This window comes from Fistularia commersonii, chromosome 16, assembly GCF_037954325.1.
Source record: "Fistularia commersonii isolate RoL2024-O1a breed Wild chromosome 16, RoL_Fcom_v1.0, whole genome shotgun sequence".
NCBI lineage: Eukaryota > Metazoa > Chordata > Actinopteri > Syngnathiformes > Fistulariidae > Fistularia > Fistularia commersonii.
This window is the reverse complement of record NC_141299.1, coordinates 8,808,544-9,056,898: the sequence shown is the minus strand read 5'-3', so window position 1 is coordinate 9,056,898 and position 248,355 is coordinate 8,808,544. Positions and strand designations below refer to the sequence as shown.

General features: G+C 40.2%; 6 protein-coding genes across 10 annotated transcripts; 3 read left to right on the top strand and 3 right to left on the bottom strand.

Moving 5' to 3' along the window:
- Positions 1-18,733: 18,733 nt before the first annotated feature.
- sema6bb (sema domain, transmembrane domain (TM), and cytoplasmic domain, (semaphorin) 6Bb) lies at positions 18,734-143,424 on the bottom strand. Its single transcript, XM_086161504.1, has 17 exons — positions 142,719-143,424; positions 86,853-86,980; positions 85,560-85,674; positions 79,391-79,451; positions 79,200-79,262; positions 68,598-68,696; positions 66,824-66,914; positions 65,961-66,080; positions 65,278-65,366; positions 64,096-64,313; positions 58,870-59,001; positions 58,251-58,400; positions 56,919-57,098; positions 53,822-53,962; positions 51,749-51,826; positions 48,096-48,154; positions 18,734-24,611 (listed from the first exon to the last, which is right to left on the bottom strand). Exons 2-17 carry the CDS (start codon positions 86,959-86,961, stop codon positions 23,710-23,712), a joined length of 2,607 nt encoding a protein of 868 aa, XP_086017630.1. The 5' UTR covers positions 86,962-86,980; positions 142,719-143,424; the 3' UTR covers positions 18,734-23,709.
- Positions 143,425-155,249: 11,825 nt separating this feature from the next.
- plin3 (perilipin 3) lies at positions 155,250-164,217 on the top strand. Of its 3 annotated transcripts, XM_086161248.1 has the most exons (9): positions 155,250-155,386; positions 159,572-159,664; positions 159,838-159,870; positions 159,940-160,033; positions 160,493-160,575; positions 161,109-161,340; positions 162,185-162,516; positions 163,036-163,254; positions 163,634-164,217. In XM_086161248.1, the coding sequence occupies exons 2-9, from the start codon at positions 159,593-159,595 to the stop codon at positions 163,766-163,768; spliced, it is 1,200 nt and encodes a 399-aa protein (XP_086017374.1). In that variant the 5' UTR covers positions 155,250-155,386; positions 159,572-159,592; the 3' UTR covers positions 163,769-164,217. The 3 variants fall into 3 exon arrangements, with proteins under 3 accessions (XP_086017374.1, XP_086017372.1, XP_086017373.1); XM_086161246.1 differs by having other exon boundaries at positions 159,838-160,033; XM_086161247.1 differs by having other exon boundaries at positions 155,264-155,386; positions 159,588-159,664; positions 159,838-160,033.
- A 132-nt stretch (positions 164,218-164,349) lies between these two features.
- On the top strand, positions 164,350-170,519 carry LOC147225810 (AN1-type zinc finger protein 5). 2 transcript variants are annotated; one of them, XM_086161250.1, is made up of 7 exons: positions 164,413-164,547; positions 164,844-164,961; positions 165,779-165,978; positions 166,302-166,413; positions 166,644-166,771; positions 168,031-168,138; positions 169,808-170,519. In XM_086161250.1, the coding sequence occupies exons 3-7, from the start codon at positions 165,819-165,821 to the stop codon at positions 169,954-169,956; spliced, it is 657 nt and encodes a 218-aa protein (XP_086017376.1). In that variant the 5' UTR covers positions 164,413-164,547; positions 164,844-164,961; positions 165,779-165,818; the 3' UTR covers positions 169,957-170,519. The 2 variants fall into 2 exon arrangements, with proteins under 2 accessions (XP_086017377.1, XP_086017376.1); XM_086161251.1 differs by lacking the exon at positions 164,844-164,961 and having other exon boundaries at positions 164,350-164,547.
- Positions 170,520-174,800: 4,281 nt separating this feature from the next.
- On the top strand, positions 174,801-183,014 carry abhd17ab (abhydrolase domain containing 17A, depalmitoylase b). The gene is made up of 5 exons (XM_086161249.1): positions 174,801-175,068; positions 176,350-176,720; positions 178,044-178,238; positions 179,221-179,400; positions 181,287-183,014. The coding sequence occupies exons 2-5, from the start codon at positions 176,356-176,358 to the stop codon at positions 181,510-181,512; spliced, it is 966 nt and encodes a 321-aa protein (XP_086017375.1). The 5' UTR covers positions 174,801-175,068; positions 176,350-176,355; the 3' UTR covers positions 181,513-183,014.
- A 6,596-nt stretch (positions 183,015-189,610) lies between these two features.
- On the bottom strand, positions 189,611-212,521 carry rgl1 (ral guanine nucleotide dissociation stimulator-like 1). 2 transcript variants are annotated; one of them, XM_086161573.1, is made up of 18 exons: positions 212,067-212,521; positions 199,690-199,800; positions 197,836-198,044; positions 197,285-197,359; positions 196,984-197,174; positions 196,754-196,878; positions 196,368-196,583; positions 196,179-196,282; positions 195,952-196,036; positions 194,623-194,712; positions 194,257-194,343; positions 193,961-193,993; positions 193,736-193,857; positions 193,358-193,447; positions 192,978-193,161; positions 191,801-192,052; positions 191,597-191,711; positions 189,611-191,426 (listed from the first exon to the last, which is right to left on the bottom strand). In XM_086161573.1, the coding sequence occupies exons 1-18, from the start codon at positions 212,247-212,249 to the stop codon at positions 191,239-191,241; spliced, it is 2,460 nt and encodes an 819-aa protein (XP_086017699.1). In that variant the 5' UTR covers positions 212,250-212,521; the 3' UTR covers positions 189,611-191,238. The 2 variants fall into 2 exon arrangements, with proteins under 2 accessions (XP_086017699.1, XP_086017700.1); XM_086161574.1 differs by lacking the exon at positions 212,067-212,521 and adding an exon at positions 202,332-202,522.
- Positions 212,522-218,471: 5,950 nt separating this feature from the next.
- Positions 218,472-237,564, bottom strand: colgalt2b (collagen beta(1-O)galactosyltransferase 2b). Its single transcript, XM_086161678.1, has 12 exons — positions 237,210-237,564; positions 226,478-226,588; positions 226,233-226,350; positions 225,773-225,907; positions 225,478-225,682; positions 224,477-224,596; positions 224,225-224,298; positions 223,939-224,045; positions 223,662-223,794; positions 222,518-222,645; positions 222,212-222,418; positions 218,472-219,588 (listed from the first exon to the last, which is right to left on the bottom strand). The coding sequence occupies exons 1-12, from the start codon at positions 237,431-237,433 to the stop codon at positions 219,315-219,317; spliced, it is 1,836 nt and encodes a 611-aa protein (XP_086017804.1). The 5' UTR covers positions 237,434-237,564; the 3' UTR covers positions 218,472-219,314.
- Positions 237,565-248,355: the final 10,791 nt, after the last annotated feature.

Genomic DNA, 248,355 nt, shown 5'->3' with positions numbered 1-248,355 from the left:
TTTTCCAAACGGACATGATAATGTTTAAGAATATTTGAAAAAAAATGTTTGTATGGCTGCTCTCATAGTACAGATCAACAAATCTAAATTAAGCAGAATGTTGTGTAATGCATTAAAGAGCTAAATCAACTGGGGAGTGTTTTTGTCCTCTGTTTCCCTTTCACTAGATGCTATACTGAAAGAACTTGATTATAGCACTGGATTATGAAGCTGTAATCTTTCCAGAGGAATGTAGTGGGACTACAGGTTGTGCTGTGTTATGTTTTTCTGAAATGCTGCAACTTATACTGGAACATGAGCTGTTTAAAACTCACAAGTGTCTCTGATGTTTTGTTTCTTTTTTGTGTATTTTTTAAAGCTTGTCAAACCAAAAAACATTTTTTATTACAAAAAGAAGCATTTACATGAGAAGACAGCTGACAAACCTATAAAATTGATCATGACACAAAACACAACCATTAATGACAAATAAAAGAACTTGTTTCAAGCATGGCTGCAATGACGCGTGCATCATGTAATGTGGGCACAGTTATGAAATGAGGAGATGAAAGAGATTATGGTAAGTAGGTTAGTGGAGCAACACAAAGCTTTCGCACCCCTCCCTCTCTCACTTGTCCAGCGTGCATGCGTAGTTAGTCTGTCCATTTGTTTTGTTTTTTGCCGTCAACATTTTTTTGTCCTGAATCATTTCAAAATCAAAGCCCATCCCTTGCAAACAGTCTCACCGCACCACCTTGCTGTTTCGCCACCTTTTCAAAAAGCTTAACAAAGTACACTTCATAATTTTTTCCTTACAGTTACTCACTGGCCACAGTGCTTCATTTGCATATTTCTCAGGACAAAATGCCAAAATACATGAGCATACAAAGGACATGAATCTACTTGGTCATCTTGAAAAAGAAAACAATGCTAGGAAATGTACTGTATAAATGTTTGGTTTATCATATTGTTTCGCTGTAAACCTCTGCGTCCTCCTATTTACATGGTTTTGTCAGTAATGTTTCCTTCCTGATCAGCATCTGCTGTCTTTCATGGATTATATTATGTGCTCTCAGTGTTCCTATGTCACCATGAAGCAACCATGCATCCATCCGGTGTTGACTTCAATGTCACTGACCCCCTGACCCTGAATCTTATGTAACCATGGCAATACCTAAATTGGAACATGGAGCTTGGAAAGAAGGCGGTGCTTGGTGCTTAGAGCCTCACATACAGGCACATAGCTCTGCCGAACAGCTTTCCAGATTAAGGCAGAAGGAATAAGCGTCTGTTGCCGCATGTGTGAGTGTGTTACCAGGGTGAGAAGCACCTCCACCTGCAAAACAGAAGGAGTGGTGGTGATGATCGCACATTTAGAAGAGCTGTGTTGAAATTCAAAAATGGAAATAGACCTCTGTTGGACAGTTCATAAAGCCCAGTACACCGAGAGGATTTCAGGATTCAGACTCCATAATCCTCTCTTCTCTCCTCCTCTCTCCCTCATTCAGCTAAACCCTGTCCCTTCTCTCCTTTCAAATGCTCACTAATCTCTTGCATTCGGACGCCGCGAGTGGCTGTAATCTGGTTTGTACCTATCTTTCACCTGCACCGGGTTCACATCAACAGGTCAGTGTGCCAAGTCAGGGTACTTCTTCCTTTCTCTCCAAGCTTTGCTATTTAAAGCTCCTCTCCTGACTGAGGGGAATTACCTCCAGTCAAATCACAATAACTTTTTCTTATGCATATGAGGTGATTGTTTCCTTTTTCTTTTTGTCAGTAGGGTAGAATAATTATAGTCCTCGCATTCAAATCAAAGTGCAGTCAGATAATCTAATTCAGTGCATGTGATTAAAAATGACACGAAAAACAAAAAATAAAATCAAATAAAACAGTAAACATTTTCTCACAGTCTGCTTGCTGACCATGCAGTGGTTGTAAAATGGTTGTAAAATGCAAAACAAAAGGATTTGTGTCATCTAGATGAAGAAAAAAGAAAAAAATCATATCTTTGTTAGGCATCACTCTACTATCCTATGGTATAGCCAAACAGTAGTTTGTGCTTAAATGATTTTATTTCAGTCAGATAGCAATATCATTCTGGATCAATAATATCAAATATTGATTCATTTTCAGAATTACTGTCCATTTTTTTCATAATCTTTAATCAAAAGGTATTTTAGGTGTGACCTATTTTTAAGCCCTTTACTGAGTTCAGCCCTTTACTGGATCAGAAATAACGCCTTTATTTCATGCCTGTTTACTTGCAATATTTTTTTGTTTTGTTACTCAAATTTAGGTTTCCTTTGTTGTGACAGAGTGAACCTCATGTGATTCGATGGACTGAGCAAACTGGAGTGCCCTTTAGGTTCTAGCAACTGCTGTTGACAGAGATTCACTCAATTTATAAATCTGCTTACACATTATCTCCACATCCTGTCACCAGCCTCATGCTGTTTATTTGGCATATCTGAGCTATTGGCATCCAATTAAAGCTGACATTTACCACAGTGGATTTGTACACACTGCTTCTTCGCAGGGAGCTTGTCCTGGTTGATACTTCTCTCCTTCCTTCTCAGAATATCACATGTGACAGTTATGACTAGATATAGCGACCACAGGCATTTACAGAGTGTGTTACAAGGTCTGATAATAGGATAGAGGAAATATCAGTTTGGACAGTCCAATGGATAATACCACTACCCAAAAGAGATTATGGGAGAGATTATATTTGTGTGATTAAAACAAAATGTGCCTTGGGGTAATATTAAATAAGAATCTATCTGGATTTGATAGTGGCCTCCTGGGATTTCTACTTATCATCTCAGGATAATATTACTGATCTATGAGAGTATGCGTTATGGTGATACACATGAAAACACAACTGCTTTAATTCATTTTTCCAACTTAAGTGAATTATCCATACAACATCTTTCTATTTCGACTTCTTTCCACAACAGACCTTTTAGTCAACTATGGAAATCTTGAGACATGTGTAGCCTGACCACAAGGCCTGACAGTTCATTACCTCATATCCCATTCATCCCATCTGCTGTTATTCTCCCTTCATACTTAATTAAGCACTAATCCTATTTTCATCACTATAGTTACATCACATTTAGATAGAACTGTGTCATTATTAATGCTTGCACCATGTTAACGAATTATCATCACATCAGCTTAAAAAAGGTGTTGTCAACGTTGTCTAATATCTATGCCTGTCAGCAAAGGCCTCAAAGTGTTTCCAGTCTTTCAGGCCACATACCATTCATACATGATCTATTTTCCAGTATCAACTTGCATCAAAGCCACCGGCAAAAATTATTCCGTATATTTACACACTGTGCAATCACACCTGCTCTGAATTTCCTCTCCAAACCAGTTTACATAAGGAGGCTTTGGTTTCAATGTTGAACGGAGAAAGGAACAAAGAGATGCCCTGTGGAATGAAGATCAGTGAAAAACATCTTGAAAATATGTCAGCTATAACTCAGTCACAAGGAGTTTTTGTACTATTGCATGTGTCTATATGTGTGTATATATGTGTATATGTATGTGCGTGCATGCGTGTATGTGTGCATGTAGTATTTGTGTTACTGCATACCATTCATAGCAGATTTTGTTCATGGGGGTATATGTATGACCTGTTTGGGGTCCAGCATGGATTAGCAGCCCTGCTGTTATTTCATCTTAAAAACTGTAAAATTACGTAGATTTTTTTTTTGTCTAGAATAGTATCATGGTGGAAGTAGGATATACGTAAAATGAAAAAAGTTAATTGCTCCAACATGGAGGTTACATTTACAGAAACATCTGTTCAGTTCATTTGTTTGTTGGTCCATCTGTCAGTAGAACTATGCAAGAGCTATTTTGCAAATTAGTCGAGAGATGAAATCTTGGCCCATGACATTTTAATTTAGCATATTAATCATGACATATGTATATATATATATATATATATATATATACATATATGTGTGTGTGTGTGTGTGTGTGTGTGTGTGTGTGTGTCTATATACACACAATTTTTTTTTAAATTTATATTAATCATTCCTCTGCAGGGCTTTGTTGAATATGTCTATTATGTTCTATATTATATATTATTGCCGAGAGGAATAAATTATTTGTAAACACAAATCATTCAAAAAGACAGAGATGGTAAATAAGACAGTTTTTAATACACATTGAGAGAAACCCAAGTCCATGTTTCAATAATCTGAAGATGATACTGAAAGAAGATCTGCTGTTTCCCGCACTTGCTTCCATGACAACAGCCGTAGCGGGCCCCTGACCCCATGGGTTGTCTGTAATGAATCATCGGCCCTGAGGGTGAGGTAACACCCACAAATGCTCACATATGTGCATGCAAAGACTCATACACAAGCACTTAATACCAGGTGAGCACAACGCACACGCACGCACACACACACCTTCATAAATGCACGCATACACAAACACACATACACTTAATGCACAAATACACATGATCCTCTCATGATTGACTGGTTTTTAAAGACCGCCTGTTTATCAGAAAAAAACACTTGTTTACAAGGAGAGGACTGTTTTGTCAACTGCCACAGAGTAAATATGCTTTTTTTAGCAAACACTATGTAGCCTACTAACCAACCTTGACCACTCACTTTTAGTAACTGCAGGGGTCTGTGTATGTATGTATGTATGTAGGCTTCTATAGTGAGGCCAATTTAATTTGTCTGCAAAAAAATGTCATCTGTTTGCTCTTGGGAGAAGAAATAGACTGAGCACGTACGATGACACTGTGCTACACTTTTCTTGAAAGAGTAAACACAATCTGCCGCAATGTATTGTACGTTTCGAAAGTGTTGTATGTACCCAATGTTTTTTTTTTCCAGATTTTTGTTTAAGATTCTGCCACTCACACTTGAAGAGTACCCATGATAAAAATTATAGACCTCTACATGCATTGCAAGTGGGAAAAGCTGAAAAATTACTGTATATATATATATGTGTGTGTGTGTGTGTATATATATGTGTGTGTATATATGTATGTATGTATATGTATGTATGTATAAATGTATATATTCATTTATATATATATGTGCGTCTAAATTTAATGCAAATAAAACCTGGAAATAATAAATCTCAACCACACTGAGATAGATCCCCACCTGACAATCATCTGCAAACCCTGACCACCCGTTGAGCTGTCAAAGCATCAAATATTGCTTTTGTTTGGTTTGTGTCCATAACACCACAACTTGTAAGAGCACCTTGTAGTATGATTTATAAATTCTCAAGATACACAGGTGTTGTCCCAAAATGTCTCTTTTTTTCAGATGAATTGGAATGACAACAGTCTGTTTTACAGCCCACTACCACACTGTCGAGGATTTATTCTTCTTGGATGAATCAGCGTGATACACTTTGTGTCCCTGACCTACTTATAAAAGTGCAACATCAGTGACTGTAATAAGCACGAGCCTGAACCTCATGCACACCCTGAACCAATGCCACCAGAACTCCTCTGCAACTTTTCAATTAAATTCTTATTTCAGCATAAGGGCTGATGTGTGCATACATTTCCCGTCTGCTGCAGTTTTGATTCATCTGATCCTATCCGACAGATAATACTGTATTTATGTAAAATACAAATTCTTTTTTAAGATGAGCATTTTCATTCTTTTGTATTATTTTGTAGTTTATACTTTCTACTCTGGTCCGGTGGCCTACTTTTTATGTCATCGTCATCTCCATCTATTAGCCCTCTTCCCTTTCTGTTTTGAGCCCAGGGGCACTCTAGGGTTATGTCAGTTAAACTGCGGTCGTCCATTCACCCTCATGCCTTATGTTTCTCTTTATTACAGATGATGTCACAAGCTTTTAGGCCCAATCCATTAAAAAAATGAATCCATACAAGACCCCTATACACATCAAGGAGAAAAAAAAGTCATTGACCACATTTGATCGTAACCCACCAACTTTTCCTGTGACTTCTTTTTCCTTGTCATATCAATGCTTAAACAAGTAATTTCTTAAAGAAACAACTGACTCTGAATGATTGTTTTTTTCTGTTTCCACTGAAACCAAACCTGTTATCACTTGGGTAAGGGGATGCAACAGATGATTTTGTTTGCTCAAACTGTCAGTTTGAAACAGTCACAGCAGGAGAGACATGTCCTTGTTTACGCTTGTCCTCCCCTACCATCCAGGGTTTATTAGAGTCATGTGGTGAGAAGGCATTTGAATAACAAACCACTGCAAGGAAACATTGACCCCTACTGATGATATTTGGAAAGGTCTTTAGGTTCCTTACATAATAAACATTATTCCTGACCTTGTGATAATATTAACCTCAGAATTCTATGTGTTTGGGAAGACTGAAAAATGATGGCCTCTGTGTATAAGTAACCTGGTTAGGCCCTCTGCGTGCCTCCTGCCCCTTTTGACCCAAACGTCATGTGCATCTTAGTTTTTTAAGTGAACTACCAGTTTAAAAATATCAGATGTATCCCAGGACTCCTGAGATTGTAATTACTCAGTTGATTGTGCTTACCGTGGATTAATGCTGCAAATAATTGTCTTCAGTGGTTGGTCAATGTAACTGGTAGAGTGCTACGTGCTACATAATGGGCTCAGGTATCGGGAATTCTTTGTGTGGTTTTTGGACTAGACGAACTTTCCACAGCTTTCTTGAGTGTCTCGGTGGACTTTCCATTTGCGTGAAGCTTGTGTAGATTATAAGATCTCTTAAAATATTCATGTGATCTGTAAGAACACTGAAAATGTCTTTGAAAAGATCCAAAATGAAACCATACTCAATTGGAACTTATTGATAAGCAAAAAAGACCTTCATATCTAAAACGCTCATGCTAAATTGGTAAAATGTTTCTAGTAAATGGAAATTTAATAAATCTGGGAAAAAAATGAAAATAGGAAAATATGAATAAACTATTTCAAGTTATGTTAATCATGTTTGAATGATTGTGATATACAATGCCCTGAAAAGTAATGGTTATGGTTAAGTAATGCCATATGTTCTTGCACAAGAGCTATGATTAGCTTTTATTTTACAAGGAAAATATGTTCAGGTCTCAATTCGTTTGTCTCTTTTCTTTCCATTGTTTTTTTTTTCTTTGGGTTTCCAGATTTCTGTTTCTTGGGGGAAAACATGACTCAGTCACAGCATCAGCAGCGGTCACTTGGTTTGTTGCAACCTTTTCAGTTATGATCCGACTAGAGATGGACCAAATCATCTTACTCCTTTGTAAAAAGGGTGATGGGGCCCCTGACCACTTCCATTATTTCTTGTCATAGTTTTCTGTTTATTTTCAGTTCTACATCAAATCCTGGGTCACGAGACAAAGTGCATTTGTATTAGATTCAAACAAACCCTCAGTGATGCTTGCCTGGCATCAGTGTGAAATATAATCAGGCATGGAGAGAACCTTAAATACAAATATCGTGTACCTTTTAGTGCAGTGTCTTGATTACTTCCATTTGATATTGCTTTATTGTGACATTGGCCTCCATTTCAAAAGAAAATATTGCCAAATTCGTACTCCCAGCTAAACCCAGTTTTGTTTTCAAGTGTCCTTGTTTCATTTTTGTAGATAATGTAATATGCGGTTTGTTGAAAAATGCCATCTAAATAGACTATGATACAACATGATGCATTAATACTTCATTGAACCGACCCAAAGTATTTAGAAATGGCATCACTAAGGAATTAAAATAATCCCACACCATTTTTAAGTAATAATACATGTAATTTAATAACTTGTTTTTTTAGAGTACATCACTTCTTTGTTCGCCCAAGCAAAGACTTCATCAACTAAGTACTTCCTCTGCCAGTGTAATAGGATGCATGCTCATTGTGGTAAAGACACATTGCTGCTGGAATGACATTTCGATTAGGTAAGAAGACTGTATATTATGTAACACACCAGTCTGTGATAATTCATGACAATTTCTGGGAACAGCTTGGTTTCATATCTTGCTTCCAGACAAAAATTTATTGAACATTAAATTCTAGCCCCCTGCCACATATGTAAATTACAAGAAGAGAATGTATATATGTGGCGTGCATACATGCTTACAGGATGCAAACTGCATGGGAAGGGTTAAGGGGAACTGGAGAAGGAAACAGAGGTAGACAACAGGAAGGGTGGGAGACCTACTTACAGCCGAGGATTAGAAGTCAATGAATACAGTCACCCCCTCAAGCTGTACATCCTGCACAGACACATTGTATTTCAACTTAAAAAGCCATCACCGTCCACAGCTGTGGAACACTGAACACAACTGCTTTTGCAGCCTAAATTACCTGACATTTTTTGATACAAAGAAAACAGAGAGGACTTGTAGAGAAGCAAACTGTCCCCAGTTCACTGGCTCACAGACAATTTTTCACTGCTTAGGGAGTTTGAATCAACTGTTTTTTCTTATCACTGTAAAAAATATTGGTGTCATTTATTCAAGACAACTGCAAGTAGAAAAATTAAAACGTTCATTTCTAACATTCTTATGCAGGAGAGGGAAAGAAGGGGTTTATTCTAACCCTCTGTACACTTGGACTGAATTGTCAGTCGAGTGACTTGGTTCCTGAAAGCATTCTAGATGCAACTATTTCTGCTCACAAACCCACACAGGACTGTCCAAAACAATCCCCACAAGCTTTAATGTAATCTCCACATTACTAGATTCAATTTTGTGTGGTAGTGGGTGAGATCTAACTCATTGCTCTTTATTGATTCTCACATCTCACTTCCTAGGTTACGCAGAGTCAATGACCGTATGAAATTAAGTTATGTTATATACAGTAACAGTGAAAGTAGGCAATTGGAAAAGAGGTTAGTATTCTAAACTGAGATGCTTAAAATGTTTAAGAAATGTTTGATGCACATTTAGGAGTTATTCCTTGCATAATAGCATGCGTAAAACAATTAACGTGCTGCTATCTATTTCAAATCCCCGAATCCCATAACTCAAATGAGCGTGCTGCAGTCTGTACAAAATTTAACAGATACAATTGCCTCACCCTGAAATGTCAATTATCTGCACATAATGTGATATGGGTTTCACCTATTTCTCTTAAGTATGCAGGATACTAAATTAGATAACAGAGTAGCCATAGAACACTCTGTAATTAGTCTGACTAAATGCAAATTGTGCTTGAAGGAGTAAATAATAGATCACAGGATGTCCTGGGATAGTTCAACGGACCCAGATCAGGTTTTATCTTAATTCATATATAAAGCATATATTTTATTATCTTATTTTGGCACTGTAAAAGTCAGAAAGCACAGAACAAACCTCCTATATTTGATTCATCTTTATGTCATTGGTGGAAAAAAATAATAATAATGAAAATAACTGTTTGTGAAATGTGTTGCTGCATGGTCACATCAGGAATGAGGACACAAACAAGAAAACAAAGACATCCCTGTTTGAACACATCAGACACGATCATTCCCCATCTTGTGATTCCAACTTATGATCAGTAGAAAGATCTGTAGATAAAAGCAGTCTGAGGATTATAAACAGTTACTATGAGAGAGAGGTGTATGTGATGTTTCGGAGGTTTGTAAGAAAAACATGAATAGTACAGATATGACATGACTGCAATGAAGAAACTTAATAGCACTACTGTTTCTATTATTCCAAATGTGTATTCTGTATTTGTCGTTATAATAATTCTCTTGCATGGGAGGATGATTTGTCTCACAACATTTTGTAATAAACACAAAGTGATGAACAACATTTACAATATACTAATAGAAGAATATGACCCTGAGTATGTTGATTTGTCGACAAGCTTTTGAGAATGCCCTATTTTCTTTGTTATATCACTGAGCAGAAGGGATGAACATGCACACGCACATGAACACAACACATAGCTGCTAATCTATTGTTATGGAAACCTGTAGTTCTCATGTAGTGTGAAGGGTGTGATTACTGGAAAAGGTTGGTTTTTAAATGTATTTCAACAAAAGCAGCAAAGGTGTCATGATTTTTTTTATCTCCTATCTGTTCTTCTTGTTGTGTATGTTTGGAAGGAATCAGAGGAAAAATGTAAAATCATACCTGCTAATCAATAGGCTCTAGAATAAAGTTGTCTAATTCAATCTTGTTGAGCCAATAATTATTCATGTCTGACTTGGAATCAGCAGCAAAGTATTATTTTTACTCTATAAAATCTGCTGCTTTTGAGTTTTGGCACAGTCTTTTCACAGTAACTAGCTAATTGCAACCAGCTTATGAGAGGTGTTTGGTTTTTGCTTTCACAGTGTGTAAGAAAGGAAAAAAATGACAATGACAAGAACAATGGCATTCACCAAGTCAGGTTGTGAAAAAGGAAAGTCTTTCCAAACCCTATCTGCATTTGTCCAAAAGTAAGAATATACTGCTGTCTTACAGACAGTGATCCTTTTCATCCTGTTAATTGTATTGTGATAAATGCAGGCGTGAAAAGGACGATGAACAGATATGAAAATGGAGATGCAAAACTATATATTATAGATGGGATGTATGAAATCCATTACAATAGCTTTAAATACAAAAGGGGAAAAATGAATATAAGCTTGAATGAACCCATATTTAATTCAGCAATACTGTTTTGCTGCATATAATTACAGGGTTTTAAATACAGTAAGGCTTTCAAATGAAGAATAAAGACTAAGTGTTCAAACAAATTCAGCATATAGGACCGCTTATTAGAGAGAAGTGAAATTACGCAGTTTAAGCTTTATTAGATGTACCTAATATTTTGTCATATCTGTATTATACCTATGTATATTAGACACTTTATAGTTTTATTTGTACTTCTTATTCTCCCCCCTTTTTTATACTGTTTATACTGTTTTTATACTGTTCCTACAATGATTTATTATTGTTATGTTTTACTTGAAACTCTGGCACAACAATTTCCTTCGGGATAAATAAAGTTGTTCTTATTCTTATTCTTATGTACCTAAGTACCCCATTTGAAGCTTTGTTCCCATGTATGTGCCTCATAGCCTTACTGCCTACGGCAGCTGGTATAAGCTCCAAACCCCTTGCAAACCTGATTGCATGAGAAACATAGATAATGAGTACTTAGTAAATTAAATGAAGATAAGATAAGATAAAATAAGATAAGATAAGATAAGATAAGATAAGATAAGATAAGATAAGATAAACTTTATTGATCCCCATAGGGGAAATTCCTTTGTCCCAGCAGTATAACAGTAAATGTCAAAAATTAGAAGAAAATAAATGAATAGTAATATAGTATCCAATCATCCGAATTATACCAACTGATAACATTTTCTTTTTAATTTTTGAATTCAGTTATCATTTTTATTTTTTGAGAGAAAATTCACTTGAATAATTGAGCTACCAATATGTCTTGTAAATATGACACCTGAAATTATTCAAGAATTGAATTCTAAAGAATCATAAGAAAATCAAATAATTGACTTTCTACATAACTTTTACAAGAGGAAAAACAGGATAAATAAATAAAATATGGATTAAAAAGTGTTACATTTACAATTTGATGGTCTCACCTTATAACACCCTTTCATCATCTTGAGGTTCCAAAGCGATATACACTGGCCTTCACACACACGCTCACGCACTGATGGTGGCAGAGATGCCATGCAAGGCTCTTACTAGACCATTGAGGGTCCGTGACATTGGCGTTTCGGTATGCAGACAAGAGGAGCCGGGAAACGATCCACCATCCTTTTGATTGGAGAGACACCTGGTCTACCCACTGAGCCACTGTCGTGCTGGGTCCATGCCTAAATAGCAACCAAAAATTACCTGAATTGTTATTAAATTAAAGAGCTGCCTCTCAATAACTCAAAATATATACAATATTGAAGGGCAATTAAATGAGGATTAGTCGCAGCAAGACAAGAGGAATGAAAGCTAGTCACAGCAAGACAGAATACATGTGTGTGAATGAGAGGGGCCCGAGTGGAACAATGATGCTACAGGGACTGGAGATAAAAAAAGTGGAGGATTTTTTAAGACTTAGGGCTAACAGTCCAGAGGAATTGAAAGTGAGGAAAAGAGGTGAAGAAACAGGTTGTAACGGGTGGAGAAAAGTATCAGGGATACTATGCGATAACAGAATATCAGCCCAAATGAAAGGAAAGGTGTACAAGATACTTTTGAGACCAGTGATGCTGTATGTTTTGGGGACAGTGGCATTGAAAAAAAGACAGGAGGCAGAACTGGAGGTAGCAGAGATGTTGAGGTTCTCTTTGGGAGTGACGAGGATGGCTAGGATTAGGAATATATCGATCAGAGGGACAGCACATGTTAGATGTTTTGGAGGTAAAGTCTCAAAGGCCACACTGAGATGGTACTGTCATGCACAGAGGAAGGATAGTGAGTATATTGGTAGGAGGATGCTGGGGTTGGAAGTGCTCGGCAGGAGGTCGACAGGAAGACCAATGAGAAGTGTGAAAAGAAGTAGAAGAGCAGAAGAAGTTGTGAAAGAGGACATAAGGTTAGTTGGTGTGAGAGAACAGGAGACAGAGAATAGAGTCAGATGGAGGAGGTTGATTCACTGGGGTGATCCCTGAAGGGAGAGGCTGAAATGAAAGAAAATTAATAACCAATTTAATATAGATTAATGGAGTTTAATTTATAATTTTGGTAGATGTATCTTTCTGTATGTTTCAACTACTTCATTGGCTGGTAAAAGTCACAGGTCTGTGGCATTTTATCAATCAGACTTTTAGTTCCCTTCTGTCCATCTACTCTTTTAAAAACTATATCCTCTATGACTGTACTTTTCTAAATGTTCAAGTTTCAGCGCTATTGAAAAAAATAACAATTTGTTGCTCTTTGCTGAAAAACCAACAAATTGTTATGGTAATGAATGAGTATTAAAAAAGGAAATGTGAAGTATTTTACCTATATTAATGAATGGTCTTCCTTCAAATACATTCTGGTCAAGAAAAGGTTGTTTGTCTGTAACCGATGTGATTGAGCGGACTGGGTCAGAGACAGAGAGCGTCGTGTCTGTCTCACTTTCAGTCTTTTTGTGGTGGCTGGACGGTGGTGACACACAGCACAAGATAACACGTATCAGTGAATGATCTATAATGGGTTGGAGGAGGCTCAATTTTCAACTAATCTGGGCCTCATTGTGTTACAGCACATCAGTACCACACTAATTACCATTTCCAGGCCTGACACACTGACACAAATCCATGGCTACACACACACACACAATTGTCTAATGTAACCGACACTACAATCTACTGACGACTGATAATCAAAGTAAAAACCACAATAGAGTAGTGTACACGTTCCCTGGGCATGGGTATATATTACTTGATCTGAGGTTGATTTTGCTGACAATTTAATGATGTGACTAACTGAATCCCTCAAGGCCTGTTCAAAATGGAGGTTCTATTCTAGACTGCTCGCACAGCTGACATCACTGAAATTAGTGTGACTTTTGGACAAAAATGTTTAATTGCTCAAGTAAAGGTTAAACTTGATGTATAGCAGAGAGCTGTGAAGATGTTCTTTATTTTGGAATCTTCTGATTTGTCATTCATGGAAAAGTTATTTCTTTTTTTTGACTCTGGAACTCTGCATATAGCTATGATCAGTGTTGAGAGTTCAGAGTTCAGACATGCATAAAATATGCAGGGTCCTTATATGAGTCGCATTGTCTTTAAAGAAATCCATGAAAATAATAAAATCTGAAATGTGCAGATACTAAGAAGAAGGAAAGTGGTTTAAATGTGTTTAAAGCTTTAGTTATTATCTCTTTGTTATACACATAGTATAGAGTGTTTTTTTTTCTCATTTGAGTCCGGCGGTTGGTAAGAACAGATGGTTCTTCCCTCTACAAATTGAAAAGCTGCTTGTAACAAACAAGTTTTTTTTTTTATCATAAAGAACTTGAATAACAAAAGAAGGCAGCCAGGACTCGTGATGGACAAAGCCTTTGTGTAATCTTTGCATTTATTATTTTCCTAGAGGACAAGCATTGTAAATATAAAGAGGAAACAGCACAGCATGAATGCCACGGAGTCACTCAAAGTCTTGTCGCTGTGCATCAATTCATCGTATTTTCGTCTCACCACAGTGCATCTCCAGTACACTGACCCCTCAAATATGTTTCCATGGAGACACCTAGTTGCTACTCCTAACTGCTCAGCTGGACAATCAGGGGTAATCTCAGCATCACATAAAGCGGGCAAACATCTTTGCGCACAGAGGCCATGAAAAAAAATGGGGACGGTTTGCCAGAAATTGGGGAAAGAGATTGGGGCAAAAATGGAGATGGCGCTGACGATGCGGCTGAAAGGCATGAATGGAACAAAAGGCTACACTGATGAAATAGTTATCTGCTCTACTGCCCCAGTAAACTCTGAGAGGTCCAAGTGGACCTTACTTTATATTTTCTGCAGCCTAAATGTATTATTCAGTCAAGGTTTGTGATGACAATACGCTTGCAGTGAAGGCCAGGTTATCTGCATTTTGCCTCAGTGACCCAAAACCATATACAAATGTGACAGATTTGTAGTCACAGTGGCACCAACAATGGGAGTTTGTTTTCCTTTGGTATTATCTCATTTTCCCAATATTATGTCCTGAGATTGTTTCAGCCCTTTATACCCTGAAAACTGCTTTGTGCTGATAATATAATATCACCCAACAGGATAATTAGACAATTTGTCATCATGCAGGATTGTCTTTCAAATTTGTTACAGCGTTACTGCCGCTGAAACTGTGTTACCGGCATCAAATCCTGCTGTTCTTCAACCAGAAAGTGTCACTGTATGGGGGAAATTATGCCTACATTTCATTGCAGATGATTGGAGGATTTATGGCCAAATGGCGTTATTATTTCATTCATAATTTTTGCTGTAATCTTACTTTGAAATGTGAATCCATGATTAGAATTTTACATTTTCTAATTTTTTTAATGAGTTTCCAGTGTCGTGGAGATTTTAAGCAATGTCTGAATTGGGCACCAAAATGAACATTCAGTTTTTTTCCAGCTTGGAACGGATCTGCCAGAGGAGATTCTTGTCAAAATCTTCTTGTCGTGGCAACTGGACTTGAATTTCTTCACTCGAAGATGTTTCACGCCTCAGAGACTTCTTCAGTTCTTCTTCATCTCGAATGAGAGGTTAAACATCTTCAAGTGAAGAAATTCAAGTCCAGTTGCTACGGCAAGAAGATTTTGACAAGAATTATCCATGACCTGGATGACTGAGAACCTCCACAGACGTTACCTTCCAAAGTTTCTTCTTTTCGAATATTTAAAAAAAAAAAAACAATCCCAGTTTATGAGACATTAAGAATTAATCTGTAAGTTTTATTTCCTGATAAATGATTCCATTTCGTCTTGATTGTTTGGATAATGTAATGAGGACTATGTAAAGACTCACAGTAGCAATGAAAAAATCATTAGAGGTGCAACAAGATCAGCAAAAAGAGTTCAGTATAATTTTGTTTAAAGGCTGCAGCAGTTTTACAACATAGGTCATTTAGCTTTTGTAGACATTCCTTCAAGGATGATTAACGTGGCAAAAAGTGGGCTTTTGTAAAACTTTCTGCTGCACTGATCCTTCCACTGACATGTTTGTGTATAAGAACCTTTTAGTTACATGATGTTTACACAAGTGGTCGCCAGACACTCATTATTCCAAGTAGACCCACACCTTTATTTCAGCACCATAATAATTATTCCAGTTACACCTCCACAGCCATGAGTGCTACTGACTGTAATCAGACCTATACACTCCTGTTGTAACACAGAGAGGTATGTAGAGTGAATGCAATAATTGCTTATAATGTATAGTCCCAAAGCTCAAGTAAACACTGCAGCAACGGAAATTTGAGTCTTAAGTAAACAGTGTTTTTTCAGCTCATACATATTACAGTAGTTTCATTAAGGATAATCTGGTTGGCAAAGGGTAGAAAACCCTGTTTCACAGCCATACACTCGATTTCTTCTCTTACTTAACATCCTGTGTGAACAGAACAAGGATAATGAGGAAGCTACATAACTTTGTAAATGTATAAAATGTTCATAGATGTCTCTACAATCTTTTGCCACATCATCTCCATAAAGAAACAAGTGGTGTCAGAGTATGGATCAGACGGAGGAACCATGTTCAATCCCCCAACATGGTGACCTATTTTGATAATCTTATTATATCTTAATTCTGCAAAACTAACCAGCATGTTTCCCCAACTGACAGAATTTTCGCAGCTAAAAAACAAAATATTTCTGTGTCATGCTTAAACCACAGGGCAAACCCGTTTACTTGCTAACCAAACAATTGTTGGAATTTAAATTTCAAACCTGGTATACAAGCAGATTTTTATTTGCTTTTGCAGGCTGAAATAGTCTTCCCCTTAACACTGAAGCAATATGAGGTCATAGCCTTGTTGTGTGCTTTTCTCAGCATTCTTAACCTTGACATGATTATCTACATTTCAAATACTGCACAATTGCACATTCCTTTTATATCTCCTTTTAATTTCTTATTATTGCATGGCATTTCTTCTGTTCTTGTCTACTCCTACAACTGTTTACACTCCCATGAATCACTAGAAAATATTCAAAACATCTTAATGTAAAGGTCAACAAATGATTATATTCTGTCCATCTGTGACTACAGCAAGGCGGGACCAGACATCCGAGAGGAAAACGCTTTCTTTTGGGTTTGTTTTTAGGGGCTTAGATTGCCCTCTGCTGTTCCGAATGGTTGTTGCAACATTGAATGATAGGAGCAAACGAGCTGTTCTCCTTTGCAGGAAGATCTGTAATTCACTGGAACTTATTCTATATGAATTTATGAAAATATCAAAAGATTAATGTGTATGTCATGTTATCCGGAATATAAAAATGAGATATTGATTGAATGACGTTCTACTGCATTTTGTGCAGTACATTTCTCATGTCAGCCACACAGTATATATGTACGTGTGTGTGTGTGTGTGTGTGTGTGTGTGTGTGTGTGTGTGTGTGTGTGTGTGTGTGTGTGTGTGTGTGTGCATGGATGCACTTTTGCAGAGAGTCTGCATTTATATGTTTTAATGAATATTGCTTGCAATCAATTCCATTTATGGCTAATTTATGAGTTGGCCTCGTATGCATGCAAGTGTATTACAGACATATTTTGTTTTGGGGTGAAAATTAGATAACTGAAGAGTTTGGCGGACATTATATTTTGAGTATAAACATCGAAATGGTGAGAGAGCTGAAAGCTGGTTTTACAGGAGGCAAGCTCTAGAACTGAAAGACAAATCAAGGAGAGTACCCACTGGCACTGTGTCAGCCTCAGCCTCATTAATCAGATTTGTGTGTATGTGTGTGTGAGAGGGAGATAGACAGATACAGATGGACAAACCGACATACAGTTGAATAGATAGATAGATAGATAGATAGATAGATAGATAGATAGATAGATAGATAGATAGATAGATAGAGAGAGAGAGAGAGAGAGGGAGAAAGAGAGAGAGAGAGAGAGAGAGAGAGAGAGAGAGTAAGAGAGAGAGCGAGAGAGTTCAAAGAAGGGAGAAGCTCCAGGTACTGGGATGCAGCCACCATTCACCTTCCTCCACACCCCACATTCCTATCACTGGAGTACTGCAGTGTTGGAGGGCTTCAGACCCATAAAACACCAGCAAATGAGAAGCCCTGACAGGTCCTCACGGCCCTTCACCACTCAACAGATGTGAAATGGGCTGATAGGCTCCCTGGAGAGATGAAGCGCTGGATGGGAGGAAGAGGAGGGCAAGGGTAGCGGGATAAGGCAGAGGGAAGTGATACACTATGGGCATCAAGGTTTTCCATACCACACACACACATCTAGACACAGTTTTGCACATTTTAGTTATACTCGTTTCTGTGGTTGTCAAAGATTTACAGAGCTCACAGTGGGTCTCACTAATGTCTTTCTTGCAGCAGGCATATTTCATGAAAAATAGTGCCCTCTGCCAGCACTGATGGCACTACAGCAACTTCTCACTGTAACTAAGGAAAAGAACGGCAACATTTGGTAAAACACCAGAGAAGCCAGTTTCTGTGATTGTCAGATTTACAGACCTCGCAGGATGTCTCACTAATGTCTTTCATGAAACAGACATAATATTTCATGACAAATAGTGCCCTCTACCAGCACTGATGGCACTACAGCAACAACCTCACAGCAAATAAGAAAAAAGAACGGCAACATTTGGAAAGACACCAAAGTCGCCAGATATAATTTCAAGCTGTTTCTGAGAATGTGTTGCTGTGATCCTCTGCCGATACAGCTAACCTAAGGGCTTATGGACACAAAAGGGCAGAATTTTTATAAGGAATTGGTTCAGAATGAATGTGTGTCTCAAGGTGGATGGTAACTGCAGTAACATTTTTCTTTTCCAATAGTGTGTTCTAATAGTCTTTCATTTCTTTATTATTTAGAAATAAAACTAATCATTATTATTTCATTTGTAACAATATGTAATCATTTAATGCTGCTGTTAGGATACTGTATTCAATGTAATTTGCAAGATATTTGATTAGAAATATATTATATGTACATATTTTATCATTCTCTGAAGGATGGTTGGGAGATTTAATTAATGATTGTTGTTACTTGAATAAAATATTTGAATATAATCTTTGCAAGTTCTCAGTTTGGAGGGCTGGTGAGTATGTAATTTACACTTTATATGTTATGAGGAAGCACTACTGGTTATGAATAAACTAAATTACATATCCAGCCAAACACACGGTGGTCAATAACCAAAACATAAAGGGTCATGTCTGAGTGATTTATTACGATAAGAAAATTGACACAGAGCAAAGTCTCCATGCGGAGTGACAGGCAGAGCTCAGGACAATGTGGAGAATGGTGAACAACTGCTGGAAAAGCATTGTTGTGTGTGTTTATATGTGTATGTGTATGTACTGTGCAGTTCTTGTATGGTGCATGCATGTGTTGCTTTTGCATGACGACAGACATATTTCTTCGCTGACACAAGCGCACACACACTTGCATGTACTGTACAAATTCACACATTGCTACGTCTGTACACACACAAAGGCTGTGTCGTCATGCAGCTACTGCACTTTAATTACATGTAAGAATCAAGGTTATGTACATGTAGCAGGGACATGTGTCGTCATCTAATGACGGCCTGTCCCGAGGCCCCAGACAGCCTTTGTTGAGAGCCACAGGATGGCGGTGTCCTTCACAGTAGCAGGAGACTCAACTCTGCCAAAGAAAAGTAGAATCTCTTATTGAACCTCAGTTTGCACAAGTTCATTCTCTCATCCTCTTCTCCATATCTTTTCAGATTCAGCCTTCAAACAGGATGCAGCACATCTCTGCTGCTCACAGTGCTGCTAAATTGTCACTGTCAATATAATAATAATCATGATAGTCATCAGGTTTATCATCGTTATCATCACACCAGTAAATTGAAAGTGAAATCATATATATAATAATATTCCATATAATTTCAAACCAAATGTCTACTACAGAAACAAACGATACAAAGCAAACATGACAAAAATGATCAGAGCTGACTAAATACATCTACAACTTTACAAAAATGCAAATGTTGATTTTGTCTCCGCCTTGTTTTTGTGCTTTTCCTCTCTTGTGTTGACTTGGGAGGGAGTGTGTCTAGCAGGTTCATTTGCTGCGTGATTGTGATTTGCATGCTAGCTTCCATTTCTGAACACTTTGTAGGACATAGCACATACAGTGAAGCACTGTAGGGCAAGATGGCAGTTATTGGCTGGGGGGCATCGCACTGTGGGCCACACGGCACAAACAACCCCAACAGACAAAGGCATAGTCTCTAAAGCAAACACACAGACACAACCTAATGAATGTGTGTGATGTAGAAATAAAGAGGAGGATGATGTGAGTGCACTGGACTCCAGGCAGGCGATAGGTGTGAACAGAACAAAACAAAACAAAAAACAAATACACCAGAAAAGCCAAAATAATTTTACAACACAGTGAAATGCAGGCAAAAAAATTTAAAGCATGGTAGGCTTAGAATAATGTATTTTAAAATTAACATATCAAGGATTTGATGTGAAATTAATTTGTGTGGATCACTTTTGTTTATGGTTTCTGACGTTTCCTGATTAAGTTATTCATTTGAAAAAGTGACAGAAAGACTGCGGCCTAGGATTGCTTGTGGCGATGCTACTCAACATCCTCTGTATATTATCGGAGATATACCTGTTAGTAATTAAAAAGGAGAGGGAGGACAGAATTCTGTGAGGCTTCACCAGAAAAGCTTAGCTGCTCTGTAATGGTGAACTGCAGTGATGAAATTATGCCATCAGTGAGAGAACATTATGTGCATTACCTTAGAACTAGCCAGTTGGGCCTGTGCTCCACTTCTGATCTTAATTCAATTGCATCCCAAATTTGGTTACGTATGAGTGTGTGTGTGCATGTGTTACTGGAAGGGTAAAAAAAACTGGGTATACCTCCCTCTCGGGGCTGACGTGTCTGTAGTAATCTTCTCAGTGGCTCATCAGGCCATTAGTGGGCTGGGAATGTACTTTACCTAATCAAGCATGTTTAGTGAAACACTGGAGGAGATGCAGAGCGAGGTCATGGGTGGCTGGGCACGCTGGTGGAGACAGAGAGGCCTCGTCCTCTTTCTCTCTCTCGCTCTCTCACCCCCCCCCCCCCCCCCCCCCCCCCCACACACACACACACACACACACACAGGCTTCACTGACATGGAGACAGATAAAATGATGCTGAACCCTGGCTGGTGGAGGACTCACTACCTTCAATACTAATGACCTGTTTAAGGGTGGAATGTGTAAAGAATAAACTGTACTAATGTGGTGAGTTAAACACGTTTACCCGCCTGACCTCCTCTGCTGGCCCTGCTTTGCTCATGGATTGAATACCTCATGCTCTGGCTGAGCACGTTTCTTGGTATCAGAGATTACTATATTTACAGAAGAGTTGTTTTCTCGGGTTAACTTTTGGTGTTAGAATGACCATCTCTATTTTAAAATCTAAACACAAGCCATTTAAGCTTAAATAATGTTTTGATCTGAACTTATACTGCTGTTTTTTAAATTCTGATTTAACGGGATTTTTATTACATTTCATTTGGATTTTTACTTCTTTGAATGATTCAAATGATATTCATTGCTCAATTATATTAATTCTAAAAATTTTGCCAGTGGTGCTCTTTGTGTGCTTGAAAAACCCTATGTAAAAAAATAAAAACGAAAATAAATGTTTTCTTAGTAATGTAGTTTATTATTTGAAATAAAAAAAAAATCTTTGCAGCTGTGCAAAGTATCTGAAGAGCTGGTTGTAATTAGGAATCGTTTTTGTGTGTTTGACTTCTCCTCTCGAAGGAATAATTTGATAATATTGAAAATAAACTCAAACCTACTTGTTTTGATAGCTCGATGAAGTATGTGCATACAATGTACTCCCACATGCCATTAATTTCAGTTTTGTATGCAAACAGAAAAACACCTTACTGTTCATTAGTGTTCATTTCGGAAACGTCTGGCTGGTTTTTAATGATTGTTTCCAGCACAGTCAAGAGCGTATTGGATTGGCTGTTGCTTTGTATATACTTTTATATATCATGTGTATATATCTCAAATATATATATATATATATCACACATATATATCAAATATATTTATGAACATGTTAAACTGTTCCTTGAAATATTTAAAAGGTAGCGATGTTCAATACTGTTATACACATCATGAAATATTGTATATTTTAAATTATATTGTATATAAAGTACCTGATGTAATGTTCCCCTGCACCAGCTTTTCCATCTTGAGCTACATGTCTTTGTTCAATGCATAAATTGATAAATAAAATGTATAATATACACTGCCTCGAGACTTAGACATACAGTTCAAATGAATTTGTGGATGTAAAGCAAAGGTTGTTACACATTTATGGCTCTATGTCGAAAGAAAATGGGTTTGAATTAAAAAAAAGGGCAAGAACATTGATCAAAGCTGTTGTTTTCAACTCAATATGAGTAACATAATCACAAAGCCAAAGAAAATGTCACACACATGCACGTAAGCTAACAAACTAACAAATCAAGAAAACCCGGAATCATGACCCAAATGAACAACAGCTATCTCAGGATCTACATTGAATTAAGAGAGAATGAGAGGGGACAAATACAAATACTGAAGACATGTCTGGAAACAGTGAAAAGGGTAACTCCATACCCACATACACCCAGACCCATCTGCTTTCTGTTTGCCTCTTTTGTTGGGAAACACAGTAAAAGACAGAAAGGGAAAAAGCCACAAGGGATTATCATTGTGACACTGCGCATTGCCCCAACCCTGGCCTCAGCCCTTGGCTTGCCGCTGTCCTGGCAAACCGGTGAATACCCACTGTGGGTAAAGCGCTCTGTTAGATGCCCGTGCATGGTTGGTGCATCTTACATGATGGATGGAAGCGCTGTCTCCTCATTAATATTCTGGAAGGCAGCGGAGGTGGGCTAGGTCTCTGACTCTTAACGGCTATTTGTTGCTGCTGTCTCCTCCTGCTTCTGGAGCACAAAGAGGCTCAGTGTTGGGCAGAAGAGGCTGAATGGAGCTCCCAAGCGGCCAGGTCTTGCAGCCCAGTCAGACCGCCAGACAGCCACAGCTCACGTTCCCCCCTTCAATTGGACTGCGGAGCCCAGGGAGGCTTTAGGTCAGGTCAGACAGACCCAGGCATATAGAGAGGCAACAAGGGAGGACAGTTATTGTTCATTTTCCTGATGCCCTTTGCTATTTTTGACATTTGCCAGTTTCAGATGGTTTTAGGGAGAAAATAGTGATAATATAAAATGGTAAATTAAAAGTGGCTTTTCCTTCTCTTTATTCATTTCTTGCTCATTATTGCTTACTTTCACTCCATCCTGACTGCATCTGAGGTACTGGAAATCACATAAAATGCAATGGAATCTCAACCCTTCTCCACACTTCTAAATCTTTGATGGTTAAACACTTGGAGCTTTAAAGAGACACGTAATAAACATATTTGTCTCTGTCATTGTTTATAAAAAGCGAAAATAAGGTTAACATCAACTTAATTATATAGGTATACTTCACAGTTAAGACAGGACACTTGTTGGGGTTGTTTTGGCCTTTCACACACAAACACGCACGCATGCACGCACGCACGCACACACGCACGCACTATGATTCAGTGAAAGTAACTCCCCTCTGGCACGGCTACAATAGTTATAGTCAATTATTGTCTTATTCTTAATCCAAAGAAAAGCACATTGTCGTCTGCTGGAGGCCGGTGGCAAGAAAAACAAAGGCAAAATGTCACGCAAAGAATATCCATGGTGTCAAACAGTGAACAATAAATGGAGGGAGACCTTTCCTGTTTGGCTCTGCAAGTTAAATTGTCCTTTTTTTGTCTCCACACATTTAGAGAAGATAACTCTTCTTTTTTCTCCCTGCTCTTTCTTTTGCCATTTTTCCCAACAGTAAAACAGTCATTCTTTGTTGGTTGTACCACTTCGAGAGCAGGACGACGCACCTTTTAGGAGAGGGAAGGACACACGGAGGGAGTGTTCACCTCTTTTCTCTCAATTCTTTTCTCTCTGTCACTCTCTTCAGTCCGCTGAATGACATCAGAACGTTAAATTACAGTGAGAGAGGACAGACAGGGTGAACTTGGACCGAGACAGTGAGTCGGAGGGGTTAATTTATTCCAGTTTAAGGGAATGGGTTTTCAGAGAGAGACACTATTGATCTCACTGGCCACTGGGTGCACGCTCTACTATATTCTTCACTAGAAGATGGCTGAAGTCAGCCAGTTCTCCCAGCCCCCGAGGCCCATGCATGTCTGGCCTGATCAGCCGCTGGGAGTTAAAGGGCGCTCCATTGTTGCTGTTGTAGTTGAGTGCCTCATGACTCCAGCGAGGCTCCCCATAGTCCATGTGGGGAGTAGGAGCAGAAACAACCCTCCTCCGGTCAGGGGAGTCCTGCGGTGTGGCGGGATAGATGTATTCTCCCGATGAGTTTCTCAAGGTGCCTGTGGGACGACTGCCGCCGTGCTCCCCCCTCTGGGTGGCGAGGATCAGGTAGCGCTGGTGCTCTGTGTGTGGCGGCAGCATCACCTCCCCTGTATCATCTATCCGGACCATCCCACCACCTCCTCCACCTCCATGCAGGAATTTGGAGCTCAGGTAGATGACAGAGTTGTTGGGGCAGGGAGTCCCAACAGCAGTGAGGAAAGTCTGGCTTTGGTCCCAGTTGCTGTCTGGGAGTCGCATGGCTCGTTTCTGCTGCAGTGGCGTCTGCTCCGGGGTAGGTAATAAACCGGGGTCCATCTCTCCTTTAGGCCAGCCATTAGCTGTGACAAAGGGGTTGTCTGCCTGAGACCGCTGTCTCTCGCCACCGCTGGTTCTTGTCACGCTCATCACCGACCCAGTGCAGCCCTGCCCTAGCATGCTCTGCTCCTTATCAGTTTTGCGACGGGTGCTGCCGGCACCAGCGCCGCGGGTGTGTTGGTGGCGGTGGCTCATGATCCAGCAGACGGTGAGGCCGGAGAAGATTGCCCCGGTTGCAAAGGCAGAAACAGCAGACGCAACGAGAAGGTTTACAGAAACCAGGCCGTCAGGCTCCTTGATGAAAGTCTCCTGAAGAAGCATTCCTGGCAAGAAAGTGAAAAAAAAAATAGCAACAATAAACACAAGGGGGTCATCGGTCAACTAGAAGAAACATCAAAATTGCAACAGTATTTCTTGTATTAAGCATGCAGGAGTTAACAAACGTTGGGACAAAGTGGATTATTTTCTCTGTCCTTTACGTGGGTGCAAATGGTCACAGGCGCTCCAGCCAAGGTAGCTCTGGCTAATGGCCTTCATTACGTTAAGTGGATAGTAATTTTAATAGCTGTAATAACTGTCTTCCTGATTGAGAATCGCTCTCAACTCTGACATGTTTCACAACATTAGCTTTATGGGGAGATGCGAGTCTGGCATTACTTGTGGGTAATAACTCAAAGTTTTCATTCTGTGGAACATGGAAAGTGTTTATACTTAAATAGCACCAGCTGAAAGGTAGCGAACTGTGTTTTCATGCTTTACCCTGCGACATGACAGTAAAACACTTGTCCTTTTTTCAGCAAGCATTAAAAGTGAACAATCCAGATGGATCTTTGATAAGCATTTTGTCTTCTGTAGAAACAGCATATAATTCTGAACTTAACGTCGGTTCATATAGTATTTTGGTAGCTTAGCAAGGATGGACACAACATTGATAGATTTAGTGAATCTATCTGGAGAGAAGTCCATGATTCTTTGTGTCTTTTATCCAAGAACATGGGTTGAACTCCCACTGAGAGAAATATCTATGAATTATTAAAGATATGAATACAGCCAAGAATGCCATGGATCAATTAGAAAAATGCCAGAAGAAAAGTTGTTCTTTGATGTGTGAACTCTTGGGACTGACACAAATGAATACTATGAAATTGTGCCAAGGAAAGCAGATTGGACGAGAGAGAGCAAAAGAGAGAGCGAAGTTGCCAATAGCAAATTCGAACAGTTGGGACTTTGGACAAACATAGTAATAGTTGTTAAATTACAACACCAATAGAGGCAGGGGGACCACTGTCTCCACAAGGACAGCGACAGAATTTATTTCTCTCAGAAAATAAATGGAAACCATTAATAGGCCCTGGGAGCCTCTTGCACTCTTATACTTTGCTCAGAAAAGGAGCAGGGCAAAGAAAGGAGGAAGGGATGAACATATAGCTAGCATAAACAAACTTTCTTTTAATGTCTAGCGCAGTCATCTTTAATTGGCACAAACGGTGCTTGATGTGTTGCGAAAGATTTGAGTACAAGAAGTCAGCACTTTACTAAGATAAAGATGCCTACAACTTGAATACAAATGTTTTTTCATACAGCTTTGCTGTTGACCCATAAGGTATATTGAAACATTTGTTTCAAGTCTCTCAAATAGAACCTCCTCTACTCTGCATCAACATGTCCTGATAAGGACCTCAGGTGGGAGTAAGCCACAGATGTTCTTGTTTGTTATAGTGGATAGCGACAATGATAGCTCCGTTGGTAGCATCAGTGTCCCTCCAATTGGAAGTTTGGCAGTTTGATCCCCGGCTCCTCCAGTCTGCACGCAGAGACGATCTTGGGTAAGACACTGATACCACAGACACTGGTCCTGTTGGTGCCTTGCATGGCACCTCCGCTGCCATCGGTGTATGCACTGAAACACTGAAATTGCTTTGGATCACAAAGTGCTATAGAAGATGTGACAATAGAGAGGTTATACTCGTGGTTGTACATTGTATAAATAAAACACTCTATTTCATGATATTTGAAAACATATTGCTTTTGATTACAATTGGTCACAAAAATCATTTGGTTTAGGGGGAGCCTCACTCACTGAATGTAAGTACGTGATTCTGTAAAATTCTTGGGATTTATAGATATCAATCAGAAGCTGAATTTGAAGTCCATTGTGTTGTTTTAGGTTAGGTGAAAGACTTTACTATCTGTTAAAACTAATTTTTGTCCAGGTCAAATATGCACTTGACCTTGCACTTATACAGTAACTGGATGTAATATTTCCATACAAAAATTCCATTGTAGTTACTTAAAAGTCAACTGTGGCTCATAAGGATGTCAAATGGTGCTGAATAAAACTATACCAGACAGTCAAAGCATCCATAATAAACAAGCTAAGAGTGAGGATTTGACTTTACGATAAGGAGGAAGTGTAATAAAGTCTATGCAGGCATAAAAATCAGCCCAGTCAGGGGTGCAAGGACAGTTTTTGTTTAACCCATATTTTACTCTGCAGCGGGACGCATGTAATATGGAGAACAACAATCTTTCATATTTGTCAAATTTGTTTGAAAATTGAATAAAAATTATACTTGTGTTCTAAGACCGTAAATGTGTAACTATCGTATTTAAATATTACTGTAATCATAGCATAATATTCACAATACCCTAAGGAAGTCTAGTGTTCACCTAAAAGACAATTTTCCTTTGCTGCAAAAGGCTTCAAAATGTACTATAGTGATTCAAATTAGTGTTAACTTAAATATCATTGTTTGAAGGAATTGAAAGTGTGGCATTGGCCAGCCAGGTTGTGTGTGTGTCTGCTGCGATTGTCACTATACATAACATTACACTCAGGCATCTAAAAACATGTGAGGTCTCCCTATGAAAGCAGTATAAAAGAAATTCTAGTTATATTTCAGAACACATTTGAACATCAAGGGGAAGCTTTTATAAAACTAACGGACATCAAATAGCAAAACCAGAGTGAGATGCAAAAAAATCCGGCTCCACATTATTTTAAGCTCAACCCAAGGGGAGCATTTCAGATGTTTTTATATCCTTTATTCAAGGTCGCTAAAATGGTTTTTAAGCATAACCACTTTATTCTTGTGCTTATAAGCATAACCATTATCAAGGGTCCTTATAAATGTTTTCTACATTTTGATATAAACCCTTCCTCTATAACTTGTTACATATACTGTAGTTTGATCCAAGTGACACGTCAGTGGATTCTCTTCAACGCCATCATCAATGCACGCTCAATGGGGCTGCAGCTTCTATTGATGGAAATCCAGCGTTAATCAACCGGCCTTGTTGGGCAGTCAATGTCTGCTTCGGCTCTAATTAGTCCCTCATCACCAATCCAATAAGCTCAGTGATACAGGAGGACAAAGGCCTTAGTCACAGTCAATTATGTGACACACACAGTTCAGCTGAGTTCATCAAGTAAATCCTCCATACGATATCAGTGGAATTGCCTCCGGTCTTAAAGTGAAATGTGATTTGCCTTTGTTTGTTTTTATATGTCTATTCTTGCATTATCAATGTCATTGACTTGTCTTAACTTTCTTTTACCTATATCTCTCTTTGTCTTTTACTGACATTTTTCTTGACTTTATTCACTACTGCCTCCTAATCCTTTTTTCAGAAGGGCTGACTCCATGGAATATTTTGATCAAAGCCGTAAATTGTTTTTTGAATTTTTGGCCGTGTCTTTTCTGGAGAAGGTGCTTGCATGTAGCTCGTGTAATGCATTTTTGAAGCATTTACTTCAAAGAAGGATGTTTATTCAGGGCTTTTTTTTCCCCCTCAACAGTATGTAAAAATGTGATTGTTCAAAATAACATCGTTGCGGACGGATGGCAGTTCATAATTCGGATATCACGAGATGTCATTCTTCACTTCAATCCTTTCTCCTGTCACACAGTCAGCTCACAGTTCCACATCAACAGGCACAAACTTTGCGTATTCATTTAAGCTCCCATGTTCTACTAGGTTTATATTGAATTTGGCAGTTTTTCAACATCATTGTTTTCCTCCTCAGGCAGGTCGCAGCACACTGTTTGCATACTTTGTTACAGCTGCCTAAACATGTCAGTGATTGTAGTTGAATTATTCCTAAATTCTCAAGCCTTTGTTTACCTTGCAATGGCCACCACTCCATTTACGTTATTGCTCCGTAGGTAGGATTTATTTTCTTTTGTGGGTGTTGACATAGGAGAAATAAAACAAGCATGCAGGGATTATTGGATGTAAATTTGTTAACACATTCACCTGAGTTCGAAAAGTCAATTAATGACTTGATTAACTTCTCTTGATTTTTTTTTTAAATTTTCCTTCAGTAATCCTCTCTGTTGATAATTTTGTAAACAAATGTGAAATGCAACGACCGCAGACCATTCAGAATAATGCAGAAACATAACAAGGAAAACCCACTAATCTCCCTCTCCCATGCATAACATCTGGAATTGTTCGTGCTATAATCAGATGCAGAGGTTGTAGGTATTTACCTCATTTGCGGTCCTCTGTTGCTGTGTGGTACTTTTGATTGAATTCTGCATGGTGCAATAATAGCGCTGTCACCTTCGTGCAGCGAGAAAAGTCTTGACATGCGTGTGCGTATGTGTGTATGCATGTCTACAGATGTTTTAGCTGTCGAAGTCACAGAGCTTCATTTAAATACATTACAAAGAAATGTCTTTCTTGGATGAAAACAGTGTATAGAAATCGGATTTGGGAGACCCGGTAAACTGAAGAAGGAGATCAAACTTAAAGGCTAGACAGATAAATATTTGAAGTGTCTGTTTGAATGACGGTTGAATGCTTTCTATACACACTATGGAAGGATGACAATTAAGGGAAGCAGCCTGTGCACTCTTCTCCCTTCATCTTTCTTTCCCTTTTCCAGTACTGCTCACTTATTAAAGCTTTTGCCAAGGAAAGAGAAGGGAAGCTGGAAGTGAAAGGACTTTCTATTTCAACACAACGAACTGCAACTCTATATTTGTGACTTTTTTCCTCTTTGTCATCCACTGCACCATTTGAAAGTCACATGACACCTGTGCTCTCCCTAAACCCTGACTCACTTTTTGTTTCCTCCAAGAACCGACAGACTGAAGGAAATGTGTTGCATCCTCAAGCGATTGCAAATATAAGTTCAGGTTCTGTAAGGAAGATTGAAGAAGTTGCTGTAAAACACTAACGCAAATCGTACTTAAGCAGTCACACACAGACAGGTATCTGTCGACCCCTAACTGAGAGATGCTGTGAAGTGACTGTCAGCAAAGGATCAACATGTTCCTGCAATCCAACTGTCTATACCTAGGCATACGCAAGCATTTTAAATTTTCTAACAAAACAATGGAGGACAAGAACGATGGAGGAGTAACCAAAGTAGAAACACATTCAACACAATTGTTTTTTAATTAATGAGTAAGGAATCTGAGGAATGAAGCGCAGCAAAGCCTCATCCCTACGCCACTCTTTAATGTGTTATCCAAAATATTGTTAGTCAAGACACCCAAACAGTACAAATAATTTATTCTTATATTCAACCATCACTGAAAAGACCAGTATTTTAAGACTACAAAGAATTGAAATTTCCATTTTTGATGGGCTCCATCTCTGAACAGACCCATCCTACAAACAAAAAAGACTCCAGCTGCCTTTAAATTATATATTTCATATATATAATTACAGTCACTGCAAATTAAAATTTCTTCCTTTCCAAATGCCATGTAGTACTGATTGGTTTTTGGTGGTTCATATTTTTCTTCATTCCTCTTTCTTTTTCTTTATAGATACAGAGGACAGCTTTCCCCTGTAACGATACTGTGTTCAGAAAGCGTTTGATTCAAATGCAGGACTCAGCAGGCAGGAGCAGAAAAAAAATTGATTCATTTTAGCATCTGAAAACAATCTAGATGGTGTTAAGGTTCGAGTTGCTGGCAGAGTGAATGGAGCAAAACAGAAATAGAAGATAGTTATAAGGAAACAGACTAGCAAAACAGATGATGCAATGAAGAAAGTAAGTAAGCAAGCAACAGAATAGAATATAGGATAGAATATTTCTTTAACCGAATGAGAATTAGCTGATCACATGATCAGAAACTACTGTTAAGTCGCTTCCTTTTTGCAAAGAAACACAAGAGACGGACATTACGTAGAAGAAACAATTAAACAACATTAAGACGGATAAACTAAAAAAGTTACACAAGAAAATAAACCCAATGAAGACTGCTTGAAAAAAAAAGGTTATAAAAATAGATGGGGAAAACAATAAAAAACAGGAATGGTTCAATGTGGACCATATCTGAGGAGAATCAGCATCACAAACCCACAGGTGGGCACATCGGATGGGAGAAACAGGAACCACGCAAGAAAAATTAACCTCAAAGAGTCAAAAAACATGAAATAAAAGTGTTTCAAACAGAAACCAACAGTGCAAATGGGACTGTGAGAAATGAGTGACAGGTTTCTGGATGAAGCACGTTCAATTATTCAAACATGATATTGTTTCGTTGTAAAAAAAAGTTAACAAGCAATTCGTTTTCTGAAGCGCAAGGACAGGTTTTTGAATCAACATGCATGTGTGTCTTTAGACCCGAACTGCACTTCTCTTTCACTTCGTTTGATTAAACAAAGGAGATTTTTCCTTGCAATTAATAAACCAGTAACATCATCAAATGCAGTCAATTTACAATTCATTGAGATGCATTGTACGGTTTAACACTAAAGCTCGTATCCAATCATTTCGGTCTGAGAGATACATGTTCTTGTTCTAGGTTGTAAATGAGAGACAGGGGAAGTGAGGAGAGATGAGGACACTAGACAATAAAAGAGATGAAGTGAAAAGGAGAGGGAAAGAAGATGATTGCAAAGGATGACAGGGAAGACGGAAAGGGAGATGGACATAATTCAGGATTAAAGAGCTGAAGAGAAAACAGGAAAGAGGGACAAAATGATGGTTTACTTGGGTATAAATGTAAAAAAGGTATCTCATGCATTGTTTCAATTTTCCTTAGGTATTAGTTTTCCTTTGTTTCTAATCCATATAAATCTGTTCTTTCATAGCCCTGATCGTCCTTCCCTCTCTACAATCCTCTTGTTAGCTATTAATCCTCTCTCCATATCTCTCTCTCTTAACCACTACTCCTTTGATCACCATGGGTGGTGCATGATGGGAGTAATGGCTTATAAATTCAAAAGAGAAGCGAGGAAACTTTTACTAATTCACTTTTTAAATCAAGGTCAATCCTGTGTGATCACATTTCCAAAGACAGCCTTGCGGTTACGCACTGAAAGTGACGGCTGTGGTCATGTTGAGGGGAGCGATTCTCTTCCTCATACCCTCCACACTCATCCCTCTTCTCCTCTTTCACTGATGAAAAAGGGAAATAAATGAAAAATCTTGCCTGCTCCATGTTGTTAAATATTCCCGCTGATTGAAGAGCTGGCAGAAGCCTCTTCTGTGTATCTGCTTGTCACAATTTGCTGGCACTTTTGACAATAGACCTGTCAATGTGTTTGTTTGAGATAGAGAACCAGATGAAAGGGGAGAAAGAGGATTTGTAATGCCGAACCTCTGATTTTGATGCAAACTGCGACACAAAGCACACGAGTGTCTATCCCGGTTTATTACAACTTGCCTTTTTTTTTTAGTAACAAGACAATTAATGTAATTCAACAGAATTGAATACACTGTACAGCGGAGCAGGCTCCTATATTGTTCTACAGTCCATTATGTGTTGTCTTACTTTGACAGTGTCCTTGGAATTTTTAGTTTTTGAAAAAGTGCAACTTTTTAATTGTGAGAAAAACAGATCATTCTACGGTAAAAATTTGTTATTGTTTTTTAACGATTTTCTTAATGTTTTATGATATCTTTCAGACTTGCCTGAATGTGTTTTCATCAGCAGTGTGTCACTGTTACCACACAGAATGAGTGAACTTAACTGAGCTAAAACAGCAGATCAGAATGTTGTTCTGTTGACCTTTCATTCATTCATTTATTATGCATTCGCCTGATTATGAACCCGGGGTCGCTGGTGGGCTGCTGGAGCCAATCCCAGCTGTCATTGTAGGAGAGCGGGGTTCATCCTGGAGGGGTCACAAGTCAATCACAGGACCACATAATGAGACATGCAACCATTCACTTTCTCATTATTGTGTCTGGCCATTTATTGATCTCCACTGAACCTACTGTAAGGTTTTGGATTTGGGTCAGAAACCGGAGAACCCGGAGTAAACCCATTGAGACAGAAAAAGAAAATGCACACTCCACACAGAAAGGGCCACTGGCAGGATCAAACCAGGGACTTTCTTGAAGGGAGGCAACCACTGTGCCCCCACCACTGCCACAGCCAAATATCTGTTTCTTACTATATCACTGACAAGTATCTATAAATGAAACACATATAAATGTATATAATACATATAAATATATATTTTTTTAGAAAACTAATTCTGATGTTCCTGAAATATAGCATACTCCTGAAATATATTCTTGTATATAGATCAAAAAATGAAGGAAGCAAAGAGGCAACTTGGGATGACTGTCTACAGGTGTTTTGCTCACTTAAAGGTAACTAAACAGACTTGAAAACTACTAGGGGACCGGTTACAGATCAATTACTTCTTTAATCAAAAGCCAAAGCATGGGACCTTCTGCCATGTGAGAGCTGGAATATGTGTATTAGAAACACGGGACTTCAAAACAGAACCTGGCAGCATCCCGATGGACCCCTCCATGTGATGAGCCCAAACTCCCAAGCCTGATGGGTTAAGACTGTATCAGCATAGAACCACTGATCTGAGGGGCTTTTCATCTCCAGGATCCACCATTTCTCTGCATGTTAATGTGTTTACATATGCAGGGGTGGCACGGGTGCACGAGGCAAAGCATGTGCGCCCCTCCATGAATAAATGCCTGTAGATTTACCCATGTGTGTGTCTTAATAAGTGACTGCAATCCACTTGCTGTACACACGGCTCAGTGATTTTGCTCCTTTTACTCCTGCGATTTTTTTTTTATGCGATGAAAGACTGCAGGCACTATTTTGTCTTGTTTTCAGCACACCCTCCTCCTTCTCCATCTCTCTCTTTTTGGTCATAGGAACACAGTGTATGTATGCGTATATATAACAACCTCATTTTCACCATCTCTGCATGCTTTCCTCTTTAACAGCAACAAGACTGTCCAGTTTGTGAGGCTAATCTCACCGTGGAAAAGAAAAAAAAAAGGAAATACTGACTGACATCACAACAAGTAGGAAAATGCTATTATTCAAGTATGTAAACAATGTACTGTACCTCCTGACTGACTGTTTGTCAATGGTCTATTCTCCACCAATGTCATCTTTTTTAAACTAGAAAAGAAAATTTAATTCAGCTGACTGACAAATAATAGGAACAAATACATAACCTCTGTGGGGGAGGTAATCAAAGTGCATTAAAAAGTATGAACGCTGTAATTCTCCTTACTTCGAATCAACCTAGCTCCCTCGTAAACCATGTTTACTCTCTGGATGATTGTAAAACCGTTTACAACCCCTCCCTGACAGCTCTTGGAAAGCTGCTGGAGATTTCTGCACCTCACTGCTAAAAAAGATTCGCATATAAATAAAAAAAACAACCTCTGCTCCAGAGGGCAAGACAGACGTGCCGGCTTTGCACTGGTCTGATCAATATGTTAAAACATTTATATGCACCAGCCATGTGTTTGCAATTAAAATTCCATAAAATCACCACCAAAACTTCTCTGTAAAAAGATTCTGGTCTTCAGCTCGGCCTTTCATTGAGAGCTGATCAGGATTTTGTTGGCTCAGAGTCAAGGCTTTTGATAATGACTGAATAATTACATACCTGCACGTTTCTCTTAGAGTGTATCCATTTTTTACATCCTACTCTCAATCTCACCCTCTAGCTATCTTAATTTTTAAGTTAGACACTCTCTGCATTATGTTTCTACCTATTTGTGCTTATATAAAATCTCTGCCTGGGGTAAATTAGGTAAGTCTAGAGTTGCTTTGGCGAGAGCTGCTTTTTGAAATCCGCACAGGGGGTAGACTCCCTCCTACTGCCATAAAATCCAAAGGTGCAGTTTTATTTTTTTAAATGTTCCTTGTTTTTCTTCCCACATCCACACGTGTGTTGCTGGGAGGGGTTTTACTTATTGAATTTGTGGATTCAATTATAAGCGGAGACAAATCCGTTCACCCTTTAGTGAAAGGCAGCTTAACAGCGGTGAATCTGTTAGATAGCGCTCTGAGCTGCAGCCGCTTCACACAAAGCAACTGCAGTGCAGCAGCGCCTAATGTCAAATATAGAACATTTATATTTATGTACATGTCTGGCTTTCTGAGAAGATATTTTTAACCTGACAGCAATAAAATCAATATCATGTTTCAAGTGAATGAATGTAACATTGGCGCCTTTCCGGTAAAAGAATTTCCTTTGGATTAATAACGTTCTATTCTATTCTATTCTATTCTATTCTATTCTATTCTATTCTATTCTATTCTATATTCACTGGCCTAAGAGCTCAAATACATTGTAGGGACCAACAATCAATATTTACAAACATTTAATAGGCTATAAATTAGACAACAACCTTGCTCTGCTAACAGTCTGTCCAGAGAATTCATCTCTCATTTCAAAACCAAGGACCAAGCAATTTCAAATAAACCTTCCTCAAAAAATATATCCATATAGCATACTGCAGCTACGTGTGGCTGTATATCATACACCCACGAGCCGAAAACACATGCCAATTTGTTTTCGTGTTACCGCCCCCGCCACCGGTGTTGGGTTGGCTCCCAGTTCAACTTTCAGCGGGTTTAACAGAATGATTAAACCATCAGGCCTCATGTCGGGGCTGCACACCATCTGTGTGGCTGATTGAAACACCTCCTGCACATTCGCTCAGCCACCCACCTGCTCTGTTAATTTATAGGGCGTCCTTAATGAAATGTCTCCACTGTATCACAGGCCAAGGCCTTGCAGGTGGACATGCTGTCAAACCATGTCCTGAGCTGAGCAATCACTCAGAGTCACGCTGCCTTTCAGCTGAACTGTGCTAAAGAGGGTGATCAATACTGAGCTGGTGCAACAAACCCAGAGGTGGGAAAGACGGGAAAAAAAATCTGACAAATGGAGTGAGAGGGAGAGAAAGAGATATAGACAGAGAATGAGGGCGAGAGAGAGAAAGAGGAGGTCAAGGGTGAGAGAAGAAATGGGAGGAAAAAGTCTAAGTGAATCAAAGACATTGGCAACAAAATTGTGACACACATAGTGTGACAGAGTAAAACACAGAACGAGGGAAAATGGAAAAAAAAAAAAAAAGAGCGCTTGTCTTATTGATGTGTTACAGCGAAGAGAAAAAGTATTGTTTGATCCAGGGAGTTAAGGCAAACCACCACGGTCGATTACTGTCTGAATGATGGACACAAAAACAATCCCCGCTGTACTGACCCGAGGTTATTAACGGTTGTCTGCATGTCAAATGGCAAGAAAAACAAACAAGAAAATTAAGAATAACCAAAAATACAGTGTGAGTACATTTGGCGATTTTCTTAAAGCTTTGATTCCGCAGATCCTGATCTATACTAAATTATTCATACATTCATTTATTCATTATCTATGCCGCTTATCCTTCACTCAGGTTGCAGGGGGACTAGAGTCTATCCCAGGTGTCATTGAGTAATATGTGGGGTTCATCCTGGACTGGTTGCCAGTAGATCAGTGGGCCACGTATAGAGGCATACAACCATTCGCTCTCTTGTTCACGTCTTTACAATTAAGTGTCTCCATTTAACCTACTGCCCGTTTTTGGACTGTGGTAGGAAACCGGAGACCCTGGAGGAAACCAATGCAGACATGCAAACTCCTCACAAAAAGGCCTGCTGTTGGCCCCCTTCTTGGAATGAAACTCGGGACCTTCTTGCTGTGAGGAAGAAGCCCTAACCAGAGCTACCACTGTCTATCCTACCACACACACACACACACACACACACACACACACACACACACACACACACACACACACACGCACACACATACCTCCTTTCTGCTGCTTCGTTCGGGTATCGCCACAGTGGATCAACATCCTCCATCTACCCTTATTCTCTGTATCCTCTTCTCTCATACCAGCTAACTTGGTTATAAGAAGGAGACTTGAGAACAACTTGTTTTTTTTCTTGGAGTTTTGACCTTAGCATCCTTCTCCCAATATATTTACTATCCCTCCTCTGTTGGGATCGCATGACCAAACCATCTTAGTCTCTCTGACCTTATTTATTGTCCAAATAATGGCCAAAAAGTAACTGAAATTAATAAACAACATTGAAGAATGTGTTTTTTACACAGAATTTGTGGCTTTGATTCACCGCATCATAATCAAAGCTTAGCATAATTGAAGCAGAGATTTTCAAAAGCTCTATCATTTACATTCCATAAGCTGTGATCATTATTTCAGGTTTCAATTGTACCTGATTTCAAATCCAGGATTTTGTTTGTTTATTTGAAAAGATAACCTTTAGAATATTTATGGACATAGTGAGCGAGGATATGAAGGTAGTTGATGTGAGAGAGGAGGATACAGAGAATAGGGTTAGATGGAGTAGGTTGATTTGCTGTGGCGACTCCAAAAGGGAAAAGCCGAAAGGAGAAGAAGGAGATGTGAAAAGTTAACTTTAAAAAAAAAAAAACATCAACATTCTCCATAATAACCAAGCCAAATTTTATCGTGTATCTATTTGTTTCCTTATTTTTTTGGAACATGAAAGAAGAAGTCAAAGAAGTCAAGTCCATTATCATCTCTCAAAACCACAATGACCTTTTGATGTCTGGAGACCTTGCAGTGAGTATCAACATGAATTGATTTGTTTTGCTCAGAAGACCGATGTGGAAATAATATAGAAAGCAAAACATTTTATAGGGCGGGTGTACGATCGTTAAGCAAACGCAATGTCACTCCACGCTTTAAAGATGGAAACCCCATATCAGGCGCGCGCACACACACACACACACACACACACACGCACACACGGGTCGGAGGGCAGTCTCTCTCTTTTTTTTTAATATGGACGCCTGCTGTGAGTGAAAGAGATGCAATGAGCAGAGGGAGGATTCAGAGGACTCAGTTGGATGAAAGAGCTGAGCTGAAGCTTCTCACAAAGTTTTCCAGAGGCTGAGGCTGCTATTCCTATCTTCTTTGAGGAAAAATTCCCCATCTCTGAAAACAGCACAGCATTTCAGGGTGTTTCTTTTTTCTTCTGCTGTGCCCCCCACCCCCCCACCCACACAGATAAACCCACATAGTATATGGCTGCACAGATAACCACCTCTTATCATTGTGCCTCAACATTCACCGACCGGTTCAACTCCATTCTTCAAGCCTCTCAGAAACCACTCAGGTTAGAAAGATGCAAGTGTGAACTGTCTGTCTTCACCTGAGGTAGCAAAGCTCTACCACACATCTTCTCCATCATCATTTCTCTTTCCCCTTATTTCCCTGCCCTCGATGGCTGTCTTGCAAGATTGACGGCAGAGGGGGTTTGGAGAAAATGAAGAATTGTGGTTTAGGGGTTACAGAGTCACGCCGTCTCCAAGAAAAGACCACATCAAGATAAAATGTATCATGTTGATGTTTGGCCCTCCCCCACCACTTCTCCGTTCCAGAATTTACCTCTTTGCTGGGGATCAGGCTATGGGGCAACACATTTATCATTAGCAGACATTAGACCCTCTGCTTTAACCAGCTACCACATGAATATAAAGAACTGTGTTGGCTTTATGGGCTCCCCTTTCCTAAGCCTCAGCTACGGCGCGTCTCCAAACCACAGCAATTAGACTGGAATCAAATGAGACCACAGCTGTAAATTTGGCAACAAATTCTTTCCTCCACAAAGCTCCTTACAACGTTACAACCAACGGACTGAGAAAAAGACTCTGTGTCTAAAATGACACCACAACAAGAAATCTCAGTGCTGCCTTTACCTCATTGATATTTCAGTGGACCTCAATTACTGAGTGATTGCATCCCGCTGTTCCACCAGTCAAAACACTGCCTTTCTACAGGAAATATTTTCACAGCACCATAATTGCTTCCATCTGTAGCTACATTGTGGCAACACTAGCAATGTCATTATGGCTGAGGGGTCTCACAGCAAACGGGTGGTGAGTGTGCATGTGCGAGTATGAACATTTATGCATTTCGTGAGGGTTCTTCCGGAAAGTCTGCTCTAGTTTTCTCGACAGACATTACGAGAAGGGAAGCAGAGATGCGAGGAAACTGTTGAGTTGGAATAATGAGCGATTGTGAGGAGGCATGGCGTCTCTGCTTCATCACAGTCCGTGTCCCCTGCCCCGCTCCTGCCATGCCACTGTTTATTTGATGGCTGGTTTAACCGAGTTGACCTTAGCTGATGAGCTATTTGAACAAACACAATCTGACTCATTTGCCCAAAAGGCAGGCAAACCAACAAAAATGTTCACTAATTGCTATAGCCTGATTTAGGTGCTTTTCATTTAAGGGGATAGAGGGTCCCAAAAACAGGTCCAATGCATATTAAATTTCCTTAAGTCAAGAGACCTGTATGGAAAACTAACTAAATTAAATGTTTGACAGAACACTAAGCCCTTGTTTGTGGAGTACCTGATCTAGCTGTCAGCAAGGGTCACAGGCTGGAAATACTGAAGCCAGCCAATCGACACGTGGCGATGACCTGCTGTGAGTGGATCTGACATCTTTTACCAACTGTCGACGCCTGAACCAAATCAGACTCATTAACCTGTTTACAGAATTGGTTTCTATTACAGAGCTGCGTGCACATTCATGCACACGCAATCTCACACAAAAATGTTCAATCGGATCAAAAATTCTGGTTTGGTTTCAGTGAGGTGATTTTGAGCACTGCTCAAACATCATTAAACTAAATCCTGCATAAACCCAACTGCAGTTTGTCATGCTGGCTGAGTTGTCCACTGTGAGGGCCTGCTAATAGAGGGCACACAGGCACGCACGCATGCACGCACACACGCACGCACGCACGCACGCACGCACGCACGCACGCACGCACGCACGCACGGCAAACAGAAATCTAAGTGGCAAATCTGAGGGGGACTGGGTTTCAACAAGCAAGTTATGCAATTTTAATTATTTATTCCCCAAATCTCACCTTGGCTCATCAAAATTAAACATCTAGTTCCAGGCATGTTCCCTTCTGCTATATCTAAAAAATAAAATAAAATAATTATCGCATTATCCACAATAAATCATTGTACCAATTTTCAAGGAATGAGCTCTTCATTCATGATTGAAGACCTTTTGTTTATTGTTTATTTCTGTGTCCCCAATTTTTAAATACTGCTTTCAACTATTGAATTTTTTATACTTACTATTTGTAATTCCACTTTTCTACCCTCTGCATTTAGGTGCCTTTATTTATTTCTTAATACAAATTGACAGGAGGCTCCTCATCATCTTCATCGTGTTTATTTATCTCACTTTTGTTCTCTATTGCCATTCCTCTCTCAAACCAAATATGTTGGCAACAAAGCGCCTCATGTCTTATGAATGTATTTTTCCAGACTGTCCTTAATACTCTGTAGTCCCCCCTGCAGAATTGCTCAGTCATAGTGCTGACAATATATTTTGCTCTCGATTTCTCTGGTACCAAATCAAAAACACCACGGTCTCACTGGAGGGGATGTTGAAAGACCAAAGGAGCAGCTTTTGTGGTGCACATCTTTGAAAACAACTGGAAATGAGAAATTAATACTTTATTAGAAGTTGGAAGCAGGTGGCATCAGTGCAAGATTCATTAATCGCTGATCAAACCTGGAAAATTAGGATAAGAGAGGGTGAAGAGAAAGCTTAATAGATCCCCATTGGGGGAAACCAATTTGCCACTGCATTAGTTCATATGGACAGCAGAAGAATACTAGCTCTGCATTAATGGAACACAACTTGTATATTTAGACTGCTTAAGGTCTTTCGATGAATTGGCAGCCTTAGAGGTACATTTATCAGTTTAATATTTTTTCTACATCTTCAGAAGTTATAAAACTCTAAAATAACATGAAGAGTCAGTGTGTTTATCTTGTAAATCTTGGTAAATATTTCAAGAGTGTGGCTTTGATCAGGTTCATGTTTTGTGATTTATTTTTAAACCATGACCAGAGAGGAAGAAAATCTTCCCTCCATCTTGAAAGATTAAGGCAAAAAGAGCAGGCCAGGTAATCAGTGGTTTGATCTAAAACCCGGTGTGCTTAGGCACACAGACAGATGCACCTGCACACAAACACAAACACACACACACCCACGCATACACACACACACTCACAAATACAGATGTATTCACGAATCATCAAGTATTGTAGAAAATGGTACCCATGTTGAAGAAATCTGGTCAATAGTCCTGAACTTGTCAACACACGTGATCGACTAAAGCTGGTAACTAACTAAAAGATAAGTTAACCTTCTTTCTTACAAGAAATGGTTCGTAATATTGATCTGCATGTAAATCCCCTACGTATAAATGGAAACTCTTCAATAGACCCAATGATTGTTGGGGCCAAATGAGCACATTTTACAATTTTCCACATTATCAAAACACTGTTAACTGCTGTTGAAGATGCAAGTCTATAAATGTGTAGAGCTATTTCTCATGGACATTGTCTTTGTTAATTAAAACCAATTAATTTTGTGTTGATGTATATTTATGTTCTTTTTATCTAATGTATTGTGTTATGTTTGGTAACTAAAAGAGAGGCTCATCAACTGCTGTTATGGTGTTACCAATGAATCCCGTTATCAATGCATCAAAAGCTCACCTCCTTCTTGCACGCCATGACAGCTAACCTTGGGACTGGTTTATCCGTGTTTTATCCAAAACACATCCATGAATTAATGTGGGACTAAGACCAAGCCTTTGAAACATACATCTGATTCAGCAGTGATGTATTGCACCCTCAAACAGAGGAAGGTGATTTAGCTCCAATGAAAATCGACCGTGCCCTGGGTTTTGGACACTGTGCTTTAGATCATCAAAATGAAGTCCATTTAGTAATGATAATTGAGAGGCGGATTGTCTACATTCCAAAAAATTTCACACTTCAGTGCTTTCATGGGATCCATTTATAATATAATAATATATAAATATAATTAGCGGTATTGTATTTGCTTTGTTGCATACTGCTGCTGTATCAGGACAAAGTGGATGACTAAACTCAGTACATTACACACATTATATGCAACATTATATCGCATGGCTCAAACAACAAACTGCAGATTGTAACATCATGCCAGCTGCTTTATGATGGTGACTCAGTCAAACAGACAAGGCAATTTAATTAAAATTCTGTTATGATGTCCAATGGAAATGTATCAAAGTTAAAGAGGTGAAACTCATATTACACCAAAGTGTTTTCAGTGGAAAATTGGTTAGGGGTTCACTGCATCTGCCAAAGAAAGACCAGGAAACTGCTTGGACTTGTATTTGCGATAAAATGAGGAGCAGGTGCAGATGTATAGTCCAGTGTGGAAACAGCTGCATCATTTCATCTACTTTGACATAACATTGTGTGTATTGATGAAAGGTAGCCTTCTCAAGCATGCACACACAAACACACACACACACACACACACACACACACACACACACACACACACACACACACACATGCACGCACACATACACACACACACACACACACACACGTCACTGAAACCGCATACTTTGCTGATCTCATTTCTTTCATCAAAGTAGCCCTCCCACAACACATCGTGTCAATTAGATGTTGCTTTCAAACTCTGCATTAATGAGAAGACTTTAGACAAACAGAATGTCTTGTGTTTGATTTGTGAGAGTGAGAGTTTGTGTCTGTATGTGCATATGTGTGTGTGTGTGTGTGTGTGAGACAAAGAGAGAGGATTGGTGGGACTGTTTTCTAATAAAAGCACTGAGCACTTGCATAACCATAAGGCAATCCCCTGAGCACATTGCTTTCACCTCCATAATTAGACTGATCTTCTTAAAAATTTTCCTTTTCATTTCTTTTTTTTTTATACAGCTATGGGTTCTTAAATCACTTTCTGAGAGAATCAACTCCTGATTCTACTACTTTCCAGCAGATCAATGAAGGAACAAGGAAAGGTGACCCCCCTGTACTAGTACCAACCTTGTAGATGATCTGCTCTCAACGTTAAATTAAATATGGTTAATCTTCCCCAATTTGAAACAGAACCATTAAATCCTCAGCTTACAAAGAGATATGAGCAGCTTTAAACTCAAGCTGGAATAATCTTTAAATAGTTACTTTTTTCCCACAGTTACATTTATCATGTATTGATTTAACATTTTCCGTGTTTACTTAGAAAAATAAAAGACTTGAATTGCCTTTTGTGTCTAACAGCATACTGGTTTTATTTCTCCATTCGATTTGTGAGATTTCTCCATATCAGGAACAACATACTGCACTCCTTGCTATCATCCAGACAAAATTTGCGACACATGGAGAGACTGATGTAAACGAAATATGCAAATTTAAAAATGAGGGGAAGAGAAGGGCAATGCCTCAGTGATATATAAGTAAAGAGAAGATTAAGGGGATTAGAGGCAAGCAGTTTACATCACTTGACAGAGTTACAGCCTGGCTACACGCCTGCTGAGGAGGCTGGTGACAGCACTGCGACCTGGAGAGGCTGGTGGCATGCTCAGTCCATTTGTCACATCGGTCTGGCCTCGGACTCCTGGAAAAAAAAAAAGAGTGCTTCTCCCTCTTCTCTGCACCTATCTCCATTTTCAGCATTGTTATCCACCTTCACTGTCATCTCTCAGTTTGATGATACCTTCACTTTGCTTTTCTGTCCTTGTCTAACTCCCCCCATCCATCTTGTCCAATAATTTCGCTCGCATTACGAGTCACCCCTTTGACTCTGTGCTTTTAATCTGCTGAATCATTTCAGTCTTTTCAACCTCAAAGTCTGCCTTTTTTCCTATGATCGCTCAATACCTTATGCATTCTTTTTGTTCTGTTCCTTACTGTTTAATCAGATTTATCCAGCCTCTTCTCAACATCACCACTATTCACAGCCCCATCCCTCTCTCTGTGAGGAGTAACCTATCTATTTGCCTGCCATTGGCCTGAGGAGAGATGAGAATTGATTCTACTTCTAGCGACTGCTACTATCTGGCAAAGGAGAAAGGGCGAGCAGTTAGCTGGGCTCTAAGTGAGGCTGTCTATCTATCTATTTTTGAGGTTTGACGACAACACGGCTGTGGAGTCTGTGGAACTGAGTGGGACTGGACTCCAGAGAAATTAAGCCAAAGTGAGTGGAGAGACACAACAGAGCAGAAGAAGAGAAATGAATATCCAAATCCAAATCATTGTCCTTTTCACTGCAAAACTAGCATTAGAACTGGAGGACACCTTGGAATTTCGAAGATGACCCAAGAATATTGTTTTTTTTTAATAATATTTTACAAAATATACACTTTCCTTTTGGCTTTTCCCTACAGAGGTCACCACAGCAAATCATCTTCTGCATCTAACCCCTTATCTCAGTGTTCTCATCTCATACCAACTAACTTCATGTTCTCTTTCACTGTGTCCATAAATCTTCTCTTTGGTCTTCTTCTAGACCTCCTGCCTGGCAGTTCCAACCCGAGCATCCGTCTGACAATATATTCACTATCTGGCATTGCTGGTCTCAAGAGTGTCTTGTACACATTTCCTTTCATTCTGGCAGATATTCAGCTATCGCATAGTACCCTTGATACTTTTCTCCACCTGTTCCGACCTGCTTGAACCCGTTTCTGAAGTACAACTTCTTTTTTTTCTGATAATGTCATCACCTGATAATTGTGTTCTTTTTTGCATGAGTTTTAATTTTTTAATCATGGTTAATATGTGGTTCTCTGTGAAGTGTGAAGCTCATTACTTTTTGCACCATTTCCACCTCTAGTCTGTGTGAAATATTGATAAATAAAGGATTTAAAGAGACGTGTTCTCTAATCTCTCAGCTATGATCAATAAAATCTGATTATTTAATAATTCAAATCATGAAGTTAAAAAAAATAATTTTTTTTTACCAGATTTTCAACAATTTACAATTCAAAACCCACAGACAGAATAAAAGAAATTTGGAAATCATAACAGCCCATATTTATAAAAACACAACAAACAAAAGTTTTCTCTATTTCCAAAGCGATGCAAAGTGTGAATAATGTAAAATAAAACAGAGTGTTTTGTTCTCGAGGCCACTGTCAGTACTACTTTATAAGACTGTTTGCCAACCTCGACTATTTTACACAGCCCACTAATGTGCACAGAAGCAGTGGGACCGGGTAAGCGTGGGAACAAAGAGAACCTAAGCTTTATTATATTTCCTCCATGTGTCATTTGGTTACTCATTAAATTTTACCAGGCGTGTGGCCACACACATGTTTTCACAAAGACTGAGAACCATATTGAGCATATTGAATTTGAGTGAGATGAAGAAACACACTCAACACTCATGGTCCAAAGACCATAAACCTAAATCAGCCTATTGAATGAAACAAATATTATTTAGGATTTCATATAATACAAACTGATATAGCAGAATAGCTATTATCTCAGTCTTGTATTGTTGATGTAAAACATCTGATTTTTTTTTTTTAAACTTGTAAATCTGGGTGACTTTTAATACAATTCAGCTCTGAATTCAACACGTATCACACTTTAATTGTGACCCACTGAATTTATTATGAATGACTCCAACTGCAAATTATAATTCAAGAACAAAGTTGCAGTTTTGCAATTACACCTTCCACATTCTTTAAAGATTTCATACAGACATCATCCGGTTAAACAACATTCGTTGAATACGACGATCACTCACTTAAAAGCTAACTCTTGGCTCATTACTTCTTTTGAGGATAGCTATCGATCGCTGAAAGTACACTGTATTATGATAAAAGCTGGTGGGAAAGGAAGGGAAAATTTACTTTGACGTTACTTTTACTTGAGGAAAGGCAGTGAGAATGAGTTTGCTGAATTTCCCCAATGAGCAATAGAGAGGTCCGGCCATATCTCACCTCCCAACTGCTGGGTCATGATGCAGACAGGTAGAATGAGTTCAATATAAAGATATGAAATATTCAGCAACTTAAAAGGCATTCGGTCCTTTCTACCAATCCAAGTAAAGAGGGAGTCACAGTGTCTGCTCATGTGCCTTCATTATAAGACATACATAGAATAAGTATTACATATATGTGTGCATCAACAAGAACAGTTAGCTTTTATAGGCACATATAAAGAGATGTTCAAATTTCTAATGATGGCAGTGACAGATAATCATAACAAGCCCATTGAGTTTGTGTCACTGTGTCTCTCCCTGACTCAATACAGTATTTGCAGAAGGCTGACAAAATCTTTGTCTCAAAGGAAGACAAAGAAAAATCTATTCAGAGTTTAACAGGAACAAGAATCTCTGAGGAAAGCATCCATTGCAGATACAATAAAAAGCTTCAAACACACAAACAAGGAAAAAAAGAGGGGTGAGAGAAAAGGCTGCAGCACCATGCTCATATAGATATCTGAGATGAAATGCTGTTAAAAGTGTTGGAGGCAGCTGTCTGACAAATGCTAACTGAAAATCCCCCCATGCCAACCCAGCAACTCTTGTTCAGTGAGCAACAATACAGAGGGCATAAATAACAGGATTGAGCTCATTAATCTTCTGAGGCAGGGCCAAGGAGATGGACAGAAGATCTCCGTCAGACACTGATCCAAAAGGGGCAGATACCGGCACCAGCCCTGACCCCCTTCCCTGTTGAAGTGAGCTTGTCACATCTTTACATGTCAGAACCTAATCACAAATCCCTGATCACATTAATCTGCTGTTGAAGGGTGAGCTTCTGTTAGATTTCATATATGTTTGGAGACAAAAAATGTAACTGTGTATCTGTAAAAGATACCGAGTAATGTGCATAAAGTCAAGATGTGCAGTGTTTTTTTATCCATTGTATAAAAATTATGCTGAACATTAATGTAATTGTGATGGAGGAGTTGAGGACATGAATCGCTATTCTTTTTACTATTGATATTTTAGTAGAGTACATTGTTTCCACTGCCAATAAGATTCTCCTTCTTTATTGGTTTCATTAACTCTGGACAAATATCACGGTATGACAGGAGCGAGCTATGATTTTTAACATGCTTGGACCATCTCGCTCTTGGATGGAGAGGTGGGACAATGATAACTGAAGGATAATGCAACCAACTAATGGTTTGGAGACCAAAACGTTCAACTTTGCAATAAAAAAACAAATTGCAATTCAAATATCATTCTTACTGAAAGCAGTACAATGAAAACCCCAATGGTTTTCTTGGAATTCTTTTATTGGGAAATCCCAAACTGTTATTGTTGCTTCAAAGCTTTTTTGGTTTGGATGGTAACCCCCATATGAGCAACCCCAAATGACCTTGGTCCTATAGGCGATCCAGGACAACTAAAGTGTTCACCTGGGAGACCTTGCTCCAAGTGGTGGGAAGTTACAGCAAGTCTAGTTTATTATGGGCTGGAAAGAAACTCAAGACACTTTCAACTATAAGTCAACATATAACTAATTTAAAATATAAAAGTGGGCTTCTTAACAAGGCTCATTTTCAGTGGAATTTCAAGGTGTGTATCTCTGAATGTGATTTATTGTGGTCTTAGAAATAGTCCCCTGCGGTCACATATTTGTGTTCTGCTCACAAAAAAACCTAATTCATTCTTCTATTCTATCACACCTGGCAAGAATATACTACAAGTGTAGGAAATGTCAAATTATAAGCTTCCCACTCAATTGCAGGTATGTACTTTGTCAGTTGAGGTCACAGTAATCACAAGCAGTGTATATATTGATGGCCACATGTATTGAAATAGCAGAAAAGTATTATGAATTTCTGTTTCGGGGCCAAGACCTTGAATATATATTCTCTAAATGGCTTTACATATGGGCCAAATAAAAGCAAAACTAGCTTTACTGTACACACACATTGAGCATCAGGCATCACACAGAGAGGCCGTTTCACTACGGTTTGGTGGTCAACGGACCTGATGTGGAAGAAAACCATCAAACAGGGTGCCTATCTGAAACAGGATTAGGGTTTTACATGGTTCTGATTATGCAATGTTATCGCTTCTTTTCTCAGGGAGCAGGGCACATGAACTTGGAGAACTTTCAGAAGCGAAGGATTAATTTGCACGCATTGGAATTAGCGCATGGATCAAAGACAGGGGGTGTCATGGGAGTCTCCAGACACCACTCTGTATATCTAGAATAGAGATTTCTCTTTGCTGTGTACTACTTCTATTTTCATAATGATATGGAGAGGGAAGAAAAAGAAACATCAAGGGGAACTTAAGCTGGAGAAGAATATAATTAACTACATGTTTATGCAACAAAACCTGGCACATGAAAGTTAGTATACAAGGAAGTATAGTCAACAGCAACTCGAACAGAGTTAGCTAAAACATACATGTGGATTTTCTTGCCAGCGCTGAGAAAAAATTGAGACTTGATAATGTTGGTTACTCCTGGGATAGCTGAGATGTGAGAGAGCAGTGCGGCGGACTGGGATTTAATGTGCTTATTTGTGGATTTTTTCTGAATAAACTGAAACTATTATACAAATTTGCTCTTCTGCAGTGCAGCTGTCTACCTTTGACACATGCAAATTATGTAATCTTCTGGCAAAAGACGAGAAGTATTACCTTAACACTTGCAGGCACGGATTTACGCACACAAGTGTACACAAGTGTACACAAGACTGAGAATCACCACTCTTACCGTCACAGTCACCCAAGTGGGCCACGTTTCCCTGTTCGACATCTTGCTCAAATGGCAGTCTGCAGAGGAGAAGAGACACAGTCATTAATCAGGAGACACAAAGCCACTCGGGCACGGATTCACCACAGATCTGTTCTGATAGAGAAAAACTATCTCAATGTCAGAGCGGAGGACCAGTAATAAGATTCGTATATCTACAAGCTCCTTTAACAGTTAGATTGTGGAGGTCTGTGGCACAGAGCGAGTGTCAAGTTAAACACTGAAAAGCAGAAGAACATATTTTGTCCCTGGCATCTGGGAATTAATACACTGTTGTGATTTAAACATTTTTCATATCTAGAGGGTTATTAGTTATGCAAATTAATGCAAAAATTTAAATGCAGAAATAATTGTCTTTGTTTAATAGCAAAATAGTATTTAAGGCCAATTTTTACAAATTATTCCTGTGCTCCTGGGCATTACATGCACAGATTTATGAGAAAAAAAGTTTCCTTAACTTGTTTACTGTGTTGAAAAATCTTGCTTTATCCAGCTGTAAAGTTAGAGCTCAGACAGAGACATGAATTTTTTATTTTTTACTTTTTTTTTTATAGACCAGCTTGTTGGCTCCAAACTCAGCTAACAACACTTTTGTTTTTTCTCTCCATACACTGCAGAGAATAGCTGGCACTTCAATATGAGTGTATTTGAAAGAAAACTAATTTCAAGGTATGATGCAGTTATGAAGCCAAACACTCTGGAATTAGACCTACCAAAGCTGCAGCCAAAAGGCCCAGCTGACCGGGGGAGGATCTCTCCTTCAAACTGACTGATGTCTAGCATGGCGCTTACAAATAGAAACTCTTCAGACAACCTGTTAAAAGTGTTGTGATGTATTGCTTTAGCCTTTACTGAGGATGGAAGTACAAACAGCTTACCTAATGCTGAGAAAAAAAAAAAAACAGCACATTTCAATGAGAAATCATTGTTTCATGATGTGATGATAGAATCAGATTTTAGATGGCTCTGTATGAAGTAAAACTGCAGGGGTAAAAATTCCTTTTTTGCTATGTTTCTATTCACAAATCCTGTGTTGGTTTATTATCAGCTTTCCTCACTATCTATACATCTACCGGCTGATACATTGTTTCTACATTAGCAGAACCCAATAGACCATACATCCCATCTGGGCAACAGGGGAGTTTGGAAAACTCAAAGGACAATGGCACATCGTAAGAAGAGGAAGGGCGGAGGAAATGAGAATCGCTCAAAAACCAGGTGCTCTCCAAGAAAAACATGAGTACATTGAGTCCTGGCTTTTATCAGGGAAAAAACAACCAAGAGGCAATGAGGAACAGACGGTGAATGGGTGTGTCGATGTGCATTCATGTAAGAATGTGCACAAACAAAAACATGAGAGCTTGTTTTTTTTTTCAAGTAAGCAAGCCAACTTTTTTGATTAATTTGATAAAATTAAATTAAAAGCATTTACTACGGATTGATTAATCCTTCAGTATTAATGTATCAAAGAAAAAAACTCCTTAGATACAAACTTAGTCAAACTTGGCTCACTGTTATGCTTAACATTCACCAATGGAGAATCCATTGTATCACTTGGCAGCAGATACTCCTGTGCAACTTGATGAAACCTGATGTAATATTTTAAGGAAAATTTCTGAACATTTGATCTTTTTACCCTAAGGAAAGAGAGTGTGTTTTGAATGCTGGTAAATGGATGAAGTAATGTCACTTTTCTTGTTGATGCAAGAGGATGAGGATTTTATTTTCTCACATATGTAGACTTTAATATATTAGACGCGACCATTTAGAATTGGATGCAGATCAGTCTGCGCCTTCTAGGTGCCCCTCATTAGGAGGAAAAATGTTAATTTATCATGAAAATTGGCGCCATATCCCAAAATTTGCCTTACATTACAGAGGTATGTGCTCCATAGACTTCCCTTTAGTGAATCTTGTTTATTTTTTTTGTGAAAGTCACTAAGTCAGACATAAATAAAACAACTTACAGTTCACACAGAACTATAGGCTGTCACAGCACAGCTTTACTTGGCCAATTGTTAAACAACCAGTTCACGAACTGTCTGGTGCCGAATTTAAGTTGTTGGGACAAGTGCCTAAGGAGTCAGTTCTCTGTAATAAGCTAAGAGCTCAAGGAGCAGCCAGCACTCCTGCTTTTAATACCTAAAAACACTGTGACAAATGAGTCCAACTATGAACCTACAGCGGTTGTCATCTTAATAAAGAATAATGTTTTTTCTTCAGTTGGCTGCCTCTAACGCACTGTGGGTCATTTATTTTGTATACATTACATGGCTGCGGTTCTGCCAGTGTACGTGCAGGCTTGCTTAATTTCCAACACCTTTTCTCAAATATGTCAGACCATCGATTAAAGACTTCACATTAACATGAGGATGATATGTAACGTGTTTCTGATTGGTGAGTACTGTTGAAGGAACAGGCTGGAAATCTAATTTTTCATAAAAGAAGTCCAGCTTGTATGTTTTATCTAAAGTTTACAGGGAAGAAAAGAAAGTGTGTCAACTTGTTTAGCAGTGGTGTATTAGCAGAAGTAAAACATTTTACCACTGACAAATATTAATCATGCGTGTCTGGTCCTGTGAAAAGTCTGGCTTTCCTCCACAATCGACACCGTATCTACTTCTGCTTGCATTAAAAAAAGCAAATATTTTTATCTAAGGAGCTGCACAATTATAATCTATTGTTTTATATTACCAGCCGACGTGGCGTCAGTTTGTAAAGAGAGCTTGTGCTATTCCCAAAAGGAGAAATCATTTGGCAACTCAATGCAAAATCGATTGTCGAGTTGACTGCCCTTGGTAAATCAAATCAAGACCCACACAGAGGCCTTTAATAGCATAAGCAGGCAGCCTGAGGTGGTCTTTATGGCCCGTGTTGTCTGTTCTCTTGGCACTACACCTGTGTTTGGAAAGCTTAATTCAATGGGCAGACAGAATAAAGAGAGATTCGATTTCACTGGAGGGAGCGGGAACAACTGGGCCGAGCTGTCCAGACAGACTCCCACATTTCAGTAGCAGGAAGAGAGAAAGGTCACATAAGCACAGACGCACACTTGTTTTGACATGTAGACAACTCCACACATGCCTGCACACAGTCAGACAGTGTGTAGTCTGAGTTTATGCAGGCATGTTTATAACACAGCTTCAAAAATAAAATAAACACACGCACAAAATCTCACACAGTCACACATGGCTTTACAAGTCAGAGCCAGATAAGTGAAAGAACATGGCTTTTTTTTTTTAAACAGCAGCAGCAGCAGCAACAGACATGTTGAATCAATAAGTCCAGACAGCAGACCGTGTGACAGCAGACCGTGTGACAGGCGACTCACTCGGCACAGAGGTTATGGAGAGGCTCAAATAATTGTGAGGAGGAAAAAAAAGAACACAATGATGAATGGAGAGTTTCTGTAGTTGAACAACCAGGTGTGTTGTGGGAAAGAAAATGTAAGGTAAAAGATAGATAGAAGATGGTAAATAGAAGCAAGTCCTGCTCTCAGGCTGGAGAAACTGCTAAGGGATTTGGAGCAATTGCATACAACATGCAGACAACTAAGTGTGTGTGTGTGTGTGTGTGTGAGAGAGAGAGTTTGTGTTTGAGAAAACTTATCTTACCTGGTCCTGGGCCTGAGGAAAGAGCAGGTACTGCCTCTTGTCCAACCACAGTACGGATCTCTGGAGGCAATACAGCTCCTGAAAAGAGGCAATCACAATTTCAAAGTACATTAATCTGTGCTTCAATATAAGGGTATTATGGTTATTAACACATCTATACCCATTATGTACAAATGCATCACATATCTCTACTTTACATATCATTTTTGAAATCATGGGAAGCATTTTTAGATTAATTTCATAATTCTTAAGAAGCTATTGATTTCATTTATTGCCTAAAACCCAATTCATTATGCTGTAATGTTTTTTTCTGTGATGTAAAATATTGGGAACTGGAATGAGGCGATGCAGTTGAGAGCAGTCTGCTTCACTGAAACATTTAGATCTAGTAAAAGCTCCAAGGCTCCAAAAACGCTTGTAGGTGGGTTGTGATTTCAGATTATATCCCAAATGACCGGCAGTTCCATCTCATCAAAAATTCTTTTGTTTTCCAAGTCTAGGGTCTGGACAGTAAGGGAAATAAATCTAATTCAATTGCAATTAAATCAATTCCTGACTACTACAGTTGTCGTAAAGCTTTTTGCTCACTAGTTAAAATGAATCACAAGAATAATAAGTATACAAATTAGACAAAAATGGAGGATGTTTGGAAATCTCAACTTTTAAGCCATATTGATGGTCCATGTTTGCTAAATTACCGGCAGGGAAATTAAAGTAGCCAAAATGAATCAATCACCGTTGACTACAATTGCAGTTACAATAGATTAACTTGACTACACCGCTCAAAATTTGTTGTATAGTTACTTGCTTAATTTTCTAAATACTATTTAAAGTGAAGGACTAAGTTGAAAACAGCAAGACTTGCAGTATAGGTTCAGACTTAAGTGAAAAGAAATCATTACACTGAGACTGTGTGTCAACAGCCTATATACAAAACAGGGTGTATGTAACCAAACCAAAAAAAGCAAAAGATACTCAGAAACACACTTGAAAGCTTAAAACCTCAAACTGCTGAAGTGTGAAATATTCAACATGCATAAAGAGCATTGCCTCTTATATTCAGAGCTAAACGCATAAATGTACACACTAAACACACCTCAAGAGCATTCGAGCTTTCTTAATGTACTTTGGATTACATGCTTGTCTGACTCATCTGTTTCAGTGAACACACAACACACCTTATTCACTGGAGTGTGTGTGGGTTCTTATGTCACAGACCACCTTAACACGCCCAAACTTTCTTGCCTTTTTTTTACACCTTGTGTCTTATTTTCTGATCCTACCACATCTTTCCATTTCTTATTTTGCCCTATATTCTCTAACTGAACCTATGTAAAGATGCAGATGAAAAGATATAATGCAAAGCTCTTATTTACTATTTTAATCTTGTTTTTTTTAGTCTGATTCAACCCTATCTTAATTTAGGAATCACTTAAAATAGCATTACATAAAAAGGATGCCATTCTACTGACTGAACTCATATTAAATAAACATATTACATCTGTTTGAAGATTAAATCAAAGCTATTTACACCAGAGAAGTAATATACTAATAATTCCTATTGCAAGTGGATCTGTTGCTTTCACAAGCTTTAGAAACCCTTGTTTTGTGGACTAATTTCATATTTGCGATAGATTGTATTACATTTTCAATTAGAAATCATCATAATTATATTTAAAAAAATGTGCTACATCTGTGATAGGTTATGTATGATGAGACTAAAACATAATAGAAACATAAGATGATGGAAATCGAAAGACTTTAAGATGGTTGTACACACACAAACTCAAATAGCCCTGAATAACACAAGTAGAATGAATGAACAGTTTCTCCAAGTGTGTCTTCTTTGTTTGCCTCCTCATTTAGCAAATTTGATTACTTTTTCACACATTAGACTTTTAAGCTGTTAATGAAGTGTCATCTTGCTGTCTGACTCAGTGACAGATGTGGAAAATATTCTGGAAAACTGTGGTCTACTCATAAACTCATTGGGGTTTTTTTTGAGAATTAACATTAGGTAGCCCAACTGCTGTTCTTTTGTTCATGTATCTGCACTATTCATCGTGCACTTACTTCATACATCGGGAGTAGAGCTGACATTGTGCCACAGGTACTCTGATCACACAGGAGGGGAAGGCAAGGAGCAGAGTATGACTTGCCCGGTCCAGAGTCAGAGACAGCAGCTGTCGGGCCTGTGGAGAGTTTTCAGCACACCTGCAACATGCACACCGAGACAAGCACAGAACCACACTGTATTAGACAAATTGAACGACATAAAAAAACAGGAAGGTAAAAAAAAAAAAAAAAGGTAAAAAAGGAAAATCATTCTCCACAATTCAATGTGAAAAACAACTAACCACAAGAGTGATAATGGATGTAAAGCCAGTGAGCCATTCATGTATCCGGATGCAATAATGTCAACCTGAATACACGCTGTGCTGTTTTTTTTTTTCGGTCCAAGGGCTCCGCTGGCTTGTAGCCAGGAGCTGAATATCCTCAATTTGGTCCTTAAAACTATGATCAATGGCCCAAAATTAGCTTTAGCATCTGATTTGTACTTTTTTAATGTACATCTGCTCTCATGCATTGGTTATATGTGGATGCTTTATGGTAATAACATAGCAATAGGCCTGCAGTCATTAAAAAGAATCTATCACGCTGCAAATGCCAAGTTGTGCGTCATTCTCCGCAGCCGATATCAAAAAAGATGGTGAAAAGGGGAGAAAAAAATATTGAGTCACCAACAGAAAAAAGGCTCAACAAATACACAATAAATAGAAACCAATATATAAAAATAAGATCGGGACCGGCAAGTGGAAGAAAATACAGAATCTTAATTTAGTGTTGCATAGTTGCTGACACTTTGCTGCTTTATTTTGTCACCAAGCCACTTAGAAACCAGGGCTGAAGAGGATGCTTGTATTTGTGGCACTTTTTCAACATAACCTAAATGTTATTGTAGCGAACAAAACTTTAATTTGTGAGTGAAACTTAGGGCTGGAGGTGGCTTGGCCTGGAGGGTGAAAAGAATGTCGTGCTCCCTGTTTCAACTACACTGATACTGGGCGCACCATTCGTAGACACCACGCAGTATCTATTCCACACAAGCTCATTCATACAACAGCCCCCTCATTTCATCAGCACCCCTATCTGTCTTTTTGTCAAATTTGGAGCGCAACAAATATGCTGTGACACAAATTGGACAGCATGTTTTGAAAAGGAGCCTGAATCGATAAGACATTTTTGTTGCTAAAAAGAGAGAGAAAACAGCATTAGTAGATTGGCTTTAAATACAGAAGGACATTTCCAACCTTCTTGCTTTTTTCCCTATACTACAGAAATATGTCACACAAATGAATGTGCGCTGTTGCCAAGGTATCCATAAATTGTTTAAAATCATATATGAAAAGTTCCAATTAGTCTCACTGCAAGATTAACACCAGCTAAAAGCTGCATTTCTGTGACAGTCTTTCTTCCCTCTGCCCTGCAGCAATCTCCCGTGTGTAATCTTGCATTGCATCTCAACAAAGAGCTGAAAGAGAAGGATGATGGCTGAAAAGTCATTGTACTCAGTATTTATTACTTAGTAGTGGGTATCCAGTGACGTCTCAAATCCACTTGTCTTGTCCAATAAGTAAATTTGAGTTTGAAAAGTATTGCCACACTCTTTTGTCAGAAATATGATATTAAATCAGCCGAAAGACAAAGGGTCAATTTCCCCAACACCGTATGACCTCAGTAAAGATCAAGGCTGATGTGATTTTATCTACAATTCGATCCATTTTTTTTGTTGCTTTTCCCTTAGTTCCTTTTACATTCATGACTTAAGCTCATTAAAAGATGTTCAGATATCTGATAAAGAATATTAGGCTCTAATTCCATTCTTTACTTTTTGCCCTATTTGTATTCCTGGCAAGGGGTTGCAGTATTCCCCTCCAGCACAATTATGTGCATCTCTCAAAGGATCGGTGAGGTTTTTTTGCATAATTCACGGCATGCCATGTTTCCAGGACATGCCATGTTTCTTTTCTTTACAGGTCTCTCTTCCTGGGCGTATCACCTCACCAGCTCAGCTTGCTGTGTATTCATCAACCCTGGATGTCATTTAACCCTTTCCTCAATAGTTTACATGTCTTTTTCTCATGGAGCTATTTTCCATTGAGTTCTACAGATCTGTGCCTTAAAAACTGAGATTTTACAAAATGTGCTTTTTTCCCCTTTAAAACAGTTAGAGTAAAAGAGAAAAGAGGGAAAAGATTTTGTTTGTGGATCACAATAAACCCTCTGGCAGATGTTGATTTAGTCAGATGACTTAAACTCTGTGTGCACATGTGGACTACGAGCCTGCAATATTGCCAGAGGTTCCAAGAATTTACGTAATTATGCCGTGTCAATAAAAGGTTAAGTGAAGTGATGCAAAGACATTGTATGTACACACACACACACACACACACACACACACACACACACACACACACACACTCACACACACACACACACACACACACACGTGGCACAATAGTGATAAAAAATTGACAATCCTGATGCCTCAGTACGTGTATGTGTGTCACAAGGCATTAAAATCTTGATTATTTAATGATTAATTCTTGACTCACAGCAGTCGGTTCGAGAATTAGACACCCAACCTCAGAGGATAGAGATTAAACACCGGGTGACTTGACTTCATCCTTAGCATTTCTACTAAAGTGTCAGGTCTACTCACTGCACTGCTCCTGCTGGCCTAAGTAACGGCCATCTGGTTTTCACATAAGTTTACTTTTCTTGTTTGTGACGCGCAACAAATCTGTGTTATCTAATATACTATGAGGTCATAGAGAAAAGAAAAACATTCAAAAGGAACATTAAACATAAAAATAAGATTAAGATGTGGTGAAAATGATAACACTATATAATATGATTCTAAAAATGAATATTTTAAAAATATACAAATGCCAACATGTACATTAATTAAGTAAGGCAGCAATTCAGCTGTAAGCCAGTGTGACCTTCAGTAGTCCCAATCCACAGCATGGAAACTAAGAGAATAAAACTTTAATCCTCCTTTGGTTTAACCCTCATAATATTTTGTGTAGCAGCTTAAAAGTTAGGAGTAGATTCATTGTTCTTAATATAGTTCATTCAGTTGCTCAGTGATGCTTTGGCATCTTACCTCTCCGGGTTGAATCCATCCAGTTCCTCCAGGAAGATGCTACTACTGGTGACCGTATTGTCCTGGTTGGGCATGATGAGGAACTTCAGAATAGTCCCTCTACTGGAGCCCAGAAACAGGATGGTGCGGTTTCTATGCGGTCCTGCTTCTGTGTCCACCACAATCTTATTCAGCTGGTACCTACATATATGCAAATACAAAAAGTCTGGTGTGACGGCAAAAACTCATTTGGAGCGTTTCCTTAAGCATAGTCAAACAACTCCTTAAGGCTTAGTATATATAATTTACATTGCAATGCTGCATACTGCTTTGACTGTAAACAATGGAATCTTGTGAAATTAAATTGTATTTTTTCTGTTGACTTAATGAACAATTAAATTATTCCACAAAGAAGCAACTGCTCATCAAATTTGCATAATAAACTAATTATGCGGGACTTTTTGCCATTAATTATATCAAACGAAAAATGGGCCACTATTGGTACAATGGAAGACTGTTGTGGACAAGAGTCTGGTCTGTTCAAGTCGATAGACAAGAGGATAAGCCACATTGCATCCAATATTTTAATATTCCATATACATCCAAGCCCCATAATCCCCCAGGGACCGGCTAACAGTGGGATTCCATACTGTAGATAAAAGAAGTGAGAAGGGATGTGGGGGAATGGAAGAATGAGTGTGTGCAGGTGTGTGTGTGTGTTGCAAGAGGGGGGTGAGGGAGAAAGAGAGAGAGAGAGAGAGAGAGAGAGAGAGAGAGAGAGAGAGAGAAACAGAGCAGACAAAATTAAACAGAAGGACTCTACAGCCTCAGCAGACAGTCTGGCTATGTGTGTGTTTACATTATTATATCGTAGAAATTATATTTCTATCCATCTAATTTGTTTTCGGGCAAATATGTTTTGAAGGAAGTGTAATTGCTGCCCAGATTATGTTCAATGGATGATAATGCGGTTGTTTTGTTTAGTTTTGTTTTGTGGATATTGTAAAGTTTCAGTATTGCACAGACTTTTTGTGAGGTAAGGATTATAAAGTGCAGGAGTTTTATGAGGTTACGGCTCAAGATATTCTAATTTCTGCTCAATGTTAATTGCATGTCAGCCACCATGTCACTTTTGACTTTTTCAAAATAACTTAGACCACATTGATTTCTTTTAAATTGCTTTTTAGGCCTGAAATGAAGTTGAAGATGTAAATTATGTTACAGTGACAGTTGACAGATATTTTGCCAATATGGATAAGTAGTTAAACAGCAGTGAGACACAAATCCTAAATAGCTGAAATATGTCAATGACAAATGTATTTTTCTAGCGCAAGTGCATGAGTGTGGTCTCACCTGACCATGGTTTTGACAATCCATGGTCGTTGCCCGAGTGACGGGACGGCTTCATCCATCAATGGATGAGTCTTAACAAAATTCAGCATCTCATCGGGGAAAGCATTCGAAGAATTAAACCTGGACCCCTGAACAGCACAGCCTCCTGGTCTGGGGGAAAAAAAAAAAGATTCCACATAGTTCTGGCAGATGCGACAGCGATGAAGCAGCAACTTTCCGACCTCACCAAAAATGGATGTAGCTGTCAAGAGTGTCTGACCAAGTGAACTTTATTTAGTTGACGGACACAAAAAAAAAATGAAATTCTTGCCAAGTGACCAATTTCCCTGAGATCCAGATGTGTTTTAAAAAAGATGTGTATAATATAATTGTATAGTCATTGTTATTCTAAGTTGTAAAGGAAATGTAGCACCAGGAACAACTCAACTGGTGCTTTCACAGAATGTAGTTCACATTTGCATGAAATGGAAACCCCAGCCAAGAAGGAGCTGCAAACATTCATTTCGAGCCAATGTTTTGCCTGACCTGAATATGGGTTATTCATAGCAGGGTTTTCCTCACACAGTTCTCTGATAAGAACCTGAACACAGATGCATAATTTGATCACGGCCATCTGTACCTTGGCTTGGGAATGACTTCATCTGGAACAGGCGTCCAAATAGACTCAGGTGATTTCTGCTCCTTGAACCTCCCATCGAAAACCGCGGCCAACTGCTCCATGTCGAAGGCACACACAGCCGAGCCCGGGATACTGGAGACAGATGATGATGAGACAGTGAAAGTGCGAATCAGATGGTTGATAAAACAATTTGAACCCGTACGAAATGACTGCCAGCAATGTGTGCAGTGACTCTACTTTTCTAAAGAACATGTCACAAAGGAGTAGGAGAAGGAAGTAGATCAGATAGATACCTGTAATCGAAAAGTAACCGTTATACATGGAAATGAAAGAGGGTGATATACAAAAAAAGTCACTTGCGAGCACCACAAAGGGACAGGCGCCTAGCAAAGATGAAAAATTGGATTCGGGCTGTTCTTATTTTGAAATTCACTGTGTGAACACAGAGGAAATTGCTGCTAAACCCAAAGAAAGACAGAATAAGATAGAACCTGTCAACTCTGTGGCTGAAGAATAGACATGCAACGGATGCAATAGCTAGATTAGTGCTGTGGAAAAAAAAAAAAACAACTGTTTTCTGGAAGTCTTGGAATATAAAATGAAAGAGGAAATGAGTCACTAAGTGTTCTGCCTTTCACACGAGGGGGAAATTCTCAAGAAGAAAGTGAATCCAGCAGCATGTTCCAGTAAAAAGCTTGGTCCACCTCAGAGCATGTTTAACTACTGGTGAACCCTGCATGAGGGAACAGAACATCTGCTTCATTGAGTGTCCCTGGTCTCTTAATACAACACACACACACACACACACATACATACACACACACAAACACATACACTAGCGATATAAAACTAAACCGACAGAGACACATTCTCTCAAAGCAAGTCAGACCACCTCATTTTTGTTGTGTGAGAAACAAGGCGCGACTGAGACTGAGAAATCGAGACAGGGGTGTCAGGCCGAGATAAGGAATGCAAAAAATCTTTGTTTCTTGCTCTGAGACTTGGACCCTGTCCGAGCTGATGACTAACAGAGTGTGTGGTGTGAGAGCTAGTGACTAAATGTTAATACCCTAATGGTGTACGAACGTGACAAAAAACCTCGGGGACTGAGTCATATACAACCTGCTGCTATCTGGCCCCCACACAACCCCGTCTGTACGTTTGTTTGTTTTCTGTTCATTTGTCTTTTTTCTTGAAAGAAATTACATCTAACTGCTAGTTTGCAGGCCGGTGATTCTGCTGTGTCGCATTTTAGTTGAGTGCCCCTTTGACAGCCACTGAAGGGTTTGCTTGGAAAGGCATCGCCTGAAGGCTGGACTCTGGCTCCGGCAGTAGGCAGGAGACCGTGCTCTCCTGATGTGCCATTTGATCAGATCATGCCGTTTCCCTCGGTACTTATCATTCACAGGCAGGGATATGACTCAAACCTGGCCAGCGTGGTACAGCTGCAGGCGTATCTGTGGATGATACATGCCTCTTAGGGACTCAGGCACCAGATGCTACATGTGACATATCTGCCAAATCCGCACTGAAGCCAGTTTGCCTTCCTTTCTCTACCTTTTTTTGTACCGTTCTTTGTCCCCCAACTATTTCTCTCTCTCTCACTGCAGGTCACTGGCTTTGCCCAATATGCTCCGCATCTAGCCCAAGCAAGCGATGGGCTCTATCTTCCAAACGTTTCTGCATTATTTCCATAGGACTCTGTGGTACTATCTCTTTGTTCGCTTTTCAGTACATGTGCACTTAACACTTTGAGATTGTATTTTGTTGTTCATGTTTAAAATGAGATTGTCTCAATCTCTCAATAGCTCAGAACTTGTTCTTTTCCCAGAATTGACCAGCATGATGTGACACTATCTGGATAAGACAGACATGGTTTGGCTTTGAGATGGACATGGCGGCATCCTCGATTTTTTCTGACAACAGAGAAAAATGGGGTGTCTTGAAAAGGTAGTGAGGGAGATGAAGTTGGCAGTCAGGAGTGTTTCAGAGAAAATTCTGCACTATGGGGTTTAAGATTGTTGTTATCAAAATGTTGAATAAGTGTGAACTTGTATATTTTTCTTAAATACAAGGCTTTTTGAAATGACTGGACTTTATTTGCAAATAACTTGATAAAGAGCCAGAGATTACATTTTTAATACTCTGGTAAACCTACAACATTCCCTCCCTCCAGGTATTTCCTCTTCAATCTCACTGTCAAGTGATCATTTCTGGATGAAGTACTGAGATAAAGTACAGTTACTGCTATGTGGATATACTGAGAACTTAATTGAGAAGCCAAAGTGGTTAATATCAGTATAACATCCTTAAAGTATCATCAGTTTATTATAATTACAGATGTTTGCCAACTGGATTAATGTCTATGTTGTTTGAATCTGCCGTACATATTAAAAGGCAAGGTCCTTGGATTGAGAGCGAGCGACAAAGCAGCCTGTTTTGAACTGATCAAAAATTGTCGTTTGATAAGGAACTTTTTTGTTTTCATTCTATAAGCAAACCAAAATCCTTGACTGGATCATTTTGAGACCTGTTTTTACTGTAGAGGACAACTGTGGAAAAGCTGCAGTCGGAAAAGTTACCGCAAAAAAATTCAAAAACCAAATTGAGATTTAGTGGACAAAATGAATAAAATGACATAATGTGGAAATAATTTTAGTGTGACATTGCTAATCAGTCCCCTTTCACAGCAGGATATTGAAAAAAAAAACAGGACAGCAGGATTTGTGTAAACAAAACATAAGAATCAAAATCACAGAAAGCTTTTTGCAAAGTGTTGTTGTCTTCTTAGTGCAAGTGATTTTACCGATGTCCCAATCTCCATCCTCTTATATCCTCAGGAGTGTCAGCACTCGCAAGTACTATAGACCTGCTCCTCATTTACCTTCCTCTCTTTTGTTTTCTTAGCTGGACATTCTGCTTTCTGATCTTGCCACGTGGCCTTTTCTGCAACCAAAACCCAACATGGTCTCCCACTCTCTATATACACTTAAAGTTGCATGAGAAATATTTTTCCCGGAATCCCTGAGTGATTCCATTAAGCCTAATGAGCCCACGTCAGTCTACTCAAGCAACATTTTCAGCTGACAAAACAATAACTAGAGATAACAAAATGTGTTTGTTTTTAGTACCGGTTCACTGCAGGACAATAAGAATCGCCATTCCATTTGACACTGGGTGGCTATACTTCTGACACGCAACCACTTATCCAAGTTGCCAAGAAATGCAACAACTGCTTCTCTCTTTCTGCTTCCTCCTCTACACCATTCTTTTTCTGCGCTCATTTTTTAAGTAGGTGGACACTCCTTGACCTCCTGAGCAAGAGAAATTTCGGGTGTTAGTAGTGATCAGTAGGAAATCCAAATTCTCCTTTCATCCCTCTTTGAGAGGAAGGGCCTGGGGCTGAGGAGAAACATGCATTGAACTGGAAACCAGGGGTGATTTAACCCTCTTGAAGGAAAGAAGGAAATAACCAAAGTAAATGTGACTCCGTAAGAGCTAAGAAGCTGCTATTTGTCTTCAAAATTGACCATCGAGACCAGAGGAGACAAAAATCTTCAGCATGGATAGAGCTCACTTTGAGAGAGTCCAGTGAACATGGACTCTGTTTCATTATTCTCCGACTACAGTCCCGAATAAGCTGCACAAGACACAAACGTTAGAAGGAAAACATACAACGGCAGTCACAGGTCCGGCTTCATGCTGTTTTCACTGAATGCTGCCAGCCAAAGCAATTTGTTTGGCAAGCGCTTACCCGGTTTGGCGCAGTGGGTCACACTGAGCTGGTTGGACTTCTGCAGCTCACCCCCCCACAACATCTCTCTCTTATACATTAATTTGCTTCCATCAATCATCACCTTAACACGCATCTGTATCCCCCTTTCTCTCTGTGCGGTTTATAATAATTTAAAATAGAAGCGGGCGACCCAGGCAGGGGCAAACGAGTTGTCAGCTGATCTCCTGTAAATGTTCAGAGTGTGATTGCGGTTAAAACCGAATGTGTTTCTGTGTATGAAAAGCAATGCCCCCCCCCTGCAGCCGGCCGAGCCCTGCTCAGCATGCAGATAAGATGCAGCTGATGAAACAGTTTTCAAAGAGCTTTAGGACACATATGTTGTCCATTACTGACTTCCTCATCCTTGAGTTTCTCATCTGTCTCTCCCCCTTTGGATGACGATCGCCCTCTTTCATCACCTCAGTTTCACGATCATTTTTTTCTTTTCTTTTTCACAAATATGCCAGGTTCCTTACTGGGAGATTGAAGGGCTGACTGCTTCTGTTGCTTGTAAACAGTTATACTCCAGTATCTTTAATGCGGGTGACAGTTACTCTGTTTGCTGCACTTTTTTGAGCAGCAAGTCCTATCTGTACATTTGCTGTACAGTATATTCTAATAATATTTCTAATATTCACTTATATTTTGTTCAGAGATAAAATTAGTTTGCACAATTTGCATTGTTTTTAGTTCAGCAACCATGTAAGGTCTTTTTCCTTATCTTTAATTCCCCACATCAAGCCGTTCATCTCCTCTCCTCTCCTCTATTCTCTTCTCCTTTCCTCTCCTCACTGTTCCCTGGCCACTACTTTCTTTTCCTGACTCACATTTTTTTCTCATCCCGCCTACTCTCCATTGTGTTTTTGTCTGTGTTACACAGATTTAATATCAGGTGTCTCAGTGTGTAAAATACGTCATTTTTCTTTGTATGTGTGGGGGTAACGCCCTCGCTTCTCCAGTCCCCTTGTTCAATCTCCTCACCCCACCTCCTTTCCTATCTTTTCCTCTACTCTTTTCTCCTCTCTCAAACTTTGGCAACAAACAGGAATTCCATCTTTTAGCCCTCGGTACGCCACCATGCTGAGATTTGTATGTCACATACAATATCTTTCGCTTTCCGGTAAAATGTACTAATGCACAAAATTTCCAATGCAATACGAGGAAGTGTGTCCATATTTTAGAGGACCATCTAAGTCACAATCAAACACGTCATTTTGTGTTTATTCATGTATGTGTTTCTCTGACCATAATCTTTTCTGTCTACATGGAGGAAAATCCTCCCTATCCTTGCTGACACACACACATACAAAGGCCCAAAGCCTCTTATTTGAAGGCGGTGTGGTGTGTGCTGATATACTGTTGCTGTCCTTGAGGGTGAAATTCCAAAAGACAAAGGCAAATGCGTCTTTTGTTGGCTGTTTAAATGCAGGTGTAATGTGTCAATACTGCACCTGTTAGCTGGTGTGGAGAAAACGCCAAGGATGATATCCCTGCCATGCATCTTGATGATGGGACTGGTGGAGTGCAGCAGATTAAAATAGAAGTGAGAATCACCGGGAATGGAGCAATTTAAACGAGCCTTAAGGAACGAAGTCCACTGCTTCTCTAGGACACGTTGAGATCCACCCTGATCCCGTTTGCACACCCGAGCCACACGAGACACCACCACCTGTGAGGTATCAGGGACAGAGATGCAGAAATGAGCATTACCTATGCAAAACCAAACTGCAATATACTGGCGATCAAATCATTACGTATTACAGAAATTGAGCTTACATATATATCCAAAGAGATTCCAGGGAATTGTGAAATAATTAAAGGGCTTTGAGCGACCTCTTCAAAAATCCATGAAAGCTCTTTTCAAAACCATGGTGATTGTTACAGAGACATCTGCATGCAACTAAAAATGCATGAACCCTGTTTTGATATATGATCGTTTCACAACGGAAAATGTAATATCAATTATTAAAGAAACCTTTTTTGGACATCCTCACCCCGAAAACAGGGATGCTAGTTCTCTGTTTATTTACTCTGCTCTCTGTAAATATGTAAAGATTCAGACCTTGTCTGAACATTGCAACCAGTTGTACATTGCTAATCTATTAGCCGAAGGGGTCTCCTGACACTGCACTGTTTCTTTGTAAGGAGTGACATTAGTTGTTTACTCACACTGTGATTTGTTAGCTACGACTAACACAAGGATGAAAGGTCAGCAAAACAGGCCAAACAGAGACGATATTGACATTCAGTTAATAGCAGTGGGGAGACATGGGACCCACATCATCTTTGAGGATAATGCAGTTCGAGGACACAGTCATTGCCCGGGGAGCTATACGACTCAGTTGGCCACCTAGTAATCTGAGGGTTGGAAGATTAATTCCTGGTTCCTCTGAAGACCACGAGTCTCCTAGAGTCAGACACCAAAGTTTTCATGAGGAGCAGGTTGGCCCTCTCCCTGTTAACCTCCACATAGCGCTGAATTTGTGTGACCGAGGCAAAATTGTAAAGAGCTCTGGGTACCACTGAGGTAGAAAAGGCGCTATGTAAATGAAGCCCATTCACTATTTTCAAATATTCGCGGAGGGGTAACCGTAGCTGGCGGGACTGAGAGGAAGAGGTTGTATTTTTATTACCTTTTCCAGGTAATTGAACTCCATGGCAATCTCTCTGAAGAAGAAGTAGATGTGAGGTCCCCATTCCACAGCGCTTACAAAATATGGCTCTAAATAGCATGATAGGAGGAAATACAGAAATTGAATTGTAAACATGTATAAAGAGAAAAGGTTTGATGATAGGAGGAGATATTTAACAAATATCAAGTCCATTTACAGATGCATCCCTCAATCCCACGGCACTGAGGTAACATGGGGGCAATGAGAAAGAGGCACAGGCCATGCTTAATTTCATTACATGGTGAAAGGGGATTTCACACCAAACAATAAGCACATTATTGCCCCCTGATGTTTCAAAGAACTCATTTCACGCTATGCATATCGGCACCCTTACACTCTGGACTGGCTACAACTTGTGTGTCTGACATTGTGTATTTTTTACTGTCTTATTAAAGAATGATGGTGATCGACTAGACAGCTGCTGGCGCACTAAGCAGAACATAAAGTTGCCAGACAGCTGACTCAGCCCTCTGCTACAGACATATGTATTGACTTGCGTGATGTTAAAAGATGAGGATATACCCCCATTAGACACAGGCTTGACAAGGCCAGAAAATTGTGCCGGTCTACGTGCCACTGCCAATACACATATCTTAACGCACATGCACATACACAAACACAATGCGCACAACCAATCCAGGTACCTCTGAACCATTTGGAGTCATGCTTCACGGTACGGAGAGCTGGACTGTCCCCAAGACTGCGGTAGATGACCGCATCAATGGCCAGGAAGTCTGTCACTGTGGCTGTAAACAGATTCCTCTCTGACACACACACACACACACACACACACACACACACACACACACACACACACATACACACGCACACAAAGCAGATTCAAAGATTAAATGTGGTGCGCTCCATAACAGCTATACTTAGTCATCATTAGAAGTAATGTGGCATTGAGATATACTATTACATGTAATGCACAGCAATAACTAATGGATCTCGTCATTGATCAATTATTAATTTAAAAAAAATTACATACACATTTAAAATTATTTCCAAACAATGATGATAACGCTAATAAAAATTATACTAAAAAGTGAATCCATATGTTATGACGCTTTGAGTAACTTGCAAAAAACATACTTTCATCCTGAATTGTATATATGTTCTTTAGGGCCACAAATTGATTCAGAAAAAAATACTCATGCAGCAAAATAATACACTTAAAATTGGACATCTCATGAAGTACTTCAAACCTGTTCTAAATTTAAACTCTCATTAGATGATTTGTGTGAACAGTAATTGCTGTTAAACATTTGTAGCATTTTTTTTTCTCTTAGTCAAATTACTTGTTTGACACATTCACAACATACACTAATGTATATATGTATGGCATTACTCGTAAATATAAACACACTATATTGTAAAAACAGTTAAAAATTATACATTTTAACTAGATCACTGCTGTCATAACTGCAACCATTAAAGACCTACTGTAAAATATAATTTCACTTAATCATTTTCATGAACAATCAGAGGGAAGTGTTTCTCTTACCAGAAAACAGTGCTACATTGGCATGTTTGGGGTCATAAGGGCATCTTGCCATTCCGCTGACAGTATCCCCCACCATCTCCAGAGTATCTCCCTGTTACAAAACACAAGAAAAAACAGGAAAGAAAAAAGACAAATGCATCAATCACTGAACTCCTTATAATCTAAGTGCATCTACAGAACCTCCTTAAAAACAGACCTCAAGAGAATGGTAATTACTCAGGAGAGTGTTTCTCACTGGTGGCAATTAGGCACCATAGCAACACCAACTAAGCAGCAATGAACTCATGCATAAATGTAAATAAAACACGCTCACAACCACATATTCAAAGTCACACATTTGGGGTACAGATGGTCGCACCAGGGTGGCACGGTGGCGCAGGGGTTAGCGCTTCGGCCTCACAGCACGAAGGACCCCGGGTCGAGTGAATGGTTGTTGGCCCTGTGATTGACTGGTGACCAGTTCCAGGATTTGTCACACACACTACGTATACACGATGAGTTTTTTCAGACCCACCCTTCCCTCAACCTCCACCAACACCACCCAAAAAACAAGGCCTTAAAAATAATCTAATGAAAGTAGCTTATGCAGCAGCTGAGTTCTTAAATATGGTTATAAAACTGGAATAATGTGTGTGAGCTGTTAGTTTTTTCAAAACACAGATATAAATACATTTTTGGTTTGCCTGCTAAGTATTACCAAGAGAAACAGACATCCTACAAGAGAAAGACAGGTGTGAAAAAAAAACTGAAATAGCAATAGAAGCTGACAGAAAGTGCACATCTCAATGTTTCACTATTTATGAATTATACTGAAAAGATTTGTTTTCCTATGTAACTCAACTACCTCCATCAGCCAGGCTGATAATTAATATTTATATGACATTTTTTCTTCTATGTTTAAAATGTGTAACTGCAATTAAGTGGTACAGCTTCTAGTTCGGAAGTGGAGCAAATCTGATGGACCTGCATCAGTATCATGGAAGAATGAGGTCGGTAACTGTGGAGACTGACAAATGTACGTTTGAAAGAGGACAACATCAGTCCACCCTTCTACAATAGTTTCGTTGGAATTCTTCTCATATTTTTTTTCAACAGCTGAATTATTTTGCTTTCTTACAACAATGTTTTGTTCCTCTTCTTTGACTGTTTTTGTGTTGTTCCTGAATGTGTATCCCTCAAAGACAACAAGCTAGGCAGAATTTAATGACCGGTCCCAATATGAAAAAAAAAAAGGAAATAAAAAAAAAAGCACATATATAGAGTTTCAACTTAATAGCACAGTCATAGCTTGCAGTATCAAAGAGCTTTACACTAGACACTAGACTGCATTCACCCATTCGCACACACACTCACACACAGATGGCGACAGAGCTGCAAGGCGCCAACCAGGCTATCACGACCAACTTGAGGCTCAGAGTTTTGCCCAGGGACACTGCAGCATGCAAACAGGAGGAGCCGGGAAATTGAACCATTAAACTACTGACTGTAGGGTTGTCCGCTCTAACTACTGAGCCATTAATGTTTGCAGTATATGGCTCTATGGTACGAAAATAAACCGGACCTGTCAGTGCCAAACAACAATTCTAATCAAGCTGTAATTTATGACATGCACAAGCCTACTAATGGTGTTTTGGAAACACAGACAACCAGGTGAGCCATTTATCACCAACATCAAACGGATCATTACGAAGGATGAATGGATGGGCCTCTCATAGACTGGCGACGGGTAGATCTGCAAAGCCAGGTGTAATTGGTTTGTTTCAAGCTTACTCACAGTGTAGTTGGCACACAGAGGGTTAAAGGCATTGGTCCCACAGACAAACAGGCCACCGTTTCTGCTGAGTAACACCTTCATGTAGTTGCGGCACTCATCCTGGTGGGAAAAAACAGAAGCAACAAGTAAGTCACATTTCAGGGGTGAAAGAGAACTAAAGAAATACATGACAGTCTGAATAGAAGGAAACTTCATTTCTGTTTGCAGGCTGATTATTCAAACAGCTTTGTGAAATAAAGCTTTCCATTTTTTCCATTATCACTGTCAATCATTGATACTGTCTGAAAGCAGCCTGCAAAGACTAAAAACCTCCGCAGTCACAAACCTTCACGCACTGCTGTCGATTGACACACTGATCCAAACCGGCCTCAGGACTTTAAAACAAACACTGAATTAAAAGCTAAGCGCTTCATCTTGACAAATTAAAGTTAATCAAGCTATATAACTTAATCCAGTGAGTCAGATTCATTCTTTCATGGTCACTCTGACTGAGCTGGTGGTCACAGAACCATATGATTTTTAGCAGCTTTTGGCCTTGAGTCCTAAAAAGTATTCAGTTTTGCTTTTGACATGAAATGGAGAATAACGACTTTTATGTAAATCTGATGCAATATTTACAGGTTATCCTGTTTGTGTTTTTAAATTGGAAATGACAATATCTACTCTATGAAACTACATGTTTTCAATGCACAATTCAGCAAATGCAATATTGCCATTTTTTGGGGTTTCTATATCAACTTTTAAATGACTTTTTTTTAATTTTTTTTATACACAATGACTCCAGATTGCACATTGGAGTACTAAAGATAGGGCAGATATATCCTGTGTTCCTTTACATCTATGCATCTGGCTTGGTGCATGTACATCATTTACTTGGGGGAACACACGGCATCAGAATGTATTATGGGAGGACAAGCTGCAGAAGGCAGGGTGATGCTTCAGATGGTGTTTTGCTAAAAAACTTTGGGGACATGTCATTCATACTATGACATGCACCTTCTACATGAACATTGTTGCAGACTAAGTGTGCGCCTTCATTGATCCATTCCCTGAGGGCAGTGGCCTCTTTCAGCAGGATAATGTGTCCTGCAGCATTGCAAAATGTTGCAGGAATGGTTTGAGGAACACAGTATGTTCAAGGTACTGACTCAGGCCCCAAATTCTCAAAATGTCAACCAGTTCAGCATCCTCGGGAATTGACAGGAAAACTGAGTCAGATTCATTGAGGTCCTATCTCATGACCAATGGGTTCGTGAGAGTTCATGAGTCAAAGGGCCAGGGCTCTTTCGATTGGCAAAATGAGGAACAAGTCAGTATTAGGCAAGTGGTCATTATTGTATGGTTGATTGCCATATTTTCAAACACAAGCAACATATCAAATTTTACACTAAATTCACTACACTAATATGCCACTAAATTCTGTACACAGAGCAATTCCCGCACCACTTGTCTAATAAAACAATATACAATTTTAAAAATAGTTTATTAAAAGCTAAAATAGCAAGGCGAACTTTTTGTTGCCTTTATAAACATGTTTGGACTGATTACACATCTCATACATTTTGGCTGTGTTGCACAATAAAGAGGTGTACTGAATTATGTACTGAATTATAATAGCCTGTTTTATTTTGGAGGACTGCTGGATCTGCTCCAGAGGACAAACCATTCATGAGGGGATTCAAAATGATAATCGGTGATTTAAGACAATGCTAGGCAATTAGGGGTTTATGCACAGGTGGAGGGACTATCAAATTAAATATAAATGACACAGGCAGTCAGTGAGACGTCTGTAAAATGGGACTACTATGTTCTGGTTTCCTCATCTTGGTTAAAGGTCCAGCAGTGAAATTCTGAATCAGATGGTGTTCCTCCCTTAAATATTTGGAGCAGAAATCGAGCAATGCACTAGAACTTGAAAGGTAAACTTGAATGAGCTTCTCTGAATCTCAATGTGATTTGTACTATTGCTTTTTTCCCTTTCATCTCATGAAAGCTAAAAAAGTCCATTTTTGGATGCATTGGGGAATTTTGAACCGAGCATTGAAGACAAATGATTTTAAATATGTCAAAACACAGAGCAGTGAATCTTCTTGAGGGATTTGACAGCATTAAACCACAATTCCAGCTCAAACTTTTGATTAATAATATAAACAACTACACACAACAAAAGACTCTTTGACCTCTCTCTCTTTCTCCGTGTGTGTGTGTGTGTGTGTGTGTGTGTGTGTGTGTGTGTGTTCACACACACGTATCTTTTGCTGGATGTACTGTACAGTGCATCTGGTGGCCAGGAGCCAGAAACCCCCTTCCCTAAAGTGATAGTGGCCCAGCCAAAATGGCACCAGTTTAGCCACACAACACACACACACACACACACACACACACACACACACACACACACACACACACACACACACACACACAAACACACACAGAGAGGTGGGGGCTTCCTGACTTCCCTCCATGCTTGAAGTTGAAGTAGTGGAGGTGAGGGAGGATGGCTAGTGATGGTGGAAATGTGTAATAACTGTGTGTGTGTGTGTGTGTGTGTGTGTGTGTGTGTGTGTGTGTGTGTGTATCTTGAAGACATCAGAGGGAAAGCAGGGATATGAGAGATGAGTGAGTGTTATTCCAGATGCTCCTCCCAGCAACCCTCTAACTTGCCCCCCATTTTCCCACTTCACTCTCTGAAGAGTTCTTATTCTTCAACACAAAATAAACAGGAAAGAAGTATTTTAGAGTGTATATACCTTTTGTGTAAATATTGTGAATGTGTCAGCTGAAGGTGTATATTTGGAAGAGTACAGCAACGTGTGACAAACTGTGTATTTGTGTAACTCTCACATTTCACTTGTGTACTTGCATGTTTTTTGCATATATCTGCATATCTGAGATTATATTTTTGTCTATCATAACACAGAAGCATGTGTGAGGGCCATTTGCATGCTTTTTGTCTGTGGGTCTGCAGTCTGCTGGCCTGGTCAGGGACGCAATTGTGACGTGAGATGAAGCGATCTTAATAGGAATCCAGTCACGTAGCCATCATCTCAACAAGGAGTGTGCAACCTTAGGAGTCAAACTACTGCATAAATGCGAGCATTTTATTATATATATAAAAAAAGAACAAAAATAGTCCATTAGTAAAGATACAAAAACTAAATAACTGAATTCTCATTTTCATTTTCACTGTATGGATATTGCTAAAATCATCCCCTGCTGCATACTTGCATTTCATTAACCCTTATTCATCTATTCCAAAAAAGCAATTTGGCACTTCCAGGTGTGGATCTGTCTATAGTCAAAGACCAATTAAGCCAGCGGGATTAGAGTTTTTACTGCGGTTTCAACATTAACAAATGCAAACCAATTATAAGGGATCAAGCAGTGAATCATGGAATTCAAAAAAATTGTGTATGAATCCAAATGCCGTATGTCTTGATCCCCCTTTCTTTCCTTTCTCTGTCTCCTCTTTTCTGTGCTCCCTCACTCTCTGGGCAGAATCCAGACAAAACACCACCTGTGCTGGCTGGCAAGCCTTCCCGAGACCCAGATGACTACAGCCCTCCTCCGCCTCTTCCTCATCCTCCCGCTCCTCTTAAAGAGAGTGGCAGAGCTGCATGGGCTTTGAAAAATTTATCTCCAGTACAGATAAATAACTCAGGAGAAGGCCACACAGAGCAAATATGGTAGTTTTGAATGGAGAAAAACATTTTAACCATAGAAACAAAACACTGCGTACGTGTGTGTGTGTATGTGTGTAGACATAAAGTAGATGTAATGTGGGCTTTACCTCCAAAAACAGATGTAAGATGCATTCTGTGATGCAAAGGTTGAGAGACCGAGTGCATTTCTTGGTTGAATGATCTCACCGCAGGTACGACCACCTCTGAGCCGCAGAAAACTCAGAGGTAAAATCACAGGCATTTTAATGAAAGCAACCTCACAGAGGGTTTACAACAAACTTTCAGTTGCTATAACACATCTGACTCAAACAACCTGCCACAGCCAAATGAAGAGACTCCACCTTCCCCATCTGCTTTCTATCTATTGTCCTGAAGTCAACCTTCAGTCTGGGATGATAATCAACCTTTTCATTTGGCCCCAATGTTTGTTGAAAGACCGAACCAAAATGGTGTTTTACCTGCGGCAACAATCAGCACACTCCTGCACGGCCCGAACACAATGCAAAACAGGTCCATACGTTGTAAATTTCTCTTCTCGTTTTCCCTTGCTAGGAACACCCACGGAATTCCTTATACTCTCATGGAATATAAAAAGTTAGCATCATGACCCGCTTTATTCACGTTTCTGGCCATCTAAGGCAGTCCATCAAGAGGTCGTATTTAGCAAGCTGCCCCTTTAAATCTCAAAAGTTTCCATTACATGCCTGACTGGTCCCCTGATGTTAGCTACCGGGGAGAAGAGCACACTACTTTGCCAAGAGCCACCGACGAGCCAGAACTCCCCCATACACACAAATGCATGCAACACACATCCAAACAACAGTTTGGCAATCCCTCCTTTCAACTCATTAAAAACAGAGCTGTCATTTCAAAAAAAAATCCCTGATGCATAGTTTTGACAGAAAACAGAATGACTCTCCATGACATGATGAATGGGTGTGTATGTTTGCGTACATGTGGGTGGAGGATTAATTAACAGCAGTACCAAATTAGCATCAGTGTGCCGTTCGAAGAGCTGCGGTTTTAACCAGCATGTTAAAACTAATCCGCATCCCACTGCAACCCTTCATCTCTGCTTGATGGTAATTCTCACTGAAGACACCACAGGCCACAAACAAACACTAGACACCAGAGGGAGGGAGAAAGTGAAAGAAAATGAGACAATAGTCATGGGAAGTCAAAAGGAAGCAAGAGTGATGGGGAGATTAGCAATAAGAAAATATACCAGTGAAGGAATACGGAACTCATCTGGGTGAAATGTTACTTTCGTCATTGGGAGAACTGTAATAGTGAGTTCTTGCTTTAACACAGTTTATCTCATTGGGGTACAGAAGAGGCCACATCATACTTTATCAGAGAACATGCCTGACTAAAAGTCATGCTCTCCTCCTTTTTTTTTTCTCCACAGTGAATTGAACCAGTGATGTACTACATCTTTATTTAGCACAAAGAGGCCTTTTTAAACATTGCAAATCGATGAAGGTGAAGACACAGCTCGGCTTAAAAAGTGGATTAATTAATCATCTATTTATACAAACTTATAGAAAATTTCCAGCCCAGTCAGTCATGTGATGGAGTCAACTCGCAGGAATGCCATAAACATTATGAGGCCAACAGAACTCCACTCTCACAAGAAAATACACCAAAGACGTGCATAAACAGTACATTTGGTTTGTGGGTTTGTGGTGTAGCGGAGTTTAAATAGAAGAAAGGAACGTGCGTGCCAAGGCTTTGGTCACTAGACCTTAATCATAACAATCTTTATTGACACGTGTGAATAACGTTGTGTTCAACAACTTCCATGAGTTCTCAGCATTTAGGAGTTCCCAAATTCAACAGAGGAACAAGACCCAATCGCAAATTTCCATGAAAGAGCATTTTTGGGAATAAGAATATTTGGTTAAGGGCTGGAATATTTGAATGTGTTTTATATTTTGTTCCTATGGTTGACTGTTGGAAGTGTAAATTTTCACTGGGATCATCTAAAAAAAGAAAAGGTTGAAGAGGCGAGTCTGTGAACTCATTAGTTGCATAAGAGGTTTTTAAAGCCCATTCTGGTCAAGTACTGACAATGCATAAGTGTACTACAGAAACTAAAACCCCGGGCCATGGACAGCAGATCAGCCAGAGAAATGGCCAGTATTTTTGCACAATTTCTAATCAGGTAATTTTAATCTATCTGCAAATATGATGTTTTAAAGAAATTAATGTGAAAGGTACAGCAGTAGGTTTTTATATCTTCACATATTGTATTCATCCACAACACTCAATGTTTAGCATCAGGGGGCAGATAAATATTGTAATTGATACATTGGCATCAGTTAAGGCGAAAATAGGATCAAGAAAAGTGACTGAATGGATTTCTTGAACAGGCTACTTTTCTGAGATTAATTCTAAAAGATGTGAAACCGTATCCTCCGATGGTCCTGGTGTGCACTGGGTTGGCTGATGGAAAACCCAGAGCTCCTCCGAGAGCACAATCAGCACATTATCGATCAAACACCCCTGTTAAATGCGGCATATAACAGTGTCGAACTGGCCTTTAAAATTGCTCTATGTGGAATTATTCGCATGTTCATACTGCAGGCAGGCACAGAGTCACTTTGGGGAAAGCCTCATTCTCTACCTCTGGCTGAGTTTTTTTTTCTTTTTTTTTGATAGGAGGAGAAAAGAAAGACGTGAAAGCATTGGAAAGATTGACAGAAACAGACAATAAAAAGGGCAAATACCAGCATGATCGGTGACATTCAAAGAAAAATATGACAGAAATATGCAAATTGAGCAACACCAAGGCTGGCTGTTCAGTTCAGTCATCACCAATGATTTGGTCAACATGGGAGAAGAAAAAGGTGAAAGAATCAGAATATGGAATTTTTCGCCTAATTGGGGAGAATACGATGTCCTTTGTGGTCATCCAAGCAGAAACATTTAATTACAAAACCAATTACAAAGTGGCAAATGTATCACATTGTGACACAGCCCCCCCCAGGCAGAACAGGGCATTTTAGCGAGGTGAAGCTCAAGAGATAGAAATATGTTGAGTGAGATACAGGGGGATGAGAGGGTGGGTGAGGCACACAGAAAATGCTGAAACCGCGTGGCAGAGGTGGTTGTCAAGATGCTCACTCGAGGTTGAGTTCATGTGTATGTGGGAGAAAACAGAAGAGTGAGGCACCAAATCCATGAATATGTAGGAGCAAATTATCTATATAATGTACAAGTCGTTAATCCCACCCACGTGTGTGTATGAACCTGCATGTTAAAAGCGTGCGTGTGTGTGTGTGTGTGGTTGAGAATGTAACTGTGGGAGTAAAACAATTACTGTTATTTCCCTGATAAATGTATAGTTAGCACAGTTGACCTTCTACATAATTATCAGCTACATTAGGAAATGAAACTGAAACTAAGAGCCCTTCATGTTGAGGTTATTATCTTAATTAATTTTCAGTCAAATCTTGTTATTTCTATGGTTTGCTTGCACTATTTTACTGTCAATACAAATTTTAATGAGTAATCAAGCTTTCTGTATCATCTGAAATATTGGGGCAAATACTTTGAGAAAGAATGTCATATGCATAATCACATGAAAAAGAACATCTGTGCTTTGTCATTTAAGTTCATGTCACAAATCTTGTTCCAACTGTAGCTGCTGATGCCTGTTTTTAGCAATAAAAAGTACAATCAGTAATATGCATCCTTTTGCTGCTTTAACAATTACAACTTTGGGAGCCTCCTATTGCCCTGATGCTAATAATTATCTGTGTAGGTGTCCCATATTGGTACTGCTGCAATCCACTAACCTGTTTGGTATTTTGGCATAATGGTGGAGAGAATGTGGAGGGACATTAAGCCTAACTGATTGCATTGTGAATTACCCCCGAATTTTACCTGCATGTTATGGCGTTCAATGACCATTTATTAACCCTTCATCTTTGCTTGACCGTGTTATCCTGAGTGGTTATCTTCAACTTTGATTGCCCATTGCAATCATACCATTACTGTATTTTCTAACTACTTCTGAACTTGATCTTTGAGCACAAATGAGGTTGTTTTACATAAAGTGTAGAATGCTTTTGAATTTAATTAAGAGGTGGTAATTATTTGGCCTGTTAATATTATATCACAGTATCACAGAATTTCACCTTGCGCTGCGTCCTGAGATAAATGCCCTGGAGTAATTTTAACATGAACCGTTTTCAAAATTAATTTTCAAGAAAAGTCACTTGAAGACCTTGTTTGCTTAGTTTGGTATAAAGTTTTCAATCATAGAATGCTTGAAACATAGCTTTCTCCATTCTAGACTGACTTCTGGGCAGTATCATGGTTTACTTCTCTTGTCCATGTCAGACAATGGTGTATGTATGGAATGGCAAACTGACTTTTTCCATAATTTTTCAAAATAACTTGATGATGGAGGTTCTGTGACCAAAGGTTCTACATTAATAAAAAATTAGATGTGTGCAGAACTCTTTACTTGCATTAGTGAATGGTTTGTCTTTTGGACCCTTTAAAGTTAATTGGAAAAGAAATGTCTGTGTGAAATTAACAATGACTTAAAGAAGGAATGAGGAACTGGTTTCCAGAAGTGGATATCAGTCTTGTGAGTATGTGTCTGTGTGTGTGTGTTTTGCGCGTGTGTGTGTGCCCTTGCACAAGACATCCATTCATATGCGTCTGAGCCCACAGAGTCGACTGAGAGGACCTGGCAGTGTTGTTATCTTCTTCACATTGCCGTGTGACTCACAGCATTACCAGGCAGTACAATCATAAGGGGCAGGAAGACCTCTCATATCTCAGGCATACCCTCAGCATTATTCAGGGTCAGCCTCTTCTTTCCTCTCCTCAACCCTCCTCTCATCTCCTCTCCTTTCCTTTCCTCTCCTCCTCACTTGTTTTTTTGCTCTGTAATCTATGTTCCAGTGTGTTGCTGGCTGGCAGGGTGTTATACAGATTTGATGTCAGGTATTGTCTCAGTGAGTTAAAGAAGTCATTTTTCTTCGTCCGGAGGACCCGGGTATCCTCAAACCAGCCGCAACTGTCTACACATACACAGACAGACACCTAATAAGGCCTGTTTGTGGCAGAAAGCAGCTAGTTATATCAGAGGTTTTCAAGTATTCAAGGGTTGCTGGTGGCTTCTGGGACGCTTCACCCCATCCCTTCTTCGCCGGCTTGGTTTTCAGACACCTACCTTCATTTTCTCAGGGTACATGTAGGAAAGCTTACTCAGAAAGGTGGAGCCAATTTCAGAGATTATGATTATGCTCATCTGATTTTTGTGAGTATGTGTGATCAGCTAGTTGAACAATAGCGATTTTGAGATGTTACATGGTCAAAATCCCCTCTTTTTATAACCTTCCCTGCAGGCATGGCAGTCAGATGACTAATACTGAAAGAAAAATAGTAGTATAAAAAATGGGTACCGACTAATGGGGTATCTTTTGAATATATTTCACCAACACACTCATACAAAAGAATTGCCTCATTGTCTTTTCCCCTTAGTTTAATGTCCATTAGAAGTGTTTCTAACTGTAGCTTGTGATTTGTTTCAAGCAAGCAAACAAGCTTCTCTCTCTGGTTACAGAGGAGTTTTAAGATTTATCAGCAGCTTAATGCAGCAGCAAACTTCAACATTTTTTTGTTGATTTTAATACAAGATGGCAATAAAATAGTATCTCAGTGTGTGAGTAAGGGAGCAACAGATTGATAGCCTGCCAAAGAAACTTTAACCAAATAATAAGCTACAGATTGGACTGCTCCAATATAATGGAATTATAGTGTGAGTTCAAATACATGTGATTCTTTTTTCTGAAAACAATTAATATTTTTCATTAGTTGGTAAGCATTTGTTAAAATGCAATCAATTATTAAAACATTATTCACTTTGAGGACTTTATTTTGATACTTATTTTTAGAATTTTTTTTAGGATCAAAAATGGGTTGGCAGAAAAAAAAAACATCCTCATCATTAATCAATGAGGATGATTCATGGTCTATGCGGGCTCCAATTGAGGATGACCAGGTCCTCCATAAACCATCCATTATCTACCGCTTTTCCTGCACTTAAGGTTGCAGGGATTCTGGAGCCTATCCCAGGTGTTCACCCTGGACCGGTTGCCAGTCGATCACAGGGCTGCCTATAGAGACAGACAACCGTTCACTCTCTCAATCACACATCTGAGCCTTTTTACCAATTTATTTCTATTAACCTCCAGCATATTTTTGTCCCCTTTAGACATGGGGAGAACATGCAACACCCAAACAGAAAGCCCCCCTTGTAGAAAGCAAACCAGGGTCCTTCATGCTGTGAGGCGGAAGTGCTAACCACTGCCACCCCCTTCCATAAACCAATCAATCTATAAAGCTTGTAAAAACCAATTACACAACAGTATGCTTTACTTTTACTGGTGTAATGGGCACATATTCCTCTATGAACATAGGAAGTCTGAGTAAAAAAAAAGGTAATAAAGGCAAAATGGATCAAAGACAGCGGAGGAACTTACAAAATTTTGAGTTTTTACTGAAACTCCTGCTTCATTTGATGCAAGGTGACCCGAGCGTCTTAACCAAAACTGTATTTTTGGCTTAGGCTATTCAAGATTTGCATCCGACATCCCTGTCATTGCTGCAACCATACAACATCATTTTCGAAGCTTAAGGTCATTAAGTCTTAATTAATGAGAAGCCTGGGAAAACAAAGACCCTGTGGATTTTAACTTTCAACAGATAGAATACAGGATGAACTTATGAGTCAGACTGGCTGTCAGCTGGACTGCTCATTAAAATATGGTTTGTAAGACTGCTGTTGTTCTAGATTTGTTGTGTATGACTGTGCCTGAGCAAGGACACACACAGATTATGTATAAATATATTTCAAAAACAAAGGAAAATTGAAAGACAGCCACACAAAATGACTCACCTCATGTTTGCCCTTCATCCTGCAGATTCTTATGTCATTCTTGTTAGACTCCCATGTTCTTTTCTAAACAATTAAAAACGGCCAAACATGAAGCTGATCATTAAGTCTTGCTGAAGACAATGGCAATAATAGGTCTCAAGACAATTTATACATCTGCCAAAAAAAGTATAAATACAGTTGAAAGCCTTCACCTTGCTGTAGAACATCTCATCTCCCGCAACGATGTCCAACTCCACACGGAAAAGGTCATCCCTGGTGAGCCAAAGAGCGAGAGAGCGAGAGAGAGAAAGAGAGTGGCAGTCAGCCAGCACGGCAATATAAAAGGCTTCAGAAAGGCCAAGACACTGAGCTGAGAAATCCCATAAATGCCAGTTGTATTGTCGGGGTACAATTTGTATGTTATTGCTAGTTCAAGACAGTGGATGACACTGAAGATTCTGTTTTGGATGGAATACGGGCCATTCACACAAAACGGGGAAGCTAAATACTACCCAGACTGTTTGGAATCTGCAAAATATCTACTTTGTTTAATCTGGCTGAAGCATTGGAGGCTTCACAAAGCGTACACATTACGGACATTTTGATGATGTTCGGACAAAATGCAGAACGACTTCACAATGTCTCTTAAAACCTTACAATACACAATGCAAAACGGAAACTAACAGCAAAATGGTGGCTCATATTTGTTTTTTTCCCTTAGCCTGTGGTCAGTAATCTTGGAGTGCTGCATTGAATTTCCTGCAATGGCCCACATTCCTACTTACAAGCTTCATTCAAACCTGAAATTAATTGATGATTTAATCAAGTTATTCTAACAATTCTTGCACAGCGTACACAATGCCCACATGTGGTGTGAAACCCTCAAACCATGCAGGTATTCATGATCCCAATGCTGCATTCTCATCCTTCTAATCTGCTGATAATTCTGCAGTAACCTTGGATGTTCCTGGGGAAATGCCTACTAAATGAGAGCTAACAGCTGACGTTTGCATATTGATAAAGGCCTCCTTATCTGCTGGGATGGATTCGAGGCTAAGACTTTGTCTTCCTCCTGAGCAAGAGGTCCAGCTCTTAGTGGGCTGATCTGTCATAGTATGTAGCAGTAGAATGGATACTAGCTTTGTCTCCCATCTGAGCTGCATGTCCTTTCCTGAAATGTCCTTTTTTCCTCTTGATAGATGGATGGGTTATTGTTTGTGTGCATCAAGGCGACTGCAATTGTGGCTATTCATTTCTACTAAGAGGATGTGAAATGTTTATATCATCTTCTGAGAGAGAGAAGTAGGTGTGAAAGTTCACGTTTGAGAGCACATGGAGGCAAAATGCCATCAGGTTACTCTACCTCTGAATTATTCATTATCCCGGTTTGTTTGCGCATTAGAAGATTCCCGCTATTAAAGCTGAGTGGCAAATTGCGTTAAAACACCAAACACTTGCTATGTAAGTCACTGCTTAACAGGTTAGAGTTTAAGTGTTCTCAGAAAAGTGTAGTGTGTCCGAGTATGAGCCATAATCTCACCCAGGCTGTTTCAGCAGAGCTTTAGCATTAACATAATGTGTATAGAGACGAGCCTCGCTGCGAGAGTGGCTGGCAAACTGTAGTAGTACCTCTACGGAGGAGTGCAGAGGAGGGAAATCTACTTTTGCTGGTGATTTTCCTTCTCCTGTCCAGTCAGCTCAAGGTTGTATGAATGATGCAGAGCCTGTGGCCTGTATGCTTTTGTTTGTTGACATGTTTCACTGGATCTCCTGCTAGAAGCAGAAGGTCACTCCTCATGCAAACTGTGTAAAGATTCCATTATTCTTTATGGTTCGAAAGTTGCACGCAGCCTTGAATGGCCTCATTGGCTCATAATTCTTTACATGGGCGCCTTAACCTACACAACCCCGACTGAAGACCTACAAATCAAAAGTCTTCAATTACGTTAGTATGGCCTTGTCCATATGTTTATGAGTTTTCACATGCCTGTGCAGTTATTTCATGAACATCTATAAACCTTCTTAAATTGGTTAATAAGAAAAGTCAACACAGAATCAAGGGGAACTATCAATGTTTCCTATATTTTTTTCAATGTGACCGAATCATGAACTTTGTGATTTTACCCTTTCAAATACCACAAACGCAGAGTCAAAATTCTCTACAGCTTTCAAGTTTTCAAGGATATATATACACATATATTCTCAGTTTTCTAACTTTCCCCTTGTGCTGTATAATGGTAGCTCGCAGCGGTTCTGGATTTCAAGTCACAGGTAGTGTGTTTTTTTAACTCTGAAGTGAAGGCGTAAAAGTAACAACATGTAAATTCAAATTTATTGTAGTATCCATATTTTGTCAGAGATAGTCTACATGGAACTAAATGAAAAAAAGGCACCATATATACATACAGAATTTTAATTGTGACCTTTGCATAACAGCTATTGTGTTTTTTTTCGTCTCCCTCGCAAGCATCGGAGTGAGAGAGAGAGAGAGAGAGAGAGAGAGAGGGAGGCAGAGAGAGAAAGAGAGAGAGAGGTGAGAAACAAATATATAAATCATACTCCAGCCAATGATTTATTTTTTCAAAAGTTCCTTGTTTGTGAATCCATTTGTCTTGTACACATTTTCCTGAATGACCTTCACTGTGCAGAATGGGGTAGAATAATAAACAGTGTACATCTGACACTTGAATGCTGTTTTCACATTACGTGTATGATTAATCTTGTCCAGCATTCAGTGAACACAAGTACCGTAAAATGTTCCCACTACGTATGTTGACCCTTTTTGCACATCGTGAAGTGGTAGACATTGTGTTCAACAGGTCATTTTGTGGAAATTCAACATAATGTATGGCCAGACATGTTACAGCTTATTTCTTCTTTAGCATATTTGATAAGAATTGGTAAAACGTTAACCAGGAATGTATATTCTTTTTTGACAACATTGTTTTGTTTTGTTTTTTAAATGCACTTTTTCGTTCTATCAGTGCTATGTACTTGTTATACAGTATCTGCAATAATATACTCAAAAGAACCGAATGTTTGCTTTATTCTGCTATATATGATGTGAATATATATTGTCACTTATATTCATCTATGTGGGCGTCCTTAACCAGACCCCTTTGTGTTTGCATCTCTTTGCCAAACTTTTTCTGTTTCCGTGCTGAACTTTCTTTGCAAGCATCTCAAATCCAGCACACCCTGGCCATTATAACTTTAGAGATTCACAGTTGCGCCCCAGCTGATCGTCTCTGTCTGCCAAGAGGAATCTGACCCACCTGTGACCTCAGCCTGACCTCTGAGGTCAGTGTCTCTGGGCTAATAAACAAGAGCAACCACGAGTCGCAGTAAGCCCACCCACTTTCACATACCATTTTACCTTAACACACACATTGAAAAGGAAAGAACTCTGTCTGCACAGAATGTCTGTGCTCTTTTGGTTGTATTTTCTTCAGTTAATCTCAAATAGGTTTATATCTGCGTGATTGCCATTAAGATCTGTTTAAGCAAAGTAGACCCCGGGATCCACAGCGCTGTGTTTTGACAGCAACGAAATGGAGCTTAACACAGCAAGGTGGTTACTCCAACATCCAAACACATAGTTTACTTTCTTTTGGCCAAGATGAAAAAAGGACAGGGAGCTGTAGCAGCACTCAGCAGGTGCTTAGGGCAGGGATTTAGCAGCGTTTGCAGTCTGAAGAGCAGCTATGCTAATGGTTACAGGATTTGGGGATGAGAGAGGCATCTTATCAGGCCATGCACTCTATAGCAGCTTTTGGCAGTCATACCTGCCACCACATAGATACTTATTTATACATTTTAAAAATCTGCCTCCCTGCTGTGATGTCTCTGCCACTCACACCGACATGCATTTATACATGGAATTTTTCTAGACATATCCTTTCTGTCAGGACGCTGCAAACTCTATTAGCTATTAATCATATGCTCTTGAAACGCTACTTTTCCGTATCCCTTCTGCTACCAGCAACCCCCTTTTCCTCTGACCCCATTTTGGCTGTCAGAACAGCATTTCATTAGCATCTGGTTGGTCGAGGCATTCATATCAGTTAAGCTCTTCAACCGAATGGAACTTTCTGCTGACAGGAATTGAATTAAATGCGGTGATTTTATTTTCAGGCAGACCAAGAGAAGCCATTGAGAAGTTTTTAAGTCTGTTTTTTTGTTTGTTTGTTTGTTTGTTTGTCTTTGGGGGGGCTGGACAAGTGCACATTTGTGATTATGGGTTCTCTTGGTGCTGACATAGCATGCCATTTTAAACCATTTTACACAGTTTGATATATTTACTAGTAAGCCTCAGCGGTATGCTTAGACTAGCTGGAGGCCAAGGACTGGGTCATTTCCTGGACCACAGTGGCATCTCTATTGGAAACTGCTTTAGTCTACCTTAGGGTTTATCCCTACAGGAAATAACCAACAACATATGTGAAGAATGACTCTGCCCGGTTATTTTTAAGCACATTTCAAGCTAAATTAATTTTTGGCCATTATAGCTTGTCAGTCTTGAGAAGGGTGTTTTTTTGTGAGCTCTCTGTGCTTTAGGTCGAGTCCTGAACAGCTCCCGGGAGCAGCAAATATAATTTCAGAATGTAGAGTGAGTGCAGCTGAGTGGGCTGTCCTTGTTTGGCCCTCTTGACCACCAAAGTTACTGTCTGTCCAGGATCAGCACTTTCCCCAGACTGACATCCATATGGGAATCATTATTTTATGGAGACCAGGCTGGAAACCATTTACTTGGCCTGATATATGTCTTGAGATAAAACATTTGTCGCAATATGTTTTAAGAGTATATGGAAATTCTCCAGCTACTGATTTTGGAAATTTTAGAGGACAGATTACCATGTTATGTAACTTGAGTAGCTATTCACAGTTAGAGTTGTCAATCTAATTATGGTAAAACGTGCTGTTGCCAACCTCTGGATTTTAATGTCTAAAAGTCTACAAACTCTCAAAATTAATTAATTCCCTTAAGGTATCTTGGAGCCAAACAGACAGCCAACACAATGGAACTTAATCAACTTGGCATTATATATTTTTGGGGGAAATGAAGCCTGGTCTCTGTGGCTGATCACCATCATGATTCCAAGGAAACGCACACACCACAATGTGACTGTTTCCATGATGTTGTGCTTAAGTTTTCTGAACTCGAGCCTTAAGCTGTGATCCAATACTCAACAACCTTTCCAGTAAAAGTAAACATGAATGACATAACATAATGCGACTTTTACGCATTGTCTTTACAGTGAACATGTTTTAGTTTAATCAGATTCATCAGCCATAAACAAAGCAGACTACGATTCCCATGATGCTCACAATGACATCAACTGCCTTTTTATGGTTTTGAGAGAGCCACCTCCAGCACTTGCCCAAGATGTTTAAAAAAAAAAAAATGCTTGCAAACCCTTCTGAATATAGATTTCATTCTAATATATTCCTTTTTGTGCAGGAGAATAATGTCACTTGGTTTGGCTGTTGTGCGGAACAAGCCATCCACAATTTGTAATAATGCCAGTTTGGGGCCCCTAGATCTTAACATGACAAACGAAAATGGGCAATTTCAGTATAAGCATTGACTAATCTGTTTATGGTATGAAAATAAGTCAATATCCTGTATATTGTTTTCTTGAGTATTTCATTAAATTACATGCTAACAGACTACCATGTTACAACAAAGGTTCAGATGATAGATAATCTAGGGTCTCAGCATGCAGTTTAAAGAATAAAAACATGGATTGAGGCCAAGCTTAGCTCATTTGAGTGGCACATTTAGGATGTATATGCTCAAATTATATTTTTAATTTATAATTATATGCACGAAACAATAATACTGTATCGCACAGACACACTAAGAATTGTTTCATGTACCTGTACATTAGTAACTTCAACACTTGAATATTTGCAGGTAAGCAATTACGTAATAAGTATTAGATGTACTATAGTGCAAGAAAGATGGAAGTGGAAATTTCCTTTTGAAAAATACATGGCTGTTGCCCTTTATGATTTTCTAAGCGCTGTTGATTAACTGAAAAAAAAAATACAAGAAGGGTATGCCTCTGTTTATGAGGTATTACAAATATAAATACAGGATATTGTACCGGGAGACATCTGACAGATATATATTATGATGTAAAGTACAAGCTGCAATATCTATTTATTGTGCCAAGTGGTTTATAAAGATAAGTAACTTACACAGGAAATCACGATTCGAGTGTGCAAGACGATTCCATTTGCACTAGGAAATAAGTGTTGTTTATCCAGTTAAAGGCATTACAGTATACCAGAGAGATCCAAGATTTTATTAAAGCTTGTGGTTAAATATAGGCGGTTCACAAGTTGTGTGTGTGTGTGTTGCTGTTGTCTGTGTACCTGGCTCCTATATAAAGAGTCCGATTGACTTGGAGGATCCTCTGAATGTGTAGGGGCTCTTGTCTTGGCCATGTTCGGTGGGGTCGGCCCAAAAAAACTGGATAACTTCTGGCCACTGTCAAAGGGGGAAAAAAAATAAACAAGCACATCACCAATCATGAAAAATCAATTTTGCATGGCAATGTATTTTGTGAATTAGAAAATGGTGACTGTTTAAGCTGCTCTTTTATAACTCGGTGTATCTGCCACATTCAGCAACTGATGACTGAAAATCTGAAGTGAAAAGCAGAATACTGATTATATATGAATATACAGTCAATATGACATTTTAATGTCAACTCATCAGGACTTTGGACAAATGATTGGCTTGTACGTGAGTTACAAGCATGGCAGGAGTTCCCCAGAACAATATGAAGGGCGTTACCACATTTTGCAGGGAAATTCTTCAGTTGTGACTCCAAAGAAAAAATAAAAGCGAGTGGAGACGCAAACAAGGGTTGAATCTGATGGAATCAATCCAGATGGTTATCTGTCTCTGACCTTGACTGAGTATCTGAAGGGAGAGTTTTCATCTGATATCCTCACATGCTCACTCCACTTCCTTTCCCATTACTACTTTATTCCCTCCATTTTACTCCCCAATTTCCTCTTCATATTAAGACCTATATTTGGTCTTTTTTAACTCTAGTTCCATCCTGCACTGTCATCCGTCTATTTCTTGGGCTCCATCCTGAAATCCATGGTATTAACCTTTCTGTCCATATGCATCTCCATCCTTATTGTTATTTGTTCAGTCTGGAAACTATTTGTCTTACATTCTTTCTTACCTGGTAGTGCTCAGTCAAACGCAGTCACTCCAGTGGAGCTTTCAGTAGCCCGACAACATTTCAACTACAGAGTTTGATTTTGATCCAGTATGTCTGGACGAAGCTGGGAAGCCATCAGTCAATATTATTGAACTACAATCAATCAAGGTCTGGTCTGGCATGGAGACTGCTGAGCCGATACGGAGACTCAAAGTCTGAGTGTGCAGGGAGCTGCTTTTCTCAAGGCTCTAAGAATGTATGGGACCGTCCCAAATGCAAGAGCCCCCTTATCCTCCCTACACTCATTCCTGAATGTGACCTCCAGTGACCTTTGGCACTTATTTTCTGGGGGAATATCTGACCTCCACAGCCCACACTGTGGCCCTTGAAGTCCTCTCTGCTATTGACAAATTCAAACCCTTTTGTGTTGGGTGACCTTACAGGGATTAGGCAGAGAAAGGCGTTTACATATTCAGGGAGTCAGTACCTTCAGTCGGGATGAGGTTCAGAGGCCCTGATTCCTCAGGGAATGTTGAGTTTGTGGTTTGGAGCAGCCAAAACAGTAGGAAGAGTATGGGAGGGGCCATGGTCGCCATAGCAACAGTACTATGGATTCTGTGGATGTAAGAAGAGACAAAAAATGAGAGATGAGGAGTTATTGGCTGTTTAATATAAGAGAGTGACACCCCTGTCCCAAACACACACATCAGCATAAACAAGGACGCATGTCTGAGATCATCAGCTGACTAACAGGCCCACCGTTTTTCTCAGCCCGAGCTCTTTCTGTGAATTCCCACTGCATCTCTTTCCCTTAGCCTTTATATGTGATGAGATAAATAGCTGCTTGGACCAGGAGATTAAATGATCCACTCGAGGACAAATGTTCAATTAACTCTGATTGCAAGAACATCACTGGGCATCTTACCAAAGCATCCTACATTAAAACACCTACAACACAATCAAAAAGAGGGAAAAAAGCAGAGCAAGAGAAAAATCGTCTTAGGAAAATCCATGCGGGGAGAGCAAGGCCTGTGAAATGAATGGAGAATCTGGGATAGACATAGAAAGGTACAGACATCAAGCATCACACAGGATATGAGAGAGACTTAGAGGGAGAGAAGAGCAATTTACTTAAATTAAATGCTTGCCAGCAAATTACCTCTTTGATGGCATAGCTAAACTGTTGGTATTTTTATCTGGGAATAGTGAAGCACATGCAGGTTTCAGATTCATGTGGAAATACAAATGATACCCAAATTAAGTCACCCCACACGGTCCATCAGGGAAATGACTCCAACACTCTGAGAGAATCGGTTAAAATTGCTATAGATGTCAGCCACAAACCTCTGAAAGCATGACGAGCCGACCACTATCACAGCATGCAATTTCACTGCTCTGTATGTGTATGCGTGTGTCTGCGCCCATGTCGTTATCTTTAATTCTGACTCTTCAAGCAATTATCAAAATTCCCTCTCTGTCTCACCCCAGCACAGATGTGTATCCTCCTTAAAGAACACACTGTAAATTTATACAATAGCATAATCCTGCCCAACCCCTTATCTTGTAGAAATTAATTTCAAATAAGGTGGTAAAGTAGTCATTTTTTGGACAATATGACTGAAAATGGGGTCTATTTTGACCACAGTGTAGTGCAAACAAAGTTCAGCATTTTTTTTTTTTACTCATACTCCATTGCAACTTCTCACATTTCAACATGCAAGATTGAATTTCTTTATGCAAAAGCCTTTAGAATTTTCCTGTGGTCACACACAGAACCACTGCGTGAAACGATGCATGAGCAAATACTTGCGCTGAACAGAGTATCAATGTTACATGGCTCCTCTGTGCTATCAGTTTAGATCTCTGCTGACTCCTATTTCTCCCAGTCCAGTCAAACTCAATTCAGTGGCATTATGAGATTTGGGAGCTTTAATGGTGTTAAATTACATTTTGTTGTTACCAATTTTAGAATTATTAAAAAAACAAAACAATTCAAAACAACCTCAACAGTGTAATTCATCTGAAGATAAAAAAAATTAAATAAAATTAAATAGGAAAATGATTTGATTTGTTGTGTTATTAGATGTAGGGGTTCTCAACTACTTAGAGCTGTAGCACAGGTGGGGGAAAAAATAAAATAAATAAATATATATATATATATATATATATATATATATATATATGTATATATATATACACATATCACACACATATCACACACACACACACACACACACACGCACACACACACACACACACAAACACACACTTTACATAGACACATAGCACAAGTAAAAAACCTTTTAATTTTGATAAATGAATCAATTAATTGAAGATCATGTCACCATCAGGTTTGGCAGTTTGAACGATAAAAAATGATGAAAAATTCCTGGTGATTGTAGCAAAACTTTTTGTCTGTTGGTCTCGAAGTATTACTTTAAACCTTTAAGTCATCCGATGAACTTAACAAGACCCGTTTCCTTTTTCTACAGTAATATTTGCTGCACATTTGTTAAAAAAATAAGATTAAAATACAAAACTGACACATTGTATTTTAAAGAACCAGCCTCGTTTGTTCCACAGTTTTTCTCACAGTTCGCCACAACACCACACACCCCCACCCCGTACCCACCACCCCCGAAGCATACAAACCACCATTGTGCAGCCCATCTATTTAATGGAGTCCCAGACATAACCTTATCAGGACACTTAATCTTTATGGGAAATTTCTCAAATTCCCTGCTCTGACATCAGAATAAAAGTGGGAGGCATGTTAATTACTCAACACCCACAAGAAAAATTACAGGAGATGAGGGGAGAAAGAGTCACCAGAAGAAGAAAGGAGGTCACGGGACATGGAGAGAGATGGAGTGAGAGATAAGTAAGACACACTATAGGAAAGACAAACGAAAAGTCAGGAAGTCTGTGTTTCAAATGAGAGATTCTATTGTTTCTACTATTAATAATGTATGAATACATGTCAGGCAGCACGCATTAGATTAGTATAATTAGACACCCCGGGCTATACAATTTCATGGGACAGCAGAAAAAGTAGATACACAAGGATAAAAACTCAGTGTGCGTCTTGTGTGTGCGGTGTATGCAAATGATTCTAAGCCAAAGTATCTCTGTAATTATAACAAATGGCTGCAGTGGAACCCATAGAAAAGCTTGGCTGCATAGAGCAAGCTTCATAGGAGTATGCCACTATCACTGAATGAGTCTTCTTTTAGTCACATATACAATTCGGCAGTTGAAAGAGACACCAACACAAAATATTAAACCCCTGGGTGCGGTAGCACTGTTTGTTCAGAATTGAACCAGCAGGAGATGCCATTAAAGTCATGAAGACTCCTTGATTTGAAAGAAAGAGAACTAAAAAAAAATAAATCTGCCACCAACACACCATTGTGTAACTTCCATGATGGTTGTTTCACATATAAGGGGCCGGGCTTGAGTTCAGGCTCTATTCCAGATGCTTTACTTTGGTGCCAAGTTAATACAGATGGCCAGAGACGATACTGGAAGAAAGATATAAACCACAGCCAAGCTTTTACACCCCATCTAGCCCAACAAAATTTGTTTAATGAAATAAGACACGTGAAGTCACCACCAAGCTCCATTACTCCTCAGCAGCAAATTTATGTAGACTCATTTGTTGGGTTTTACATCTCCAGAGCAATTATATTGTTTGCACTTAGGGAAGGGATTTCCTTAACAAAGACATTAAGAAATTAAGAAATAATTTAGCCATTTAAAAATCAATCAATAAATAAATAAAGAAAGAAAAAAAGAAAATAGTTAATGAATAAAATAGCCATGTGAAGAGGGTGAATGCGACATGGCCCTGGACTCCGCCATCTCGGTCACATCTTTATTATCACCACTACTTCAACAGTGGTGCAAGATACTGACCTCCTATCTGCCCTCGCTGAGCTGTATGCCTCCCTGAATGGTAGAGTGTTCTGACTGTGTGTGAGAGTGAATGTGAATAGGTGATTCGAGCCATAAAACGAAGCACTCTGTATACCTCCCAAAGTAGAAAGTCAAAAATGGAGTTCATATCATAAATAATATACTACTTACAAATGATATTTAATGCCTAAAGCAACACAGGAATAACAAGTGATTTCTGATGCAGGATAAAGTCAAAATGAGGACAGCTAAAAAAAAACAATTACATTTTTTTTTTTTTTTTACACAAACAGCCTCTGCATTATCTTGAAGGTGGAATTTGTGAGGAATGTTTTGGAGGTGAAAAGAATGTCAGATAGACTTAAGAGTCTGAAACTGAAGGTGTGATTAGATGAAGTGAAGCAGAATATCCCCAGAGATGAGAGAGCGGTAAATGGTGCAAGCTTCAATGGACATGTTGGTGCAGGCAATAGAAGAGATGAAGAAGTGATGGGCAGGTTTGGTATCCAGGATTGGTAGACTTTGCAAAAAGGATGGAAGTGGCTGTGAGTACTTTTTCTAAAAAAAGGCAGGAACATATGGTAACTTATAGGAGCAGAGGTAAGCGCACGCAGGTAGACTACATCTTGTATAGACACGGTAATCTGAAAGAGATTAGTTACGGCAAAGTAGTGGTAGATGGATGGTGGTTTGTAGGACAGGGAAGATTCAGAGGTAAAAAGGCAGAGCAGAGGACAAAGTGATGAAAGCTGAAAGAGTGTTGTGTGGTTTTGAGAGAGGAGTTGAGAAAGCCTCTGAGTGGTCAAGGAGAGCTTCCAGGTGACTGGACAACAACTACTAATGAGATCAGGGAGACAAGTAGGAGAGTACTTTGTGTGTTGTCTGGTGTGTTGTCTGGAAGGAAAGTACATAAGAAGACTTGGTGGTGGAATAAGGAAGTGCAGTGATATATAAAGAGAGATCGGTTAGCAAACAGGAAGTGGTACACCCAGGTGACTGACTAGAACAGACAGGAGTACAGGGAGATACAGCATAAGGTAAAGATAGAGGTAGTAAATGCCAAACAAAGGCGTACGATGACTTGTATGCTCGGTTGGATAGTAAGGATGGACAGAATAATTTATACAGGTTGGGAAAACTGAGAGGATGTACAACAGGTATGGGTGATTCAGGATAGAGGGGGAAATGTATTTACAGATGCCAGAAGAGTGATGGGAAGATGGAAGGGTTCCTTTGAAGAGCTGATGAATGAGGAAAATGAAAGAGAGGCAAGGGTTGAAAAGGTGACTATTAAAGACAACAAAGTAGCAGAGATTAGTAAAAGAGAAGCGAGGAAGCCATTGAAGATGATGAAGAGTGGAAAGGCTGTTGGTTCTGATGATATACCTAGGGAGGTATGGCAGTGTCTAGGAGAGACAGCTGTGGAGTTTCTGGATAGATTATTCAAAAGGGTCTTAAGGAGTGAGAAGATGTCTGGGAAATGGAGAGGTGTGTGTACTGTCTGATGGCCGTGGGCCATCTTAACTGCATCTTAAGTGTTTAGTTCTGCACCAGAATGGGATGAACCATTGGCTGAAGGAGCTACCCATCAGCCACAATTTGTCGTGCAGGGGGAGGGAAGGATTGTCCAAGATAGCTCCCAGTATGTGTCCTTTACCCTCCCCACTGCCACGATTGAAGATGGTCCAGGTTCAGTCCCACCACTGAGTGGGTTTGTTGAACCTATTGACCTCACCAGCACACTATACCGCATATCAGCGTGAAGGCGATGTCCGATATGTTCACCAGTAGCCACGTCTCTGAAGCACAACATGCTACATTCCCTGTAGCCATGTTGCTAGTTTGTCAGTTTTTTTTGGCGAGCGACCTCACACTCCCCATTATGATCAAGGGCAGGAAGGGCTTGCATCTCCTGTCGCTCTCGGTCCGCTCGCTCATCTTCGCACCGGCTTTCCTCCCCCGGCGGGGGCTTCTCTGGGATGCGCACTGCAGGGAGTTCGGCTTCTCTTCTCATTTGGAGAAGTTCCTTCCGGGTGTATTTTATCATTTTCCTCAGTATTGGCAGGAGGAACACTGTGGCAAACAACACAGTGCACTGGAGAAACGGTATACAGCCCCACCCGCAAAAGAAGAATGGACAGGTAAATGAATTTGAAAAAAAAAAGGGGGGGGGTACAGAATTGCAGTTACTATAGGGGGATAAAGTTGATGTGCCATACAATGAAGTTATGGGAAAGAGAAGTAGAAACTACAGGTAGACTGAGAGCAGACGTCCGCATTCGTGGACAGCAGTATGGTTTCATGCCTTGACAGAGTACTACAAATGCAGTATTTGCTTTGAGAATGCTGGTAGAGAAGTACAGAAGAGAGGGTCAGAGGGGGCTGCATTGCGCTCTTGTAGACCAAGAAAAAGCATACAACAGGGTGCAAAGAGAGAAACTCCGATATTGTATGAGGAAGTCTAGAGTGACAGAGTCGTATGTTAGACTGGTGCAGGGCATGTATGCTAGCTGTGAGACTGTGGTGAGGTGTGCTATAGGTATGGCAGAAAAGTTCGAGGTGGAAATGGGACATTCATTAGGGATCAGCTTTGAGCTCCTTCTTCTTTGCAGTGGTGATGGACAGGCTGACAAATGAGGTTAGACAGGAATCTCCATGGACCATTATGTTTGCAGGTGACATTGTGATTTGTATTGACAGCAGGGAAGAGGCTGAGGAAAATCTTGAGAGGTGGAGGTATGCTCTGGAAAGGAGAGGAATGAAGGTTAGTCACAGAAAGATAGAATATATGCGTGAGAATGAGAGGAACCTGGGGGGAACGGTGAGGCTACAGGGAGTGGAGATCAAGAAGTTGAAGGATTTCAAGTACTTGTGGTCAACAGTCCAGAGCAATGGAGAGTGTGGAAAAGAGGTAAAAAACCAGTTCAAGCAGGTTGGAATGGGGGGAGAAAAGTGTCAGGGGTACTATGCGATAGAAAACTATCAGCCAGAATGTGAGGAGAGGTGTACAAGACAGTGATGCTGTATGGACTAGAAACAGTATATGACGAAAAGATAGGAAGCAGAGCTGGAGGTCACAGAGATGAAGATGTTGAGGTTCTCTTTGGGAATGACGAGGATGGATAGGATCAGGAATGACTGCATCAATGGAACAGCACATGTTCAAGGTTTTGGAGAGAAGATCAGAGAAGCCAGACTACGATGGTTGGGTCATGTACAAAAGAGGGATAGTGAATATATTGGTAGACGGATGCTGGAATTGGAGCTACCAGGCAAGAGGTCTAGAAGAAGACTAAAGAGAAGATTTATGGACGTATTGAGAGAGGATATGAAGATACAGAAGATACAGAGAATAGGGTTAGATGAAGAATGGTGGATTCGCTGTGGTGACCCCTGAAGGGGAAAGTCGAAAGGAAAAGAAGAAGAAGAAGAAGAATCTCTGCAACATGAAACAAGATTCTGCTATTGCAGTGAAAGTGGCCTGGTGTTGCAGATGTCAGGATTTTTCTCATGCCTATAGAAACCTTTATAGATGTACACATTTAATGACTGACATTGCCCTGAGACTGTTCAATTCACCTTTTCCTTTTTGTCTTGTTACATGGTTGAGGCCATTTCTCTCTGTTAGTAAGCACTCTTGGATGTTTTCCTTCACTGACACAAGGCACTCATGTTAAAAATTGGACTGAAAGCTTAACAGGGATCAGGCATCACAAATGAAGTATGTGAACATTTTAATGAAAAAGAGCAGCTTTGATGGTGACTGCCACAGTTTCGGTTATCACTGAAGTATGTATCACAGCGGTCGAATAGCACGGTGCAGGGATAGCAAGATTTTTATGAGATTGAACGCAAGCAGAAGGGTATGTCTCTTGAGAGTGTCTCTCCTTTCCCCCGAAGAAACCTTTTTACAAGGCAAATTATATTGGTCTCCAGCAAGTATTAAACATGCTATGACCAATATCTACAATGAAAAAGTATGCAAAAGGGACTTTGACCTTAATACAAACCAGGGGACTACTGCATTATTATCACTCAACTTGGCTGACAAGGCAATTTAGCTTCCTACTTCCATATTAAAGAGCCCCCTTTTTCCAGGGGTTTATAATGACAGTGTGGGTTTGGAATGTTCCCTTGCAAACTATTTGACAATGTTTTTATAATGGTACGAGCAGCACTGTAATAAACAATAAAGCCAGAAGGGCTGTAAAAGATGACAAAATGTTTCTTCGTTTGAATTCTACGTAACAAATTTTCCAATAATGCTCTGTAAAGAGAGAGCCAACAGTAACTTCAAGTCATGCTGTTATCATTGGAAAAATATAACATACAAATGAGTTACTTCTGAAAACTATTGAGAAGCATGTTTAAAGAAAATTATTGTTCAGAGCAAAACTCCACTGTAAAATCAAAGATAGACTTGCACTGTATCCTGGTTGTTTTTATTTTTTTTACTCATGACTGAAAGGACCTTCAAATTTTGTTAAGTGCAGCGCGGCTTCAGGAAATCGGAAAGAAAATTAAATGTGTGGTAAGAAATATCATGTTTCATGATTAGTGAAAATGTTTATGTAGAATTAAAGGCCGTCCATAGATTTCCCCAAGCTGCTCTAAATGTTGTGTTAGTGACAGAGGATGTCTTATGGACTGTGTAGTGCAGAATCATTCATAGGTGATGGCCTGTTTGGATATTTTCCAGTCAACAAAATATGAGATGCAACAGGGAAATGAGGAGGAGGAGAAATGAAGAACATGATGTCACAACGTCAACAATGAGAAAGGATACAAGAGGATATGAAGCAAAAGTGGAAATGAACTGCAGTACTCAGTCAAAATAAAGACATGAAGGAACTGGGAAACGACAAAGGAGGACTAAGAAAGGGACCAAAATAATGTGCTTTGAGAAAGTCATGAAAAAAAAAACAGGTAAAAGAGAGGAAAGTGCGGGATTCAAAGAGAGTGGGGGAGTCATGCCGGTTACATCGAGAGTGAGGCCAAGGCATTTGTGGAATGAGGTTTCCAGAAAAACAAAGAAACAGAAAATGCAAAAAGAGAGGAGCTTCTTGAACTGCCAGATTTATCTCCTCAGCGAGCCAAAAGTACCTTCTGGCTCAGCATTGGTCTGCACCACGCTCTATCTAAAGAGAATATTTTTATGCTCCTGCTGGCAGATTTATATCTGAAGTTGACAAAGGTGGGGAACCTCAGGGGTCAATACTTGGAACGTCGCTGTTGAGCTTGAACAAGATGCCTTCCGGCTACACAACACGAGTTACATTGCCATAGTTACACTGATAACACATATTTATTCCTGTCCCCTGGAGATCTTGCCTTTTTACCAGTTAATTTACAAGCAACAGGTAGAATGTTGAATGGATATTGTTGCTACAACTCTTGATATGGGAGAGGAAAGATCAAGGGTTTGGATAACAAGATACGTTCACACAACCAGAATGCCAAAAGTTTTCAATTTGTGCCCACAAAAGACATGAATGTGTTCATTCAAGTAAATTCAAGAGGATCTCTCGATGTATAAGACTATTGTTTGATAGAAACCACCTTCTTTACAAGCTGACTCATTCACACTAAAACCACTGCATCTTTTTAATAAACCAATGAAAGAACAAATCTAATCACACCACACCTATTCCCAGATCATTGCATTACCCTTACAAAGCTTCCAGTTGCACATAAGGTCTTACGTTTTGCCCATAAATCCCTCCATGAATTTTTATCTTGCTTATTATCTGCGTAACATTGTTTCTCATATCAACCTCAATCAGTTACCTTTAGTCATGTAGCATGGGATCAATGTAAAAGTACAAGAAATACAAGCTATAATATACTTTTATGGGTTACATACCCAGATTATGTGTAGTGTAGGGTTTTCTGGGGTGATCATTTAATGATAGTTGCCAAAATGAAAAAAAGTGTGAATCATTGCTATCAATGGTATCATTGGTCAGTTTGAAAAGACAGTAGAATGATGGTGTGTGTAAAATTAAATTTGAACTAATGGAACTAGAGAGTAGTCAAAGCCTCAAAGGAAGATGAAATTTGAACTTGAAGAAGAATGACACGTTTTATAGTGGAGCAGATTACTGAACATCAATCATGTGGAGAAAAAAAGAGGAGTAAAAGCAAATGAAAGTACAAGAAAATTGCAGGATATAAACAGTAAAGAGCAGGAGGAAAAATCCTTTATAATAAAACACTGCCAAAAAAGATAATCTCTTTCTCTGACTGGCCTTAAATGGAGTGAATGTATGTGGTAAATAAACATAGTGTACATCTAGAGCAAAGACCTCTAAATATTATAAGACAAGGCTTTAAGACAAGGCTTTATGGGAGTATATCACCAAGACACACAAGGATATGAAATAAAGAGAATATGCCAGGATTAAAGATGAACACACACACACACACACAAACAGCACACACATTGTCACGCAGGCACACACGCTAACAATAGAACAACCAACGTAGCCCTTCAAGTATTGTGCCTTCACTTTCGCCAAACCACAGTCTTCCTTCTCTATCTCTGTCTCAGGCCTAATGTAAAAACGATGCTGTATTTCCTTCCGCTGGTGTAAATGCATGAACTTGAGTGACACGGTTCTGTTTACTCTATCTCCCCACTGCCATGAAATCCTGGAGTCTAAATAATACTGCACATAAATTTAAAAAGGCGGGGGCAGAGCAAGTGGGAAATGAGAGAAGGTTGATAGTGAAAATATGTGGGGAGTGCACTCTAAATGAAAAATGAGGGGTGACCTGATGCATGGAATGGTGACTTTCTCATGCACCAAGAGCCGCCAATGATTCATGTCTCGTGAAATTTTTGCATCTGTGACAGGGCAAACAATTTCTGTAAGCCTTCTCTTTATCCTATTCAGCCCATAAAAATGTATCCTGAATCTTCTTACCACATTACAGATGTCTGATGGTGCTAATATCAGAGGATTTAAAGGTTGTGGTTGAGTAAGATAATGGTTGACTCTTTCTCTCAGCTGCGGATGTGTTACCATTAAGGGGCAAGAGGTAGCCTAAGTAGAGAGAGCTGAATGACGGAGCAGAGATGTTCTACCTGTAATAGGTTATTGTTGATGAATGGATATATCGGAGTATTAATGGAGCTCTCCCTGGAGTTGTGTAACTAAAATTAACCTCCATAATTTTCACAATTATTGGTACTGAGACACCAGGAAGGTGAACAGCTGCATTTGCAATCTACAAGGACAGGAAAAAGGATTTTGCAGTACTATCTAACAATGTGTCTCTGTTATCAGTAGCTGAAAGATTCTCTAAGTTTGGGGATAGAGGTGATATTCTCTGCATTGCCATAGCCTTTTTATTTTTCAGCCCCTTCCAGCGCTCGACTCGATTGTCTAATCTTTCAAGCATTTGTATTCCTCTGCCTTTTCCCAACAGCTCCGCTGGTTATGATCACAGTCATCAAAACAGCAACGCGTGAAACTGGAAGAAGCCTCATGTCACATCACAACAGCAGTGAAAGGCCTGCCCTTTGGCTCGCCATCGGTTTACAAGCATCATTAGCAGGGCAGGGATCAGGGGCCAAAGCTATAAATCATAGTCAAACCATCCATGTAGGAGGAATGCAGCTACATGAACACCGCAGTAAAAATAAAAAGAAAACACACTCTTAAGACTGACAAAAGGCTAAAAGCAACTCCATCCATCACTGGCTTGGGGCTCCATAAAGTCTGTAAAGAAAACACATAAAGCAATAAACATTACAGCATTGTTATAAATAATACAGAAACCTTGCTAATGGCAATAATAGGTCTGCAGTGCGGCACCTCGTGCCATTATTTGGCTAAAATTCCCCCATGGACTGATATTGATCCTTAAAAATACTCAGGGGTAACTCAATGGGGTAATATGTCCCATCTGAAGGCGATTCACCTTTTGAATTAGGAGAAAGGGATTTATTGTAAGGTAAACAAGTGACAGTGAAAGGCCCAGTGGGTTCAGTGATGGCAGAAAACATGAAGTGGACGCCACAGAGTGCTATCTTAACGGTCAAAGAGACCTCACATATTCTTACACTGAACTGAATGGTGGTTAGACAAGCGAGCGCTGCACATGAAATGGGCCGTCGCTGCCCGTCTTAAACAGCTTGTGAGCTGAGAGAAGAAGAGCAAAAAATGACAGAAATGAAAATGTGTTTTTATTTTCAACCTCATATGTACTTAATAAAGATTCAAATCTCCCAAGATAAACACTCGCAAATGACAAGTGAATGGCATTTGAGACACTATGTCATTCTCATTAAAATGACTGTATAGACCACCACCGTAATGAAAGTCACATTGTTTGGTATAAATCCATTTTGCTTAAATTGCTGCCTTAAAAACTTAAACACAACTGAAACACACAGGTGATGTGAATTAAGCAAAAGGTTTCTTGACTTAAGCTCCGAGTTGAAATTGTGTCTGAGTGTCGAATTCATCTCGATCAGATAAGGACAGTTTCATCATAACATTTGGAAAATTTGATATAGTTTGTGGTTTTAAGTTGGAGTATTAAGTTTAGACAATAAACATGTCTGACTTTGTTTTGAGTGTTTAATACGAGTGTGCGGTAAGAGTGAAGTCTTTTTAGATTTTTCCTCGCCAATAAAATTCTCTCTGTCAAAGTAAAAAATACAGGCGCTTGAGATGTCAGCAATTTACTGTTGCTTTACAGTGCATGTACTCCTAATATATTTTACCAGTATAATATTGTGTATTAGATTACAGGATATAGCAGTAGGATTACTATTTTTTTTTGTAACTTTATAGACTATAGGGCTTACTCGGTTTATAGAGTTGTGAGGAACATTTTTGACTAAAAGTTTTACATGGCTGTGACTAATTTCAAATGCCATCAGTCATGCAAAACTAAATAAAGAGCAACAAAAACAACATTGGAGACATGCAAAAAATGGTAACAGATCTTCTAAATGTAAATTAGTGTAGATTTATTAACTTCATGTCGGTAAAAGTAAAAAAGAGTAAAGAAGCAAGAAGAGGACAGCCAGGTTTATCTGGAATCATCAAATTCATCCACGAGTGCCTGAAAAAGAAAGCAATCGAGGAACTCGATATCGTTAATAGAATATGAAAAATTAGTAACACTTATACGAGAGGTAAATGTCAGCATAAGTAGGAGAGGTAGGCAAGTTGCATTAAAATGAGAGACAGGAAATGTTCACAGGCTTGACCAACTGTACAAAGAACGCAATATGAGAAAGCATGGAGAAAGGATGGTTACTTGGCTGTTATAGTTTAGAAAGGTCATTTTGTAAATGGAGTAAGTCAGTAGGTTTATGGTAGCAAGGGTGTTATGGGAAGTCAAATAGCAGGAGGAACAGAGCCAAGCAGGCACTTGAAAAGGCTTTATTTTCAGAAGATAATTTATGTGGTGGTGTTAGCTTGAAAAAGTAGGTAGTATTTTATGCAGTACTGGATATAGATGAAGCTGTAGTTCAACTAGCTGAAGCAATATTGTAAATCGGCCTTAAGTGTAAGCCACATAACGCTCTTGTTAATTAAAAGCTCAACTGGCCTAGTTTTAAGCAGTTGATGATGTATGTGTATTCGCAGTTGCAGTGTTTGGGGCAGCACTTGAGATAGCTGAAGCAATATTTTAAGTTACGGAAGTAACAATAACACACACACACACACACACACACACACACACACACAAATAATTAAAAATTATTTAGTGCTGAATTGTAGCAATGGGGGCAATAGAGAAAGTATTTCAAGAAACTATTTTGTCAAGATTATGCAAATGGTCTGATGGAAGGAAATAAATTCATGATTGCTTGTACTTTTAAAAAAAGAATTATAATTTAGGCAAACTGTTAAGTATCTCTGGTCCAGGTTGAACCCTGCCTCTCCCCCAATGACAGCAGGTGTAGGCTACGGCACTCCAGCCCCCCTACGACCCTGGATGCAGGATAAGCAGTATCAATAGCGAATCATTGAATGATGGGTAGAGCCAGAAAGGGAGTGTTAGAGCACTGGGAGCAAACCAAAGAAGAAAAAAAACAAAAATGTTAAAAGCTGATAGGAATGACAGATTTGGGTGATTATGTAATTCCTTATAGGTTCAACGCTGTGAGCATAGCTTTGAAAGTACATCATTTGACACATTGTTACCCTCAAAGCTATTTCGGTGATATTGTATGAGAGGTTACATTTTTGGCCGCAGTTTAACATGCACGTAATTCAACGTTGCGCATTTAAAGGTTTTGCCTTGCAAAGAGGAAAAAAGATCTTTAAAACCCTGTTTTGATCTGTCTCAGTAGAGAGGAAAGGAGGTCTGTGTAGATTTTTGGAGTCAGGGCAACACCCTTGCTTATCGCGTTTGCGGTTTCTTGCTCCATCTTTCCCCAATGTCAGAAACTACCAGATGAAACTCGAGATTCTGCACATTCAATAAAACGTTCTGGGAGAAATAATCCGCCGTGTAAAGTGACTATGTTAAGTATGTCATTCAGGAACAATGTGTCCCTCAGCTGATGTTTTATTTATAGAGCAAATCTCAGAGGAAAATCTTGACAAGAGCTCTGTGAACCCCCACCCGCCATAAACAACATGTAAAGGCAAAATGTTAAGGCACCCAGCGCAAAGGCAAAAGCGCAGGTCCGGCGCTGGAGATACAGAAGCATACCTACAAGTCTTAACATTTACACTCAAATGCACCTGTGCTGTGAATTTGCATGCAGCCTTGCACACACACCAGCCCAGGTTATCAGCATCCCGGGCTCTACCTTTCACTTCTTTAGTAACCATTTCTCCTTCCACTCTATCTTCTCGGACCACAAATCTGCCACTTGCTTATTAGATTTAGTTGAGTATAGTCAGCCCGTTTTGATGTTGATATAAGTTCCAGCTACAGAGCAACCCTGGGCGCTCTGTTCTGCTCTGGCTTTCTCACGGTTTTCTCAGTGTTACAACACATGTGGTTCACCAGAACACACGTCAACAATTTCATTCACTGGAGTGTTAATCAGATTACATTTCCATTTGACCACAGGCTCATGCATTCACACACGCACGCACGCACACGCACGCACACACACACATACCACACATGCCAGGTGAGACATCAAAAAGATGTAAATACACAGTTAACTACATATATAAACATGATTATTGCATCACCACTATATCTCCCAACAGGCCTGGCTCTGAGCATATTTGCTCCATCTCCATGTCTGGAAAGCATGTTAATCACAGAGGAGCCTGCAAGCTCAGCCATATATGTCTGTCTATTTCTTGTTTTCACTCCCTGGGTCTTGCTTCGTTTGCCTCCATCTGCATGATTTCTCAGCAACCTCCCCCCCCCTTGTCATGCTTTTGCCACAAATCATGTCATTTGAATGCATCTCCTCCTTGCAGGAGGCTAAGAACATTTAATGCACTAAGATACTGGGTGGTTTGTTCCGAGGGGCTCATTAAGGTATCTAATTTTTCTTTTTACTGCCCTCTTTCATCACTCCCACACAGGTATCCAATGCTGGTGTTGGAATGGAGTTGTTCAAGGCAACTCGATCAGGGTATGTGGTTGAGAGATGTTGGCTGAGATTCACAGCTCAGGCTCTGAATACATAAAGTACTAATCTGAAGGACAAAGAATAAAGATAATGTGAGAAAATTATAACTTAGAGGGATACAGCTGTCACATGTTTACAGAGAGTGCTTCTTCTATGCACATGGCTATAAATCATGAAGTGGGGGAGTTTCGGAGAGGTGGCCATCTTCGGTACAAACAATGATAATGCTTGTGAGTCATACAATGAGCGAGGGGAAGGGAAAAAGGGACACAAGAAACAGGAGAAACATGAAGAGGAACAATATAAGTGCAGTCACTTTAGACCACGGAGTGAGGCCCTTCAGTGGCTCTACATGTGTGATATGATGGCACAAAAGACACCCCATAGCTTTGTTACACAATGGGTGACACATAAATTAAAAGAGATCTTCCTTGACCCAAATGACCCTGGCAGGCAGTCAAAGAAGACGTGTCATGGTTGACAGCTTCTTTTCTTCACTTTTCCCCATGAGGCTGTTAGGCCGCTTGTTCATCATTGCTTGTATTGCACTTAAAGTCAAATGCATTCACGAGACACACTTTATAGAGATAAAATCTCAAAAGTGTCTGCTCAGTCACCCAGCGAGAGGCGATCCTTGCATAAAACCAGGTCATGCTAAAAACTCCTCAGCTACATACAATCACAGGGCATTCAGCTAAGTCATTTTTTTCCTGGCATCTCATGGCACAGTCAATCAATGGAAAAAAAAAAAACGTGTAAAAGCCATCGGCCCAAGCTTTGTCCTTCAGGTTAATTAAATTAAAATAGACAGGAAAACGGAATATGTCGGTGAGTTTCTCTTGGACAAAGGGATCTTCCAGAAGAAAAGCATTTACTACAGCAGTAGTGTTCAGGTGAGCTATGCTGAACATCCATAGTATTGATTACGATGTCTTAAGTATATAAGAGGTTGAGAGGCTGTTCTCCTTTTGTTGCCTGTCATGAAGTCATTGGACTGGAATGAAGCAGCTCATCTGGACCTTTAAATCACACACCCCAAAAACAAGAATCTGAAACACAATGCCCATTAGCCCACTCTCAGCTCTCCATTAAAGGAAAGGTTTTGAGCATAGATTCTTTGTTCTCTTTCCGCTCAGGCAGATTGGTGGCTACAAATATGATTTTGTTCTCCGAATACCAGGGAAAAGGGGCTTGGACACAGTGTGGTCTTTCTCTGTGCGTTCGAGCAACAGGGTAACACTGTGAGGCCAGGCAGGAAAACAAAACCCCACTGTGCTTGTTGACAGAGGCTGCCATTTAAAACACATGAGAGGAAAGCGAACAACACACTGAGATAAAAAAAAAAATGCTGTGCTTGGTTTCAACAACATTTTTCTTTCAGCATTTATTCTACAGTAATATTCCAACAGCTTCGGTGTAACTGTAGTTTACCCCTGAGAGATAACAGCAGGATGCTTGAGGGACGTGTTGTCCAATCTGCATGAAAAGAAAAGTCTTCTTTTGTATACGCTTAAAATTTGTATATCCTCAATCTGTTACCTTCACTCACTTCCAGGAGCCGTTTTGTGTGTGTAGCAGTTATCCTTAAAGGCAGCTTAGTCTACTTTTGCTGAAGTTGGAGATTCCTACATAGTTACGAGAGATCCTAAGCAGCACGGAGGGCACTAATATGACGAATGTACTACATGTGGGTGGACACAGATAAAGCTGTCATGCAGACACATAACTCAGGCAGATGTGGTGGCTGCAGGTTACACTGCTTTCTGGGCTGTATTGTTACAGTTGCTGAGATGCATGCATCTCTTACTGTGTTTGATTTTGACCAATTATAAATATAAAAAGCTCAATTCAAACAGTCTTACAGCTGGTGAAAGGCTTAATTCAAATGAAGTCTTTGCAGAAGCAGTAGCAGCTGATAACCAGCTGATCAGCTCAATACCTTCATGTTATTTGTTTAAAGCCAATCATTTGTATAGCTTTTGTAAATTGCTTGTGGTGAAAAATGAAAAGCAAACCCGCATAAAAAGCGTGTAATTAAGGTGGTGGGCTGCAACAACCTTCAGAAGATCATCAGTGTGCCTTGACAGGGATGGATGAACATCATTTTTCAACAGATTATTGTTTGGAAATTTTCCACTGGTATTAAGCAAGATTAAGATTTCCTTAACATTGCGATTTAGAATCTATGGCTTAAGTCACAAGATGTATCTGAAATGCCAGAATTAACCCGAAATAATACATCATTTTGTGTGTTTCCACCCATTGCTGATGTGCAAATATCAAGAGATGATCTGTCAGTACAAAGTTTCTATATTTCTTCTGTCTTCCAGGCCCGCACACACTGCTTCATTACCTAATTCTGATGGCACCAAAGTTTGTATGGATGTCGATTACCAGATATTGGCTTTGAAAATTGATTGTACTTTATTTTGTTACACCAATAAACTCTAAAGTGTCTTTTGATGTCAATCCGTCATTTCCTGTACGGACGTCATTTTAAGTCACATCTTGAAATATAAAACAGCATCAAGGCAGCTTCACTTTGGAAAAATGTCAAATTTTTCCTCTTATTTTGTCGTGATATAAAGTCTAATTTCTGATGCTATTGCAAACGGTGTTTCCATTGCTCTAGAAACATAGTGACTGTATGTTAAAAAAGGTAAAACATCAACTATCAAGGGGATTTCACTTCAAGGCTTTCTAATACTTGAGCCCATCCCAATCCATTTCTCTTTTCCAGTTCTTTGAGAGCATTTGAATGAAGCGGATGTACAAAACATGAACCTGGGCTCTATCTGTGATAACCTCTTCAGCTTTTCACTTCTTCCTAGGTAAAAGGTAACCAAAAGAAAGCAGCAGGGGTCCCATAAACTATGAAAGAAGAAAGGGTATGTTGTCCTTTCGATGCACATGGCAATTAAAAGCAATGCCTGGGGTCTAGATTGATCCTGCAACAACAATCCGACTGTTTATCGACTGATCTCGGGGGTTTCACTGCTGCACTGATGCCCTGAGGCCGCTCTGTTGGACCCATGCTCCTGCGCTCACCATGTGAGAAACAACACCATTCAATAGTGCCTCATGAGTATCAGGCCTAGTTTTCCTATCAACAAAAGCAGTTCAGCCTCAGAGCATGAAGGATGTTATTATTTAACTCTAGTTCTGACTTCACAGTTTGAAAAAGACCTACAGCCTCGGTCTTATCCGTTTGACTCTGATTATTGACCCAAATTTAATATGGTGCCTCTGCATGACTTATAATACCAATAAAGATATTGCATTATTCAGCACTCATGCAAGTTATTATAATTTAGCTTTATTACATCTTTGTTTCATTTATACACCTCAGGCTAGGATAGATTAATATCTATTATCTAAACCCGGTATCCACAGATGGATGCTGGGGTGGAGCCTTGTAATATGCTGAAAGAGGGCTATGGATATAAACTGCACAGGGTATGCTACAATATGTAATTAAAACAATATCCTTGCCAAGCCTAGATATCTAGAAAAAAATTTGCCCATTAAATTGGTAACATTAACTAGAGCTCTGGAAATAAGTACATGAATAACAACTCACCTACAGCACATTTCAGAAAGAGTAAGATAAACAAGACCATCTGAAAGCTGATAAAATAAACGGCTGCTGCTGACTAAGCGGTGTTTGAGACAAACAGTAGCTATTTTCATGAGACTCAAAACCTACATTCTAGAAATGGAAACATCAAATACATCTGAAGTCAAGTTTGGAAAACATAACTCAAATATTATGGTGCGGGATAATTGATTTCCATTAAGAGTTGAGGAGAGTGCAGAATGGCATTAGAATGAAAATACAGGCAAGAGACAAAAAAAGAGAGGAAAGAAGTATGAGAAAGAGTAATAGAAAGTTACTATAAATGAATTTTGGAGTTAGATTGACACAGGGAGATAAAAGAGAAAATAGATTTGGAAAAGTCTGGAGACAAGTGGACAGGCAGTTGATCTCCAGCAGCGTGATATGCTCTCCTGCTGTAACTGTTTGGCACGCAACAAGAAAAGGACAGCCATCCAAATATTAGCCTCCACTTTTCGTCATACCAAGTGTGCACCATATAACACTTCAGAATCACTTTTTTTTTCCCCTCATACACCTTATTGGATCCTTACAAAGTTAAAAAACTGTAAAAACTGCACACAGGCATTAACTCATACACTGTAAACACACACAGACACAGAAAATGAACTGGAACATTTGCATTAAAAGGAATTTAAGGGCCATCACAAAAGGACAGACACAGCTCATCAATATGCTTGTTGCTGATTTAGATTGCTGGTTTTATGAACTGCAGAGTATAATGGCCAATTCATTTATCTTCCTATTCTGTGCCTTCTTATGCTGCACACTGCTGAACACTAAAGGTTTGAGTTGCTCTGCCCAGCGCTCGAGATGCGATGAAGGAAATTAAAACTTAGGTTTGAAAGACCAAACACGGTGCATTAAGCTTGTAGATTCACCTGAACGGGCGCCCTCACAGCTGCCTTAATCATCCATTTCCCTTGTATATCTTTTTTTATCTCTCTCCCTCCCTTCCTCATTTAGACAAACCTTGCCACTCAATGCCAGCGGGAGCTATGGCAACAACACTCGCTCCGGCGCAATCTCTTTGATTATGGTAACTAACATGTTTATATATTTCAGCCTGTTTGAATATATACGCATGATTTACCACCTTGTTGTTACACATTAAACTCATTCATGCCCGAAAGTGGTGCCGAGAAAAGCATTATCTCTTTTTGTTTAATTTGTGTTCTGTTTTATTCCCCAAAATATGTTGTTATTAGAGCTTGGTGATAAAAGAGGCAAATCATATGGATGCAACATTAACAACTGAAACAGGTGTTTATCCCATACAAGCTAAAAATCCAGGCGGAAGTGAGACCTATTCATCTGATATGATTTTGCCAGAAAACTGACATTTTATTAGATAAATACATAAAAATAATGAAAGTAGCATACTCTGTGGCAAAGCAAACCTGGGTAAAGCAACAAGGCCGAATATCTCCCCATGTATCGGATTCTGTCCCTGAAAGGATATGATGGCTAAGGCAGTGTATATCCTCCCTACTGGCCAGTGGATATTAAATATCGAAATGATAAAATGGACTCCACTGTTGAAGACCCAAGATTTTAGGGGTATTACTACATCACGCAATTTGCTATATAAAAGATGGTAGTTCAAAAAAGCCTCAAACTATGCAGCAGCTGCTGTCTAAGAAAAAGGCTGTTTTTTAACACCTTGATAGTTATGTGTGTTTGGCATAGCAGTGAAGTCCCCCAACAGATGTGCTGCCAAGTTTAGTTTCACATGACGATAATGTCGACTTTGGGCCAAAAAAAAAAAAACATCCACTAATCAAGTGTTGTGTCTGCTTATGATGGCAAATGTCCCACACACACAAAAGTCAAAGGTTCTCACTGCAGATTAAAACTTACCTTGGAGGATTTGAACACAGACTTTTCTTAAGGCCTGCGCACCAAAAAGCTGAGTGTCAGAGAGCTTTGCTTTTTATCTTTCAACTCGTTGCCGTCTAAAAAAAGGAGCCAGGTTCAGCTGAGCGAGCAGAGACGGTGCGTCTGTCAAGACGGCAAAAGACTGGGGGCCAAAATCTATAACCAATCATGAGTAAACCAGGAAGTTGCTGCTCATTGTAGTGACTGGTTGACTCCTTCAGCTGAGCTACAGCTCCTTGCAGAGTCTGGGGAAGTTGCCTCCTTTTTTTGTCTGTCCATGATGAGCACAAGTCTTTGAAGAAGGTTTGAGTAATGAGGGTAATGCTTTGTAATCTGGCAAGATGCACAACAAGAGACTGCCAGGAGAACACAGCTGATGCCTTGGGGGAGACAACAAGGCCAGAAGATGCACTTGTATCCTCAAAATGAACAAAATGTAAAATCTTCTAGATACCAAGGTTTTATTCTGGTTTGATCTTCAGCTTAGTGTGCAGAGTTAGACAGATGTTTGGGTGCATTTTCTAGTAGATGGTCTTCCTCTGTGAAAGTGGGGTTTTAAACGTATCAGATGTTGCTAATGGCACTCGTGGAAACCAGATAAGGCCATAGATTAAGCATGTGTGTGTGTGTGTGTGTGTGTGTGTGTCTGTGTGTGTGTCTGTGTGTGTGTGCATGGGGGGTTTGGGGAGCACTGGTTCAAGGAAAACATGTGGTACTTTAATGTGTAACCTTTGTGGCAATTGAAATCTTTTTACAGCTGCATGGACAATTTAGAGTGGCAAAATATTCGTGAGAGCTTTGGCCATTAAAAAACGTTTCAGGAGTATACTAGAGCATGTTATCTTCAACATCTTAATTGTCTGCTGTCAGCATCGTCATTATTCGCAATAACGCATGAAGGTCTTTGACAGCCTACATGTATGGGTGACTGATCATATCAACCTAATAATACAGACTGTGTTTTTAAGGCTGAACTGTCACATCTGACTTTTTGGACTTAATTTTCTAATAATTTAAAAATGATGCAGTTTTTTTTCTTTTTTTGAAAAAAAAAGGTCCAGTCACCTGTTAATGAGACCATTTTCAATGATTGCGGGTCAGTTTCTTGCTGTGATCTATTTCTTGATTCTGGCTGAAAGTATAACAATATTAATCAGACCTGAAGAAGAGGAATAAAACAAATGACAATACTGAAGGCTGGATTTTAAAAAAAGCATGCATGTCCAGTCCCAATACATGTCCAGTTCCAAAACATGTCCAGATTCCTTATATTGCAATTTTGAAATACAATTCTCTTTATGGATAGAGACTGTTGCTTAACCGATGGTGCATGTGTCTGCAATGAAGCATCCATACACTTTTATTGCCACTTATTGGATGAGAGCCCAGCAGTGTCTCCTGTGCATCTTGTAAAAGTGTAATCAGACATGGCATCAATTAACAGCTCCAACTCTGCATCTTTTTGCTGCACACTTGGCCCGAACTTCAAGGTTTCTCAGAGGGAGGACATGTGGGAAGCCAAACTACAGGTCCATATGTTCAGGAACCCCGTGCGTGTGTGTGTGTATGTGTATGTATGTATTCATCTCTTTGAGTAATTCCTCAATTGTATGAAGGCGTCCCGGCGGGTGCGCCTGCTGGTGAATGTGTGACATTTTCTGAAGTGAAGCTCCAAAGCAATGCCTGCTAAGCTGTAAAATCTGACCATTTCACTTCCACCACTGCTCTGTCATAAATGAACGAAAAACACCTAAAAGAGTGTTGAACCCCTCAATTGTAGATGTAGAAAATGAATTTCCACTGATGGGGAAGTGTGTTGTACAACTGATTACAGAACTGAGAAGTATAAAGGGAGGATTGGCAAGGGTGGGGGGTGAGAAGACATGAGGAGTAACATAGAAGTGCAGAGAAGAAGAAGAAAAGAAAAAAAACAAGAAGGCAGACATTATTGGGGCAAACACAAAGGGGGGGGGGGGGTGTACCGGCGCCTCCCTGTCAGCCTAAATATTGGTGTGTAAAGGCGGAATAGCGACTGATGCAGACCAATCAGGAGGCCTTTCCACCATGTGGCCGACATGAATCGTTGCCACAGTAATGAACAAATGTTTAAATTACACTTCTCTCACACTTCAACTTTTAAAGTTGACTTCTAATTGCTACCAAAAGTCAAAGTGGGGATGTTGTACGTCTGTTGCGCGATGTTGCCTTCCTTTCCTGTTTTCTGTCTTTCCTTCCTTGCATTCTGTTCATCTATTCTGCCAGTCACTAACAGGTCTCTATTGATCATCCTATTTCCTCTTTATCTTTAATCAAAAGGCTGAGAAACTCTGTTGTTTAATTTATGAGTCTCTGTGAGAGGCCCACTCACTGGCTCCCACAGAACCAGTTCTCATTCATAATTAATAAACTGCTGCTAATTATCGCAGCACTGCTACAGATCATGCACGTCCTATATATGAAGCGAGGAGGAGAGAGGAGAAGGAGATAGTTGTAGGCTATGAGAGAGAGAAATTAAGAGCGAGTGAGGAGGAGAAATGACAAGAATGAGAAGAAGAGCGGTGATGTGGGATTTTTAAAGAGAAAGATTCTGGGCAAGAGGGACGACAAGATGAGGCCTGTCACCTGTGGCTCCCATCCAGATCCAATCTATCTCCATTTCATCATCTCTCTCTCATCTCCATCACATCACACACTTCCTCTGTTGCTTTTCATCTTCTTGTTAAAGTACTCCAACTTTTATGGGCTTGGAGAAAACAGAGATTGGAGAGGGAGACAAGGTGGCTACAGTCTGATGACAGCGAAAGAAAATGTGACTGATTTGAGAGAGGATAGTCTTTTCTTGGTCCATATATGTATTTATCCTTACACTTACATTACATCTAAACCAGTATGATCTTCTGAAAGGTGGTTAAGTATCAGCTCCCATGGAGGCCCATTATGGTAAGTGAACTACTGGCATAAGGGAGCTAATTTCAGTCTCAGATAGATTCATCTACTGCCTCTTATACAGGCCTACCTGGATGTGGATTGACCCGCCTGCCTGCCAAACACAGCCTAATGCCAAGTGAGAAATGGATGGCGAGGCACGTCCTGTTTGCACTGAGAACTTAAGTCACAGCTCGTTGCCACTGGGGCCACATCTGAGAGCGATATGATGCGAGCAGCTTCTGTAATAGCACGCCTGTTTATGTGTTTGGAAAATAAGGATGTCTATGGCCAGGCTTAAAATCTTGATTGCCTGCACCATAGGGCCTTTAAAACATTTCAAACTAATACATGCACTAAATCACAAAAGACAGAGGTTGAATTAAGCTCTGTCCGGTGAATTGGTTTCTTATGTTTGTAGAGCAAACAGATGTGTCTATTTATCTCATTTAAATCTATGCAATTTGTGTATCTAAGTTGCCCGCAAACAGATTATAAGATTGGCTTGGAGAAAGATAGAAAAAGAAAAAAAAAATCTACTTCTGGGTTATTTTAACTAACGAATACCTGTCATAATTTTAAAAACTACCAGAGGTTTAGTGAATGTATGTAAATGCAGAGCAATAAGTACAACTCAATTTTACTTATCAGGCAGGCTTTCTGTCTTATCCTTCTGCCATTCATACTCACCCAACCCTCTGGTTATATTTCGTCTTATTTGAAACATCCTTTTTTACAGATAATTGTTGGGGGTGGGGTATATTAAGGAAATTCTATGTGAAGGTGGCACATTCAAAAGCTCTCACCTCATTCCTAATTTTAGCTAATTGGGAAATCCTATGAGACAATTCAATTGTGATGTTCCCAAAACTACATTCATATTGTCACGCTTTTAATTGTCTTTACGAACCGCCCTGATCGTCACACTGACTCCTACTTCGATTCAGTGACCAGCGAAAAAAAAAAAAAATGACAAACCGTTACAGACATACCTCCTATTCGCTCTACCGTCTTGGCCCTGTTCCATCTTCTCTGCCTCTGGCAGGTTACACCTTACAAGCCTCAATTTCCCCAAACTCCTCCATCCATCTCTTTGCCAACCTCTCTCTATTTCTGTCTCCTTTACTTCCTCTCAATCCTCTCTCCCCACCCCTTCTTCTCAACCAGAGGCAAGGTTCCCTTTACCCAAAATGCAATGTGTCTTCAATCCAACCCCTCAAGTGGCGGTGACCTTGGCTTTCTGAACCAAAATAGAAGGCAGATAAAAAATCACTGGCTGAGTCCCAAACCCAGCACCACCCATGTAGTCTGCCCCTTACTCTCAAATTACACTCTAATGGTTTAAATGGTACATTCCTTTTCAGATGTAGGGTATATGGGGGCCAGGTTGAAGGGTCCAGCTGACTATTTATGAGTCAACTAAAGGTCATTGGTAAACTTTGTGTTGCAATTATGAAGCTTCACTTAGCAACAGTAAACAGAGCACTGCTCATGCCACAGTCCAATCAAATCTGTTACGACTTCCTATTTTGCAGCCATGAAGACAGGTTTTCTGAATAAGGACAGACGAGCAAACATCAAAAAGAGAAAATTATTCATCTACAGCCACCAGGCAGTCCCACGAATGGTATCTCCTATGACATGCTGTATTCCCAGCTGGCTCATTCACTGTTAGGCAAAGCAAAAGAAATCAACCCAAGTGAATGAAAACAATTTTTTTAAACTCCTCTACAAAAACAGTGCTCTCCCTCTGTGAAATTGAAAAAGGCAAAATTTGAGTTTCCCCCTTTCCGTCAGCTCTGTGGGGTGTTTGCGATTGGAGCGAGCTGCGTTATTTCGTTATGACAAAACCAATATGTTACAGTTATCAGGAGCTATCTGTTTTCCTGCCTTGGATTACTCTTGTGAGCAGCTCTGTTTTCACACTCCGATGCCAGAATGTAACCGGATTGTGTCCCATTCACGTTGGCCTTAGCAGCACGGATAAAGTGATTGAGATGAATAGGTTGATTTAACTATACTGGTCAAATAGTGACAAATAGTGTACTTAAATTCAAATAAATCAAGTTTCTTTATTTTTATCAGTGATATAACTGCAAAGAAAGTCACAAAGCCTCTGAGCCCTGGTCTTATAAATTGTCCTTCCTGCTAGTGAAATGGCACAGTTTACATTTGCATAAACAGAAAGTTAAAGCAATGTCATTTGTTCAGCGTTTAGATTGGTGACACAGTATTTTTGTCAGAGGTTGAATGTGCTGTAATTGTCTGGTTTATTTCCTCAGCCCTGGAGTCATCTAAATGAGACCAGAAGATAAGGGCAATGGGACTTGATGGACAGATAACTGATGTACACAGCTAATATTTTTGTTTTTCTGAGAGGCAGACCATATAGATGAGAAGGTGCCAAGAAAAAAAAACTATTTAATAAATATTGTCTCCTTGATCACTGGATCACACATATATAGACTCACTATCTTGACGCAACTTATATATTTGCATGACAAGCAGGATCAGTGGATGGTGACATTACCATAGCTGTTTTTTTTATTTATGAGTACATGTAGTTCATTCTTGAGCAGACAAGAAGGTGTTCAGGAGAGTTGAGCAGCCGACTTGTACCTGCGAAATCCTGAGTCACATCACACTGCAGGTCAGAAACACCATTGGCTGCATTCCCTAAGCAAACAATGTTAACGCGGCAGTCATTCCAACAGATGCCAGTATCCTTGGGGACAGCTTCGCCAATGTCCAATCTCCACCCACCCTGTTTTACTTGAAGTCCCAGCACAGACTAGCACACTTTCACACACATGCACACAAAAAAACATAACACAGCTCTGAGGGCCCGACCACTTGTCTCAAATCAGAGCTAAATATAGGTGGTGATGTAGGGCTATAGGTAGTTGTCAGATGAGGCCCCATTATCAGGCTCTGACTGTGAGGCTCTTGTATTCTTCCATAATGACCAGCCGCTGCACCTGTCTCTGCCTGGCCTCCTCTACACACGGCCACTCAGGTCAGACTAAATATAGTCTCTCTCCCTCTCTCTCTCTCCCTCTCCCCAAACTGTATAGCCCCCGATTCCCTACTCCCTCTCTTCAACCACTCATTTGGAGCTGTACAGTGGCCGGGCAGGCCTACAGTTACACTATTCCTCTTTCATCTATCCCCTTTTATAGCAACATGATGACATTACAGTGGACACGAATAACAGACAAGGATCCATTTGGCACCAGAGAGGTGGCCACTGAATACTGTCATCTCTGCTTATAGTGTGTTGTGTGTTTATAACGGCCTGTCATTTTGGGGGACTGGGGGGAGCATGCACAACTTAACTGATAAAATGAAATCAATTGCTTGATGAGGGTATCCATGTGTGTAATAAGGTAAAGGGTGAAAAATATCATAAAAAAGTTGGATGTAACAGCTTATATGATGAGTGAATAATGTTCAGTCATTAATTTTGTTTTACAACATACGTTTTCACACCATTAGCCTACTCCAGCTGAGAGCTCATCGCTTGGCATACTTTTTCCTGAGTGGACACGTTGGCCTTTCCCCATCCCGTAAATGTATCGAAAAATTGTTTCAAGCACAGCATCCAGGCCGCATTGCCTAACTCAATGGGTTAAACTGCCTGTGATATCAACAATATATTAGGAGAGTGTAGGACCTTCCAGGCTGACCTCAAAAACTATGGCACAAGGGATTGGGTGTGAGCCTGAGTGTTTAATCTTTGAGACTAGAGCAGTCTACACACTGTGGCTTAAAAATGGCAGGGAAGACAGACTTCGTCAACTTTAACTGTGGGCAAAGCGCCAAGGGAGGGCCTAACTTAGCGGCGGCGTGGTGCAGGAGGTAGAGCAATCATCTTTGAAACCGAACATTCCTGGTTTAATTCCTGGCTCCTCCTAGTGTGTCGAAGTGTTGTTGAGCAAGAAGCTGAACCCCTAACTGCTCCCCTTGAGCTGGTCGACAGCATGGTTCATCCATGATGGGTTAATTGCAGAGAACAAATTTCCCCACGGGGGATTTAATAAAGGCTAAATTATTATTATTATAACTTGAACTTGCAACCAAAGCCTTGGGAACCCTACCCATGGTGTCTAGTTTTGCTGGGTCATGGTAGTTAAATCCATTAAAGTAAAAGGTGGGGCCATTCCAGCACAAACTGGAGTCCATCTTAAAGTTACTCCGCAAAGGCTTGACAACAAGTGTTCACATATACAAGCACACTTTCATCCCAGCATAAAGGCATTGTTCATATAAGTCTTACTACGTCATAAACATACATCTCCAAAATCAGATAACGCTTCCTGAAAAAGATTGCCTGTTTGATGACCTCTTCGCTGGATTTCACTACAGATGGTTGTTATTTCTTTCAACTTTCTGTAAACATGTCCTTTGGCATACAAAAACTACACAGCTGAAAGGATTTGTCTTTCCACACCCAAAGCTCATCAGTAGGACCATTGACCATTGCACTCAGTCGTAACTTTACCCCACCAGACACAGGTGCACTGAGTTACAGAAGGCTGATGGTTTTACTTAAAAGTATTGCGCACCTGGTCTTGGGATATCAGACCAGATATTTTAAGATTTACATATTTTTTTTATTTACTTATTTCACAAGTTTCCCAGGATCAGCAGGAAGTAGATATGACAAATAACACTGTAACATGTGGGAAGCTTTTTAAATCTCTCAAAACGGATTTCCTCAGTGACTATGATTCTTTGGATACCGTTTTATCAGCACTCACAGTGTGGTATCAACACTCCGGTATAAAGGAATGCCCTAAAGACTTGGATTCTGTCTTTAAAGAGTTCTTATGCAAGTTTTAGCAATGCAAACATAAGGATTTCTGTCTAGATACTGACTTGCTATGTTTGTGTTTAGACTCATTTAGGTAACTCAAGAGTGTAATAGTCCTGAAAGAATTAGAGGACTCTAAAGACAACATGGACTTTCTCTTCTGCAATGCCACCACCAGGAAACCACAGTAGAGAAGAGTCTAGACAGTGACCTATAGCCCTGTTGTGATGGAGGTGCCATGTGCCCTTTGTTGGTCAAGTGTAGTGTGCAGGAGGGAGAGTATGACCTGAAGGGAGTGTTTGACCTCAATGAGGTAGTTCAGGTAGGTGGGAGCACTTTTGTTAGCAAGTATCAAGGATTTGAATTTGATGTTGGCAGCTCTAATCCCTCAGAGGAGGGATTAGAGCAATGGGGTAGTTTGAGTACTGTTCAACATTGCTGTTATAGCTGTTCTTTTGTCAGCTCACTACAGTGATGTGAAAACAAATATCTCCATGGTATAATAAAGTGTAAGTCTAAGTCCCTCAGAGCCAGTCACATTGATCTCCATTACAGGATAATGGAGATGCATGGTCTACCTGTCTGCCTTCTAAGAAATTCAGCAAAAATGAACAGCGGAAGACAGATTAGGAAACCTGCAGCAGTAAAATTGGACAACAATCTTCCATGGTCTTGATGAAAATCTTTAGGCCAGGAATGTACATACCAATATAAAATGGAAAAAAGATCAGCTTTACTGCTATGATCAGCTTCTTATTTCAGCAAGATGCATAATGTGAAAATCATTTTGTAACCCTTTTCCGAAGACACCTTGCTAAAGTTTGGGATTTTTTTCCCCAAATGGAAATAGACATGGAAATACAGTAAGCGAGTCATACACAAGTACCATAAATGAAACCTCCTCTATAATGCCTGCGAACACATTTTATTCAACTAAGTACTAGTGATGCTGTTCCGAGATAATATGGATTACAGGAAACTATACTGTATATGATATAACTTATTAAGAACTTAATGGTGACTTGACAATTTTGTGAGTGGATAATTTCTTAATGTCTCCAAGACCTGTGAGTATTTGTTCCGTTTCCGTGTCTGAATGTGAATTCCTGGGAGCGAAGTAAGAATATTACCGACAGTTATATTATTGTCGGTCTCCTCTACTATATTCTGCCCCTGACAAAATGTCCTATACTGCAGGCTGTGGAAGCATCTGCAGTGCCAGCACACCGGGGGGAATGACTTTCCGAGGTAATAAAAGATGAGATGAAGTGATTAGGGAAATGCCAGTGAATTGCTGCGAGGCATTCCAGCTCACTCATTCTCCTTACAAATGCCAGGCAGGGTTACTTCTGACAATAAGCAATGTATCACCTGCCCAACCTCTACAGCACACAATGGTGGCTGACAAAAATGTTTATCTCATTCTGACAAATAAATGCAGTCACATACATAGAAAATGGCAATCATATTTGGGCTGATAGAAAACTTGATGTCCACCTCAGGTTGCTGGCAATCCAGGCAGCTTGTATCAGAAATGAGCTAAAACATTCTGATGATAAAAATGACAACACCACAGTGCACTATGTGTCTTTTCTTTTTCTTTTCTTTTATCTCCAGTCTCCGTTTCCCTGGAAACTGTTGTCCATAGGAAGAAGCAATTCTATTACAGCAGCAGGGCCAGCCAGCAAATAGAACTATAAAACATGACTTAACAGTTATAGAGACTGAGAGGAAGCGAAGATGGACGGGGTAAGCAAATTCATTGAATCCAAAGAGACAGTAGGAGGCAATGGGGGAACAAGAGCAAGGGATGAACAGAGATCTATAGGGGAAGGTCACAGTTGGGTTTTCAGAGATAAAAGAAAGTTCAGGAGTAGGTAAACTGGGCAGAAATATGCAGATTACTGGAAAATATTGAGGATTACTTCCAATCCCCTGACCCTGAGACAGAGATAGAGGTATACAGAAATGTACTATGAACAAGGAATTTGCCTAGCAACAATGTTAGAGGAGACTACTAATGCACATTTGGCACAGTTATGATAATGACGGCAACAAAGTCCATCTGATTACACAGAAAGTGAGTGTGGATGAGGAGAATGAGGAACAGGGCCATGAGCTGCTTAAGCAGATTGCAGGATTCAAATATGGTTCCTTACATCTATTCATATCTTCCAAAAGCTTTGTCTTTGCCATTCATTTCTAGACCAACAACCCCCCTCCATTCATAATGGAGCTTTTGAGTCACTCCATTTGTCTTCAATCATGTGCCGAGAGCCAAATCCTTTCTTTTTCTGTTCCTTTGTAAAAAAATTTCCACCCGTTGCACCCCTCACATGATCTCACCCCATCACTATCGAGGCTATTTAACGCGTGTGTGTGCACACACACGAGGGCAGACAGCAGGAGAAGGTCAGTGCGGAGCCTGCGGGGAGACATCGGAGAGGAGCGACCGGCAGGGATCAAATAGTAATCAATACAGAACACGCACTCTCACTCACAGGGGCCCTATACTTAACTCAGCGTAGTCCCTTTCACACCCTCGTGCCTGTGAGAGGGAGAGGACGCTGGTGTAGTGTGTGTTTGCGTATCGCATTTCTCTTCCTCAGCCATCGGAGATGGGACAGTCCCTGCCGATGCAACATCACCGTTGAGAGACTTCTTCCAGTGTGTGACCCCCGGATGCCTGGTAATCATTGGGGGGCATATTACGTTACCGGCTGGCTAAGGCCAACTTACTTTGTTCAAAGGTAAACTACACTAGCTAGTAAAGCACCGGAGCCCAGGGCTATGATATCTGACAGGGGGTTGAATTACTCTTCCAAAACCATTTTAGTGGTTCTGTGAGATTGGCTGAAATCACACAATGGAAACACAAGTGAGTCAGAAATGGGGATTTATAAACACCCACCTGCTTAGTCCTTTAAACACGATCTGGTGTCGGATCACCAACACTGCTGCTACATTACTTCATAGAGGACTTAACAGCATCATAGCTGTGTTCAGAAATATAACCCACTCGTTGACATGATGAAGGCCAATTTTGAAAAGAGCTTATTCATTTGGGGTCTTTTGTCCCAAACAGGCAAATGGATTCTTAAACGTGAAAACCATCTAGTTCTAATAAACATGCATTTGGATTTTGAATTGTTGCTTGGACAAAAAGGATCACTTTGTAGAGTTTTGATGAAATTCTCATGCCATGCCACATGGTGTAAAAATGTCAAATAAAAATCAGGATTGTTCTTGTATTTCCTCATAGAAATTTTGGTTTTAATCTTAAGTTTTATCCATATTTCACTGACATGAAACTAGAATAGGGACAAGTCTGAATGATGCTGAGGAGTATACCAGAATGGAAATTTACCAAAGAGGGAGAAAAAAAAAGAACAATTTCAAATGAAGTATAACAAAAGACAGAGAGAAGAGGGAAAGAGGTGATGTGAACTGCTTGCATAGCAAGGAGAGATGTCGAAACGCAGAAGGGTAGAGGCTTAATCTCTGACCGGGTAAAACAAGATTGTGGACTATCAGCACCTTTGCTATTCCACTGCCTTCTCTCCTGAGATCTTGCTCTCTCTCTCCCTCTCTCCTCCTTGTCCTAACTGAACTTTAAATTGTAGATGGCGTCGACGAGCTGTGTGAGTGTCGGAGAGAGAGCGATAGTGAGAGAGAGAGAAAGCCGGGGACACTTTGAGGTTACACCTTTCGTGCAACACTATAAATGAACACCTATTCGCCTCCAAGCACCCAATCTGCTTGTCATTTTGTCTGATACATTACTTCCATCTCTAGAAGCCGGTCTGTGCTCAACATTAACTACCCCTATGCTTGACTAGCAACCCCCAACCCCCCTCGGAGGGCACTCTGTCACATTAACTACCAAACCTGCCACTTCAGCCCGTCCTGCTAGTTTTTTATACCCTGAAACCAGGTCATCTCCCTTACCATATCTACTATGTCTGCATTTCCATGTAGCTGCAGTCCCTAATTCTAACCCACCGTGTATTCAGAGTTTGATAAAAGTTCATTTCTGCAGTGTATGCCTGAACATCATGACCCCTTGAGTTCCAGAAATGTAGTTAATTTGACGTTTCGGATCCCCTTGTCCCCATCTCATGTATTTGAATGCTGCCTTGTGATTCTTTCTTTGCCAGCGGTTTCCCATTATGAGTCCCTTGTGTGTTTGACTATTATTGAACATCCTATCATTTGTTTATTTACCTCTAACTGATTACCCATTTACTAATATAAGTGGGATTTAACACCCACAAACTTTTATACGTCAAAGTTTGCATCTGTGTGGATACATTGTCTTGTCCATACATGATAGTATGGATAGATTATGAAACAAAACAATAGTTAATTTTACCAGAATTCATTACTGCTGATCATTGTCCCCTCTGTAATGACTACGAGTAGATGAAATCCAAGCAAATCAGGGGCTTTGTAATAAACAGATGATAAAAATCAAACCTCTGTTAGCATCAGAGTTCTCTTTTTCATCTTTGCAGAGTATAAATGTTAAAAGATTGATGTCAAGCATTGTAAAATGTCTATCTTACTACACTGGAGGCCTGGGGAATTTTCCTTCATATAGTTATTTCACCTTTAAGTAACTGCTAATAAGTTCAAGTACTTTAGTGTCCTTTCCTGCAGCCGTGAGGAGACTGAAAACTAGCAAGGCCACTACATCAGATTCTGGCCTGGGAGGATTCATAACACTGGGGCCTTTCAGGGTTGGACACTAATGAACCATACAAAGTTACTTACGGTGGTGTGATTTATTGTTATAATTTGACATTCAGTCAAAGTTTTACATGTCAAAATGGTACATTAGATTTAAAACCCCTCAAGAAGAGGCCTTTCAGTGCAATGTAAACTTCAACTGCTTTGTATCCACATAATAGAGATAAGGATACAAAAGATTTCTCCAAAAGAATCAATATGAATCGCATAAAGGTGCAGAACATAATGATGCATCTTTCATACTGACTTCCCAATACTAATACTCAACTTACTACATATGTATATATAACAAGTTGAGTATTGGTATAAAAAAAAATAAATAAATATATATATATATATATATATATATATATATATATATATATATATATATATATATATATATATAGTCATTTCGAATTAATCTTTTCACAGGCATGCAGTATTTCTATAAAACCATATTTATGGACTTAGAAAGTTCAGCTTTTTTTTCAGGCACTTTTTTGTGTGAAACGTAAGTCGGCCAAACGTCTACACTCATTGCACAAGTCATTCATCATCTCTTGCTGCAGGAAGTCATTTTAAATACCTTCTGCTTTTAGTAGTTTTTAACTTCTCTATTTGTCTCTTGGTCTTTCCCTCTTCATCCAGAAAAAATACAGTTATCTTTGGTTCCACAGCACACTCAACTAATGAGGGCCTTAGCGAGGTCCGAGAGACACTCCCACAACAAACAAAACACCTGAGATGAGTGGATGCAACCAGATGTAGAGAGGAGACAAGGTAGAAACACACGGCAACATAGACACTTAAGTGGAAAACACATGGCTGTACCCCATAATCCATTGCTATCCCACTCAAATCCTGACAGCACTAACCCATTTTATTGCAGGGAATAGGTAGAATGCCAATCTTGTTCTACTCCAAATCCCCTAACAGTACTGCGGTTATCTTTTTCATTTGTGAATGCTCAACTTGTGGTTTCATTTATTTCATTAAAATTCTCTGCAGAGTAATTTCCAAAAAAATGTCTAAGAGTTAACAATTAATTTGATTTGTCAGTACGAAACCAAGTGGATTAAGAGGATGACAATCAATGTTTCGTCAAACTGGGCAAAACAGGACACTGAATCTTACTGAGACTAAGGGTTTGTAAACAAACTATATCAATAGAATGGATGTCAAATCTCAGAAATATAATGATACACCATTTAAAGGTGCAGGTCAATGTTAAATATGAATTCACTTTCTTTTCTACTTATTAATGTCTCCTCTCCATTTGTGCAGGTCTAATGGGAAGTATGAGATGCCTTCATTGACCTCCAAGGAATAATCTACGTTTCTCAACATGCAATCTGTAACAATTATGGAGTCATTATTTCTAAAATGGCTTCCGAGCTCTGTAATCTTCACAAGTGACACATTGCATTCTGTTGTTTAAACTGTTTATCTCTGTCACACATCCGTAGACACACACACACACACACACACACACACACACACACACACAAACACACACACACACACGCGCACAAAGACAGAGGGCAGAGGGACATAGACATAGAGAAAGAGAAAGAGCGAGAGAGAGAGAGAGAGAGAGAGAGAGATTGCTCTTGACATCTTACTGTGCCAGTTCTAAAAACAACCAAGTGTCAAGTTGAGGAAGGGGACAGTTCACATCAGCACTTGTCTGTTGTTTGCGGTTGATGTTGTCGATGATGATACCTGATTGAAATGAATAAAATCCTGGATAGTGTGTAAAGGAGGGGTGAGGAGTGGGTGGAGTAGAGTGTAAGTTCTTCTTTTCCTTTTGGCTTTTCCCTTCAGGGGTCGCCACAGTGAATCAACCTTCTCCATTTAACCCTATTCTCTGTATCTCTCACTACATCCATAAATCTTCTCTTGGGTCTTCTTCTTGACCTCCTGCCTTGCGGCTCCAATTCTAGCATCTACCAATATATTCACTAACCCTCGTCTGTACACAACTGAACCTGAATCTGTTTTATTTTAAATGATATTCTTGCAAAATAAGTTCTGTTCTTATAAAAGTGCGTTTTAAACTCAATAAATAGATAAAATTCCAGTCATTCATTCATTCATTCATTCATTCATTCATTCATTCTCTATACCGCTTATCATTCAGTCAGGGTCCCGGGAGGGCTGGACCCAATCCCAGATGTCAATGAACGAGAGGCGGGGTTCACCCTGGACCTGTCGCCAGTTGATCACAGGGCCACATATAGAGACATACAACCATTCATTCTCTGGTTCACACGTCTGGGCAATTTAGGGTCTCCAGTGAACCAACTGCATGTTTTTTGGACTGTGGGAGGAAACCAAAGGAAACCCACGCTGACACATTGAGAACATGCGACTCCGCAAAGAAAGGGCCCCTGTTGGAATCAAACCAGGGGCCTTCTTGCTGTGAGGCGGAAGAACTAACCACTATGCAATCGTACCACCCTACATAGATAGAAATAAATACATTTTACAAAAGCTACATTTGATGAGCTCAGTAAATCAGTATATTATAGAGACATACCGGACTCCTGGGAATGGTAGAATTAGGGTTCAGGTAAATTAAAATAAAACCAAGAGTCAAATCAGGAGATCACTGTGCAATGCTGCCGCCATTTCATTGAGAGGCTGTGATTAGAGCATGGAGTTCTGTGTTAATTAGCACAGTCACGCTTGTTAATTTGATTATTCGGCTGAAAACCTAAAGCAAATTCTGTCTAATCCACTTAAGTTGCATTGCAATGTAAGTCCAGGTTAAGTTTTGAGCAGTAGAGACGACACAATGCACGATTTACACACTCTCAATAATCTCACATTATGCAGAATTATTCCACAAATAAGAATGATACTGGGGGGAGGGTTGGGGAGCTGCTATAAAGCAATCTGAATTTCAACTCTTATAGGCAGATTTCAAGCTCTTTTGTTTTCTGAGAAACAAAATCCCCCGTGTTTATTACCCGAGACATCTACCTGCCTCCCAGCCATCCCTCACACTCAACGCTTGCTTATGAAAGTGTCAATGGAATGCACCGTTTGATCGGCATCACCGAGACGAGCCGGGGATGAAATGTGTGACAACTGGTGTTTACTCCACTCACATTCACAGCATGAAGGAGGCAGTGGGAGGAGGTGATGTGAGGAGATGGAGTGTGGTAGCATAAATGGTGACAAGAAGGAGAGAAGCACCAAGAAAAAGAAAGGGAAAAGGCACGGGGTGTCTCATTACATGCTTAGACTGTGATTAGGTGCATATCTGTGAAGAATGCGGTGCAGCTACTAAGCGAGAGACAGACAAGGGAAGCGAGAGATCGGTAACCATCATCTAGAAGATCAAAGGTTTGTCTGCTTGTTCCGCCTGCAGGGCTCCTCTTCATTTCTGGGGGAAGAGAAAAGGCTAGTGGACAGGAGTGGGTCTGCATCAAGAAGCTTGCTAGAAAAAAGTTTTGTCTTGCACAGTTGTTTTTCCCCACTCCTTTTCACCCTCCGTCAGTTTTCTGCCATTAAAAGCTGAAACATATTTACTCGCATGCACACATACACATGCACAAGACTGCAATTGAATTACAGAAGTAATGAAGTACAGGTCAAATGCTGTCATTCATTGTGAATCAGATGGGGGGCCTGATTCTATGTGAGTCACACAGATCACTCAGGCCTCCTCTCCCTTTTCATACTCTTCGACTTGCTCGCCTGCACACTTAAAGATAAAGCTCTCCGCCTTCTTAACCTGAAAAAGGGATTAACAGCTGAGGGAGAAAAAAAAAAGATATTCTCCCTAATCTCGAGTGCTGAGCTCAGCTGAGAATTTCAGTTTTAAAGTGCAGCATGCTGAAAGTCCCTTTAAATGTTTCTCCCATAATTTTGACTCCTCATAGCTACTGCTGAACTCCTGCCTGAAACCGCCTGCACATTCTTCGACTTCATCTTTAAGGCTGGGGAAATCCTAACAGCTGCTTGTGCAAAAACACCAACAGCAGACCACAGAAAATGGCCAATGGCATGTAGGTGTTTTCAATTCGCTATGGGAGCAGGGACAACTAAATAGAGAACGCAAAGGTGGAATCAGTGAGTTAAAGCCAAAACCAGACGCAAATTCCCTCAGAGTACATAATCAGGGCAGCATGGAAGTAATTTAGGACCCGTCTTCATCACATTGAAAGAAAAACTTTACAAGTTACTGAAACTCCTGACCAACAAACGTTAAAATTATCGCAAATTGAATGCTAATATTGAGGGAAACTTGGATGTGGATGGTTAAAACAGACCGGTTAGTTGGCATGGGTCAGGATGAACCCATGTCTTCCATGTTCTTCAGGCAAATACTGAGGGAGGAAGAATGTGGCTGATAGATAGCAAGTGAAAAAGTAAAAGTGGCTTTGACTCCACATCAAGTCAGTCTTCCCATCTCTTCATCCCAGCCTGACATGTGTCTCCTGTGTGACATGACATAAAGGAAAAGGAAGATTTGCTGGGTAAACATGACATTTGAACCCCTCCTCCCCCCTTTTTTAACAAAATATTCCATCACAATGACAGTTTCGCAGCCACTCCCCCCAGCCCACTACACTAACAAGAGAGTTTCCATCAGACTTTCTTGGGCTGGAGTCGTGTGGGTCATGGTAGATGGAAAAGAAAGACACTAAGGTCTCAGATGTCTTTCGGTGAGGCAAACAGATAAATAAAATGCTTGCGATGGCTGTGAGACACCAAGCCCTCTGCTGGGGCAAACTCCTCATAGACGACTAGATGCTCAAACTATTGCAAAAAGCATGATTCAATGAGGGGTTGTTTATTATTTTATTTGTTTTGTTTTTTTGGAGGGGGTGGAAGGGTTCAATAGCTTTGGCTTCCACATGAAATTTCAGTTTCAATGTCCATGGTAAACCTGGAGCAGAAACAAAAGGCCAGGAAAAGGTAGGCCATCCCATGGCTGGGCAATATCTGTTTGCCCATGGCAGATTGAGGTTGGTTTCTTGAATCAGAAACTACTTTACCCACGGAGTGTGATATTAACTTTGAGCGAAAGAGACAAGGGGGTTGGGGGGTTTGTTACTTGTTGATTAAAAGCTGGTGCCATGGTAATCAGCTTATCTTCTTCTGGTCCTTTCCTACAAATGACTTTTTACTAGTTTAATGTTCATTGAGGGATGCTGAAGATTCAGAATTAGCATTCATTTGCAATTTAGAGTTTGAATAATGATGGGTAAGTGTGTCTGTGGGGGATATGACATTTAGATTTCTTTGCTGTACAGTGAGTAGAGGGTGTTGAAGTTATCAGTGCTAATAAGAGATGTTTTTTTTATTACCTGCCTCTGTTTAATATGGAGATTTCTACAAAGCTGCACTCAATCCTGTCCTCTGGCAGTTCTGTTACGTTCTCATGTGTTTCATTAGTCTGACACTATGGCCTAACCAAATGATCACTGCCGCAACACCCTAAAGTATAATCTGACATGACAAGGTGGCATTATAACAACCAGCACAGGCTCCAATTCTGAACAAGAGTAATACATTTGGAAAGTGCATCCATCTTATCAGTAGGGAAATATCTGAAGACCAACAACAAAATCTCTCAAAAGCACGGGTTTTAAAAAATAGAAAACTGCCATGGATTTGAAACACACCTCAAAAGTTCAGCGGTGTTTCAAAACACTGAGCAGGAGAAATGAAGGGGACTGCTGGGGGGGAAGTTAAAAAGACAGCCCCTGTATAAGGGAGCAGTTCTGGACCAAAGGAGCTCTTTGATAGGAAGATTAAGATGACTCAGGTCACATTTAACAGCGCACGAGAAGTGGGGAGCTTTTAATTTTAAGACATCATGAATCAGTCTTGCAGTTTTCAAGTCAGCCTGTTTATCAAGTCAAGACTTCCTAATTGAGGTAGATGAGCTATAAATTCATGATCCTTTGCCAATCTAATTGCAATAAGTCAATCAGGAATCGTCTTGTCTAAATCATTAACACTGAAGGCAACAAATCATCTTTTGTTAGAATATTCTACAGGATAATAGCCTCTTTTCATAACTTGGTTGGATAGCCACTGGAGCCAAAGCACATGTTAGCATGAGATGATGTGTCATGAGCAAGCAAAAGGAAATTTAGATGATGTACAGTAAACAATCGTAATGCAACTTTTCTCAAAGCTATAAACAGACTGTATTAGTATTTGTCTTACATGCATATGTTCAATATAGAAATGGTTCAACGGAACATGAATCATTACCACAGGAGTGTTTTCTTTCCCAGTGGAAATTACATTGGCACAAAAGTGGCACAAAGAGTGTGTATGTAATATGTAAATGGTGAATAGAGGGATGCAATTGTGCAGCCCCCTTTACACTCCTCTTTTACATCCCAGAAAGAAAGCAAAATACCATTAGCAAACGATGTGACATGTTTGTGCAAGGACAAGGTGTTAAATGAGTTTTGAAAAGAGTTAAAAGGTCAAATTGTGTGTTGACATTTTTGTCTCTTTCTTTTTTTGTCTCTGACTTACCATGCAATCTCAGGGGTAAGTAAACAAAACCTTTCCTGGATCCGTCTAAGAGCGGAGTCTGTTTCTGAGACGTTGAACTTTTTTAATGCTTTAAAGGGTTCTACACTGAGCTAGATCAGAGTGACAGACTAGAAGGGGAGATAATCCGATCCTCTTTGCTAAGTATTCTTTTCCTCAATATAATTCGATACTCCGTACAGAAAAAATCTTTGTACAGGTGGGAATGGGCCATTATCCATCAACATAGCACCCAACAAGATAAAACGCCACCCTCCCAGAGTGAACATCAACACCTTCAAATGCAAAGATAACGAGGACTGGCTTTGTCCTCTGTTTTATGGTACATTAATGTACAGATGACAAAGAGGGAAGGCAAAGGCACAGGAAAGACATTTGTAAGAGGAGAGGTTTAGATTTCCATAGGAGGTTGTGCCGGTGCATATTTGTGAGTGCATTTGTATTTCTAATGTAGTCCATTTTTCTCCATGTCACAAAGAAATAGGAAAATATTTTACAGCTGAGTGAAGCTGAGAATAAAGGCTTTTCCAGCCATTGTTACAGTGAATTTATGTGTTGTAGAGGGGAAAAAAACAGGAAAAAGTGAATACCATGCAATGTAAGGAAATTTTGAAAAATACATCTGACAAGTGACACACTTACAGTTACAGCTAAAAAAATAAAACAGTAGTTCAACTGAACCTGATATGGGTATTGAGAATTGTTATTCACAGTCCCACTCTGCAGTCTTAACTCAAAAATGACATTGCCCTATCGCAAAAGGTTTTCATTTTATTGCATTGATACACTCAGAGCCAGATGACGGATGGCATGCCCAAGTCCTCACCCTTGTCATATCATTACTTAATCCCTTCAATAGCAATTACCTCAAAAAGGAACAAAAGCTGGTGCCAGGCAACAATTACTGACATGGCAGCTCAAAGAACAACACATCCTGCCTTTTTATAAAGCCAATTTGTAGACCGGCTTCTGCACGGCCTGACTTAATGAAGGGAAACGTTAAGATCGACAGAGTCAGACCACAGTCATGCAGGCAGTAGCAGAACACCTCAGCATGGTGTTGGGTGCCTGGGGGGGGTTAAAAAAGTGAGGCACTGAATGCGGAGAACCACAGTGAGACAATGTTATTCACATGAGAAGCTTTGAGAAGAATGAAATATAAACTGTGTAAGTAGTGATTATGAGCTGGGACACTGCATTAGAGACACACAAGCTTAGCCCTTTGAAAGAGCCATTGTGACAGTAGATGCAGTAGATGCACATTCATAATGAGATGAGAAGAGGCAAATAGGGCCGAGCTAAAATGTCAGGGCACAGGGTGAAGGCGATAGCCACGGCTAGGATAGTAAACACGAAGATTCATGTGGGGATGAGAGGCTATAGAATGCCTGCTCACTACAGGTTGTGTGCTAAAGCCAACAGTGACAGTGCAACCACTTTGCATACAGCAGCTGTGACATTATCTGTCATTATCAAACCACAGGACACTGTCGAAGAAACTCCGGCAAATTCTGCAGAGGAAGGAGAGAAAGACTCAGAGACGGTGAGACGCTTAAATCAAAGCAGGCGGACCTGGCTGGCATATCATGCTCCTAGATTGCTGGCATTCCGCAGCATGGGAAGAGACAAATTACTATAAGGAAACAGACTGCGATTAAGACAGAAAAAATATTTTAAAAGATTGTGACAAAGTGTTCTCTAGGAAACAATTACACATAGCCTTTCCCACCAGGAGAAAATGAGCCCCCAAGAATTAAAGGTGGGAAAAAATGACGGGGGTGCGGGGTTGGGTCGTTTGCAATCTTAATCGCTTCCACCGCTGGTTTACAAGAACCCAGCAGGATTTGTCTCCAATTCATCTGCATTCACTTCCATCTGCATCACAACAGACAAAATAACAGACAGACCCTCAGAAAACACAGACCTCTAACAACAGGCCCCCCAAATTTCCACTAACCATCGTATATGTTGCAATATACAGTATGTCCAAAATAATTACACATGCCTTAGTCCATATTAGGGGATAATAGAGACAAAACAAATGAAATTATATTGACTTAAGCTGGGACGGCTTTCACAGTCGTAGACGAAAAACTGATATCAGGAAAGAAATCTTGGAGTTTTTCTGGAATCAGCACTGTCCCCTCATCTCAGATGTACGTCTGAGTTGGTAATCTTTGCTGTCTTAGATGAGTCTTTTCCTAGTTTTGGGATTCCGACAACATCAAACATGTTTGATATTATCGAGAGTGTTTTAATCTTTATGCTGACACAACCAACAACCACTAGATGAGCTCTAACAAAACCGGAAGCAGGACCTGGTAGACAAACCATCACCAGAGGGATGTTGGTGGAAGAGACAGTATTTCTATGCATATTAACAGGAACTGCCTACACACCACTGGGTGCCAGTCCCGATCAAATCATTTGAGTGTCACTAATTTTAGGGAATATGCCTCTGGTTTTAGGATTATAACTGTAATAGCAGCAGTGGGAGAGAACTCAATTGCAAACAAGCAGAGGGGGCACATTCTCCCTACTCTTAACTGTTCCTCTCTCAAATCAACCTCGCAAAAACTTGATTTAGTGTCTTTTCAATTCTTAGGCAGTAAAATTTAATTTTGTAGGAGGCTCACAAGCTTCATTTTCAGACTTCTAGCCATGCCCCTTGTCAGTCTTTGCCATTATTCTTACCATGACCTCTTCACTCTCTTACTCAAAGTAACAATATATCTTGGACATGGTCACAGAGAGAAGCGAATTCCAGCAATCTTTTCACGTTTCTTCTAGCTTTTTCTCCACCTAATGCTGTTCTAGCCACTAGTCCAAATTCTTCAATTTGCCCTGCTGGGTCTTGGCAAAAGGCAATCACAGCCTTCCTTCAACCAACTTCGATTGGCCCACTTCAAGTTCTCACTCTAGGGTCATTTATTTCTTTCCTCCCCTGGCATGTTGTTGCATTCTTCCAAAGGCACTTATGTGGCAATGGAAATAGTTTTGGAAGTGGCCCAAGCTTTTCTGCTTTGTGCCTTAACTGACGCCAGCTGAGTGTAAAAAGTGGACAAGGCGAGAAAGGACAGTAGAGGTTAAGGAGATGAGAAGAGAGGAAAAGAAGATCTCCAGGTCAACCAAAGTAGCGTGCAACACACGCGCGCGCGCACACGCTTACATCTTTCTTGGAGCATCTTGGTTACACACTAGCAGCTTCATGGGTTGAGCTGATTTCTTTCAGCTGAGCAAACACACTGTATTAGGAGAAAACCATTACCACTCATTCAATGCCACTGACCTAAGAATTACAGTGGGTTACAGAGGCCTTCACTTGCTTGACTGAATCCATTGACAAAATGTGGAAAATTGATGCTAATAGTTAGTGTTTCAAGTTTGGCAAATGGAGACAAGACAGAGGACAGTTTTGTAATGTCTCACCAAACACCAAGCATTACACAACATTCAGAGCAGGGCAACTTCTTCACAGACATTGTATTGTTTGATATTCACCTTTGAGCTGTAATTTCCAGCAAAATGATGCAAGAGATTATATCTTCATTTACTGTCATGCTTTGCAGATTATTTTAGTTCCTAACCTCAATGAGGCGCATCATGTGTTATCCTTTTTTTTTCAGTTTGATAGGAAGTGGCAACACCAATGGAGGATCTAATAGCTAACAAGTCATTCATGTCATTTGTTACTTATGCGCTATAAAGGGAGACGTTCTGTTTTTGAAGTTCTTTGTCATTGAAGCTAAGGCTTTACAGCATAGAACTAGAGGAATTTTTTCACCTAAATTAGTGAAGATGGAGTGTAAAACAATAGAAAAAGTCTTAAAATGCACAAGAACACTTTATAAAGAGGTTAAAGTTGGGTACTGTGCTCCAATTCCATAAGTAATTTCTTTTTTTTTCTCTCTCTCCCTCTCTCTCTCGCTCTCTCTCTCTGTATAACACATCACATCATACATAGGTTGCAAAAAGACAAAAGGACCAAACATCCATTTTGAAAGGTTTATATTCATGCTTTCTTTTTAGGCTGAACATATCAAGTGGGATGTCGATAAATAATTAGAATTTCACTGAAACCATACAAAATAAGAGGAGAAATATCAATATCCTATGGTTTTTCATCTCATAATTATCTTTGTAATTGCTTGTGAATGTCGAGACTTTTTTTAATTTTTTTATTTTATGTTGATGGGTTTGTGACATACATTATCAAAGCTCATTGCACATTCATATTCATATAAAGGCTAGAATGAGAAAAAAATATTTTTTTCTAAAAAAAGGTGGTTTCATTTTCACAAAATACATCCAGAGACCACCAGAAAGCATAAGAATGGATTCAGGGATTGACGGATTTGTCAAAGCTTCAACATGAGTGAGATTCAACATGAGTGGCCATTCTGACATTTCACACTAGTGTACCAGTAAACACTTTGGGGTTCAGCTCTTAACTTTTGCCTTCTTTTTCCAAGTGTATAATCAGTCACATTAATGAGAAAGGTAATGTGATGCAGAAGAATGAGTCTAGGTCTACAGGGCTGACTCTCAAGAGGCCTTGGAAGAGAAACTAGCTGCCATTGCTGAAACCCGCTGAGCCTTAAAAATAAGCAAATCCACCCTGAGCTTTCCTGAGCAAAGCTACTGAGACGACTGACAACAATAACAAAACGTCCTGCCATATATACAGACTAAACAATGTTCTGCCTCTGAAGCCGCTTTGACAAAATCAATATTACTCTCCTGATAATCATGCTGATGTTGCAGGCTTTTCTTTGGAGGATAAAAAGGAACTCCAGTGAAAACCTACAAAAGACACAAAGATAAGTATCCAAGAAGCAAGAAGCAGGAGTTGTGAATAAAAAGCCAGGCTATTTCTATAACTAGCCTAACCCCCTGTGTGCCTGTGTCCCCTGGCAGTTAGATGAAGGAGAACTAGTTCACTAAAATACTCGCAGAGACTTTTCTTTAAGATGTATCACTACTTCCACGTGCAGGCGCACCTCAGCCTCCAGTCTCAATTCATATTATCTCCTAAAAGGAACATTAGTGAATGTTAAGACGTTTTTATGGCTGGCTGTTTTTGAGTTGGCTCACTGGCTGGATTAGATGGTAGTGTTAAAATGCACTAATGAAACAAATCTCCACATGGGTTACTCTGTGTGTGTGTGTGTGTGTGTGTGTGTGTGTGTCTCCATGTTTTTTTGTATTTATGCGTCTTCCAACCAGGATGGATAGGATCAGGAATGAGTCCATCAGAGAGACAGCACATTAGATGTTTTGGAGAGAAGGTCAGAGAAGCCAGACTGAGATGGTTGGGTCATGTAACAAGGAGGTATTGTGAATATATTGGTAGACGGATGCTGGAATTGGAGCTGCCAGGCAGGAGGTCTAGAGGAAGACCAAAGACAAGATTTATGGATGTAGAAAGAGAGGCTATGACGGTAGTTGGTGTGAGAGAGGAGGATACAGAGAATAGGGTTAGATGGAGAAGGTTGACCTTACTGTGGCGACCCCTGAAGGGAAAAGCTGAAAGGATGAGAAGCAATAGGGAGAGAGGATATGAAATAAGTTGGTATGAGAGAGGAGAATACAGAGAAAAGCGTTAGATGGTGAAGGTTGATTTGCTGTGGTGACCCCTGAAGGGAAAAGCCAACAGGACAAGGGGAAGAACCTTCACTCTACTCCACCCACTCCCTACCTCCTTTACACACTATCAAGGATTTTATTCATTTCAATCAGGTAAGTATCCAGTCAAGAGTCCTTGGTTGCGGGCACACTGATCTCATTAACACGCACATACGCACGCACGTATGCATGCACACACACACACACACACACACACATACATCTGCAGCCAATGCAAAATCACATCATATTTCCCTATCTGCTCAGTTTCATAGTTTTACATTTGTAATCCTAACTCATTTGTAATTTTGCTTCCGCTTGTGAGCCTCAAGAGAGAGAAACTAATTTCAGGAGTGAAAGGGAATTATCAGATGCAAACCAAATCTCCCTGGCTCTATACAGAAATACCTATGTAGACTTTTCAAGTCTATGTAGACTTTTCATGGACTTTCATGACTCGAATTGTGTTTCAGCCCTGACAGCATCTCTCAAGGAAGAAGAAGCAAGTCAGCTGCCACGCTGCCAATTATTCCTTATCAGCACTGGGGAAATGAATTTCACAATAAAAAATGCTGAGCTGATGGCCTGTAAAACACAGGCGGAAATGACAGCACAAAAAAATAATCAGCTTCCCTGCTTTCCTTTTGGGAGATTTTGTGGAAGTCTAAAGGACAAATATCTACACAAGGAACCAGAGGGACATAAAGGGTGTAGATAGGTGTGTATGCACATAAGTAGTGTGAAGCTTGTCCGCCGCCATACTTAATAACTCTATTATATTAATGGAGGGTCTTCATAGCAGAGAGGCGGTGCTTGGTCTTTTCATGAGGGCTGCCTTGGACCTGCCAGATCAATACCCTTTATCACTTTTTCACTAGCCTAATTACATTAATGCCAAACCAGGCAAGGGCACTGTCATATTAACCCACCCACCTACTGTCAAGCAGGGACACACTGTTTGATACACACAGCATCACCGGCTTGACTGGTGAAAAAAGCCAGGGGTACTATGGAGACTTACACACAGAGCAAATGAGACAAAGATGAAGAGAGTTAAAAAGTGTGTCTGTTTTTGTGCCAGCTGGTTAAAGCCTGCAAGTCAGTAAATTTACCATCTGATTAAGATTTGAAAAGCCGCACAGGAAATTAACATAATGCATCCAATTAGCAAAAGAAACTGCAATAAATAGTGAGCCTCCAGCAGCGGTTTCCTTTACCTTGAGAGAATCTCAAGTGAGCAGTGATTTCACTGTCATGCATTCACCTTGCCATCAATTACCCTTGGTGCACGTGATTCATATTACTGAATTTGTCAACTGTGTAGAAATGAGAAAGCCTAATCTTCAGTGAGAAAACCTGTGAGACAGTAAATGGTCCAGACAGCTTTCGTCTCAAAAAAATAGAAAACAAAGGAACCCCTGAACTTTCCCTTTATTATATTTAAGCCAGGAGCAGTCTTACTACAGCCTAAACCCCGTACAGCTTCAAAGCTACTTTGTTGTGGTTTTTAATGCTGCTGATGACAGCAGAGAGGAGCTCCATGCCAGGTGATGCAGAACTGCCAAAAAAATGAGAGAAAAAAAAAAATCTAAATACTGCCCACCAGAGAAGAGCAGTGAAGTCCAACAGGCAAGTGATAAAAACTGAACACCCCACTCAAGAATAACTACCATCCTTAACATTTGGCAGGAACAGCACTTACCAGATTCTGTAAGCACTCCACTACCCTCCTGTTCGTTGCAAAATTTAAAGAAATGCACTATCAAAGTCATCAATAACATAAACATTGAGGAGAAAAATGGCTCCATTAGCAATTAGGCTCATGCTGAGAAGCCCAAGGGTAGTGTTCAATGTTTACTCATTGCCTTCAACCTGCAATGATGACCCAAATTATTTTGGCAAGAATCCGTTTACTTGCTTTTATGGCGACATCGTAGCTTTTATTTGATTCCTCTGTGAATCACATGGCATTGGAAAAACGCCATTTTACCTTGTTACAGCACCCTTAAGGCTTTGCGGTATATGACATATCTCAGGCCGGCAAGAGCTAACTCTCAGACATTTTCTGTATTGTTTAGTCCAGTTTAGTTTAGACTCCCAGATTGACTTTTGTTGTGTTGCTGCAGAAAGCCAGAGGAGAGTGCAGCTGCACTTTTTAGTGAAAATGACAGAATAAGTGAGGCTATTTATAAAAAGCAAGCAGATAATCTTTGAAAAGGTTACAGCATCCTCAGCAGGTAACAAGTGAGCTGCGTGTTGATGTGCACAACAGGATGTCAAAGCAGTGCAATGTCGATGATACTGATAAGTAGAAACAGGGTCAAAAGGACCAGTTACCACAAGTCTGACATTCATACCACTTTTGTGGATTAGATTAAAAGCTATTGAATTAGTAACTACACCTATCATACGGTATAAAACATATAATAGTAACCTCCAACCAATTGTCATTCAAAGCCATCCAGTAACATCCCATGATTGAAAACATCAATAGAAGGATTATGGAATTCCTCTAAATGATGTCCCACCAAACTTGAAAGCATGAATGACAAACACGTAACATAGTCTGCATGTTTATTTAGGCGTCATAAACAAAAGATTTTCCACTTTGACAGGAACGCACTCATATACTTGGACAAAAGAGCAAGATGCACCTACACTATTGTGGAGAACAATACAGAAACAGTGGAACAAATAACACTCATGGAAAATGAACATATCACTGTGGAATTGTAATCATTTATTTTCTGAGTTACTCATTCGCAACCATCCCACCCATATCCTTTTCTGAACTGCTCTACTCAACCCCCCCCCCCCAACCCCCAACCAAACTGAACAAGTGAGTCAGGTTCAGGGATATAAAGTACCATGATTTGATGACAACAGACCATAGATTCCTGACAGACTGCCAAACCATGGGATGTGCTGAATGAGTCAATCACACTCCTCCATGGTGCAGATATACATTTGTACATTTGATCATCGTTATCATGTGGGAGGTGTGTGTATGTGTTTGTGCTGAAGAAGTGGTTGTGACGCTGGCACGATGAAGGTGGCTAAAGTCTGGCACCACGGATGGATGATGAGGTAGGAGGAGGTGGAAATCATTCTTGAAAGTCACAGTGTTAAGAACGGGACTAAGAGTACACACTAAAAGAAATCTACCAACCATCACTCAAATCAACATTAAAAATAGTTTTCCGGGTCCCTAGTGTTCCTGTTCCCACAGAATCGAACATGTGAGCAAGGAGAGCAAAGGGCGAAGCCATGGCCAGAGCACTGAATGTCACAGTCAGTCACTCAAGCCTTCCTCTAAGTGATGCAGACAGAGAGCCATTCTAAACCATTGCCCCATCAGTCAAGCCAAGAGGTGAAGAACATTTACATGCAAATACAAATGACCCGTTAGCTACTGTGGGTATGCTAGCTATGGTATTCTGAATGCATAGCGGTCACAGTCAACCCAGCACAGAGGACTTGCCAATCAACGGCTCTATTGTAACTGCAAACAGCATTTAGAAGTAGTTGTTATGTGTGCAGGATATCAATTATGTTGCTTTTGTGGCTTATTGGTTTGTCGCTGCTATTATAACTCCTCATATCAAATTAAATTAATGTTAATGAATTCAGACCAGGACATAATATGCAGCATTAACAGATTTGCTGAGAAGAAGCTTAAATCCTTCCTATCATTCCTAAATAACTCCTCAGTGTACAGAGCAGCTCATCTCCCACTCATCAGCAGCGCTAAACACATGTACTCAACTATCTGCTCTCAGTCTGAATAAATGTAATGCATAACTCATTATACCTCGCTGACATCCTGAAGCGGTTAGTATCAGGGGAAAACTTACTGATGGACCGGATGGGCCCTCAGGGGTCACGGAGAGGAAGAGACCCTGGCTCTCTTTCTGGCTGTCGCCAATGGTTGCAATATTTGGACTGGAAACCACTCGGCAGTTACTAGACCTGTTGACTACAGATGGGTTTGATTCTTTGATTCTCCTTCCCAGATAAAATGCTCTGCCCTCTTCCCGATCTTCAACTCCTTATTTCATCTCCTTGGCTTCCCTTACCATCATCAGTACATCAAAGTTGACCTTCCTCTCATCACTTCGTCACTTGATAACAAAAGAGCAAATCACCATTCTTTTGTTCTATAACCTTGACGTTCAACTTCTAGCTCTGTGCTATGCTTTCATCACAACTCGTACCGATTGTCTCCAGTTTCGTGAAATGTGTGTGAGGCATGAGTGTGTGTGTGTGTGTGTATGACTGAATGCGCTCGTGCTTGGAAGATAAGCAGACACTCTTCACAGTGCAACCTCTTTGATTCACCACAGCACAAACCCACAGTGAGGCTGTACATTAATTGGTACTGTTGAGCCATTCATTTAGGCAAGTGCATTCGAGGACCCACTTCCCAACAGCAACAGAGACTGAACAAGCATCCTCTCAAGACTCTTCCACTATTTTCTATTCCTCCTATTCCTTCCTTCTATTCCCCGATCACATTACAGTTCAACTTCATCCAGATATGGTAACCACTCTGTCTTGTCTCGCCCACTCTTCTTTTAGTTTTGCAATGACAAAGTGACAGCGGGTCAAAGTCTCTGCTCTGTCCATATACATTGCCAACCTTCTTTCCCCTGTGCCAGCAAGCCAGTTTTCTTTTTGTTTTTTCAGCATGACTGACTCCCTAAGGTCACTGAACACATTAAGATGTTAATTACCTCAAAGCACAAAAGAAGTGGTAACTTGGCATAAGATGGTCCCCTTATATTACAGAGTACAGTCACACGTTTGAAGCCAGAGCGCTGATGAGACACACAGAAACAACAAGACTAACAGTGACCGCTGAAGCAGCAACTTCAGTGGTAACCTATTCTGTCAATGGCTACATTCTCATTTCATTTTCTCACCCTCTCTGTAACCATAAAACTCCATCAAGAGCCATTTGAGCTGTGAGTTCCCCTAAGAAATGAATCAGCTATAAAACAGCAGCAGAATAATACAAGCCTGGCCCACAGGGCATGGTCTGTGTGTGTGTGTGTGTGTGTGTGTGTGTGTGTGTGTGTGTGTGTGTGTGTGTGTGTGTGTGTGTGTGTGTGTGTGTGTGTGTGTGTGTGAGTGTAGCCAGCATCCTCTCAGAAAAGTCCCCAAACTGAGTCTTATTGGTTATCAGGTTAGTAATCGAAGCAACTTGCATGAGAAATAATGCACTTATGCCTGTTTATGCTGTTACAGGAATAAGTTTTGCTACTTATATTATGTCAGGGAGATAAATAAACTAATTGTAGCTGAGGTGCTGACATCGAATACCATGCTCCACGCTGTGGGCTTGTATCATAGCTGCAGTTGTGTGGAGACACGTGTACGTTTCAGAATATGCAAGTGGACGTCTCTCAATGTGTATTCATGTATTCCAGGTGGTATGGGACCAACTTGTCCTCTCTTTCTGACTCTGGCCCCTCATTAGTCTCATCACTTGTTTACAAACTGGGGCTCTGCTGACACAAAGGCTTCATGAGAGTGTGAGACACAGAAAGACAAAGTGAGTGTGTGTATGTGAGAGCTATGTGAGTGCAGCTTAATGACAGACAAATAAACAAGCTGAGAAATAGATTCAGTTATGGCGCACTAAGTGTTTATTCCCATCTAGGAGGTAAACGTTTGTGTCTGTCTCCATCACGCCTGCCTGTCTCTTCATCCGGTCATACACGGCATCACTCATGGACCGATGCCAGCAGCTCGGACTTCATATTCTAGATAGTGTCTCTTTCTTGCTGCAGCAGAGAACTGATGAGTCCCCAGAGTTCAACGTCTTCTCTTATGGCGGAAGCACATTTGTATCCTCCCATATCATTGTTTTCTAAAAATAATTACATACATAAAAACATAAAAAAAACTGAGATGCATGTTGAATAAGGAGTTGATTTAGGAAAAAAACACTTTTGTCAAAAAATGACTGAGGCAATTATTTTAAGAAGGTGCTGATATTCCATGACACTGTTTTGACCATTACATGGAATGTTTTGCAAACGGAATATACAGAATCTTTGATAATAGTAGCTGCATTCTGGGTTTGTCATACTGCACCACCCAAGGCTTACATGATGCCACTCAAATTTCCTGAAGACATTCTTTCATTTAGGGGATGTAGACAAAAAATACTAACTTAAACTCAGAGGAAAGTCAGCCCTGTGACTCCCACTGATAGCAGACATGCGAAAGAATTCTTAAAGAAAAATGAAGGAGTGCTTATTATTGCCAATATCAGACTTCTTTCTTTGAAACTCTCTCATGTATTCCAGCAGCCTTGGCATTGGACTGGATGAATAAGTGCCATGAAGGATGCAGGGAGATGAGAGTGAAAAGAAGAAGGGACTGAAAAACAAGTGATTAAAAGATAAAAGGGAGAGGGCAGATGATGAGGGAGAGCAGTGTGTGATTAAATGGTAGAGGTGGTCCCATTGGGCTATAGACCTTCTTGCATTTTAATGGGGGGCGGGGAGGTGGAAGGCTGGGTGATCTTTGACCCTTCGTAAGGCAGCAGTCACACCTTAAAGCAGATCAAACTTCATGGACTGACAAAGTCCGCTGCAAGGCATCTGGGCTTCACGAAAGAGCTGTGTGTGTGTGTGTGTGTGTGTGTGTGTGTGTGTGTGTGAGCGAGCATGTGTTTGAGGGTTTGGTGGGTCACAGGCATGTTTATCCAGTTGCTATGGCAACTCAAGCAGTAGCCTTGGGCAAATAACAGGCAAAGCCGTGTGTGTGTGTGTGTGTGTGTGCCTCAGTGTCTGTGTGTATTTACAAATATGAGTGATGTTCATATATGTATTAAATTCATATACTGTTAAATAAAATCCTGCACCTTCCACCCCTTCTCCACCCCGGTGGCTGGTCTTCCCCTCAATCATCAGGCAGTGTTATTCACCTTCGCTTTCTCTCAGTTCCTCATGCTAAGTGGGAACATTGTTACAGTCAATTTGTCCTATTCAGAGTCCCAGTGGGCAGTGCCCCCCCTGACAGCCTGCAGACAGAGACCACACTGCCTGAGAAGCCTTGACATCAAGTTCCAGTCAAGGGGGGGGATGAAAGCAGAGCCGAGGAAGGCAAAGGATAGCATGGGGAGGAAACAGGAGAAGAGAAGTAATAAGGGGAGTAGGGGTAGAATGTGTGAAAGAAAAAGGCAGGGGGGAAGCCGAAAAGAATGAATAACCTCAAAGTGAAGGAAGCTTAGGTGACAAGTTTAACGCCAACCCAGCATCTAAGTACTATTTCCAACCAACGTGTCAATCCCAGTCTGATGTAAATGACGACAGCTGTGCTCCAACACAAGACAGTTTCACCATTAATATATTAGTGTGACCTAAAATCTCAGCAATATAAGATAAATTGGATGTCCCCAAAAAATGTAAGGGGTAGGAAACACAGGTGCACAGGTGTGCATGTTCGGAGAAATGGTGACATTTAATTAAAAACATTTTTCGGCCTGACTCACTTTTGCAAAGATCAAAAACTGGTTCATGTTATACAACCTGTTTTCTCACCCTTCGTTCTGTAGCCAGTTTACATTCCCATCACTTGTATCAACAAACTAATCCAGAAAGTGTTGACAGTGGGGCCTTGGGATTAGTCTAAATATATTGGATACTGTTTCTAGCTGAAAACTTTTAAAGATTTTTAAAAGTAATTGTTCCTAGAATAAATCACAGAGACAAAAAAAAAAAAATCTACACGAGTTGATTTGACATAATGGATGGAAGTTTATCAAAAAAAAGTATTTGTTGATTAAAATTCCAGCCAAAAAGGACACAAAAGAACTTGCAAAGAATAATTCTTTTTTGGCAGGGTTAGTATGAGGCTTCAGTCTTTTTTTTACCCAAATTCTGAATTGAGAAATAATTTTTTTTACACAATGTGCTTCACATCATACATGTGTGATGCAGGTTGTTATACTGTACATACGTAAATCTGTCCCAAGTTTATCTTTCAAAAGAAGCTGTTTCTCCCTGTGTTGGACAAAGCCCACAGGTGATCCGCAGGGTGTAGCAAGCAGAAGTGCAGAGGGATTAAATCCTTGTGTAAAAGCACCTGTTATTTTCACACATAAATCGCAACACTTGCTTGATGGCAAAGGGTACGGAGCGGCTGTTGGTGTCAGAATTGAAGCAAAAACAGAGTGGCCATTCAACTGGATTCGGGCAGTGCTGAATCACACTTACACAGAGCCTCAACAGACTGACACACATGCGCACTCAAACACGAACACATGGCCTATGAGACAGGAAGGCAAACGGACACGTCGTGATAAACAATGTCCTTTATGTCTCTGTATGAAAGACATGCAAACTCTTCCTCGTGTTTTTTGCAGACCTGCACACATGCAATGCACCAAATAAGTTCTGCAGAATAATTGGCCATTCTGACTTCATCATAAAGAGAGTGGAGATCTGTCAAGGGTATATGTGTGTGTGTGTGTATGTGTAGAGGGGGGTTCTCCCTAAATTAAGTTACTTTTTTAATAAGTCACTGGGCACTGCTAGCCAGGGATTAGCTAAGCTCCAGCAAACGGTTTGTTAAACTGCTGGAAGTCGCACAGAGACGGGAGAAAATATCAGCATGGGGACTTTAGTATACTACAACCTCATTTCCTGGACACACTTCTAGTCTTGTCATCTCACTTGACAGAGTATTCTGATCCTTTATTGTATTTTTAGAAATGAATGCTTTGCTACGCTTTGGATTCTATACGCCAATCACTTTCAATAACAGCATGCACAGTAGTTACCTTTGCTCCTTTCCTTGAAAATTCTCTTTGCCTAATTCTTAAGGAAAGCTTGGCTCTTACGGGGTCATTTTGGACAGAAGTCAGGCTTTTCTTAAATACTAATCGATTTAATAAAAGTTTTCAATTCATTAATTCTTCTCTTTCTCCCTCCAAAATAAACTTAACTCTTCCACTATTTCAGTTAAGGGGCTAAAATTAGAATATGAATCAGTGCAGCTGTCTCAAGTCTCTTGATCTTATCAACAAGTCACTCGTGTTTTTGTCAAACTTTGTCCTCACGCATGCACCCTGTGCAGTACAGGGTTAAATGAATACATCGAAATTCTATTTTGGGCTGATTTTCTCTTATTCTCCTGTCTGGCACGGTGTTTTGTTCTTGGATTTTAAACACATGAAAACCAGAGCAGAGATCATATCAGACAGGTATTTCCTCTGTTCATTCTGTCTGATAGAATATCTTCTGTAATTATGGGTGGCATGATATACCAGCAAGGCAGTGTCAGAACACGAGAGGAGAGTGCATCAGTCCTCTTCTGGGGCACGGTTGATTTGACAATATCAACTTTTTGATCATATCGCCTTTCATTTGCCATTTCTTGCACTTCCTTCTGTATCTTCCGCTTCTGCTGTGTTTTAATTGGATAAAATGGCCCATAAAACTATGAGGAAGTGCAGAAGTCTGTGATGCAGCATCTGAGCAGCGGTGAGGACGAGCCTATGCCGAACCTTTGGTAGCACCGCTGAGCCGTGCTGTCTGTGCATGTCACACTGGAATTAGGAGGCTGTTGTCTTCCTAGGGTGGTTGACAGAATGGGGAACTGAGGTTCATGGATGTGGTGGTATTCCCTTGGCTTCATCTAACCATGCACCGGACAAGGAGAACTGCCCAACTCTTACATTTCTTTCTCCCTCCCCCATGTACACTCACACTGAGACTCATTACAGGAATGCTCTGACCCTTAGGGACTTCACTGTCTCGCTTTCCAGTCCACAAACTTCAGCACTGGACAAAAGGCAGCTGAAAGGCAATTTGAATTTGAAACAGGACCCACAACAAAAAAACATCCAATTCACACAGGCAAAGTTTAGGAGGACTCGGGGCAAGCTATTGAAAGATTGAGACCCAAGACACACATAAGTGATTTTGACACTATCTGGCCTTGCAGTTCAATGTTGCAAGATAGTAGCTGCAGAGGGAGAGAGGGAAGAGATGGCAGAGCCTGAGGGCAGACCAGGGAGACTATGGGCCAAGCGGGCATGTCTGCAGAACTCGCACAACCAGATAGAAACCTTGATTACAACACGGAAACATATACACGTGTGTGTGTGTGTGTATCAAACAAAGTCTGACAATTAAATAAGGACATCATTTCGATAGACTCAATCATCACAGCTCCCACGGGTTTTTACTTGAGAAATTTAGAAAATAACTGAGTGGTTTGTGAGTTTGTAATGCGCCCACAGCAAAGCAACTTAAAACCATAAGTGTCACAAGATTGCTTAAGAAGGTGGGCGAATGCCACCGGGGAGAACCCTTGTCCAAATAAAGACACACACACAAAAAAAGGAAAATTATGCTGTACATTTGCATGTTGCGTTTTCAATTGCGACGCCGATCAGAGGCGTGTCAATAATCAATCAACTGACGATGAAGCGTCTCTACAGGCTGTGGACTTATTCTACGCGTGGCTGCAAGCTACGCAGTATGAAATTGAGAATTACACAATGAAACGCAGCGTAAAGCCAAGATATGAAAGCTCACGGATGTTCAAGTAACTGTGGTTTTACTTCTTTTCGTGCTCTTTGTGTGTGTCTGTGCTATTCCGATAGAAATAAAACCCCTAATCGAAAGAGAAGCGATGATTTTTCCAACGCATCATGCGCGACAGGAGCGCACCTCCTCCTCCTCCTCCTCCCCCCCCACAACACACCTCCAGCCGGACAGCCCGGGTCACTTACCGTCTTGGAGATCGGTGACGGGGGTTGCAGCTGAGTATCTGTAGTAACTCGCTTCAAAGGAAAAAAAAAATAAAGAAAAGACAAAAAAAAAAAAAAAGTCCCGAGTGTTCAGAGAAGCCGAGCGGTGTCGCCGGATCCTGCGGTGCTTCTGAACTACTCCTCTCAGTCGCACCTGTCTCTGGGAAAAACTGATCCCCTGCACCGCCCTGACATCCCCAAGACAACTGTCTCGGGGGTAGTGTGTCCGTGCCCCCTGCTAGTTTCTACGTGCACGCGCATCCACTCGCACGGCACCACCTGTCCCCCCACCTCCTCCTCCTCCCGGTGCACAACAACCTACAAAGAGCCTCTATGTCACGAATCGACACATGGCACGTCGGCTGGTCCCCGCAGCGACGCTCCCCAGCGGACAGCCGGTTAGGGATCCCCGCGTAACGTGGAACAAACACCGGACGCGGTCAAACGAGGAAGAGGAGCACGCAAGAAGGACCCATTCAGCGGGAGGTTCAGCTGCGGCGTTGGAAATGACATCTGCCGCTCCTTTTGCGCGCCCACTGGCGTTATCAATCTTTCCAGCCCACAATAGTTGGTCTATTCGGCCGCCGATGCCGCGACTGCTGCCCTGTCATTGCTGCGTATCCCCCCCCCACCCCCTTCCGTGGGTCTGTGAGGAAGAACGCCGAGCTTCACCAACCCCCTCCGGCTGCTCCGGGGTCCCTCGTCCTCAAGGAGTCAGTGTCCGGATCCGGTGCAGGGCAAACTCCCATTCATCTGTTTATTCAAAAGTGTTCCGTTCCTCTGGCGATGAGGGAGGACCGTTTGCGGCGTTTGTCGTCTAGCGGCGGAAAGAGCTACAGCATCTCCGGCAACGCTCCCTGCTGTCATCCACCGGAGACTCCTGGAGCCTGTTCATGCCAAAACCTGAAGCAGATTTTATCCCGAGACTGGATTGGAATTGATTGATGGCTAATTAAATTTGCATTGTTTCTGATTTCTGAGGGTGACGTTAACAATAACCGTTGAGAGGGGGTTCAATCCATGGGTGGTCATGTGTCAGTGGCTCCATGTGTCATTGTTGTCAGAACCCTCATCCTGTTTTCTTTTTCTTTTTTTTTTTGAAAGTTTTCAAGACAAGGTCATGAGCGAGACCCTCCACTCACCTTGAGGGAACGGTTTCAAAAGTGGTAGTTTATTGTAATTGTGAATAGTATAGTCTAAAACTGTAGCTGAACCCTGTCTCCTTCCAGAAATGTCATGGTTCCTTCTCATTGTGCCTAATTTGACACCACCACCACAGGAGGTTTCTTGAAAAGAAAAAAAAAGCTGGACTTTCATTCCCTATACCTCTTATAGGCTTGAGCCTATCCTGGCTGTCGTTGGGCGAGAGGTGGGATTCACCCTGGACCACAAATAGTCAATCATAGGGTCGCATACAGAGACATACAACCGTTCACTCTCCTATCCACACATTTGGGCAATTTAGGGTCTCCGATTAACTCACTGCATGTTTTTGGACTTTGGGGTGAAACCAGAGAACCTGGAGGGAACCCACACAGACATGGGGGAGAACATGCAATCTCCACACAGAAAGGCCTGTGGTCAGATTCAAACCAGGAACCTTCTTGCTGTGAGGCGGAAGCGCTAACCATTGTGCCACCCAAGCTGGACTTCTCTAGAAATTTTTTTTTTGGACTGTCATACTGGCCCCAAAACCGCCATACCTAAAATATCACATGGAAAACCATTCAAAGGACTGTGGGTGAAAGAAAATGCCATAGGAGCCCTTCTCGACTAAGCAGAACAATAACAGCCTCTACTGGTTTGAAAGCTCATGTTTGCAACCCTTCTATGTGAATAAACCACAATGCCACCCACCGACAGCTTTTGAGATAAATGTACAGAAATGGTTATGAAAAATGAGAATTATGTTTCACTGATTTGTCATGTTGTTTAAGGGATATTGTACTACAATTAACTGACCTTGGCCTTCTCTCGTCGGACACTTGAATTATCAAAGGGAATATTTTTTCCATTTTACTGTTTGTTCGTTATTCATTATCTTCATGTACACACTCAACATTTGACTGCTGCCAGCAATGGAACTACCGTAAAAGTTGTCATCCTATGCTATCATCCTGTATCTTTCGGTGCTGCCTGTGACTTCTGTGCATCCGCAATTATAGCTGAAAACACATTTCCTGTGTCCAGTGGAGCCCTGCTAAGTCTTTGTGCAGAGAGACTGCACTAATATCAGAGAGCACGTATCAATATTCAAGCTGCGACAGTGGATATAATGACGAGACTTACTCCCCTGCTTGATCTCTATCTTTTTACTTTAACTGGGAAGAACAGTCTATAATGGAGCCGAAGCTGGTGAGGTTTATTGAGGAATGTATAGGAATATACAGGAATATACTGTACAGCTATATATAAGAACTCCCTCAATATCCCAGTGGGTTTTGATCAAACAGTAGGGAAGTTTTTCATCTGCATTTACTGATGAAGTATTTATGTTCAGGGTGTGAGAATTTACTTTTATGACTTTGTCCTTGCTGCAGTGCTGTGTTGTTTCTCCCAGTACAAAATCACTAACCAAGCACTTTTACTCACAAACTATTGCTGATGATATTATTTCATTTGCATTATTTTCATTTGATAATATTTGTCCAAGTCCTGTTTGTCCAGGAGTCTCTTTTAAATCTTGTACCCTAAAAGATAATGTAACCCATTTAAAAGGGTCATTCTACATAATGACTACTTTATCATAAGTAACTGTAAGTAACTGCAAGTACCTGTATCCTTTAAAGGCTGCACAAAAATACAAAACAGTATTTATTATACTACCAATACATCTATGACTACTTCTACTGCTGCTGCTGCCAATAATGCTACTGCTACCACTACTACTTCTATTACTAGTACTATTGCTACAACCAATACTACTAATAATACTACCATCACTTATAACACAAGCACTTACAATAATGATCATAAGAAGAAGAAGAATGAGAAACAAGAAAAACACCATTGATGACGACAACAACAACAACATAACCAAAATCAGCATTAACATGAACGTGAATGAGAGAATAACCGGCAGTGAACCCTAGATCCGGCCAAATGTCAGCCAGGATTGGCTCCAGCAGCCCTACTCCCTGTGTACAGAATAAAGATGAGGGTAGTGAATGTAGCATATCAAAAATAATAGTTATTATTTTTTATAGTAAGGAATAAACAGCAGCTACACACCTTCGGCAGCATTTACTGGCCAGCATCAAATTCAAAAGTTTACTTGATTACAGCAAGCATTGATAGAAAAACACATGGCATCTTTGAGAATCAAAGTACCCAAGAAGGAAAGAAGGGAGAGTGATCAAATCAGCAAGTAAGCAGAAAGAGACAAGAATGACCTTTGGTCTTAAATGAATAAAGTGCAAAGAAGTAACACTTCACTGAATCACTGCCTGATTTACATTTTTGCTGAAATTATTTTAGCTTTACTCTGCATTGCTTTGGTATTGAATGGCTTTTGGTTTTGGAAATGATTCAATAACTACAGATAAAGGCTTTGATTCAGTGTTGCGTTTCTACAATTGAAAGAATCACTGCTTACTCTTGTCACATGTTATACCAACACATTTTACTGCATGAATAAGAATGTCAAAACACCATAACCAAACTTTCACCTACTTTGATGATATTTTTTGTTTTTGTTTGTCTGCTCTTTCGTCTTGTCGGATGTTATTGTGGCAGCAGAGGGCACTGTTGAACCTGCACAACAAATTTGTTGCCATTTAAAAATGCTATAATTAAAAGTTTAAGGTTGACCTTGCATCAACTTTAATCAACATCAGAAATTTCTGATAATCTGTGACATCATAGTGACCTCTTATAACTGAGCACAGCATTTGTATACATCATACAAAGATGTAAAAAAATATGGAAAAACTCTAAACCTGCTATTCACAATATAAGCATGGTTCTGCTCTTTTTTCGGGATTGTTTTCTGCAGTAGGCACTTTGAAAAGCAAGGACAAAATGTGTCAATTTTCTTTGACTGGTGAACATGGTAGAGAATTGTGCTGCTCACAGATATTTCCTTGGAAATTGCGGTATGAAAAAACAAACAAACATTGAATCGTGGCGTTGGATGGGCAAAAATTCTATGTCAACCTGTTAATCACCCTCGGATGAATAGCCACCTTTTGAGAGGTCATGATGTTTGTGTTTTGATGACAACTTGTTTGTGCTGTCCCCTAGTGGCCAGCTAATGTTCAGATGCATTTTGTCAATAGTACAACTCAACAGGTAGAATTATTTCTTGCTCAAATATGTACTAAAATATGCATGAAAAAATATTAAAGGGAACCTAAATGAAATGGAATCCAACCCCTGATGTCATTTTATACGTTGAATGCTGACAACATCCGGAGCAATGCACATTTATTGACATTTATTTCAGAATCAGAAAAAAAAACTTTATTTCTCCCCAAGGGCCAAATTGAAGGGATTTAATTGGAAACTGTATGTCCATAATTTACTCTCCTTTAGCTCTCATTCCACTCTTAACATTCCTGAGAGAATCGGGTTCTTTTGGATTAATTATTGTGTTTTGCTACACTGAATGAACAACTGCAAGCAACAATTGGATGCTTGAGAAAACACATTAGCTGAAGAGATAGTTAATAATCTCTTTAATTACAAAGTCAGAACTCATAGATTTGAGTCTTAACAATATTAATGGTATTTAATAATAATAATAATATGCCATTGTGTTTACAGTAGCTACAGTGAAAAGGACTACATATTTAACAGCTTTTTACTTTTTTAAAATCCCAAGATGAGCTTTTTTTTTTCTGTTTCCTGCTACTTTGCATAGAAATGAGCTGGGAAGGAGAAACTTTGAGCCATGTTCAACAAAAGAACTTATGCCATTTTATCTCCTGTCAAACTTTGTGCTCTGACAATAAATAAATAAATAAATATTCACTTTGCTCATCCTTTTCCTTTCATCTCGCTCCGTGTGTCAGAGCAGGCAGGCAGTAGGTCTAAGCCAGATAACAGCAAAAGCGCTGCCACGAGAAAGTGAGAAAGCTTTGCAACAAAAATTACAACCTTTGATGGGGAATGCACTTTATGCACTTTTTAATCTTTCAACAACACAGGGAGGGGGGGATGGGCCCCCCTCCAGCACCCCCTCCAATGTATACGTTGTTGCTACGTGTAAGCATGTATGGAGGCTTGTGAATGCGCCTTTTCTACACACAAGCGCTTTTGTCTGATCTCTTATATTTCAGCTGAAAAATGAATCCAAAATAAAGATCCCTCAGTCTCCAGTGTGATGATTTCTATCTAACCACAGCAATCGCATGGCTAACACTATGCTGCCAGCAAAGACACGGAGGGTGTCTTCATGTGATCTTCTCTGGCTCACAGCCCCTTCTCATCATAAAAATGGAGTTTAGTCAGTGCGTTTAGTCACTTCATAGCCTTGGCTTAAATATTCTAGCAGTTCCAGTTACCCTGAGGTGTCCAACGGTTCCTTTCGTTTAGTGAAAGGGCTAATTTTTCACTGCTAAATGGTCCAGTTCAATTCAATCAAAGATTCCAAACCCCAGCATAGTTAAAGAATAGGATGTTCATTATGCAATCAAGTCACAAAAGTAATGGTCATTTTGCCACAAGATTGTCCCTTCATATGATGTATGTGTTGATGTATTTACAGGCTTATGTTGCATTTTGTCTCTTCAGACATCAAGACTGAGGTCGTTATGACTATGTTTTACATGACTGAGATTAAAAGGTCTAACTTCAAAAGCATAAGCATAAGCATTTCAAGAGCAAAAAAAAAATAAAATAAAAAAGGAACAATAAAAAAAAATCCCAGATTTGTGATCATACATTTTCCATCTCAAGAGGTTTACAACTGATTCAAGATTCAAAATCCAAGGTTCAAGATTTTTAAGATCTTTAATTGTCACTGTGCAAGCACAGTGAAATTTTGCAGTAAGAGCTCTCAGCTCGGAGCATGTACAGAATTATAAATAGACAAGTTATATACATAGTGTACAGACATGATATACACAGTACAGTATGAATAGTATATACAAATGGACATGGTTAATTTTAGTGGAGTCCAGAGTTCATTCCTGGCCCCAACATTTCGGATCTTCCATACTGGATTAGTGCATCCATCACAGAAATCCTGAGAAAGAACACAAAAAATACAAAAATAAACATAGAAAGCTGGGATCCTCAAGCCACTGCATATGTTTGCACCCCTATCTTGGGGTCAACTTCAACTGCCATTTTAACTTGAGTAAGAGAATATTCCTATCATAAAGAAATGGGAACCTTTGAGTCCATTATGAGCATCAAATTCTTTGCAGAAATTAGTTTTTCACTGGCTATGAATATTTGGCTATGAACAGTTGTATAATCAGAAAAGACACAAGTAAAGACAAGTAAAGACAGCCGTGTAATGTATTAGAAAGTGCATGCACAGTACTTAATTGCATGCAAAGTTGAATGCCAAAGTGAATTATTGGCAAATGCACTGTCATAAGTATTCAAAAGCTCTCAGTACACTTCAAAACATACTACAAAACACTCATACTGAAAGCAATGTCAGTCTGACACTGCTTGGAATACAGTCAAGAGATCTATCTAATACTTTTTGCTCCGTCAAATGACAGCTCATTCATAAGATATCCATTCCAGTCAAATCAAATGTTGCAGATTGTGAAACTTTGTCACAGTCAGGGCATACCAACTTTAAATTTCATTTTAATTCTGACTTTGTTTATTAGTCAGCAAGTTGAGCAGTCATGCTGGATCGCCAGTAGGTGTTCTGCTTTTCTGGTGGTAATTTTCTTGATAGCTGATTGTAGTGCTGGATTTATTTTGTTTATTTTTGTAATATTGACAACACATTTATTCACCTTGCTAAAGCACACGGAAGATGTGTGTTATGTCTTTGTCAAAGTGGTATTTACACATTGTGTCTCACACTCAGCAACTAAAATGTCAATTTAAAGCAACACTTCTGCGTATTGGTCACTGTATGCAGTGATTACAGGAATGCTCATGTCCTCGGGGTACACAAACAATCAATGACCACATAATGTATACATGTCATCATAAGTACAATTTATCAGATTTAGCAAATTAATAGAGCTTCAGCAACATCAATTTCTGATGTAGAAAGACAATAAAATACCTATGTTTGATGGTTAGATAAAAATGATAAAGTGAGAGCTTGTATCCAAAGAAATGGGGACTAAGACCTTGATAGCAACACTCCCTGGTGGACACTCTTATCTGATATCCAGCAATGTGTTAGGACTCAAAAGGGACTTAAATAAACGAAATACCAACAGCACATTAACTGTCAAGTCTGTGCTAACCTCAGTCTGTGTTATTGCTTAGCGTCACTTCAGGGACAGCCATCGGTGTGTGATTATGAGACGGTCAAGGAAATTAGATGCGATATGGAGTGAGGGGGAGACAGCAAAAAAAAAGAAGTTATCTGTTGTATGTTGGGATATGGAAAATTGTTTTAGAAGTCGAAAGAAGATGGAGAGGTAGATCCTGGTTTAGTCAAATACAAGAGAGAGAATGAGAAATGATGTATGGTGAAGTTTGCACTTTTCTTCACCTCCTCAATTCATACCAGATGGTAAGTCATCAGTCCTTTTCAAAAGGGAAGGGTCGCAATAATGTGCCACCGCTGTCAAATTTCCTACAATCAAAACACGAAGGGATCATGAATATTTCAGGGCCAGTTGTCACGGTCCATGTTGTGTCTCCTGCTCTGCTGAGGCTACTGACCCGTCGTCCTGGCTCTGGGGTGAAATAAGCGTTCCAGAACAAACAAGGGAGACCCAGACAAATAGAATGAGGGCCACTGGGCTCAAAAAACAATGAAAAGTCATAAAACATGCTGAGAAGAACTTGTGTATTCCTAGTTGAAGTTAAAGTTGAGAAGTGTTAAATACAGAGTGACACAGCCGTGTTATTTGTTTCTTATCATTTGTATGTTTTTTGTGGTAACCTGGCATTTCCCATGTTAATTGACTGAAGCTGCAAATCTTTAAGATTATGTGTTTTCAAAGTTTGCTGAAGGGTTCCCACAAATCACTTTTCCAATATACTTTAAGCCACAGGCATACCAGTTGTAAAATGTCTGTAGTGAGTTAAGTTTTCCTCACAGGGCAATTTTACTCAAAAGATTAAAGACTGTTATTCTTGCAGAAGGTTTAATACATACCTTAATTAGTTTTATGACTTTTTGAGCTTCCAATTTAAGCCTCCACTTTTGTGCAATGTTAAATTTCAAAAACTTTGATGCACATAATTAGTTCAGTAAGAACACATTGATGTAAAAATTCAACCTTGAGAGTAACAAAGAGCTAGATAGTGTTAAAGGCCCTCAATGTTCAATGAAGTATATCTATATATTTTATAGCAGTTGAGTCAAATGGGAGGATTATACTGGCCTGCAGTTTAGGGATTGCAATATATCAATATATATGAAGTCTTTTAACTATTGCACCATTTCTGCATTATGGTTCACCTCTAAAAAGGGTTAAAATGAAAACAAAAAATCAAAACATACAGAGTAGTATTTTTTATATATTTTGTTCCTAATTTCCTTGAATGTTTTTGTTAATGTTCATGTCCATAATTTCTTGAATTGCTAATTCTGTTTGGTAAAATTACGTGAGAACATTTTTAGTCAAGTTTTCATAATTTGAGTCATTTGTTGCTGATATTCTGAAAAATCGAACAATGAAGCAAGAGTATTGCGATAGTGATATTATTCCCAGTTGTCCTGGTCTTCTTGGGTTTCAGTTATTTGCAAGATGACAAAATGTCCTCTCTTCAGGACCTTCACACTATGATCAGTATCTCCCCATGAATAAAACTTAATATTACTCCAAAAAACAATAGACTCCACCTGACCGTTCTTTCTCTGTGTAATTTCTTCATGATGGAGTGGTGGTTACGCACAACTAGTTTGTTAGGCTGGTCTCAGTTAGGCCTATTACTGTGCTATTTGGCAGAATCTTGGGCAAATGCTCTTATCAAGTTTCAACCCAAAGACGATTTGTACGTTGTATGTTACTGATACCTTGCATTGAAGGCCTCCGGAAATTTGTTTCAGTAAGTTGGAAATAGGATTCCATTCTATGGAGCAGGTGAAATGTACCAGAAGTGGTCAGTGATTAATGGGTGGAGGCTAATTTTCTACAGTTTTCAAGCTGCTGAAAATGGAAAGCAGAGGGTGAACATGGAGGGAAAACATTGCGTACAAAAGCTTATATCTGTGATTTGACCCCACGGCAACACACTGCAGACTTTTAGGGTTAATGGCAAACATGGAACACTGCAAATGGATTTCATTTTAGTATAATTGTTCTCTTTGATGATGATGATGGATGTTTTATCAAAAAAGTCAGACTTTTAAAAAAAACAACCTTCAAAGGCCCACAATACATCTGCCACATGAACTACTTGAGGCTTTCATCATGTTTGTTAATAAAATTCAATACAGGATTTATCATTTATTTATTTGTGCCTTCGTTTAATTGGTGGGAAGATACAAATCAAGCTAATAATGTGGTTGCACTAAACCTTGAAAATTCCATGCCTTTTTGTATTTAATATGTAACATTTCATGATTTTCTCACCATGTTTCATAATAGTTCCTTTTGTTTCTATCCTTCTCTTTTGTCAAATTAATAGCTGGATGTCTTGTCTAGTTATAGCGGAAAAGGAAAAAAAATTTAAAATATTTTATTATATGTTATTTATATATTATTATAGAAAATACTTTATAATTGGCTTTGGTGGAAATTTTGACTGAATGCAATTTATATGTACTTATCTTGAGAGTTGTAGCTTCGGGCAGGAAATGTATGAGTGGGGGAGAGTGAGAGTAACGGGGAGCGGAGTGATCACTTTACTATGAGGGATGACAGGTTTCCTGTTATCTTCTAATCTTCAATTACATAATATCCAGAACAATTTTGGCTTCAATCAACTGAAGGAATCAGTGAAGCAGAGTTAGCTGTAAGCTGAAGCAGGTGAGAGCCTTCAGGCTGCGTGCTACTAATTCACGTCAAGGGGAGTGTGGCTTCGGTGAGAAGGGTTTTCCAATCCGTTGAAATCAAACTTGACGAAATTGTTTATTTATTAGAAAAATGCATCTGACATTAAGATGGAAAGAAACTATAAAACAAAGTATTGTGGTTTTAGCATTAACATTCCATTTAATATGTCCCCTCCCTCATTTTGATGGTGTGTATATAGAAAATTTTTACCTGATATTTTTGGCAAATGTCATTACAATAGCTAATGTACTGTCATAGACCATATTACAGAGGTATTTCTTGCCTTTTGTGCTCTCTACTCTCTCTTAGAGGCTGTTTTGTCTTGACTTCAATACATATACAGACTGGGGCAGCACGGTGTCAAAGTGGTTAGCGCTTCTGGTTCGGACCCTGATGCAATTCCCACAGGGAGCCTTTATCAGTGGAGTTTGGATGTTTTCCCTGTGTCTGGTGGGTTTCCTCACACAGTCCAAAAACATGCAGGAGGGTAATTGGAATACATCGGAAAAAATGCCCAGATTTGGGAATGACAGAGTGAATGGTTATTTGTCCCTATTTGTGGCCCTGCGGTCAATTGGTGACCGGTCCAGGGCGTTCCCTGCCTGTCACCAAATTACAGCTGGGATAGGCTCCAGCGTCACACGACCCTAAGTGCAGGCAAAGTGGTAGATAATGGATGGAGGGACATGTAAAGACGGAACATGTGAATGACTTAAGCTGTGTGGGCGAGGCTACAGGGACAAAAAGTCCTTGCACGCAGCGGGTAAAGACTGCCCTCTCAGGGTCCATTACATTAATTACAGCTTGCTTAGCCACACAGCCAAGTGGGTCAGCTCTACTCACAACCAGCTTTACATGTATTTCATAGATCTTGTTGCAGCTTGTGTGGAGGAATTGAATTGAGATACTTTGACAACAATATTAATTACACATACACTCACATATTAAACAATGCACACAAGACTTTAGGCATTGCTTTGGAATGAAAAGGCCCTGTGGATCTAAATCTTGGGATCTAAAAGCATTGAAAAGATCCTGATCTCTAACATGTTGCTTGCTTTCCCAGAAAATGAGTCATCATCTTGCATTGCTAATTAATGAGCTGTCATCCTGATTTCCCAAAACACAATTCACCCTCCCATGATCATAACCTGAAGGACACAAATAGCAACTGTTGCTATCTGTCAAACAGGATTTACATCACTGCTGCAACACCTGAGTGACCATGCCAATCACAAAGACATAAATCTGTGTATAGTATTTTCTGTTTATTAGTCTTTTTAAGGATATGCATAGTTAATTTAGTCAAATATCCACAGTATTTAACACTCTTAAGTGAAAATATGTAGAAATAGAAAATAGGCAAGGGCCGTACTCCCATCAGGTTTTGTATAGTCATCTGCAATCCTCTTCATTGCTGCTATTCAAACTCTCCCCAGAATATTACAAAAGTCATGCAATGATATATTCAATAGACAATTTAAAAAAGTGTTTGCAGTTAATTTTCAAGCCAAGGTACATATTTTTGGCTGGAAATAATTAAAGAATATGACATGGAACATATGTTACTGGCAGGACAAGCTATAATGTTACCTGATAGAATTCCACTCCAAAATAAACTGTAATCTATAAAACTTATTTTTCAACCATCAGATCCTGTTACTTTATCGTACTTTTGTGTTGTTATTGTGAAGTATAAATTTGATTGTATATCAAGATAAAATTCTTACAATATGTTATGAAACATTTTGAATTTTTGCATATACATAACAAATAATTTAAGTGCAGATTCAAAACCTTTTGAAGATAATACAAATTTTGTTTCTCAATTCTAAAAGCTGTGAATGTCTACAGTGAAAACTCAGTGTATTTAATCGTCACAGTGCAGGAAATACACAAGGACTGTTGCTTGTTCAAATCATTTACTGCATTTTTCATGGATTAGAAATCAGCTTAAACATGATAGCAAGTTATCAATGAAATTACTGCTTGTTTAACTTGGTTTATGTAAACATTACCAAAAACAAAACAAAATAATCCATAAATTGTGTTTAAATCTCCAAACATGTGTATAGCATATATGTAAGCGTTGATAAATAACATTTAACTATTACAATTAAGAATAGAGGGCATAAAGAACAGTCGTTTTATTCAGCAATTTGATATTGAAAAGGTATTTATTTCTAGTAAGAGGCTACAAATACGCCACTTAGTCCGTCACATTTTATTGGTAAACCCATGATTGGTAACATCCGATGGTTCGATCACCTCGTAGTTGATGTACAACAGCAGAACCATGTGTCAGAATAGGCCAGAGTATTTTGTACTTCACTTCCGCTATTTTTGCATGGTGAGATTCAATTGGTTAAAAGTACATTCGACAGTCTGACACACTTCGTTCCTGTCCCGACTTGCACTTTCACCATTGCACACAAGCAGACACACACACTCACACACACACACACAGGCTGTGGTCACCAAAAGAGTAGTCCAGTTATTTTTTAAAATTCTGCACTGCCGGTTCCACAACAGCAGAGGAGAAACAGCTGTAAGGTTGGTCGATCATTTTATAGTATTATTCTATTTTTTAAACCTAGACATCACATCAGCTTCACGGTCAGAGGCTTTGCTAAGCTAACGAGCATTATGTTATTACTGACGAGACCTCTATAGAGCCAATAACAGCAGGGAGTGGTTAATTCTGACGAGAAGTGATGGAAGAAGAAGTTAACACGGATAACCAAAAATTTATTTTCAGTTTTTTTTTCGTTGACAGCTACTATTCATGTGGGGCAAAGTTCATCCGCAATAAACCTGGACAAATTGACAGCTGCTGCGTAGCTAATAATCCGTCACATGCAGCCAAATGGCAGTCCCTGTGAGTTTAGCAATGATGAAATCTACCTCTTAGCAGTGTAAGGCGGTTTGTTGTGTAAAAAAGGACTGCGGCTGAAATTTACTGAATTACATATCTCTCCCATGACTGAAAACTAACATAATTTGTAATGCAATTAAGTATGCAAAGTCAGTGGCTACCGAGCCTTTTTCACTTGAGAACTTGTAACAAGTAACCTCCACCTTCTATCTCCCTCTTGATGCAGATGTAGTATGAGTAGTTTTGATTAGTTGGGTAAATATGGACTGATGACATGAAAGTGTACCGGAACAGAGAAAATGCTTTTCAAATGAGATTCAATGTTCAAAGAAAATAAGATTGAAGGTTATAAATAGGGGGCTTTGGTTCATTCTGTCAGTTTTAAACATGTTTCAAACCTCCCACACACAGGCTCAAGGGTCAGCTGATGGTCAGCTCTCAGTGGTTGGTGAACATCTTTGCATCTTGCTGTACAGCTTGTGGTGGAATATTGTATTGGCCACTGCACGTGGTATTGATAAGTTTTTAATATTATTATGATATCTGGCTATCAGGCCTGATTAGAATAACTACTTTCTGCTGAACACAGATAGGTAAGTGGCAGAATTGTAAAATTGGGTAGGTTTTTTCACCCCTTGAGAAGGTAGATGTGTAACCAAATCAGTTGTGTCCTATGAATAAACGGCACTCTATTTAAAAGGCAGTTGACTGAAGGGGTTGCATTGTGCTGTGGGTAAGTGTCTGCAAATGCATGACAAAACCGGACCTGGCAAAAGTAAGACATAAGAAAGCATGTCTGACATTGCAGGATAGGCTGATACAAATCATTATGTAATCTAGTTTTTGTATTTAAATGGTGAAAATGCATTCTTTTAACTTTATAATTTAATGTTTTCAATGTTTACTGTAAAGCATTTTCAGCTAAATTCCAGCACCGCAATTCAACAATTAGTATATAGAACAACAGAGTCTGTCAAAGTCAGCTGACAATCGGTGATCTCACTGAACTTTGTCACCACCAACACTGTCACCTTGGACCTGATATTGACAGACCTCGATGATCCAATTAGTACAAGTAAAAATTAATGCAGAATACACTGCAATTCAGTCATTCAGACAACATTGAGAGGTGACTGGACCAAGTTAAAGTATTCACTCTGTTTAAGCCTTTTGCATACAGATTTTAGCAGAGATCCGAGTAGTTACTCCTATCGTTACAATGTATATAAAATCAATATTGATATCAGATTGTTTGAAAAAGTAGAAGATACATTATAAGTGTGACAAAAAAACTTGGCTGATTGGATTTGCCTTGACCCTTTGATGGATTAGAACTAGCCTAATTTGAATTCTTGCTCCTTAAATGTCTGACTTGGCACAGTAGACGCACTACCATGTCTCGGTGCTCTCAGTTGCTGTTTGTCTATTTAAAAAAACATGCTGATGTACCCGATATTTGATCCCAATCACTTACCTTGTCTCTTTGTTTTAGGGTCAGTCAACATTCAATGCCAAACCCTTTCTACTTAGACCTAATTTAGATTTTAACATCCACATTTTTTAATTTCAACTTAAATATACTGTCAATCTGAAGTGCCTGGTTACAGGCACATTAAAATTATTAATGATATAGATACTGTCTTGCTGCACAGTGTAAGCTTTATGCCAGCCTTAGCCACTTGAAATCATTACAAAATTCATAGGGTTAATATGACATTTTAAAATTTGATCTACAAGATAATGTCTATTTAGAAAGTGAATAAATTGAACTTCACATAGTGCTTTGAAAGGTATCTTTGAGGTAGTCTCCTGCGGATGTGAACTAATTTACAATTCACCATAGAGCTGTTCCTACTGGACACATTAATGCCAAACCCAAACAAATGTTTAACCTCCCAAGTAATAAAAACAGCTCACTCTCTTCCGTACAGTATTTTGTTGGGCTTTCAAACAACTTTTATTGAATAATCTTAGCATGAAAGAAAGGTACAACAGGTAGTTTTTTGTTGTAGTTTCCTTTTTAATTTATCAGAAAGATTATTATTAGCTGAGGCTATATACATTATAACTCGTGTCTTCCTGAACTGTTGAATGGTTACTGAAAATTATCTTAAAAGTTATCAGAATTCGTTGGACTTTGTTGAGCAATAAAGATCATAATGAACTAATCGATTGCACTAGAAAAATGTTGCACAATCCAAATGTTGCAACAGAATCCAAATGGATGTCTCCCAATACCATAGTCCCTCAAAATAGCAGTTTTTCATTCAGACTGTTTCTTTAAGAACTGCGTTGCTTCAGTTAGACGTCACGTTCGTCTCTGGCATCTTTACAATTATATGTATTGCATAATCTACTTCAACACTTTCTGCAGGCTGTTTATCCACCTCATGCATTTGTGGCATATTAAATGAATGTTAACAATGCTTTGCAAGACCAAGAACTCTACAAGTGTCTCTGTGCCACCTGTTAGAATTGACAGATGGCTTCCACATGTTATCAGTACCAGAGGGAGGAGGGACACATGCATCTTATTCAGCTTTTGTGCCTCTTTCTTTCCTTCTCTGCATCTCTTTCTTTTGAATTTCAGCCCCAAACCTGGACACACTGTAGAGCTGCATGAATGCAGGGTATCTAATTATGGATGCTACATCCTCATTCCCTCAAATTTGATTTAGAAGAGATTAGCTGTTGGACCATTAAATGGTTGTGCATTTCTGGTATTCAAACAATAGCCAATAATCATTTTGTGATATACTCCAGTGAATTACTGAAAAATAATTACATCCCACTTTCTAGGATAGGACATACTATCAAACAATAGCAAATAATCATTCTGTGATATACTCCAATGAGTTACTGAAAAATAATAACGTGCACATTTCTGGGATAAGACATACTGTTTAATAGACATCCTGCATGATTCGGTACTTGGTGAACACTGACAACAACAATAAATATCTCGTTGTGGGAGCCTTGACCTTTCAATGTTTACATGAATGCTTACTCTGTATTGTTTTTTTTATTTTTCTTGGCCAGCAGGGTTTGTTTGCAGCAACTTGAGCTATAAGAATATAGCTGTTTAAGAAGACAAAGTAGGATAATCAACTAATATTACACAGTTCTGGATATGATATTCGATAATCAATATTGCTATTGCTGATGGCTTAGTCAGAGTGAAATAATATGCGTTTCAGACTTCAACTATTTCAGTATTGTTCCATTCTAAACAAAGAAAAGATACCTGTAGGAGTATTTATGAATGTATTATTCAAATATAGATAAGATATTGAACATCTCAATTAACTAAATATTTTTTCTTATTTGCTACTTTGACTGGCGACTTCATTATTTCATCCAGTGTCCAATATTTACTTTTTCCAGTATGTTAATGAGTAGATTATTCATATTATTACCTTTTTTTTAGACATCGTAAATGGTCTCCTTTTGTTTGTCTGTGGAGGTTCTCAGGCATCCAGGTCACGGGGAATTCTTGTTGAAATCTTCTTGGTGCGGCAACTACACTCGAATTTCTTCTCTTTGAAGATGTTTCACCCCTCATCCAAGAGGCTTCTTCAGTTCTAAGAAAATCTTGACAAGAATTCTCCTTTTGTTTATTTGCTGCACCAATGTATTTGTTTATGCAAGGTTACACTCTCATTGCATCATAATGTTGACAAATGAATTGAAGTTTGTTGACTTGCCTCTCTGCCTTTGCTGTGTGACAGGATAGCAATACCATTTCCAAATTAACGAGACACTATTGGATAAGTTAAAGCAGCTTTGGAAGACATATTTCATCGTTAATACTAAAACCAGCATGAAGCAAGCCTATTCTTCGTACTCTCTTTAATCCATGCTAGATATTGAATATTGCAGTCACAATGGCAGACCCCAGGAAGACTAATGAGACTGGAGGAGCAGCAACAGCAGAACCAGCGCAAGAAGATGAGCTGGTGAGGAGCATTGTGACCCAAATTTTTACCTGTTACAGAACCAGAGTATATAATTAACTCATATTATTCTCACAATGTCACCAGTAATATGTGATATTACTGTCCACTTTTAATGGTTTAAGGTTATGTTTCTTGATTCACATGGTGTCATTCTTTTTTTTTCTCTTCCCCAGACTGTCGTATCCCGAGTGAGCAACTTGCCCCTGGTCAGTTCAGCTTGTGGGGCTGTTTCCAGTGCCTACAGTAGCACCAAAGACAGTGTGCCTTTGTTGAAGGGAGTGATGGATGCAGCAGAGAGTGGTGTTCGGACACTTGGAGCAGCTGCTTCTACCGGCTCCAAACCTCTTCTTGACATTATTGAGCCGCAGAGTAGGTCTCACTTTGCTATGTAACATAATAATAATAAACTTTATTTGAGGTGCCTTATCAAACACTCAAGGACACCGTACAGGCATATACATATACACAGAATATAGATCCAAAGAAACTATTAAAATAAATCAATTAAAGTGACAATGGTGTTTAAAAAAAGGATGTCGTGTGTGGAAAAAGATCTTCTAAAATTATGACAACATAGGGCTATTGTGCCTTGTTAGTTTTTGGATAAAATATCTGAAGACTTTAGTTATCTTCCTTACCATAGCACAATGTGTGATTCTTGTATGAGAGGTTTCTAATCTTTATAAACCATTCAAATTGTTGTACCAAATCTTTGTACCCCAATATATTCACTGGCTTTGTATTTTTATTGCAATTAATCATTGATTTGTTACAGTATTTTGGCATGAGCTAAACATTTTATTACTCTACCAACTGCTCTTGCTTCAGTTGCTACAGTGAATGAGTATGCCATGAAAGGTTTGGATAAGATGGAAGAGAAGCTCCCTATTCTTCAACAGCCTGTAGACAAGGTCAGACAGAAACATAGCCTTCTGTCAGGCAAACATTTTATTCTCTCTTTATCGTGCTTTATCTCTTATGATGCTCCATTTCTTATCTACTGTATTGTCTGTGTGTTTTGATACTTAATATTCATTACACTGTTGTTCTTTTCATAGCAAAACCCCCTGTTTTAACTTGCAAAAACAGTGGTCACTAGCAGGAAAATAGAATTTTAATCTTTCCATAATCTTGTATCATAAGGCAAAAAAAATAGTTTAACAAGCTACATTTCAAAATAAATGAACACATAATGTGACTGTAAATATAATATGGATTCAAAGACCCATGTCAAATAGGAATATAAATTTCCTTGTTGTGAAATATGTATCATGACAATTACTATTTTGATCATTCATGATAGGACAATGGGGGACTTGATTCTTTTCCTTTCTCACCTTGGTGTCTCTTGAATAATCAGTAGCTCCTGTCAGATCTAAAATTTAACAGTTCCTCGTTACAGTACTTGCCTAGCATGACATACTGTCTAATCTTTCTTCCTTAGGTGGTGTCAGAGACTGTTGGCATGGTCTGCCAATCGGTGGCAGGGGCCAAAAATGCTTTGGTAGGGGCTGTGATGGGTGGTGTTGAGCGGACCAAGGCAGCCGTCAGTGGAGGTGTCAGCACCGTCATGAACACAACTATGGGGCAGATGGTCAGCAGTGGGATGGGGCTGGCCCTCAGCACATCAGAAGAATGGGTTGACCAGAACCTGCCACTTTCTGAGAGAGAACTAGGTCAGTAGCTGCTCTAAATGTGGAAACCGTAATCAGTGCGTCAAAACCCTGTGAAGAAATCCAAGCATACGACCACCATAAATACATTTTGACAGTCGGATCATATGAACTAGAGACAATGAAGGAACACCTGTTGCAATGAAGTATTGGCCATGACTAACCAGTCAGGTTTTTAAGTACATAAAAGGGATATTTTATTGTGATGATGATAAGAAATTGGTGTGAAAAGTTAAGCGTTAACTTCCAAAATATCTGTATTATAATTACTGATTTTTTTCATAAATTGACCTGCATTACTGAAATCTGGTCAAATTTCATACTAAAAAGAGGCAATTTTACATGCCAGCTTTGTGTGACATCCAGTGTGAATTAACCAGTGTATATTTGTCATTACAATAGGCTGAAGCGCTAAACACATGAATGGTTGACACTATTCATAGCAACGAGGCATCCCAATGAATCTGCCATCTGTTAATTTGGCCAGTAAACTACCTACAGTCGCCAGCACACAGCTCTTTACACCTGCCGTAGTGATGTAATGTTCTTGGAGTAACATGCCATATGCCAATATGGGCTGTAAAGGTTGTCATCTTCTCTGATCCTTCATATGAAAACAATGCAGTTTGATTGTTACAGCGGGTAAAGTCTTTTGCCTCCTAACCTGTATTTACAAAACTGAACTTGAAATTTTTTTAAGACTTTGCAAAACCATTTCCTTTTTTGAAAGTCTTACTGCAGATGTTTAGTTGTATTTATGTAATTTCTCAAGACACATATTTCAAGTTTAAGATAACCCCATCACAGAACCCGCCTCTGAAAATAAATGCAATTATCTGTTTTTCAGCTGCTTTGGCTGAACCTGCAACAAATGAAATGACCTCATCAGCAAGTCCCAGTTATTTTGTACGTCTAGGAAAGCTCTCCGCCAAGGTACAGGAGCTAGCACTACAGCAGTCACTGGTTCGGGCAAGGCATGCCAGGGATGTTGTGCATTCTGCTGTGGCTCAGATCATCAGTACACTAGACTTACTAGAGTACACCCGTGCTGATGCGGGTACCACCAGCAACCAGAAAACAGGAGCGTCAGAGCAACTTCAGCAGCGCTGGACAGAGTGGCAGCAAAAGCAGCCTGAAGCTGGAAAGACTGAGACAGATGGAACCAAAGATCAGACAGAGGTCTGATATAAGGCATTTAGTTTTTGATAATATACTCCTCACTTGCATGAAGATGAAATAATCAATTTACAAATGGTATTGTAGTCATTATTGCAAGATTTGTAATGGTCTTGATGAATAATTAATGTGTTTCAACATAAAATTGCATATTGCCAATTGTCCAAATTTTCAAGCCTTACTGACCATTTTAGAGAAGGAATTTGACAAATTACCATACCTATTTAAGTCATAAGGTGTAAAACGGTAACACTATCTGTCGAGAAAATGGAAGTGACTTCTTTATTTAGCTTATTTAGCTCTCCTAGTCATTGTAGTGCTTGGATAAATAACACTGCCTGAGTACTTTCTATGTTGATGATGAGAAATAATGACCCCTGATATAAGAACCCCCATGATGTAAAAAGAGGAGGCTTATTACAGTGTGTTGTCAAGATTTGTGTATGTCTGAAATTTTGACGGGATGATACTCTCAAAGATATGTTATATTCATGGATATTTATTTCTTCTGTCCATTCACAGCAGCTGGAATGGCAGGTCCACTCTATGGTACATGCCTTGAGTGACCAGTTGCGGTCAGCATGCTCCAATGTAGTGTCAAGTGCCCAAGGTTTGCCAGGAGCTGTTCAGGAACAGCTGTCAAATGCAAGACAGTCAGCTGATGAGCTGCACTCTTCTCTGGAGAAAACAAGCATCCTCACACCCCACCTTTTGGATTGGATCCGTCAGCAATCAACTCAAGTACTAATTGCTTCAGAAAGGCATTTGCACTATTACTAAACGTATTGTATTACTTTATTTTTACCTTTACCTTTTCACCCCAGTGAGTTCCACAATTTCCTGACCATTAACACTTGTGGCTCATGGAAAGAGAATTGAATATGGTCACACTGCTTCATGCTAAACATGACCAAGCATCCCATCTTGGGAAAAAGACATTTATATGGATTCATAAAATGAGGGCGACGAAGGTTATGTTGTATGTTATAATGAGGAAATGGGACCCCAGATTCCAATTAGCCTTACATAAAGCATATATCTGAAACAAAATATTTATCTTGATTACAATCATCATAATGACAAAATATCAAATGCAACACATTTGTGTTATTGTTCTCAGGTTCAGCACTCTCTGGATGGTGTCATGGGGTATTTATACAACAACACACCTCTCAACTGGCTGGTCGGACCATTTGCCCCTCAGATATTTGAGAAGCGAGAGGCAGATGTGGAGATGAAGCCGGCTTCACCATAACAGTGAAGCAATTCTCAGTAAAGATCATTTACATGTGGTGAGACAAGAAAATGACTGATCTACCGAGAGCCTTTAAAAATGTTATGTTGTGTATTAGCCACATTTCTCCAACAAGGCCAAATACTGCACATTGCACTTAAGTGACTGAATGATACAGTGTGTACATTAATTTAGTGACCCAATTGTTTTAACTTTTGCCATAGAGAATGCTATTCGGAATTTTTTACCTAATATCTTTTTCATGAAATAGATACATTATATTCATGCCTACTTAATGATTAATCTCTATCTGCACACCTGTTTTGAAATCCAAATCACCGAAATCCTTGTTATACTTGTGCCAAAATTACGTTGCATGTCAAATAATATGGTCAAGTTCAACTTGTGAAATAGAGGACACAGTCATACATGTATTTGGTATGTAAAATTGTAATAAAGAATTTAACAGCTTATAATTGCAGCTTGACTTTCAATGACTGTTTTAGCCCTGTTAAGCTTAATGAAACGCTTTAGTACGAAATGAGGTGTCATGTTATTAAGTAGTGTAAGCCTCCTATTCGTCTTCTGGGGTGAACTCGTGTTTGGATTTTGGGGATGGTGGCCTTGGCGGTGTTTGCCGTCTGACTGAAGGCAGAACGAGGCAGAGGGTGACGTCATGGTCGTTGTTTCGAATGTCGGGAGCTGCCGCTGGATAGGAGGCCGCTCGCTCTACTCGGGACACAACTTCTACCGATCTGAAGCGCAAGGTCGTCGACAACCCCCGGTACCTTGAGGCTCAGGTAATCTCGTCATCCCAAATCGCTTTGAGAGAGTTCTTTTTTGTGGAACCTGTTTTAAAGCAGCCGGGCCCCTGTCGGGGTTCCCACTGTTTTCTGGGGGGGGGGGGGGGGTTGGCTGATTAAGCTAGCACTTCAGCTAACGTTAGCCCGCTACCACTAGCGTATATTCGATTTAAAACAAAAAGATTAATTACAGTTTGTCATTAATGGGTCTGTACATCACATTTTCTGTTTTTTCATCGTGAAAGTGAGTTACTAACCGGATTTTTTTTTCTTTGTTTTCCACTGGAGTGTAGAGTCATACTAATCCAGCGAGGCAGTTTGCTAACGTTTCAGTGTTTGCTTTGAGCTATGCAAGCATAGGACGCCAATTGTTTCCTGCTGCGGCCAAACTCGAATTAGTGGCATTCAACAGTAAGTTGCCCGTCTTAATTGTGAGCTTCCTAGTTTTGCCGTCCTTTTGCGTAATTTTTGTATTTTTCGAATGTCGCTTAAGAAGACTTCGCGAAGACACATTGACAATTTGTGAATGTTTTGCTTAACTTTATCACGACTGACGACTCTTGGGAGGTGGAAAGACCTCAACGTCAGCCTAACATGAGCTAAGTTAATGTCCCCATTGCTGTTAGCGTATCTAGAAGTATCTGTGACAATACCAAAGAGTTCTTTACCTTTTTGTTTTCATTGCAGTTCGGAGTTTTTCATTCATGGCTTTATGTCCGTCACAGACTTTTGAAAAATGAAATATTGTCACCTGCAGCCGTTAAGTATTAAGTGACATTAAACGCCCAGTCTTCCATTTATTCATACACTTTATCAATTCATTTGATCAACAAAATAGATAAACAAATGAGAACTATATCAGTACAAGAAATCAGTATTATTACAACTAAATCACAAAACCACAGCCTCAGAAATTATGTCTAAAACAAATCAACTCTGTAGTTTTATCAATATGAGTAGATGAACTTTGAATACTTGTGCTATTTACCACTTGTATTTATATTTATCATGACATGCTGTCATATACATCACAGTTTGAACGTTGGGGTTGAGGTTTGATTGACCGTTATTTCAACTTCTGTTAGTTGGATACAAACAAGCTCTACTTACTGCTTGCTCCAACTCTTGTGCTCCAAATCCCGTCTCCAAACTCTTTTAGCTCAAACATCAAATATAATCAAATGGGACTGGTTGTCATTTTGACTAATCTCTGCAACCCCATTTTCAGGAATATCCTCTCCCATCCCCCTTACCCCCTCTGTCAGAGCATGGCTCAGGAGACCAATCAGACGCAGGTGCCAATGCTTTGCACTATGGGATGCGGTTTCTATGGTAACCCCCGCACCAATGGTATGTGCTCGGTCTGCTACAAGGAACACCTGCAGAGACAACAGGGAGGGGGGCGATCCAGCCCCCCAGGAGAGAAAGGTAGGAAGATGGGGGAGACATTGCCCGTTAGAAGCAAGAGGCATTCATGGCTGTGACATAAGGGTAGAGTGACTATACATACATTTCAAGTGTCACTCAATTGCTAAAAGGGATTGGAGAACAGGTAGCAGTGGAGCTGCCTTCACTTTATATTCAAAAAACAAAGAGTTCTATCTCAGTCTGTCGGTTCATTGAAGTCCAATCTTAAAGGAAGAATATTCAACCTCAAGTTGAAAAAACAAATGGAAAGCTTTCTGTATTTAGTGCCGCAATGTTACGATCCTCTGTTGTTCATGCTGCCAGGTTTGTCTGTCTCCACACAGCAGCTACATCGCCATCAGGATCACCAGGATCAAGTGGTGTCATTGTGGAGAGCACAACCTCAGAGCCCATCATAGAGTTGGCAGGGACCCCACCTGAGGAACAAACATCTAGGTCAGTCTTATAAAACCATGTACTACTGTCAAATGAAGACCGCTTAAGAGGGCATATTCTGTTTGCTCAACTTTCCCTCTGCTGGCCAATGAGAGCTTTTCCACTATTTCTAACATTAAGAAAGTTATCTAGATGTTTTTCAGACATTCTTTTCATCAATACTGCAGAAAATAAATTTATCAGTGAATACATTTAAATGTTGTGTTTGAATTTGTATTTTTTTTTTTTAGTCCCAGTTCTCCCAGTCCAGTAACTCAACAAATGACTGCTATGAGCATCTCCCAGGATTCAGGGACTACTGATTCTGATCGAGCAGATGTTGATGAAGGAGAAGAGGAGGGCACCACCAACAGTACTGGTAAGAATACACAAAACTATGTTTTTTCCCCAAACCATCTCTACCCTTATGTGAAATTGAGGTATAAATCTTTGCTTAGGTCAAAATTCAATAAGTATTGATCTCATTTCACTTACTGACACAAAAATAGTCAGGTAAATGTAGAAGTACATGTTGATTTAGAAAATGATTGCAGAAAAGAACTCAAAAGTTTGTAGTATGAGAAGCTGTATCTGTTTGAAGCTACCCATTACTTGAACCTCACAAAAAAATGTACATAATGAATACTTAATCAGTTTTGTTTGACCTCATCGACCTGACTTTGGTTTCCTATAGAATGCAGACTAATTGTTGCTTCACTCAGTGTTGGTTTAAGACCCTTTAATGTGACAACGTATGTTTGCCAAGTCGTCTCAGATTCTACTGCTAGATTTTGCTGTTCCAGTACACAAACATTGTCTTAGTCCTGGTAGAAAGTTCACGTCATGCATTTTTGAGTGTTCCTACAACATTATGCAGGATAACTTGTACCATAGTCAATTCAAATTGTAATGGCATTTGTGTTTGTGGGACTGTGTCAATCATTTTTGATCTATCAACTCCCATTTACATCCTGTGACAATTGTCTCTATTAAATGGACCACAAAGTCATTGAGGTTTTCATACTACATGACAGGGCAGCCACAGATGGCCACTCATCAAAAGATCATTATTAGAAGAAGCTCCACACAAGTCTTTTTAATTATTTTGCCTTGTAAGAAGTGATTGCATAATGTCATGTGCAAGACAGAGATTTGTGACAGAAATGGATATCTTATGTCAGTAAATGTTTATTTTGTTAAACCTCTCAGTGGCTCTGATGGCTTAAGCTTGCAATTGACAGCTATAGATAGTGCCAAATATACTGAATGTGTTAATGGCTACGGTCATGCAACGCAGTACCTATATACTATGTTCTGAGGAAAATCGGTGAAGGAGTTTTTAGATGAAACGTATTGCACATCACTCTTCTTGCCGCTGTGTCCTCTTAGATTTTCATCATAAGGTTGTTTGATTACCTTGACCTACATTTGTTTGGCTCCAGGCATGGAACCATTTCAGTACAGTAGCTAGGCACAAACCATAAATGTATTAGAATTTTTATGCTCATATATAAAACTATGGTAGTTTGAATTAATATCGATGGTTAACACCCCTAGTGTAAACTTGGCAATTTGATACATGTAAATCCCGTCCTTTCTATTCAAATGTGTTTTTGTAATTGGTTGTTTCCTCAACAGAGCCAGTAGGAGAAGCAGCACAGGCTTCGTCTGATGGTGATCAAACTCCTGATAAAAACAAGAAAAAGAACCGCTGCTTTTCTTGCCGAAAGAAAGTGGGCCTCACTGGTGAGTGATCCTACAGTTGTTTTTCCACCCTGAAAATTCTGAAATGTTCACATAGTTTAATTAACCTAATTCATATTTGTGTAATTTTTTTATTGGTGCGTTAAAATATATCCTAAGTAAAACATATCACTCACATTTAAAGAGTTATGTTTGCTTGCTAAAAACATTTGGTTTCTCCCCACTTGGATTGTCGTAAGCTGCTTTACAGTTGCATTTTGCCTTTTCTTTTGGAGCCTGGGCAATCGACACACTCCATCCTGTGGCTTAAACATCATGCTTTTTTCCACATGAAAGGCAGAGGACACAGCCCTGAAGTCAGATAATGGTGATAGAACAGTGAAACAAATAACACTTGCTGTTTCTTCATGTGAAAGAAACAAACTTTTTGCAAAAAAGGAAAGTGTGTGTGCGTGCGTGCGTGCGTGCGTGCGTGCGTGCGTGCGTGCGTGCGTGCGTGCGTGCGTGCGTGCGTGCGTGCGTGCGTGCGTTTATATATATATCACACTGTCAGCAAGGACAGCTCCAGCCCTTCAACGTTTCATACAACTGTGTAGTTTGTGACCTTATTCCAAAAGCAATTGGCCTCCTTGTTGAATGAAATCCACTTATTCCTTTACATTTATAATGTTCCCCCAAGAAGAGGCAGATCATTCCTTGTTAATTTCCATTCCTCATCTGACACAGTTAATAATCACCATAACAGTTGCTCATCATCACCCTCTTAAAATGATCGCTTAAGTCATTTTTTCAGATTTTTCAGGAAACACAAAAAACTGAACCATTTGAACCACTCTTGACATAGGCAATATCTACTAAAGGGGTAGAATGGCACAATCTGTTTAACTGAGGATGTAGGCAATTTTGCCAGAGGTGGTTAGCATCATGAGGTGATGATTTAGGCAAAAAAAACATTTTTGTAAAAAATGACTTAGGCGATTATTTTAAGAGGGTGTCGTTATAGTATTCTTTAGTCATTATACCACAGCCTCTGGAATTTTTACAGAATCAGCATTTCTACATGAATACAGCAAATAACCTTAATTTGATCTTACCCATGCTTAGCTCAGTGGATGGCAATGGCTACATAAAAGGTTTACCTGTACACAGAGCCGTGAGAAGCATTTTTGTCTGCTTTGCAATGGCTGTCATTTTTTTGTTAAATAGCTTATCCCCTGGTTTACAGACTAATGGGAGTCACATATCTGAACTCATATGCACAATACAGTACAAGACAGGTTAATGTTGCATTTCACAGTACAAGGCATTTTTCAGTGTTCAGATGGTCTGTCCTTTTTTTGCCATAGTACATTCTCTGGGGGTTATATGACACCGAACAATTTTACTTGTGTTCTAGACTTGACCCAAAACCTTCATATCACCTAATTGAACTGTATGAAGCCAGGTAGATGATGTTCTCTGAAGGGCCTGTTAAATCTTGTGTGAAAGAGATACTCTTATTGTACATTGTGCTTTCTAAGGTTTTACCTTTCAGTCTGAATGTACTCAGAGTTGTACCAGATTTCCATAGTTTGACCCCCCCCCCCCATCCCCTGAGCTAGTGTTGCAATTCTTGTCTTTTAATTAAAGAATTAATGTCACGTTCCCTCATTACATGTTTGTATTAAAAGGCTCATATGTGACTGATTTGGTTTACTTCTCTTTGCTCAAGGTTTTGACTGCCGCTGTGGCAACTTGTTCTGTGCCATTCATCGTTACTCTGACAAGCACGACTGCCCATATGATTACCGGAGTGCAGCTGCAGCCCGCATACGTAAGGAGAATCCTATTGTGGTGGCTGAAAAAATACAGAAGTTATGAGGACTCAGTGAAACCACAAGTCTTTCTGACTGTGTGAATTTGAACAATGGCTACTTGGATGAAAACAACTGGTATCATGGCTTCATTCGTTCGTGGTAGTGTCAGAGGGGTGGGGTGATGCCATCAAGACCACTGTCCAGATGCCTTCCTTACAAGTATCTCCCTCTCTCTCCTAGTGACTGTTTGCAGCTGAGTGTCTGTGTTGCGTGTGTGAGTGGGGAAGCGTGTGAGCATATTTGCTTGAGAGCTGGGGAGAGAGCAGTAGGGGATAGTTGGACATGAGTGTTGCTGTGGGGAGGGAAGGCATTTGATTTGACCCCTTTTTGTTTCTCATCTTGGGGGACTGCGTGGGTTTGTTTTTTTTTATACAATCCCTGTGATGCATTTAAAATGAGATGGGGTGAACTGTTGAGGAATGTGTCACAGCCTGGATCATGACACAGATGTCAATTTTAGATTCACATTTTGCAAAATATTAACTGGGAGATAGCATCTGTAATGGCAAGACCTTTTAAGGGCTCTAATTTTTTTTTCTCCCAGAATAAAAATGATGTCAACTTCTTATTAAATTGGCTTTTTTTCCCCTCAGCTCTTCTCCATACTTGATGGGTCACCACTGTTTGAACTCCAAAGTCTCAGCATTTTCCAGAAATGTTTCTCTTTGATATATTGACTTATCATAGTGATTTTGGGTGCATGAACAGTCGTTGTATTGGAGGGGGAACAGGAGGGTAGGGAGGGCAAAGTGAGAACCTTGACTTAATTGAGTGATTGAATTCTTTGTGTTTTTTTTTTCTGTTTTAATGAGCGTATGACATCAGAAAGATCTATATTAATATATTGTAGTTAGCTTGAACTGTGTGATTGCATTCTATTTATTTTTTATCATTTGGTTGGTCTGTGCTGGAGGATTGGTGGCGTGTGTCAGCAAATCATTAAGATTTGCACTTAACCTATTCAATTATATTTAATTCCATTTTGATTATATAACCATTGTAGAAAAAAATATACAAGCTCTGATGTGATGGAGTAGAGTCCAGTTAAGCCGTTAAAATGATGATTGTGCAAAAAAAATGCTATTATTTTGGATTTGGAAATTAAGCACAAAACACATTGTGTCAACTGCAAAGCACAAAGTCATGTGCCACACCTACTCGGTTTTGTTCAGCATATGGGTCACGTGCCGTTTATACTTGATTTTGATTGCAGGCTCTCAAGAAAAGCCCCAAATGAGTGTATGGTGAGGTGTTAAAGAGGCATCCTATTCTTCTCGAATGCCTTTTTTTTAATTTTGTGGAGCCCGGGTGAAGCTCCATGTTTCTCCAACCACCAGCAGACCACTGAGACATGCTGAATGAAAACTGACCTGGGTTGCAGTTAGTCTATATATTGACATGCCCTCTGCTCAGCTTAAGTAAAGATTGTCGCAATGTTAAAGAGTTGCGTGATGTGCTTTTAAAGTGTGCTCGTATCCAGACGAGGTCTTCAATAGAAGACCGCCTCTAGCTTGCTTCTTCTAGGGAGATCAAACTAATATGCATGTGTGCAGTCGAACATATGAGTTACTCTTTTGTAGCTGACTGCTCAATTTGAATTGAAGCTGGAATGTCTAAAAAGCCACACAGCAGTAGCACAATGCATGGCTGGCTCCTCAAGGACTCTACTTTGTTGTTTTTCCAAATGTAAATATCATATGGTTCTTATTCATAACCTAAGTATAACCTTAATGTAGATTTTTGCCTGGTAATTAAGGTGGGGGACCAAGTTGAAGATTTGTACTCTTGTGTATAAAAGTGCTTCGCATATTTTTTTTTTCCAAGTGCCACAAATGGTACAGACCCCCACCTCTTTTTTTTCACCTTTTTTATTTAAACCTCAGTTAGCACATCATCTGGCCCTGTAATGTCCAAAGTGTCGTCATGAACTGGCTTTACCACCACAGAATCCCGTTGGCCAAATGGCCCTTATTTTACAAATCTAGTCAGATTTTTTTTACAAGCCCCACTAAGCTTTGTTAACCTTGTTGAATTAAAAACTATCCCAATGCACTTGTTATCCTGGTAAATACTCTATTCATAGCATAGTGACATCACAAAAGCCCCCTGTTAGATGGAGAGGGGCATTTCAAGTTTTAGCTTGTCATTATCAAGTTCACCTTGTAAATGTTGCTTAGTCTTGATCATTAAGTATTTATGAAAGAGTTGTAGGAAAAGATGCAACGAATTTGCTGAAAATGCATTTCTGAAGTAAGCCAGTGCAGAATGTATTCTCTGCATTTGGTGCGGGACCAGCTGAATTTAGCTCTGGTTTCTTTGAAGAGATAGTGGTAAACGCCAATGTTCCCAAAAAGTTAAGTCTGAAGGACATGTGTACAGACTGAATGCTGGTACTGGCTGGTCATCTGAGCCCCTGACTGAGGTGTCATGTCCCCCTCCTCCTCCCTCACCTATGGAAAATTAAACTTCATAATGATTGATAAATACTTCTAAGCAAAGCAAAAAATGTCATTTTTGACGAAATGTGATGATGGTGAATCAGCTGTCTTGCATCTGAGCTGTATTTTCATGGGAACACAACCTCCAAGCTTACCTACTCCACTGACAACAAAATTACTCTTCCCTTATTTCTATCTGCCGGGTAACATGTTGAAAGAAATTGTCCTTATCTCAGAATGATTGTTATGCTATGTAAATGCTGTGGATTTCAAGGTTTACACTTGCTGTATTCTGTTGTCCTCTTTTACCACACTCTGTGTTTTTGAGATACAAAAGCAAGTTGAATGTAAACCAACATAATTCACACCAAAAGCCCTTATGTCGTTATCAAACTTAATCATAACCTTGACATTGATCATGTCTTTGGGCAGAGGATGGAAGTCAGTTTCATGAACAAAAATTGAAAATTGGATAATTTAAACTTATCGGTTTGTGACGATGGACCTTACACCAGCAATGAGGGCAAGTATAATTAAACAATATCAATATTTTCAGTACTTGAAATTTCTTTAGTTTTGTTGCTCCTTTAATCCTCTTTTCAGCACAACTTTTGCAGTCATTGTCTTCTTCACCACACATTGGTTTGATGGACCATATTGATCAAGCTGTCTGTTGTGATGAAGCTGGATTGATTCCTGTTTTACTACACAACTAAAGGCAAATGAAGAGGTGTTGTTTTATTTTGATAATGAGTTTGAAGGACATGAAATGAAATCTACAATGTTCTCAGAGCTGTAGTTCTGGTCCCTTGGCACTCCAGTTCCCCAGAAACACCACCAGATATCTTTTTATTTTGTTTTTCTTTTAAAGATTTAGGATTGTATGATGTGTAAAAGTAAGTACAAAACAATAAAATCACAAAGTTTATTTTAAATTATATGTGCATTTTGTCCTTTTTTTTATTCTTCAAAGGAATACATTATCACGCTATGGCCAACATTTTGGGATGCAGTGTCGTGCAGCAGGAACAGCCACCCTACAAATTTATTCACATTTTATCTTGACAGTAAACCAAGATTCTTTCAGCCTTAATTATATGTACAAGTGCCCAAGTACTTGTTTTCGAGCCATTCTTGACATTATAAGGCTGGGGAATACTGTAAATTTAGAATATGTAAATATTGCAGAAGAGTCATCAGGATTATTGGTAGTCTTCAGTTGGTCTACTCTGTGATCGAATGTGTCCACCTTGATCATCAGCTTTGAAAACCTCACAACTTGTTTCTCCATTAATTATTAAAAAACTTTCTTTTATTTGCAAAGTGGATATCTTGCAACTTTTTTGGTTTTCCCAGGAAGTTTTTATTTCCATGTCCTTTGTGACTCAAAGCACTTTGTGAAATTGCCCTAGGTTATAAATAAAGTATAATGTCATATTTTATGCTCTCAGACACATTGTCTGGCACAACTTAGTGCCTGATCAATGGGGCATGACCTCCCTAAGTTTTCCCTCTATAGAGCTGTCACTCCCTATACAAATTGGGTCAGACACTTCACTGTCCCTACAATGGCTTTTGCTCAGCCCTCTTTCAGAGAACAAAAATTCTTCAGTGACCCCTTCCTGCGCAGAAGAGTCGCAAATGTGGATATACAATGATTCCATCATTTATTAAGCTCTATCTGCTAATCCAGATCTACAAGCCAGGAAAAGAGCACAGCATCTGTTTTAGTAGCAGAAATAGGCAGCATATGGAAGTCCACAAATTAGAAATATCGAGAGGATAATCTGTGTAGTCTATAAATCCGTTTCTGTGAGGGGGGTTACTTTACTCTAAATGATGACAAAAGTAGTAAAAGAACAATTGCATTCTAATGTGCCATCTTTTCACATGCGCACCCAAACCGATGACAGGTTTTCCTTAATTGTCCAATAGAAAGTGCTGCGTCATATCCTGTCAGCTGTCGTTTCCGGGTTCGGTGAAACAGCGGCGAAATTCCGTACGGAGATGGATTAATTAAAATCGTTAGACTCTTTGACAAAAGACAGGACAGCCCGTATCGTCTATGGATCCACGGAGACAGTGGCATGCGTGAAAACTCTTTTAACGGCGTTTTACTTCAGGTTTGCGCCAGCGAGCGTTCTTCTTACGGAGCGTCCCTGTGTATATCTTCTTGCTAGCTTAAGCCAGCGTAGCATTAGCCGGGACGCGCAGACAACTGACGTTAATGGCAGTTCCTTATCTCTGGTCCGATTTCTCTAACACGCATACCTCTCGTTTTTACAGAATACCTTGTGTAGATTGTCTGCCGTAAAAAGTATTTGCTTATAGTGCTGGACTCCTCGTTGTCAAAACAAGTGAGAAGGAAAAACATATCTTGAAATAGCCAGCTCTTGTTTCTATGAAGCAACAGATTGTTTGGAAATTAACTTATCGACTTGTCAACAAGTGGGCAGAATGGATATGATCTGGACTTCAGTCACTACAATCAAGCGCATAGTTCTTAAGTAGCACTTTCCTGTGTGGCCCCACTATTTTGTCGTCCTTTTGCAGACAGGACACGTAACCATCAATATCCGGTGTTTGAATATGGTGGAGAATTTGTGAAAGGCGTGGATTCCTTGTATTGTTTTTGTTTTAGGCCTTACTTTTTTCTTCGACTATTCTCATCTCAACAGGTACGTTGTTTATTATCTACATGCACGTAGTGCAACTTTAACATAATGACATCTACACATACCTTCATATTATTGAGCGCAACGAAGTCTGTATCAGCCGTATAACATGATTGATTACTAATATCAGCCATCATTTTTTCACGCAGTTTAACTGAAGACTTTAAAACTGTCAATGTTACTGGGGGAAAAAAAGGCAGCCTTTATTAAAAACGCTGTTCAAGTGAAGTAACAAATCATCTGTATTGATTTAACAGGTAATGGATTCTGTTTAACTGAGTGATGTGTGGATAACGACAGCCAGAAAGGCCTATCATTATATTTCAGAGTGCACGGGGTTCAAATGCTAAACGCTCAAATGTAATGATTTCACCTGGAAAATGCCATTTTTCAAGTCATTCTGTCAAAACCCTCTGGCTTTATTTTCCTGAAATGTGTGTTTCTCTTTATCATGTCCTTTGAACATCATTTGAAGCTGAAAAAAAGCTAAAAAATTTGTCTTGTTTTGAAGCTAGTATCGTTTCAATAAACAGCAGAAACTACAATGGGAAAAGATTTGGGAAATTTAAATCTTCAGTTTATAAACACGAAAAGTATTTTTCTATATACACCTGTTAAACTTGCCAAATAAATAAACCTTTCATATTCATATAATCTAGATTTCCAATGAGTAGATTTTATATTTTGGATTATACAGCAAAAAACTAATGCTCTGAAGCATCCAAAAGTATGTACGAACACAACTAAAATTAAATGGTTATGTTTTATTTTTATTTCTGTCAGCTTAATACATGCATTGGGGAATGTTTATGATACTTGACTGACGATTTTCTCTTGATCATTTAATTCAGGGGTGTCAAACTCATTTTAGCACAGGGGCCACATGGAGGAAATTATATTCTCAAGTGGGTCAGACAGGTAAAATCATATACTGTTAATGTACCTATTGTTCAAGTCACCCAGGAACCTGGAATCTCTTAGTTTTGCGAGCTGTATTAAGCTGCATTAAGACCATTTGTGGCCTGATCCAGCCCGCAGGCCTTGAGTTTGACACCCCTGATTTAAATTATATATAATTTTTGCTTTCCTATTAAGGATTGTTTTTCCCCATCTCAGCACATTCTGATTTATAAACTGCACATTTGGACACTTACACCATCATCATACGTGTACTTAGGCTTATCTAACTTGTACTTTACAATGTCATAAGTATCTTATTGTGTTTAATGTGAGGATAATGTGTACTCATTAGGACTGTGTTCCCCTTGTCCTCCTGCTGCACAGTGAAGGATGAATGGCCTCTCTCTTAGTGAGCTCTGCTGCCTATTCTGCTGCCCACCATGCCCAAGCCGCATCGCAGCGAAGCTGGCCTTCCTACCCCCTGAGCCTACATATACCTTTCTCCCAGATCCAGAAGCAAGCTCCAATGCACCTGGTGCAACAGGGACATCCAGCATGCGAATGCGGAGCGGCTCATCAGTTGCTGGCAGTGCAGTGGCCAGGTCCACGGAGGGAAAATGTAAGCTCCATCTGACTGAACGAGCAGAGTTCCAGTACTCCCAAAGAGAGCTGGAGACAACGGAGGTGTTCCTCACTCGGTCCAGCAGAGGGAACAGAATTGGCTGCATGTATCTACGCTGTGTTCCAAATGCCAGGTATGTTGTTTTGGAGCTTAATCAAACGTAATGCACCAGGGCATGGTATTGTGTCACTCCAAGCTGTATTGACCTTGTCATTTCACTTGTTTTGTCTGTCAGGAATCAAGATTGCATCTTTTTGTGTTTTAATGTAATTCGATACTCATGGTATATCATTGTCTCTGACAAGTTATTTGTTTCTCAGTATCACTTGGTTACTATTATAATCACTCAGATTAACAAGGTGGTTTTTCAGGCTGCTCATACTCCTTGTTTTACAGGTTTGTTTGTTTTTTTCTCTAATTGTACTTTGACACACATCAATTAGAAAAAAAAACCCAATGTTTATACTGTTCTAGAAGACAAAAGTCAAAACAATCCCTTGCTCTATGTTTTTTATGAACAATTTTCCTTCAGTAATTTTTATAGCTAATCCGATGATTATTTGTCAATAATCAAAGCTCATTTCAAGTCTTACAATAAAAAATAGTATGTCTGCTATCCCAAATCCTTGTGTATACCATAATTAGGATATAAAATTACCCCATGTCTTAACCAAACCTTTATTCTAGTATTGAACCGTCTGAACTTCCATTTTAAAGGTGATACATATTTTTAATATCTTCAATTTTTGCATTTCTAGGACCAAAATTGTCAATTTCCCCTGCTTAGTGTTTCTTATTTCCGATGATCATAACAATTATCATCATCATCATCATCATCAATCAAATCAATCAATCAAACTCAGTGGCAAAATAGTTCCATGAGAAGCCAAACATTTTTAGCTTGCAGGTCTTTTTCTCTGCCCCTTTCATGTTTTTAGTTATTAGTTAGACTTACCGGTATATGTAAGATAATCCAGCAGTTAATCCCTCCCATTCAGTGCCCCTCCTGGTGGCCATTCAGTACACCAGGCCAGAAAAAATGGACAGACACGTTACAATTCATGTATCCTGCATGAATGTCTAGTATTACACAAGAATGAAACCAAACAAGGCCCGAGATGGAGTCTTTGTGGGTCTTTGTTACACCACCCTTTGGGTGGAAAGGATGAGAGCAGAGCTATGGGCTATACGGGTTCATAAACAAAAGCACAGAGGAAGAGATTCCCAGAATACTCTGTGTCAAGTATCAGATTGCGCTGAAGCACACGACCTGCAATCATGACTCAATGGGAAGTGCTAGTATGCCATTTCTTTTCTATAGTGAATAATGTGCTCTGAGGGGTGTAGAAAAATGGTTCATCTGATATGTCCATTTTAGTTGGTAAATCTTCCATAATGCAGCATTTTCTAGCAGTCTCGTGAACACAACTTTCACTCGACTACTACTATCTTTCAGATTTACAGTGCTGTTTTCGCACGGAAATGCTGTTGACTTGGGCCAAATGAGCAGTTTCTACATTGGTCTTGGCACTCGCATCAGCTGCAACATCTTTTCCTATGATTACTCGGGCTATGGTGTCAGCACTGGCAAACCCTCTGAGAAGAACCTCTATGCAGACATTGATGCTGCCTGGCACGCCCTTCGTACCCGGTATGTTCTGACGATTGACTCATTTGTGTCTTTCAGACCATGACTTACCCCTCTGTATTTGGCTGTCACCTGATAGGACACATTTTTGAAGTTTTTCGGGGAGAAGCAAAATTAAATGTAATTGAGAGGATTATGGAGTCACTGTGTTGGGCTGCAACCTCTGGGGGCAAAGCAAAGAGGGAAATATGAAGATCAAAGAACAGCTACAGATAAAAGAATAAACAAGTAAAAAAATAAAGCCGGCAGAGTGATTGGAACAGAGTAAAGCAGTACTGAATGTAATGAAATTGGATGAATAGTGAATTCATAATAGTTTATTTATTTGTTTATCTATTTCTCAAAGGCACAGTGATGTGATATAAGCCACTTTTACTCTGGGATTCACTAAAACCACTGCAAAGAAGACAATGTCTTAATCCAGCTTTGCATGTTTCACCAAAGTGCCACCCTTGTGTTTTTTTTTTTTTCAATGGAATGCAGCTGTTCTGCAATCAGAGGCATGATGTGGAATACGGCATTTCCCTGTTACACAGATGCCATCTCACTTGTGATGATCAGTGTTGTTGACTTAACATGGACACACACATTTAGTCTTTCTGTGTTTTGTAAAAAACAGTACAAGCTAACAAAAGAGCAATTGTGTGTGTGTGTGTGTGTGTGTGTGTGTGTGTGCGTGCGCGCGCGCGTCTGTGCGTGTGCATGTGTTGTGCGTATGGTGCAGTTATTTTTTTGTAGAATTCTACATCAGTCTTTCATTCGAATTTAGTCAAAATTGAGTAATGTATGTATCTATCCCAAAAAAAACTCAAATCTTTTTTTCCCTGCCTTTCAAGTGCTCTTTTGTGACAAATGAAGTTGTCATGATGTTGCACTGGTAGCTTTTTAGACTAAGTCAGTGGAAAAACTAAACATTTTGAGAGTTTGCATGTCTGGGTGTTGAACTCACTCTGCTATGTTCCTTTTCCTCTCCGGTATCAAACAGGTATGGCATCAGCCCCGAAAATATTATCCTCTATGGTCAGAGCATCGGCACAGTTCCCACCGTTGATCTGGCTTCACGATATGAGTGTGCTGCTGTAGTTCTTCATTCCCCTTTAACATCTGGCATGAGAGTCGCCTTTCCTGACACAAAGAAAACCTACTGCTTCGACGCATTCCCAAAGTAAGTGTCTTATCGTTCTTTCCCATCTCTTTGTTCTCTTATCATCCATTTATTATGAATCACACATACGTTATGAAACAGTTCTTACACTGTTCATGAATCTAAAAATTACTACATTGCTCTATATTTTGAGAGGCAGCATATTTATTACATCGCATTAATCTAGGTTCAGTAATTGTATTTAAAGGTGGCTCCAAAAACCTGGAAGAGGAATAGAGGAATAAAATGTGCACACTCTGCATTGGTACCTTTGTGTCTTAAAAAAAAAGAAGCGCTTTTAGCAGTAGCTCACCTTTTTTCCACCCTCAATAGGGAATTTCATTCCCTGATACGGACAAAACCATGTCTAACACCCATCATCATCAATATTATCAAAACTATTTCACAAAGTCAGATTGTGTCCAATCAGAAAATGAATTGGATCAGATGTATTAATTAAATCCAGTTTCTACCAGGTGAACTTTATAAAATATCTGTGAGATATCTTGCAACATTAACAAGACTTTGGATCAAGCCATACTTGATCTGTCTCTTAAAGTGGCAGTGCCAGAGAATGTAAAGGGGGAACCAAAAGAGGTCATGAGTCTTAAAATGTACGGTTTATAGGGCCATTAGTTGGTATTTGACACCCAAACAGTGAAGGGTATGGCATGTTATTGTAAACATTATAAAACTCACCAATATACCATGGAAGCTTTGCTTAGTGACCAAAAGAATGGGATGTTCACATCACTGCTTAGTGGAAAGTCTCTTTGCGCCACACGTTTGTAATACTGTGGTGATTCACTGTCGCCTCTTAATTGTTTTGCCAGGCTGCTACATATTCAGTTTGCTTATTAGAAATGATAAATATTTTGATTAAATATCAGATAAGTTCTGAGTAAAGCTTTCAGCCTTAGCAGTCAAGTTTAGAATGGAGCAGCCCTCTCAATGGACTTCAACATACTGTCATATTTTTGCTAGAACTAAAAGGCAGTGTTACATTCAGTTTCTTCAAGGCCAAATAAGAAGTGTAAGTTTAAAGAGACAGCTCATTCCATTACACTGATTAAAAATAGTTTGCCCCCTCCCTTTTGAGGCTATTCAAGCACAGGTAATAGTTTGGAAACATTATTGGGTTAAAAGGCACCCGCGCTTCAGAATTCTTTAGCAACAAGTAACAATATAAGATGGACAATTTTCACTTGAAGGGTGTGCGGTGGCACGATGCTTAGAGAGTTCGCCCTGGCTAGAAGTTCCCCTGTCCAATTTCAATAGTGAGCCTTTCTGTTTAAGGTTTGCATATTCTCCCCATGGTTGTGTCCATTTCCTTCCAGATTCCAAAATTCATGCAGAAGATTAATTGTTTAAAAGTTAAACACAGTCGAGCATAAATTGCCCAGATGTGTGAATGGTTGTCTATGTGCTCCAGCACTTTGCGACTGCAGGATAAAGGGTATAGATAATGAATGAATGAATTTTCGCTTTAGATAAAAGGATAGAATATTCATTATTCATTACGTACTTCTTTATTAAAGTATTATCAGGCATTTTTAAGAGCATTGTCCTATGAGTATATCTGATAGTACTGCTACTTTAGGTATGATCAAGTTTCCTACTCATATTGTTCTGATTTGCCAGAGTAATACTCCCAAGCTTAAATACAATGAATATACATCATACTTTCAAAAAGATTATTTATGACTCAAACGTATGTAACCTCAAGGCTTTTAGTATGTATGAAACTACATTTTACTTCCTTTAATTACAGCACCCCAGTCCCACAACTGCTTAATTTATTACAAACATTCACAAGTGCATGGAGTGCTGCAGTCTTTTCTCAGCAAGAATTAAAAAAAAAAAAGTTTCATATCTGATATCCATTTGTTCTTAAATCTCCCTTTTAGCATTGAGAAAGTGTCTAAAATCACATCTCCAGTGCTCATCATCCACGGAACAGAGGATGAGGTGATTGACTTCTCACATGGCCTCGCTCTGTTCGAGCGCTGTCCCAAAGCTGTGGAGCCTCTCTGGGTGGAGGGAGCTGGACACAATGACATCGAACTATACAGCCAGTACCTGGAGCGCCTCCGCCGATTCATTGGACAGGAGCTTGCAGTACAGCACACCTGACCGTCAAGCTTCAATTACTCTGCAACTTTCATCCTCCCAAAATGAAATCAACATCAAAGATAGCACTACTACCCTATGAGTGTACTACAGATTTCCATACTTTGTACTTGGTGGTGAGTGTTTTTTGAGGCACCTTACGTCTCTTATAGACACACAGGGAAATGTGTTCATTATCATGTGATGTGCATGAGAATAAAAGACCGCATAGACAGTACTGCTGTCATTCATTATATGGCAGCAATTTATGTGCAATAAAGGGTGTCAATGGGAAAAGGACCTCTGTTTCAGAGAGGGATGAACACGAGCAAAGACTTGTTCCAGTTTTTCATCCCAATAGAGAGCTTAAATTGCTGCTGTTCACCCAAGCTAAATTGATAAGAGGCTCCTGCATTTTTTTATGTTTTGGGGAATACTTTGGTTGTTCATCACCAAAAGAAATATAACCAGGATTGTACCAGGTTGTGTACATGGAGTCATTAGTTTAAATAGGACATTCTGTCCAACTAATGCATTTAATAATGATGCTGCTCCTACAAACCAACTGAATGGTTTCTTTTTTTTTTTTTTTCGTGGTATAGGAGGCATGTGGGACTCCATTATTTTGTTTGTCCAATTAGTTTTTCCCGTCTGTATTTAAAGTAGTGTGAGTAAAACTAATTGAAAATTATATATACATAGACAATAATAGACATTCTTATTTTGTCTTATTTGAATTGTACTAAACAATTTGCTCAGGTAACCCTGTGACGGTTCAGGGTCGATGTCCTAATTTGTTTGACTTTTTGCTTTTCATTCTTTCAATGAAAACTCCTTTTGTCTTTCATTTCTAACAAACAATGATTGCCCTTTACACTGGTATGGACCAAACCTTTTCTGAGGTTTGTCACTGCCTACCTTTATTCTCGTGTGAATTGAATTGCTTCATCCATCCATCCATCTTCTGCCACTTATCCTGCACTCAGGGTCGCAGGGGATGCTGGAGCCTATCCCAGCTGTCATCGGGCGAGAGGCGGGGTTCACCCTGGACTGGCTGCCGTTCAATCGCAGAGCCTCATATATAGACAAACAATCATTCACTCACTCATTTGGGGTAATTTTCCCAATTTTTTCCAATTGACCTGCATGTTTTAATGGACTGTAGGAAGAAACTGGGAAACCCAAAGGAAACCCACGCAGAAGGGTCAAACCAGGGTCCTTTGTGTCATGAGGCAGAAGCGCAAAGCACTGTGCCACCTTGAATTGAGTTTCAATACCAACCAAAATCTTCCTTTCTCACCATCTGGAGCCCAGTGCTGTGAAGGGATCAGCTATCAATCCTCATCCCCAAAATACCTCCATCTCTGTTGTTCAATGGAATGAGAGCCTGTTAGCCTAGTTGGCTTTGCTTTAGTCTTGTTCACCTTGTTGATATGTCAAACCAGAAGGTCACAGCTGTCCAGGACGTTGTTTCCCTCAGTGTCTGGAACAGAGCAGCACTAAAATTAAATACTTTTGTTTCCCCATTTCAAGCCTTTGAATTTTTTTTTTGTTCTCCCATCTTTTTAGTATGGCATCTATGTCATTAATCAGTAGTCCCCTGTTGAAAGGCTCGGTCTTGATCTATCGGTGTTCTAACTGATCAAATCATTATCACTGTAACCACGAAAACGCTGTTTTTTGTCACTTTTTTACGTTGATACTAGACCTTGGGGAAAAACCGTTTGGAATGTAACTTTCTGTATTAGAGTTACATATCTTAAACTGGTGTTAAGAGTTAGTCAGGTGTCACTTTTTCTGTCTCCTTCTGTTTTACCATCTCAAACAAAATTGTTAATATGCACTTGTAGGCAAAAGTAGTCTTAATCATTTTAGATATAAGAGCAATCACTGAAGCACGGGATTTCTTTCACTCTTGGCGTTGGCAGTTTTACAGCAACTGGCATGGTTTGGATTTTAAAACATTCTCTTCCTCTTTTCCTTTCGGCTGTTCCCTTCAGGGCTTGCCACAGGGAATCAACCTTCTCCATCTAACCCTATTCCCTGTACCCTCCTCTCTCACACCAACTAACTTCATATCCTCTCACTACGTCCATAGATCTTCTCTTTGGTTCAAAGTACCTACTCTCAGTCCCAGATTCTTGCCTTTCCCCTTCTCTCTCTGCTTCCGAACACGCCTTCCCCCTCTCCTCCTTTGACCCGCAGTAGCCCAATTTGAACTGGTACCCTGTAGGTTATCAGCACCATTGCCCATTGTTGTTAAGCCAGGCCTCAACCAATCAGGAATGAGATTCTTCAGTTTGACTTACTTATTTGGTTTTGGCACAATTTTAACGCCAGATGCCCTTCCTGACGCAACCCCCTGGATTTATCCGGGCTTAGGACCAGCCCAGGGAGACACTGGCCAGTGCCACCCTGAGGATGCATTGATTTTAAAACATTCTCAAATGTTTTCTTTCCCATCTAATATATAATTTGCGCTGATTGCTTGGGGTTGCACCGAATATACCAGGTGTCCCTTTCTGTTGTGTCCACTCTTTTCCCTTGTGGTCAGAGAAGAGGACATGACACAGGTTTGCTGACTGCCTTCTCATCACTCTGGGACTTTTGTTTATTCTTCCAGCCTTGTGGCACAATTTAAGCATGCTCTTCAATACCCACATGTTGTGCAGTGCAGGAATTTAATGAAGAAATTCATCTACAGCAAAAAAGGCCAAGAAGTGGATATTACTATTCTATTGTTTGCGCTGTTGTTACTCAGTTTAGTTTTAGTGTGAGTGTGAAGATTTTTTTTTTTGAAGAGCATCAGCATTTTCAAAGCTTTCCTGTGACTTTATGAACCAAAGGTTTATAATTGATTTGTGTGGATTCCCTTGGGTCTGACGTTGACTTTGGAACCTTGAGAACCAAAGGCTAAAAATGTTCTGATGCAAGTTGTGTTATCTTTTTCCACTCAGTAACTGCAAATCACATGCATTTCTGTAGTAGCTAAGTCCTTAATCTCATCTAAATAGCATTTAAAAAAAAAAAGTGTGTGTGTGTGTGTGTGTGTGTGAGAGAGATTTGTAGGCACACAGCCAGCAAATAGGTGTGCTGTATTCATACACCCATATAAGATATACTAACTATAGGTGCTTCAAGGAAAATATCTAAAGTTTAAGATTGAATCCCCAGTATGTATCATTTGGGACAACAAACTTTTTTTACATTGTTATACATTGTCTTCGATGATATAGACTGCAGTAATGTCTGATCTAATAATGAAAATGAAAAGAATAAAACTCAATCACCACTGCATCCTTTATGTGTCTCTTTCCTCTATCCAGGTGTCCTTTTACTGACGAAATTTCCCAAATCTGTGAGTGTATAGTCCATATTAAAGGAATTGATGTCCTGCATTCAATCACCAGTTTCCCACCCACTGCAGTTCTGACACTGGATTTAATCTCTGGCAAGGCTGAATGAGACAACCAAGGATGTTCCCCTGTGAATAATTGGCTGATAATGACATAAATTTCTTTGTTCTCTATAGACCTGTGTGTGGCATTGGCTTGCTATTGTCTGTGCCAAGGTTCAAACTTAAGTGTTATCATTAAATGTTTATAAAGCCTCATACCCGTCCTCGCTTTCCCCTCATGTCTGCCACTATTTTATGTTGTGTGGAAACAGGGACAGATGGATCGTTAGTCGCGTCTCCCTTCCCTGTAAACACACACACATACACTTGTGCCAACTCTTATTCAGAGGACTGTATAAACAATCTGGTTCGCCACTTAAATGCTCCAACGGATTAAAAATGGCTGTGGCAGCACATAAGGCAAAGTTAGTGCAGCCTGACCTGCTGCATCAAGTACAACCATTTCTCTGCGTGCACACGTGAGCACGCACGTACGCACATACAGGAGGCTTCTTACACAGCCCTGAGCACCAAATCCCTTTTATGCTGACATGTATCAAAGGACAGTGAATGTGCTTGATCTCAACAGCCAAAGACTTAAAACACCAGAGAGGAGAGTGTGAATGTGAAGGGAATACACTTGTGAGGTGAATATTTTACTGCGTCTCGTGCTTAGACCTCCAATCCCTGACAAATGTGGGAGTGTATGTAAAATGTAGAATATGATCGTTGTTCATTCGGTCAAAAGTCATATGCATTCTTAGAACTCAGGTTATTTCTTTCAAGTGCAAGCATGGCCTTGTTAGAAGAAAAAAGTAGGAGACAGAGGTCGTGCTGAGGGGGAAAAAATAGATACCAGGGAAAGAAATAAAGTGCTTCTTATACACTGGGCGGATATTGTCTCATGAGCAACTGGAAGCCTTGAATTACCGTGACTCTGACAACAGATAACAAATATGAGTCCGACATCTGATCGGAGTAAATGGGATAATTCAGCAAATTTAATGTCATCAAAGTTTAAAAAAAAGTCGGTCAAAGTCAGCTTTATTGTCAATTTCTCCGCATGTACTGGACATGCAGAGGAATCGAGATGACGTTTCTCACAATCCCATGGTAAATTTAAAGTGCACACAGATTAAGACTGATATTTGAGTAGCAGCAGAATCCTTTTTTCTTTTTTCCTCGCACAATTTTTGCATAGTCATGGTTGGGGTCAGTGTCAGAATTCTAAAAAAAAAGTACACATTTATTGATGTTCTAATCAGTATATGTACTTTTTTTTCGAATAATTCATTACAAGGAGTTATTTAATTTACAATGACAGACTATAGATGCAGAGTGTCAGCAGTGCTTGGGGGCAGTGTCCATCAAAATCCCAGAAAGAATGTGGGTAGCATACACACAAACACACACACACACACAGTCAAAGTTTAATATTTAGCATTTTTTATGATCTATGATGATTGTTATTTTATGTAACTGTTCCACTTTCCTTTGCTTATTTCTAGATAATGCTTTGCCAACTTTGGACCCATCGGCTTTTCTTGGAGTGAAATAAGAACATATTTGCTTGTAGCTAAAGATTAGATATCTTATGTGATCTTGTCTTGTCACCTCCCTAGAAAGTCTGTCAGAGAAACCGATATCCTGTAGTTTTATTAGGTAAATTATTTCATTTTCCTGCACTATCACATCAGGTGACTATGGAAGATTTATTATTATTATTATTATTATTATCATTATTATTATTATTATTATTACGATTACTATTATTATTATTATTATTATTATTTATCTATCACACTTATCTGGAAGGATTGTGGACTGGAAAAGAATAATTTCATTTTACAGGGCAAAATGTTTCCAGACTGTGCATGACAATAAACACTTTGAATCTTGAATCTTGTTCATGCGCTAGATGCTGAAATGTGATCCTGGAAGCCTTGAACCCCACAATTTGTCAATCTGCAGTTATGTTGTTATGGCTTCTGCTATAGGACCAGTGTTGGGTTTTTCATTTTCTATAATCATCATCAACAGTCAAGTCGTACATCACTAACTTCAAGAGGCTATGAGCCGCCAGAGACCCAAAACTGGCAGGCTGTTAATCCGAGTCTGATGGGCTGGAATGACAAAGTAGGGGGTCGTATCAAAGACTTGGCTGGGAGTAAAACTCATAACCGGAATAAATGATAGCAGATGTGCTGTACATCCACCAAGTCTATCAATAACTGAAGATGGCAGCTTTCATAGAACATTTAGCCTTTGCCTCCCATTTCTCTGAAGCATCCTAATGGAGTTGACTCGAGCTGTCGCACAAAAAGTAATTTGGGTGTATAAAAACTAACTTTCCCCAATATTCTTCAGCCCATTCATTTGTAGGAGACATGCAATATGACTTTGTGGTATGCTGAGTTTCAAATGTTTTCTAATTAATCATTTTTCATATGAAACATTATATTCATACTGTGTGTTCTGTACAATATCCAGAGGAAGAGGATGTTTTGTTTTTCCGCATTTACCTTGTGAAATCTCAGTTTAATCAGTAATAATGATGATTTCAGCACATTTTCAAATTTATTCCTAGTATTTATTGAAGAACATTTCAAATCAAGAACATTCTCCTCACCAGTTCATGTAAGCAATGCCATTTACAGTATTTCATCAGCCCTTCAAACTAATGGCAATTCACAGAGTGACATGTTATTTTTTGTGACAAATTAAATGGTCATTTAGATAAGTATAAACCAGTCACCAAGCTGCAAAGCATCTGGTGAACTCCCGCAGGTCTGAATCATTTTACATCAGAACACATTTTGTTTGCAACAGTACAGCATAATTACAGAAATCAAAGGTATGCAAGTAGTGTTCATTAAATTTACTTGTAGATATTTACATTTATTTGCAAATGATGGCTTTGTCTCTTCACCATGCAGCTGGGAGAATTAGCAAGTTAGGTGGCAAACCACATGTCAGATTAAGTATATTTAAATGAAAGGTGTTTCTAATTAAAGTAAACTAACCATATTTAACATTTAATGTTTAACAATTTAGAAATCAATTCAATGTCATTTGGATTAATATGGATTACTACTAATATGGAAACTAGTATGCACTTGACTTGTACTCTGTGATGTGTTGCAGGCCTCGCCAGATCTGTCCAGGGTCAGCAGTGCAGTAGACGCCATTAAGTTCTCTCTGTACTGCCTCTTGGCTGTTCTGATGGCTTTTCTCAGCCTGTACTTCATAGTATTGTACTCCTTCTTTTTGCCAGACATAAATGGAAGAGAGAAGAAACACAGCATTTGGGGGTTTTGAACACATCCCAGTCTATCAGATGTGTGCAGGATGCTCTCCAATTCTAGGGTGCAGACAAGAGGTAGTACAAAATGTATAAGTGTCTTTAATATCCATCCATCCACCCATCTATTGTCTGCTGCTTATCCTACTTACTTATCCTACTTTGCCATTTTGCCGCCCTTTCTAAAAAAATGCCAAAATGCCATCCACCTGGCTCAAGCAGGTTGGACAATGACCAGGATGAATAGGATCAGGAATGAGTCTATCAGAGGAACAGCACATGTTAGATGTTTTGGAGAGAAGGTCAGAGAAGCCAGACTGAGATGGTTGGGTCATGTACAGAGGAGGGAGAGGGAATATATTGGTAGACGGATGCTGGAATAGGAGCTGCCAGGCAGGAGGTCTAGAGGAAGACCAAAGAAAAGATTTACGGACATAGTGAGAGAGAAAGATACAGAGAATAGGGTTGGATGGAGAAGGTTGAGTCGCTGTGACGACCCCTGAAGGGAAAAGCTGAAAGGAAAAGAAGAAGAAGATGAAATGTTAAATATTCTTTTTAACATTTTCCAGACCAAAATATAAGGGTTAAATTCCTCTTGAGTTATGAGAATCAATTGGAATCAGAATCATCAGTCACATTACTTTCCCTTCTGACTATTGATTTGACGTTAACCACTGTGCTGCCCTCTATTCAATATAACTTGAATAAATAGTTAAAATTTTAAAATAATCATCTTTGGATTACTGGTGCCCACTTGGTATAGTGGGCGATTCTCTAATTAGAAGATTGTTGGTTTGATTCCTGACTTTTCCTCTCTGCATATGGGAGTGTACATGGGTAAGACACTGAACCCCAAGCTGCCCCCAATGACCTGGTTGGCGCTTTGAGTGGCGGCTCTGCCACCATTGGTGGGTGAGTGTATATAAACACATTAGTTAAGATAATTTACTTACATGTTACTACAGTTTGGATTTCTCCCTGAATCAAAGAATCACAAGTATTTGAATTCTGAGATGAAAAAACATGTCTCTCTTGAGACTTTGGAATCATGTGAATGACTGAAATGTTTGACCTCTGTATTACTGTATTAAAGAACTAAAAGTTAAAAAACTTCTAAGAAAGGATGTTCATGACCGCTTGCATCCAAGTCAGCAGAAATGTTTTATGCTCAGCAAAATAATCTGGGTTCTGTCCAGAAATGCTTCTGGTCCTTTTGCTAACAAAGTTAGTTTGACCCCGGTCAAGTATATTTTCCATCACAGTCCAAGAGTAAAGCACGTCTACCCAATCCAGCATAACAGATCAGAAAATGCGCTTTAAAAGTCAACACTAACTGAAAGTGCGTTTGACATTAGAAGTGATATTTTACGATGAGATTTTTTCCAGAGATCAGAAAAAATCTAAAAAACCACAGGACAGCAGTATAATAATGATAATAATTTATTCATTCAGGTAGAAGAAGAGTCTTTGGCAGTGAAGAACACAGGAACTGGGGCTGATGTAAGAACATACTGTATGAAATGCTGCAAATGATCAAACAAACCCCGCCAAGTGGAGGAAATCATGTTCATGGTGAAGTGCATTAAAGGTGAACTTACAAAACTATACTTCAGCCCAACCACTGGGGTGTCTGCTGAAGTGAGGAAGAGAAGGAAAAGTGTTTATCTGCTAATGTGTTTAATGTGATGTGTGTGAGAAGTGAAAAATGATTTTAGTGACGTGGCAGTGAATTTCTGAGGTCACTGACCCAGACTGGGTTACACAGCTGGGAGTTACATTAGAAGAGGCATTAATTGATGTTTTTCCTCGGTAGTTTTACACCAACATTACAGTAAAATTTGGCACTGGCTTTTTTTTCCCAACAAAGGCTGAATTCACTGACAAACAATTTTTTAAAAAAAATCTTGTAATCTGGCGATGCGTTACAAAAAAACGTATAAAAAGCAACAAGGACAAACAAAATAGTATTGAGTTTAGTGAAGAAGGAGTAAACCATGGTTCACTCATTCTCCTGTATTCACATCCCATTGGCAGCTTCTACCAACTGACAAGTGCAACTCTAGTTCAGTTAAGATGAAGGGCAAAGAGGTACAAGTGGACATCAGCTCGAGACACGTGTTTGGTGCTTTCCGCTCAAAACCCAGCTCCCTCTTTTCTTCTGTTGCTTTATGTTAATCTTTTTTTCCTTTTCTAAACAAGGTTTGAGGATGTGATCTTCTTGGAATACAGAGCAGCACAAATTGTATCTCTAACCCCTAAAGATAGGGCAGTTAAGGCCTATTCTTTTTTTAATCAAGTCAAGAACTTGTAAAAAAAAAAAAACAAGCGGCGGAGCCCGTCAGAATGCACGGGGATCTGCATTCGTCACTCAGCTCCCTTTAAGGGAGGGGTTGAACTTGCACACAAACAAATGCGCACCGTGCATGAGCCGGACGTGGTAGGTAAACATGGCTGATGCGGGGGGGGCACAGCTCCTGTCAATCTGTTAATATCATTCAGAAAACTGCCAAAGGTCCATTCATTCATCAGTAAAGGCAACAGGACTGGACTCTCAGTCCAACATTCCCACTTAGTCCATTATCCATCTCTACTTTTGCATTTATCAGTCCTGGAAACACCACAGAAGTAAATATACCGCTACATCACAAATCAAAATGGGTTCATTTTGATATCAGAATACTGTCGGAGGTCAGGAGTTCAGCAACTCCCCTTGACATGTGCAAAAACCTGATGTGGTAAACTGGGAGGCCACTTGGGGTCGCTTTTTCATTCTGTTACGGACGCCAATAGTCAAAAATGAAGTTCCCCGCACTCACTTGCGTTCAACATTGGGACTGAGTAAAGGGGTCGAGAATAACAGGTGGGGGTGCCCGGTTCATGAAGATACCCCACTTGTAGGAGAAGAATGAAAGCGAGATCTGCTCTTTCCATCTTAAATCCATTCAGAGTCTTCACCTATGATCCATTAGTAAATGTCAAGTTTATGCCCTATACTGCCCCTTGTTAGTGGTGGGGGGTTGAGGGGTGGCAGCTGGCTCCCAGCAAATCCGGGTCACAGAGTAACCTTGCTGAGTCTGAGCGAGAGGCTCGAGCGATGCTGGGCACGCGGAAGAGTCGAGCTACACCGGCTGCGCAGCTGAACTGGTCGACCCGCTGATCCTCGCACCCGCAGGAGGAAATCAAAGTTTGCTGAGGTGTTCATGGCGTAAAAGACATTGGCATTGTCTGGAATGATCAGCTCTGGGAAAAACAAGGACAAGAAAGGGACAACCATGAGTACAGTTTCACCTTCATCGAAAGACAAATTATCTCCTTGTGGGATTTTGAGTTTTTACCTATCACACCAGTTTGCACTACCCCTAAATCTGACTATGACATGGAGATACAGTAAAAAGAAAAAAGTGTGCTACCTCTCTCCTCAGAGATGACCTGCACCAGCTCGTATCTGTCCTCTGGCTCCACCTCCAGGTTGTGCTTTGCCATGGCTCGGAGAATCACAGCTGGAGTCTTGTCTTGATTGGTTAACTATTCAGATAACAGTAACGTGTTTCAATCTTCCAGTTACTCACTAATTCTGAAAATGTTGGACAGTGGACCAAAGTATACTTAGTCACCAGAATGCTCTTGTACAGATTCCCGTTTCCGTGCTCCAGGCTGACTCTGATGATGCAGGAATCCTGGGCCTGGGTGTTGTAAGCTGGGGTTTGGTTGGAAGAGGAAGGAGACATGGGCGTGAGAGACACAGAGCGTCTGTGGGTGCAGGGAGGGCCGGGGATGGAGGGGGACATCGGTATCATGGAAACACTGGCTGTCGATGAACTGGTGTCCATTGAGTGAAGCGAAGTACATGAAGAGGACTCTGATAGCTGTGGAAGACAGAAGTAACACACAGATATATGAATTTTGATGAAACAATCTTCTCAGACACACTGAAAAAATGTTATTTTTTATCCCCAGCCATTTTTGTGGTATTAAATATTTTTCCGAAGCTTAAAGGAGAAAAATGGGAAGTAAACATTAAAGATGTAACAAGAGCATGGTAACAGAGATACATGTTGTTCTGCATTTTGTTGATGACATTATTGTCATAACAATGTTAATTTTCTTTGTTAAAAATTGGTGTTTATAAAATTCAGGCACAAATTATATTATTCTCAAGGAAACATTTCCATTCAAAATGTTATTGAGCAACAGGGATTACAAATGGTTATTATTATTTGAGCTTTATTCTTATTAGCTGAACTCGCCTGTGCTATAATGAGCCATTCCGGTAAACCAGAATTAAGGTTAGCAAACAGTGTTGTTGATGTGATAAGCAATGCAGCTATTTAGCAAACACGTCACAGACCAAATTTGAATTTAAGTGCAGTGGGAAAGATGCCACATGAGCATGTTGTGTTTTTCTCCGTAATAAGAAAGCTTGTGATTTTGTGAGTGAAGAAAACCAAAACTATTCCCTTTGGATTTTAAGGAAAGCTTAAGGGATGCATAAACTTTAACAAGGAAAGGTGTTAGTTGTCTGCAGCCATCTGTGCAAACACTCCCTGCTTTTCAATAAAGAGCCACAAATCTAAAATTGCACTCTATCCCATGTTTGTCTGAGCCAACTTTTCAATCGTTACAAGACAACAGAAAATTTTGCATTAAGTTTTGAAATGCATCCTATTAATGCAAGGCTGTTATCATTAATCCCTGTAACAAAAGGGGAAGAAATAATTAAACTTAAGCAAATTTCTCCGAAGCAGAGCATTAGGTCTAATCTGCATTTTCTTCAGCTCAATGTGTACCCACCTTGTTTTGCTGGATGTCTGAGGTGTGAGTCGAGGCGAGGCCTTCGCTGTCTGATGGGCTGCTGGAGTCACTGGAGGACACGCTGACCGAGTCCATGCTCTCCCCTGAGCTGCCAGTGGGAGGCGAGCGCGGTGTCTCTCTGACCGGAGAACAGGCGGCATTATTGTCTGTTCCCAGGAAGAGCCTTAAGAAGCGGAGGAAGGCAGTTGTAAGTTTTAAAGACCGCATAGCTCACAGCAATTTATTCCTTGAATATGAGAATGTGACATTTTTAGGCCCGGGAATACAATTTTAGACTTAATGGGCCATTCAGATATTTCAAGCTGAGCCCCCCTGTCTTTTGATTCTTTGAAAAAGTGTGTATGATTTTCTATACTTACAGGCTTAGCCTCTTCACCATGCTTTTTCGAGGTTTGGGAGAAGTCGGACTGCTGTCGCTGAGGCCCTCAATTTCACATGACAAAGCGTAGCTAAAACACAGAGGCGCAACATGAATCTTAAGGCTTCTCGAGTATTATGACAAAAACAAAAGGCGGACAGTTGACGAAGCCTAAAGCTAGTGAAGTACAGTGGATTTGCGGGGTGTAAAGAGATGACATAAGAACAGCGGGGGGATCACAGAGTTGACGGGAGAAAGAGAGAAAGAAGGTTATATTGTGTGTGCGAACAATGGATCTAACAGACCATGACATCACGCGCCATTGTTCGTGTTATCTAATGGATTGAGAAAGAGGGAATTGTGAGTGGAGCGTCAGTACCTTTCCTCTTCACTGAGCTGAGACTGGCTTGAAAACCAGCGGAGGAAAGACGGGTCTGGAGTCAGACAGTAGCTGTTACAGGCTGACTGGAGCAGTTTGATTTGTGCAATCACCTCAAACTCCTACACAAACACAAATATCATCACTGCTCTTATAAACAATTGTTGAATGATAATTTTCATGGCATTATGGTGGCAAAAAGAGGCGGCTTCGAGGTAGACTTACCCTGCGTCGCTTCTCAAAATTGATCAGACCACCCTGCGGACAACACAAAGAGCGCGCTGTCAGACCCTGAACATCACATACCAGTGGTCGCTTAGATAAACAGCATTAGGTGAACCACTCCAAAAACAGACTGACAAAGTTCCTCACATGCTCATGGTAACTTACACCCTAGTTTCTGGCAAGGTAGACCCTCAGATCTAACATCAAGACATGCGCTATCCAATATCACAACATTGCACACACACGCACACACAAACACACACATATGTTCTAGAGGTGTGAAAGATTTTTTTTACCTCTACTAGGTCGGGAAGTGCTGTATCCAGCATGGTCAGATCAGTCAGAAAGGTCCCCAAGTACGGAATAGTTCCTTGCATTGCTCCCTGCGGGGGGGAAAACACAGTCACGCCATTACTTTTGAGTCCAGGTTTTTCAGGTTGGCAAAGGAGGTTGGTTAAACACACCAAAGGCTAAATATACTGTACATCAATCACACATTGAAGAAACAAAGCTGCTGTGTAGTTCCATTACACTGGAGAGTCTCCTCACAGTACATTGCTTGGCAGGAATGTGTTGGTTAAAAATATAAACCTCAGATTTTACTCCCTTTGAAGAACATATGTTTGATGCTTGGAGTTGGGGTTAGCCCGTCTTCATCTTACCATTTCTTTCTGCAGCTGCAGTCTTTTGTGGGTGCGTTTCTGGTGCTCCTTAGCACAACTCTCTAAGCTGGCAAACTTTGAAGTACCTTCCTGTAATGTGAAAAGAAAAAAAAAAAGCTTTGGTCACTGAAATTTGAACCAGTGACTAAAGGAATGTTTCCAGGAAATCTGGCATCTCAATTCTCTCTACTTTTTACCTGCTTTGGAGCAGAGCGAAAGTAATCACAACAGCTTGGTTTCCATGCAGACCTTCCAGTCAATACCATTGAGAATGACAAACTGACTGTTTACATACTGAATATAATAATAATGATTAATAGTTTATCCTTTATTAATCCCCATGGGGAAATTGGTTCTCTGCAATTAACCCATCATGGATGAACCATGAGCAGTAGGCTGCTGTCCACCAGCGTCAGGGGAGCAGTTAGGGGTTCAGTGTCTTGCTCAAAAACACTTCGGCACACTATGAGGAGCCAGGAATTGAACCAGGAATGTTCAGTTCCTGAGCCACACCGCCCCCATATCTACACCCTGGGATATTAAATCTGAAAAGCTTTACATGATTTTAAAATTAAATGAGAAGAAAACCATACCACCTCATACTAATTTTGATTCAAACCGACCCACAAAGACTGACGGTTCATCATCATCACCTAAAGTGACAAACTACAGAGAAGTATTTATATCCAGGAACTCTTCCTAGAATTAATCATGCCAGGGCGTACATTTGATCTGCCTACCAATATTCCCCATTTAATTTGTTAGTAAGATAAGTTGCATTTCCTGTATCCAGTCCTTCAGGGGTCGTCACAGCGACTCAACCTTCTCCATCTAACCCTATTCTCTGTATCCTCCTTTCTCACACCAACTACCTTCATATCCTCTTTTTCTACATCCATAAATCTTCTCTTTGGTCTTCCTCTAGACCTCCTGCCTGGCAGCTCCAATTCCAGCATCCGTCTACCAATATATTCACTATCCCTCCTCTGTACATGACCAAACCATCTCAGTCTGGATTCTCTGACCTTCTCTCCAAAACATCTAACATGTGTTGTTCCTCTGATAGACTCATTCCTGATCCTATCCATCCTCGTACCAAAGAAAACCTCAGCATCCTTATATCTGCGATCTCTGCCTCCTGTCTTTCCGTCGCTGTTTCTAGAACATACAGCATCACTAGTCTCACCACTGTTGTACACCTTTCCTTTCATTCTGGCTGATAGCCTTCTATCGCATAATTAACCCACCTAAAAGTGCCAATGGGGTTTGCATGGTCATTATTCCATTACATTAATCCAAAGCAAAAAAAGCATGAAGTTCAAAACCCACCCTCATAAGCAGCTCTCTGCTGGTCAGGTAGTTGTTGTGGTCTGAGAAAATGTCCGATAGTTCCTCAAATGTCTGCATGCTGTCTCTGTCAAGGAAAGATTCATCCTCAGAATCAAAAATGCTTTTAATTTACAGCAAAAACCTGCAAGACTGCTGTGAAAAACAGTAGACTGACTGATGGTGGCCCCACAGAGATCATCTGAACGGGACATAAAGGGGAGGCTTACTTGTGCACGCAGTTCCAGGCTCTTTTCAGTCTGTACAGAGGGTTTGACTGCAGCGCCGACACAATTGCTCGAAGAGATGAAAAATTTTTGCGAATACGACACTCCTGTTGAGACACAAGTCACTCAAGCTTAGGTGAAATTTGACCAATGTTGCATGGCTTTGAACTATTTGCACACGCTGAGGCCAACCTGAGCAATGTCTATCCAGCGTTGGATGAGCCGTGCTCTGACGTGAGGTCTGATTTGTCTGTGTTTGAGTACAGTGCTGACCACGCAGGCGGCCACGGCGTTGAACTGTGTGATGGTGGCACGGATGGTGGGGGCGCTGTGCTTATTGGGCTTTTTGTCCCTCTGAGACCAGATGGAACCCAGGCAGTGGTGGGGTACAACTTTTTTAAACAGCAGCTAGAAAGGAAAAACAGGAAAATGTTGTGGAGAGACATCACAGGGATGTAATCTGCTTCCCTTCTGCACAACACACACGCACCCACGCACACGCACGCACACACACACACACACACACACACACACACACACACACAAACACACACACACACACACACACACACACTTACTGCATCCATGTAGGTCAGTTGCTCAGCCACCAAGTCAACGTCAAATGATAGAAAGTCCTCCTGAACCTCGACCTCAACATCTTCCTCTTCCCCCAAGCAGAAAGACCCATTGCCGTGGAAAGCAGCTGAAAACATAGATTTGATTTGTCACAAATAAAAGTTTGCACTTCCGATTAAATAAAAACTATGAAGGAAAAAAACCCGTGGCTGTTATAATTTTATGAAGTTACCATCAGTTTCATCCATGCCTGCTTGACTCTGCAGCAGCTCCAGAAGACCCTCGGCCCGTCGGAGGGCCTCTGAGCCAGGCAGCGCTTTGCGAAGGTAGTCCATCAGCCGGTGAAGACAGGGGTAGTCAGGAGGCTCCTGGAAGTCCTCGGGGCACTGGTCCAGCCATGCACGCAGGATAGAAGCCAGGGCACTATTGAGAGGGCAGAAAGAAGATAAGACGTCATTTTTAAAGCTGAAAACTCCCACGTAATATCAACTTTCAGCTATACATTTGGATCTGTCATATTAATCGGATCTCACTTTCTGATGGCGCCATTAGTCTCTGAGCCTTGACACCTGTTGCTGTTTTGTTCATTTTCTTCCACACTTCCGTACCTGCGGTATTGAAAAAGAAGAGGTATAGAGGTGTTTTTATTAGCACATATTAAAGTTTTCTTTTCTTTGCTTGTTTGTAAGAAATGAGCAAGAAATTGAAAATGAGCTAGAAACAAAGAGAAGAAAATGCAAATATTTTAAACAGTCACAAGACATTTTGAGAAAAACCAAAGGGAAAATATTTACCATCGGAAAAATTGCATATTAATAGGGTTCAGCGAGTGATATTGTCCTACATTTGTTTTGTTAAAACCCTGGCTGAAGGTGGTAACAAACACATTAAAATTAAAGTGGCATTAAAAACGTGACCTCCTTCTTGGGTAAAGAGAATATTGATTGCTGACGGAGTGTGAACATCTCTCTATCTGTGTGTTTTCTCCACTGCTGATTGGCAACATCTCCGTTGAGTGACCAGCTCCTCCACCTCTCACACTCTCTCGAGAAGAAGTAGCAGTAGACCGATAAATACAATATACCTGTCGAGCAGCAGCTGAAGAACAGTCTGGGTGCTCGCAAAAGCTCTGTAGGTGGACAGGAAGATGGAGGTGTAGGTGAGGTCGTTGTCACCAAATGCCGTCAGTAATGTCTCCACCAGACGCTCCAGCGTTCCAGCGCGGATACTTCGAATCTTGCAGGTCTCCAGCTGGCTGACCGTGTGGCCGGGAGGCAGGCGGTCCCCCTCTGCCTAATCATACACAAACATTCTTTCAAACTCCCCAGACTGAACAGAGACACACTCAGCTGCAGTGGTTCGACCATGGCTTTAACGGTTTCAGATGAATCCGATCACGGATGTTTAATTTTTCATTCTCGGCAAAAGACGAACGCGGGTCAGTACCAGAGTTTGGATTTTTCGGCAATGGAGAAATAAAGTAGGTGAGCTAATTCAATAGAATCCAAACACATATGGGGGAAAAGAAGAGGAAGGATACGCCTGACCTACATTTAATTCTGATTTATCCAGATGTGTCCGACTATTGTATCAACGGGTCGAGCTCAGACTGAGCAGCTACAGAGCAGGAGGGAAGAATGGAAGAAAAGGTGGCACAGACCATAGAGGGAGAGAGCTTGGTCAAGTTAACACGCTACGGCAGGAAACCCTCCAATCTGCTTTTAATCACAGAAGGCCCCTCCTCCACCATCCTTCTAGACAGAGGAAGGAGCAGCAGGGCCAAATCATTTCACCGCCATTCCACCCTGATATCAGCTCAATACATAAGAAAATACACTACTGTGACAATGTGAGGGGACCCGGGGTTACAGACACAGACTCCAGCCATGGTCAAAGCCTTTACAACAAAACCTGCAATTAATTGTTCTGACTTTGTGTGGTAAATATCCTGATCTCTAAAAAAAAGTTTTGCTTTCTATTCTTCTCAACCCAATAGCAATAGAACTTTATCAAATACATATATTGTTTGGATTTGCTCTAAAGATAAACATCCATTGAGCCACCACTGCAGTCTTGAAGCCATTTCTGCTGTTATCTATCTCTTCTTTAAAGTGCTAATTGCCACCTCTGTGTTAAACACAAAGACAGGCAATGGAAAACCCACCCTTTTTCTGATACAGTTGTCTTTAATTCAGACAATGCTGCAAGTCCTTGCATTCCGGCAGTTATTTCTGGGAATCTCGGTATTACTGCGTAGTCAGCGAAATACAATAAACTACTCCAGAACATCTTGTCATACTATATAAAGAGGACAGCATAGGAAACAGAGATTTTTTTGTTTGGCCTCGTCAAAAATGCACAACTCAAGGAAAAGCTTTTAATACTCTTTTTTTGTCATGGCAGCATTTCATTAAAAAAAAAAAAAAGAAAAAAAACTGCTGTGAAGGGGAACAAGCGGTTTTGCTGCCAGCTGGGAAAGTCAGGAAATCACATGCTTTGGCTAAACAGTCCAAGTCTGTATGAAACTGTTGATTTTCAGCAGGCAGCTAAAGGTGTCTAAACCCGGAGATTTATAGCACAAATGTTAAAACAACAGCATGCACTGCGGAGAGACGCCCCACAATGGAAAGAGACGGTCTGCTTCAAGCAATAGAGTTATTAGGTCTTCGCTTTCCGAGTTTTGCAGTAATTCTGCAATCAACTCGCTGATAAACCTACACACAAGAATTTTCATGCAGGAGATTTTTTTTTCCCCTCGCTTGGAACAAACACCGGCACTTTTGCAAAGCAACGGATCGAGCGAGTGGAAAAGCCATCAGGTTTTCTGATTCCCGAGCCAGTTTCAGGGACATTGAGTTAAAGCAATATACTAAAACAGCCCTGCCGTAAATCCTCCCTTCGCAATCTTCCTCTCCGCAGAAGAGAAAGTCCTACTCACCCCCAGCCATCTTGCTCCCTTGTTTGCTGCCTGCTGAATCTGAACCCTCTTCAGTGTCACATTGTATACGGCTCCTTCCTCGACTTCCTCCCCCCAGTCCTGCACTGAGCTCTGCAAAGACAGATCCACAGAGAAAATGGTTAAAATTTTTTAGAAGATGACAGAATCACTTCCTGTACAGAACTGTTGTGTTGGAGACGAGGGTGTGTCGACGACACACTTGAAAATCTGCGCGTCAAGTTGCACTCGACTCGACCGTTCTGATATAATCCATGACCTGGATCAGGAATTTCAATGTTTTCAACATCTTAACACCAAAAGTAAGGTGTCGTATAACACATTCAAACATGCTTTTTATTTCAATCTAATCGCTTCTTTTAATATTTTGTATGATTTCTGACACATTTTGTTTATGTTCACACACACATACCATGTTATTTAGATAGTTTAACAGAGACCTTTTCAACCTCAGCAGGGGGAAGATTTAGGAAATAAAAAGAGAATGTAGAAGAATGAAACAAAACATCAATAATGATGAAGAAAACTCCCAAAACTGCCATCTGCCAGACCTCTCCTCCCATCTTCTCACCCCATCTTTACTCCTCTTTTATCCCCTATCAATCTCTTTTCTGGAGCTGAAGTCATAGCTGGACAAGCTTCAGGGAGCAGCAGGAGATAATAGCCTGAATATACAAGTCTCTCAAACAATCCTCCGCGCAACATGGCAAGCTGCTTACATCACTCGCTCTTTCTACGTCAGTTAAGGTTTTCAGCTTCCTCGCGCCTAATTATATCAACCAAGATAGCTGAATTTAGAATTGGTGCTTTCAGGGCAGCACATTTATATCAATCTAGAAACTGAAATGGATCCGTGCTCCTCATCCTGCAACCCATCTGCACCGTCTCCATCTCAGACTGCAAGTTACTGATAAGCGGTGGGGTCTATAAACAAAATGAGGCGGGAGAGTGAGAAAAAGCAAAATGTAAATATCCCGTTTGCAGGGCTCGGACTCTGCCAAGAGGTTTATACATGGAGACAAGGACAAAAACAGAAGGAAGGAGACAGGAAAGGGACTGGCGAGGTATCAACACCACCACTGCATGTCTCTATCATAAAACCCAGCAGAAAAATCCCAACTCGGGTTGATGGACCCACGCCACTTTCAGAAGGCCCCCAGTGAAGCCTGGACCTGAGGCAAGATTGTGTTTTGGTTTGAATGCAAAGATGCGGTGCACTCAACTGATAAACAAAAAGGAATCAGAACAACAAAAGGAAGGAGGGGGAGTATGGGGTTGAACCAGGTCCGGGCAAAGGAAACCATTACATCTGCGTTGTATCTTTTCTAGTGGGAATTTTTCTCCCTGCTGTCGTCCCGCCACGCAGCTCCATTCTGCATCTTGTCTTTGTGGTCAACAACACAGTTCAGTCCCTCTCTCTTTAGTTACTGGGGCAAAAAAGAAAGATCAGTGCATGAGTCATGTAGTCGGCACACTCCCCAAAACAAAAGCAGGAGGTCCGTGCGCTGGCTGGCCCTGGCTGCTGAGTTCACAGTCTGCACTCGACGCCTGCTTTCTGTCAGCCACAAGGGCTGGAGATGTTTTTTCAGAGCGGGGTTTTAAAAGCTCCGCTTGCTTTGTGCACCAAGTTTGAGGCTTATTCTGAGGCAAAGCTCCACTAGCTTGAGTGAAAATGGAAACCAAAACAGTCTGGCGCAGTGTTTCTCTCCACCAAAAGAGAATCTTACTGGAGGTATCAGTCAGTAAGCTTAAGTTGGCAGAGAGCACTGTGTGTGTACATATACATCCATATATATGTACATATATATATATATAAAATATACATAATATTGTATGATTATACATCAAATGAATCTGGGTATGGTGTAAACAGAACATGAGTTTTTTAGTCCTAAAAACTCTCCCACAGCCTCCTCCCAGACGGAGCACAATGGGTTGGTAGATTGAAACCCATCTTTACTGAAACAGCACCAATCCGCCTATCAGGCCGTCATTTGGAGGAGAAACAATACTCAAGATAACAACAAAAACAACAACAACAACAACGGCGTTTGTTGTTAATCTTGGCGCTGCTCAGTTTGCAGCTGCGCTCTCCCGACCCGGGCGCAGCTGGGCCCCGGTGCGGGGACACCGATTGCCTCCCGGGAGGGCCTCGCCGATTCTCCTCCTCCCCTTGTTTCATCGGAAATCCCAAACAAGAAGTCGCGTTTTATCTCATTTGCATTATCATTGTGAGGAAGATGAAGAAAAAAAAAAACATATTTGAACTCGTTTGACTTTTCTGTCTTTTTAAATTCTCTCTTTTCCAAACCAAGCGCGGACCCAGCAGCCATGTGGGCTGCAGTTTGTCTCAAGTTTAGTTGTAAACAGAGAGAGACGCAGGAGAAAAACATCCAAACTCGATGTTCGGTTGCCCCCCATCCCCCCTTCTATCCCAAAGCCTTCAACCCCCCCAATACACACGCATACCCCCCCCCCCCCGCAACTACCCGCACGCACACACGCTCTCGCTCAAGGCTGACTTCCAAAAAACCCGCAAACTCAAAGTCGAAGAGCGATGGATGCCGATGACGGCGTTTTTGTTTTGTTTGTTTGTTTGTTATTGTTTTTTTTTTTTTTTTTACCATTTTAGTCCTCCAGGCGAATTTCATTGTGAGCGTTTCTTTCATGGTCCGGGGGCAGCATCGGGGCTCAGAAGTTAATCCACCAAGGAAAGGAGAGGATGAGACCCCTCAGAGGGAGGAAAAAAAAAGGATCTTCTTTGCAATGTGGCTGATGTTCTGCTTCCCCAAACTCCGAGTCCTCCTGTTCCTCAGTCTGTCAGAAAGCTCAGTCCTCTTCTAGTGAATGAGCAAACTCCTCCTATCCGCTCTCACAACAGCCGCGCACAGACTCCACCTCTGCGCGGAGGGGAAGCTGTGACGTGCGCGTTCGGACGCATGGGCGAGATGTGTGTTTTTTTCCTTTTGTTTATTTACGCAGCAATACACGCACACACACGAAATAAAAAAAAAGTGCTTTAACTTACAGTTAACGTATCTTGATTTTTCTATGTTAACGCAGTAGCATACAGACATATACATTCTTATACCACACACAAGAAGGAAAACCTGAGCTAAAACCTACACTCAACTTATTTTGATTTTTTTTTGTTTACGCAGCAATACTTACACACGAAATAAAAAAAAATGAACTTAAACTCACACTGAACTTGTTACGATTTTTTTTTGTTAAAAACTTGAGCTTAAACTTAAACTCAACTCAAGTAAATTGGTCTTTCACTATTCTTAGTTATTATTGTCCGTAAGCTTTTAAGTTTTATTAGGAGAGAAAATGGAGTTATCCCCTGTACTCGCTCTATTTGCTATGTCTTTCATTCATTCCAAATGTTTTATGTATCTGGATTGATCCTTCCTGTCTATTGTCAAATTAAATTCCCTAGAAATTGTTGCTTTAATAACAGTAAAAAGCTTCATTTTTTTTCTCAGGCATATGTGACACATTTGGTGTCATGGAATTCCAGAGAGTTGGAAATTTTCAATGCAATGGGGGGGGGAAGGAAAGGATCTTCCAGCTCGCTGAAGCAGCTGCAGTCTCGTGTCCCTGCGTGGGACAATACAAGGAAGGCGATGGATGCCGTCACTGGTACTGTGCAATGTCAATGGCAGCAAAAGAGAATAGCCAGTAGTGTTCCAGTCTGAAAGTGCCTGCACATTTAGTCCAAAAGCCGACTTGTTGTGAATAAAGGGAAAGATAGGAATCAACGTCAACTATTTGTAAAACATTGTGTTGTAAATGTGTGATTCCAGTGAGCGGGTCGCTGTTCAAAAATTCACAAGAGGATTTGGACGAAAATGACAAACAGTTGATCTATAGTCATTAAGTATGGAGACACAAGGACTTTCATGGCGTGTATTGTCACCAGGCACTGTGGCAAAGAATCTACATGACCCCTTTTTGTGATCGCGTTGTCAATAACCTAAACAGTCCTGTGAATCCTTAAAACCCCTAGCGTCACACTGAGTGTTATTACTGTCACACGCCCCATACTTGAGCGGGACGCAAAAACACACATTCACCCACTCGCACATGACTTTTGCATCATTGGTCCCGCTCGGCTCAGCCAGGGGGGAACCCTGGTGTCAGTCGGTGTTTTTCTGTCTACTGACTGCTCAGGCTGGATATCTGGCCGAGCTCCAGTTCCCAGGCCGATCTACCCTGGTGTCCACTCCGGAGACACCGGAGTTCTGGGAAGCCCAGGGGGGCAGTGGGAAGGTTGTGACCCCAAACGACCCCCGGCTCTGCCCTGGGGGACTGGAGTGTTGGTCTCACAGTGGGAGTGATGTCATCTCGCGATGCAAACAAGACATCTGACGAATGATTATGAGCGGATAAGAAGGTACATCTTTCATCTTGAAAAAATATCAAATGTTTTGATTTTTCTCAGGGTCTGGGTCAGTTTGTGGTTAGGTAATCGTTTTCATAGTTATTAAAGAATATTGTACATGTCAGTCATAGGAGGTCAAGTTTAAGGTAATTTGGACATGATTTAATTCGAGGCCTCTGTGTGCCAGTTCAGATCCAACTGAAATGACATATTGACCCATTGTGTCCTGGTTGGTTGTTAATCAAAGATTTGTGGACTGTTTTTCAGTCACATGATGTGGAATCTCAGCATGGTGTTTTTCTCAGTTTAGTGAACAATCAATAAATTGCCCCACTTTACATAAATAAGCACACAATACATATTGACAGTGTCTTGCTGATCTGAAAACGTGTTCTTACATTGTGTATGAATAATAGCTACACATCTGCAAGCGCCTGGTCTGATGCTGTCTTATTCACTAATGTTTCCCTTTAAAAGTTGTTTTATGTACTTATTTATTTGGGGGGTTCCTGCACTGCAGGGGCATTTAAGTTACTCTAGAGAACGGATAAACATTTTCATGACCTGGCATTTATATCATGCAATGACAAGAATGATGAATGCTACCATACAATATTGTCACATGGACAATGTTTCATAAATGATTATACATATTGGATAATATCACCAGGGCAAAATCCGTAATCCATATTTTGATCTCATAAGTGCTCTAATTTAATGTGAGTTTAACCATTACAATAACTTTGCTCTCCTTTGTTAAGATATATAAATGTGCAAGCTTTTCAAGTCTTACATAGCAATTTGTGAAATGAAATACAATGGACATTCCAAAGTAAAGTGGAGTAAATGTCTTCTACTACGAAAAAAAAATACAGTTTTAGATTTAATCCAATTTAGAGCCAAATTAGATTTAATGTCAATCTTTACATTGCTGCAAATTGCTTGATTGCCAAAACATGATAAAATGTGATGATGCTCAACGTCATCCTCACATTCTTTAACCGAAAGGCCGTCAAGCTACTCCTTCAATTATGGACCTACTTCTTATAAGTTGAATTTTCTCCCAAGAACTTTAATTACATAATAACACGTAGCAATGGAAACATCTTTTTTTGCAATGGGTTTCATTATTGAATTTCCTAAGTCTATTCTTGTGTCTGTTCCACAAAGTCAGGACAGAGAGCTGCAGCACAGACAGAAAGGGGACAAAAACAGGAGGAGCGTTGCTCACACTGTTATTGCACCACTGCGGGGAAAAACGTACATTCCAGGAAATCTCCCACTTCCTGCCTCCAGCCTCCTGACTCCAGTGAGGCTGTTGTCCTCATACCTGACTGGCTGGCAGGCCGCTTGAGCCCGGTAATAAACCCTCGCCAATATGGAGAGGAAGAGAGGGGAGATGTAATAAACAGGAGATTCTTTATTCAAGTAGATACAAGCGGGGAGACAGAGCTCAAGAGACACAAGTTGGGAATAATTGGATCTCAAGCAGCATGTGTAATGTCTTAGTGATTGCATCCGAGATAAGAAGGTCATACACCGGAGAAAGTATAGGACTCTGAGATTAACATGAAGTGCATTATCTCGATTCTGTCAGCGAAAGAGGGAGAGGGGAATAGTTCACAGTGGAGTCAATAAGTGAGAAGAACTACAGGAACAGGGACAAAAGCCTGATGCAACGGAATTATCTTCTACTGGCTTTCAGAGGAAAATGATTTCATATTTCAGATCCGGAAAGAGTCACCCCGGTTTCCTTTCAAGCACAAAACAAGTAAAAGAGACTAGAGCAGATTCCTAATTTCTTCCAGCAGGAGTAGAATACTCGCCCAAATATTCTCCGGTGGAAAAAGTCCCTCGATAAAATGAGAAAACTTTCATGCAGTGTATCAAGACTGAGTGTGTCAGAGGCACTGTGTGGCCAGTTCCTCTTTTGTTCTCCCTCGGTTTTCCAGTTTGCGCACGCAAGGTACTGAGGACACATTTACTGTACGTTTCTATGAATGCGGTTGCTTGGTTTGCATTTTTAAAACCAACTGTCCAGTAGAGGGCAGAGCTCACAAACCACATTGTTTACCCAGAGTCAGCAGATGCTTCAGCAAAACCAGGTTGGTTTTATGATGCAGGATTTGGGTAATCTGCTGTAACCCATTAAAACAAAACAGCTCCCCTTTCCAAGTCAGATAACATGGTAAGGCACTCCATAAACATATGTTTAATTGATAGTTAAAAGCAAACAGATGAGTGCGTGGGGATTCTGCAGTGACAAGGGAAGGACAGTTCACCTCTCAGCCACTTCTTCCTTCAACTTCCGTCTCTGTTTCTGTCTCCTTTTTATTCAACTGAACCCTTTGCTTTACAAGCACATAAAAACTTCGCCCCCTTACACCCCTCATCTCTTTTGTCATGTCTCCACCGCACTTAGATCTGCACCCCGCCCCACCTCCCTGCCACCCCCCCCGCTTTCCCTCTCCCCTTCTATCTCTTTTTCTCCAGAAGGCTGACATCATTGGAGTTTCCAGTAAAGGACAGCGCGAGGACAGAACCCAGTCCTCCTCCTCCTCCTTCTTCTTCACAACTCCAGGCTTAATATCACAACTGACAACCCAAAAAACACCCACTTTTGGGAAAGTGTAATGACCGGCAAATATGACATATTATCTTAAAGTGTTTAGGGTTATAATGTGAACTTCAGACACCTCCATATAGGGTCAGTTGCAACTAAAAAAATATATAATCCTGCGACTCAGATAAAGATGGAGTGTAATGTACTTTCAGGTGACTCCCGCATTCAAGGGAGTTATGATAAATTACACCCAGTATGTACACACACACTCATACACACGCACACACCCACACACATACATAGCCCCCCCTTCCAGGGCCCCAAGCCCCTTGATCTAAGTCCTGCTAAGCCTTGAATGAATCAGTCTGGACTGGTCTGGTTGTCTGTCCGACCTCCTGCTAATGAGAGCTGAACCATCTGTTGCCTAAGAGATACACACTGCCCTGAGTTGTCACATATGCAACAAAAACACACAGTATCAGCAAAGCAGGTAACACCCCGGTGAAAACTGCTTCCACAGCAAATCCCAGCAATACCCTGGAAAACTACACAGTGGAATGCAAAGTCACACCTACGTAAGCTGTCACACTACTTTACTTTTTACTTCACGACATGAAATGGGAGGCACTGGCATTATAGGAAACAAATGTGACGACACATTCGGAACAAAGGCAAAAATAAGTTGTCTCTTTTCCCCGTTTAAAACAGCTGTTGCAGAATACAAGCCAAAACATGGTGTTTACAATTATAGAACTAAATGTTACACTCAGAAAGTGCAAAAAGGGGAATCGGTCATAAAAGCACTATGTAAATATAGAACAGTTTTGTCAGTTAATATGTATGGATAACCACCCACAACAGCAGGACCCAGTCTTACACATCAATGCTGTACACACACAAAAAACAAGAAAAAAAATACACACTGCTTTCTTTGTGCGTCACCAAGACCAATACACAAACGAGTACACACACAGACACACACACACTATACTACACATATCACAATGTCAGCTTGATCCTAGTCATGCGCTATGGCTAATACTGCACGCTCTCCCTGAGCGGGAAAAAGAGTAGTTTAACGTGTGTCCATTTGTTGTGCACACGCATACACACACATGTGTGTGTGCATGAACACGTGCATGCACACACACACACACATTCTCCCAAAATACTGAAGTGAAGTGGCAAAGCCATAAAATTCAAAGTCAAAGGCTTGCTGCTGAACACATTGCCTCTTATCACCTACCAGCACATAACCCACACATGGTCACACACACACACACACAGTCACACACAGTGGCCACAACATTGTACACACTGATCTCCATATGGTTTGATATGTTTCTGCCCCAGTTAAGCAGGCTGCCCCTGCTACAGCGCCGGGATAGACACTGGGTCACAGGGACAATACCCGCAATATTGACTTATCACACCAGTCCTATTATTGTGACCCGATTTGGCCCAAAACACAATATAAACCTCAACAGAGCTGGAGGCGACTTGACAACTTGACACGCCTGTGGTTGTTCAAGCAAGTAAACACAATTTGAAGCGGTCAATTGAATACAAGCATGGCGGAGACCTGGATTTTTGGGAAAAAATTAGAAGCCTGGTCATTCATACATGTTGAAAGGTGAGAAATAACAACAGACACGATGTAAGTAGGTGTTCCTGTTATCTGTGCTCACCAGACCAATCAAAGCATACCCCCTTTTCACCTCCAGTGAGCTGTACTTCACCAACCGTTGCCGAATAATCAAATGCACTGACAGCTTTTTTTTTCCTGAATATTCTGGATATAGCCACAAAATTAAGCAATGAACTGGTTCTAATCCCAAAGTAGGTTTCCCTTTTTGTTATACTTTGACTTACCAAGGGCTCATTTTCACTGCTATTATTTGGTTTATTTGGTGAATAAAAAAGGAGCGTTTATTGACAGTCATCAGAATTTGAGTTAGCGGAGGCAAATTTCATCTGTAGTAGTCAAGAGTCAACACAAATACAGCATCCAAAATATCAAACACACCGGCTACTGCACATTCAGTCACCCATCCTGTTGTATAGGTATTCAGCAAAACACCTACAGCTGTTCAGCCAGCTTACATTTATTATACACTTGCGCAGAGCAGCATGAAGTGTCATTTTTAATTTTAATAATAGACATGAATAAGATATATGCTTTGGATTATACCAATTGAAATTATTAATTGACAGCAAATTCCGTCATTTTAAAGATTCAATCTTAAACATGCCTTTTAGGTCCCATAGTTATTTTGCAAGTCAGAAAGATATAAGCAAAGAAACAGGATATATGTTACAGAACCAGGCCTGGCCAGATGAATGAACCCATTAAACTGCTGATATCGTGTTGTCAAGTCATCAAAACACATGATGAGCAGGAATCTGGAGTCAGAAGCACCAAGACGTCACAAAGCGTCAGCCTAAAATGTGCACTTCTCTGTTCAATGAAGAAGAAAAAGGAAGGAAGAGTGCAAACTCAGCTTTTTTTATTTTTTCAATGGAAAACATGCCATCATCAGAATTGTTGTCCCCTTCTTCCTATATGACTGTCTTTTCTGTGAGGAGTCACTTCTGCTATTTTCACTTCATAACCTCTTGCGGTTTCTGAACTTTTTTTTGCCAATGCAGTGAAAAGTCACGAAAATGACAATCACTGACAGAGAAAAAAAAGCACAGGAACACGGAAATTATAAAATGGGAAAGTAAAGTGCACCGAGGTGACCCGCAGAGATTTCTGTGGCTCTCACTTCTCTGCATCTGGGTTCAAACCCGGTTAGTTCCTTTGTCATTTGGTCTCTTAAACTTTTGAAATGCTGTTGAAAAAAAAAACCCTGTAATTTCAGGATCTTCATCTAAAGTTGTCTCATTTTGCAAGGAACTTAAAGCACAATCCTGTTGAAGGTTTACCGTTCTCATTGGACTTCTGATAGCGAGTGACACCTCATCATTGCAACCAGCCTCATCTCTGACCTCAACTGATAGCTATTGATAAACCGCTGATTAAAGATGGGCTTTCAACCCGATCACAGACTGTGTGACAGGCTTGGTGTCAGCTATGTAGGTAAGAAGTGAAAGGCAGAGAAAAACACCTGAGCTTGTAAAGAAGTGAGAAGTTCAGTTGCGTAACTGCAAATGGACATCATAACTAAAAGGAAAAAAAGTTGTGCTTATTCATCACCCACATAGACGAGTGTTTGGCAAAGGCAAGACTGTTTCTACAAGGTCAACCTTCCTATTCAGGCATAAATACCCCAGTAATGCCCAGAGTTAGTTAAAACAGAAAAAGCTTCTTAGATGAATCAAGAAATCAAATCAAGAAAAGTACCTTTGCCAAAACAAGATTAATAAGAGAATGACCCTGCCTGTAGGACTGAGAATCTGAGATTGATGGAATTCTACGGTCTGTAGATAAAAGCTTTTGAGCATAAGTCATCAGTATGAGTTAGAATTAAAGTGTCATTTACCCTGAGGAAAGTTTGGGGGATTGTGTTTATATATAAAATATTGATAGTGTGTTGTTTCTGTACTAACATTTGCTAAAAAAAATTAGTAAGCCAATCAGTTTGTTTCTCAAGAGGCAAAAGTAAATCACTGCCCTCAGTGTCAGCGAAGAGAAGAATGTTTTATTTATTCAGCTATGTAATTAAACTTGTTTTGTGAAGCATCCAAGGTCTTCGTCACAGATTCTACCATCTGAAATCTCTCTCTTGATACAGCAAAGAACAAGCAGAGGACTGTTGTGACTGATAACTCAACAGGTGCAGGAGTAAAACAACTTGTAAAGCCAAAAGAGGTATTGACAACAACAGCAGCATTTCGCACACCTGTGTGAGTTTCAATGCGGCTTTTTTATTTCTTACCAAAAAGTGTAAAATGCAGGCTGGTGCCAAAGGCTGATGCCTCTTTGGGAAGACAGAAAAGACCATGAATCATTGGCCACTTGTTAAGAGTGTGAAATTGATTACTCAAGAGAGAAGTTCACAAAAAACACCTTTAGTCTTCAGATTATGCCTTTCAAGCCTTTGCTTACTATTATATTTATTATGTAGTCAATTTTTCTAAAAAGTATAAGAGACATTTAACCACTCCGACTAACTGACTCGACACCGTGGGGGCACGAGGACGGCGTTCCTGCATTCATTTGAGTGAGACTGAACCTCCAGCCTCCCGGTCCCCTGGAACAATAGACGGAAACTGTCCGTGAGCTGGGAGGATACATCGAGCCAGGATGTTCGATAGGCATCATGGAGAATGATCTTCAAACATTCCGGAAAAATACACTCGTGCTTGTGACAACCATCTGAATAAAGTCCATCACTCGATAAAAAAAACACTTAGGTGGACAAAGAGTCTTGTTAGTATCTGACACAGAACATTAGCCAGAAGAGAGCAGCTGAAGATTCACTGCATTCCCAGGGGCTCTGCAGCCAGTCGCTTTACAAGACTTCAACTACATCGCTACTCACAAAATGGTTTGCTGAGAAAATGAGTTACGCTCCACTTTGAGCTCTCATCTCACATACACACATGGCACGACATAAGTGACAAAAGAGGTCATCTCTGCTGCCTGTACCGACAATGGTTAATTGTGTATTTTGTTCTGAACTGCATAGAAATTCATTTAGTCAGGGTCAAACAAAGGAAGTGGTTGATGAAAACCTGATTTTAAAAAGGACAGACCAAATAGTTTGCTGTTGAACCAGTGACATGAATGCAGTGCTTTTTGATTTACTTGAAATTCATATTGACCTTTAATTAATTTCCAAGGCAAAACATCCCCCACATCCCTTTTATATTACACCTTTGACACACCTTTGAGTCTCAAAGTAAGCACATGTTCTACACAGCCAAGCTCAAATATTCCACTACGAACATAATAAGAAACTTTTACTGGGTTAGTCGGAAGTGTCACAAGCTGTCAGTCGTCTGCGCCGACTCCCCCCTCCTGCTAAAGTCCAGGCAAGCCGCTGGTTTGCTTTATATCTCTGATACGGTCACTTTTGTCTCTTATGCAAACTCACACGTAATCTTTACATGTTCTTTCCTATCGCCCTCTCAGTTCATACAGACCTCGAACAAACAAACCTTGAAGGATCCACCAGTATATTTGCGGGGTTTTATTAACTTGTTTATTTATTTTATCTTAATATTTATCAAGACGTCTCAGCTTCAGTTCTCATTCAAACTTCAGTGCTGTTCTCAGACTGGTGAAACATTTGACAACAACCATGAAAGACCAGTCAAAATAGAAGGTGGCGGAAGGCCAGTCTTGCCAAGGCCAGATTGTTTAACAAGACTTAAAGTACCTGTGCTAAAAAAAAAAAAAAAAAAAGCACAATTCAGCAAAGAGCGAGGCTCACAGACTAAATTATTATTTTATGTACTGACCCAGTGTCGTGGGCTGCTCTCTGGGGAGCGGGGCTGATACCTCTGCAGGGCAACACCTCCCTCCCCTTCCAGTAGTAGGCTGCAGTCCAGGTCGGGGCACTGGTGGCTGGGCCCTGGGGGCCAAGGCAGAAGGGTGGCCAGAGGGTACTGAGAGATCATGCTGACCGCCTGCACCAGCGTCATGGATGACAGGGGTGGCAGGGCATATTCCAGTCTGGATGGCAGGGTGGAAGGTTTTCTCTGACCAATCTGCTGAAGGTTGGATTTGTGGTCTTCAAGCGGCTGCTCAGTAAAGTTGCTCCTTCTAGATTTCAGCTCAGAGGTGTGACAGAAAGCGATTCTGTCCAGCGTACTGTGTTCCTCTGTAGCCTTGTCTTTCCCTCATTATGTCTATTTTTCCTTTTGATTTGAATTTTTTTTGTTCACCTACCGCTCCGCATGGAAGTTGGTTTGCCAACACCTCTGAACCACATGAGCGATTACAGTCTATTGTCTCTCTCCTTTTCTCCCTTCTTCTCTCCCTCACCCCCTACATCCATCCCATTCAGGAGGGGAGGAGTTAAAGACTTTGGGCCCAGCCCCTCACAAATTGCCCACAAACCAAAGAGCCTGACTGTGAAAGAAGAAAAAGGAAAGACAGGAAAGCTGAGATAGACAAGAGGATGTTATGGCATGGGCTCTAGGAATTAGTAACAAGCGGATATTTTGCATGATGGAGGTCTATTTGTGTCCCATGGAAATCCCTAACTACACTTGATACATTCCTCAGTCTTATTCTCATTGTTTAGAGTCATGCATTCCAAAGATTATTTGTCATTACGTCTTTAGAAAAGTGTTCCGCCCGTAAATCTTTCCTACAGTGTTGCTCGAAAAGAAATAATGCTGTTGTGTGTTTATTCAACACAATTTTGCAGTAAACTGAGCAAGTTCACATCTTTCCATGCGTGAATCACTTCACAATGGTGACTGCTTTCTGTGAACCAGCAGAGTATTGTTACCCTTGAGGTGAGAAAGCATGATCGGCGTAATAAATGTGTAACAATTTAGCCTTTTTTTGGCACACTTGTGTGTGTGTGTGTGTGTGTGTGTGTGTGTGTGTGTGTGTGTGTGTGTGTGTATGTGTGTGTGTGTGTGTGTGTGTGTGTGTGTGTGTGTGTGTGTGTGTGTGTGTGTGTGTGTGTGTTTAAGGTACTGCCTGGTTCCATATAATCCTCTTGACAGCAACAGCAATGTTTTACACATGACTGACTCTTATTCCTGCCCTGAATTTGATCATGTACACACACACACACACACACGGACACACACAAGCAAGATTCAGTTAATATAGTACCAAGTGTGAGGAAAGACACCTCATACAGTTACAAACTACAGGATAAGTTCAGTCCTAGCTTCCTGTTTATTTAGGTAAATGAACAGCATTAGGAAAACATAAATGCCAAAGCTGCCTCCGGTGGAAGAACACACACACACACACACACACACACACACACACACACACACACACGTGACCAAAATCACTAACAGACCAGCGCCACCAGAGAACAAATCTGGACCATGATTGGCCTCCCCAGAGTTGTTTAGAACATGACTGCCACCATGACTCAGACCATTATTCTGACTCAGCGTGACAAAGTTCCTCTGTATCCTTAGATTTAAAAATATAATGAGGCTCCATCTAAAACATGTCTATACTTAGCAAGTGACTCACGGTTGGAAGCGCATACACTAGATAATACACACTGAAAATTAAAATGCCTCTGTAATCAAACCAGATAGATGGAGGACCACTCAAGTATCTCATTTGACATACTCAGTGACTGTGAATGAGGAAAGAGGGAGAGCAGGAGCGGAAGTGGGAACTGAGTAAACATGCTCCCTCATCCTGGCCCACGACAATATGGACTTCCACTGAACTGGCTTTCCTCTCCCCCTTCCCTCATCCATTTACTCCTCCCTGTTGTTCAGTGATGAACTCCTACTCCAGAGCAGCTCTCTTCACCAGGAAGTCTAAGCAGAGCAACTTGCACAAGAATATGAGACACTGACACTCTAGGTGTGCCATATCCAAGTTGAAAAACATCACAATTTTTGATGTTTCTACATAGAGACTCCAAGTTTACCTCTTGATATATAAAGTGCTCTTTTTCTTTTCTTTCCTCTGCCTACATGTGCTAACACAACTCTGATGTGGCCAGCCACAGTTTATACAGCAGGGAATGCGAAGCTCTCCCAACGGTGATAACAAACAGCTGGCTTAGAAAACAAAGAGCAGAAAATATGGACCAAAACAACATCTAGCCAAGTAGCGTACCTAAGTACAGTGTCCTTGTGCTTTAATAAACCATTATATTTTATACGATTTATTAGTTTAGAGATGAGGATTCTCTTTGGGAGTGACGAGGATCGATAGGATCAGGAAAGAGTTTATCAGAGGAACAGCACATGTTAGATGTTTGGAGAGAAGGTCAGAGAAGCCAGTTTGAGATGGTTGGGTCATGTACAGAAGAGGGATAGTGAATATATTGGTAGACGGATGCTGGAATTGGAGCTGCGAGGCAGGAGGTCTAGAGGAAGACAAAAGAGAAGATTTATGGATGTGAGGGAAGTTGGTGTGAGAGTGGAGGATACGGAGAATAGGGTAAGATGGAGAAGGTTGAGACACTGTAGCGACCCCTGAAGGGAAAAGACGAAATGAGAAGAAGATATTATGTATCTGTTGGTCTTTCTACACCATGGCATTTATTTGAAGTTGTACCTAACATTCAATAATTGATTGAATGTGAAATTTTGAATTTGTTCAATTTTCTTTTACTTTTGATCAATTGACCTCATTTGTGTGACCAGTGCAACACAAAGGCACTAACCATATGATATAATAATTTATGCATGCAGTAATACAATGTCAACAGAGATAGCAGTAACTAAAAAACGAAAAGTTCTTGATATTGGCTAAAACTGGATAAAGTGCAAAATTATCAGATAAAGCTGAAAAAAAAAAGAAGTAAAGATTCAGTGTCTGCCTCAGGCCTCGGTTATTGATGACTTGGATCGCACACTAACCATTGTAAGATAAGATAAGATAAGATAAGATAAGAACAACTTTATTAATCCCAAAGGAAATTGTTGTGCCAGAGCTACAGAAAATATAACAGTAATAAATAATAAAAAGAAAAGAAAAAGAAAAAGGCAGAATTAGAAATAAAAATAAACTGTAAACTATAAAGCGTCTCAGTGAAACTATAAAGTGTCTTAGTAAACAAGTGATAAAACTGTAAGTGTCTTAGTAACAAGTGAGGTAAGGAGTGCACAATAGTATGATAGACTCTCTGAAATCTCAATAATCCTCAAACTACACCTTTCAGATGAATGGGACATGAGCAAAGTATTATCACTTAAAACCTCCCAAACAGAAAATACAAACTAACAAATGAGTATCAGTAGAAGTAAGAGTAGCAGCGGTGGCGGTAGTAGTGGTAGTGGTAGTGATAGTAGCAACAGCAGCAGCACAGTCAGCTGTTGTAATGGCAGCAAGACATCAACACCCTGAATACTGTTCATGTGCACACTTTGAGTATATATAAAGCAGCTCTACTAAGAGGTTATTCTTTACTCACTAGTACAAATGACACATGGTGTGTCTTGGAACCCTAACTTTTTAGCAGCCATTTCATCAAATGCATGCAGCTGCTTCATGAGAAAACATAAAACAATTAACTGACTTGATTAGGACTGATTCCTTCAGAACCTGATATGGAACACCACCGGTCACAGTGGCAAGGATTCTTCATGTCAAAATGGCTGCTTTGGAAGAAGGTCTGTTGACTTTGTTCACTCACACATTGTGAGGTGATGAAGCTGCCTGGTCAAGTTACAGTTACATAAATCCACACTGCTCTCTGCTGGTCAAAGCATGAACTATATTTATACCTGCTGCCCCTTTCCTTCTTTCTATTTTTTCCATTTTGTTTTATTTTCTTGTGAAATAATAGCCTTGGAACACATAAACGTGTAGCAAAAACACCCGAGTAAATTCCTCCTTGATGCGTAATTTCCATCGTTATTGTTGCAAGAGTTGTTGTTTTTTCCAGGAGCCTGCACAGACACACACTCATGAAGTCAGCGAGCTTGGGACCTCTGAGAAGCTCTTGTTGACATTGAACAGTCACTCATTATCAGCCAACAGGCACTTTCTGTTCATCAATGAGAGAAGAAGAAAGGAAAAACAAATAAGAAGAGGAGCTGCTATGTGTCCCTTTTTCCACTGAACCCCTCTCTCCTATCTCTCTTGTTCATGTTTTTCTTCCAGATTGTGTGTGCATGTATCTATGACTAGACTGTGTACGTATGTGTGAGACTGTTGAAGATAGGATTACAACAGACCGGGTTCTGCTATGCTCAGCACATCTCTGACTCATTTCACCCAGTTATGCAATGATATCACTGGGTTATATAAATGATCAACCGCTGCCAGTGAGACGTCACACCTTTCACCTGTCTCTTCCTTTGACGGGGAAGAATTTTGCATTACAAGCGTCCATCTGCGTTTCACGTGTCCAAATATCTAATTAGGCTACAAAATATTGTCCCTTGAAATAGCGTGAAAACATTTGCATGTTCTGCGCATTCAATATTAGCTGTCACTGAATCACACATTGCATGTGTTGTGCCTTGTTTTGCAGCAAAGCCCAAGACTTTAATGTCACAAGATGATCAACAGGATGCAAATACAGAAAAACAGTATTTTATAAATGGTAAATAGAGAAATAAAATGGGATTATACCATGAATTGTGGGGGCTTGGAAATATGGTTTCCTCTTTGGCCTCTTGATCAGTCCCACTACAAAAGTGTGATGCTTTGAAAGTCTTAGTTTGGACTCGGGCACATTTGTACTTGAACAGTGCAATAATAGTTTGTTTATTGAAACTGAGACTCATGTGTTATATTTCCTCTCTGCTGAGTTTGTATTGAAATTAATTAAAACTTTCCTCATATATTTGTTGCTGCCAACTAATTTTTGTGTTTCAGCAAATGTTATGGTTTCATAAAAACAGATCATACCCAACTTTTTCAGAAACATTTTATTTTAATCAGAGATATTCTTGGTGTTTTCCAATTCAACTCCTATCAAGCTTTTTGAACCCGTTTAAGGCCACTGCTGTAGGTGACCTGAAACAGACCAAGTACATCGTTCCCATGATCATGGCTTACAAATGCATTTTTAACGGTTGACTGAAATTTCTTTTCATGCTGCCCTCAGGAAAGAACAATTTACTCGGGTGTTAAGTCAGCTTGAATTGAACCAGTGTGTGCTTGTCTACGCTCTACGTTTATGAATGTGCGCTTATATTCAGCATTTAATAATGTAAATAATTGACAATGTAAGTTGCTGCAATGTAAATAAGGCCTGATGATAGTAATGACTTATACAAACTGTTCCAAAATGGATTTATTCTCATTTGTTCCAAAAAACTGCCCTTTCACTTATTGCCAGTAGATGACAGTATATCCTCTGTTGTAAAGAAAATAAAGCTGAAAAAAGGAGAAAACTTCTAAGTATTTCAATTCACAACAGAGGAGTCAAGCCTTATCAAAAGTATGAAAAAATAAATCTGAATGGCAGAAGAGTCATTGTGTTTTCCCTGTAATGAGCGAAGATTATGATCTTCAGGAGGCCTCATCAGTAAGACCCGGGGCCCCGCTGACACAGTCTCAACCCCCTCTCTATTGCATTACTTTTGCATTACAATGCACCACTTGCTCATTCGCACCACTAATTATACTTGTCCTGATCTCACTTTTTTATATGATGAAAATTCTATGTTTGTCCACCAACCACTGACAAACCATATTAAATTCCTTGTCCAATAAAGACTTTCTGATTCTGATTCTGATCTTCCTGCTTATTTCCTTTATGAAGTGTAATCACCTCAAGTCTCTGGCCTCCTCCATTGGTTCCTTTACTCTCAACATCACCTGCAACCTTCATCCGGCTAACCTGTATTAACTTAATCCCCCACCCAACGAGCCCTTGTTTCTTTTTCAGGATTTGGACAAAAACTTTAGAACACCAAGCGAAAAGTTTCCCTCACATTGCGACCAGGTGCTGAGAATCCTTTCCATAATCATCACTCAGACTCTGCATTTATTTGGAGGCTGCAACATCTTTCATGTTCTATCAGTTTGCTGTGATGACACAGGTGGCTTTTGAGGCTGTTTCCAACTCTCTGAGATAGCAAGATGCCCGTGGGAACAATGGCCTTCTATTCAAGCAGTGAAATGATGATAAACATGATAGCCAATTTGTATTAAACCTTACAAAACTAGTGAAATCCTGCTGTACTTCTGTTGTGCAAACTGCCTTGGCGTGAGCTTGTACTGCGGAATAAAAGAAAACACAGAAATAAAGAAACTGTTTTATTGGTTCAGCACAGCATCACATCTGAATAAGACTTTCTCAGGCAGCATGAAGGAGGTGTGTCAAATGTTCCGGGCTCTTCAAATTTTAGCACATATATGTTCTGAAAGCTGATGTCTGATCTAGATGAAATAATGTATCATACAGCTTAAATAGCAGTGTTCTGAAATGCTAACAAGCAGGGCCAGCCTGCCGTGCAAATTAGATATTTGGGCTTAACATCTGTTCCAACCCTGCTGCGCATGTGTTAATGTGTGTGTGTGTGTGTGTGTGTGTGTGTGTGTGTGTGTGAGTGACCCCCGGGTATAAAATGTCTCCCCCAGCTTTGAAATAAATACCCGCTAACATAAACACACATGAGATGCTGACAGTTTCCCACACACTGTAAGTCCTCTTAAGACAGCTTCATGTCACCACTGACATAAATCCATAAAATGACATATTCCGCCACTGTCCCGTAGAAAAAAAATTAAATAGCAATAATCTCTATAAACAATTCGAAACTGATTCCAGACATTGTTTGTTGCCGGTTGTCTTTCAGGTGATGCTTATGGTTTCTTCACATGCCCAGAAATGGCACATGGGGAAGAAAGAATGCCTTTTCTCATATTAAGGATGACCTCTTCTTTCCTCTTGCCCCAGCATCCCTTCGTCATGTAGCAGACTGGATTGACATCTCAACCCTGCTTTTATCCATGAGGGCACCAGTGCGTCTGTCTGTGTGTGTGTGCATGTACAGTGTCTTTGCTTGTATTTCGTGTTTGTTTTTTCAAGTGTGTGTACATGGCATAGAAAATACAAGTCTGTCCCTCTGAGGCTCAGGTCTCCATCAGAGTTCATCCCGTGAGGATCGCGCAGCAGGAGGTGGCGAGTCCCCGGTGACACTGTTTTGTGCCGCTGTGCGGATTTGACCCTGTTGGGCAGTCTTGCGTGCATGTTGCCGGTCCCAGTCTGTGGCCACTGCCTCGTCATCCCAAATGGTGGAAGTCTCGGTGTCACTGATATAGCCTGGTTCTCCAGTGTAGTGGGTGGGATAGATGAGGAGGGGCTCCACAGAAAAGGCCTTTAGGTCCCGGGGCTCAAAGTATGACATATACTCAGCACTAATGAAGGCAGGCAAAGAGATAAAAGATTAAAAAAAAAGAAATAAAGAAGCAGAACAGGAGCAATTAAATGATGATGATATCAGTTAATGATTATTTTCACATTTGATAATGCTAATTATTAATTGGAAGCGAAAGGAACATTTGAAGATCACGACTCAGCAAAGGATTCGCGAACTTGATACGTGGCAGCAACAAATAATCGGTTTTCAAAAGCTTTCAGCTCCTTTCTGTTTTCAGCTTTAGCATCATACCGTCTGGGTTCATCACAGGGGTCAACTTCCTGCCATCCAGTCATCTGTTCACAGCTTGTGAAAACTACATTGACAATGAAACCCACCACTTTTATTAGGCCTCGGAGAAACTGCCTAACCGGCTGTAAATTCACAGGTTGAATCTATAACAGAAACTAACACCCTTTGCATGGCTGTTGAGAAATAACATTGATCAAGTACCCTGTTATTAGGAAACCAGACAAGACATGGTCACTGAAATACTCAGACAATTACATGGTTTCTTCCAGTAAAAACTTGTTTTACACATTGTTAATTTGCTACATTTTCTGTTGCTATTTGCTAATAATATGCTGACAGTGTGTGCATGTATGGTATACACTTGTCCCACTTAAACAGGATAGCAGCTAATTATCCTGGACCTTCCATTTTTTTTTTGGGTCACTTTTGGATGCAATATGGGTAAATGATCATTCTTTTTTGGCTGATTGAAATGATCTATAAATTAACTGAAACAAAAGGGATCTTTAAGTGACCCGTAAAGAACAGAAAGAAATTGTTAAGAACTTACCCTTAATTCTGGTGCAGTGTTTATTACCAGACAAATGTGACATTGAACACTTGTATGTGAATAATAAAGCAAATAAAACATTTGCGACAAAACTGCCTCAAACACTTTCTTCAAATCCATTTTTGTCCTTACATCTTGATTACTTGCCACGCTCCTGAACTAATAGTTGCATAGTTATGATCTGGGTTTGATGCTTTTTGTTTATTTCTTTGTTCTGTTGTTTGGCTGTTTGTTTTCTCGTCTATCAGTTGGTCCAATGACCATCTAAAGGCAAAAAAGTAGTTTCAGATGTACCATGTGCTCTAAATCTGGCCTCAAAATACCTCTGTGGAAAAGGGATGCATATTAATACCATGTCTGAACACACAATGAATGAAACAAACTGTTCCTTCATAGAAAGATGTTTTACTTATTCGGCTCTCTCTTTTCATTTTTCAGAGGAAGCTATAGTTAGGAATTAGCTCCCGGTAGCTTGTAAGAACACTGTAGAGTCTCTAGACCGTTAAAGGATTCCCAAATAAAACATGTACAAAATTTCCATCACAGCAAATATTACGTTGTCGGCTCATATAACGTATTACCCTTTGGACTTATGTTGACTTTGTACTTTGTCTCCATTTTATAAAGAAATTCACCCTCTTATATAGTGAATTTTCATAGCAATATATACCAAGAACACTGGACACACATCTCCCTATATTTATATACTTGCACACAAACACACACACACACACACACACACACACACACACACACACACACACACACACACACACACGAACAGCATCCGTCTTTACCCAACCCCCACGTTCAGGGTACTATCAATGGGAATCCTGTCCCCTTCTCCGACCAGCAGGAAGAGCCTTGCTGGCCCACATTCCTCAAAGAGAGGCAGGGAAGGGGGAGGAGGAGGACTGCGTGACACAGGAAGGGTGTGCAAAAAAAGTAAAGGAGAATGTCAATGAGAGTGAGCGAGAGGATGAATCAAGGAGTATAAAATGTAATTGTACAAATGCAAATAGACACAATTATGAAGAAAGAGCCTGGAAAGGAGAAGGATGGGGTTAAAAGCACAAAACAATCAGGAGACAAGAGAGGTGGTGATGGAGCACAGGGTATAGCAGGAATCCCCCAGAAAGAGGGAACAGAAAATGCGGCAGCCGCTGCACCTCAAGAACAATCCATGCCCTATTTGTTAGGGGGCATGTAAAAGAGGATGGGGGTGGTGCTGCAAAGTAAGAAAGAACAAGGAACATATTTAACCAAAATCGAAAAGAGGGGGAAGAAGAAATATAAGTAGGACTTTAACGGGTTTGAGGTTGCGGTCTGCCACAGGAGCGCAAAATTGAAGACTGTACATTACCTAACCGCTAACAAAGGAGATGTGAATAGGCATAGTTGTCTGTGTATAGGAGATGACTGTGGGCCCCAGTAGTACTGCACTGTTTTTGGCAGCTACGGATTCCTTCTTTGGACCATATTGCTGAGTTTTATTAGCTGCATAGACTTTACTTAGCTATCACTTCTTTGCACATCCTATTTTTATTCTGAATGCGGTTACCTGGCTTATTCTCATGTGCGAGTGCTGTGCACCTGCAATCATCTATTTGCAGTCCTCCAAATATTGGCCCATCTCTTCATCTCCAAGCAGTCTGAAAGGCTATTTGTATGAGTGTGTTTGTGAACATTATGCAATACTTCTCTCTGTACCAGAAGTTTCCTGGATGGTGCATCACTGACAACACTAGAACCATATTTCACACTGAATTGGCACTGCATTAAATCTATATTACTTCAAATAGAAAAATTCAAGACTAACTTTGGATGTTTGTCGAACATGATGGGCAGGAACTCATCGACGGGCATCATCCTTGAGAATGGCTTGGCAGCCAGTAACTTTTGTGCTCCTTGCTGTGACAGTGCATATCCAAGGGTCCAGTAGGAGTAGTCTGCCTCCACCAGGTTGTTGACACCATCCACGGACTGCTCCGGCTGCTGCACCTGCATTCGCTTACGGCCCACATAGCTGAAAGAAGTTAAAATTGATATTGTTACTGTAAGTTGTGGGGCTTAAACACCAAAATGAAGATGAAGATGGCATTCCAGTAGGAAGTGGGGTTCTTACATGAGATCCCAGTCCAGCTGAGCTTTGTCTATGTCATCCATGATGGCCTGCAGCCGCCGTTTAAACCTGGGTTCAAACCTCACATCGTCCTCTAGGATAAGCACTTTATGAAGGCCACGCTCCAACACCTGGTCATAAAACACAAATTTTTGAGATTCTGCCCTCGTTTATCTCAAATACAAACTGCATGGCAAACTTGTGAGAAGAAAAACAAACAAGGGTCAGGCACGGGGACTAACAGAGGAATGAATATATGGAGATCTGAGATGGCTTTTAGTCTCTTGATTTCCTGGCATCCAAAAAAGTGACTACATGAGTAAGTCTGGAAAGTTATAATTGTATTTTGGTTCAGGGGGTTCACAATATAATTGAATGCATACATTTTAAATATATTTATCTGCAGCAAGTGTTGGGGGAGGCGTGGCGCAGGAGGTAGAGCAATTGTCATTGTAAACGAAAAATTCCCGGTTCGACCCAGGCACCTCTTAGTGTGTCGAAGTGTTGTTGACCAAGACACTGACCCCCTAACTGCTGCCCTGGTGCTGGTGGATGGCAGCCTACGGGTCATGGTTCATCCATGATGGGTTAATTGCAGAGAAAGAATTACCCCATGAGGGATTAATAAAGGATAAATTATAAAAAAATATCAATAATGAGCTTTCAAAAAAGAAACGTGCTCTATCACTAATACTGTATCGTGTATATATATATATATATATATATATATATATATATATGTGTGTGTGTGTGTGTGTGTGTGTGTGTGTGTGTACAGTATGATAAAAATTGATTTGATTTTTCTTTTATCAGCATCATACATTATGCTTTATTGTTATCTTAATTTTGTAGTTTTGTAAACGATGTTCTTTGCCAATAAAGCTAATATTTTTATTTAATATTTTAGATTATTATATTTTTTGTTATCATTCTTATTTAGTATAGTTATTTGGAAGGATATTGGACATGGCAGTTTGGGGGGGTCTGGAATGTAAACTTCCCAATCCCAATGCACTTTTGGGTGGCTTAGTTATCTAAATAAGTGAATAAGACATGGGGATTTTTTTGTATTCTGCCTGGAAGTGTTGGGGGTACAATCTCCATCAGCTTGTGCTGTTGTCGGACCCTCGACCCGAGTTGCCCTCACCTGCGTCCATATCGAATGATGACTGAGGAAGCAGCCGATCTCCCCTCTTGTGAGAACACGCCCAGAGTATGGGTCCTTATAACCTGGCATCATTTCTATTCCCAGTCCCTGCAGCTGGGATGTATTTAGAGCCCTGGGATAAAGTCTGCGTATTAATAGCATGATCATGCCTGAGAATATTTTTACTTTATTAAACCAAAAACAAAAAGATAATTTAATCATTTCAGTTTGAGATGAAACCTCTGAGGCTGTGCAAAGATGGGTGTTTGTAACCTACTTGCCATCCACTGCGTCTGTGAGTGTGGCTCGTAAACCCAGTGAGTCTGTTGTTTTTAACATCCTGCTCCTTCTGTCTAGTCGACGCTTCAGATTAATCAGGAAGATCTAAATAGATATTCATTACAATTTTCAGTTTTCTTGCTCTCTCTATCACTGTGTCTTTTTTGGAGAAGATGGAATCAGTGAATCATTAGATGCTGGTAAACTGAGAAATGAAACAACTTGCAGATATAACGGAATGAGAGAAACTGCTAAAAAAACATCTCCAATGCTCTACAACTTACTTCATCAAAACCCATCGTGTCCTGCAGTGGAGGGGGAGAATGCAGGTGCTTCGATGGATCCAGACTGTGGTCAACTATTAAGATGGACACAATTGTGGCTATGGGTTAAGATAGAAACATAGCTTCCTGTACACTGAGATAGAGGAGAAGGAAAAATTACCAAGAATATGGCAGAGGGAATAGTCTCACTTAACAGGAAGCAATCGGAGACAGTCGTAGTGGTCAAGGAGTGACAAAAAAAGTGTTACTTACTCAAAGCCTCAGTGATGGTGTGTGTGAAACTCTCACGTTCATCGTCCACATTTTGCTGGGCCTTGAGAGGGACGGGAAGGAAACCATAGTGCTCTCTGTTACACAGATACATCTGCACACCTGAGAGAGACACATAGCACAGGTTTTGGATCTGTACACACAAAATCTTGCCCCGACAGAAAGAAAAACGTCTGGGGGTTTATTTATGATGGCAAATTCGAGGCTTTGTCGGTCAAAAAATAACATCATAAGATCTGACAACAAACTAACTATCTATCCATTATCCAGCCATATTTCTATCCATTAGGAGGATGAGTTTGGATCTTTCCTGTCACATAAAAAAAAAACAGTCTTTAGTTGTTTATTACCATGAAAAATGTGTTACAGGTGAAGCTGATAGTTTGTAATGGTTATATCTAACAGTGAATCTATAATTTTTAGGTAAAATTTGACCAATGTTGAAGTTCCTTGTTAGTTTTTGAAGTTCTTTGTTAGTTAGTTAGTTTTCATTTATCAGACATTTTATTTTAACATAAGCCTCAATAATCTGCAAAATTACACAAAATTTGATCTATTGTTAATAAATTTGAGTTTTCTTTGTAAAGAAATGAAAAAAAATCCTCAACAATTAAAATGTTAATGACAACTATTTGCTCATGTTTCTACAGGTGTGCTTGCTTTTCTGTACAAAATGATTCAGTGTTTACTTTTTACTATGGTGTCAAGCAAACACCAGGGCATTCATTTTCTCTATGAAATGAAAGGTTTTGCAGTACTTTGTTGCCTGTGGACAGTTGAACACTTCAAAAATCTACAATTAAAAGGTATTGTTGTACACATGTGGATCTGTTCATCCATGCTCCAACTCCTTGTCAGCAAACAGATTTATTCCAACTGGACCAGATAAATAACGTCACCATCAGTACGCTGTCTGTCACTACCCAATTACCCCTCAGCTATATGGCTGAATGTTTATAGTGAGTTGAAGGTTTTAAACTGACCTGCCTGACGTGCGGAAAATGCAAACACCATGATGTCGTCAAAAGCCCAGCTGTAGTCGGGGTGAGGGGGGTAAAAGGCTAGGTCCCTGCTGGATTCCCGGCGCAAGTCCAAGAGGAAGGTGCTGTGCACCATCGGAACGGCGAAGCAGCCCAGGCGCTTCCATTCCCTGATAGGCTGGTAGTCAGGAGTCCGCTTATAGTAACCCTTAAATAGAAGAGGAAACAAGGATACATCAAGCTAAGGTGATAAGCTTTGCAGAGTAGACGGAAAGATGAAAATATGTCCACGCAGTACCTGCGGGGTGATGCCACACCAGAAGTTGGAGTAAAGCGATCGTGACTCCAACATCGGAGAAACCAACGTCCTGTTCTCAGCCATTAGCAAATCCAGCACGCGGGGGTTGGTCAGCAAGTTGTCACTGTCTACAAACTGGAGATTTGCAAGGGTCTCAGAGTGCAACTCACAAGCAAACAACACTTCCTAAATTTAATCAGAGGCCCCTGTGGTTAACCTATAACATCTCTTATGTCTCATGTGCTGAAATCTAAAAGTACCATGTTTATGTGGGCCAGAGTGCTTCCTTATTACATCATTTTGAATCTCAACAAAGTATAATTGCAGTTGTGGAAAGTCAAATGCCACAGATGTGAAGTACATTACTCTTACACAGTTTATTTTTCAATTCTGAATAGCTGAACTATTCCTGAACGAATGATTGTATTTTCACAGCAAAATCAAATATTTGGGGATTTACCATTATATAGTCAGCCCATCGTTCCCGAGCAGCTTTCAGAGCTGCTTGTCTGAGCTTCATGACATGGTTGAACCTGGAGGGGGGCCAGTGCTTCGGGCCCCACTCATCTGTGTAGGACCTTGTACAGAGGAAAAGGGCCTTTGATTTGTCTTACCAACTTCTCAGACAACACTCATGACTGGAGTAAAGCAAACGTAACCAGGAATGTAGTAAAGAGTTATAGAATTGATAGATCCCGTACAAACCTGGGCTCCTCCATGGGCCTCCACTCCACGTAATGGTAGATGCGCTGCGCTCTCTTCAGCCACTCTCTCAACAAAGCAGTGGTGTTGTCTACATTATGATCTGTTGCTGCCCTGTTTCAATGAGAGTCAATAATCAGCCAAAAATAACCAAATTATTCAATATTTTGATCTCTTTAGTCTAAGTCTCTCCTCAAAATATCCAGCATCGGCCAGTGTTTATTTTGCAGGAAAACAGGAGTACAAACAAACAGTCTGCAAAGTCACAGGAGAGACAGACATTACTCTCACGAACTCTGGTTAAAAATATTCACACAGGCATAAAACACTAACACACCTCTTGGTCCTTCACACACCCTCATATGAGTAAGCAAATTACGCTGGGGTAATGTTCGCATTGAGTTACTGCAGATGTTTGTTACTGCTTTTATACTCTGCACTCTGCATCATGGTCTCTTCACAGAGATTTCCACTTCAGCTTCCACAGCTGAGTCAGAGAGGACACTGTTGCCACTGTACCTGTGTGTATGTGTGTGTTTGTGTGTGTGTGTGTGTTTACATTTATATAAGGAAGTTTTTAAAATGTGATACAACCCTTCCGTTCACTATCACCGTTCAACACACAAGTAGAAGAACAACAGAACAATAAGTAACACTTGCCTCTTTGTCTCTGCTTTTAAAATGCTTTTTAAAGGCTACAATATATAATACGAGGCAGAGGCTGCAACCTGAATGTGCATACATCTCACTTTTAGTGAGATGGAGTTTTCCATTCCATGCTGTAATATTCCTTGCTGTACGCCCTCCAAAATCTCACACCCAATTTTAGACTTGCTGGGCAGAGATACACATGCTCAAACACTCTCTCTCTTTCTCACACACACATACACACACATACACGCACTCAGTGTCAGAAGATTTTCAGAAGCTAACACTCATTATTGTAGAATGTGGTTACAACTTATCCATACTTAGCAAAGAAATCATGCTGTAGTCCTCACAGAACTGCAAACTAAATAAAAAAAACAACGCACACAAGCAGATGCTAATACAATCAAACATCCATGCACATGGATGTCACAGACAGTCAAGGTTTGAAGTTTAAGTGATTGTCAGCCAGAGATATTTCATAACTGGCAACTTGTGGGATGCCATATGTCTGACGAGCAAGGACACACTGTTAATTCATTTGTGTGTGTGTTTGTGTGTGTGTGTGTGTGTGTGTGTGTGTGTGTACATGCATGCCTGCACATGCAGATGTTTAAAGGTTTTCAGACTTTCCACAGATGTGACTTATAATTTAGCTGTGTCATTTTTAAGATGAAAATGTATCCGCAAGCTCACAAGCGTTTGTTAATGTATGTGTTGAAAAGAAAAAAAACATGGGCATGTGCAAGCGTGTACTGGACCATAACTGTCTATTGTAGTAATAAAATGGGTTGGGTTTTTTATCTTTCTTTTTTGCTTCACTATAGGCTTGAAAAGGCTTGAAACACCTGATTCTTTAGTAATGAGTAGATGTGTGGACTGACTTAAATGCTTTTCCAACCACTAAACTACACATCTTAAATATGCTCCTACATGCCATCTGTCAATTATAGACTTAGCTCCAGGCATGGAATTAGAATTATGTAATTTCTGAAAGGTAAAGGACAATAGATGCTCCAGGGTAGTGGAAGTATGGTATGTAATGTTAATGATAATAATATTAGTGTATGAAAACTTATGTGATTGCAAGGGGATAAAAAAGGATGTGGGAAGAACTTATGTCACTCTGTTTTATTGCTGCTGTATGGACAATAGTTCCAAAATTGTATGCATTTGTTCAGAATTACATTGTTGGTGAACGTCTCACCTTGATTGTCAAATCTCTACCTTTGATTTTTTCAACACAAGAATAATTAATTTAAATAATTATTGTAAGGATATTACTGGAGCTGTGTTTCTTTTTTTATTTTACAAAGGGCATGACAAAAGGGCTACATGTGTTGTGCATTTGTGGAAAATAAATGTGGGAAAATAACAAAGGAAGCATTTGTTTTATAGCTGTTACTTCAGAGACCACATTCAATCACAAAGGATAATACATAACCGATTTAAAACTTCAGTAACTCACTGGCTTTTGCTTTCTTGAGCACATCATCCAAAACTGTCCCTCCCACCACCCAACCCCACTAAGCACTCAGAGTACACTGTGTGATTTTCCATTACTAACATCACATATTGGCTTTCCTCATGAATCCTGGACATGTGAGCCTTGGAAGCATTAAAGCAGCGAATGCACACAATGTGTACATGAGAATCCCACCGGGAGGTACAAGAAAGGGTTTTGTTCATGCTTTTACTCCAGTCTCAGTCAGCAGTGCCAAGAAGACTGGGTAGATTGAATTCTAAGATGCTTTCAGTTGTTCTGTTCTAAATTTTTTCTGTGTGACATGTTCCTAGCCGTCTCACAGAGACACACTGCTCAGGATGCATGTGGCCACGCACTGCAATTTCCTCGGTCTTCAGTGAAGATCAGTCACCACAGCTGATCTGAACTGTGTTGGCACTCCAGTACCAGGAGAAAGACCGTTTTTATTTACACAAAGGAAGTTTCTGCCTTCAGGGCAGGTGTGTCACAATGTTTGCTAAAGATGATTACAGCTCTGAATTCAATTTAAAGGTATAATAACATTGATATGCGAAGAATAAAAACCACCTTAGCCCCCAGAATACAAAACCCATCATTATCAAAAGTGCTGTATTTTGTACAATGTACAAGTCATTTTGCTAAACAGTACTAATTCATGTCACAATATATGTCCTTTTACAACAGTAAATCAAGTCCCACATGTATCATCATCCGTATAACTATAACTGTCAAGTTCCTTGTCGTATTGATTTATAACGCACCGTGAGTTCAGACAAATGTGTACTAGAAAATTTCAGAATTATTATTTGTTCGTTTTTTCCAGAAAATCCATACGACAGAAACTCTCCTGTATCATTACAAATTTGCATGCACGGGACCAGAACCTTACAATGCATACAAAAACATTGACGTCAACATAATGATACAATATTGTTATATTATACCAACTACAACCACCTTCCAACTCTTCGCATTAGATCGACTTCTTTACCCTGGTATACCTTTATTGTTTTGTCACTCTCCAGGCACAAATGGAGTCTCTTCACTCTCATTGAAGGTTTACAGTAAGCTGCAGCCTCATTACTCTGTTGCCAGAAGGGGTTAGGTTAAACTTCCTCTCCCCTGTTCAGTCTTTATTATCAGCATCTGGACAACACATGCTTCACAAGGCTGCATCTACTCTATGTCTGTTTCTCTGTCACTTGTTACCTAACAGCTGAAGTCTTTCTTTAAATTCTTACTTCCTCTTGCGGTCAAAGAGGTCACTAGCTTGCACTTTCATTGAGTAGTGTAAATTGTACAAGTCTTGTTATTAAACCAACATCAGAGTAAATATAAATGGCAAAACAAACCATCAGTGTGGTTGGTATGTAAGATGTTAGATTGAGTCCTTGACTCAGTTGATGTAGTGCCTGCTTAGTAGCCAATGGGTCTGTCACGATACAGTCGATCCAGTTTTGATGGGTCCCGTCCCCAAAGCTCTTGGATTGATCTATATTAAATAGGAAAGTATTGACAAAAAACTTTAAACATGGCATTTTAACTCATTCAATTTTGTTGGCTTGAAAAGGTTTGGGAACTTTTTCATCATATTTTAGCAAAATTAAAATACTCAGCATAGTGATTTTTTTTTCCATTTACTGCCATTTTGAGAGTCTCGGGATCATCAGGTGGGTAAAAGTTAGAAAAAGTACTGTCTTGTCTAAAATGGATAGATATCGCAACCAACTTTTGTGGTTCAATCAGTCCATCCAATACTGAGCCACTGTGCCATTTTGAATTAAACCGAAAAAAATAACAATGAACACCTAATTGCTCCTTAAAACACAGGAGCCTCTGCCAGCTCGTAGATGAATATCTACCCGGCGAAATTTAAGATGAAAATATACATTTATATAGGATGATAATGATCTCGTCTACTTCATATAATGTGACATATAAACATACAGTACATAACAGATCTCTATTCATGACATGCAAAAAGAGTTACATTGTTCTGGTTTGGATTTCAGGACAGCAAATGCAGATAAATACGGTAATAAGGTGGTGATAATGACAACTCCTTAAGACCCCACTCTGACACACCAACAGTATAGGTGTCTCAGATAGCACCGAGTGTGGCACGAAGGAAATCATCTGAAGGTGAACATCTGGCTTTTGACAGAGGGGCTTGTTTCTAGACTGACTCATTTAGGTAAACACAGGTCTGAAAGGCCCCTGCAGGCGAGTATCAGGTAACTGTTGATTCAACAAACTATCTAGTATTATAATGATCTGGTGTGGCATTGAATTAAAATTCAAGAATGGCCCTTTCAGACCTGAGCATAGATGCCTTTTAGACACAGTATATATCCTTGTGTGTCCATGTATGTGTATTCACGTTTTATGATAGCCTTTCCAGTGAAAGCTAGTTGAAATTCCTCATGAGTATCAGGGTCAACAAATGTATGCTAGAGAGAGAGAGAGGTAACACTAGAGTGTGGCATTTGCCATTGATATTCAAGGTCCAGCAGAGATATTTGTCATTGTTTAATATCAGGCACATCTGAAGTTGAATGAGGGGCAGAAATGACGGGACACTTGTATATTAATTTGAAATCATCAAATATTTCAATATTAAAATGACTTCTGCTTGATACTACATAAGCATTGAAGAAATGGTAAATATTAATGTACATTAACGTCACTATTCAGTACTGCTATTAGGACCTGTATCATCAAGTCATTATCACTTCATTGTTGATTTCAAGACCCCCCACTCCCACCCACCCTCCGAAAAAAGAGCACCCAGTTCAAACTGTCACCTGAAAATATTTCAGTGTATTATCATCTAGTCCTGTTTTTATCGTCCATTATTCATGGCTAGATGTGGTGATCACTTGATCAGTTTTTATACTGATAAGCTTCTTCAACTGAACTTGCCTTTACTGTATCACTGTAAATTGGCAGATAAAGGGAATTAGATACATATCAATCAATCTGCTGGTATTTGGAATGGGTTCTCAGCTCGATTGGTGACCAGCTAATCAATCGCAGTATTATAAATACATTCTACTTTAAAGGGTGGCTGTGACTTCATGCACATAGACCTTACCACTGCAGCAAAACTGTATGCAAGATACATTATTACTCAAAATAAAAATCAGCATAATAATGAATGGCCTTGTAAATTGAAATAATTCATTTCTTAGGGGAAAAATGCATCCCAAATGTATACTTGCGATAGCTACATTTGTTGTTTGTATTGATAAAGGGCTTTAAAGTCACTTGAAATCTGAGTTTTGGCTTTATCGGCAAGAGACATTATTCTTTAGACGAGTCGTGTTTTAAGTTCAGTCATGTAATACTAACAACTCATTAGTTGCGATACAAAACCAACACGATGACTTAAGGCTAAGGAGTCAGAGAACCAGATGGAAGAAATGATGAATGCAAAGATGTGTGTTGGAAAAGAGAGGGATATTAGTGAATGAGGAGTGCTCTGTTAAAGGCCTGATAATGAGTCAGATGGATGGCTTTAAAATTGTATTTCCTAAACACAAAGTGCAGCCCTAGAGTTGCTCTTAGTTTTCCCATCACTCTAAACACTGAAACTGAAGGACGGACAGTGAACATGTTTCTTTCTGTCCTTCATATTATTCAATGCAATATTCTTTCATATCAAAGCCTCTTCCCAGAGTGCTCAGACCAAGATAGCAGATCAGATGTGTGTCTGCTCAAATATTGCTGATCTGCCAGGCTCTGGAATGCTGATGGAATTAGGGTTGAGGATACGTGGCATTGAAGCAAGAAATATGTGCCAAGTTCAGGATCCATTCCAGGGGAGACAGGGACCAGCAACTCCGGGACATGAAAGTAGATTGCGCACCCCTCACCTCCCGTTTTTTTTTACCCTTTTTATCCTTGCCTCTAATCTACAAGATACAGACGATAAGAAAGAATATCAATGAAATATATCTTAAGTTCAGCAAAACAGCTATTCCAAGGTCATTTGACCAACTACAGGCTAATTGCTATAGAGGTATACTAAATATCGAATACTGCCACTATGGAATTTTATATGTGTGGGAATTTGGAGGTTCTTCAAGTTATAATCAAAACAGCATGTCACCAGGGACCGATGCTTATGTGAAACAAAGGCAATGTAAAATAAATATAAGAATGAAGCATAGAGTATATATAAAGACAGTAGCAGTTTATTGTGGCCTGAATGCACAATGACTTTTGATATGAACAGAGTCTGGTACTCTGCACAGGGAATTTCAGGCTTGCCGTGGGCCTTTTGGCAGAACTGAAAAATGTGAATGTTAAAAATGAGAACGAGCCAGGGGAACAGAGACGTGTGTGTTACATGTGTGTAATTGAACTGAAAAATAGACGTAACAATCTAACACAAGGACATGTGTGGGGGGAGAGTTCCAAACATATTGACACACTCAGTGCATATGCTAGTAATCATTCGCCAAAAAACGCAATAATGCCTTTCTTAACTTAATTATTTATTCTGAATCACAAATGTTTATGACAGTCAGTGGTGGAATGAATATTCATCAAGATGGATTTCTCTGATGCTTATTTAACTATCAGATTTTTTCCTGGTCAGTTATGAGGCTAGGTCAAGTTTTAACCCATCTGAAGATGTTTTAAACTTTTCCAACAGGTTATGTAACAAGCAGTCATGTAGTTGGTTTATGATACTCAGATGCCAAATCTAATAAAGGTGTGCGTTGAATAGTGTTTAAAAGTAATTTAAAAAGGGAACTTGAAATAAAAATAAAAAATAATCTTGAAAATATTACATGGAATTACATAATATAAATGATCATTTTTTAATCTTTTAATCTAGATTACAATGAATGAGTGAAAGGAAGATTAGACAGAGGATGAGTGATAAATCCTACCACAAAAAACTGAGCACCTTTTTTTTCTTAATTATAATTGTTCAAGTATTTGCAGGTCAATCAAAGAACTATGACAGATTTATTTCATCAAAAAAATTCAAAAGCTTCTGAAATGAGTTGCAGCTTCATTATGCTGTAGAAACACTAATTTTATTTGTCTTTGATAAATCTAAATGTCATGTTGCATATTTTCATATTGCTCACCTCTGTTGAAAAGAGAAAATCTCACCTGATAAAAGAAGCTTTCAATTTTTTGCCAGACAGTCTTGCATTTGTTTGCTCTGATTGTTCTAATTTGCCAGAATTCATTCACACCCCCTCCCCAGGTTACAATAGAGCAGTGTTTGAAAGAAAAAAAAGAAAAGGTTAGAGCTCAGGGTAAGAATGTCAGCCACAGTAAGTCAAAATTCTGCTTAAAGCATAAATCACACACTTTTCCCTGAGCACCCACCTTCAATTTTTCATGGTCCATTTATTGCGTGATAACTCATTGCACTTGTCAAAATAATTTTCAGATCCACATATGGAGCTATACATCACTCCACCTCTTGCACCAAAGGTGATATGCCTTCCTCTGGCAATAAGGAGGCACATCCAATTATGTATAAGGCCATTTGTGGTATGTGCACTTTCATAATGTGCAAGGCATGCACTTATAGCTCATCGTCATCTATTCCCGACTTAATATCTGTCCTAGGTTCAGTGGGGAACCTAGGACAGATTTCTTGTAAATCAAATGCTGTCCTTCGCTGTCATAAAAATCGCTGGATATAATATCATGCCAAAATTTTATCTTTTTTTTTCAGTCAAGTTAAATTTTCGGACACAAGACGTCTCCTGTAAAATCAGATTCTTGGAATTTTGGCGCCGATGACTTCAGGGTTCCACATCATGGGGAATGAATGCAAAATATCAGACCAGGTTCTGATTCAAACTATTTGTAGTTTCATTAATCATGCTTGCTGACAAAACTCGTCAATTGTGGTATTCAGTCATATTCAGCTTCAGGTATGGAACCTTTAGCCATTTACACAGTGATGTCAAAATAAACAACCATTGACCAAATGCATCAGCGAAATGATATGAAGTCACTCTTTTTTTATATAAATATCCATGATGTTTGGCAGTAGATACAGTATGGAGGATTTATCAAAGCGGCTTGCAGTGTGACTTTGTGCAACTATGGAACATTCTTTGTTTGATTCCCATTTCATACAATGCCTATGAACAAAAGATGTGAGTTAAAAGTTCCTAAACAAGTCGTTAGAAGACAAAAGAGAAGATTAACAAGATACCATTATGTAAGACAACCTCCAAAATAGATTTAATGCTTTAAGAGCTCTGCAATACTATTTCCGAATATTTTCTCTATGATTCAGTCTGTCTCCAACCAGACCCAAAAATCAAAGCTGGCCACCGGTGAACATCGGGGAAACTCTTCAGTGCATGAACATCCAGAAGCAATAAGATGCTGAGAGAGTAGCAACCAGCATGAGAAGAAAAAGATTGCAGGCATCCAAAGTCAAAGTTTTGTCTTAGACAAACAGGCAGGTCACAAACAGCTCATGAAATCCTCCATAATATAATATAATATAATATAATATAATATAATATAATATAATGTATTTCTTTTTTGTCAGAATGGCCATTGAGCAATATAATTGAAATATTCCTCTGGTCAGAGAGTTATGTAATAGAAGAGCAGCCCCTGGAAACAGGCCAGGGATCTTGTGGTGTTTTCAAGCACCTGCAAACACCCCATTTGTTCCTGCTATCCAGATACAAGTGCCTGCAGTTTTGTACTTTAGAAGTCATTTACTAGACCTGTTACCTGATGCAAAAAATAGTCATGACAAAGAATTCCCTAATTTAGACAGTCGAATCCGAGCTTGCTGATGTTTTCCGGGCTCACGGAGAACCTCAGTCTATGACAAGGCTCTGCTATACTTGTCTGTTGACCTATATGCTTACTGTACATAGAAGGATTATCATGGTGCCCCAATTATATTTGAATATAGGTCTCATTCATTAAATACTTAATGAAAATGAGAGTGTATGACATGGAGAAGGTGGAAGATTTGGTCCAATGGCTGTGGGAATGTTGATGAACTAACTCCGCTGTCCTCTGGCTAAGTGTTTAACACCTCCACCCAACCACCCCCCCTCTATCACTAATTCCCTACGTTCTTTCATTCTTCATCCTGCTCTGCCAGCTCACTATCACTTATCTGTCGACTTTTCCAGTGACAAAGCTTCAAAAATCAAAACTTAAAAATGTTGACCCTTTGAGTTGTGGCTCAAGATATTTCTCTGCATACTGTTAAGAGTTTTGTTAAAAAATGTTAACTTGTTCCAGTTACACCTTGTGAAACTGACAGGACCACAACATCCACAACCATGTGCATTTTATGCATGTTTTTTACTGGTGATTACAGCCAGTATTTCTGTGGAACTTGCATGTTTGAAAATGAGTAATGGGAAAAATAAAGAGGTAAACAATCCTCTGTGCTTCTCCAAGGAGCCACAAATGTGAAGAACATTATGTCCTCTTGCTGGAGTTTCGCATGGATCTAATAGGTAACAGCCTTCAATACTCAGTCCGCCACCTTCCAGACAGTAGAAAAGTTAACAAACCTACAGGTAAAGATTTATATTTTCTCTATGTCCAGCTGGAGCCCCTTGACTTATGTGACCCCAACCCCCTCCCCAGTAATTTTGCGTCTTGGCTCTCCAGTAGGCCAAATACAGATTTAATGCTAATGTTTGATGGTTAATTTACATTTGCCTGCTACAACAAATACACTCATGTGTCATGTAAGACTAATCCGCAAGTAAATGAAACAGTGATTCTGGTTTCTTATTCTGACCATTTCTAACAGAACACGGTCTTGTTGAAGGTATCCAAAGAGAAGGCGTGGTGTTTTCATGGGACACGTCCACCTCTAACATTCTACACACCAAAAGTGAACGCTATGGAGGTGCACCTTAGTCAGAAAGTACTTGAAAATTCAATCTGAACCATGGGTCCACATGACCCACGCGTCGATCAAACAAAGGCGTGCGCACCCAGACTTTACGCATGACTTAGTAGAACGCGTACGCACACACACACACACACACACAGACATACACACACACACACCGGTCCTGCTGTCAAACCCACTCAATGTCTCTTTTCATGCCTCCACCTGCAGGCTCCTACTCCTACTCTTCATATTCTCCCGGACAGTCGTCAAGCAGGAGCGTACCTTGTGTATGAGGCCCCTTTCATAACCGCCGACCTGCTGTTTTAAAGTCCCGTTTCCGCCGGTTTGTGCACGGGATGGTGGGGATGGAGGAGGTAGGGGGCAGTGATTATGGGTTCTGCCAAACTCCCAACATGCACAAAAGCTCTTTCATCTCCTCACACCGACGCGCGGTGCGCGCTTAGGGGTGCCAGTGGACAGGCTGTGAGGAGCGCGTCGTAAAAAAACAACAACAAAAAAAACGAGAAATCGCAGCAACAGGTTTCCCGGATGATGTGTTTGAGTTAACGCGGACACACGCTGCTTTTTCACAAACTCAGCAAACACGCAGAAACACGAAACACATGTAGGTGAAACTGCAAGCACTCGATTTCACTAATAGGTGCATACGATTGCCAGTGGACGCATCTTCATGCAATGTATAAGTGACAAGAGTGTAAAAGCGAGTCTCTCACCAGATCGCTATGCGCTCCTTCGGGTACTCCAGACGGTCGATGCAGCCCAGGTAGTGGGGCAAGCTGTGCGCCGCGTTACGAGCCACGATGGCGATCATAACCTTCGGCTTCAGCAGCGAGGACTCGGCCTTCACCGGCTCCTGCACCAGCGACGGCAGCTCGGGCGCGCCGCCGGGCACCAGCGTCGCCATCAGCGCCCACATCGCGGCCAACACCGCCCGCATGGTCGCCTTCCCAGACCCCCTCTCCAACCTGAGACCTGGAGTCCAGAGGCGGTAGTGAGGTAGACAGAGAGAGGGAGAGCTTTGGTGGGAGGGGGAGGACGGTAGGTAGAAGAGAAGGAGGTGGATGGGTGGAGGGATTTCTTTTTTTTTTTTTTTTTTACCTCTGTCACCCCTCCTACACCCGTGCGGATGCTTGTGTGGAGCCTCGCTGCCAAAGTCTGCACTTTTACTCTCCGATCATCCTGAGTACGATTAGATGTCCGAATCCATAGTCTCATTGTTGATATGGAAAGGGAAATTAATTATACCCTTTGAAGCCACACTGTGTTGGAAGTCACTGGCCATGATGTCTGTCCAATTAAATTCGTCTGTGCTGCCCTTTCTTTAGTTTCCCTCTGCCTGAAAGTTTGTTCTTACTTTTCAAACCCTCAACAGGCTCTTGGATGCTGCAGGCAGAGTTGGAGACCATAAATTGTTACCAGCTTAGACATCAGCCCCCAAATATCCAGCCTTCTCTGCTATATGCCCATCTATTTTTTAAGAAAAAAGATTGGACTGAATACGGAGAACTGAGATGGAAGGAAATTATAGTTATTCAAGAAAGGGGTTGCAAAGACAATGAAATGTGATGTTTAAAACTTGCATTAATGAGACCAACTAGAAAAAACAGAACTGTAACAGGTTGAGACTAAAGAGCACTTGTTGCACCGGTTCACTCCCTCTCACTCTCACTCTCTTTCTCACACACACACACACACACAAAAGCAAATCCACATCACAAACATTCCACTGAGGCTCAGGGTTTTGCTGCTTAAGTTCCAAGAGAACAGCCCAGACTGCTGGTATCAGCCTCTATATGTCACTATAATATTATACCAGTCTTATGTGATTATAGTTGTCCTTCTGTAACCTTTTAAATTATAGAACACTGAGGGCACATATACACACACACACAAACACACACACACAGACAAAGCCATCTCACTGCTGTCTCCTCTATGTTTATTTAAGCAAGAACCTCTGCCACTGGATCATGGTATCCCGTCATTGAGGGAATAAGACTGCTGCCATATTCTAGGTTGTTGGATGCCCTGATGCGGCCTGGATGATGGTGAGAATCCATCCAATAATCCATTAGCTCCCTCTAGTGCTTTCCATTCCTTGTTAGTGTTTGGCACCAAATTGTTTTACATCCACATTTCTCATGCAAAAACCTGCCCAGAGTTTTATTTGGGGCGGCTGTGCCTCAGTTTGAAGGGCAGGTATCCCTCCAATCGGGCAGTTGGGGGTTCGATACCTGCATGCCAAAAGTGTCCCTGGGCATGACACTGTATTCACATTCTGGTTTATCCCATGCATTGTAGCTCTGCCACCATCTGTGTAAGTGTGTGTATGAATGGGTGAATGTAATCCAGTGTGACACGCTTTGAAACTGCAAGATGATGAAAGCACTTTAAAAGTGGAAACCATTTACCTTGTTTTAAGAGACAAAAGCTGAAAACTTACTTAAGGCATTGCTTTGGAACAGTTGTGCAGGACCAAGAGCATCCAACTTTATTCTTGCCGTTGGCTGAAGAAAACTAAGGTCAGAGGCCGGGGTCATCCAGGGTTCACAGCAGACAGCAGCCTCTGGGTATCAGGACTTACTTGGTCAGGGGGGTGCAAATGGTAAATTGTCGGGCTAAAATCCTTTCGTGGTAAGCGTTGGACATTTGAGACAAAAATGGCAATTCAGTGCATCGCATTTAAATAAAACAAGGTAAATGAACTTTTATATGTTCAGCACTTTGCTCTGCACTTTCAACTCACCATAATCTGCCTCACCCAGCTGGCTGAAGATCAGGCTCCTGCACAGTCTGAGATACATTTTCAACATTGAAACGGCTCTTGCTGGCACAACGAAATATGTGCTTTGTAATTTTGGTTACAAACTCAACATGCAGCAATTTGTCTTTCCATAACTGAGCAGTGGAAGCCTGTGGGAGAACTATACCATTTATTTTCATTTAGTCCAGGGCGAAAGCCTACTGTGAGGCTTTTAATTGGTAAAGCTGTGGTGCCAGACAATGTGTAGTTTAAAATGCAAAACTGTCTGTCCACTAACTTTAGACAGCAGAATGCAGTCACTGCATCTAGAATCAATACAGAAACAGAACTACATGGGGTGTGAAATTAAACAGAAAAAAAAAAATTAAACAAATTGCACTGAAGCATTCCCTAAAGGTTTGCTGTGTGGTAATTCACATCCAGCCAAAACCACAAAGACCTCCTCGGGTTTAATTCTGTTTAGGGGCAGATATCTGACCTATGACTCATTGACCATGAGACTCATTTGGCCCCCACAATTTTCAAGATTTGGAACTAAACATTTATCAAACAGTTTCTGAAATAAAAATACAAAAGATGATCGACTGTAATATCGAGCACCAGCTCAGGCCTGGCCAACCTGCAGCTCCCAAGCTACATGCGGCTGTTACGTTTGTCGATTTTTGTGTTTGTGGGTTGTTATTTTTTTCTTTTTGCTGTGCGCAGAGAACCCTGGAATGGCATGCAACTGAACAAGTAAACACTCAAGCACAAAATTCAACATGAACTTAAGAGCCGCATGCGGCTCGGGAGCCACAGGTTGGCCAGGCCTGCACTAGCTGATCGTCCTCAGTCAATGCAAAAAGATACGAAGGACTATGGTTGAATATAAGCATGTAGCTCAAGTATCAGCATCTATGCCAAAAAGTATGTCCTGGTGCTTTAGGTTGCTGTTGAAAATTTTTTTTTGTTTATAAAGGGGTTTACAGTACAGTCATTAAAACCTGTAATTGGCATTAATTTATATGTGCCAATAATGGAACAACTATTAAACCTGTGGGCTTTTTGTACACTGAAATGATTACTCATTTTTCTCCCTGTATTTGGGGTTATGACTTGAGTTCTACCAAGCTATAAGTAACTTAAATGGTCTTAAGCCTTGAAATAACCCTTGATTTTGTCAAGGATTAAAACAAGTAAGCAACTTTCAGTTACAATGTTACATGAACAAATCAGGATCAAAAACAGTAAAGGCACCTTTCTTGTAAAATAAAATACTCCGATTGTTACGGGTGATTCAAAGACTCTGGTTCGGAACAACAAGACACAAGCAGGACTCAGAATTTAAAAATAAATATTTAATGATTAGCCAAAATACAAACAGAAATGGAGCCAAACAAAAACTGAATAAGGGACAAAGGACAACTAGCAACACTAGTGAACAGGTCATCTAAAGGCGACTAGAAAATCTAGTGAACAGGTTAACAAACTGAAGGGGACTGGCTTTAACGCTAGTGAACAGACCTAAGTGGCAATACAAACTAACGTTATCAATTATCGAACAGGCTAAGAACAAACAGGCGAACGAATGAACTGGCAAATTCAGTAAAGCAAGGATTCCTAATCCAAACGATCCTACAGTACTCAACTGGTGGGAAGGCAGTGAGTCAAGCAGGGGGTTCCAGGCAGGCAGAGCACAGTGTGTGGCGGTGGAGTTGGATGACGGGGTAGCAGACTGGTGGAATGATCCAGGGGTTCAGACGGACAGAAGCTGTGCTGGTAAGGGGGGACTAACAAAACCATGTAGACACATGTGTGACCCAGTGATCATCGTTGTGGAATGTAACGTTCCAGCAATTAGACATCCGGTGTGTGCGGCTTTTAAGCTGCACAGGATGGGTGTGGCCAATCAGCTGCGCCTTGTTTGCTGATTGTCAATTGCTTCCACCTGTCTGCCTCACCGCCACACAACGTCACATGCCCACTTGGAATCAGAGAAGGGAGGAACAGGGAGAACACAACAGACATTGCTTCTCGCTAACATTCCTAGTGGACGTAACACAGATAAACGACTGACAATGTACTTCTTTTAATTCTTGAAAGTGGCCTCATACGACCAGTAGTTACATATGTTATTGTAGTTTGCCTGTTCCCACCAAACTAATTCCGCTAACATGGCACAACAAACACACACACAGACAGATGTTCTTGATCAAAAATCATAGCTCAAGCCACTATAATATCTATTTGCTGATGATCCAGACTCCAGATTCACTTGTCTAAGTTAACATGAATATAATAAGTTCACTTCCGCAACCGATATCCTCTAACACATTTTTAACATCCCCCCTTTTTGTGCTTCACAAACCAAATATCAAACAAATAGTGGAAGCATGCTGCCCCCTAAGCTACTGTTATGGGCCTGTGCTAGTCACGCCCCTAAACCCAATTTTCTGTGATGTCACAGCAATTATAGGGGAAAGCTGTGATTCACAGGTTACAGCACAGCTCAGGTCTCGCCGTGAAGTACATTTTTCCACATAGCAGAAGCCGAAATCGCGGGGCCGACCACTGAATGTCAGTCAGTCCCCTCTTTCCAAAATGGCACTGCACTAGTCTGAATAGTCTCACAATGAAAGTTCTTTACAATTTTGTATGAATAAAGGTACTTTGTTGAATCTCCATTATTCTCTTTTTCAAATATAATATAACACCAAAATTCCATCCATCTATCCATCTTCCCTCGCTTATACGGAGTCGGGAGCAGCAGTCAGAGCAGTGAGGCCCAGACCTCCCTCTCCCTCCCACATGGTTGAGGTCCTCTGGGGGGACCCTAAGGTGTTCCCAGGCCAACCTGGAAACATGGTCTCTCCAATGTGTCCTGGGTCTTACGCGTGGTCTCCTCCTAGATGGACATGCCTGGAATACCTCCCCCTGGGAGGCGTCCAGGAAGCATCCTGACCAGATGCCCGAGCCACCTCATCCGACTCCTCTTCATTCGGAGGAGCAGTGGCTCAACTCCGAGCTCCTCCTGGATGACCGAACTTCTCACCTCTTAGGGAGAGTCCGACCACCCTGTGGAGAAAACTAATTTCAGCTGCTTTTATCCGCGATCTCATTCTTTCGGTCCCAACACACAGCTTGTGACCATTGGCGAGGACAAGAACGTAGATCGACCAGTAAACTGCCTTTTGGCTCAGCTCCCTCTTCACCACAACCGACTGGTACAGATGCCTGTTACAGATGATGGGTCTGCATCACTGCAGGCCGATCCGCCTGCCAATATTCCTGCCACCAATCTACAGCATTTCAAGTTGAGGTCAGCAGCGCCCCGTTCCCGCTGTACACAGTGTTGACAGAGCACTGCTCCCCCCTCCTGAGCCGCCAGATGGTGGACTCGAATCTCCTTTACAACCATAGAAGCCGCATGTCGCTTGACCTGCCAGTACCTGTCAGCTGCCTCCGGAGCCCCACAGACCAGAAAGGCCCAATAGGACTCCTTCAGTTTGACAGTATCCCTCTCAGCTGGGGTCCACCAGCAGATTCGAGGGTTGCCGCCCCGACAGGCACCGACTGCCTTTCGGCCACAGCTCTGGTCTACCACCTCGACAATGGAAACACGGAACATGGCTCATTCGGACTCAATGTGACACGGTTGTAGCTCTGCTGGAGGTGGGAGCTTAAAATCTCTTTCACATGGGACTTTGCCAGACATTCCCAGCAGACCCTCACATTTCGTTTGCAGAAGCCCTGGTGACCCACGTCTGGGCAAAGGAAAACTAGATCCATAGTTGTTGTTCATCAGGAGGGTCTTCTGAGCCGTGCTTTGTCTTGTCCCTCACCTGGGACCTGTTTGCCTTGGGTGACCCTTCTAGGGCCATAAAGGCCCTACAACATAGCTCCCAGGATCACTGGGATGTGCAGACCCTTCCACCACAGTAAGGTGACAGCTCACCAAAACTCTTAAAGCACAATTAAAATGGTTTATTTTTTTTTATAGATCCGTTAAATTGTTTGTGCCGGGGCCAAGGGGGAGGCAGTGAAAAGGGAAGCTATGATGTCACACAGGGTAGCTATAATGATCAGGGGCTTATGATATTCCAGCTTTGTTCAACACTGTGAAAGGGGAAGCTGCGTTGTCACACAGGGAAAGTACTCTGTGATGTCACCGTGTAAAAGTGGTGCACCACTGGAAATGTTTTTCATTCCTTATCACCCTGACTGCACAGGGGTCTTAATGTGAAACATACACAATCTCAGCTCCTCTCACTGAGGCACAAGACGTACACTTTTGAAAAAATATCATTGAGCATAACTGTTTACAGATGGAGAAATGAATAGGATGTGGACCATTTTGAAACAGCTGTGACATCACACCATGCTACCTCTTTGTGAGACTTTATTACATCATAACCCCCCCCACCTTAACAGTGTTAGACACAGTGGCAGACAGGTTTTCTAGAATTCCTGGCCAAAATTTGACATTAAAATTCTCTAATTGCTTTACTTACTATGAACTAGAGTTGCAGGAGCTGAGCCAGCAAGGTATGACAGAGAGTGAGGCTATCATGGCTGAGATGGAGTGGGTTGATGTTGCTCACAATGCTTTGCCTCACATTGCTGCACCTGGACTGTACAACAGCATGCCGTCAGGGGGTGATCAGAGTGATGGCTATGGCATATTTATACCCCTTGAGAAAAGTTTTCACAAAAGTGTGAAGCCTAGTACCTGTCTCCATGACAAGGTAAGTCACTGAAATTCTTGCATCCAAATTGATTAACACAATTTGAAAATTAAAAAAACATCTAAACATACATGAGGCTGAAGTTAATAAGGCGTGCTTTAAGGTGCAGCTGATCAATGCTTACAACAATATATATTATAAACGTTCCTGGTATAAAGAATGTTTGTGCAGGTGTCTATGACCCAAATCCTTTAACTGCAAAAAGAGTTAAACCAAACAAAATAGAATAAACTTGATAAACTGCATAAGTGAACAGGATTAAAAATACATCAGAGATGCCGGGATACAGGAATTGAAGCTATTTTGTATGGATTTCAAAGGCTGATACACATACTGTCTGCAAGCAAAGTCCACAAACCTTCCATTTTCATTGGAAGGTTTAGTTCATTAAAATTATAAATTAAATTCTAGAATGCATTTGATGTACAGTGGAGAATTTATATTATGCAGATTATACAATGCAATGAGTTTGTTTTACTTCTGCCTACCTGCACACACACACACACACACACACATACTCACACACATAGTTGAGCATTTTACTACAGCAGTATTGATTGAAACTGTCCATAGCTGTTTGTAAATTTATATTAAACACAACAGTTAACCAGTGAAAATGAAAAGACTGAATTCATTCTGAAGTCATTTGTTTTGATCACCTGACCTTTACAAAATACAGAGATGACCCCAAAAACATACTTTGGAGAAACACGCACACACATCATATACACCATTGTGACATGGATATCCGCACCCATATCACAAATTCACATGTTGACAGATTGCAGTAATGGAGCTTTTCTAATAACCTTTTCTTGTGTTTGTCTTAAGCTTCACGATCAACTGATGAGGCTTCCTGAGGGTATAAACCTGCAACCTGTCGGCTTTCTGTCAGTAACATAATGATTGAGATATTCCAATCCTGTTTGTCTTCGATCTCACACACATGTTCCATTATTTACTGTGTGTATCTATCAATGAAGGGATGGAGAAATGGTGTATCGCGTTGCAGGGCCTTCCACCTTTTCTGCTGCTCCACCAATTAAAGCAAAGTGAGTTTAATTCTATCATCATTTTGATTACACACAATTCTTTTCTTAATTAGAATGACTTTTCCTTTAGAATTTACAATTTAGAATTTCCAGCCAAGAAAACAGTCCATTGACAGTGAATGCGTCAAATATACAAAATAAAAATCTAATTAGATAAGAGCAATTCATGAAAAATGTGATTAGCCATTGTTGTGTTTGCAATAGCAGCGGGGCTGTGGTCTCACGGTCCCGCTAGTCGCTTATAAAATCATCATGTCCAGTATGACCACTGGACCGAGTGGACCATCAAACAAACTCCAGACACACCATAAAGCTGTAGCGAATAAATATGGCCTTGGAGGGTCAGCGAATGTCTAATGGTCCTTAAGTGGTGTCACCTCAGAAGAGCGTATATACTGAGTAAAAAGGCAAACATCCAAATAATGTGTCCCAAAAGACATCTGCACACAGTCTACCTCCTAAAATGTGATTATCTTAGCTCTCTCAACAGCTATTCTCCTCTGGTCTAGTGTGGAGGACATTGGATAAACATAAGCGATAATGAGACCAGATTGTGTGTTTTCAATCAAATTTATGAGATTTTTCCGTGCTGTAAACAGAAAAGATTGCATTACAGGTTAAATTGATCCAAATACCTGCAATGCCACAAAGTGTGGTTCAGCCCTAAATTAGAGCAATTACACCCGATTAACCACATTAATTGTTCACAGAGCTGCACAGCCGCTTCAGCACTGCTTTGCTTAAATTCAGTAGCCAAAAGTTAGAAATATTTATGAGAATGGCCTTAAGATGTAACCTAAAAATAGTTCCACCATCATAGGAATAATAGCTTAAAAATAACTTGGAATTCTTATTGATGAAATGAAAAATTCTTTCAAATCTGGTTGCTTAAATTAAGCAGGGGACAGACTTCCCACTGAATCAAATCCAGCTTCCCAATGTACTGCAGAGAAACTCTTGCTGAAGCTGAAGAGTCCTTTTATCAGATCAGTATGGGAACATCTTGTACAGACACACTTCCGCTGCAACATACAGTTCTATGCTTCACCACTGATGTTTATATCTCAATCACACTGTCCTGTAGATCCACAGTGGATGGTCCTCAATCGGGAAGCAGGATATGTAAAGGTCTATCTACAAGGTCGACAAATTGTATCAATATTATATGTTTATCATTTATTATTACATTCTATATAACTGAACTTTTATGCACACTGACTAAACACGGACTAATAACTTCCTCACATTCGGTGTTTCTTGACTTAATAATGAGGTTAGAACATCCTGTTCCCTCACACCATCCAACTGGAACCCATTACAAAGCACTTGAAAAATGTAACTCATTAGTAACTTTGTCATTTTAAATCCATCACTTTATATATTTTAACTTTTTTTCTGCCCACAGTTTTACTGATTGCGCTGATGTATGATTTAGTACTTCTGGTACTTTTCTACCATACCATTCAATTAAATTGGAAGTGAGAACTTTTTGCATAAATAATCATTGCTTTTAAATGAAGAATCCCATGTATTTCAGTGAAATACAGTTTAGAATTATTAGAGTATTTAACCGCTATTCTTAACCCACATATATTCACATTCAGTTTACTTCCCTGTATTGGTTATATACCTGGTTATACGCCTGGTGACTGGGCCTACACCCATGAAGCATAGCCTGGGCTAGCCCAAAAGGTCAACTTGGGTCCCCCTTCCCTTGGGCTCACCACCCATAAGAAGGGCCAAGGGGGTCAGATGCAATGTGAGCTGGGTGGTGGCCGAAGTAGGAGGCCCATGGCACTCCAATCCTCGGCTGCAGAAGCTGGCTCAAGGAACATGGAATGCTCAAGGAACCTGAGCTGTTACACGAAGCTCCAGCTAGATACAGACGGACTCATCTCAACGCACAGCTTGGGCTCTGAAACCAGGGCTCTTGAGAGGGGTTGGACTCTTTTTTTTACTCTGGAGTTGCCCCCAGAGAGACTTTGACTTGAGTCTGCATGTTCTGGACACTCAAGTGATTAGAGGAGCAGAGTTGTCAACTGATCACCACCTTAGGCTGGCTTTGATGGTGGCGCAAGGAAGGAGTTTTGTCAAGCCATGGAGAACAGCTTAAAGGAGATTCTGGTCCACCGTCCGGGGACTCAGGAGGAGGAAGCAGTACAACAAGCAGTACAAGTTGGGATTGCAGGCTACCGACCTCAACTTGAGACGTTATGGACCGGTGGAAGGAATACTACTAAGGCCTCTTCAATCCTGACAACACGCCTTCCAATGAGGAAGCAGAGTCAGGGGACTTTGGGGTGGACTCTCCTATTTCTAGGGTTGATTTTGCCGAGGTGGCCACAAAGCTCCTTGGTGGCAGGGCCCTGTGGGTGAATGAGATTCGCCCTGAGTTCCTTAAGGCTCTGGATATTGTAGGGCTGTCCTGGCTTACACGCCTCTGCAAAATTGCATGAAAAGCGGTAGCAGTGCCTCTGGATTGGCAAACTCAAGAAAGGGGGATCGGAGGCTGTGCTCCAACTGCAGGGGGATCATACTTCTCAGACTTCTAGGGAAGGTCCATTCGGGGTGCTGAGAGGAGGGTCCGCCGGGACGATGAACCTCAGAGCAGTGTTGTTTTTGTCCTGTTTGTGGAACAGCAGACCAGCTCTATACCCTTGGCAATGTTCTGGAATGCGCATGGGAGTTTGTGGACCTGGAGAAGAAGGCAGTCAACCATGTCCTGCGGGGAATCCTAGGGGGTTCTCTAGGAACAGGGGGAGCCAGAGCCTGTAATGTGGGCTCTTTGGTCCTAGTATAAATCATTGGAAGACCCTGGTGCCCATTGCGGGCTGGCTTTTGTTACCGATTCTGTTCATAACTTTTATGGACAGAATTTCTAGACGCAGCCAGGGTGTTGAGGAGATCTGGTTTGGTGGCCTCAGGATTGGGTCTCTGCTTTTTGCAGATTATGTGGTTCTGTTGGCTTCACGACACCACAACCAACTCTCACTGGAGCAATTCTTGTTCACAAGTGAGGGAAGCATGGAGTCAGAGATCGCCAGGGAGATTGGTTAGGCCTCAGCATTAATAAATAATTATAGTTCATCCTTCATTAATCCTTGTGGGGAGCTTTATTCTCAGTAGGCAGCTGTCCACCAGCGCCAGGGGAGCAGTTTGGAGTTTAGTGTCTAGCTCAACAACACTTTTGACACACTAAGAGGAGCCAGGATCGAACCAGGAATGTTCAGTTCCAAAGGCGATTGCGAGATGGCGAAGGCGAGAACCAATACAGACCCTGTGCCAGTGTGTGTTGGTGAAGGAACTGACCAAAAGGTGA

Coding starts and splice junctions, on each gene's coding strand:
- sema6bb (XM_086161504.1), bottom strand. CDS start 86,961: ATGGCGACCATGGCCCCTCCCATACTCTTCCTACTGTTTTGGCTGCTC. Junction 79,263..79,390: donor ATGAGATGTTCTACAGCAAG/GTGAAGGCTTTC, acceptor TTAATTGTTTAG/AAAAGAACATGGGAGTCTAA. Junction 58,401..58,869: donor GAAGTCATTCCCAAGCCAAG/GTACAGATGGCC, acceptor TTTTTCCCCCAG/ACCAGGAGGCTGTGCTGTTC.
- plin3 (XM_086161246.1), top strand. CDS start 159,593: ATGGCAGACCCCAGGAAGACTAATGAGACTGGAGGAGCAGCAACAGCA. Junction 160,034..160,492: donor TGACATTATTGAGCCGCAGA/GTAGGTCTCACT, acceptor CTCTTGCTTCAG/TTGCTACAGTGAATGAGTAT. Junction 161,341..162,184: donor ACTTTCTGAGAGAGAACTAG/GTCAGTAGCTGC, acceptor TCTGTTTTTCAG/CTGCTTTGGCTGAACCTGCA.
- LOC147225810 (XM_086161251.1), top strand. CDS start 165,819: ATGGCTCAGGAGACCAATCAGACGCAGGTGCCAATGCTTTGCACTATG. Junction 165,979..166,301: donor CAGCCCCCCAGGAGAGAAAG/GTAGGAAGATGG, acceptor GTCTCCACACAG/CAGCTACATCGCCATCAGGA. Junction 166,414..166,643: donor CCTGAGGAACAAACATCTAG/GTCAGTCTTATA, acceptor TTTTTTTTTTAG/TCCCAGTTCTCCCAGTCCAG.
- abhd17ab (XM_086161249.1), top strand. CDS start 176,356: ATGAATGGCCTCTCTCTTAGTGAGCTCTGCTGCCTATTCTGCTGCCCA. Junction 178,239..179,220: donor TGGCACGCCCTTCGTACCCG/GTATGTTCTGAC, acceptor GGTATCAAACAG/GTATGGCATCAGCCCCGAAA. Junction 179,401..181,286: donor TGCTTCGACGCATTCCCAAA/GTAAGTGTCTTA, acceptor TCTCCCTTTTAG/CATTGAGAAAGTGTCTAAAA.
- rgl1 (XM_086161573.1), bottom strand. CDS start 212,249: ATGACGCTGGTGCAGGCGGTCAGCATGATCTCTCAGTACCCTCTGGCC. Junction 193,448..193,735: donor CAGCTCAGTGAAGAGGAAAG/GTACTGACGCTC, acceptor TCTGTGTTTTAG/CTACGCTTTGTCATGTGAAA. Junction 191,712..191,800: donor ATCTGTACAAGAGCATTCTG/GTGACTAAGTAT, acceptor TTATCTGAATAG/TTAACCAATCAAGACAAGAC.
- colgalt2b (XM_086161678.1), bottom strand. CDS start 237,433: ATGCGGGCGGTGTTGGCCGCGATGTGGGCGCTGATGGCGACGCTGGTG. Junction 222,646..223,661: donor ATCATTCGATATGGACGCAG/GTGAGGGCAACT, acceptor TTTTATGACCAG/GTGTTGGAGCGTGGCCTTCA. Junction 219,589..222,211: donor ATGTTCGACAAACATCCAAA/GTTAGTCTTGAA, acceptor TGCCTTCATTAG/TGCTGAGTATATGTCATACT.